This window comes from Muntiacus reevesi, chromosome 8 (assembly GCF_963930625.1).
Source record: "Muntiacus reevesi chromosome 8, mMunRee1.1, whole genome shotgun sequence".
Taxonomy (NCBI): Eukaryota; Metazoa; Chordata; class Mammalia; order Artiodactyla; family Cervidae; genus Muntiacus; species Muntiacus reevesi.
Window position 1 is genome coordinate 45,245,373 of NC_089256.1, and position 252,773 is coordinate 45,498,145.

General features: G+C 40.1%; 3 protein-coding genes and 1 long non-coding RNA gene across 11 annotated transcripts; 3 read left to right on the plus strand and 1 right to left on the minus strand.

Moving 5' to 3' along the window:
• Positions 1–24,003: 24,003 nt before the first annotated feature.
• On the plus strand, positions 24,004–89,523 carry CD86 (CD86 molecule). 6 transcript variants are annotated; one of them, XM_065942472.1, is made up of 7 exons: positions 24,004–24,140; positions 58,402–58,451; positions 71,977–72,333; positions 74,117–74,422; positions 77,408–77,557; positions 84,590–84,635; positions 86,842–89,523. In XM_065942472.1, exons 1-7 carry the CDS (start codon positions 24,127–24,129, stop codon positions 86,936–86,938), a joined length of 1,020 nt encoding a protein of 339 aa, XP_065798544.1. In that variant the 5' UTR covers positions 24,004–24,126; the 3' UTR covers positions 86,939–89,523. The 6 variants fall into 6 exon arrangements, with proteins under 6 accessions (XP_065798544.1, XP_065798547.1, XP_065798545.1 ...); XM_065942475.1 differs by having other exon boundaries at positions 86,847–89,523; XM_065942473.1 differs by having other exon boundaries at positions 71,998–72,333.
• LOC136173138 (uncharacterized) lies at positions 86,397–130,677 on the minus strand. Its single transcript, XR_010664188.1, has 3 exons — positions 130,553–130,677; positions 130,257–130,465; positions 86,397–86,564 (listed from the first exon to the last, which is right to left on the minus strand). It is a non-coding gene; the product is annotated as an uncharacterized lncRNA (long non-coding RNA).
• On the plus strand, positions 130,379–210,260 carry CASR (calcium sensing receptor). Of its 3 annotated transcripts, none has more exons than XM_065942470.1 (7): positions 130,379–130,528; positions 179,906–180,329; positions 182,952–183,258; positions 187,172–188,056; positions 200,309–200,539; positions 205,407–205,530; positions 207,236–210,260. In XM_065942470.1, exons 2-7 carry the CDS (start codon positions 180,142–180,144, stop codon positions 208,756–208,758), a joined length of 3,258 nt encoding a protein of 1,085 aa, XP_065798542.1. In that variant the 5' UTR covers positions 130,379–130,528; positions 179,906–180,141; the 3' UTR covers positions 208,759–210,260. The 3 variants fall into 3 exon arrangements, with proteins under 3 accessions (XP_065798542.1, XP_065798543.1, XP_065798541.1); XM_065942471.1 differs by lacking the exon at positions 130,379–130,528 and adding an exon at positions 130,711–130,849; XM_065942469.1 differs by lacking the exon at positions 130,379–130,528 and adding an exon at positions 130,946–131,164.
• A 26,625-nt stretch (positions 210,261–236,885) lies between these two features.
• On the plus strand, positions 236,886–246,720 carry CSTA (cystatin A). The gene is made up of 3 exons (XM_065943424.1): positions 236,886–236,951; positions 245,140–245,241; positions 246,592–246,720. The coding sequence occupies exons 1-3, from the start codon at positions 236,886–236,888 to the stop codon at positions 246,718–246,720; spliced, it is 297 nt and encodes a 98-aa protein (XP_065799496.1).
• The last annotated feature ends 6,053 nt before the right edge of the window (positions 246,721–252,773 follow it).

Here is a 252,773-nt window from a genome sequence, read left to right on the forward strand (position 1 = left end):
AGCCCCTTGCAGACCTCAGCCACGGATTCTAAGTCTCTTTGAATCAGGTCATTTAGGATGTAATCCCAGCCTCTCCTTCCCTAGTAGGAAACCACGTGTAGGGATAAAGCAAAACAGAGAGAAAGGCAGCTTGCCTTCAGGAAGCAGCCAACCAATGACATTAATTTGGAAAGTAACATAAACATTGGCCAATACAAATAGATTTTATACACCTCTCTTTTACTGGGGATTTCTCACTGTGCTCCTCATTATGTAAAGAACACAATTCCCCTTTCTGCTAGCCACCACCTTTTACCTGAAGAAAATAGTTATAAAGATCTGTTAAACGTGGTTTCTGGGCTTCCCTGGTGGCTCAGACTGTAAAGAATCTGGCGGCAATACACAAGACCCAGGTTCGATTCTATCACTGGATTAGGAAGATCCCCTGGAGAAAGGAATGGCAACCCCTTCCAGGATTCCTGCCTGGAAAATTCCACGGACAGAGGAACTTGGAGGGCTACAGTCCATAGGATTGCAAAGAGTCAGACACGACTGAGTGACTAACACTACCACTAAAGATGGCTTCTGCCCTCAGGGAACTGCCCTTCTGCTCACCAACCTTAGAAGTCAATATTATTTCTCCTAAAGTATATCTCATGTTTTACTTTGCTGGGAAGGTTCCTCTTCTCCTGGCACTACTGGAGCCCCTCCTCTCTCCTCCACCCAGAGGAGCATCCTTGTCCTGAATCTGATTGGAGGTTTCAACTCAAACTCTCCTCTCCAACTCTCCTCCTTCCCCTCTACTCCTGGGTCTGGCCTCTGGTTCCCCAAAAGGGCCTTTCCACTTTAAATGTTTTTCTTATAGCCTTTTCTCTTCTATAAAGTAGGAAGTAAAATCAGGAAGTGCATGGCTAAAGGCAGATAGTACAGGATGTTTAGAAGTTCACAGTGGGATCCCAGAATAGCAGGAGCAGCAGGATACAATGTGAGTGAGGGATTCTCCCCACCACCTCCCAGGTACCCTGTACATGCTCTCAGGAACACCGTGTGTGTTTTACTGTTTGTGACCCTGAAGGATTTGTGTCTCCTGGCTTAGAGAATTGTTCTAGGGAAATTTTCAATTCTACTCTAAAAACGTATGAGCCCTCTTCTTCTTAAACCTACCTCCCTTAGCCCTTGATTTGGTATTAAGATCATTTTGATACTCATTGAAGTCAGCATTTCTCCATATTTATTCCATGGAACAGTAGTTCCATGGAATGTTAATAAATAGTATATTGGGGAAAAGGGCTCTTTGATCAAATATATTCAAGAAATGCTGGATTAAGTTAAATGAAACATTTTTTCAAGACCCGTCAAACCCTTAGGGCTGCTACTACACATTTGAATATCCAAGGAAATATGTCACACAGTATTTCCCAGCATTGTTCAACCATAAAACCTTTTTTCTCATACATATCTTAGGACAGATGTCCCATGGAATGTGTTTTGGGAAAGCCTGGTGGTCTAATCCAAACATAACTGGGGGATACAAAGGAATGTATGTATATCCATAGGAATAACAACAAAAAAACACCTTTAACAAAAGTTATGCCAAGTGCAGTAGAATTAGAAAATTTCCTTGTTCTCTCTTGGAAATCACTTGGTCAACTGAACATCTACCTCCATTGCTTCCCTTGGAGTGAACACTTAGGTTAACTTTATATGGTCCTTGGTCTACTATGGGGTATCTTTTTTTCTTCACCACTTATTAAGTATTATGTACCAAGTAATGTCCTAAGTGCTTTACATGGATTATCTCATTAAACTCTCACAATAACTGTATGAAATAGAAACTTATTATTAATCCCACTTTACAGATGTGGAAGCTGAGATACAAAGAAGTAACTTGCCCAAGGTGACAAAGCTGGTAAGTGGTGGAGTTTTGAGTCTTAGTGAGGCAGTCTGATTCCAGACCTTGTGAGCTTAGCTATTATACCACCATACACTCTCACTTACTTATGTCTCAGTGTGTGTAGTGACTCTATGTGGAAAGAACAGTTTCTTTCCACTTAAACTATTTAGCTCCAAACAAAGAAAAATTCTGTTCCACTGCCATGAGCTCTTCTGAGCCAGTGATTTTGCCACCATGTGCAAATAAAGATTAGATGAGAGTTCACGTTTCAATTCAATAAAGATTAGATGAGAGTTTACGTTTGTCTCAGAACAACAAATAGTTCTTTCATGGCTAGAAATAGAAGTAAAAAATCACTTGACCTGCTGATAGTGACTGAGACAAAAGTGTCCTCATCTGCAAAATAATAATAGCTACTATTTATTAAATACTTACATTGTGCTAGGCAGTATTCTAAGCACTTTTCATTTTAACTTTAATAATTCTTTCAACTATACTATGTGGCAAAGACTATCATTGTCCCTACTTTATAGCTGAGAAACTTGAGGCACAAAGATACAGTTATTTACCTAGGATCACCCAGCTTGTAAGTAACAGAGTTAGGCAACCGATCTTCAGAGCACACACCCTTAGTTACTACTCTAGCCATACTGTGCTTCTTTGTGTCATCTTGTCTAGGCTCTAAAACAAAGTACCGACAGCAGGATCCTCTATGCCCACCTCCCAGAATATTGGAAATAAAAGCAAAAATAAACAAATGGGACCTAATGAAACTTAAAAGCTTTTGCACAACAAAGGAAACTATAAACAAGGTGAAAAGACAGCCTTCAGAATGGGAGAAAATAATAACAAATGGAGAAACAGACAAAGGATTAATCTCAAAAATATACAAGCAACTCCTGCAGCTCAATTCCAGAAAAATAAATGACTCAATCAAAAAATGGGCCAAAGATCTAAACAGACATTTCTCCAAAGAAGACATACAGATGGCTAAAAAACACATGAAAAGATGCTCAACATCACTCATTATCAGAGAAATGCAAACCACAACCACAATGAGGTACCATTACATGCCAGTCAAAATGGCTGCTATCTAAAAGTCTACAAGCAATAAATGCTGGAGAGGGTGTGGAGAAAAGGGAACCCTCTTACACTGTTGGTGGGAATGCAAACTAGTACAACCACTATGGAGAACAGTGTGGAGATTCCTTAAAACACTGGAAATAGAACTGCCATATGACCTAGCAATCCCACTGCTGGGCATACACACTGAGGAAACTAGATCTGAAAGAGACATGCGTACCCCAATGTTCATCGCAGCACTGTTTATAATAGCCAGGACATGGAAGCAACCTAGATGCCCATCAGCAGATGAATGGATAAGGAAGCTGTGGTACATATACACAATGCAGTATTACTCAGCCATTAAAAAGAATACATTTGAATCAGTTCTAATGAGATGGATAAAACTGGAGCCTATTATACAGAGCAAAGTAAGCCAGAAAGATAAACACCAATACAGTATACTAATGCATATATATGGAACTTAAAAAGATGGTAATGATAACCCTATATGCAAGACAGAAGAAGAGACACAGATGTATAGAACAGACTTTTGGACTCTGTGGGAGAAGGCAAGGGTGGGATGATCTGAGAGAACAGCTTCGAAATATGTATATTATCAAGTGTGAAACAGATCGCCAGTCCAGGTTGGATGCATGAGACAAGTGCTCGGGGCTGGTGCACTGGGATGACCCAGAGGGATGGGATGGGGAGGGAGGTGGGAGGGGGGATCAGGATGGGGAACACATGTAAATCCATGGCTGATTCATGTCAATGTATGGCAAAAACCAGTACAATATTGTAAAGTAATTAGCCTCCAACTAATAAAAATAATTGGGAAAAAAAGAACAAAGTACTGAGCTTATGATCCCATCATGTATAAATGTACTTTTGAGTTGAAACTGTATCCATGACTATTCTGAATACTGAGTCCATACGTGCATATGCCTCTGTGTTTGAGAATATTGTTGTATTTATACATCTTTGTGCATATTTATTAAGAAAGGAGAAAAGAAAAGAGCACATAAATAAATATTATGCTTCAGACAGTTAAAGCTAAAGGATGGCAAGAAAAGAAATTTGCTAACTAAAGTTGTACCATTTGGAGTGTGTGACCATTTTATATGCTGAGCATATAGCATAGCACCTAGCATATAGGTAGTGCTAATAAATATTTGTTGAGCTGTTAATCCATAGATTCTGTAGGATGTGACATGTAATCTGGGTTTGAAAACAAGTAAAAGTTTGCCAGAGTAATGCAAGCAGAGGGATCAGTATGTCAAGAGTCATGGGACCAGGAAATGGCATAGCTTAATTATAAGCACTTGAGTTCTGCTAGACTATAAAACAAGGTGGGGGAGTGGTAGGAAAGTATGTTAGAGAGCTAGCCAGGGTAAATAAAAGGCCTTGCATGACCAGCTGGAGAACTAAGACTTTATGTAATAGACACTGGGAAGACAGTGAAGGATTTCAAGCTGGGTGAGGTATGATCAGACTTCTAAAGTTTATCTTTAGAAAGAAACTTGGCAGCAGTAAAAAGAATGATAGGTGAAAATTGAGATGAAAGGCAGGGAGACCAGTTATGAAACTGTTACTATAGTCAAAGAGGGCTTAAACCAGTCATTAGTGTGGGAACGGAGAGGAGAGAATACTTTGGTAGATATTTAGAATATAGAATTGACAAAATTGCTAATAAATAAGATGTGGAAATTGAGAGAAGAATATGTTTCTGAGTGTTGAGCCTAAGTGGATGATGATGCCTTTAAAGAACATAGATATATAGATAAGTTTTGAGTCACTTCAAACACATTGCACCTAAGAGAATAGTCAACCATCCAAATGAAACTCCTGTGGATGGTTGGACATCTTTATTAAGTGGAATTGATTAGATGAAGTTAGTAGAAGCTGCATACCTGTATAGGGAGGTCTGGGCTAGTAGAGACTGAGAAATCTTCTGGATTAGTGGGATTTAACAAGAGAGTTTATCTTGGAGTAGGGCTAAAAGCAGGAGGTGGTACAATCTAGTGAAAGGAGTTTGAGAACAAATAACATTTATTATTACCACTCCTATTCAACATTTTACAGGATATTAAAACTAGTATGGGGCATCCTTGGTGGCTCAGTGGTAAAGAATCTGCCAGCAATGCAGGAGACGCGAGTTAGATCCCTGAGTCGGGAAGACCCCCTGGAGGAGAGCACAGCAACCCACTCCAGTATTCTTGCCTAGAGAATCCCATGGACAGAGGAACCTGCTGGGCTGTAGTCCATAAGGTCACAAAGAGTCAGACACGACTGAAGTGACTGAGTATGCACACGTGCATAACTAGTATAATAAGAAAATGAAAAGTAAAAGCCTGAAAATGAAGAATAACAATGTTGTTATTCAGTTTTATGATTATCTACACAGAACATTGAAGAGAATTTGTAAATTGTTTATAAGGACTAACAAGAAAGGTTGCTGGAAACAAGGTCAATATATTCATGTCACTTGTGCTTGTACAACCAGCAACATCCATTTGGAAAATATGACTCTAAAATATATATTTGCAGGGCTTCCTTGGTGACTCAGTGATAAAGAATCTGCCTGCCAATGTAGGAGACACGGGTTCGATGCCAGTTCGGGAAGATCTCACATGCCTTGGAGCAACTAAATCCACAGGCTGCAACTACTGAGCCCACATGCCACAACTACTGAAGCCTGCATGCCCTAGAGCCCGTGCTCTGCAACAAAATAAGCCACTGCAATGAGAAGACCTTGCAAATCCCATGCACATTAGAGGAAATCTGACTTAGTATTCTTAGTATTCTGACTTTGTCCTTCATCAGAAGGACTGATGTTGAAGCTGAAACTCCAATACTTTGGTCACCTGATGCAAAGAACTGACTCACTTGAAAAGACCCTGATGCTGGGAAAGTTTGAAGGTGGGAAGAGAAGGGGACAACAGAGGATGAGATGGTTGGATGGCATCACCGACTCAGTGGACATGAATTTGAGTAAACTCCGAGAGTTGGTGATGGACAGGGAGGCCTGGTGCGCTGCAGTGCATGGGGTCACAAAGAGTCGGACACGACCGAGTGACTGAACTGAACTGATGTAGTATTACACATGTTAAAAGATATTCAACTTAACAAGTAATCAAAAATTGGAAATTTAAAATAACAAATGCTATTTCACATATGACAAATTGTTTAAAATGTAAAAGTCTAAACCTACCAAGTATTGGTAAAGATGTGAGAAGTGTAAATTGGTTTAACCATTTCAGAGAACAATTTGACAAAACCTCGTAAAGTTAAAGATGCACATATCCTAGGATCTTGTGATTCCCCTCTAGGTTTCCACTCCATAGATATTCTAACTTTTGTGCACACATGTGCAAGGGTGTTCATTGCAAAGCAATTTGTGCAAAACTTGGGAACAACTTTCTACTGGAGGGAAATAATACTATGGGGCTTACAAATGGAATGAGATAATATGCCATTGTTACAATTAATTAACTAGGTCTATACCACAGATGAACATTAAAAATATAATGCTATATAAATAAGAAGTTGCAAGATACTTCTCTGTCAAATATTAAGACACAAAACAATATCGTGCAGTGTTATGGAAGATTCATTTATATGTAGAACAAAGTATAAAACGTTCAGGGGAATGGGATTCACCAGTGTTAGGGTGTTGTTACTCCTGAGAGGGAGGGAGGAGAGAAATGGAAGGGATTTTAGCTGAATCTGTGATGTTTTATTTTTTTTTAATATCTGAAACAAATATGCCAGAAGTGTAAAATCAGTTACATTTAGGTGGTATAAGTGGTACCAGTTATATTATTTTTTATAACTGGTATTGTAAGAGTTACTTTTTTGTAACTCTTCTGTATCTTTGGAATATTTTGTATTTAAAATACTTTTCAAGACAAAAAAAGAGAGTGGGCACTGGATGTAGAATCAGACCAAGTGTTTGTGTCATGACATTTCCACTGGCATTCAGTGTTACTCTATGTAAGTCATTTTGGGCATAGAGGTTTTTATCTATCAAATGGGAAACTGCATAAGATAACCTTCTTGGTCCTTCCCACCTCTGGCATTCTACAGTTCAGAGGTGAGAAGAAGCCAGATTAGGAGACCTCAGGGTTCCTTGACTGGACAGAGAAACACAGAGCCAACACATCTTTAAGACTGACCTCCTTCAGAGAAGGGTCCTGCCAAGTTCTGCTGATTCTGAGCAGAGGGATAGACTCCATGTTCTGCCAAAGAATGAAACTCATTCTTTAATCACACTTGTCATTGAAAGGCCTAAGAATGTGGTTCTCTCAGTATTTTCTTCTAAGGAGGGGAGAAGGGTTTTGCATTCCTGAGGCTGGAGCCATAGACAAGAGGTCCATGTTCTCAGGTCATAGCAACCAAGGCAGAAAGCCCACAGTTTTGCTACCGTGAGAGGGATTTTTTTTTTCTCTCTCTCTCTAATGTTTCTTTCTCTTTTGTCAACGCCTGGTTGGCTGTGTAAACTCAAAGCTCCTCTGAGAAAATGAGCTCAATCCATGCACATCTCTGTAAAGCTCGATAAGAATCAGAATATCCAGTTCTTTGCAGCATACTCCAGACTCTGATTCAATAGTCCTTGGGGGAGGCCCAGGAAAAAGTTTTTTTTTTTTTTTTCTAAGTTCCCAGGTGGTTCTAATGTGCAGCCAGAGTTGAGAAGCTAACTGAAGGGTGAGCTGGATCAGAGACTGCCCCGAATATTTGCTACCAATCAGGGTATTCCCCAGGGCAGTCCCTAAATGAAACACTTTCCAATACATCTCCCATCTCAGCTTCTCTTTAGTATTGCTTTGCCACCGCCTCAAGTGACAGAATACGAGTCTCTACTTCAAAAAAACCAAGGTCCTGATATGTGTAACTTTCCCCCTTTTTTGGTTTCTCCATCAGGGCAGCACAGTGCCTTCAAATGGCAGTGAATCTCAGGTCATTACCACAAAGCAATGGCTCTAAACAATGAAAACAGTAGTAACATATGCTCTCTAAGCCTGTTTCTTTATTTGTAGCAAAAGCGAGTTAAACTAGATCAGTAGTTTTTAAACTGTGTTCTGAGAAACTATTCTGTGAAATATCTAAGGGGCTGCCCCTGCCTGATAGTAGGGTTTGCAAAATCAGTGGATCAAATGATCCAGAAGTTCTCTTCCAGAATCAACATTCAACTATTCTAAATTCTACAGGAATAGATTTATGATACCATCAAAGGCTGCTGCTGCTGCTAAGTCACTTCAGTCATGTGCGACTCTGTGCGACCCCATAGACAGCAGCCCACAAGCCCCTCCCCCCGCCCCCGTCCCTGAGATTCTGCAGGCAAGAACACTGGAGTGGGTTTCATTTCCTTCTCCAATGCATGAAAGTGAAGTCGCTCAGTTGTGTCCGACTCTTAGCAACACCATGGACTGCAGCCCACCAGGCTCCTCCGTCCATGGGATTTTCCAGGGAAGAGTACTGGACTGGGGTTTCATTGCCTTCTCCCGTCAAAGGCTACTGCAACCCATATAGTTTGAGGCCAACTGAATATCATATTTACCAACCCTGGTCTAAGGCAGATATTACAAACTGGCTACTTGCAAGCCAAATTTAGCACAAAGACTTGTTTTGGTTTTGCCTGAAGAGTATTTTTATTTTTCCTTTCTTGGTAACTTTTCGAATTTTTCCAAATTACAGCATAAAACAATTCTGAAATCTGCACAAATAAAACGTGTATCACTCAATGAAATATCTCAGGATGGGGAACACATGTAAATCCATGGCTGATTCATGTCAGTGTATGGCAAAAATCACTACAATATTGTAAAGTAATTAGCCTCCAACTAATAAAAATAAATGAAAAAAAAATTTTTAATGATATATCACACTATAAACACACCTTTGCAACCACTACTCTAGACAAGTTATAAATCAGTTAACACCATTTCAGAAGGTCTTCCTCATTACCCCTCTTAGTCATTCCCTCCTTCCCCTTCTCCAGAGGTAATCACCATCTTGACTTCTTCCACTGTATTCTGGTTTTGCCTCTTTTAACATTTATATAAAGGAAAAAAATTACAGTTTTTTTTAGTTTTTCTCTTTAGCTTAATATTAGTGAGCAAAAAGTTAGCAAGCAAAAGAATTAGTGAGATTCATCTATGGTTTTGCATGTACCTATAATTTGTTAATCTGTAATTTATTAATTTTCATTTCTGAATAGTTTCCCATTGTTAGAATACACCATAATTTATTTATCCATTATATTGTTGATAGATATTTTATTTGTTTCTACAATTTGGCTATTATGAGTAACAATGGTATAAAATACTCATAAATGCTTGGGGGGCCATATATCAACCCATTTTTGCTTCTATAATTCAGGGTCAAGTGATTAGGTTATAGGGTACCTGTGGTGATTTTGTTTATTTAAATAGATGATAATTTCTTTATAATATTGTGATGGTTTCTGCCTTATATCAACATAAATCGGCATTAGGTATACATATGTCCCCTCTCTCTTGAGCCCCTTTCCACCTCCCTCCCCATCTGACCCCTCCCAGTTGTCACAGAGCACTGGCTGTGGTTCCCCGAGTCATACATCAAACTACCACTGGCTATTTTTGCATATGGTAATGTGTATGTTTCAGTGCTGCTCTCTCATATCATCCCGCCCTCTCCTACCCACAGTGTGTCTAAAATGTCTGTTTCCTTTGCTGGCATGTAAGTAGGATCATCAGTATTATCTTTCTAGATGCCACATATATGCATTAATATATGATATTTGTCTTTCTCTTTCTGACTTACTTCACTCTGTATAATAGGCTCTTAGGTTCATCCACCTCATTTGAAATGACTCAAATGCACTCCTTTTTGTAGCAGAGTAATATTACATTGTGTATATGTTCCACAACTTCCTTTTTCATTCATCTGCCAATGGACATCAAGGTTGCTTCTATGTCCTAGCTATCATAAATAGTGCTACAGTGAACACTGGTGGTACATATATCTATTTTAGTTCTGGTTTCCTCAGAGTATATGCCCCATAGTGGGATTGCTGAGTCATATGGTAGCTTTATTCCTAGTTTTTAAAGGAAACTCCATACTATTCTCCATAGTGGCTGTATCAATTTGCATTCCCACCAACAGTGTAACAGGTTCCCTTTTGTGTGTGATGATTTTAATATATGCCCATGAAGTCTTTGACCCTCCCGTCTTCAAAAAGGGGGAGCCTAAATCCATGACCCTCAAGTATAGGCTTGACTCAGTGACTCACTTCTAATGAATAAAATAACATAAGTGACACTGTGTTACCTCTGAGACTAGGTCCTAAAAGGCTTTACAATTTCTTTCTTGTCTCCTCTGGGGGAAACCAGTTGCAATATTATGAAGATACTCAGGTAGTCCTATGGAGAGGCCCACATACTGAGGAAGCAAGGCTTCCTGCCAATGGATGTGTGAGTGAGCTATCCTGGGAGGAAATTTTCTAGCAGCAGTCAAGTCTTCAGAAGAGCTGATATCTTAACTAAACTCTAAGAGACTCTGAACCCAAAATTCTATAGCTAAACTACTGTCAAATTCCTAATCCACAGAAAGAATAAGAGAATATATATTATTTAAAGTTACTAAAACAGTATTGCTATTATGCAACAATAGATTACCAGTAGAATAAGCATGTGTTCAATCTTCATAGAAAACACCAAAGATTTTTTCCAAATTTACCCACATACCCATATATCAGTGTATGAAAGTTTTCATTGTTCCGCATCTGTGGCAATATTTGGAACCGACAGTCTTTTCAGTAGAACTCTATAGGTGGATGTGTGATGGTATTGCCTTGTGGTTTAATTTGCATTCCCTAATGACTAATGAAGCTGAACACTCTCTCATATGTATTGGCCTTTTGGATATCTTATTTTTGGCGTTAGTGGAATCTTTTGCTTATTTTTCTATCACTTTCTTGATATTTAGGAGTTTCTTCTGTGTCCAGGGTATAGCCCTTTCTGTGGTTAAAAATGTCTTTTCCCAATTTTTGACTTGCCATTGTGCTCTCTTAATGATATTGTTTGAACAAATTTGATATTATGAACAAATTTTTTAATATTTTTATTTACTTATTATATATAAATTTGTAAATCTTTTCCTTTAATGCACTTAAGATTCTACTATTTTATTTAAGAAATACTTGCTTACTCTAGGTTCATGAAGATATTCTCCTCTGCTGCCTCCTAGAAGGACTATATTTTGGTTTTTACTTTTAAGTCTATCATACATAGAATTAAGGTGTGAATTAGCCAGGGGGTGGAAGGGTGAGTTAAATTTCATCTTTTCTCATGTGAATATCCAATTGACAAAGCCCAATCACTGAAAATTAATTCCTTTCTCCACTGTTCAGCAGTGTCAACTTTTTTAAAAAAATCAAGTATTGATACATGTGTGTATCTGATTCTGGATTCTCTATTCTCTCCCACTGGTCTATTTATTTGTCTGTATTTGTGCCTGTATTATAGTCTTTTCATCAGAACTTTATAAAAAGCCCTGATATCTGCTACAGCAAATCTTTCTACTGCATTTTTTCTCCAAGACTGACTAAACTATTCTTAGCTCTTTGTATTTCCACATATATTGTAGAATCAGTGTGATAATTTCCAGAAAAAAAACCTACTAGGGTATTAATTGGGGTTGCCTTTCATCAATAGCTCAATTTGGGAAATCTATCACTTTATATTTTGAGCCCTCTAATATCTCCATTTATTTTTATATTTTCAATTTCTCTTAATAATTCCTTTAGGGTTTTTTTTCTGGGTAGAAATGCCATACATCTTCATGAGGTTTATTTCTATCGATATTATTTGATGGCAAAGTGTATCATTAAAATTTTTTTTCTATTATTTGTGGTTGGTATATAGAAGTTAAGTCGATTTTGTATACTAACCTTGTATTCGGCAAACTTGTGTATCTGGTCATTTTTGTTGAGCCCAGAAATTGTACATAAAAAATTATAGAGATGAATTCTAATTTCAACTCAGAAGATGTAGAAATTTATAAGGAGACTTCTTCCCACCATAACAATAAGAAAATGATGGATAAACTGCAAACCAATGAAGACTCTTGAATTCTTAGAACTGCCATGGCAGGGCAAAAAGGGAACCTAAATTTTAGGGAGAGACAAGCGCCTACACGGAAAAACAGGATCTGATCACCTGGGGTGTGCATGCATGCTCAGTCGCTAAGTTGCGTCCAACTCTTTGTGACCCCATGGACTATAGCACTCCAGACTCCTCTGTCCTTGGGATTTCCTAGGCAAGAATACTGGAGTGGGTTGCCATTTCCTCCTCCAGGAATCTTCCAGACCCAGGGATTGAACCTGCATGTCCTGTGTCTCCTGCATTGGCAGGCAGATTTATCACCACTGAACCATCCAGGAAGCCAATTACCTGGGGTAGAGGTCTCCAGATGCCTCATGTCAACAAGAATCAGCTGGAAAATTGTAATAAGTTGCTAAAGACTGAGTGCAGGTTGGTGTGATACAGTGAGGCCCCTGGGGGTTCTCATCTTCTTGCAGGGTCTTTCTGTAAGAACATCACCAGGAACTCACAAGAAAAACTGGAGAAAATCTTGAGTAAATTTTCCTCACAGGAATGAATGAATGATGGGGATTAGAAATTGTTGCCAAAACTCTGCCCAAACCCATTTATCTCCCTTAAGGAACAAAAGGCTTAATCTGCAGGGATAATGGAAACAAAACTGTGCCTGTGAGGCATGGGTGGGAGCCCATTGCCACTGGGGGGAAGAAAACAGAAAAACCGTGTTTACCCCTCAGAAAAATTTAAGAGTAGGTTCTAGCCCAGTGCTAGATTTGACAGAGGGATGGGAACACTAGAGAACACTAGTTCACAATGTCTGACTAAAACTGAAACAATGAGAATATCAGAGAACTCTGCCTTCCTCACACCCCTCCTCTGTAACCACTGTGAAAAGCACCAAGTAAAATAAGAATATAGCGAGGAAAATTGGATTAAAGATTTACTGAGCATGGCCCCACCCATCAGAACAAGACACAGTTCCCCTCAGTCAGTCTCTCCTGTCAGGAAGCTTCCATAAGCCTTTTATCCTTCTCCATCAGAGGGGGACAGACTGAAAACCACAATCACAGAAAACTAACCAATCTGATCACATGGACCAGAGCCTTGTCTAACTCAATGAAACTATGAGCCATGTCATGTAGGGCCACCCAAGACGGATGGGTCATGGTGGAGAAGGGAATGGCAAACCACTTCAGTACTCTTGCTGAATATTGACAAAATGTGGTCCACTGGAGATGGGACAAAATGTGGTCCACTAGCAGCAGCGGAGAAGGGAATGGCAAACCACTTCAGTATTCTTGCCTTGAGAACCCCATGAATAGTATGAAAAGGCAAAAAGATAGGACACTGAAAGATGAACTCCCCAGGTCGGTAGGTGCCCAATATTGCTACCGGAGATCAGTGGAGAAATGACTCCAGAAAGAATGAAGGAATGCAGCCAAAGCAAAAACAACACCCAGTTGTGAATGTGTTGGTGATGGAAGCAAAGTCTGATGCTGTAAACAGCAATACTGCATAGGAACCTGGAATGTTAGGTCCATAAATAAAGGTAAATTAGAAGTGGTCAAACAGGAGATGGCAAGAGTAAACATGGACATTTAAATAATCAGCAAACTAAAATGGACTGGAATGGGTGAATTTAACTCAGGTGACCATTATATCTACTACTGTGGGCAAGAATCCCCTAGAAGAATTGGAGTAGCCATCATAATCAACAAAAGAGTCCGAAATGCATTACTTGGATGCAATCTCAAAAACAACAGAATGATCTCTGTTCATTTCCAAGGCAAACCATTCAATATCACAGTATTCAAAGCCTATGCCCCCAAAAGTAATGCTGAAGAAGCTGAAGTTGAACAGTTCTATGAAGACCTAAAAGACCTTTTAGAACTAACACCCAAAAAGGAGGTCCTTTTCATTATAGGGGACTGGAATGCAAAAGTAGGAAATCAAGAAACACTTGGATTAACAGGCAAATTTGGCCTTGGAGTACAGAATGAAGCAGGGCAAAGTCTGATAGAATTTTTCCAAGAGAATGCACTGGTCATAGCAAGCACTCTCTTCCAACAACACAAGAGAAGACTTTACACATGGACATCACCAGATGGTCAACACCGAAATCAGATTGATTATATTCTTTGCAGCCAAGGATGAAGAAGCTCTATACAGTCAACAAAAACAAGACCAGGAGCTGACTGTGGCTCAGATCATGAACTCCTTATTGCCAAATTCAGACTTAAATTGAAAAAAGTAGGGAAAATCACTAGACCATTCAGGTATGACCTAAATCAAATCTCTTATGACTATACAGTAGAAGTGAGAAATAGATTTAAGGGACTATATCTGATAGACAGAGTGCCTGAACAACTATGGACAGAGGTTTGTGACATTGTACAGGAGACGGGGAGCAAGACCATCCCCAAGAAAAAGAAACGTATAAGAGCAAATTGGTTGTCTGAGGAGGACTTACAAATAGCTGAGAAAAGAAGAGAAGTAAAAAACAAAGGATAAAAGGAAAGATATACCCATTTGAAAGCAGACTTCCAAAAAATAGCAAGGAGAGATAAGAAACCCTTCCTCAGTGATCAATGCAAAGAAATAGAGGAAAACAATAGAATGGGGAAAACTAGAGATCACTTCAAGAAAATTAGAGATACCAAGGGAACATTTCATGCAAAGGTGGGCTCAATAAAGGACAGAAATGGTATGGACCTAACAGAAGCAGAACATATTAAGAAGGGTGACAGGAATATACAGAAGAACTGTACAAAAAAGATCTTCACAACCCAGATAATCATGATGATGTGATCATTCACCTAGAGCCAGACATCCTAGAATGTGAAGTCAAATGAGCCTTAGGAAGCAATACTACAAAGCTAGTGGAGGTGATGGAATTCCTGTTGAGCTGTTTCAAATCCTCAAAGATGATGCTATAAAAGTGCTGCACTCAATATGTCAGCAAATTTGGAAAACTCAGCAGTGGCCACAGGACTGGAAAAGGTCAGTTTTCATTCCAATCCCTAAGAAAGGCAATGCCAAAGAATGCTCAAACTACCACACAATTACACTCATCTCACACTTTAGTAAATTAGTAAAGTAATGCTCAAAATTCTCCAAGCCATCAGCAATATGTGAACCATGAATTTTCAGATGTGCAGGCTGTTTTTAAAAAGGCAGAGGAACCAGAGATCAAATTGCCAGCATCTGCTGGATCATCAAAAAGCAAAAGAGCTCCAGAAAAACATCTGTTTCTGCTTTATTGACTATGCCATAGCCTTTGACTGTGTGGATCACAATAAACTGTGGAAAATTCTGAAAGAGATGGGAATACCAGACCATCTGACCTGCCTCTTGAGAAACCTGTATGCAGATCAGGAAACAACTGTTAGAACTGGACATGGAACAAGAGACTGGTTCCAAATAGGAAAAGGAGTGCTTCAAGGCTGTATATTGTCACCATGTTTATTTAACTTATAGGCAGAGTACATCATGAGAAATGCTGGGCTAGATGAAGCACAACCTGGAATCAAGATTGCTGGGAGCAAATAAATACTCGGATATGCAGATGACACCACCCTTATGGCAGAAAGTGAAGAAGAACTAAAGAGCCTCTTGATAAAAGTGAAAGAGGAGAGTGGAAAAGTTGGCTTAAAGCTCAACATTCAGAAAACAAGGATCATGGCATCCACTTCATGGCAAATAGATGGGGAATTAGTGGAAACAGTGACAGACTTTATTTTTTGGGCTCCAAAATCACCGCAGATGGTGACTGCAGCCATGAAATAAAAAGAATACTTACTCCTTGGAAGAAAAGTTATTACCAACCTAGACAGCATATTAAAAAGCAGAAACATCACTTTACCAACAAAGGTCCATCTAATCAAGGCTGTGGTGTTTCCAGTAGTCATGTATGGATGTGAGAGTTGGACTATAAAGGAAGTTGAGTGCCAAAGAATTGATGCTTTTGAACTGTGGTATTGGAGAAGACTCTTGAGAGTCCCTTGGACAGCAAGGAGATCCAACCAGTCCATCCTAAAGGAAGTCAGTCCTGAATATTCATTGGAAGGACTGATGTTGAAGCTGAAACTTCAAAGTTTGGCCACCTGATGCGAAGAACTGACTCATTTGTAAAGACCCTGATGCTGGGAAAGATTGAAGGCAGGCAAAGATGGGGACAACAGAGGATAAGCTGGTTGGATGACATCACCAACTCAATGGGCATGAATTTGAGTAAACTCTGGGAGTTGGTGATAGACAGCGAGGCCTGGCGTGCTGCAGTCCATGGGATAACAAAGAGTCAGACATAACTGAGCAACTGAACTGAACTGATAGCTGGGAGAACTGAAAAAGACAGATTCTTCCTGGGGAGAAGTTCAAAGGGAAAACTCTAAACAGAGTGAGTTAAAACCATGTGTAGAGCAGACATGTGAAGAAACACCCTGGTGTTTGTTGTGTGGGCGCACACAAGGTATCATTAGAGAAATCTGAAGCCTATAGTACACTGAGGTGAGCCATATCAACAACAAGTTTCAAACCTAACTCAACTCCAGACAAAATTAACACAAATTCCCACATGACTAAGGACCTAGCAGAAGGAAGGCATGTTTATCTCTAAGCACAAAACATATTTACCTCAGCATCTATTATTTTACATAACATAGCTGATTTTAAACAAGAAATTATAAGGCTGTCCTAGTTGACTCAGGCTGTTATAACAAAATTCCATAGACTGGGTGGCTTAAGCAAAAATTTATTTCTCATGGTTTTGGAGTCTGGAAAGTCCAAGATCAGGGTGCCAGCGTGATTGGTATTTGTATTTGCTAGGCTATCACAACAAAATGTCACAGAGTGGGTGACTTAAGCAACAGAAATTAATTTCTCACAATTCTGAAGGCTCCAAGTTCAAGATCAAGGTGTGGTAGGGTTGGTTTCTTCTGAGGCATCTCCTTGTGGCTGGTAGATGGCTGACCTCTTGCTATCTGGTCACGTGGTCATCACTTTGTCCATGGTTGTCACCCATGATGTCTCTTTTTGTATCCAAACGTTCCTTTCCTATAAGGATATCAGTCAGATTGGATTAGGAAGGCTCTTAACAGCCTCATTTAAAGACCATATCTTCAAATATAGTCACATTCCATGTACTTGGGGTTAGGATTTCAACATATAACTCTGGAGGGGAACAGTTCAGTCCATACCAATATTCAAAATGCTGACAACCAAGTGCAGAGAGAAAATCTTTAAAATAGGGGGAAAAAATGTTCCTACAGAAAAGCAGATATAAGAATTACAGCAGACTTAGGACTCCTCTGGCAGTCCAGTGATTAAGACTCCATGCACCCACTGCAGGGAGCTTGAGTTTTTCCCCAGTAAGGAAACTAAGATCCCACATACCACATGACACAACCAGAAAAAAAAAAAAAGAATTACAGTAGATTTTTTCTCCCCCTGAAACCTAAAACCAAGTAAGAACACAATGGAGTGACATGTTTAAAGTGCTGAAAGACCGTTTGCAGCAATATAGATGGACCCAATCTTGTCATATTGAGTGAAATAAGTCAGATGGAGAAAGACAAATATCACTTGATATCACTTAAAAGTGGAATCTAAAAAAAGGCTACAAATAAACTTATCTACAAAACAGAAATAGAGTTACAGATGTAGAAAATAAACTTACAGTTACACGGGATAGGGTGGGGGGAAGGATAAATTGGAAGGCTGGGATTTACACATACACACTACTATGTATAAAATAGATAATTAATAAGGACTTACTGAATAGCATGGGGGAACTCTACTCCATACTCTATAATGGCCTTACATAGGAAAAGAATATTGGAAAGAGTGGATAAATGTATAACAGATTCACTTTGCTGTACACCTGAAAGTAACATAATATTTTAAGTAAATTATCACTCCAATAAAAATCTTTTTAAAAATAAAAAATAAAGTGCTGGGAAAAAAAAAAACCTGTAAATTCCAATTCTTTTTTTTTTTCTTGGGTGGGGGCACTCATTTTGTGGGATCATAGTTCCCTGACCAGGGATTGAACCCAGGCCCTTGGCAGTGAGAGCACAGAGTCTTAACCACTGGATCACCAAGGAATTCCTTCCATTTCTTCACTCAGCAAAAAATAGTCTTCAGAAATGATGGAGAAATATCCTTTCAGATAAATGTTGATAAAATCCATCCCCAAGAAATGTGAAAAAGCAGTCATTTAGGTGAAGGAATATGTATTGGTCAGAAATTGACAGGCGTACCTCAGAGATACTGCTGATTTGATTCCAAATCACCTCGACAAAGTGAGTCACACAATTTTTTTGGTTTCTGAGTGCATATAAAAGTTATGTTTACACTATAGTGTAGCTTATTAATTGTTCATTAGCATAATGTCTAAAAAATGAATATACCTTAATTAAAAAATGTTTTTTGCTGAAAAATGATAGCCATTATCTGACAACTCTGGGTTGCTGCAAACCTTCATTTTGTAAAATATGAAGTATCTGCAAAGTGTAATAAAGCAAAGTGCAATAAAATGAGATATGAATGTATACACAAAAATTTAATGAAATAATGAATAAATAAAAGAAAATAAAATCTTTTTCTTAGATTTAAATGTGCTAAAAAATAACTGTATAAAGCAAAATAATAACAATGTACTGTGTTTGAAGCATGGGTAGAAGTAAAATAGATGACAAAAATAACACAATTTTAAAGTTTACTGATAAGTTCTTAAAGATTTAAAGGGGAACTTCTTTTCTTTCTTAACATGAACATTAATTGCTGCCAACTACCTTCTTAGAGCCGCATTTTCTGCATACCATGAGTTTTGGTAGTTTGTGTTTTCATTTTTGTCTGTCTCAAGATTCTTTTTGATTCCTTTTTTAAATTCCTTCTTTGACCCTTTGGTTGCTTCTGATTTTAGTAATTTGGATCTTCTATGTTCTTAATCCAACTAGTTGAAGGTTTGTCAAATTTTTTTTTTAATCTTTTAAAAAGTACATTTGATTTCATTGATTTCTCTGTTTTTTCCATTCTCTTTTTCATTTATTTCTGTCCTAATTGCTATTATGTCCTTCCTTCTGCTATCTTTGGGTTTAGTGTGTTTGTCTTTTTCTAGTTCCTTAAGTTGTCAAGTTTCTAGTTCCTTATGTTGTCAACTTGAGATCCTTGTTTCTTGACATCAGTGTTCAGAGTTATTAAATATTCACCATAGTCCTAGTTTTCACTGTATTCCATAAGTTTTGATGTGTTTTGTTTTCATTCATCTCTAAGGTTTTCTATTATCCCTTGGGATTTCCCCTTTGATCTACTGATTGTTTAAAAACATGTTGCTTAATTTCTACAAATTTGTGAACTTTTAGTTTTGATTCTGTTACTGATTTCTAACATTATTCCATTTTGGTCTGAGAACATGTTTTGTATTATATCTATCTCTTAAAGTTCACTGAAAGTGAATTTGAGGCCTAACTTATAGTCTATCCTAGAAAATATCTTGTGTTAATGAGAAGATCAATGCTGTTGTTGTTGGGTAAGTGTTATATGTATGTTCATCAGATCTAGTAGGCTTATATTATTGTCCTTTATTTCCTAGCTTATCTTTTGTTTGGTTGTTCTACCCATTATGGAGAGTGGCTAATGAAGTCCTCAAGTATCAGTAATTATTGATTTTTACTTATTACTTTTACTTATTTACTTATTACTTTTGTCATTTTGCTATTTGTCTTCTATCTGCCTTATAGATTTTTTTGTCCTTCTTTTCCTACCCTATTGTCTTCTTTTGTGTTTAGTTGTGTTTTCTTTTTTGGAATGAAATGCTCAAATTTATTTCTTATGTTATTTTATATATATTATATAACTATATATATATAACCACCAAACTTTGTGGTTACCTTGGGGACTATATTTAAACATCCTAAAACTGTAGCATTCTAATTTGAATTATACTTGCTTAACTTTAATAAACAAAACTTTGCTCCTTTATAGCTCTGTCAGTTGTTGACATCACAAAATTACATCTTTATTTATTGTGTGCCCCAAAATACAAACTAATAAGTCTTTTAAATGCATTAATATCTTGTTTTAACATCTTTTTATGATTAGTAGTTGCATGGTATATGTTTTTCGATTTTTTAATTTTCAACACTTCTGTGAGGTATTTTTTTATGTATATCTTATACAGCTAATTTTTTAATATTCCACTTTTTAAATAAGAGTGCATTCTGCTTTATTTATTTTGAAAAAAATGCATTAACCTTTTGAACTATATAGAAAACAAAACATTGAGTTACAAATCAAAGTTCCAATGATACTAGCTTTTAGAATTGCCAGTTTATTAAACTTTACTGAGATCTTTATTTCTTTGTACAACTTTGAGTTACTTCTAGTTTGTTTTTATTTTACCCTGCAGGACTCCCTTGAGCATTTCTTGTAGAGATAATAAGAAGTAAACAACCCTTTCAGCTTTTGTTTACCTGGGAAAGACTTAATTTCTTCCTTACATTTGAAGGACAGTTTTTCCATATATGGTGTTGTTGGTTGATATGTTTTTCTTTTTTCTTTTAGTGCTTTGAATATATTGGCCCATGGCCTTCTGGCCTCTAAAGTTTCTAATAAGCATTAATATTATAGTGATAATGTTACAAAGGATCCTAAAGGGGCTTCCCTTATGGCTCAGAAGGTAAAGAATCTGCCAGAAATGCAGGAGACCCAGGTTCGATCCCTGAGTCAGGAAGATCTCCTAGAGAAGGGAATGGCTACCCTCTCAAGTATTCTGGCCTGGAGAATCCCATGGACAGAGGAATCTGGTGGGCTACAGTCCAAGGGGTCACAAGGTGTCAGGCATGACTGAGTGACTAACACTTTATACGTGACAAGTCTTTCTCACCTGATACTTTGAAGATTCTCTGGTGCTTTACTGGTGACTCAGTGGTAAAGAATCCACCTACCAATGCAGGAGACATGAATTCGATCCCTGATCTGGGATCCCACATGCCTGGGAGCAACTAAGCCCATGTGCCACAAATATTGAGCCTGTGCTCTTGAGCCTGAAAACACCTGAATGTCTAGAGCCCGTGCTCAGCAACAAGAGAAGTCACTGCTATGAGAAGCCTGCACATCACACCTAGAGAGCTGTCCTGCTCTCCACAACCAGAGAAAAACCCTCATAGCAACATTGACCCAGCATGGACAAAAATAAATAAATAAGCTCTCTCTTTATATTTTGCTTTCCAGAAATTTCATCATATGTCTCAGTATAGGTCTCTTTGAGTTCATCTTACTTGGAGTTTGCTGAACTGCTTGAATATCTATATTTAAGTCTTTCATCAAATTTGTGAAGTGTTCTTCCCCTTTCTCCCTCTCTTCTCCTTCTAGACTCCCACAATGAATATGTTGATTAATGTCACAGTGTTCCATGAGTAACCTAGCCTCTAATAATTTTTCTTCATCTTTCTTTTTCTGTTTCTCAATCTTGATAATTTTTTTTGTCTCATCTTTAACTTCATTGATTCTTTCTTCTGCCTACTCAAATTTTGGTTTGACTCCTAGTGAATTTTAAAATACCAGTTATTGTACTTTTCAGCTCTATAATTATTTCGGTTTCTCTTTGGGTTTTGTAACTCTTTTATCAACACTTCCATTGTGTTCATACATCATTTTATTGACTTTCTCTACATCCTGTTTTAGTTCTTTGAACATCTTTAAGAATTGTTTTAAAGTCTTTGTCTAGTAGATATGCCATGAAATCTTTAAGAGCACTTTCTGTTGATTTATTTTTTTTCTTTTAATACTTTATATTTCTTTATATACATTGAATATGATTTTTTTTTTTACTGAAAACTGGACATTTGAATCTAATAATGTACTAACCCTGGAGATCAGATTATCTACCTTTCCCATTGTTTACTTTTTGTCTCTGTGCTGAGGATCAGACTGAGGTATAAACCTAAGGTTCTCACAGGTCTTTTGTGAATCTTTGCCTTTCACAATTTCCCCATACATGCAGTTGCTTTTGAATTTCCTAGTCTTTAATGTCTGGCTCCAAAAAGGGGGAAAAGAGAAAAATGAAGGAAGAGAAAAGGGCACCAGTCTTTTAAATCCTCTGTAGGCCATTTCAGCTGGAGGGGGAGGTGCAACAAAATGGCTTCTCATCTCTTTTCTGTGCTTGTGTATCAGAAGCAGCAATCAGGGATCAGAACATAAACCTCAGATACTTGGAGTATAGGGCCTTGTTTTTGTCCATTCTGACTCATGCAAGCTATGTGCAAGCCGCTCCAGGAACTGTGCACGGTTGCCTGCAATGGAGCTGGGAGTGGCAGATGAGTATCTGCTTCTGTGCCAACAGCTGAAATTTTTGGAAATTAACCACAGTTTACAGTCCAAACCTTCCCTTGAAAACTGAGAGCCTTCAATAGACTGCAAAGTTCCAGAATAGTTAAAAGTCTTCCTTTGCAATTGTTGTCTCAGTAATGAAAGAGATTCCTGGTGCTTCTTACTCTGCCATCTTCCCAAAATCGTATCACCTGTTACTTTCAAACTTCTATAAAAATACAGGTAATCTATCTCTAATGATTTTTTTCTTAGCATTCTGATCTTCTAAACTAATTTACAACAATTATTTTTAGTGCTATCTCTATGTTTTACTGACTTTCAAGCTCACCTAAGCTTTCTTTCTTTAACCATAGCTTTTCTATTCTTAGACTTTCAATTTTAATTCATTTTTAGCTATTCTGGAATACATACCTAAATAATTTATTTAGGAAGGTTATCTTAGTGGTAGTGTTTTTATTGCTGCAGTTTTTCTGTCTGGTAATATGTTCCTATCGATTTCACATTTAACCACTATCTTATCTGGGTAGAGAACACTACCTCAAAATTTATGTCTATTATTCTGTGGTTTTCTGACATTTAGTGTTGATTAACAGACCAAGCTGGTTTAGCTTTCTCTGCATTCATCCCACTTGAATTTCTTTCCTTTTCTTAGTTTTTCTTGTTTTTGGAATTTAAAATGCTCATGGTGATTTCTTGAAATGAAAGTCATGTTCTTAAAAATATTTTTGACAGTCTGAACCCTTTGAGTTCCTTAATTGTGTCTTGTGCATGCTAAGTTGCTTCAAGTTGTATCCAACTCTTTTTGACCCTATGGACTGTAGCCTGGCAGGCTCCACTGTCCACGGGATTCTCCTGGCAAGAATACTAGAGTGAGTTGCTATGCCCTCCTCCAGAGAATCTTCCTGACCTAGGGATTGAACCCACTTCTCTTATGTTTCCTGCATTGGCAGGCAGGCTCTTTATCACCAGTACCAATTGGGAAGCCTGAATCAGCTATATAAATACATATATCCCCTCCCTCCTTCCCCTCCCCCCAACCCACCAATCTAGTCATCACAGAGCACATCTTTTAATTTTAGGATGCTGCTTTTTTTTCAGGTCTCTATTTCAGGATCCTTTCTTTGACCAATTTAATCTTTGGCTCTAATAGGAGTGACATAATAAAAGCAGCAGCTTTTGCTTGCCCTCCTTGGTTGTGCAGATCTTATGTGAGAACATCCTCTTGTCCCTGAAGTTCAGTGAAATCTTCTATCATCTTGGTGGTAGAAATCACAACGGGAGGCTACCCACTTCCAATACACATCCATACTAAGTCACACTTTTTATTGTCTTACCATAATCTGTAGGACATTCTTTTATACCATCTTAATAAATGCAGAGGTCTTTCCCCCCTCCTCTGGATAATTATGTTAATTTTTAGGCTTTTTGAGGGAGTTTCAAGAGGAGAGATTTTTAATTAGTCTCATTTTAATGCCATGTTTGGAACTCAAGCCACTGAATTATTATTTTTTAAATACATTTAGACCTAGGTGAAAACACTCAAATGCAAGAAAAGGGTTAAATTTCTTCCACAAGTATTGGCAAAATCTGTAGAAAAAAAGAGGAACAGCCTTTAATACAGAAAGTTACAGATTATGCAGTCATTGAGGAGGAAGGCTTTCACGGGTGTAGGAGGGGTTGCTCCTCCTGCCACTGTAAAGCGGACTAGCACAGACAGACAGACGGACAGACAAGGGCAGTCCATTCCCAGAAGTAACCCCAACAGCAGAAATAGCGAAAATGCGTTTCAAATGGTGAGTGATCATTCTTATTATTTGAAAGGCAGTTGGTGATCTCAGTGTCAGACTGAGGTTGAGGATGGTGCTGTTTTCTGTCCTTCCTGCCCAAGAATGCTAATTGTGTGTTAAGGGCATATTTCTGTGGCAGGAAAACTTGGGAGAAAGCTCCATCTATGCTATGGAAGGTTAGCTAAAGTCTTGAAGGCATTCTTGCCTTCTTGCTCTACCACTCTAAGTTGATCACATACCTCCAAGGCAGGGGAGATTTTAAAAAATTCCTACCAAAGACATTTGACTACTAATTAAAGATGTGAATTACTGGATATATCAAAATGTTTATTGGTTGTCAGGGTTTTTTTTTACATGATTTAATTTTTTAGATTTGCTTTTTAAATATTTAAATGTTACAGTTATTGATTTCACGAATCAGGAAACTTGTAAATGTCTGTACAGGTATAACAAATGTCAGGGAGTAAATTCAGTGGACACCAAGTTCAGTTTGGCCTGGGGTGGGGAATGAGATAGAGACAGTAGAAGAAAGGCCAAGGAAAAGGGAGAGGAGTAAGAGGTTAAGAAGAAAATGCAGAGCCCAGAGAGTGAGTCACAAATAGGCCATGGGAGATTCTGAACAGGACGAGGTAGCAGAAGGAGGTAGAATAGTTCAGTTTGCTACCGGGTATTAAATATGCATGATATAGTCTAAGTTTACTGTGATTTCATTATACTTTAGTCTTTGCAATGACTCTCAGACAGATGATATCATCGTTGTGTTTTATAGATGAGAAAACTGTGGCTTAAAGAAGCTAAATAAGTAACTAAAGATCACGATGGTCAGAAGGAGTAAAGCTGAGATCTTTCTTTCCGTTTTGCCTGCACCACAAGGTTCCTCCAAGCCCTGGCAGGCCCCCATGGCAGGGACTTACTGGAAGAAGTCACACACACCCTTCCTTTGGATGGTGGCAGCTGGGGTCACTGGTTATTATTGTGCTTTGAAAATCTACATAACCCTCATCTACCCAGTGCTTACTGGTTTGGTAGATAGTTTTTCTGCTTTTATTTCAGAAGATTAGAATTTCATTCCCAAGTAAAGACCTCTTTTCCTGCCAGTGAAATTATTGCCCATATAAGAAATAAACGATTTCAGAATTTACAGTTTTTGTGGAACCATAGAAGTGATACCTTTAATTATGCTACAGATGTGTATAGAACCAAAGGCCACTATGTACATTGTTGTTGGTAAGATTCTCTTTGTTTCACAGTGCTTGAAAATTGATCATGAGCAGGAAATTTTAAAATATAAATGGCCAATACTGTTTAGTCCCATCTGAAATAAAAGAAATGGAAATTAAAAGTGAAATGACATTTTTCTTTTAGCAAAGTGGCAAATATTTTGCAAAGCAAGCAAGAATTCTATGCGTTTCTAAGGAGGGAGGAACATTTATACCCTTCTTACTTGTTGATGATAATACAATCTTTCTAGATGATAATCTAGTAATACATACCAAAAGCTCTGAAAATATATGTGCCTATTAACCAAGTAGTTCAACTTTTAGGAATTTATTGTAAGGATTCAAGCATATTTTTCTTGCCATTGTTTCTCATAGGGAAAGTCTTAAAAATAACTTAAATGTCTAAACATAAGTAGTTGGTCAATTATGGAACATCCACAATGAAATACAATGCAATCATTAAAAACTTCTAATGTAGAACAATTCTTCACGTGTTTCGCTTACAGAAAAATAAAAACAAAAAACCCAGAATGTACACTGCTATTACTTTTATACATGATACCTATATATGTTAGTCAGAAATACAGATGATTTATATTTTCTACTTTGTGCTTTTGAATTTGGATCACATCTGCAGGCAGAAAAATAAAGCTAGATATTTAGGAAAACATAACCAATAGCTGGCTTCTTTCAGAAAAGCAGCCAGCTGTCCAGTGGTACATGATCACTCATAATTTGTGGAGTTTCATTGTTAGGGCTTGGGTCATTTTTTATTAGCTTTTTTGTTTCTTGACTGTCTCTTGACACCTCAAAAAACATACTCTCTCTACCCATAAATCACTAGATCCTGATAAGCCTATTTTCATAAAATATTCTATGTGGAAGATATCAGAATGCTCATTTCCTTATTTTGCAAATGGATAGTATGGCTCTAGAGAGAGCTGCATGGTAAAAGGAAGAACAGTGCAAGGGTTAAGTGGCCACACTTAGGAACTAAAGTGCTGGGGTTTCTGTGCCTGACTCTTTCACTTTCTAGGTGTGTGACTTTGGACAAGTTGCTTAACAATTAAAATTCTTTAGTGTTTTACTGTGTAATGGGGAATAATCATGATAAGTGTGAGATTTTAATGAGATAATCCATGTAAGTTTCTAAGTACCTTAGAACCTTGCTGTGAAAAGTACTCAGCGATTATTAATATTGTTTATTACTATTATAGTTAGGATTAAGAAATAGAAGGGAGATCATCTGTCCAAGATGATACAGCTACTTGATGTCAATGCTAGGACTAGAACTCAGGAAGATTTTTGTCCAGCATAAGTATTCAATCTGCTCTGAGCCTCTCAGGGCAACCCTAGGCTGGGCTCCCAGGGGAGCTGACATGAAACAGACAGAGTCCAAGGACAAGTCCAGCCACTTCCAGAGAATGATTCTGATCACAGCAGGAAGTCAAACACTGGAAAGGAGGATAAAGATAAAGCAGCTGAGACCTGAGTTAGATGCAGAGATGAAGCCAGAAGCAAAGAGCTATTGCAGGAGAGAAAAGATGGCTCAGAAACCCTCCTGAGGCTTTTATAGGCCACAGGCTGTGGGCTTCACGAGGAGTCTACATAACTTAAATGAACCCTCCCCCGAAAGGTTGGGGTGATCAAACAGATAGATTGGGTGTGTGGAATTGCAGACATACTGCAAGAAGATGCCCAACAGATAGTTCTCATAGAAGATGAGGTGGACCCTGGGAGGGGCCAGAACAAAGACACCCCCCTGCCCCCACCCCTGCAAGCCCAGGCATCCATTGTGATTATCCCAAAGTCACAGGCTACATCTGAAGAACCATAAACAAGCAAAAATACCATTAAAAAATTTTTTTAATTCCACGGGCAGCAGAATGCACAACTGATTTGAGGTAACAAGGAAATCATTTAGGAAAATATTAGACTAATAGGACTATAGGAAACTAATTGAAGGAGAGGTGTTGAGAACATGAGACCAGGGCAGTTATGGTGGGCTCAGAGAGGAGAGGACGCATTTGGGAGATATTTACAAACTAGAATTGGCAGAATTTGCATGGAGCTTGAAAGGAGAGATCTAAGTATATAGTGGCATCCTTCCCAAAATGTGGATGGGATTGGGCCAGGGGGGAAAAGGACAGAAGTTGAATTCATTTTTTAACATGCTGAATTTGAGATCTCTTGGAGCAGCTAGATGGTGATGTCCAAGCAAACAAGCGGATATACAGGTGTAAAGTTCAAGAAAGAGGTATGGGCTGCAGAAAACATTAGTCTTCAGCATCAGTTATAGGTATAGTTGAGATTCTCTTTGTGGGTGAGATAACTAGGGAGAGGGGATGGTGGAGTAAGAAGAAGCCAAGGATAGAACCTGGAAACTTCAAGATCGAGGAGGGTATATGAGGATAGAGAGTCCACAATAGACATCAAGGAGTGATTTGAGAGAGTGGAACAAGGTAGGAAAAAAGGTGTCATTGGAACCCAAAGAGGAGAGAGATACAAGGAAGAGGACAGTCATACACCTGAAACTAACACAATATTGTAAATCAATTATACCTCAGTCAAAGAAAAAAAAAAAAAAGAGGAGGACATGGCCACAGAAAGACAAAGTATATTTACTGAATTTCTACACTGAGCACCTGAGATACAGAAAAAGTGATTCTAGGGACTGAGGGTTAAGGGCTGATTGTGTCCCCTCAAAATTTGTACACTCTTAAATTGCTTTCCAGAAAAATTATAGCCGTTCACAATCCCACAGTCATTAGTATATGTAAGTACCATTCTTCTTAATGGGACCTCAGGATGTAACTATATTTAGAGATAGAGTCTCTGCAGAGATAATCAAGCTAAAATGAGGTCGTTAGGGTGGGCCCTAATCCAAGATGACTGATATGCTTAACAATAAGAGGAAATTTAGACACAGAAACAGGCATAGAGGAAAGACAATGTAAAGAAACCTGGAGAAGACAGCCATCTACTAAGAAGAGAGCCCTTGTAACAGATCCTTCCCTTATAACTCTCAGAAGGAATCAGCACTGCTGATAACTTCATTTTGGACTTCCAGCTTCCAGAACTGAGACAATAAATTTCCATTTAAGTCACTCAGTACTTCGTTACCACATCCCTAACAATCTAATCCATTTGGTGGGTGTAAATAATCCTTTTGTGAGAGTGCAGATAGCCAGAGAAAGAAAACATGAATAAGTATTTCAGAGAGGGAGGGAGGAACCAAAAAAAGGATTAGGTCACTTAAGCTAAGAGGAGAAAAATATTCCACAATGTAGAGGGTAGTCACAATGTTAATTCTGCAGAAAGGTGAAGTAGGAGAGTGACTGAAAATATCAGTCCAGAGGTCTGTGGTGACCTTTGCGGAGCACTCAGCTAAGCAGAGGGGTAGGTCTTAGCTGAGAAGAGAGGCAGCAGATAGATCACTCCTACCAAACAGTGAGTGACGAAAGGGGACCTCTTCATGACCCAGACTCATCTGTGCTGCCCGGAAGGAGCCACATGGAGACACCCTGGAGTCAGCCAGACAGGCCTGGTGTCTCCTCTGCTTTTCCCAGCTGTCATTTTACATGTTGGATGTTTGGTACTAACATAGATTACATTCTCTTTTGTTAAACCCTAAGAAATGTGTTATTTAAAGCTTCCCAGAGATGAAATCCATGATGAATCTGATGTTGTAAAGGGGATGTTGTAAGCCTGTGGTGAATCTGATGATGTAAAGGAAAAGACAAGCCTGAGTGGAATTTGGGGGATCACTCATAATGTATGTCAATAAGCAAGAAAAAAGCATAGTAGAATTGGAATAGGGAAGTGCTGAAGCATTTTCTTAGAAAGCTTTAAAGTCAGAATGAGCCTAAAATTTGCTTTCTGTAGCCTCAGGATATTTTTTGCCAAGCAGCCCAAATATCACACTTCTTTATTATTGAGGATCAAATTCATTAGGTTTGACTTTACTAAAGATCTAATAAAAATTTGTTAAATGAGCATTTAGTGAAATAAATAAATTAGTCAGTACCAGACAGGAAATAATCATGGGGTAAAACCTGAAATAATAAGGACCCAAAAAGAAAACCTAGATCATTACCTCCATCTTATGACTATTTTCAACCAACTAAACAATAGATCTTGATCAAGAAATTTATAGTTTTAAGGCAGCATGGACAGTATAGAATAAAAAGCTGATGTATAATTTTTATAGTTTAACTGGGAATAGAAAACAAAACCGTGAAGTGACAAGAGCAATCCAATGTAGTTAATAATTAAGTGATTTAAAAATATATAAATAACAAAAAATGTTTTCAATAGAAATTGAAGAAATGCCAATTCAAACATCAATGAGGTATTTTCATTTATCAGATTAAACAGTAAACAAGTAATCCAATTAGAAAATGGGCAAAAGATATAAAGACATTTCCCCAAAGAAGAAATACCGATGACAAATAAGCACATGAAAAGACATTCAACATCATTATCCATTATGGCAATGAAAATTAAAACCTCACTGAGATATTACCACATACCTATTGGAGTGGATAAAATAAAAACTAATGGTAACACCAAATACCTGCAGGAGGTAGAGAAACTAGATCACTAGATATTGCTATTGGGAATGTAAAATAGTACAGCCCCTCTGGAAAGCAGTTTGGCAATTTCTTACAAAACTAAGCTTACATTTATCATATAACACAACAATTGCATTGTTGGGCATTTATCCTGGAGAAATGAAAACCTATGTGCACACAAAAATCAGTACATGAATATTCATACCAATTTTATTCCCAATAGTCAAACACTAGGGGGAAAATGTCCTTCCATGGATGAATGATTAAACAAACTGAAGCACACATGTACCATGAAATACTACTCTGCAATAAAAGGAATGAACTACTGATACACACACAAACTTGAACAACTCTCCAGAGAATAATGCTAAGTGAAAATGCTGATCCCAAAATGTTACTATGTGATTCCATTTGTGTGACATTCCTGAAATAACAGAATCACAGACAGGAGAACAGTTGGTGCTTGCCATGGCTCTGGGTGGTGGGGAAAGGAAGGGACATGTGTGGCTGCAGAGAGGTAACACCAGGGAGTTTTGTGGTGATGGACCAGTTCAGTATCCTGATAATGGCAATTGTTGCATGAATCTATGTGTGTGAGAAAATGGCAGAGAAATACTACATACACACACACACACACAAGGATTATACGTGGAACCTAAAACTGGTGAAAACTGAATAGGCTCTGTGGATTAAACCGATGTAAGTCTCCTGATTTTGCCATTGTACTAGCATTATGTAAAACAATACCACTGGGGGAAGCTGGGGGAAAGATACAAGGGCCCCCCTGTACCCTTTCTTCCAACTGCCTTTGAATCTTTGTTTCAAAATAAAAAGTTTAAAATGTAATTTTAAAACACACAAAATATTCATCTTCACTAAGTATTAAGGAAAATGACAGTGAAACACCAATGAGATGTGTTCATTTATCAAATTGACCATTTATGTTTTATTAGGGGGTCAGGGTAAAAATGCTCAGTGTATATATGAAGAATGGTACTGTCATATACCACTGATTGTGGGATTGTGAATGGCTATAACTTTTCTGGAATTTAAGACTCTATATCAAAAGCCTTAAAAAAGCATATACAGGCAAACTTGACCACTGCCTATTTCTCTGTTCTTAGTAATTTTTTCCAGTTCATTCAGTACCTTTATGCCAGGCACAGTGCCACACATTAGAAGTATACCAAATATGAGTATACATGATTTCTGCCCTCAAAGAGTTCAGCTTAGTGGTATAAATATCAAATATGATGACATTTTTATAAGAGTGACATATGGTAGGGAACCCCAGGAGCACAAAAGTGGCTGTTTTCCCTTTGTCTGTAGGTCTGTGTCTTGGATAAATGCTTGAGTTTTGAGTCAGTCGGGCTGGTGTCAAATAATAAGTTAATAAGTAATTTTGTACTTATTAGTGGTGTCACCTTGGGGAAGCCATCCAGCTTCCTGAACTTTAGCACCTTCATCTGTAAAATAAGGTAAAATTGGTACTTACCAATGCTATGAGGGTTATAAGCATTTATAAAGGATGTAAGTCTTGTGAAAATGAAATACTTGAGGCTTCACATTCTTTAAAATTTATTATTTCTGATATTTGAAATGAAGTCTTTAATTTCTTTGGCTCTACCTTTTCTGATTGAATTCTAGCAAGTGAATTCTTACTTATAAATCAGAAGTTGCTATAATAGACCTCCTAATTACAGATGAGAGAAGGCCCGGCTCAGTGCAAGTGAATAAAGTGAAAGCCAAACCAAAAAAAAACCACTTAAAATGTATAAATGTAAGTTAGGCTTAATAAGTGTTCATAGTTGTAAGAAAATAAAGTTAAAAAAAGAAAAACAAGCTGAAACCCAGTTAGCAGAATTTTCATACATTCAGGCAGAATTATCCCTTTACACACTACTGAAGTATCGATCTGAGGGGCTCATTCAGTGGTGGGGGGCTTTAGGAAAAACATTTGCTTAGATTAAAGGAACTTTGGGCAGGTTACTTACTTCTCTAAGTCTCAGTTAATTCATCAGTTAGAAGGCTTAACAGTTTCCGTTTTTCAGAGGAAAAGGATTAAGTGAGCTAATGCAGGAATATGAAATGTGTGGCTCAGAAGAGTGGCAGTGATAGCTGGGATGGGTAGGGACAGGGCTAGGAGCGTACGTAAGGTGTCGCCCCTGGATCCTTACGACAACCATGTGAACTGAGTATTATTTTCCCCATTGAAAACAAAATGAGGAAATTGAGGTTTAGAGAGGTTTAGTAAGTCACTCAACATCACAAAATTAGTAAGGGGCAGAGAAGAGAGACTTACTCAAAAAGTGCCAAACCACACCAAAAAAGTACGCTGACACCTGACATTCTAACGATGGCCACATAGCATTATCAGCTAGAAATTACAAAAGATTCAATTCTAATCTCATCAACATCTTGAGGTCCCCAGCTGTGTGTCCCTGGGTGAGAGGGGCCTAACTTTTCTGAAACGGTTTCCTCTTCAGTAAACTTTGTGGGTTTGCTGTGCGGATTAAATGAAGTGACAGATTGGAAGTACTGAGCAGAGCACCTAGCTCATAAGCAGTCAGCTGACAGATGCTGGCTCTAAGGACATTTATGGGACCTGCTCCTCTGCTAAGCAGTGGGAATGCAAAGGGGATGAAAGATGTCCGCTGCACTTGCGGAAAGCAGGACAGGAGAGCCACAGGAGCAGTGAGACCAAAGCACAATGAGGGAATCGTTATCATGGAAGAATACATAATGTGATTTTGGAGCAAGGACGATAGAGATATTGTGAAAACAGGAGGGAAGGATGGCCAAAAAAACAAAAAAGTCTTCAACTGTGAACCATGGAATGATTAAATCTTAAAGGAAAAGAAGTATTTTCCAAACAGAGAAGGCAGGAAAGGCATTCTAGACAGAAGGAACAGTTTGTGCAAACGTAAAGAAGGCAAAAGAGTCATGAAAGGGTTTGCGAGGGTCCAAAACTAGAGAACAGTTCATGTGACTAGAGGGTGAGTTATATGAGCTGGTCAATAAAAGCAGAAGAGAACACTTGGATCCAGGCTGTGAAGGGCCTCATCGGTCTTGCTAAGTAAGAAGTGTGATAACTATCCATGAGGAACAGGGAGTAAGTCTTTAAAGCAAGGACATTTCATAATCAGATTGTTCTTGATGAAAGATAATGGTAGGGTAAAGCAGAGGACCCCAACCTCTGGGATCTAATAATGGCTGATGATCTGAGGCGGAACTGATGTAATAATAATAGAAATAAAGCACACAATAAATGTAATGTGCTTGAATCATCCTGAAACCATCCCCCAACTCTGGTCGTGGAAAAATTGTCTTCCACAAAATCAGTCCCTGGAGCCAAAAAGGTTGGGGACCACTGGGGTAAAGCATAGTGAGAAGGAATCAGCTTGGAGGCTGTTGCAATACTCCTGATGAGTGGTGACCAAGATCCTAACATGGGCCGCCAATGAATTGGAAGTGGGTGGCGAGGAAGGGGAAGTGAGGGGGTCACTTAAACTTACGTGTGAAATCCAAGTTATGAAAATGGCTTGGTCCTGTCTTACCACAGTCATCCCAAAGGACCAAAACAAAAACACAGAAAACCTCTTTTAAAAATAATCTCTTTTGTTTGTATGCAAATAGGCCATGCACAGTGAAAATGCAACTCAAGTGTGATGACAAATACAATATTTTGTCTTCACTCCATGAGACATGAAGATGGAACTGGTTTACATGTGCTGTCCTTCTTAAAAATTCCAACTCCTCACGTTAAAACTGTAGCTAACCAGTGCAAGTCTTATTTGAAATTGTTTTTAGTCTTAAACCAGATGTGTGGGAATCTATTTAGGGCACTTTTCAAAAAAAGCTTTACTCACATTGCTGAAGAGTAGGAAGAGCAGCATCATGTTTTACTGGAAAATTTCTTTTAGGTAGCAACACATCTGTGTGGTGGTGGACCTTTAGAATTTTCCAGATAAAGGTGTGTGAAGGGAACTGCAAAAATTACACTTCTATGGTTCTGCACCACCAACTTGAAAATTGCAAATCCAAGTTGACAAATGCATATTTTAAAGGTTCGCAGAAGTCTTCTGTGCTTTGCTTTTGGTTACAGAGATGACACAGGGAAGTGAGCCTTTGGGTAATGCAGTGCCCCCTCCTTCAACCCTGTTGTGAAATGGAAGCTTTAAAAAATCCAGTGGTTTTTTTTTTTTTTTTTTTTAAACAAGCTTAGTCATATTAGCTGTGCTCTGTATGCCCCAGTCTACTTTATTTTACTTTGTAGTGCACATTTTATTTATACTCATATATAAATATTTTGCATAAAAAGGTGCTTTTACAGATCTTTGTGCTTCCCTAAAGTTGAAATCTACTGCCATTTGTTAAAATGTGTTAGTTTTGTTATGTTTATATTCTCTCCTGTGCACACATAGGAAAAAATATATGGAAGTAACTCTTCTAGCAACTTTTACATTTTAGAATATTACCTCATTTTATTTCTTCTAACTGAGGTTATAAAGGAAATGACAAATGTCAAATGCTTTGTCATTTCACAAACTGTTGAGAAAGAAACAACAGTTTCTCAGAATGTGTAAGCACCTATTCTTAAGCAAGGGGCCACTTTAAATTCAGAGATCACAATCTTCCGAATTGAGGTTCAATATTCCCAGGTAATGCTAAGATTGGAACGATATCAGTTTGGAATCAGATATTCGTTTCATTAGATTCTGAAAAGTGCCATCACCAATATTGGCAGTTTATTGCATCAATCTTTTAACTTGTCACTGTATAGATTTTATTCTTTTTGGAAAGATTTTATGTAGTTTTGTTATTTGTTAACTAATAGGCCATCTTTTGTGTGAACTATCAGAGGAAGCCCTGAGATTATAAGATTGTATTGTAATAAACCTGAATAGCTAGAGTATAGAATTACTAAATTAGTTAAGGATCACTGAGTCTACCCCTCCTTCAAGTGAGCTCTCTAAGTTGGGGCCACCCATGATTAATAGTCATGCAGACACTGTAACTACTTAAAATATGAAATATCTCTCAGATAGCCTATCCTTGAGATGGAGGGCCTGGGGAAATTTTTCCTAATTGTGGCCTACCTGATCTAGTTAGAATCTATCTCATGATGGTATCTGATCATTAGGGCATCATATGTAACTGAAGTTGTTTATGTTGAAAATCAGCTGCTGGCAAGTACCCTCACAATATTGGGGCTTCCCAGGTGGCGCTAGTGGTAAAGAAATTGCCTGCCAATGCAGGAGACATAAGAGACGTGGGTTCAGTATCTCAGTAGGGAAGATCCCTGGAGAAGGGCAGTACAACTCACTCCAATATTCCTGCCTGGAGAATCCCATGGACAGAGGAGCCTGGAGGGATACAATCCATAGTGTCACAAGGAGTTGGACAAGACTGAAGCGACTTAGCACGCACATGCCTTGACATTATTAGACTGTGCAGGTCTCCTACAGGATATGGGAGGGCAGGGACCCTTGGCTTTTGCTCACCTTGGATCCCAGGGCTAGCCCAAGGCCTGCACTCAATCAAGGCTGGTTAAGCATTTGTTGATAAATGAAGGCTAATTAAAAAGTAGGAATTCTAAATCCATCTGTGGGTTTTTAAGAATTATTGGAAAATGGGAAATGTTAACTGAGATACAAAGATGGGTGGGAACACAGGTGAAACATAAAATATGCATATTTGGCTGCCACTAGAGTCTATAGTCACTGCCAGTCCCCATGGATGCTCTGGCAGCAGCCCTGATGCTCTGCCCAGTCCTTCCAGGAGGTGTGTGTACACACGGCAGGCAGGCAGGTGGGGAGGGGTGCTCTGGGTGTTATCTTGCTGCTTCTAATCCTGGTCTCTGTCCACCAAGTGAGTTATGAATTCCTCAGTTCCCTTAAACTGCAGTTATTCTGTGACTTCACCTTATTTCTGACCTGCAGTCCAGTTCCCAGCTAGTCGCTAGGACCTGTCCCCCAGTGAAGGGCCTTGTTCCACAGAGACAAATATCTCCACTCCTCACACTGCAGACATCACACTTCTCAGAAACTCTGATTTCTGGGTGTGTTGAGGCCTACCCCCACCCCATTCTGCCCTGTCTCCACCAGACCACAGATTGCTCTCAGATCCTGAGTATGGAATGGCTGGTTCCTCACATGCTGGGGTTGTTGTACCCAACTCCATCTTCCTCCCCTTCCTCACTCACCCCAGACCAACAAAGGAACAGCTCATCCAAAGCTCACCCCCATCTCTGGTACAACAGAACTTCTTTCTCTAAAATGGATGTATCCTGACACCCTTTTGACAGTTTTTTTTTCCTTAACCTGCTTTTCAGTACGTGCTAATGTAATCTTCAATACAAAGAAACGTATTTTGCTGCTGAAGTTCTGGTATGTTTTGTTAAGCAACCACGTGATTTTGAGAGAAAGCGCCCACAAGAATCTTTTGCATTCACTTGATAGAATCTTGCAAATAACCACTGGTGCCTTTCTGACTTCTTAGAGAATATCTAGGCAAAAGCGTATCATGCGTCCTAGTTTTGGTGTTCAGAAGTTGATCGAACACAAGTTAAGAAACAATACACATGGCCTCTTTCTTAGCATGCATGAATGATAGGTGTGAATTTGCATCATGAGAAAGTGAATAAAGGAGGGGCACCTAGAGAGACCAAACAAGCCAGCCTAAAATGGAAGGGGAGCTGTGTTAGAGGCTATAAGTGTGAGGGTCTCACTTACCTTGTCAACCCACTTGCAGGATATAAATACAGAGGCTGCAGAAATCTGGTTCAGAGAAAAATATTCAATAATGCTTAACTATATAAAATTTATTTCAAGTATAAGTCAAGATTGTATCCCCCAAAGAAAAAAGAAACATTTTATTTCTAAGAATGTTCCTCCAGAAACATGGAACTGAAAGCTATTTTTATTGATCTGGCCCTTAGAAAACAATGGGGGCTTTTCCTTTAATTTACCTAAGGAACTGACATAAAAATCTACAGCTTCACACCAGAAAGATGAAAAAAAATGTCAAAATAGAAGGCAGAAATACAAAACTGGAGATTTTCCACTGCAGCATTTTATGTGTGGCATCTGATTATAAGTGTGCAACATGGAGAAGTGAACCTTTGGACTGTGAAATTGATGCTAATTTCTTACCCACTAGTCTAGAAGCCCTCTAAAATGTCACAACATTCATTTGGTTGCTTTACCAGGAATCAGTGTATGTGGTTAACATGTCTGTGTGTTTAATTAATAGATTTTATTTTTAAAATAGTTTTAGATTTACAGAAAAATTAAACAGATAATACAGAGAATTCCCATAAGACCCCTGTTTTGTAGACCGTTTCCCCTATTATTATCATCTTGTATTAGTGTGGTATATCTGTTACAATTAATTAACCAGCATTGATATATTATTATTAGCTAAAGTCCATACCTTAAGTCTCTCCCTTTGTGTTCTATGAATGTTGACAAATTTCTAATACAGGTTTCCCTGGTGGCTCAGATGGTAAAGAATATTCCTGCAATGCAGGAGAGTTGGGTTCAATGCCAAGGTCAGGAAGATCCCTGGGAAAGAGAATGGCTACCCATTCCAGTATTCTTACCTGGGAAATCCCATGGACAGAGGAGCCTGGCAGACAGCATCATGTCCACAAAGAGTTGAACATAACTGAACAACTAATACTTTCTATCATCATTCTTTCCTGTACTTTGTCTCCCTCTTTGTGTTCTATGAGTTTTGACAAATTTATAATAACCCATATTTACCAGTATAATATCACACAGAGCAGTTTCTCTGCTCTCAAAATCCCCCATGCTCCACCTGTGGCACCCCTCCTCGCGGACACGGGCAACCACTGATCTTCATACTGCCTGTCATGCTTTTGCGTTTTCTACATCATCTAGTCAGAATCATACAGTGTAGAGTCTCTTCTAACTATCTTCTTTCATCAAAAAATAGGCATTTAAAGTTCTTTCATGTCTTTTTCTGGCTTGATAGCTTATATTTTAATCACTGAATAATATCTCATTGTATGGATGTATCACAGTTTGCTTATCCATACACTTATTAAAGGGTATTTTAGTTGCTTCTGGTTTGGGGCAATAATGAGTAAAGCTGCTGTAAATATTTGTGTGTTGGTTTTTGTGTGGACCTAAGTTTTCAGTTCATCAGGTAAATATCTAGGAGCATGACTGCTGGTTCATATTGTAGGCTTATGTTAAGTTTTATAAGAAATTGTTCCAAAGCACCTTTCATTCCTAACAGCCATGAATGAGAATTCCTGTTGCCCCACATTCTCATCAGCACTGGGCACTGTCAGTTTGGTGAATTTTAACCATTCTAACAGGTATGTAGTTAGTAGCTCATTGTTGTTTTAATCAGCAATTCCTTAATGACATATGAAACCGAGCATCCTTTCATGTGCTTATTTTCCATCAGTATATCCTTGATGACTTTTGTATGATCTGATCTTTTGCCATTTTTAAATTGAGTTGATTTCTTATATTTGAGTTTTAAGAGTTCTTGGTACACTTTAGATACCAGTCCTTTATCAGATCTGTGTTTTACAAATGTTTTCTCCCAGTCTGTGACTTGTCTTTTCTTTCTCTTGTGGTCAGGGTTAAGAAGGGAGGGCTCTAAAAAGACAATTTTACAACAGGAGTAAGAGGTAAATTTCATAGCAGATGTTTCATGCTCTCTCTCTCAGGCGGTGTTAGGGAACCTGTCTGTGAACCCAGCAGAATCTCTTTAAAACTAGAGTCAGATGTTGGGATGGCTAACTCTCCTGTATCATTAGAGGTTGTGCAGCAAGGCTGGCAATAAGAATAGGGCCCAGCCCTGGGCTGCAGCAGTTCTAAATAAAGGACAATTCAGAAACTGTGTTTACAGTTCAATCCTGGGCCCCCATGCATGGATTACATTACACATAGGGTGTGAAGTTCTGTCCATGAGTCCAAGTGTGTAAGACATCATCACTTTTCTTATTTCTTAATCCCACCTGTGAGCCCCCATTCTGACAGTTAGTCAAGTTAGTCAGTCAGTTCAGTCACTCATTTGTGTCCAACTCTTTGTGACACTATGGACTGTAGCACACCAGACTTCCCTGTCCATCACCAACTCCCGGAGCTTACTCAAACTCATTTCCATCAAGTCGGTGGCCAAAGTATTGGAGTTTCAGCTTTAGCATCAGTCCTTCCAATAAATATTCAGGACTAATTTCCTTCCAGACTGATCATACAGGGGTGCCCTCCCCTGCTTGTGGCCCAGTCAGAATTCAGAAGCTTACCTGGTGCCTAAAAAGTGGTGGAAGTCCTGGTCTATACTGGTTGCTATCAGCCCCCCTACTCTCCAGCCCACAGTGGGGCTGTGAAATCTGGCAGCTCTCTGCCCCCACGCCACAGTGGGGAATGAGGTCATTCACTGAGGGTGGGTCTCCTGCATGAACCATCTCCCCTGAGGTTGTTGTGCCCTTGGGAGCAGTGTATGGGTTGCTTAGATCCCACTATGCACAGGGCTCACACACCTCTGCCCTTCTATCTCTTCCTTCTGCATCTCAAAAGCCACTCTCTGTCTTGTCTCTCACCTTCTGGGGCACCTACATTGCCTTTTCCAGGGGCTTTCACAAAAGTCCAAAATCGCCTTTGACTTTAGGTCTCTTCTGCTTTCTCCTCTGTAAAAAATCTTTGTATCAAGGAAGCCCAGAAAACAAACACTAATTAACATTTCGATGAATTAAGCCTCTACAATTATGTGTGGAAACTATTTGGCTAGTATCAGAACCACCACCACCTGGAATGCTTCTAGAGTGCTTCCTGACCCCTGGCCACAGAAAGCCAAGTATATAAAACAACAAATACAGCTGGAACTGGAAAATTCAGCTAAGTGTTTAGATGTTTCCAAATGCCACAGGTTTCTAGCTTTGCCTCCCAGAGTAGACCCTGACTACATGGTCCCAGAGGAACATCTCTTGACCAAAGCTGGCCAAGAACATGGGGGAAGGGGTCCATTTCCTCCACTCAGCTACTATCTATAAGCCACTCCCCTCCTGCTGCTTTCCCGGTAGCCATGGCCTCCTCAGACCTAAGGACATCTGGGAGGGAGGCAGTAGAGGAAGCAGCCCCACACAGAAGGCAGATTTCTGAGGTTTCTGAGCAACTTCCTCCTCATTAACACAAGGAACTGATCTTCATTTTGCTTGACCTCTTCTCAGCATTTGAAACTGCTGGCCACCATCACTGTTGAACCCTCTGTATCCTTGGCTCTGATGAGCCTTGGTGAGGTTGCTTTATAAGATTTTTGAGTGGCACGGGCTTGGAAAGAATGGCTAATTTACAATGGATGAAATATGTGAGATTCAAAGTAATGTTGATTGGCTGAACACTGGCCTGAAATACTGATACACAAGCAAGATGGGGCCAGAGGGTGGTGATCTGACTTGATGTGTGAAAAAAAAGTCATGGTCGGCCAACCTCACAGTGGAAATGTATATAGGCTAATTTGATCTCAGACCCATTTACAAAAGTGATCCTGTCACTGCCTGTTTCATTCTGTGAGCAGAAAGATAGCTGACAATCTCAGGGAGATGGGTGCCAGTGTGAGAGCCACTGAGTTGATTAGGGTGCACATGTATGCGTATGCTAAGTTGCTTCAGCTCTGTCTGACTTTTTATGATCCTATGGACTGTAGCCCACCAGGCTCCTCTGTCCACGGGATTCTTTGGGCAAGAATACTGGAGTGGATTGCCGTGCCCTCTTCTTGGGGATCTTCCCGACCCAGGGATCCAACCCGCATCTCTCATATCTCCTGCATTGGCAGGCAGGTTCTTTACCACTAGCCCCACCTAGGAAGCCCCAGTTGATTATGGTTCTGGAGAAAAAATCATACAAGAAACAGCTGATTATATTTAGTTTCAAGAAGAAACTATTAAGGAAATTTATAATATTTGCTTTGGATTTGCAGGCTTTTATATCTAGATATAGATACATATATTCTGGTAGTTTTAGAAAACATAACAGGAACAAGTAGATTGTATTTCTGGGAGTGAGGAGTGAAAGGTGGATGACAGGATTATTATTAAGAAGGCTTTTCTCTTAGAATTGTCTCATCAGAGAGTGAGTTTTCCAACATTAGTGAAAAAGCAAAGACTGCACCTCCATCTATCAGAGATGATATCAAGGGGATTCCTTGCTTGAGTAAGAGACTGGAATGACTTCTGAGGTCCCTTAAACAACTCTGCATCTCTAAGTCATGGAGTAGGAGAATTCCATGACACTGTATTGTCCTTTATTTCTGCTGCCTGCCTCATCTCCCTGCACTTCTATGTTACAGCTTTGGAGGAGGCTGCTCTAAGCAAGAACTAAAGTAAGCAGATGAAAGAAGGGACATGGAAAACAGAAAATGAAAAAAAAAAAATAAAGGAAACTACTACATACATGCCACAATCTGTGCTAGGTACTGTGTGTACAATTATGTCATCCTATCTGACCCTCATGATGAGATTAGAAGATATTTAGCATTACTTCTGTGAGGAAACTAAGACTCACAGAAGTTAAGTCACTTCCCTAAGAACACACAGCTATTAACTATAGGAGATGGCATTTGAACACACGTATCTTTGATTCTGTAGTGTGACTTGTTATTTTTACTCATCCTTTATTTATGGCAAATGATACTGCTTTTTAAAATTTTTAATATTGACATAAGGATTCCTTTTTAAACAAATTTACTTAAAGTAAGTTAAGAGAAAAATATTGTACAAAAGATAGTACAGATTTTGCACAGATATGAAGTGAGACTAGTAGCCAGAATGACTGAAGTTTGGGAAGTATTATTCCAAATGTTTTGATAGTAGGACTTTCCAATTTAGTCAGTCTTATATTTTGATTGCTGAGTACAAGGAAGAGAAGAAAATTTGAAAACTACATGGAATATGAATTAATTTGCTGTGCTCTGATAGGTGGGGTAATTTCATGTGTTACAATAAGGAAACCAAATAGACCCTTTCAAATTAAAAACCATACAATTGTAAAATCCAGAGGAAAACCCCAGGTGAGGCCTATTCGAATAAAGGATGAAGTTTCCAAAGTACGCACATAAAGTGGCTGAGGGGAAGAAACGTGAGTGAGGGCCCAGGACCCACACAGGTTTTGAGAGGCCACAGTGGAAGGTGAAGGGGTTTACAAACCTGTTTGGGGGAAGAATGATCATCTTTCCAGTGACGGAAGGAAGATCTTTGTGGAAAGGTCAAAGTGAGGATTGGAAAGTCCAAAAAGAAGATGGGAAAGCAGTGATGAAGACTAAATAGCAGCAGAGCATGCTATGCGCCAGGTTATTTACATGCAAGACCTCGTTTGGTTTTCACAACCACATAGCAAGGAAGCTATTACTAGTCACAATTCATAGATGAGAAGACTGAGCTGGGAGATATTCTGTAATTTGCGCAGGGTCCAGTGGATCAAGCCAAGATTTGACCTTGGACTGACCACCAGTTCAAAAACTGGTGCTACTTCCCCTGGACCTCCTCCACCCAGACAATATCAAGCAGTTTTCATTTTGTCGCTTTCAGTGTCTCCAGCCTCACAGGGCACCACCTAGTCTCTAAGAGAAGGGGGAGGCCTGCTCAGAGGCAGGCTGTCTCTCATCTGGACTCTAATGTTGCAGACAAAGAGGCACATAATTGCCCCCAAATTGAGCAGAAGGTATTGTAAGGCCTGATAAGGTCAGAAAAAAGAAGCCATGTGCTGGGCAGGATTATATATGTGAAGCCTGTTTCTGCCTAAGCACAGGGTTTGGAAAGATCCACATGGAATTCACATACCTTTCATACTTCTTCTTGTGACTCTTCCCCAGACTCAATAGTACCATCCACTAGGACTTCCCTGGTGGTCCAGTGGTTAAGACTCTGTGCTCCCAATGCAGGGGGCATGGGTTTGATCCCTGATTGGGGAACTAGGATCCCACCTGCCACCTGGTGTGGCCAAAACAAAGAGTACCATCCACCTCCAGGAATAGTGGGCCAAGATAATAGAGACATTCTAGGCGAGGACAACTAGGATTAGATTAGGATAATCTGAAATAGGGGCTATGTGGGTTTACTGACTGCTAGCAGGATTCGTGGAGTGGTACTCAATGAGTGATTTGGGGCAAGGTGACAGGTGAAGAGCCAGGTCTCTCTGCTGTCTCTGATTGAGTGCTGTCTCCTGCAGCCCTGCTCAGCCAGACACAGTGTCTGGCATGTGGCTGCCCAGTAAAACATTTGCTGAACTGAGCTGATTCTTTTTACCTACGGACCTCTGTGATCTGTCAGGGAAGGTGTCTTTGCCATGTTTGTGGCTGGGCTGTCTTCGGGGGGTTTCCTCAGGGCTTTACAGTCACTAGCTCTCAGGAGTGTGTTTGTAGTCATTCTCATCAGTGGAAATGCCCACCTGCCAGCAGAAGTTATCTGGAACCAGAGAGAACACTGCCCCTGTCTGTGGTGTTATTTCTCTCTAGTCAGTTCCCCTTTCTGCATTTGAGATCTAGCCTCAGCCCTGACATTATTTCTCTCTCTCTACGAGGAGTGTTAGGAGGTATGGGGAGCTCACAAAGGCTCCTCTTCATTTATTCTTGATCCCTTGCTTCTGTGTTCCTTGGGAATGCCACTGGGCTTATGCCTCTGGTCTCTTGGAGCTGCAGTGGATGGGCACTTGTGACAGGTATGTTCTCATGAGGCTCGTATGCCTGGGGGAGTGTGGTGTGGGGTCAGGCTGCATCTGGGGCAGATGTTCAAAGTTGGGGCTGACAGCCAGCAAGGGAGTGGGTAAGAAGGGGTGAGCGGCATGTGATTAAACCCTTTGACTATCAGGCTCGGTTCCTGGACTGTGTGCATTGGAGGTGGGACTTGACAAAAATGTGTCTCTTCAAGTCAGATCCTTTTGTCTGCTTTGATGAGCTGAGAGACATAAGAGGCAGGAAATAGGAGGCACCACTTACCAAACAACTGGAAGCCACTCCTGGCCTTGCAGTGCTGGGGGCTCCAAGCAGCTATGCTCCAGGAGAAGCTAGCCAAGCGTGCTGGCCCTGCCCGAACCCCTTGTGCCAGTGGAAAGCCCAGATGATGGGGCCCAAACTTACACACTCTGAAACAGCCTCTGCCTTCTTGTTTGGTCTTTCCCTTTGCCCATTTTAGCCCATTTGCCAGAAACCATTGCCTATTTCTTCTTTAAATCCAAGTGCCCCATCCCAATATCAGCCCCTCCTGGCACCAGAGACCAATAACTTATTTGGAAAGAAATAGTCCTGGGTCAAAAAGAGCCCAGGCAGTGGTTTATCGTGTTCTGTATACCATGAACTTATTTGCATTTGCAAATAGCCTTAAAATAGTGCCTCCACTAATAGTTATTGAAGGTTCTGGAGAGACAGGTGAAAATAATTTTTGACCAAGGGAACTTCCCACTCCTCAAATTGTAAGAACTGAGGAGTCGACCTGTTTCTCCCAAACTCAGTCTTGGGACTCAGGCTCTGGATTAAAATGTCTATTTAATTACGTGCACAAGTTCAGAGTGTGATATTCTGTTTACTGTTACAGATATTACTATTTACATGAGCTATTCTGTGTATAATGAAAGCATTTATAAATCTCTGCTCATTCATGTACCCTAAATATATTTTTTGAATGCTTACTATATCCCAGGTCCTGGGTTTCTAACAAGGAGAATAGAAGACATGGCCCCTGTTCTCTTGAAGCTTCTAGCCTAACAGGAAAACACTAATTAAACAGTCACAGTAAAAATGACTGTGTAGCAACAATGCACTGAAGAGAAGAAATGGTTTTGTGATTGTGCTCACTGTTCAAGAACTATGTCTTTGAGCTTGATATTTTGTTTACTACAGTATTCCCAGATAACACATGTCCCCTCATAATGGAGGTGAGGATTAGATTTAACGGAATTGAGGCTAGAGTGGGGAGGGGAGAGAACATGAAAGGTGAAAAGACCCAGATAACACATGTCCCCTCATAATGGAGGTGAGGATTAGATTTAACAGAATTGAGGCTAGAGTGGGGAGGGGAGAGAACATGAAAGGTGAAAAGACAGGCTAAGCTAGACTTCTTAGGAGAAATTCAAGGTTCAAATACCATGTTTCAAAAATCAGATGGAGGTAGGAGTTGAGTTTAGGAGTTTATGGGCCAGAAGATGGAAGCTGTAAGGACATAGAACTAGAACAAATATGTCTGAAACAAATGAGGAGGCAGTAGGGAAGTTTCTGGAGTCATTCAGAGTCCAGGCAAATATGGATAATTCACCTTTCATGGTCAGGCAAGAAGGAAGGATAGGGCCCTAGGCTGAGCACCTAACCCTTTATTAGACCCTTGTCCTCATCTCTAATCAATGCAGAGACTTTCTGAGCTACCCATCATAGTTTACTTAGGCTGGGTTTGGGAGAAAGATGCCATTTTGAATATACGTCGACAAAGAAAACTGTACCGGGCACTTTCCATCTCCCAGTCAAGATGGGAGAGGTCCTGTTCCCTGTTCTTCTCCTTCCTTTCACGAATATGATTTCTTTCCAAGTTCCATTCCCTAGAGAAATTAAACTTAACTCTTAATAGCTAAAAACAAAAGACATTTCTCCTTTCCAGCTAGCATTTGCATTTTAATAGGGGCTTTCAAAAATGCCTTTACCCAAGGAATGAGTAATTTGGGAATTCCAAGCACCAGGGTAGGGCTAGCGCGTGGAATGGGGAGATGGGGATGTCCCTCAGATCGTGCCCTTGAAACACTGGTTTTCTCTTTTTGACCATGATTCTGGTTCTGAGAGAGCAGGAAGGGGCTTCCTTAGGGGGCCAGAATTGGCATGACTGCCTTTTGGTAAGTTCTGTGGGTCTTATTCATGGCAGGCAGAGCCCTTGACTGGATGTGCACAGAGAGAGGAACTTAAAAATTTTGCATGGTGCTTACCCATAAGAACTTTTTGGCAAAAGGGGGAAAATGGTTTCCAAAACCATTGATAAATCAAAAAAGCAGTATTTCTTGACTCAGAAAGGTCCGATTCTAGATATGACTAGAAAAACTGGGTATCTGTCTTATACACAGACTTGCTGTTGGGGGATGGGAAAGGTTAATCACTATTGCCATCTTACGCTCCTTCTTCTGGGCATCTGAGGGAAATGGACTCTTACTTTTAATGCTTTAGTTATGTACAATATTGGGAAATGAAGAAAAGCATCCCCCTGCTCCTTATGAACCTACTTAGACATTTCTTCTTTGTACCTATGCCTCTTTGATCCTACTCCCCTTGTACCTGTATGGAAACACTGTGCTCCCAAATGGGTGAGGAAGATGACAATTAATGAATGAAAGCAGTGTTGGGTAAGAAAATTCTCCACTAATGAGGACCCAAAGGGATTTACTCCAAGAAGAGACTTGAAACCAAGTCAGACATATGATCCAGCCTCAGCAAGGAGATGTGGCTGGTTGGGAAGCTCAAGGAAAGCAGAGCTGAGGATGGGTGATGTGTATCAGTACCAGTCATCTCCCCTGTCCACCGGACACCAGGAATTGTTCACATTTTCATCAAGGCATCACTCAGGCCCATCTCTTTCCTGTCATGCCTGCTTCCCCTAAGTGGGTTCAGCCTCTTCATCTCAAGGCTATAAGCTTTTAATATTGGCTTTCTTGATCACCCTCATACCAGTCCTCACTGCCTCCTTCAGGCCACTGACAGGCTTATTTTCTTTAAACTTTCATTGTATAACTTTTTTGCTCCCACACTATTAATCCCAAACTCCCAATTTTCTATCAAAACAAATATAAATTCCTTATCTGGCTTTCTAGGCCAATTTCAGCTATCCTGTTCTTACACATGTGTGTGTACCTCAAGAACATGGCTGAAATATGCATCCAGTGAAACTCAATCCAGCATTTGAAAGTAGTTCACCAGGAGGCAGTAGTTCCCTGAGCCACGTTAACTGAATGCCTGGGACAGTACTACTGCAGGGATCTATCTGAAGGGCTGTCCAGGAAAGAGCTGTCGGAAGCCTACAGAGCCTCTCAAGGACAGAGGCAGATGGCCACCACGTCAAGTTCTGGACAATCAATAATTGCTCATATGAAAGGAAGACAGAAATTCTCTGAGAAAGATTCTCTTGTGCAATGGCCTAGGCTGACAGCTCTCTGGAGTGAAAGGATCAGACTGAGCCGGCTGGGAGCACAGGGTAGAAGCCTCATCTGCTTCATCTGAACTTGACTTTTTCCAGCAAGCAATAATATTCCTAGTTCACTCTGGTCCTGTCACCAGGGTACAGTTCTGAGACCAAAACTGACCTACTTTTAAGTCCCAGGTTAGATATAACCATCTTTACCCCACCCTTCTGGACCATAGGATTACTTGCTGTTCTCTATCTCTTTTGAAACCTTGGACCACTTGTCAACTCAGAAGGTCCTCCACAGACCTGGGATCCTTTAAACATACCACTCTGTGTGTGTGTGTGTGTGTGTGTGTGTGTGTGTGTGTGAAGTCGCTTCAGTCATGTCTGACTCTCTGCAATCCTATGGACTGTGGTCTGCCAGGCTCCTCTGTCCATGAGATTCTCGAGGCAAGAATACTGGAGTGGGTTACCGTGCCAGGGGGATCTTCCCAATGCAGGGATCGAACCTGAGTCTCTTATGTCTCCTGCATTGGCAAGTGGATTCTTTATCACAAGTGCCACCTGGGAAGACCACCACACTATGTGTGCTGTGCTAAATCATTTCAGTTGTGTCTGACTCTTTGCGACTGTATACTATGCTAAAAGTTGGAGGAATGAAATTGGATGGGGGTAGAGAAAAGTGGTGTGTCCAGTTTTCTCCCTGGAAATGTGGGTGTGTCCAGGTTTTCTCCCTTATTTTTCCTCCTTTCTGGGAATGTAATGAGAAGCTTCAAGGAAAACTTCAAAGTTATGCAGTTCAACCACCCACTCAATTAAAGAATCCCTTTTAAAATGTCTCCTCTGCATTATTACTCTACTTTTGCCTGAGCAGTTCTGGTGATGAGGAGCTCATTATCTCATAAGAAAGTCCAGTCCTTGGTGGTACCACTCTATTCAAAGTTCTTGATCACCTGAAGCTGAGATCTGGCTCCCTGTATCTTTCAGTATTGGAACTACTGTCCCTTTAACAACAGTGCAAGTGTCTTCCTGTGGGAGGGCCCTTAAATATTTGCAGACAGCTTTGGGCACTTGCAGGTTTCTCTGCTTAAAGTTAGTTACCCCCAGGCCTTTCGATTGTTCCTCATTTGACAGACTTTCATTATTCCCTGGTGAATCCCTTGATAAACTCTAATTTGCCATGGTCATTCAAGTATAACAGACCTCAGTGAATGTGACACCACAAATGATGTGGTCTGATTAGCACAGAGCACAGTGACCACATTCTAAGAGCGAATTAACTTTTGGTTAGCCTTGCCACGCTAACATTTGTATGATTTTTATATTTACTGTGGATAAGCTCTTCTCTATTTTCTACTATTCTACTTCACTTAAGTGTGGATCTTTATGTGTACCCTGAGATTTAGCATGCTAGTATCATACTCTCTTTTCAGCTGACCAACTGACCAATAGCTATCTAGCTTATTCTTGTGCACATTTTTATGTACATCTGCACATTTGAAAGCAGAAGTATGACTTCTGTGCTTTCATTCATAGTTTTACTAAACATGTAAAAATGAGAAAGTAAAAAACAGAGAGCCCCACAGTACCCACCTAGTATCAGCCTATTAAACAAGAATGATTTCTGGTACTCAGTTGTTGAGTGAATGAATCAATCAATACATTGTTCTCATCCCCCATATTTAATCCATCATCATATCCTGCTTGTTATAATCCTAAATTCTGCTTGGACCTATCCATTTCTGTCTACTTTTCCCACCACAACCTACAACAAAAAGCCATCTTCTTTCACTTAAATGACTACAGTAGCCAACTGATTGATCTGGTGGCCTCTGCCCTGGCTTCTCTACTAGCCATCTGCTACACAGTAGCCAGTCATCTTCAAAACGCAAACCTGATTATGTCACTCCTCTGCTGTTCATGTTGCTCTCAGAATAAAGGACAAAATCTTTAACTGACCCACAATATAAGCACGGTCTGGCCCTTGCTGACCTCTCCAATCTTGTCCTCCACCCCTATACCCACATCAACCTTCTCTCATGTGCGTGCCCTCAGGGCTTTTGCACATGCTGGTCCCATTGCCTAGTACTTTCCAAGTCACTCTACCAACCTTCACCTACTTAACACCTGTTCAATCTGTTCTGATTACCTGTTGATGCACCAGAAACTGCCCCCAAACTTAGCAGCTTAGAACAATGAGTATTTTACTCTTTCTCATAACACGTGAGTCAGAAGTTTTGACAGCCTTCTGAGCGATTTTTCTGGTCCTCATGGCATCAACTTGGTCACTTAGCTGATGAATGGGCTAGTCTAGATGTATACTATCTAATTTAGTAGCCACTAGCCACATGTACCTACTGATTACTTGAAATGTAGCTCATCTTAAATGAGGTGTGTTGTAAGGATAAAATACCCACGTGATTCTGAAGATTTAGTACAGGAAAAATAATGTAAAATATTCATTAATAATTTTTATATTGATCACATATTGAAATAATATTTTAGATATTAGATTAGATAAAGTATATTACTGAAATTAATTTCATCTGTTTTTAAATGTTTTAATGTGGCTACCAGACATTTTTAAATTACATATTTGGCTTGCATTATATTTCTATTGGACAGTGCTGATCTAGAACAAGTACCAATATTTTTTTTCTTTTCTATAAAAGGCCAGATAGAAAATATTTTCAGCTTTGCAGGCCATATGATCTCTGTCACAGCTTCTCAACTCTATCACTGCAGTACAAAAAACAGTCAAGGACAATAATCAAAGTAGTGGTTATAGCTGCATTTCAACAAAACATTATTTGTAAAAATAGGTGGTGGTCTGATTTGGTCTTCAGGCTGCAGTTTGCTGACCTTTGATTTAAAGGATTCAGGATTTATTCACATATTTGGTGGGTTGGCAGAAATGGCTGGAAGGCTGGTTTCAGCTGGGACTGTTGACCCAAATACCTACACACGGCATTTCCATGATGGTGGTCTCAGTAGTGGGACATCTTGTATAGTGGCTCTGAGCCCCACATTCCAAGAAAGACAAACACTGCAAGGCTTCTTTTGACCTAGCCCCCAAAGTCCTAAACATCCTTTCTAGTGTACTCTATTGGTCAAACAAATGTCTAAGGCCAGCCCAGACTCAAGGAGAGGAAATTAGAGGTCACACAGGGGTAGGAGGGAGGAGTAGCAAAGAATATGTGTCCATCTTTAATCTATCACGTCATTCTTCAAATCTCAGTTTAGACTAGACCTATTCTGGGCCCTCCAAGCACCATGAAGCTCTCCTCTGTAGCACTTGTCATCATTGTAATTTTACATTTATTTGTATGATCATCATCCTGCTCATCTACTAACCTATAAGCAACTATAGGAAGAGGAGTCCTTTCTGGTTTTGCTCATCATTCTATTCCCAGCACCTCGAACAAGGCCTGGCTCCATAAATATTTGTTAAATGAACAAACAACCTTGGGGCACAGCCAAGTATCTGTATGAATATGTATCCCCACATTTTTCCACTGCTCTCAAGCATGTCACGAGACACCCTGTCAGAAGTTAAAATTCAGATACAGTCAATTCCCAGCAACCTTCTTATTTTGCAGTTCAGAAACTTTGTGAAAAAGGAAATAAACCTACCCTATTCCTCCAAGGACCTACAAGGTAATCAGAGCTGTTCTAAGGGTAGAGCTTCAGGTTCTGGTGCCCTGAGAATTGATTGACAGAGCGTGTCACCCTGAGGCCAGTCAAGGCCCTGGGCAGCTTGTCCTACCTTCACTGTCTTCTCCCTAAGCTGGCAGTGCCCACCCAGCATGCTTGCTTGACCAGTCACAGTACAAGCTGGCAGAAAACAAAGTACTGGGGTCTGAACATTGGAATGAGGCCAACCTAGTCCTCCCTCCATGGAAATTATGGCATCTTTTGCTTTGTTCGGAACAAGGACTCTCATATGTGCTGGGAGGAGATGAATGAGTCCACCTTCCACACTGGCCTGGAGCTTGAATGGTAGCTATTTGTGGACACTCTGTTTTTCTTTTTAGCTCTGGGTTAGGAATCAAGGCCTGAACATCTTTACACTCCTTCACAACCTCTAGAACAAGCCTGACACTGAGTAAATTCACTACATGTTTGCATGAGACTGTCTCAATGAACAACCTTCATTAGACACCAGAAAACCTATCAGCATTTTTCCTGGTGCCCTGATCACCACTAATATTCTAGACAAAGTAGTGAAATAGGGAACTTTTTTTGCTGCTCCCCAACTTCTGCCTTGGAATCTTTCTCTCACTTCCTAAGCCATCATATGTGTACTCCCCTGTCCCACCCCGTGACTGGCCAACACCACTTCACCATATCTGCGTACGGCCTTTCGCCTGAACTAGATCCCACATCCTCCTGCAGACTTGAGACAAAAAAGAGCTCTTCTTAATCCCCTTTGTTCTGTCCCAATGCACGTAGTTCCCAGAACTCTTCTAGGTGAGGCTTTGCTGAAACACAGTAACATGTGTCTGGAGGTCAGCCCAGGCCAACAAACTCATTACATGTCCGGGGCTGGGGTAGAGAGAAGCATTCTCTACCTGGCACATAATAGGTGCTCAAGCAATATTTGTGGACTAGATGGCAGCTCAGGACAGAAATGTCCCTGATACACAGGGACACTGTGGTTCATCCTACATCTAGCCCCGTCTGTCCCCCCGAGTGTCTCACTCTGATTCTAGGAGCTGCCATCACACCTGGATCCAGGGATGTGTGCTGTTCCCTTGTTACCCTGAGAGTGGGTAGAATTGAAATCTTTTTTCCTTGCTCCTAAAGCACACTTGGGGCTTCCCTGGTGGCTCAGTGGTAAAGAATCTGGCTGCCAATACAAGAGATTCAGGTTTGATCTCCAGTTCGGGAAGATGGAGAAGGGAATGACAACCCACTCCAATATTCTTGCCTGGAGAATCCCATAGATAGAGGAGCCTGGCAGGCTACTGTCCATGGGGTCACAAAAGAGTTGGACACGACTGAGTGACTAAGCAATAACAATAGCACATCTGAAACCAACTGGAACTTTTAAAGGAACTATACAAGAGTTAAAAAGAACACAATGAATGATGGATGGAAACTAAATTTCTGGTGGTGAGCAAACTGTAGTGTATACGGAAATGGAAATATAATGTCGTATGAAGTGGAAATATAATGTTGTATACATGAAAAAAATGTTGTAAACCAATGTTATCTCAATAAAATTGAAAAAGAATGCAGGGAAGAAACTCCATTTCTTTACCTCCAACATGGGGAAATAAAATCCCACCTTGCTGTGAGGAATAATATACTTGGTCGTTGAGTTGACTCTCACTCACATTCTGTGATGGCCAGGTATGTAAAGTGAGAGAAGATAGTGTCTGATGGGTGCTTTTCTTTAGTTTTGGAGGTGAACCTCCAGCTAAATAGAACATTGAAACTCATTCTAGGTTTTTGGCCAGTTCAGTCACCTACAGACTTTATTCTGTTCACAACTGACAGAAATATCCTCACAGAGAATCTCCCCTGTAAATTCTTAGGTTCTTTCCTCTCCCAATCCCCTTTCTTCTCTCTCCCTCCAAAACCCAGAGTTTCTACTTCTCAGGCCCTCTGGAGAAAGTCATGACTCGTAGTTGTGGTTAAGAGTTCATTGCACAGGGAGCAGTGACATTTCTGTTCTGCCTCACAGCCAGTGACATTGAAGAAAACTGGCCCCTTACACACACTCCATGGCTCGAGTGGAGAGAAATTTTTCACATGTATAAAAGAGTATATTTTTATACATTCATACTGTCTAAAAGAGTATCATGACACTCTCGAGTTTTAGCCCTATATTTTAATAGGGCCACTGGTAAACCTTAAGTGTTGGTCAGGATGGTATGCAGTCTCTAAGTTAATGTTAGGGAAGTTTACTAGGAATATCACTTCTGGGGCAGGATTTCAAGGACAAACATGATTTCTCTTCCCAAAAATCCATAAAAGGCTTTTATAGAAGTATGTTAGGCTTAGATTTATTCTCTATCATCTGTTAGGTTTATTCTGTGTAGTTTGAGAGAATGATACCAGTATCAATGAGAGGAAGTTAAGGAGAGGCAGCTTCTCACCCAGGAGAAGACAGAGATTCCAAATAGAGAAGCAAAAAATAATTTTGATGTCCTTCTCAGACCCAGTGCTCCTTCCAACTGAATAAATTACAGGGATCATCTGTCCAAGATTTCCCAGGACCATACAGATTTCATGTAATTATTTGAATTAAAGGTGATTCATTAAATTTATACCAAAGTATAATTTTGATGGTGCGTCCTATTTGATACATCACCCAGGGAGGAAAAAAAAACTTTGATTACATCAAACATACTGATACTTGGTTTGCAAACAGTGTGAGATTTTTATACTAGGTAGGAGTTCAGACTCACAGGGTTCACAGTCCACAGAATCTAAGACAAATTGGATATTGGTAGTGATTTAGGATGATGAAGTGCACAAGAATTAGAGAACTCCTTTACCTTATGATCCACCAATCCCACTCCTGGGCATATATCCAAAGAAAACTCTAATTCAGAAAGATACATGTACCCAGTGTTCATAGCAGCACTACTTACAGTAGCCAAGACATGGAAGCAATGTTCAACAGATGAGTGGATAAAGAACATGTAGTATATATATACAGTGGAATATTACTCAGCCATAAAAAGGAATGAAATCATTCCATTTGTAGCAGCATGGATAGACCTAGGGATTATCATACTAAATGAAGTAACTCAGACATGGAAAAGACAAATATCATATGCTATTACTTACATATGGAATCTTTATGATACAAATGAACTTATTTATAAAATGGAAACAGACAGATATAGAAAACGTATTTATGGTTACCAAAGGAAGAAGAGGGGAAGGGATTAAATTAGGAGTCTAGGATTAACAGATACAAAACTACTATATGTAAAATCAACAGCAAGCTCCTACTGTAAATCACAGGGAACTATATTCAGTATCTTGTATTAAACTATAATGGAAAATAATCTGAAAAAGAATATATACATATATACAGCTAAATCATTTTGATGTACACCAGAAATTAACACAACATTTTATATCAACTATACTTCCATTTTTAAAAAAGAGAGCTCTTTTTCCAGATTCTATCACTTACTGGTGTCAACTTTGGCCCAAAAGATAGTGCCCAAGTTCTGAAACTTATTAAAATACTGGGAGGAAAAGCAGAACAATTGGGAGAGAGTGTGAGGTACACAGATTGGACACCTACTATGTGCTTTGGCAACTGAATATATTTGTAACTCACTGTCACAAAACACAAATTTTCTCATTGTTCACTAATTAGCACTAAGTTTTTAAATATAAAATAGCTCTACAAATCAATTAAAAAAAAACCAGTGACTAATTAGCATTAATTTTTTAAATATAAAAGAGCTCTACAAATCAATAAGGAAAAAAAAAGGCCAGTGACCCAAATTAATAATACTCAAAAGAAATGTACAGATATGGAATAGAAAATATTATCTCTTGTACATTTGAAATGATGCTCATACCCAAAATAAAAGAAATTCATTTAAAAATTATAGTGAGAAACACCTCACACTCTTTAGGATGGGTACTAAAGAAAAGAACTACAGAAAAGAACAAGTGTTGGCAAGAATGTGGAGAATTGGAATTCTTGTACACAGTTAATGAGAATGTAAATGATATATCCAGGGAGAAACAATATGGCAGTTCCCTCAAAAATTAAAAAGAGAATTACCATATGATCCAGTAATTCCACTTTCGAGTATATACTCAAAAGAAATGATAGCAATGTCTGGAAGAGATATTTGTACACTCGTGATCATAGCATAATTCACGGCAGCCAAAAAGAGGAAGCAACTCAGATGTCCATCAACAGCTGAATGGATAAACAAAATGTGGCATTTCCATACAATAGGATATTATTCAGGCTTAAAAAGGAAGGAAATTCTGACATGTGCTACAAAATGCTTGAATCTTGAATACATTATGCTAAGTTAAATAAACCAGACACAAAATACAAACATTGTATGAGTCTACTTATATGAGGTGCCTAAAGTAGTCAAATTCATGGCGATAGAAGGTAGAATGATGCTTTTCAGGGACAGAGGGAGTGGAGAAGCGTGTGGAGTTAGTATTTAATGGGTACAGAATTTCAGTTTTGCAAGATGAAAGGAGTTCTGGAGATGGGTGGTAGTGATGGTTGCACAACAAATGTAAATGTGTTTAATATTACCGCACACTTTAGAAATGAGTAAGATGGTAAATTTTATGTTATGTATATTTCATGACAACAAAAAAGGAATTTTTTAAAAATTACAATGAGATGTCATTTTAACCTTCCCTACTGGTAAAGATCAATATTAAAAAGCAGAGACATTACTTTGCTGACAAAGGTCCTTCTAGTTAAAGCTATGGTTTTTCCAGTAGTCATGTATGGATGTGAGAGTTGGACTATTAAAAAAAGCTAAGCACAGAAGAATTGATGCTTTTGAACTGTGGTGTTGGAGACAACTCTTGAGAGTTCCTTGGACTGCAAGGAGATCCAACCAGTCAATCCTAAAGGAAATCAGTCCTGAATATTCATTGGAAGGACTGATGCTGAAACTGAAACTCCAATACTTTGACCACCTGATTCAAAGAGCCAATTCATTAGAAAAGATGCTGGGAAAGATTGAGGGCAGGAGGAGAAGGGGACAACAGAGGATGAGACGGTTGGATGGCATCACCGACTCAATAGACAGGAGTTTGAGCAAGTTCTAGGAGTTGGTGATGGACAGGGAAGCCTGGTGTGCTGCAGTCCATGGGGTCGCAAAGAGTCAGACACAACTGAGCAACTGAACTGAACTAGGTAAAGATTACAAATTAGAAATCTTTTTTGGCAAAATCTATATGGAAATAAGAACACCCATGCTGTGATTTTGTTGGTGGAAACATAAGCATCTAGTTTTAGGGGAGAACAATTTTTCAATATGTGTGAAGATTAAAACTGAAGTTGCTTTTTAACTTTTTGGTCAAGCCATTCTGCTCCTAGGAAGATAGCTTATTCTCACATATATGATTTGGCATATGATCAAGGCTCTTCATTGCAGCAGAAGATTGGAAAAAACCCAAATGTCTATTGATAGCGGCTGGTAGAGTAAATTATTGCCATCCAATAGAAAACACCAGAATAATATGCAACTGTTAGAATGAGGATACCCAGTATGTGTGGACACAAAAAAAATCTCTAGTTAGTGTGCAAAACTGCATTATAGTGTGCTAACATTTGTGCTTTATAATAAATTTTTTTAAAAAATGGGTCTAAGCTTTCATTTCTCTTTGTCTCAAATAAGTGCAAGTAGAGGCAAGAAACTGCTAACAGGTAAAAGTGGTCAACACTTATTGCTATGGGGAGAAATCAAACTGCTAGAGGGCAGGGTTGGCAGGGAGTTACTTTCTACTGTTTATTGCCCTTGTATTTCAAATTTAGTACTATGAGCAGGTATGATCTATTAAAAAATTTTTATTTAAAAAGAGAGAAATTACAGTCCAGAAGGAAAGAAACATAACAAATACTTTCAGCCTAAAGTCATGCACTGGGTGCTATAGGAAAGGAAAGGAAGGGTGTCTAGCATAACCCACAGGCATCAAGGATGGCTTCTAGACAAATCACCTGCAGGGAAGAAATGTATGCTATTGGATCAGGAATAGTTGTATACTTTCACCTGAGCATTGGTTTATTTTTATCTCATGGATAGATCTGGAAATTGATTCACCAATTAGAGTTTCCTTATCACTTTAGCTGTTAAAAAGTTAACAAGCCAAACTTGTGACCCATACCATACAAAGTGGGCAGATTTCTATGGCAAGCATTTAGCTTTGACATTGTACTTGACTCCATTTTGTATTCCTGTATCTGGTTTGCTTTCCCCCTGTTTGTAATGTTGGTCATCTTCCCTATTCTATGCTTCCCTGTAAGCCACTCTACAGCCTTTTTGGTCTAAGTTGGGGTAAATCGGTGAATGAAGAAAGGTGGAGGGCAGGAAAAGAAAAGAGAGAGCATGGAGGTTATAGAGCAATGCCTATCATTTTCCTTGGCTCCATCACATAGATTAAGTGAACACTAGTACAGGATTATCAAAGTGGGCTCCTTAGACCAGGAACATCATTAATCATCTGTGAGTTTGTGAGTCATGGATTTCACTCAATCTACTAAATCAGAATTGCTGTGGAAAAAGGCCCAGGAATCTGCTTTAACATGCCCTCCAGATAATTTTTATGTGCATTAATGTTTGAAAACTGCAGGGAAGCTAAAGAAAAATTGATTTCTAAACATGAAAGTGAAAGTCGCTCAGTCGTATATGACTCTTTGAGACCCCATGGACTTATACAGTCCATGAAATTCTCCCGGCCAAAATACTGGAATGGGTAACCTTTCCCTCTCCAGGGGATCTTCCTAACCCAGGAATCAAACCCAGGTCTCCCACATTGCAGGCGACTCTTTACCAGCTGAGCCACCAGGGAAGCCCAAGAATACTGGAGTGGGTAGCCTATCCCTTCTCCAGAGGAGCTTCCCGACCCGGGAATTAAACCAAGGTCTCCAGAACTGCAGGCAGATTCTTTACCAACTGAGCTACCAGGGAAGCCATAAATACTTTCTATTTGCCCCACCATATCCTTTTATTGGTCAAGATAATAATGCTGCCATTGCCGTTTTAGTTGCTCAGTTGTGTCTGACTCGTTGCAACCCCGTGGACTGTTGCTTACCAGGCTCCTCTTTCACCATAGTATTTCCCAGGCAAGAATACTGGAATGGGTTGCCATTTCTTTCTCAGCTACTACGGTAAACAACTCCCTAAATTTCATTAACTTAACACACCAAAATTTTATTTTTTGCTCGCATCATAGTCCAATATAGATCACTGTGGGGTGTTAAGAGCTGTCTTATTAATTTGTTCAGCCAATCAGCTTCTTTCATAGTGAGGCTTTACCATCTTCTGGCTGCTTGGACTCCTCCTCTGGATCCTCTGCATCAAAGAAGGCAGGGGATGGAGGCAAGAGAAAGGCTTTAGCGATGTGGTACCTGGAAGTAATGCCCATCTTTTCTGCTCACAATTCCACTGGTCAAAACCCAGTCACACGGCCTACTTAGTATGGGGTTGGGGACTGGGAAATAGGGTATGTCTGTAGGGCTAGGAGAAAAAGAAAATGGCTTTGATAAACACACTGTATCATCTTTGCCACACCCATGGGCCGAAGTGAATTTCAAACTCCACTTTGTCACATTTTGGTTTTCGGTTTCATTTTCTAATCGAGTTTTATCTTCTCTGTTTTAACTCTAGCACCATGGGACTGCGAAACACTCTCATTGTGATGGCCCTCCTGCTCTCTGGTAAGCACACTTTTGGCTTTATAAAGTCTTATAATCCTCCTACTGTCTCCCCATGAACCTGAACTGCAAGCTGGGGCTTGAGACTTGATGGGTTTTATTCACTTTCTATTCAGCGTTCACAAGACCACAAGCCAAAAAGACTTTCATGGAGAAGGAAGCATCACAGTTGAGAACATGTATCTCAGCTGATGGCAGGTCCAACCTGAGATGGAGCCCACGCCTTCTGCCATCTTACACCTGCTTAAATGCCCCTCAGCTAATCATATCAGCTGCCTTACCATCAAGCTAAGGGGCTAAGCTTCAGGGCTTCTCACCTGCACAGTTCTTTCCAAACCACTCCAAGACCTCAGGAGGAGCCTTAACAGTGCAGTCACGGGTCTTAGGTCTTAGTAAAGTTTTCATTAGTAAGATATTTTAACCACAATAAGTTAAGACCATTGTCTCTTTCCACTGTGACTTTTTCACTGTCTGTCTGTCACATTCTCCCCCTATTGAGCAGCGTTGCAGTTGCCATGGGCATTTTGTTTTGTGTTCTGTATTCTTTTCCTTAAAGAGCTCCTCTCTACTCAAAATAAATTTTAGAAGTGTCAGGCCTCAGAAAACTCAAACCTTCCCTGTTTGCTGCTTTCTCTCAATTTACTTTCATCATTAAACTGGGACTGGCCAAGGTTTCTGCCACCCATCTTGAGACTGGGTGCCGTTAGTTTCTCCTGACCCACGCTCTTCCTGCTGCTTGTCTTCCCCACCCTCCGTACTGAGAGGGAAGCATCCTGGTCCTGGTGTGGGGCAGACGGGGAGGGGTAGAAGATCTGCTGTTTGGCTGCAGCAGAGCACAGGCTGCCCCTAACTAACTAGACTGGCCATGAGCTCACCTCCTCCCAGTGGCCACACATAAGGCCCTTGGCCACTGACCTCATCCCTGCTGTGGTTGACAGAGTCAGGCTACGAGGGAAAGAGTCTCCCTCAGATCGATGCTGGCTGGGACAGGCTTTTGGGGATGTGCTTTCTGCTTTGCACCCTGGAGCTTTCTGTGTCTGTGCTATAGACATGTTACCTGATCTACAGATGGGCTAACAGATCACTGACTTTGGTCATAATATCAGCTTTCACCTCCCAGGACCAATATGATTTGCTATTTTAACTCTTGAGAAAGTAAAAGTTATGTGTGAGCAGGGGCAGAGAGAAAGGGGTTGAAGCAAAGCTTTGGAGAACATTATCCAGCAAGAACCTCTTCCCATCCCACTTCTAATTTTTTTATTTGACAAGCATACAGATGTAGCACTTACAAAAACTTTGTGCCAGGTACTGTTCTAAGCATTTTATAGATATTAACTCATTTAAACACCCTCATAACTCTGCTTTAGGTCTTGTTATGATTCCCTATTTTACAAATGTACAAACTAAAACCCAGAGAGGTTAAGTAATTTGCTTAATACAACATTGCTGACAAGTGGCAGAGCTTGAGTTCATACCCAGCAGGATAGATGCAGCATCTGTTCACTTCACCACGACACAATGCTACTTCCCCTACCTCTTGCTAGGGAACTCTCCATACAGTAGGATTTGTCCCTTGGGCACCCAAACAGGTTTGATAGATCATGTGGCTTGTGCCTCAGTCAAGTTCACAATTTTCCCATCAAATACACCCTTCAAGTTCCCTGCAGTCAATTCCTTAGCTGTCCCTACAGCTTGGGCCCTGGTCTTTCTCATACAGTGACCAGCCCAGGTCTTATAACTTGGGAGAGAAGAAAAAAAAAAATGGCCTGAAAACAAATTTCAGAAAAGTCTGAATTGAGATATCCTTCACCCCTTCTCCCCCTAAACTTTCTGACTCTGCCCATGGAAAGTGAAAATAAAACTGAGAAACCTCACCAAAATTGAGTCCAGGTGTCACTTTTGCCCTTGCTTTGCGTTTGAAACTGCTTGGACACTTCCTGACTTCTAAAAAGAGTTGTCAATACTGAAATTTTAAAAATAACTCCTCCAAATAGAAGTCATTTAAGCTTTATGGTGATGAGAGAACAGTGGTTATATTTTTGGCCATACAAATGTGAGGTGGGATAGAAGATAGAGACAGTGACACTTGATTAGAAGATAATATTGCCAGTACTTCACACAGGATTAAAAATAGCAACAACAACAAAATAGATTTCATTCTTATGTAAAGAATGAAAAGGAATCCATCTGAATCTCATCTTTCTTCTCAGGGCACATCTCTGCTTACTGGGTTGGCAAGCAGTGATCTACTCATAGGCAGGCATCCAAAGGGAGAAAGGGGATGCAATTGGCCCAGCAAAAACACAGGGCTGAATAATTCATTTGACAGCAGATATAAAACAATGCAGTGAAATAATTCTGTTTCTCTCTTTTTCCCTAATATGTTTTGTGTCTTCCCCTAGTCATGGAAATCAGACAATGTATTTGCTGACTCTGCCCATGAGGCAAAAATTGGATGAGAGTTTGAAACCTAAAAGGGCAAGAAGGCAGCCTTCTTGCATAATTAGATTATAATTTGTGTTTAGATTATAATTTGTGTTTATTAGATAATAACTTGTGTTTATAAAGCTAAAGGAATGTTGAGCTGCCACTAGCAAAGGTACCTGTAACTTTCCAGCTCTGTTTGCTGCTATCCCAGCACCTCCAGTAATACTTAAATCTGGATTCAGAGTGGTATTTGGGAAATCAATTAGTTCACACATCAGGAGGAAGTTTCTTCTTAGTTTGACTTCTGAAGGATGCTCTCTTATTGTCTGGAGGTTCTCTGGGTCCTAGGGCTTCTCATTTCTCTTGAACAATAATTCTGGTTGAACAATTAATATTCCAGGAGTAGTTGGGGGTTCTTCCTTCACTTTTAAGATTTACATAAAATTGGCTCAAACCTTCATTTTCTATCTGGTATAAAGGTTTATTGCTTCCCCCGGATTTTTCCAGGTTCCTATATGGTTGGTTGCATGTTTATATGGCTACTTTGACTCCCACTTCCTGTTGCTGTTGATAGTGGTCACTATAATCACAGAGGTGGATAGATAGTTCAGACCTAATTCCCAAATTCCCAAAGAAGTGTCATGGAGCCTCAAGGTTCTCCTTTTGGAGTCACTCCTTTAAAATTAAGGTACTGTTTCCGGGGTCTTTGAAATACTTGTATGCTTCCCAGTAGGGAGTATCTTACTTCTGAAGTAGTGGATCATCTTAATGTTTAGTAGGTTCCAGAGAGAATGGGCTGTCTGACAAGCTAATTTATTAGAAGACGGTCACTGAATAGGGTAAGCATGTGGTTGATTGGGAGCAGGGGTGATATTTGTAGGGAACAGAGAGCCTCCAATGGCAAACAAACTACTTCAGGAAGAGGCAAGAGTTTGAGAGACTGTAGTTTGTTTTTCCTTTGTGAGAGATCTTATTACCATCTCCAAATTATGCAACTCGGGATTTCAGTCCCCTCGCTACTGTTGAGATTTACAGAAACAAAAATACTTGTAACCCTTCCTTTATAGCCATTGGCAGCCACAGGGCCAAATTCCAGGGCCTCAAAATTACAAAAACCTCTTTCAACATCCTCTAACAGTATTTACCCATCCTTGGTTTCATTTTCACTTTCTTTCATTCCTTCTCCCTGTAGATGTCTCTATTAAAAAGTATTCAGCTCCCTGTACTATTTAAAAATCACTTCTCTGGTCCTTACAATAATGTAACAGGCGAGAGAATAAAAATAGTTACATATAGTTGTGGCCACAATATACATGCAAATCCCTGAATATGTTTTATTCAGTATTGTTTCATACACACTGTCTCAAGTTTCTAAGTTCTTTTCATTTTTATAATTTTTGAAACTATTAGTCCAGTGAGTAGAAATGCTGTAATTTGCTTTATTTGTATGTGTGTGTTTTATTCATTCAGAAATAATTGCCCCCATTGTCTTCTTTGATTTATGGTTGCTGAGAAGTTTTCATTCTAATTGTCATTTTTAAAAAAATTTTTTTAAATTAATTAATTAATTTATTTTACTTTAAAACATTGTATTGGTTTTGCCATACAATGACTTGAATCCGCCATGGGTGTACATGTATTCCCCATTCTGAACCCCCCTCCCACCTCCCTCCCCATCCCATCCCTCTGGGTCATCCCAGTGCACCAGCCCCAAGCATCCTGTATCATGCACCGAAACTGGACTGGCGATTCGTTTCACATATGATAATTTACATGTTTCAATGCCATTCTCCCATATCATCCTGCCCTCACCCTCTCCCACAGAGTCCAAAAGACTGTTCAATACATCTGTGTCTCTCTTGCTGTCTTGCATACAGGGTTATCATTACCATCTTTCTAAATTCCATATATATGCGTTTGAATACTGTATTGGTGTTTTTCTTTCTGGCTTACTTTGCTCTGTATAATAGGCTCCAGCTTCATCCCCCTTGTTAGATTGATTCAAATGTATTCTTTTTAATGACTGAGTAATATTCCATGGTGTATATGTACCACAGCTTCCTTATCCATTCATCTGCTGATGGGCATCTAGGTTGCTTCCATGTCCTGGCTATTATAAACAGTGCTGCGATGAACATCGGGGTACACATGTCTCTTTCAAGTCTGGTTTCCTCAGTGTGTATGCCCAGCAGTGGGATTGCTGGGTCATATGGTAGTTCTATTTCCAGTTTTTTAAGGAATCTCCACACTGTTCTCCATAGTGGTTGTACTATTTTGCATTCCCACCAACAGTGTAAGAGGGTTCCCTTTTCTCCACACCCTCTCCAGCATTTATTGCTTGTAGACTTTTGGATAGCAGCCATTCTGACTGGCTTGTAATGGTACCTCATTGTGGTTGTGGTTTGCATTTCTCTGATAGTGAGTGATGTTGAGCATATTTTCATGTGTTTGTTAGCCATCTGTATGTCTTCTTTGGAGAAATGTCTGTTTAGTTCTTTGGCCCACTTTTTGATTGGGTCTTTTATTTTTCTGGAATTGAGCTGCAGGAGTTGCTTGTATATTTTTGAGATTAATTCTTTGTCTGTTGCTTCATTTGCTATTATTTTTTCCCATTCTGAAGGTTGTCTTTTCACTTTGCTTATAGTTTCCTTTGTTGTGTGCAGAAGTTTTTAATTTTAATTAGGTCCCATTTGTTTATTTTTGCTTTTATTTCCAATATTCTGGGAGCTGGGTCATAGAGGATTCTGCTGTGGTTAATGTTGGAGAGTGTTTTGCATCAGAGAGTGTTTTGCCTATGTTTTCCTCTAGGAGTTTTATAGTTTCTGGTCTTACATTTAGATCTTTAATCCATTTTGAGTTTATTTTTGTGTATGGTGTTAGAAAGTGTTCTAGTTTCATTCTTTTACAAGTGGTTGACCAGTTTTCCCAGCACCAGTTATTAAAGAGATTGTCTTTTCTCCATTGAATATTCTTGCCTACTTTCTTAAAGATAAGGTGTCCATAGATGCATGGATTTATCTCTGAGCTTTCTATTTTGTTCCATTGATCTATATTTCTGTCTTTGTGTCAGTACCACACTGTCTTGATACCTGTAGCTTTGTAGTAGAGACTGAAGTCAGGCAAGTTGATTCCTCCAGTTCCATTCTTTTTCTCAAGGTAGCTTCAGCTATTTGAGGTTTTCTGTATTTCCATACAAATTGTGAAATTATTTGTTCTAGTTCTCTCAAAAATTACCTCAAAAAACAAGAAAAAAGTCAAATAAATAACCTAACTCTACACCTAAAGCAACTTGAAAAGGAAGAAATTATGAACCCCAGGTTTAGTAGAAAGAAAGAAATCTTAAAAATTAGGGCAGAAATAAATGCAAAAAAAAGCAAAATAGACCATAGCAAAAATCAACAAAACCAAAAGCTGGTTCTCTGAGAAGGTAAATAGAATTGACAAACCATTAGCCAGACTCATCAAGAAACAAAGGGAGAAAAATCAAATCAACAAAATTAGAAATGAAAATGGAGAGACCACAACAGACAATGCAGAAATACAAAGGATCATAAGAGACTATTATCAGCAACTATATGCAAATAAAATGAACAACTTGGAAGAAATGGACAAATTCTTAGAAAAGTACAACTTTCCAAAATTGAACCAGGAAGAAATTGAAAATTTCAACAGACCCATCACAAGCATGGAAATTGAAACTGTAATCAGAAATCTTCCAACAAACAAAAACCCAGGACTAGACAGCTTCACAGGTGAATTCTACCAAAAATTTAGAGAAGAACTAATACCTATCCTACTCAAACTCTTCCAGAAAATTGCAGAGGAAGGTAAACTTCCAAACTCATTCTATGAGGCCACCATCACCTTAATACCAAAACCTGACAAAGATGCCACAAAGAAAGAAAACTACAGGCCAATATCACTGATGAACATAGATGCAAAAATCCTTAACAAAATTCTAGCAAACATAATCCAACAACATATTAAAAAGATCATACATCATGACCAAGTGGGCTTTATCCCAGTGATGCAAGGATTCTTCAATATCTGCAAATCAATCAATATAATACACTACATTAACAAATTGAAAAATAAAAACCATATGATTATCTCAATAGATACAGAGAAAGCCTTTGACAAAATTCAACATCCATTTATGATAAAAAAAAAAAAAACTCTCTAGAAAGCAGGAATAGAAGGAACATATCTCAACATAATAAAAGCTATATATGGCAAACCCTCAGCAAACATTATCCTCAATGGTGAAAAATTGAAAGCATTTCCCCTAAAGTCAGGAATAAGATAAGGGTGCCCACTCTCACCACTACTATTCAATATAGTTTTGAAAGTTTTTGCCACAGCAATCAGAGCAGAAAAAGAAATAAAAGGAATCCAAATTGGAAAAGAAGTAAAACTCTCACCGTTTGCAGATGACATGATCCTCTACATAGAAAACACTAAAGACTCCACCAGAAAATTACTAGAGCTAATCAATGAATATAGTAAAGTTGCAGGATATAAAATTAACACACAGAAATCCCTTGCATCCTTATACACTAACAACGAGAAAACAGAAAGAGAAATTAAGGAAACAATTCCATTCACCATTGCAAAGAAAAGAATAAAATACTTAGGAATAAATCTACCTAAAGAAACAAAAGACCTATATATAGAAAACTATAAAACACTGATGAAAGAAATCAAAGATAACACAAACAGATGGAGAAATATACTGAGTTCATGGGTCAGAAGGATCAATATAGTGAAAATGAGTATACTGCCCAAAGCAATCTACAGATTCAATGTAATCCCTATCAAGCTACCAACGGTATTTTTCAGAGAACTAGAACAAATAATGTCATTGTTTTATAGGTGTTCTCTCTTCAGTTTTTTTTAAAGAATGAAAGATTCACTTCTTCATAAATTTGAAAAAGTATTTGATGTTTTTTGTTTAACAGCTTCACCACAATGTATCTAGGTGCAGATTTATTGTCATTTATCTTCACTTACTGTCATGGTATTGAGAATGCATTTCTGATCTAAGGACTTGTGTCTTTCTCAGTTTTGAATAATCACAATCTTTAAATATTGTTTCTCTACCATTCCTCCCATTCTCTTCTTTTAGGAACTACTAGTACTTCTCAGACTAACTCCTCTGGACTCTTAACCTGTTTTTCCACATTTTCATTTCTTTCTCTCTCTGTGCAGTAGAGCAGTCAAGGATTAAGTGGGTCAGCACAAACATGGGGGTCTTCAAACTGTTGAGGGAGCTCAGATCAAAAGTCTCCAGCAGTTTTATGGACCCTGGGGAGAGGTGGAAAGGAAGGATGAGGGGGAAGGGCTCAGAATGGAAACACTGAGTCTGCTGGAGAAAAGTAAGCCTGCAAGGTGAAAATGTCTCCAAACATAAGGCAGCCGCATCAGAAGCATCTTAAGAAGACCTCTGCCCAAGGCCCCAAATAAAGAAACTGTAAAACAAAGGTGCCTGGGCTACAATACAAATATGTGAAAGAGCGTGACTGGCTGGTGAAGGGGGCAAATCCTTGACTGCAACTCCCTTCCAAGACTGCAATGTCTTCTTGGCTGTGCAAAAAGACTGAAGTGGTGAGGCCTTGAGATAGACTGTACCTGGCCTTTTGGAGGAATGACAAGGAAGCCAGTATAGCTGGGGCAGAGTAAGTGAAGGGAAGACGTCTGAAAGTTACCAGGTATCAGCTTACATAAGAATTCATAGGTCACAGGAAGGATTGGGGTATAGTTGGAAAACTATACCGTCTGATGGGAAGGGATTTGGATATAATTTTCAGAATGATGAGAAGCCATCAGAGACTTTTGAACAGGAGTGTTATACTATCTGAGATGCATTTTTAAGGGTCAATTGGGCTTAAGGAATTAGATTTGGGAACAAGGGTAGAAGTAGGGAGATAAGTAAGGAGGCAATTGCAATTGTCCAATCAAAAGGTAGTGGAGGTTTGACCTAGGGTACTATCTGCAGATACAGTGAGAAATATTCCAATTCATAACATATCCCAATGAGGTGGGAGAATTTATGGAGTGGTGGTAGGAGAAAGAATAAAATGAAAAGGTAAGAGGTGGTGGCCACAAGGTGAGATGCTTGCTATTGAGAGTTTTTAGGAAGTGAGGTGATAACAATAAGATCTGAATTCTGGTCCAGGGAGGAGATGGCTGAGGTAGAAAGGACAAGATACTGGAGGAAAAGAGGACAAGAAAGAGAGAGGTTGGGCATTGTACGCAAGGGGCTGAAATTGCCTAGACAAAGGCAGTGATGGGGAAGCTAGGTGCTCAGATCTTCAGTGAATAAGGGCGTGCCTAAGACAAGATGGATAACAACAGCTATAAGGGGCAGTGGGTGGTACAATCTGAGGGCTTGGACTTGCCAGGAGCTGAGTTTTTTGACATGTAGTGATATGTTTTACATTTTATCTTATATGATACTTCATATATTTTAATAGACTATATTTCATGTAATATATAGTATAGCTATATATTTGATAAAATATACAGATATTATATACCTATAATATATGTACATAACTGTGTATGTATTTATATCTATAGTGGGATCCACAGTGAGCATGAGATCAAAGCAAAGCAAGTCTTAACAGAAATATCATCTCAGCCATGAAAACTCCTGGAGAACCATCCCTGCTCTAGTCACTACTTAAGGGGTGATGAGAAGAAATTGACCAGGATGTCAGAATTTGGGAAAGAATGGAGTTTCAAGAAGGAGAGACAGCCAACAGTGCAGTGTTCAACAGTGTGGTCAGATAAGATAAGGTCTAAAAAGTGTTCTGCATTTAACAATGGGGGGAAGCCACTGACAACACTTGCCAGGGAAGTTTCATCAGCGAGTTGGAGACAGAGGCAAGGGTGGAGACAGCAAACACTGCTTAGTCTTTAAGAAAGTTCACTCGAGAAAGAGAAACTACAAGCAGTAGCAGAGGGTACTGCTGAAGTAACTGCTGGGAGGAAGGGAGAGGGTTTACCAAGTAGAGTGAGCAGCCCAGAGGCCAAATTAAGTGAACTAGAGACAAGTGATTTGTAATGTCACCAGTCTAATCAGTTGAATAATTTTCTCCAGGAGCGTTCAAACATTGTCATGAGAACAGATATATAGATCAAAAGTAGATTGTTCTTGGAATGAAATCTGCATAAAAGGGCAAGTTTATGGAAGTTTCTTACAAAGGAATAATTGAAAAAATATACTATTGCTGCACTATCCAACATGATAGCCACTAGCCACATGTGGCTATTTAAATTTAAATTAGCTAAAATTAAGTAAGATGAAAATTAAGTATCTTAGTCATACCATGCACCTATTAGGAGACTGCTTTTGGAAAGCTCTGCATTATAAGGTATAGACTGGATAGAGCTGAAGTCGTGAGGAAGTTCAGAAACAGATGAAGGTAGTCAAGAGCAAATCTTGGAAGATGATATCTTGCAGACAAAGATTGGTACATTGAGGTTTAAGATTCTAGGGACAGAGATGTTCTTAGCAATAAGATTTAGGATTATGTCATGGGAAAGGAGTTGCTGAAATAGTCTGTGGATGAAGATCCTTCAAGTGGCAAAGCTCAAAGAACATTGAGGCATGGTTGCTGGTAAACTTATCCCTGCCAAAGCCACCTCTGATATTTGATAGGAACAATTGATTAAAAAGGAAGACCTTGCATCTAATGCCAAGAATCTTCAGTGAGTAAGGAAGTAGTGACAAATGATTAGTAGCTAACAGTAGTGAAAGAGAAGAACACCTCAAAGAGGGAAGAGTGTTACTAAAGGTCCCTGTAAAGTGTCATAAAACAAGCAGTGGCTGGGGGCAAAAGCACAACCTTATGGGAAACATTTGATGAAGAGGTTGAAGACATAAAAGAGTTTATTACATTGGAATGACACTGGTAGAGCTTTGGAGGAAGTTTAGTAAAAGAAGGGAAATTCATGAGTACAGATAAGCATAGTAATATGAGAAGTAGATGACCTAGAATACATAAGATATGCATTTGGGTAGTAGCTGGGGAAAACTGAAGTCCTGGGTGGGGTCAGAGACCTCACAAGTTTAGATGACTATAGTTTCTGTGTGAAAGCCAACAGTATCTTGGTGATAAAGTCCTCAGCTGATAAAGTGGACTTTATCAGCAATGTCCTCCTGATAAAAACATTGGAGGTGTCTAAACGGATTCTTGAGTGACCATCTCCTAACATATTTATGTGCTAAGTGCTAAGCCACTTGAGTCGTGTCTGACTCTTTGTGACTCTATGGACTATAGCCAGCCAGGATCCTCTGTCTAAGGGATTTTTCAGGCAAGGAAACTGGAGTGGGTTGCCATTTCCTCTTCCAGAGGATCTTCCTGATTCAGGGATCCTTTATGTCTCCAGCACTGGCAGGTGGGTTCTTTACCACTAGCACCACCTGGGAGGCCTGTTATAACTAGACCCAGACCATTTCTATGACTCAAGTGCCAGGGAAGAGAGAGAATCTCAATGTTTAATCTTCAGGGGAGCCCAGTGAATACAGTAGCTGGGTGGCCTTAAGTTTAGGGTCATAACAGGGGAAGCCTGAAGCCACTTAGAGAGGGCAAACTTTGAGCTAAATCTTCCCTATATCGTCAGAGAAGTGATTAGCATGCATATCTCTGAGTTAAGTCATGGAAGCCAGTGGTTGGTGGGGAACTATGGAGTCTAAGTTGTGAAATACTTTCAGTTCCATTCAAAAGGAACTTCAGAGTGATTTCCAGTCCAGGGTGAAGAGAGAAGGTTTGGGGAGGGATGGGTGGAAACAGATATTTCCTATTTCATCATCACTCTTTTTCCACTGGAGACAGAGATAGAAATACTCTACTGCAGCTTTTCAAACTGGAGGTCTATTAAAAATGCAGATTCTGACTCAGAAGGTCTGGAGTAGGGCTAGAGATACTGCATTTCTGACAGCCCCTGAGTGACGCTGATGCCTTTAGAACACAGATCACACTTTCAGTTGTTAGATGAGAGGGGAGCAGTTGGATGAGTGGAAGAAAAATTCCTTCTTATCTTTGAGAGAGGGAGCCTGGGTCATGGATCCGTCTGTCAGTGGAGAAAGCAGGCAGACAGGAGAAGAGGTACTGTGAGGCTGTGTAGAGATGCAACCCTAAATCAGGAAGACAGAAGAAGCCAAAGGCAAAGTAATTTCCAGGCTAGAGGCACAATTGACTGCTGAGTAATAATATACCGTGTCAGTTAACTGACAGAATTTTCAACTATGTATTTGGTTTCTCTACTAGGTCATCTGCTCTATATCATATGGCAAATTTGTGATAAAACCAGCATGAGTTTCTCCAGAGATAGTTGCTAGAAGCTTTTACAGCAGGTGGCACCCTTAGATTATCATTCAGAGTTTAGCAAAGGAAGAGCATTATCCCAGGAGTGCCTGGTAAGGTGGTTACTGAACACAGAAAGTCTTCTTTAAGTCCCCCTTTCACTGTTCCAAGTATCCAGGTAGATTTTCCCACCTCTCTCCACTATGGAAATACATGCTATACAGAGACTGTACTTTATACTTTCAAGGGCTTCACAGTGTTCTAGCAAGTATAATGCAACAAGCAGTGATTCAAACTTGTGCTGACTCTCAGTGATGCCTGGAGTCCCTTCCCATAGAGTTCAAGACCATCCCAATCCCCTCCTTGCTTATCCATTCTCACTGGGCTACTCTGTACACACTTCAGTTTTGCCAAGTGCATATCACTAATATTTCTCTTTTAGAAAGAAAAACCCATTTCTCTTAAGAAGAGAAACCCATTGATCATATCAATTTAAGTTCTCCTACCACCACCCAAGAACACCTCAAGCAACATCTCTCATCTCCCTCACCAACCTACCTCTCCTTTCCTCCTTAATATCACATCCCTTTACTGAAGTCTAGAATGATGAAACTTAATTAGAACCCATCCTAATTCCCTTCCCAAAGTGGCACCTAACTTCATGTTAACTAAGAAACAGCATTTCACCACCTAACCCTGTACTTCTCACTCACCACAACTTAATTTCTTGGCAAGTTTCAAGTAATTCTGTGATCCAGAATGAATCCTACAAAACCCTATAATCCATCGCATTTAAGGAGTTATGTGGCCCAAATATAAACCCCAATATGCCCTCAGGAATGAAAGCCTTTCTCTGAACTCTCCCAGAACATTCTCTAGGGTTTGAAAAAGTTTCCAAAAGTAAATGCATGCATGCTGAGGAGGGCAAGTTTGTGGTACCTGGGGATTCCCCAATACTCCAAAAGTACATCCTCACCTTCCCACTTGTGATTCATTTCCAGCATTTCATTCATGTACTAAAATGGTCTTTGACCACCACAAATCCCAAAACAACCATCATATTTGCCCAGTTCTCTTTCTGATCTCTGAAAGAGCTTAGATAGGTTACAGAATAGAGGCCTTGGTTGACCATTTGTGTCATTTCCAAACTGTTTTATATCCTTGAAAGAGCTGGCTGTGGGAGAAGCAGTCGTGAGGGAAGCTCTATAAAGGGAACTATTTGAATTTTAAAGATGTTATTCACTGTGGTTCCCAGCTACAAGACATAATGAAAGGAAGGATACCACATTTGTTACCATGGTCAGAAATCTTTTCTCCATAGCAGGTCAAGGAATTAGGGAATAGGGAAGGGAGGGGGAAACTTTCAGTCATGGTAAAGCAGTACTGGAGCCTATAACAGCTACAGTGGAAAGAATTAATATTCAGATTATAGGAAGGTAACCAGTGGGTGAAAGAGTTATATAACTCTGCTGGCTTTTCCTGTTCTGGCATTTAAATTCACAGAACCACAGTACTGGAAGAAATGCTAGAATGTTTAGTCCACCCATTCATTAAACAGATAAGAAAACCAAGCCGCACAGGAGTTGCAGTTTGCACAAAGCCAACCAGTTAGCAGTAGAATGAGAACAAAAACTCCTTCCTTTTTCCACATACCAGTGTGTATGCACTGTTTCAGAGTTTAATATCTTCTTCTTCAAGATCATTACTAAGAAGATAGCAACTAGGTATTGTATAAAGAGAAATGGAATTTCTGAGGTTTTTATTTTTCCCTCTTGTTTCTCCTTCCCCAGTTTCCACCATTCCTTTTTCAGGTGCTGCTTCCTTGAAAAGTCATGCCTTCTTCAATGAGACTGGAGAATTGCCATGCCACTTTCCAAACACTCAAAATCTCAGCCTGGATGAACTGGTGATATTTTGGCAGGATCAGAATAAGCTGGTTCTCTATGAGCTGTTCAAAGGCCAAGAGAAGCCAAATAATGTTCATCCCAAGTACATAGGCCGCACAAGCTTTGACCAGGACAGTTGGACCTTGCGACTCCACAATGTTCAAATCAAAGACACAGGCTTGTATCAATGTTACATCCATCATAAAAGGTCCCAAGGACTGATTTCCATCCACCAGATGAGTTCTGACCTGATAGTGTTGGGTATGTAGTCAATGGCGTGTTCAGATCCCAGGCCTTCTCAGATAAGACTGCAATAGGTGGGGAAGGGGGTACCTCGAGAGAGAGGCAGAGGAGAACCAAGTCTGGGAAGCCCGCCTGAGGGGAACGCAGGGCTTGGGAGTAGGGAACTAAAAATCCTTTGTACTGTTTATGGCTTACTTCTGAAGGATCTGTAAGAATCTGCTCTGGGGACCAGCTAGAGCTAACTAAGCCAAGGTAATGCAGCTAAGTGAAAACCATGGGTAATTTAGACATTATTAAGTTTATATGAACTGTATAAGTCTCTAATCTCTTTTACATTCATTTTTTCTTTTAGTCCAAGATTTCTCACCCACTAAATCTTTGCCTGGAGCTCTTTGCAAGGTGACAGCTGGATAATTGGGGATTTCCCTTCAGTCTCCTGCAAGTTGCTTACAACTTGCTTGTTGCCCAATCATGAACCCAGAAGACAGGAGGGAAATAACCCAAGGCACACAATTCAAAAGCTGACAAACCAGCTCCTCTATTTTTCCAGGCCTTGAAAAAACCTAAATGACACTACAGATTTTTTAAAATTAAAATACAATAAAATTAATCATTTTTATCTCGGTGTATAGTTCTATTAATCTGAACTTAGGTACAGATGTATGTAACCAGCAATACAAAGAAAGTAAAAGTGTTAGTCGTTCAGTTGTGTTCGACTCTTTGTGACCCCTTGGCCTGTAGCTCACCAGACTCTTCTGTCCATGGGATTCTCTGGACAAGTATACTGGAGTGGGTTGCCATTTCCTTCTCCGGGGGATCTTCCTGACCCAGGGACCTAATCTGGGTCTCCTGCATTGCAGGCAGATTCTTTATCATCTGAGCCACCAGAGGTCAGTAACCAGCAATATAAATAGGATACAAATCATTTTCAGCACCCTAAAAAAAATTTCCCTGTGCTATGCCCTTCTAATAATACCCTCTCTATACCCATAACCCCTGTTTTGCCTCCTACAGACTTATCTTTTGTGACTATCAAATAAATGAAGTCATACAGTATGTAATCTTTTAAGACCAGCTTCTTTTATTTAACATAATGCCTTGGAGAGTCATCCAAGTTGTCACATGTATCAAAAGTCTGTTCCTTGTTACTATGAATAGTAACATTTTTGTTTATCCATTCAACCCATGGAAGACACTGGGCTGTTTTCAGTTTGGGGTTTTTATGAATAGAACTGCTATAAACATTCGTGTAAATCTCTATCTGGATAGATACCCAGGTGCAGAATTACTAGATTCAGAATAACTATTGTTAATGAGGTTTAAAGTGGGTAACACCTAGGCAATATACCTTCTATTGCCACATCAAATACAAGCAGAATGCTTAAGTAGTGGGTTGATAGAGCAAAACTTGTAAAGATAGCACACAAATCACTGAAATTATAGAAACAATATACTCAACTATTAGTTAGTATGTAGAACCTGCACAATACCTAGTGATTAGAGAAGGAGAGTGAGGATTTGGCTGGCAGAAGGGGCTAGCCCTCCTGTGACTCAGAGAGCACCACCTTGATTGGGGTAAGCAGGAAGCATGGTGGCCCCAAACTCCATTCCTGAAAATAAATGTGGAATCATTATGTGGCTCTCACCATGGGTCAAGGCCCACAATTTACACACCCTAAGGCTGCCAAGTGTACTCCCAATGAGTTCCCAAGGTACCTAGTTATCTGCTATTCCATTCCAGATACATCAAATTTAAACTGATTTCTTTCTTTCTTTTTTTGTACCTCTATTCTGCTTTCAGCTAACTTCAGTCAACCAGAAATAAATCTAATTGCTAACCAAACAGAAAAGTCTAACATCATCGATTTGACCTGCTCATCTATGCAAGGTTACCCAGAACCTCAGGGGATGTATGTGAATGTAACAACTAAAAATTCAACTATCACCTATGATGCTGTCATGAAGAAATCTCAAAATAATATCACAGAACTATATAATGTTTCTATCAGCGTGTCTTTTCCCATCCCTCCTGAAACAAATGTGAGCATCATCTGTGTCCTGCAACTTGAGCCAAGGAAGATAATTTTATCCCTACCTTGCAATATAGGTAAGCCTGCTTCCCCAGACTCTTCTTTTTATCAGGTATAATACACAGATGGGTAAGACAGATCATCCAATGTCCCCTGCTTGCCAGGAAGCCTCCAACTGGGCCATTTTAGGATAATGTAAGGAAGGACCTAGACAGACAGCTCCTGTTTCATCTGACTGTTACAAGGTACAGGAGGCTATGAACCTATGGAGCATTTAAGGATGCATATTCTTATCTCTGATGCTGACCTAGTGTTTTGGGCTGTCTTTTGATAGAAGATTTTGAAGTCAGAAAATGCAGCATTTCTCCAGGCTAGAATTCTCTCATTCATTAAAACACACACACATGCATACATACATGTTATGAATACAGGACCATTCTAGACATTGTTGGTGGCAGAGGAGAAAACCAAAAGGTATAAGACATACTCTCTGCTCTCAGGAACCTTCTTATAGAACCAGAACCCCATGATGTACACACACGGTAAACTGGATTTAAAAAGACTGAATTGGAATCTAAATTATATCCTATGGAAATATACAACTAAATTTAAAAACAAGGGTGACTGACAATAAGATTTACAGGCATTCAGAGATAGGCAAGTTCCTAAAGGAAATGGGATCTTATATTACCGTAACAGAAATAACTGGGCTGAATAAGTGTGGTAAAGAGATGACAGGTACTTGTGGTGGCTTCTGAAAATTCTGAAACAGCATCCAGACTTGGGTGGTTAGAGGGCCACAACCAATTAGTAGTACCTGCCGTGGGCACAGGCAGTGGTGGCCATCCATACACATGTGTCAAGGAAACACTCAGAAGCAGAAATGCTTGTGGTATGCTGACGGTGTAGTGAGGGACCAGTCCCACCGGAGGAAAGGGGTGAAATTAAGCAGTGCCCACTAACAGGAGCCTGTGATCTTAAATTCCTGGCTTTGCCCTGGAATATGTCCCTATTTGAGGCTCCACTTCTGAGGAGCGGTAACTGAAAAATTCTTCTGAAATAAAGGCGGTCTGCACCCACACTGCCTTCAACACTGCTTATTCCAATCCCAACCCTTCCCCCAACCCATCAGCCTTCTGCTTGCCTTGGCCCCTCACCTCCAGCTCTGGCCCCTTGGTTTGCCCCCTCCTAAGTATCCCTCCAGTTCCTTGCTCCATCCTCTGGCTTTGATGGCTCTCTCTCCTGGTGTCTCATTGTTTAAATATAACTTGGCCTCCAGATGCCAAGTTATATATATGTATATATATATATATATATTTGTATATATATATATATTGTTGTTGTTTTTTAATTTTGGGTTGCACTTGGTCTTTGTTGATGCATGCAGGGGCTACTCTTCCTTGCAGTGCAGGGGCTCTAGGCACATGGGCTTCAGTTGTGGCATGTGGCCCCTAGAGTGGGGACTCAGTAGTTATGGCACATGGGCTTAATTGCTCCGAGGCATGTGGAATCTTCCTGGACCAGGAATCAAACCCATGTTTCTTGTACTGGAAGGCAGATTCTTAACCACTGTACCCCCAGGGAAGTCCCCTTGCATGCATTCCTATGGACAGCCCCTGGGGCCCACCCCCACCAGTCAGCTTAGCTGTACCAGTAGGCCAGTCCTGTCTCCTGATGCTGATTTCCTTCTGATTACCTCTGACTCTTAACAGTTAAGTAAATGGCATGGTCACTCTACCTGTCTTGGTTGCTTCTACTATAGCCTCTCTTGGGCTGATAGGAGCCTCTCCCACACTGTCCTGAGATTTAGAAACTTCTTGAAGCTGCCACCATCACCACAGATGAAACACCCTGCAGATCTCTGCCATGACTCCCACAGGTACAGGGCCCTTCTACCACTACAGCCTCATCATGGCTCACCTTTCTGCTGCTTCTCAACTGCTACCAAAACATTCCTCACTGCCACCATATTCAGAAGTGTTTCAGCTCCAGCTACCTCAGGAAGATGGGGCTTGCCTCTCTGGGTCTCTATTCTCTGGCTAGATCAGAGATAGGTTAGGTCCCACATCAAGGAACATTTTTGGGATATCCAAAGGTGGCAACCTCCATGACAACAAGTATTACCCTCCTTTACTGGGATGCCAGACAGGCTCAAGTGAGGTTAAACTGGGACAGACTCAAAAAGTATTGAATGTGACCTGCAGTGCCAACAACTCCTTTTCTTAAGGTCCCAGGAACTCAGTGTGGGTCCACAAGCTGCCCCTAAGCTAATGGGAGGTCAACTGGTCCTAGTCTCCTGTTATTTGAGATTAACTACCAGACCTGTTCTCATAAATGTCTATAAAATGGGCCACTCAGCTCTATTTCTCCCTCCCAAAGCCTATTTTACTAAATTCTTGGAAATTTAGGCATCCATCAACAAGGAAGTAAGTCCTGATTTCTCAGGAGCTGATTCTGACCCTGATTCCTCAGGGCATTAAGAAATATCAAAGGTTTACTGTAGGTGGGACATATTGAAAGCTGTGTTGAGAAAGTCCACTGTGACATCAGGCGGACAAACAAATAAATGTAGAGACTGGAGGCCTGTGAGGCGGCTGTTGTGTTTGTCTGGGTGAGAAGTGTCTGGAGCCTGATACTCAGATGACATTGGACAGAGGACTTATTCTAAGTGAAAATTCAGGACCATGGAGGGGGTTGAGGAAGCAGGATGCTGCCCAGCTGACTGTACCTTCAGAGCCTCAGTGCACATACATTGCCCAGATTCCACAACCAAGGGCCAAGTTGACCCTCTTCTAGATCAGGGTCATTGTCATCCCAGCCTCTGGGAAGGGAAGGCAAGACAGCTAGTCCAGGCAATGGATCAGAGTTTCTGGCTTGGTTCTCAGTCAGCTGCTGAGGCCCTGAGACTGGGATTCTCTATGGCCAAAATCATGTGAGTTTCAGGCTCCTCTGGCAGTAGAGCCCTGAGGAGATGCTGGCATGTAAAGAAAGAGAAGAGCAGTAATTATAAAACTTTTATAATCAACCTTCCTGGCTGATTGCAAACTTGGGTTCATTTCTAGATGCAAAGTCACCTGTGCCAAGCCCCCCTGTCCCAGACCACATCCTCTGGATTGCGGCTGTACTTGTAACAGTGGTCATTGTGTGTGGGATGGTGTTTCTAACACTAAAGAAAAGGAAGAAGCAGCAGCCTGGCCCCTCTAATGAATGTGGTGAGTCAGTGCTTGTCCTCTCTGCAGATTGCCACTTTGCAGCTGTTTCCTGATCAGCTGCCTTCTGGAGCTCCCTGGCTGAGCCCAGGTCGGCAAAGAGTCAGCAAGTTTTTGGAGAAAAAGGTTCTCCCAGGGTCTGGAGCCCATATAGATGGGAGTAAGAGCCAATAAGGTGGCTCTGGGTTTCCAGGAAAGGCAACGTTTCTAACCTAAGGTTTACAAATGTACTCCTCATTTCCAGACAAACTAATTGTTTCTTGGTTTACCTACTTCATGAGGTCACTGTGAGAATTCAACAAAGTAAAAGGGTGAAAACTCTCCTAAACATTCATGATTATGGACCTGATGGTGTTCAAGCAAGGATGTTTGGTGGGAGAAGGGGAGGATTAGGTGGCCATAAGATTTTCCTTCTCATCTATTAAAAGTCTTGGTTTCCTAAGAAGTAAGTTAGATGAATTATGCCCCACTGACTTTAAACTGTCATATTAATTCTTAATGATTACCAAGCATAACATATCCACTACCACATACACTGAACATAAAAATTGCCTAAAGTTCCACTAGTAAGAAAAAAATGATTATGCAGACAACGTTTTAGTGTATATCTTCCAGATTTTTCTACATGTTAATCTGTTATTTTTCCACAAATGGGATAGTACTATGAGGACTGCTTTTCACAGTTTAGATAATGTAATATACTGTTTTCAAACTGTTTTATACTAAATGTTGGAAGATAATTTTTAGTGCCACTAAGTATTATTCTGTAGCATCATTTAAAATGGTTCCAACATACTCCATTATGTGGATACACCTTAATTGATTTAACTAAGTCCTTTCTGTTGGACATTTGGGTTGCTCCTATAGCTTTCCTATTGCAAACAGCACTGCATTGAGTAGCCTCCTCATTGACTTCTGTTGTAAAAATGTCCTATGTTTAATGTGAGCAAAGCGGTCCCTGTCTTTATAAGAATCCCATGCCTGTTTGTGATTAAGGCTGGTTTGGATGATGTTGTAAGATAAAGTTGGACTTTATCTCACTAATTGCCTCCAGTAAAAGTTTGGTTGGTGCTAATAATTAAGGTAAAACCTCCTCACTCATTTATGGTAAAAAGCACAAGATAAGTAATGCTTCTGGTCAGCATCTTAAGATTTCAGGTACAGATTTTAAGAAAATAAATAGATGACATTAGCAGTCATTCATTTCATCCTGTTGTATTCCAAAAACAGTAAATTTGGAAGTGATAATCCAATTTCAATACATTGACACAAAGCATATGGCAGAACCATTCAAACTGCCAAAGTACAGGGTGTACTGAGAGATTTCTGTGATATAAAAGTGTAAAATTCCCAGCACAGGGTCAGATTACAGATGTATCATGTTGGTCCAGGCTTTGACTTTTCAAAGCGAGAGTTTTTAACTTCTATTGCTGTCTCAATCTCATTGCCATTTAGATTTAGGTAAATGTGCAGATGCACCCTCTGCTTGGAAATAAGATGTTTCCTAAATTTGCTTTTCCAATGGAATGATTAGCTTATGCAGGCTTCCCAGACAGCTCAATGGTAAAAATCCACCTGCCAGTGCAGAAGACGCAGGAGATTCGAGTTCGATCCCTGGATCAGGAAGGTTCCCTGCCAGAGGAAATGTCCGAGAACAATTCCACAGAGGAGCCTGGCCAGCTATAGTCCATAAGATCACAAAGAGTTGGTCATGATTTAGTGACTGAGAACCCACATGCAATTAGCTTACAAATGAAACAAAGCAAAGGGATGGAGGAAAGGCAAGTAAAAATGTTTCTTCCCCTAATAAGCAGTCAGAAAAAATTCAGGAGACTAGATAAAGAAGTTAAAGGGGATGTGTCTATACACATGAGAGTGTTGGAAGGATGTTCAAGAAGCTATCTGTTGCGTTTTAGATGGTCACATTGAGATATGAGTGTTAAAAGGCAGAAAACCACAAGGGAGAGCATAGTACATACACAAGCCTCTCAAGAATATGACAGAGAATATTGGTAGGAAACATCATTTGGTCAGATAGTCACCTGTGCCAGCAAATTTGGTCAAAGAGAATAGCCTTGATATCACTGGAGAAGGGAGAGGTACTAAGGAATCAGGCCACATGGATATGAGATGTCTGTAAGAGCGGGTTCTATAACTTTAGCAATGTCTGCACTTGCTTGTGGATACCCTTGGCATTTGCTACATGATAGGCAGAATAATGCCACCAACAAGATATCCATCTCATATACCCCAGAATCTATAATAAGTTATCCTACATCGAAAAAGAGATTTTTCATATATGATTAGTATAAAATGATGGGATTATCCTGGATTATCCAGGTAGACCCAATCTAATCATGTGAATCAGAGAAGCTTTCCCATCTGGATTAGAAAGATAAAATGGAAGGAGAGAGCCAAAGCTTGAGACAAGCTCAACCCACCATTGCTGCTCTTGAAGACAGAGGAAGGGGCCCTGAGCCAAGAAATGTGGATGGCCTCTAAAAACTGGAAACAGTCCTCAGCTGGCCGTGAAAGCAAGCAAGGAAATGGGAATCTCAGTCCACAAGGGACAAAATTCTGCCAATAACTATGGAAACAGTCATGACCTATCCACAGAGAAACAAGCTTACTGATGAGTAGAAATTTCTCCAACAATGCAGCTTCCTCCTAATCCAATATTCCTTTTCTCAGGGTACACAACTCTCCAACTAACTAACTTAGTGTCAAAAGTCCTTTCCAGTATTTGGTAATTCCAGTTTTTCTCTTCCTTGGCCATACATATTTACCCTTTTTAGGTTGTTAAATGAATAAAAGGGAAAGGCCATGGTTGTTTTAGCTGGTTTCTTATCCCTATTCTCTATTTTGGTTTTGTCAAATAGGGCAGTGAAGGCATGAGAAATTGCAACCTTCAGTTACTGTCTTTTCCCAATCAGAAGTTACCCTGTCAGCTTACCTATTGGGGAGAAAGACTAAAATAGCTCCTCCTAAAGTTTTACTTCCTCATTTGTGTCTTCTGTGACTAAAATTTGTATTATAATAGTGCTTAGCAACCTCCAGTTTTTACAACTTGCCCCCCTCCACCAAATCTGGGACAGTCTCAGCTCTTTCAATAATGATTTCTTAAAGGACAAATGTAGTTTCCAAAATAAATCATTTTTAACCATTTAAACAGAAACTTTCACAGGGCTTAAAAAATGAAACCAGGAGACCTCATCATATCTATCCTTCAAAATGCTAAATTTGAAATCAACTCTAAAAGTTTAGAATTCATCTTCTTATTGCTGCTTACATTTTAAAACAAGCCTTTTAAAAAATGGTGGTGATTTTGTCATGAGTATGAAAGGATAATATAATTATTTTTGTTAGTGTACAGATATCCTGAAGTACTATATTCACCTATAAGCACTGTTATTTTTAAGAGAAACTTTGACAAAAATAGAACCTAACTAGATTTATAAAGTATCTGGAAGATCAGTCAAATAAGAAATAACTGAGAATGCTCAGCCAGGACAAAAAGTCTTAAGGAGTACACAAGTGCTGCCTTTAAATATTGGAAAACTGCCATAGGGTGCAAGATCATACTTAACTGAGGCTCTAAAGGACATCTTAATAACAAAGGTTATAAGAAGGTAGAAGGAAATAAGAGGTTTTTCTAACAATTAAAGCTCTTTTAAAATTATATAGAAGACATAGACTTCTCTTTCCTCCCATGAAGGATTAACTGCTATAGAAATTGCCCTCCTGCAGTAAACAACTAGAATCAGACAAAATATATGTGACAACTGTTTCCAGACTTTGGACAACAGGCTACAGAAAACTGTAGTCCCTAAGAGAAGGGAAAAAATGAGGTGAGCCCTGTGACTGTCCACAACTTACTGGATGGAGTCAGTTTCTAGGCTGCTCTGAAGGCAGGGGGAGCCCTAATACCAAACAAAACTAGAAAAAGACATTACAAGATAAGAAAACCACATACGGCCCTTGTGAACATAGATGCCAAAATGCTCAACAAAATTAGCAAATGAAATTTAGCAATGTATTAAAATATTAGACAACACGATTAAGTGGGATTTATTCTAATAATATAAAGTAAGTTCAACATCCAAATAGTAAGCAATAAAATTCAACATATTGAAAAACTAAAAAGAGAAATCACGGGCATACCTACCAAATGTGTCAATAGATACAGAAAAAGCATTTGGGAAAATTAATACACATTCATAATTTTTAAAAAGAAAGATAAACTCCCATAAAAGTAGGAATACTCTTGAATTGAATTTAAAGGACATCTACCAAATCTTTTGTTAGCATTATATTTAATGATAAAAGACTGCTTCCACCTAAGATTAGGAACAAGGCAAGTGTGTCACTCTCCCTGCTTTTGTTCAACGTTGTGCTGAAGTCCTAGGCAGTGCTACAACTCTAGAAAAAGAAATAAAAGGCACACATATTGCAAAGAAAGAGGTAAAACTGCCTTGTTTTGGCAGGTAAGATGAGTATGTTTATAGAAAAGCCTAAGGAATCCATTAAAAGCTATTAGAACTGATTGAGTGTAGCTAAGTCACAGAATACAAGGTCAATACACAAAATCAATCGTTTTCTACATACTAACAGCAAACAATTGTACACTGAAATTTTTAATACCAGTTAAGGTAGTATCAAATAATATTAAAGGCTTTGGAATAAATTAAAAGAAAACCAAGTACAAGATACCTATATATATATAGTGAAAACTAAAAAACATTATTGCTGACAGAAATCAAAGTAGATCTAAATAAATGGAGAATTATGAAATGCTCATGGTTTAGAAGACTAGCTATTAAGATAAAATCTTCTCAAATTGATATTTGATTTCAATGCAATATCAAAATCCTGGCAGACTCGTTAGTAGAAATTAAAAAGCTTATTCTAAAAGTCATATGGAAATGCAAAGGATCTACAATTGCCAAAATAATTATGAAACGTGAGAACAAAGATGGAAGACTTATACTACCTAATTTCAAGATTTATTTTACACCTACAGGAGTCAAGATGGTGTGACATTGATGAAAGGACAGGCAAATCAACCAATGGAACAAAAAAGAAGGTCAAAAAATAAACTCACATGATTTTGTCAACTGATTTTGACAAAAGTGCCAAGTTAATTCCATGCTGAAAGGATAGTTTTTTCAACAATTGTATTGGGTCAGTTAGGCATCCAAATGGTAAACTGTGGACCTGGACACCCAAAAAATATCTCTAAGTGGATTATAAACCTAAAATAAGAGATACAATTAAAAGACTTTTGAAAGAAAACATAGAAGAATTTTGTGAGCTTAGATTAGGCAAATCTTAGGACACAGTAAGCACAAATTGTATTGTAAAAAGATAAGATTAGTAAACTGAACTTCATCAAAATTAAAAATGTTGCCCTTTGACTTTACTAAGAAAATGAAAAGTCAAGTCACAGACTATGACAAAATGCTTGCAAAATATACATATAATAAAGAACTTATAGGCAGAATATATAATTATGTGATGCTATTCAATAAGAAGATAATTCATATAACAAAAGTCACAAAGCAAAAGATTTGGAAAAAATACTTAACATAAAAAGATACACAAGTGGCCAATAAGCAACAGTCACACAGTCATGTCATTAGTCATTGGGGAAACCCAAATTCAAACCATAATGAGCTACCACCATATGCCCACTAACATGGTTAAAATTTGAAAGACTGGTAAATATCAAATGTTGGAGAGGATATGAAGCAAATGAAATTCTCATGTTCCTCTATACAACCCAGCAATCCTAGGTAGTTGTCTATGAGAAAAAAGACATATGTCTACACAGAGACACATACACACACGTGTTAATAGCAACTTTCTTCATAATACTGAAAACCTGACATGCTGAATTTTTACAGTTGGTGAATGGATAAACAAATGGTGGCATATACATACAAGGAAATATCTCTGAGTTATAAAAAGGAATGGGCTACTGGTAGCATGAAATAGCATGAATAAATTTCAAAAATATTATGCTATGTGAAAGATACTTGGCACGAAAAGACTACACATTATATGATCGTACTTACATGAAATCCTAGAATAAAGAAAAAACTGTTGTGGCATTAAGCAGATCAGTGGTTAGAGGGGATGGGTGGGAGAAAGAAATTGATTGAAAAGGACCAGAGGGCACTCTTTGTGCTTATATAAATGTTCTATATCTTGGTTATAGTGGTAGTTACGTGACTGCATACATTTGTTAGACTCAGCAAAATCTGTATGGAAAATGATTGGATTTTACTCTGTATTTTATCTCAATAAAGCTGATTATTTTCAGACACATACACATAAACAGAACCGCTAAAGACAGGAAGTGTTCAAAACCATCAGGATTGTTGAAAGGACTGCTGTGGTCTCTAAATTCCTCCATGGACCCTGGGTTAACAACCCCTGCTGTAAGGCTCTCAGTAGGATAATAACACCATCACAACTGTCAACCCAGAGAAATTTTCTCCCTAAGTTACATCAGTAGTAAGTCCATGCCAGTAGTAACTCAGGCTTTGGGAGGTCTAGCTCACTAGAGATTTCCCACTTGATCCTGTCCATACAATATTGTGTATTATTTAGTAGCACCAGTTGGATAACCCAGTAGGGTGTCAACATATTCAGTATTTCCTTTTCCGCCTCCTTCCAAACCTTACTTTCAGAAAAGGACTGGAAACTTTTTTCTCCATCATTAAATGTTTGCTAAACTATATGTGGTACACCTCTTAGTAGTATTTTTATTTTAGTAAAGAATATAGAGCTGTAAGTAAAACCTATCCCCAATGTTAGAACTTAAGGCACAATGAGCAAAAGAAGGTATTTACTTTGGGGATGAAAGAAGCTCCTTCTCAGTCCCCATGAAATTTCATCAAGGAACCATCTATTCCACATACATGGCAACAACAATTTCTCTCTGGGTCCTAGGACTTAGGAGCCTCTTCAAACTTTTCCTCTTTTAGTGTCTATGGGAAATATGTTTTCTGAAGTTGTTTTTGTCTCTTTAAGAAATCATCAAAGTGGAGGGGAAAGAGAGTGAACAGACTGAGAAAAGGTGAGTTCTGACCCTACAACATTATTGAAAGAGGTACAATCCCCAGAGTCTATAATTTAACTAGGCTTGCTATGAGGCATGCTGGGACCTCAGCATATATGGAGAGGAAAAGGAAAGTGAGACTAGTTTGGACTTGGAGAAAAACATCCTGGCTATAAATGGATGGCAGTGTGCCCTGTGCACAGTGCCCAGGGGTCATGGCAAGCTCAGTCATCCTCAAGGGAAAAAAAATACCAAAAGGGTCTGATGTGATGAGCATAGAATGCATCTTATTCACCATGGTAACCCCAGTACCTAGCACAATGCCTGGACCAGTGGGTGTCCTACATTTGTGGAATGAATAAATACATAAGTGAGAAGTGATAATAGGTACACTTTAGCCTCAATGTCTTTGCATCTGCTGTGCCCTCTGCTTGGAATGTTCTTTGCCACTTCTATACCTCATTCTTCAGATCTCGACTTAAGTTGCACTTTCTTAAAAACCCTTCCCAGACTAGATTATGTCATCCTGTTATAGTATCTTACGGATTCCTGTGCTTTTTCTTTATAGCACCAGGTTACACTTATATATTGATATAAGACTAAACTCTATAAACTTAATCAAATTAAACTCTACAGAGGGCAGGGAATATATCAGTGTAGGTCATCACTGTGCTGTCAGAACCTAGCAAAGTGTCTGGCACATAGTATAGTAGGTACTCAATAATTTTTTTAAACTGTGAAATTGAAACCGCAAATACGCTTGAATCTATAGAAAGTAGCTTTTTAATAATACTAACAGTTTTCAGTAGTTGCAATTTTCATGGTGAATATTCATTGAAAGATGATGGGATTTATTTATAGAATTTACAATCTAATGGTTTGACGAGTATATAAAATGTTGAAAGGAGTTTTGTGGAAAAATAAACATTGTTCATCGGAGTTTTAGTCTCTCTTAACGTTGGCTTTCAGCTGAGGAACAATTTTTTGTTTGATTTGTATTTATTTTTCATTTATTTAGCTTTCTTTGTAGATACTTTACCTAATCAAATCCAAATAAGAACAGCACTTAAGTAACCCTAAATATGGCATGGGGAGAAATGTGTATATCCTTTCCTTTACATTATCTTTTGTTCACATATGAGGGCTATGGAATGCAGAATTTGGAAGTGATCTTTTTCTCTTTTAAGGGGTTCAAGTTTTCAGTTTTTTAAATGTAATTTATTTAAACAAAAGAAAAAGTTAGTTTGTTTTAGTTTAAATAAACCATTTCTCCCATCTCCCTACCCCAACCCCACCTCTAGCAGCCATCAGTCTGTTCTCTGTATCTGAGAGCTTGATTTTTTAATTATTTATTTATTTTTTACTTTTAAATTCCAACATATAAGTGAAATAATACAGTATTTGTCTTTCTCTGTCTGATTTATTTCACTTAGCATGATACCCTCAAGGTCCACCCATGTTTGTCACAAATAACAAGATTTCATTCCTTTTTTGTGGCTGAATAATAGTCTACTGTCTGTCTGTGTGTGTGTGTGTGTGTGTGTGTGTATAAGTGACAATTTCTTTACCCATCATCAGTGAACACTTAGGTTGTTTCCATATCTTGGTTATTAAAATAGATATTTCTTGAAAGAATGGATGGATGCATGGAAGAATACACAAAGATTCCTGCCAATCCACCTTTTCACACAATGAGGCAGTCAGATTGTACCTCCACACACCATGAGAAACAGGGCTCTCAAGAATACTGAGGAACTAGTCACACAGTCATGAGGTTAAAGCAACCCTAAGTCAAAAAAAGACACAGTCATGACCCCAGAGTACATTGCTTCCAGTGTGCCCGGCACTCACCTGGATATATTAGATACTGTGAGTCTCAGAATCCTAGATGGAGCCCAGGTGCTAATCTCCCTTGTAAAAACCAGCTCAGAAAAGGTCTGGAAGAGCCTACAGAGGAAAGGCACCAGGGAATCAGCATCTGGCAGTGGCAGGCCCAGACAAAAATCAGACAGAGTAAATAGGAAGCATGGATGGCACATCTCTTCAATAGTTTATTTCTCCTCATTGCTATTGCAATGCCATTGCTCATTCCTATGTTATATTCCATTGCTGAAGGCTAGAAAAAGAAAGTAGCTCTGTGAAAAAGAATACTGTGGCTCTAGAAAGTGGCTCTAAAAAAATAATACTGTGAAATCTCACCGAATTCTTTTCTCTATTTTTCCAGAGTAGAACTCCAAGAACCTGACAGATCTGATGAAGTCCAGTGTGATGTTAACATTTCAAAGACAGCCTCAGGCAACAAAAGTGCTACAGATTTTTAATTAAAGAGTAAATGCCATATAACTATCTGTTTTTATATGCTTTCCTTTTCAAGTTTTGACTGACCTTTTCTTGTCTCTCTAAACCTTCTCAGAAGGCAAGAAAATATTACTATTAATATTAGCAGGGGGCTTCAGAATACCCTCCAAGTAAAATAGCCTCCTACCATGCCAGCTCTGCTCTCATTGACAGGAGCAGATTTTAACTGTTTCTTTTCATTTCAAAACACACTTAAGAGTCAAGCCCATCTAACTGATTCCTGGCTCAGGAATCATGTGTGAGATTAACAACTCATGTTTCAGATTTGGTCTCTCAATTTTATAAATAATGTTTTAGGTAGAACTCCCAATTCCTGAAATTGTGGCTTTTATCTACTCTGAATCTCAGATAGCACCTCATTCCATCTTGTATACCTGTGACTGAACAACTACCTTTTCAGTCTGGGTGGGAGTTATGTATTTTATGGCCTTATAATGTTTTGAAGTATAGAGAAATATGTACTATAATAATGTAATTACTGAGAAAAGTCCACACTCTGCTAAGGAGTTCTGGTCCCTCTGTGAGGGTCAGTAAGGAAAATGATGGTCCAACGTGCTGACAACAATGAGCAGACCAACTCAAAATCTGGGAAATTAGAGAGAGAGAAGGAACCAGTTCTGTAGCCACTACCATCGGGGCTGATGCTAATATTAAGGAGGATCCACCTGCCCAAGAAGCTACTGCTGAACCTTAGCAAAGACTGTTGGATAAAGCTGAAGAATGCTGTGCATAATAAACTCTGCCTCTCTTTTTGGGGGAAAAAAAATGAGACAGTGGCCTGGGGCAACTGTGAGAGAGCCAATAGAGAGATCACAATACTCAAAATAGGAAAAAAAAATGAAAGCTCTTGACCAATAGAAATGCAAATGAATGTTCAGTATGTGCAGTTCTTCAACAAGCCCCGGGAAGAACAACAGATGGACAGTCTATCCAAATGGACCTAAGGCCGACAGCAGTTTCCTTGGAGGTTGGGAGGGGTTTTGATAATAGCCAGGTTGTTGTAATGTTTCACCAGAGCTGGGGAGGAAGAGCTATCATCTTAATAATGGGGTGATGGAAGGAGGCCTAGGTCTCTTTCAATAAATGACTGATAGTGAAGGAGTTGAAACAGAATTAAGAGGACCAAGATGCACATTGCCCAGAGGCTGACTAAGCCCATACCAGCTGTCCCAGAGCAGGGCTCTGGGGACTGTCTATGTGTCATCTGTCAACAACTGGAAAACTGGGCACAGGAGAGGAATATAGTAGCCCAGTAGAAAAGAGTTAGGAGACCCTGGCTCTAAGACAGCATCATTAATGGATGGAGAAGCCTCAGTCCAAACCTAAAGAGAACTTTGGAAGGCCCACGCTACAGAAAGTAGTTCTTATTCTATATTTTGTTGTTGTTGTTCAGCTGCTCAGTCATGGCGTGTTTATTTTACATAAAGGACCCTGAAGGGTTGTAGATGGCTACGCTAGCCATGCTTGAAACTGTAATAGTTACAGTTGTGTTCTCTGCCCTGCCCTTGCCTTCGTTAGGCTCTAAGCATCTTCAATAGACTCTAACATGTTGTGTGTGTGTGTGTTTTAACTTTTTAGTTTATATTGGAAGATAGCTGATTATGTTGTGGTGTTTTTGCGTGTACAGTAAAGTAATTCAGTTACACATACACATGTATCTAGTCTCAATAAATTTCTATTAGAATGATGTGTGCTAAGTCGCTTCAGTCGTGCCTGACTCTTTGCAACCCTATGGACTATAACCCTCCAGGCTCCGTTGTTCACGGGATTCTCCAGGCAAGAATACTGGAATGGGTAGCCATGCTCTCCTTCAAAGGATCTTCCTAACTCAGGGATCAAACCCCTGTCTCAGACATCTCCTGCATTGGCAGGTGGGTTTTTTACCCCCAGCACCACCTGGGAAGCCCATTAAAATGATGTAAAAGTCTGAATTTTCTACTTCAGCAATACTTACAGTCTGACATCACTCCCTCTATCCTCCTATGTCCTTCCTCTTTTTAGTGCTAAGATAGCCCAAGTCTCCAGTCACCTAGCTAAAAGCCCCGACTCACTCCGAACACTTTCCTCTTCCCTTTCCTTTAACCATTGGATAAGTAAGGGTGTCTTACATGATTCTATGTTTATCTAGGTACTGAGATATAAGGGGTGTTGTTTCTCAGGGTAATCAGGAAATCTGAAGTTAAGGAAGGGATATTTATCTTTCAGTTTGTAATGTTTTATACCATGTAATGTGTGACTGTATGTACATTAAACAAAAGCTTAGTGTAAAAATGTATTCCTTGAAAATACTTTGATTATAAAATAAATGCATATAACTGTATTGTATATTTGAAAGTTGCTGAGAGTACATCTTAAAAGTTCTCATCACAAGAAGAAAATTTTGTAACTATCTGTGGTGATGAATGTTAAATTGTTGAGGTGGTCTCTTAATAAATACTATGTCAAATTGTTATGTTGTACACATAAAGTGAATACAGTGTTATATGACAATTATATTCCAATTAAAAATAAATACATGGCATATGAGAAGAGCTAGGGAAATTGTGTAAAAAAGAAAATTATCCAGGCTGTATGAGGGCATGGATGTGTCTAATTTCTTCACCAGTGAATAAGATAGTACCTAAGATAGGCACCTAAGATAGTACCTCAAAATTATTTGTATAAGGACTGAACAGAACATTAGAATACCCTTTGGTGAAAACATCTCCTCTTGTGTATTAAATTCTCTAGGCCTTCCATGTTCCAAGTCTGGGAGAAAGAATCCCAAGTAAGGTGAAAAGTGATCATGAGGTGTAATAACAGTACTAGCTGTTATTACTGGTGTTTATTCTGTACCAGGCACTCTTATAAACCTTTAAACTCACTATCCCATTTAATCCTCACAACAACCCTATGATGAAGGTACTGGGCTCTTTTACCCATTTTGCTGATGAGGAAACATAGGCAAGGAGAGGTGAAAATGATTTACCCAAGGTCATTAACTTAGTGAGTGACAGAGCTGGGGAAAATTTTGTGAATCATGGCCCCTTCCACCCTTTTATTTCCCAGCCTTGTGTTTTCTGACCAGGGGACAGCCAGTATTTTGGTTGATTGCCAGTTGAGTGTCCACGCTCCATCTTACACTACACTACCTCAGCCTTCCAAAGGTGGTGCCTCCAGAAGACCCATCACTGAATTTTCCAGGAGCCATTCCATCATCTCGTAAGTCCAGAATATGTGGGTGATAAGGCACATGACATGACAAATGCATGATTAGAGAAAACATGAGCTACTGTTGGTGACTCTAATTCCTCTCCCACCATCCCTGTCACTTATTACTCTTTTGCAATCCACCCTCCTCTGCCATTCTGAAGCCAGTTTCGTCTACTCAGTGTCCTCATGTTTGTGAACCCAGACTAGAAAGCAAGGAGTCATCTCTCACCACTGCCCTCTGGCCTTTCTCTTGGCACCCACTGCCCACTCCCACCCACCTGCCACATCTGGTCATCACCAGGCCAGGCAAAGATTCCTCCAGCTTTAGCATCCACCCCCTCTTTTCTCATTCAGGCTCTTATTTCCTCATCCTGAGAACATGACAATCACCAATAAAATAATCCCACTCTATTGTCTCTTACCCTGCTTTTTGTCCAAACATCAAAAGGAACAAGGCAATAAGTAGGAAGGTCTCCCTCACATTCCTTTTCCTTAGCCACGTGAAGACAGCTCTGATCTCCAGCTTCTTATGCATCTTTCCTTTGATACACTATGTTTATATATAAGTGTGTGTGTCAGTGTTTAGTATGAATATACATATACATACACATATGTAATATGTATATACATATACATACATACTTATACATACAAATAAATACTAAATGAATGACCTTGAGTAAATCATTTTGACATCTCTGTGCCTATGTTTCCTCATTAGCAAAATGGGCGTAATAGTAGGAGGGCTTCACTGGAAAACCATCTTTAGGTCTTTCCTGTTGGGCTGGTGGTTTTCCAATATCTTACCTGAAAGATGGAGGTCTCTCTGCCAGAATTTTGGGAGAAAAGTGAGAGAAGAGGGGGATATGTGCACATGTGACTGTGTATGTGCTAGTGGTGGGATATCTGCAATCTTTATTCACTCTGTGTAAATTTACTTTGTCTATATGTTTTCAGTATGGTAATACCATTCTCAAATGTGTGAGATGTCTTTTTTTCAAACACCTTCTGCTTTTCCATCTCCAGTTAACAAGTCTCCAGATTTCTGCCAGGGTGGGAGAGGAAAGTTGACCAGTAGTGCAGAGTGGGAAAAGAGAGCTCAGCTTCTCGTGTAACTTTTACCCAGTCTTCCTTGTTTGGTCCCTCACCCTCATCCTCAATTGGTTCCCAGTCTTGCTGTTTCCTGAGGCTTTTGATAACCCTAGGGTATAAACTGGGTTGTTTCTTGGTTTCCACACACAGGAAAGATTTGGCTATCCTTCCTTGCTAAGTTAGTTACCAGGCATCCATCTATTTTTCAGATTCCAAGCTGTTGTCTCCTTTCATATTCTTGTACTTGAAATTAAAAAACAGGGACTTCCCTGGTGGTCCAAAAGTTAAGAATCCACCTGCCAATGCAAGGGACATGGGTTCAATCCCTGGTCTGGGAAGATCCCACATGCCACAGGGCAACTAAACCTGTGCGCCACAACTATTGAACCTGTGCTCTAGAGCCCAGGAGCCCCAACTACTGAGCCTGCATTCTAGAGCCTGTGCTCTGCAACAAGGGAAGCCACCACATTGAGAAACCCGCTCACCACAACTACAGTAGCCCCTGCTCGCTACAACTAGAGAAAGCCCATGCACAGCAACAAAGATGCAGTGCAGTCAAAATAAATAAATATAAATTTTTAGAAAGAAATTTAAAATAATTTTTTTTTAGTTTTAGTGGAATTTCAGGAGGTAATGGAATTAGATGTGTATATTTAATTTACCCTCTTACTTGGAACTCCACTATTCAAAATTTTCAAGGACTTTACCATTGACTGCCTTCAGCCTAAAATCCAAAGTCATCAATAATGTGACTCTAAACTAGCTCAATTCTTTACCAACTTTATTTTTCCCCTCTTCTCATATTCGAATATCCATGATGCTGCCATGTTTAGCTACTAATAGTTTCCAAAATATAGCTTATATTATATTGGTTGTTTTCACCTGTGCTATTCTGTGTCTCTGGAATATTTCTCCACATCTCCCTCTGCTTATTAGACTTTTGTTCATCATTAGAGCTCGGCTCAAATACCACTACTTCTGTTGGGCCACATACCTTACCACTACCCAGGCTGCACACAATTAACACAATATCTTGTGATCCAAGAATACCCTTTCCAACAATAATTCTTTCCTGTCCCAACACTTCCTTTCCCCACCAAGCACAACTCTGGCCACTAGCCAGTATATAGAGCAGCTATAGATTTCCCAAGGGGAACTTAAAGCCACTAAATAAGCAAGTGTTCTTTTGTATAGCCCTACTCCTAAACTTCTTGGTCTGGGCAGATTCATGCTCTATCTGCCAAATTCTCCCCAAACATCTTAGCTTTCAGCCACCTAATCACCTCCTGTCCTTGCCATACAAGTTAGATCTGACGATCAGCTCCACCTCCCAAGTTAGAACTTTAGTTTCTCACTCTAAGAATGACGTGGATTCACTCCCTTAAAAAAGCTGCCTCTGGCCACCCAGGATAATCATCCTCCCACCATCTCAGCCTTCAGAACCCGTTATTTCAGAGCATTCACACTGAACCAGCTCCTCCCAGCCACCAGGAAGCAGGATTACAGAGTACATAGTGGACTCTACATAGGAGGTAGTAGTATCTACTCTGAATCTACCCCTCAATTTTAGTAGAGATCCTTATTAACTAAAGTAAAACCTCTCATTTCATGAAACCATATAATTTAAGAGCTTAAAAGAAATCAAATAGTCCTTGGCTCTCATGAGAGATAAGAGGCTGTGTACCACAGGATTTGGGAAGCAGGGTCTGGAGAGATGGGAAAGTGAAGATTCATTCAGAGATGGGAGGGGTGATGGCAAGTTTAAATTAGGCTATAAAGCAAAAATATCCGTTTAGAGCAACATTTCTAAAGTTTGCTACACTTTAAGTTTGCCAGCATGTAATGAAATGTTTCTAATTATGTAGGCAGTTATCTATCTCTTCCTTATAACTTTCTGAAGAAAATATTTTTCTGCTAACAGTGCATTAACAAATATGAAGGATAAAAGGCATGATAATGAAGGAAACAAAAGAGATCAGAATCAGTAGTTTTCACATCTAATGAAGAAGCGTATAAGATTTTGTACTTTTCACATTATTTCTTATTAATCTACACTTTAGATTATAGTGATAAATAAATTTTCCTTAGTGGACAAAGACAATACATCTCAGTATGTATAGTGTCCTGAAGTAGAGTCTCAATGAGAATCACAGAGTTGGGGAAACCATAGGTTCTATGTGTTGGATCAAGGCTGTCTACTAACCATGCTTTCAGAGAAAACTAGTACCCAGTCTCCTCATCCGGCATCAATTATGTTCTTTCTCCATTCATACACATTAATACACAAGATCAATGAAGTATTTTTTATGAATAAGTGTAACTGGACAAAGATTAGAGGGCTCAGTACTTTATGAGTGTTTTTAGCATGGAAAGATGCCTTTTAAAAATATACATGAACTAATTTCAGAAAGTAGCTCTCTGCCCTGGCAGTGGTGCCAGCTTGATACTACATGTGGCAAAGTGGCTTCTCTTCCCATGATCTGATTGTGAATCATTGTTTCTGAGATTAAATCCTGTGAACCCATGGATTCCCTAAATATATTAGGAGTCACTAAATAGTCCTAACAGCCTATTAGAAATGGAAGAAACATAGAAAGCATCAAGTAGAGCCCTTCCATTTTGTATGGCAAGTGAGGGCAGAGGAGAGGGATTCCTCTTTAAGCTTAAAAAGAGCTATGACCAGATGTCAGGTTCCCCAGCTTCAGTCAAGGGTACTTTCCACCTTACTGTGCCTTTCTGCACTTCCTATTAACTAGACCATCTGGGAAATGGGCACTGACAGCGTATAATGCACTAAGAGCATAGACTTTGGATCAAGTAGACCTGACACTGCTATTAGTTGGGATGTGACCTTAGGCAAATTACTTCATCCTTCTGATTCTAGATTTTCTTATGTGTAATATAGGGTTAATAACACCTTTCTACCTACCTCACAGAATCAAGGGCAATCCAAAAGATACAAGGATTATACAGTTAAAGAAGGGAAAGGAGAGGAAGGGGAAGGAAGGAAAGGAAAGGGGAGGAGCCTCAGCAAACAAGCAACTGGGTGTCTTGTTCTGGCAAGATGGAGCCGGTGGTGGTAAGGGAGCATTAGTAGTGGGAGAAATGGGAACAGGAAGCCATCATGAAGTAATAGGGGTGGGTGTGGGTTCTTTCATATAACACGCAGCCCAGAAGTCCCTTCGCACCCTCATAAAAGCCAGAAATGCTCCTACAACACCTCCCACATCAGCCTCACTTGAAGAAGTCCCTCTCTCAGCATCTCAATACAGGACTGAGATGATTCATGCAATCATGTTATGCACGAGGGACTCTCAATCCTTACCGTCTGAGACCACAGACGTCTTTCTAACACACCCTTTACACCTTTACATTTCCTTTAGTCAAGATTATTTCCAGGCATGCAACTATATCTACTTCTCTGTCATGGTGGCAGAGGTCTGTCCTTACTAAATATACCATAAGATTCTAAGCAGTTGGGCTGAGAGGGAAAGAGGGATTTCTCAAGAGTCAGGGGCTCCCTGTTAAGATTTTGGATGACTTAGTCTTAAAGGGTAGTTATGCAGAGGATGGTTTGTTCAGGGAGAGGTGTGCAGAAAAAAAAAAAAAAAAGGAAACTGACACACACAATTAGCTAAGGAGATGAACTAGGAGAAGCCTCCTAACATTTCCAGACTAGATTACAGTGCTCATGCTCATCAGACTAAAGGCAGGATCAAGTATACTCGATTACAGAAACAGATGCAAATTCAGGAAAATTAAAACTTAAGTGAGCTGCTTTAGGAGAGATGGAAAACAGGAGTTCTCTGCACTAAATCATAACGGGAGTAAAGAAATCCTAACATTGGATATTAGGAAAGCTACATGATTCAGGCATAGCCAGTAGATTGAAAAGAGTTTAATCAATCACAGTCTTTGATTTAGTTACCAAGGTGAAAAAAATCTTTTTTCTGTATTACCGACCCAGCATGGGGTTAGGGCAGAGGTTAACCTCACACGTGAGAGACCAGAGACACAGAGCAGGAAGCCAGGGCTCTGTGCTCCCAGAACACAGTTTACCAAAAAATTAAATCTCTTTCTAAAATTCATATTTGCAAACCAGAGCATATACCTGAAGCTTATTATTAGAACAGATCAGGGTATGGTTGCTGTGCTGACTGGTAACAGAAACTAGTTACATGCTGTTTCCACCAGTTCACCTGCCACTTTTTAACTGCACACATCACGTATTTACCCTCAGGCTTCACAGCCTCTGCAAGAACAGTTGAGCTGTGTCCACTTGATGGGAAAACATCAAGCCCATTCCATTAAAAAAAATAAAAGACCAAATCAAACAATTAAATCAGTCCTTTCATATTTTTTTCCCTCTAAATTTAAATTTATTTGTTGAACTGTCTTGGAGTCACAGTCTCAGAGTATTACTTGAGACTCTCATTATCAATTTAAAAAGAAAGGAAAAAGAAGGAATGCTTTTTTAACATTAAAAATAAATCCTGTTCCTGTGTCCAAACCATCCATGCATATTAACATGTGTGAATGTCCTAGAGGTTTAAAGTTTCAGCTGGAAAAAAAAAAAAATACTGTAGCAAGACTTAAAGAAACAAGATGACAGATCCATGAGAATTTTAAGAATTTTTATTCTCCCTGAGTAATTGCTTATATTAAGAACTTCATAGAAATGGTTTGTTTGCAGCAGGAAGTATAGGTAAGATATGAAGAAAATCTTCTATCAGGGTGGTTAGCTTGGGAAACAATCGTCAAATCTCAGCCCTATGTAAGGGATCAATGTTGCCTCATTGCCATTGTCAGCGTCGTCATCCTCATAGCTATTTATTTTTGTAATTTTCTCTTAATTGGCAAAGCTGAACTATTAATACAGTATTGTGTTAACTACTGCTGTGCAGCAAAGCCACTCAGTTATATGTGCTGCTGCTGCTGCTAAGTCATGTCAGTCGTGTCCGACCCTGCGCAACCCCACAGACGCAGCCCACCAGGCTCCTCTGTCCCTGGGATTCTCCAGGCAAGAGTACTGGAGTGGGTTGCCATTTCCTTCTCCACAGTTATACATATATACATTCTTTTTCATATTCTTTTCCATTATGGCTTATCACAGGATATTTAATATAGTTTCCTGTGCTATGCAGTAAGAATTTGTTGTTCTTCATAGCTTTTTATTGAGCATACTATATGCCAGGCACTGTGTTAAAAAAAAGCTTACATTGGGAAGAAAAAGAAATGCTGCATCATCTTGTAGAAGTTAAAGAACTCATTTTAAGATGAGAAAGGAGAAGCAAAAAGAATGTGTAGTGATATGTGATAGTATGAGAATTTAGAGAAAAAAAAAATTATGAGAGCTGCAGAACAGTGAGCAAATGTGTTACTGTAGTGGGGTGACTTGGAGAGGTGCCGTCCAAACCTTAATTGTCCTATGCTAAGACTTGCATATAAGTAATCAAGAGGAAAGTCTTGGAGGAGAAAGAACTGATGATACTAGGGAATATCTCATGCTTAAGAAAGAGAGAACCCAGACACAGATGCTTGATTTAAGAATCATGGAACTATTGCCAAGAGAGGTACATAGATTTTGGGGAAACCAGAGTATCTGTCCCTGAGCTTATTGTCTGATTCATGTTTAACCTGATAATGGAGCTAGTCCTAAGGAGCAGATCTAGGAGGTAAAGCCTGGTGATAACATGCAGGCCCTGTTCCCGCCACACCTGAGACATATCTATTCCTGGGCTCTCCAGTTATGTTTCTCTGTCTCTCTCCCTCTCCTCTTCTCCTACCCCTTCTTTATTCCTCAGGTTGATTTTATTCCTTAGGTCAGACTTTATGTTCTATAAAATAAAAAATATTCCTAATTGAAACATCATAAAACAGAAAAACGTTGGTTCACCTGAGTCCAGCACAACCAATATTTTTAGGCCACTATCTTTGTCTCCCTAGCTTCATTTTTGGCCCAGATTTCTCTGTATGTTGGTTTCTTCTCCTGTTATGGGCAGATTCCTTCAGTGCAGCTGGGAAGTACGGCCACAAGGAACTCTAACTTATGCTGTCCAGAGCATCTTTTCTGTTAGCTCCAGCAGAAATATTCTTGAGAGGAAGTTGATTGGGCTTGTTTGGGTCCCACATTCATCCCTAAAATAGTAACCATGGCCAGGGATTTTTGACCTTATGAAACAGGTCCAAGTATTATTCTCCTCTCCTCCCTCCCCAAAATGCTAGAGGAATGGGGTCAACCCAAACTTAAATACATGGAATTGGGGAAAGGCAGTGTACTGGATGTTGTTGGCGCTTTGCCCAGTCCCCCTTTATCTGTGCTGATCCCCTAGATGCTGTGAATGTTGACTGACAACAAGCCACAGATGCCCTCTCTGAGACTTGCCCTTGGCCAAGTAGGAACCTCCTCCCCTAATTCTCTTTTTTTAAAGTCGGGCTTTGTTCATTGTGAGTTTGGGGAGTTAATTTTGATTTGTTTAAAATGTTACATTGGGGGGAGTTGGAGGGAAGTTCAAGGGGCAGAGGATATATGTAAGTATGAAGCTGGTTCAGTTTGTTGTACAGCAGAAACTAACACAATATTGTAAAGCAATCATATGCCAATAAAAAAGATAAAATATTGCATTAAAATATAATTCATCTTGATTACTGAGATCTTGGTACCCCTCTAACCTTACTTTGCTCACCTCATCCTAGTCCTGCCCTGGCTAAGAAGCCACACTCCAGCCCTCTGCCATCCCCTCTGGGAGCAGACCTGCTGTTGCTGCTGCTGCTAAGTCGAGACAGTTGTGTCCGACTCTGTGCGACCCCACAGACGGCAGCCTGCCAGGCTCCTCTGTCCCTGAGGTTCTCTAGGCAAGAACACTGGAGTGAGCTGCCATTTCCTTCTCCAATACATTTAAGTGAAAAGTGAAAGTGAAATCGCTCAGTCCTGTCCGACTCTTCACAAACCCATGGACTACAGCCCACCAGGCTCTTCTGCTCATGGGATTTTCCAGACAAGAGTACTGGAGTGGGTTGCCATTGCCTTCTCTGGAAGCAGACCTAGGCAATGATTAACTCATGTAGGGGTACAAAAGGTCAGCCCCCTTGCCTCAAGACAGAGCTAACTCTGCAGTAGAACTTTGCTCTAGAGCTCCCCATGGAGTCAGATTCTATAGCTAGTCTCCCGCTAGGACCACATTCCTGCTGATTTTCATTCCTGCCCTGTTCCTGCCTTCCTCACACTCTCTTTTACTGAGAGCATTCATGGAAAGTTACTTGGATAAGATTCCCTGTCTTCAGGGAATTCTACTGAAGCTGGTTAATAACAGGAAGGGTCCTAGGATGTAGTGTGCTTGCAATCTAAGTCACTAAGTCATGTCCGACCCTCTGCGAACCCATGAACTATAGCCTGCCAGACTCTTCTGTCCACTGGATTCTCCAGGCAAAAATACTGGAGTAGGTGGCCATGCCCTCCTCCAGGGGATCTTCCACAACCCAGGGATAAAACCCGTGTCACTTATGTCTCCTACACTGGCAGGAATCTTTACCACTAGTACCCTCTGGTAAGCCACTAAGGGTAAGATTTTTGTAGTTGGATTACTCACCAACTGGATAACAATAAGGACTAGATTTTGAGACTGTCTGGATGCTGGTGTTAGTAGATCACTAAGACTTACCTGTAGTGAGATATAAAAGGATACAGGTGCAAGGGGATGTAGTAACTGGCACAATGTCCTAGCATTAAAGTCACCTGACAATCTCTTAAAAATTTCTAATGAAGATCACATCTAAGACTGACAACGTTGCAATTTCTTGGGGTAGGACACAGACACCAGTATTTTTAGAAGCTCCCAGATAATTCTAATATGCTGACAAATTCAGGTACTACTGTGTCAGGCTATTGAGGGGTATGGGAGCAACAATAACTATAAGGAAAGGGCAGTGAAATCAGATGGTTGTTGGTAATCACTATTGATTCTTTGCAGAGAGAAAATCATAGGCTCAGCTGTATTAATCAACAACTTCAAGCAGTGAAAAGGGCCAGAGTATTTCCTTGGCAGCATTTAAAAAGACCCTCATATCCTGCAGCTGGAGGGGAGGCACAGCTGAAAATCAGCCTGAGGATTTAATGAGAGCTTTGATTTGCCTGAAACCTCAGGACCTAAGAAGTGACCAACTCTCCCTTGTTGGAAGAGAGAAGTTCCGCCGCTGAAAGGATATAAAGAAACCTCAAATGAGGCAATAGAGTCGCCAGATAATGTGCAGGATGTGCAGTTACATTTGAATTTCAGATAAACAATGAGTAATTTTTTTTAGTATCCTAATCTTCTGTATCCTGTTTTTTGGTTGGTGTGTGTGTGTGTGTGTGTGTGTGTGTGTGTGTGTGTGTGTGTGTGTGTCTGTGTCTGTGTGCGCGCGTGAAATCTGGCAACCATACCTTCAAGGCAATCCTTATCCTCTCCAGGAACTGTTCCTACCTCCATCTGGCCACCAGACACATAGTTCAGACCAAGACTCTGCAAAATCTGACTGAGGGAATACCAGGCTTGCTTGATAATAGAAAATATTCCAAAAGAGCTGTCAAACCTGGCTAGCATGTATTGGCAGGAACTGGGAGTGGATCCTGGGGATGCTGGATCAAGGAAGGCAGAATAAAAATCTAAATCAGGGATTTAACATCTGGCTATTACAGGGTCCTGAGTGACAGTTTTAATACACCAGTGGGATGGCACTTGAAAATTAGAAAAAAACATGACATATACTTAGCAAATGAAGCAGAGATGCAAACTGTAGAGGAAAGTCTCAAAGGGCTTTGGGAAGTTGGAATGCTAGAATGAGTCAACTTAGAAACCTGACAACCTATCACTGTCTGTGTTTCTCAGCAGGGCTTGGAAGACAACTTCATTCACCAAGGTGATAAGAAACATACTGGTGAGAGAGGGACACACATCAAAATTCGAATCATATCTATTTTCCACCAGCCAGGACTGACAGTAGAATACACTGTTAAAGAAGTGGGCTTCACAGTTATCAATGGGGACGACATAGTTCTGGAATACCAGAGACCAGGAGCAGCACTTAAATATCAGAAGTAAAATGAAGAGAAAGTCACTCAGTCCTGTCCAATTCTTTGAGACCCCATGGACTATATAGTCCATGGAATTCTTCAGGCCAGAATACTAGAGTGGGTAGCCATTCCTTTCTGCAGGAGATCTTCCCAACCCAGGAATCGAACCCAGGTTTCCTGCATTGCAGGTGGATTCTTTACCAGCTGATCCACCAGGGAAGCCCAAGAATACTGGAGTGGGTAACCTAAATGTTCTCCAGCGGACCTTCCTGAGCCAGGAATCGAACCAGGGTCTCCTGCATTGCAGGCTGATTCTTTACCAGCTGAGCTACCAAGAAATCCCCCCTAAATGTCAGAGGTAGCAGTCATAGTTAATGTAACGGACAGCAAGGTTGGAACAGCAGCCAGGGGTTGTCTCAGAGATCCCTAGAGATGGCTCATAGAACACAGTATTCCCGGGGGGCAAGGAGATAGGCTGCCATCAGGGCCCTGTGCAACTGCCCTGGTTGCATGCCCCATGAGGTCAACCCTGTTTAAAAACTCATACAGTGGAACAACATGCAGCACCAAAAGGAAGATGCTATAGGCATACACACACACCATAAATCTCAGAAATACAATTTTGTGTGAAAGAAATTAGTCACATATTTAAAAAAATCATGCAATCTAATTCTATTTGTATAAAATTTAGAGTCCTGGGCAAATTAAAGCATATTGGTTAGGGTGCAAGCATAGACTGTAACACCACAAGTCAAAAAAGAAAAGGTTTATCACAAAGGTAGGATAAAAATTACCTTTGGGGGGAATGGTGGGCTTTCGATCCCAGTTTTCATCCCATTCGTTTTTGATCCCTTTTGACCCCACACAATTATTGATCTGCTTTTTTTATTATAGATTAGTTTAGATTGATTTTCAAGACTTTTACATAAATAAAATTGTACACTGTGTATTCCTTGGTAATTGAATTCTTCCACTCAGCATGATTTTGAGAATCCACTTATTCTAGTTTAAAATATTTTAAATGTTTTATTTATTTTTATTGACATATAATTGATTTATAATATTGTGTTCATTTTAGGTATATAGCAAAGTGATTCAGTTATATATTTTTTTCAGATTGCTTTCCATTATAGGTTATTACACGATATTGAATATAGTCCCATGTTCTATACAGCAAACACTTGTTGCTTACCTGTTTTTGTTTCCCATGTCTGTAAGTCTGTTTATATTTTAAATATAGATTCACTTGTATTAAACTTTAGGTTCCACATATGTGGTATCATATATTTGTTTTCTCTGACTTACTTCACTTAGTATGATATTATCTAGGTCCATCCATGTTGCAGCAAATGGCAATATTTCATTCTTTTCTATGGCTAATATTCTGTTATATATATATTCTGTATATATTGGAATATATATATATGTATCATATTTTCTTAAACCAGTTTTCTGTTGATGGGCGCTTGGGCTACTTCCATGCCTTGGCTATTGTAAATAGTGCTGTAAATAGTGCCGCTATGAACTTTGGGGGGTGTGTCTTTCTGAATTAGGGTTTTCATCTTTTCTGGGCATATGCCCAGGAGTGGGCTTCTTGGATCATATGGTAGCCCTAGTGTTAGTTTTTTAAGGAACCTTCACAGTTTTCCTTAGTGGTGGCACCAATTCACATACCCACCAACAGTGTAAGAGGGTTCCCTTTTCTCTACACCCTCTCCAGCACTTATTGTTTATAGGCTTTTTTATTGTAGCTATTCTGTCAGTTGTGAGACAATACCTCACATTCAAAAAAAACGAAAATGGTGATTTTCATCTGCACTTCTCTAATAATTAGCAATGTTGAGCATCTTTTCATGTGCCTATTGGCGATCTGTATGTCTTCTTGGATAGATGCATATTTAGATCTGCCCATTTTTTTGATTGGGTGAAGTTTTTTTTATATTGAATTACATGAGCTGTTTGTGTACTTTGGATATTAACCCTTTGTCAGTCACATTGTTGCAACTATTTTCCCCCATTCTGTATATTATCTTTTCATTTTTATTTTCTGGTCTACTTAAGGCTATAAATTTCCCTTTAAAATCTGTCTTAATTGTATCCCCTAAATATGCTATGAAGCATTTTCATTATTATTCAGTTCAAAATATTTTCTAAATTCCATTGTTATTTCTTATATGACACATGGGTTATTTATAGATGTGTTTCTTATCTAAACATTTAGGGATTTTTTAGTTTTTTGTTTCTTTTTGCTTTTACCAATTTTGGCTTCATTATATTGTGGTCAGAGAACATGATCTGCATAATTTCCAGCCTTTGGTTTTATTGTGACTCTTTTATGGCTTAGTATGTGGTCAAACTTTTTCTTGTGTTCTGTTTGGGCTTGAAAAGGAAGTACTTTCTTCAGTTGTAGGATACAGAGTACTATACAAGTTCATTATGTAAAAATCTTTTAATCATGGTGGTTAAATCATTTAAATCCTTCTTGAATTTGGGGGGAAATTATTGTTCTATCAATTACTAAGAGAAACTTAAAATCTCCCACTATAATTGTGCATTTTTCTATTTCTCCTTGTAATTCTGTCAGTTTTTTCTTTGTATATTTAGAGGCTGTATAGTTAGGAATATTATAAATTTTAAATTGTAGTATCTTTCTATGAACTAAACCCTTTATTATTATTATGGACTGAAACTCATTACATGCAATACTTCTTTTTGCCTTTAAATCTTTGTGTGATGTTAACTAACATACCAGCTTTTCTGGATTGGTATCTGCATACTGTATCTTTTTCTGTCCTTTAACCTCTCAGTGTCTTTATATTTTAGATGTGCCTAAACATTTATTTTTGTTTATAAATTCAGTTTATCAATTATTATTGTCTTTATTGTAATTATTGATACATTTCAGTTTATATCACTTTATCATTTTATTTTGGGATTTTTATTTTTCCTACCTTTTCTGCCAGGGAAGTCTCATCCTTTATTTCTTTTTATATTAGAGACCTTCCCTGTCAGATCATTTTCTGACTATCTGAAGTACACGCTTCAGAATTTTTTTCTAAAAACCGTTTTTTTGAGATATAATTGACATACAAACTGCATGCATGTATGCGTGCTAAGTCACTTCAGTCGTGTCCAACTCTGTGCGACCCTATGGACTGTAACCTGCCAGGCTCCTCTGTCCATGGGATTCTCCAGTCAAGAATACTGGAGTGGGTTGCCACGCCCTCCTTCAGGGGATCTTCCCGACTCAGGGATCAAACCCACGTCTCTTACATCTACTTTCATTGGCGGGCGGGTTCTTTACCACTAGCACCACCAGGGAAACCTAACTGACATACATGGTACTATACATGTTTAATGTATACAACTTAATGAGTTTAGAGATAAGCACACTCCAGTCAAGGGATTTCCCTGGTGGTACAGTGGTTAAGAGTCCACACTTCCCTGCAGAAGGCATGGGTTTGCTCCCTGGTGGGAAAACTAAGATCCTGTATGCCTTGCAGTGCAGTCAAAAAATAAAATAATTAATTAACTTAAAAATAAGTTTAAAAAAGTACACTCCAGTCAAACCATCACTACAAACTAGAATTTCTTTAATGATGTCTGCTGTTGAAAAACTCTCTGTTATTGTTTGTTTACCCTTATTCTTGACAGATATAAAATTCTATTTTGGCAATTATTTTCTTTTTCACCAAAGATGATACTTCACAGTCTTCTAGCTTTCCTTGTTGAGAAGTCAACTAACAAACTGGACTTTCTTGAAAGCAGATTGTATTAATATATTCCCCCCTCTGGCTTCTTTTAAGATCTCAGTCTTTGTTTTTCTGATGTTTCATTTTGATGTGCTTAGGTATAGATTTCTTTTTATTTATATTGCTTAGCTTCTTAAGTTGGTATATTGCTGTCTCTTTTTTATTTCCAGTGAGCTATCCATTATCTTTTGATATGTTATTTCTCCAAATTTCTCCTTCTTCTCCTACTACAACTCTGATTAATTGATTTATACCTTCCCACACTATCCTCCTTGTCTCTTTTCATCTACATTCCCCCAGGTTTTTTTGCCTCTAGACATCATTTTCTGCCCTATCTTGTAATTCACTAACTGTATCTTTACCTGTATCTAATCTTCTGTTAAACATTTCAACATTACATCTACTACGAGGTATAATCCCAGGTCCTTCTCGGGATGGGATGGCTGCCAGGCATTCATTCATGTATTCAGTTAATATTTCCTGAGTACTTTCCTTGTGCCTGGCACCGTGGTAGGCCTTGGATATACAGTGATAAATAAAGCACATAAGACCCCCGCTGTTACGGAGCTCACAGTCTAGTGGAAAAAAACAGACATGAAACAAGTAAGTAAATAAGCACACTCATCTCATATTGTAGCAAATATGATGCAAGAGAAAAACAAGGTGCTGTGAGAGAGAATGAGTGTTGGCGCTTCCACTGCACCTGGCTTACCTCCACAACAGCTGTCACCGTGACTGTCTGACCCCTCGAGCTGTCACCTTGCCTGACACCATTCCTCCTGAACAGAGATAGACTCTGGCTTGACTCCGCTTCCCTCTCCCTTGGCTGCCCTGCTGACTTAGCATGGCCTGGGTCACTCTTTCTCCAAGAAACAAGATTCTGAGAAAACTGAGCCAACAAAGAGGTGACAGAAAAATGAAAACTCCTAGCGTAAGGGGTTTGGAGCAGGTAGGGGTGGAAAAACCACTCTGGAGTTGTCAGATGAACCCGATCCAGATAAAATGCTCTGTGCTTAGATGAACACACAGATAGTGAGGTAAATAAAAGTACATTTTTAGTACTGTGTGAAGCAGTGGCATGGGAATGCTTCCTAGACTTTGAGAAAGGCCTTCACAAAATAAGAGAGATCTTGTCACGAAACCAAACCTAAATACATGTGGACTGTGAAAAAATAAAAATAAAAAACACAGAACATGCAGTCAATGAATCCGTATTTTCTCTGCCAACCTCATCTGGAAAACAAGCCATTATATCCTCAGGGTTTTAGGATCTTGTTGTTCAGAGGCTAAGTCAAGTCTTTGTGACCCCATGGACCACAGCACACCAGATCTCCCTGTCCTCCATGATCTCCTGGAGTCCGCCCAAGTTCAGGATCTTAGAAGTCCTAAAATGACAGGAAAGTGCCTTCCAGTGTTTTCCCTGAACTCAGGGCCTGGCATTTCTGATCAAATCTCTCCACCAGCCACATTGTCTTGGGCAGATTGTTAACCTTACACTCCTCAGCTTTCTCATGCATAAAATGTGAATAATGGACTTCCTATGGTATTGCACCCCACCCCAGTTTTATTACGAATTGTCGGGTTTTTAAATATTTAATACAAGGTATGCATTATCAGTTCAGTCACTCAGTCGTGTCCAACTCTTTGCAACCCCATTGACTGCAGCACACCAGACTTCCCTGTCCTTCACCAGCTCCCAGGGCTTGCTCAAATTCACGTCCATCGCATCGGTGATGCCATCCAACCATCTCATCCTCTGTCGTCCTCTTCTCCTGCCTTCCCTCTTTCCCAGCATCAGGGTCTTTTCTAATGAGTCAGTTCTTTGCATCAGGTGACCAAAGTATTGGAGTTTCAGCTTCAGCAACAGTCTTTCCAATGAATATTCAGGACTGATTTCCTTTAGGATTGATTGGTTGGATATTCTTGCAGTCCAAGGGACTCTCAAGAGTCTTCTTCAACACCACAGCTCAAAAGCATTAGTTCTTCAGTGTTCAGCATTCTTTATGGTCCAACTCTCACATCCATACATGACTACTAGAAAAACCATAGTAAGTATTATACTTTTAGAATATTTAATTTCCTCAGCACCCAGCTCAGTGCTCAGCACACATTAGGTACCCAATATATGTTTTATTGTTTGATTAGCTGTGCTTTTATTATCAAGGCCTCTCTCAAATGGTAAGGCTGCATCTCTGAGATAAATGATTATGTGGTCCTTGTGACTCCACAGAGGCTTTCAGAGGCCTGGTGATAAGTCTACAAAGAGTGACCCAGGAGCATTAGAAGACAGTCAGGTCCAGCTAAGGCCTCCAGCAATGGAAAAGAAAAGATTTGCTGGACTTACTTATTTTCCACCTTCCTAAACAGACCTAGTCACCGAAGCAAAAAGCAATATGGATATTCTTTGTTTAAATGAATAAATTAAAAGCACTGGGTAATGTTTATGCACACTCTTAGTCAATCATGGAATTCTCAGGCCAGAAATCTGGAGTGGGTAGCCGTTCCCTTCTCCAGGGATCTTCCCAACCCAGGGATCAAACTCAGGTCTACCACATTGCAGGCAGATTCTTTACCAACTGAGCCGCCAGTGAAGCCTGAGTCAATCTTAGCTAAAAGGAAAGCTCAAGCTGGCCAGAGGCTTTGCAACCAACTGCTCAACACCTGAAGTTATATAGTGCTAGCTGGACACTGACCCAGTCTCAGGGCCCACATCTGGAGCTTTCTTTCCTAACCAGAGCTCTATTTCATGCCCTGGTGGTCTTCCATCAACTCACATGTTTTCACTTTCCCAGCGGGACAGCAGGAATTATCTTCTCTATCCTGCCACCTGCTTCATCATGATCCCATGCCAAATTCAAACTGCAGAGGATGGAGTGGGGACCTGCCTGCAAGGCCACCGCCTCTGACTGCTTCCCTGAGTGTTTAACAGAAGCTTCAGCTCTGCAGGGAGCTCTGCTCAGTGGGGGGCCAGGAGGCTTCCTCTGAACTTCACTTGGTCCCAAACCAGTCTCTAACATGGAGTAAGAAAGGATTCTCAATGAAGAGAGAAACAGACTGCACAACTCCCTACAGGAAAGGGTAAGAGTCATCCTAGATATTCTTTTTGTTTTAATGAGACATGATTATTGACTTATTTCATATTTATTTTTTATTGTACTAGGTCTTCATTGCTGAGTGGGTTTTTCTCTAGTTGTGGTGAGTGGGGGCTACTCTCTAGCTGTGCTGTGAAGTGTTCTCCTTGCAGTGGCTGCTTTTGTTGCAGAGCACCAGCTTTAGGACACACGAGCTTCAAGTAGTTGCAGCTCCAGGGCTCTAGAGCACAGCCTCAATTGTGGCACACAAGCTGTTACCCTGTGGTATGTGGGATCTTCTCAGACCAGGGATTGAACCCATGTCTCCTGCATTGGCTGATTCTTTACCACTGAGCCACCATACTAGATATTCTGATTGAAATTTTGATGGACCCAATCAGCAGATCATCTGAAATTCAAAAAGATATTCTTCTACCACAAAAAGAAATAAGGCCAGAATTTTTCTTCTCAAAGTAGCCTGAACTACTACTTAGAATGGAAGCTCGATATTTATTATGATGGTTTTCTTAGTAATCAGCTGACAATAATTTTTAAAATCGAGAATTGAGATAGAATTAAACACTCAGATATGAGCTTGGTACATCACAATTAAGGTCAATACTAAAAAAATAAAATGATTAATTTTGGGTTCACAGCTGTGGGGTAATACAGGAAGAAAAAGTTTATTTCCTGAAAGCTGAAGACTAGGCTCTCTCTCTCTAATCCTGGACCGTATTATCCTGATAAATAAGGAAGTTGTGCTTATTAGCATGAGTTTAATAAGATTGTAGACCCTTTAAATATCCTGCAGACACCGGCTGCTTACCTCTCCAGCAGCAAATTGTGGTGAGCCACTCAAGGTCGTTTCCTGCCCTGTCCTTGACTACTGGCAGCCTGTGGACACGACTGACCAGGGCACGGAGTCACATGAGTCATCTCCCAGTGCATGGATATGAGGACAGCACCATTTCACAGGAAAGCACAATTCTGTTTTATTTTGCCTAATGTGGTTCTAAGACAGCCCAAGCTGTCCCTTATTCTGAGGCTACAGAATTTGATTTCCTCTCTTGCCTGTGGAAATAGATTCAGCATATAAACCTATTTAATGACAACTATTAACACTAACGAACTAAGAGGCCAACCCTGGGCCACCAGAGATGGCAGCGAGGATCCTTGTCGCTGAACCTAGCCCCAGTCTCAGAATACAGAGTTCTTGGCAGACCACCAACCGCAGGAGGCATGTGTGATTAAAACCACCACATATTTCCTCAGTTCAAAGATGCATATTTTTTTCAATAAGAGAAGAAAACATGTTACTATTTTAATAGTTGGCACCGAACTTTCCTTATGGCTCAACTGGTAAAGAGTCCACCTGCAATGCAGAAGACCTGGGTTTGATCCCTGGATTGGGAAGATCCCCTGAAGAAGGGAAAGGGTACCCACTCCAGTATTCGGGCCTAGAGAATTCCATGGACTGTATAGTCCATGGGGTCACAAAGAGTCGGACACGACTGAGAGAATTTCACTTTCACTTTCCAGAATTCCACTGAAGAGCACGACCCATTTCTTGCAATGGTATTAAATATTCGTGTTGATGATCTTTCCAGTGCTGTTTTCAAATTGCCCTTTGTTATCCCTAACTCCTCAGTCAGAGTCTATTATAGACAACCACCTTGTATTCGGAAGCCTTGGGGAATACAGAAAGAATGGTGGTGCCTGGGTAGAATGAAGCAGGAGGAGTTAGGACCACAGCAACAGATGCTGAAAGACAGGGTGTGTGAGTGCTCAGTTGCGTTGAACTCTGCAACACCCTAGACTGTAGTTCGCCAGGCTCCTCTGTCCTTGGAATTTTCCAGGCAAGAATGCTGGAGCAGGTTGCCATTTCCTCTCAGGGTATCTTCCCAACCTAGAGATCCAACCCGCGTGTCCTAGGTCTCCTGTATTTGCAGGTGGAGTCGTCATCACTGAGCCACCTGAAAGACACTTAAAAGCCAGGAAGGAGTAGAGAGGCTGGCTGCAGTGTGGACTAACTCAGAGAGAGGCAGACACAAGGGAAACTGCAGCTGAGGAGGCAGGGAAGGGAAAACAGGTATATCAGGCTAGAAGGCCTGAGGCTGTTATATGGAAAGGGGCTTTCCAAGCGACAGGCAGATATTTATTTAGCACTATTTGGATGCGAATTCATGAAAATTTTGTACCTTGAATTTTCTGTAAATACAATCTCAGAAGCACTTTCTATGTTAATCACAAATTATCTTCATGAATATAATTTTCAGTGGTGAAAATATTCTATTGAGCAAATTTTCCATGAATTACTTAACATTTTCCTGTTTTAGACTTTTAAATAAATTCAAATTTTTAGCTATTAAGGATGATGATGCTATGAGTATCTTTAAGTAAAAAACTTTTTCATAGTTACAATAATTTCCTCATGACAAATTGCCTGTGATAGAATTTACTAGTTCAGATGATATGAAATTTTTTAACTTTTGCTAATATTGGTAAAGTCGTTTCTATTTCTATAAATACTGAGGGGAATCCTAATTTCTCTACACAATAGAAGCTGTCTATTAACTTCCACTTATTCTCTGGAGAGAGATGTTTTTAAGATTGGTATTCTCAGCAGCACAACTCTTATGTCAAAAGATATGCCTATTTGAACTTTTGGTAGATAATGCCAAATTACCTTCCAAATAGGCTATACTACTCAAACTCCCATTAACTGTTAAGAAAAATACTCATTCCTCCACATTTCTGCAGACATGGGTATTCCAAAATTTATAGCTATTTTGGTTAATCAGATTGTCAAAGATATCTTATTATTTTTTTAACTTACATTTCCACAACTGCTAGAAAGGCTGTCTTTTCATACTACTAGCCATTTCCATTTTTCACCTGTGAATTGCTTGTTTACATACCTTGCCCATTACTCTATTAGATTGTTCATATTTTACCTATTGGTTGTAGAAATCCTCTAAATATTACAAAAATATATTGTCTATTAAATGTATTATAATTATTTCCTTCCCTTTTTTAGTGCTTTTTATTATACAGAAAATTTTAATTTGTATGTAGTCAGTTCCCTATGTATTTCCCTCTTGACATCTGTGTTTTTTTAATCTACCTTAGAAAGGCCTTACCCATCCAAGATTACAAAAATCTTCTCAGAATTTTTATTCTAATATTTTTTCTATTTAGCTAATTTATATGAAATTCAGTTTTGTATACTTGTAAAGTGTGATTTCATTTTATTTTTCAAAGAAACATTAGCAGTTGTCCATTTATCACAAAATAAATTCATAGATTTCTTTGATTTACTTTTTTTTTTTTGTTTTTTGGGGAGGATAAGGGGAGCAGTTGGCTGTGCAGCTTAGAAGACTTTATTTCCCTGACCAGGGACTGAACCTGGGCCCTAGTAGGGAAAGTGCCAAGTCCTAACCACTGGACCACCAGGAAATTTCTTTGAATCTAGTTTTATACTCTCAGATGATTACATTATTGTTTCCACTTTGGGCTATTATGGTAATACTTCTATGAATATTTGTGTACAAGTTTTTGGTGGAGGTATGTTTTCAATTCTCTTGGGTATAGTTATAGGCATATATACTTATATGTATATATATTTGGAGTTACTGGGTGATATGATAAATCTATTTATAACACTTTGAGGAAATGTCAAATTGTTTTCCAAAATGATTACACCATTTTACATTCCCACCAGCCATTTATGAGAATCCTAATTTCTTCAACTCTTCATCAATATTTATCATTCATTTTTTAATATAGCCATCTTAGGGAGAATGGAGTTGTATTTCATTGTGGTTTTGATTTTCATTTCCCAAATGACTGATGAGATTAAGCATCTTTTCATGTCTTCATTTACTCCTATTTTTTTTTTAAGAACTCTATGGTTTTAGCTCTTATATTTAGGTCTATGATCTATTTTAAGTTAATCTTTGTATATGTTCTTTGAAGTAAGAATCTACCTTCATTCTTTTGCATGTGGTCATCTGTTTTCTCAGCATCATTTGTTAACAAGACTATTCTTTCTATCAAGGAATGGTTTGGCACCCTTTTTGAAAATTAGTTGACCATAAATTCATAGGTTTATTCCTGGACTCTCCATCTTATTTCATTGATCTAAATGTCTATCTTATATCAATACCAGATAATCTTGATTATTGTAGCTTTATAGATGCTTTGAAATCAAGAAATGTGAGTGCTTTGTTCTTCTTTTGCAAGATTGTTTTGACAACTCTCAGTGCCTTGCAATTCCATATGAATTTTAGAATCAAGATATCAATTTCTAGCCATGTGAGATTCTAATAGGAATTACACTGAATCTGCAGACCAACATAGGGATTGTTATCTTAATAATATAGCTCCTCTGATTCATGAACATGATATGTCTATTTATTTAGGTTTTCTTAAATTTCTCACCATCCTCATGACAGATAGCAAAGAGGAACTAAAGAGCCGCTTGATGAAGGTGAAGGAAGAGAGTGAAAAAGCTGGCTTTAAACTCACAACATTCAAAAAGCGAAGATCATGGCATCCAGTCCATCCAGTCCATGGCATCACTTCATAGCAAAAAGGTGGGGAAACAATGGAAACAGTGACAATTTTCTTAGGGTTCAAAAATCACTGCAGATGGTGACTGCAGCTGTGAAATTGAAAGATGCTTGCTCGTTGGAAGAGAAGTTACAACAAACCTAAACAGCATATTAAAAAGCAGAGACATTACTTTGCTGACAAAGGTTCATGTAGTCAAAGGTATGGTTTTTCCTGTAGTCATTCATGTATGGATGTGAGAGTTGGTCCATAAAGAAAGTTGAGCACCGAAGAATTGACGCTTTTGAGCTGTGGTGTTTAAGAAGACTCTTGAGAGTCCCTTGAACTGCAAGGAGATCAAACCAATCAATCCTAAATGAAATCTTTCCTGAATATTCATTGGAAGGATTGATGCTGAGGCTGAAGTTCCAATACTTTGGCCACCTGATGCAACAGCCAACTTGTTGAAAAAGACCCTGATGCTGGGAAAGATTAAAGGCAGGAAGAGAAGGGGATGACAGAGGACAAGATGGTTGGATGGCATCACCAATTCAACGGACATGAGTTTGAGCAAGCTCTGGGAGATTGTGAATGACAAATAAACCTGGCAAGCTGCAGTCCATGGGGTTACAGAGTTGGACATGACTTAGCAACTGAATACATGTTGTCACAAATGCAGAATTTCCTTCTTTTTAAAGGTTGAATAATGTTTCTTTGTATATATATCATTTAAATTAGATAGAAGAAAAGCATTCCAAATAAAAATATGTTTATAGCCTCTCATATTTATCTGCTGATATGTAATTATCTTTACTGGTATTCTTTTATTTCTTTATATGGATTTGAGTTGTTGTCTAGTGCCCTTTCATTTGAACCTAACATACAACACTTAATATTTCTTGTTTATCACTTTTTATCTGGGAATGTCTTTTTTCTCCTGTGGTCTTGAAGTACAATTTTATTGACTATAGAATTCTTGTTTGACTTTTTTTTTCTTCAGTGCTTGAACACACCATCCCTCTGCCTTATATCATGTGGGGCCTGAAGGCCTCTATAGTATCTGAAAATTCTATCAGCAGGTGACCTTAATGAGGACCTCTTGTATTTGATGAGTTGCCCTTCTCTAGTTATTTTCTCTTTGTCTTTGCCTTTGGACAGTATGATTGTTGTCAAGGCAGTCAGCATGGGGGGAAAAGAATTTTGAGATACATTATATCTTAGAAGAGAAAGAATTTTTTGAGAACAAAGGGCTTAGATAGTGAGGGCTGCTGCAAAGACTGTGGGCCAGCTTCCTGATAGACCAGGAGGAGCCAACAGGATGCTATTAGAACAGCAGGTTGCTCAAGGGAAAGCCAACAATTTGGCTTAGGGCCAATTTTTATAGTCTCAAGACAAAGAAAATTCCTAAGGGGAAGGGTGGAGTTAAGTCATTGGTCAGTGGTCTTTTGGTGCCCACTTTGCCTAATACGGAGATGGGAGTTGGCTGGTTAGTGACAGGATGGCTCATAACAAACAGGATGGCTCACAAAAAGCAGGATGGCTCATGGCAATGGTTGTCATAGAACTTGGCTAATTCTGGAGTTATTGTCCTATGACCTCAGTACAGGGCTCCACAACTGTCATGGTTAGATAATGGTTTATCTGAGTTTTTCTACTTTGATTCATTGAGCTTGTTGAGTGTGCAGTTTAATGTGTTTTGAAACCAAATTTGAGATTCTTTCCACCATTACTTCTTCAAACATCCTTTATAGCCTTTCTGTCTCTGCTCTCTTTCTGACACTCCCCTTATGTGTATATTGATATTCCTGATATTATTCTACAGGTCTATGAGGCTCTGTTTATTTCTTCTTTAGTCTTTTTCTCTCTGAAAATAAATAATTTCAATTAATCTGTCTATGAGTTTGCTGATTCTTTCTTATGCCAGTTTAAATATGCTGTTGAGTCTATCCACTAACAATTTTATTTCAATTATTTCACTTTTAAGTGACAGAATTTCTATTTGTTTCTTTTCACAATTTATTTCTTTATTGATATTCTCTATTTGAGAAGACACAACTCAAACTTTATTCAGACATGGGTTCCTTTAGTTCTCTTAACATGTATTAAATAGCTAATTTTTAAAAAATCTTTGCCTAAGAAATCCAATGTCTTGGCTTCCTCAGGGACAATTTCCATTGACTGTTTTTGTTTTTGTTTGTTTCTTTGTATGGACCTTACTTTCCTGTTTCTTTGCATATCTTATATATTTTTTGTTGTTATTGAGAACTGGATATTTAAAAAGACATAGTGTGTAAATTATGGAAATCAAATCCTGTTCCTTGCAAAGTTTGTTGTTGCTGATAAGTATTGTTTGTTTGCTAACATTCCTGGACTGTAAAATCTGTATTCTTTGTGATGTGCAGCCACTGAACTCTCTGTTCAGTTAGATAAGTGTCCAGTTTATGACTGGACAGGGATTTTCTTAAATGGCTCTCAGCCTTTGCTGAAGGACTTTGAGTGTTGGAGCATGCCTTCAGTGCTCCCACAGGCAGTTTACAATTCTGTTTTAGACTTTCCTTCCTGTTTGTACAGAGTCTCAAGCCCAGAAATGAGAAGTTGAACCCTTCACAGATCTTTCCTGAGCATATGCATAGCTCTGCACATAGATGCAACCCTCTAGATTCCAAACAATATGTCACAACTTTTCTAAGTTTCCTATGACTGCGGGCGGACCGCGCAGAAGCGCGGCCAAGAGGAGCTACCCCTCGCCCAAGGTCACAGGCAGCAACCTAGAGCGCCAGGCAGCTGCGGCACAGGAGCGGCCAAGAGGAGCTACCCCACATCCGAGGTCAGGGGCAGCGGCCGAGAGGAGCTACCCTATGCCCGAGGTCAGGGGCAGCGGCTGAGGGGAGCAACCACACATCCAAGGAGTGGCGGCTGCTAGGGCGCAGGAGGGCCTAGAGGAGCTACTCCATGTTCAAGGTCAGAAGGGGTGGCCGTGAGAAGATACCCCTCGTCTAAGGTAAGGAGCAGCGGCTGCACTGTGCTGGAGCAGCCTTGAAGAGATACCCCACATCCAAGGTAAGAGAAACCCAAGTAAGACGGTAGGTGTTGCGAGAGGGCATCAGAGGGTAGTCACACTGAAACCATAATCACAGAAAACTAGCCAATCTGATCACACAGACCACAGCCTTGTCTAAATCAATGAAACTAAGCCATGCTGTGTGAGGTCACCCAAGACAGATGAGTCATGGTGGAGAGGTGTGACAGAATGTTGTCCACTGGAGAAGGGAATGGCAAACCACTTCAGTATTTTTGCCTTCAGAACCCCATGAACAGTATGAAAAGGCAAAATGATAGGATACTGAAAGAAGAACTCCCCAGGTCGGTAGGTGCCCAATATGCTATTGGAGATTAGTGGAGAAATAACTCCAGAAAGAATGAAGGGATGGAGCCAAAGCAAAAACAATACCCAGTTGTGGATGTGACTGGTGATAGAAGTAAGGTCCGATGCTGTAAAGAGCAATACTGCATAGGAACCTGGAATGTTAGGTCCATGAATCAAGGCAAATTGGAAGTGGTCAAGCAATTGGAAGTGGTCAAACAGGAGATGGCAAGAGTGAATGTCAACATTCTAGGAATCAGAGAACTAAAATGGACTGGAATGGGTGAATTTAACTCAGATGACCATTATATCTACTACTGTGGGCAGGAATCCCTTAGAAGAAATGGAGTAGCCATCATGGTCAACAAAAGAGTCCAAAATGCAGTACTTAGCTGCAATCTCAAAAACGACAGAATGATCTCTGTTTGTTTCCAAGGCAAACCATTCAATATCATGGTGATTCAAGCCTATGCCCCAACCAGTAACGCTGAAGAAGCTGAAGTTGAACGGTTCTATGAAGACCTACAAGACCTTTTAGAACTAACACCCCAAAAAGATGTCCTTTTCACTGTTGGGGACTGGAATGCAAAAGTAGGAGGTCAAGAAACACCTGGAGTAACAGGCAAATTTGGCCTTGGAGTACAGAATGAAGCAGGGCAAAGGTTAATAGAGTTTTGCCAAGAGAACTCACTGGTCATAGCAAACACCCTCTTCCAACAACACAAGAGAAGACTCTACACATGGACATCACCAGATGGTCAACACCGAAATCAGATTGATTATATTCTTGGCAGCCAAAGATGGAGAAGCTCTATATGGTCAGCAAAAACAAGACCAGGAGCTGATTGTGGCTCAGATCATGAACTTCTTATTGCCAGATTCAGACTTAAATTGAAGAAAGTAGGGAAAACCACTAGACCATTCATGTATGACCTAAATCAAATCCCTTATGATTATACAGTGGAAGTGAGCAATAGATTTAAGGGGCTAGATCTGATAGACAGAGTGCCTGATGAACTATGGATGGAGGTTCGTGACTTGTATAGGAAACAGGGATCAAGACCATCCCCATAGAAAAGAAATGCAAAAAGGTGAAATGGTTGTCTGAGGAGGCCTTACAAATAGCTGTGAAAAGAAGAGAAGCGACAAGCAAAGGAGAAGAGGAAAGATATACCCGTTTGAATGCAGAGTTCCAAAGAATAGCCAGGAGAGATAAGAAAGCCTTCTTCAGCGATCAATGCAAAGAAATAGAGGAAAACAAAAGAATGGGAAAGACTAGAGATCTCTTCAAGAAAATTAGAGATACCAAGGGAACTTTTCATGCAAAGATGAGTTCGATAAAGGAAAGAAATAGTATGGACCTAACAGAAGCAGAAGATATTAAGAAGAGGTGGCAAGAATATACAGAAGAACTGTACAAAAAAAGATCTTCACGACCCAGATAATCATGATGGTGCGATCACTCACCTAGAGCCAGACATCCTGGAATGTGAAGTGAAGTGGGCCTTAAAAAGCATCACTATGAACAAAGTTAGTGGAGATGATGGAATTACAGTTGAGCTATTTCAAATCCTGACAGATGACACTGTGAAAGTGTTGTACTCAATATGCCAGCAAATTTGTAAAACTCAGCAGGGGCCACAGGACTGGAAAAGGTCAGTTTTCATTCCAATCCCAAAGAAAGACAATGCCAAAGAATGCTGAAACTACCGCACAATTGCACTCATCTCACACGCTAGTAAAGTAATGCTCAAAATTCTCCACACCAGGCTTCAGTAATATGTGAACCGTGAACTTCCATATGTTCAAGCAGGTTTTAGAAAAGGCAGAGGAACCAGCAATCAAATTGCCAACATCCTCTGGATCATCAAAAAAGCAAGAAAGTTCCCAAAAAACCCATCTATTTCTGCTTTATTGACTATGACAAAGCCTTTGACTGTGTGGATCACAATAAACTGTGGAAAATTCTGAAAGAGATGGGAATACAAGACCATCTGACCTGCCTCTTGAGAAACTTGTATGTAGATCAGGAAGCAACAGTTAGAACTGGACATGGAACAACAGACTGGTTCCAAATAAGAAAAGGAGTACGTCAAGGCTGTATATTGTCACCCTGCTTATTTAACTTATATGCAGAGTGCATCTTGAGAAACACTGGGCTGAAAGAAGCACAAGCTGGAATCAAGATTGCTGGGAGAAATATCAATTACCTCAGATATGCAGATGACACCACCCTTATGGCTGAAAGTGAAGAGGAAATAAAAAGCCTCTTGAAGAAAGTGAAAGAGGAGAGTGAAAAAGTTGGCTTAAAACTTAACGTTCAGAAAACTAAGGTCATGGCATCTGGTCCCATCACCTCATGGGAAATAGATGGGGAGACAGTGGAAACAGTGTCAGACTTTATTTTTGGGGCTCCAAAATCACTGGAGATGGTGATTGCAGCCATGAAATTAAAATACACTTACTCCTTGGAAGGAAAGTTATGACCAACCTAGATAGCATATTAAAAAGCAGAGACATTACTTTGCCAACAAAGGTTCGTCTAGTCAAGGCTATGGCTTTTCCAGTGGTCATGTATGGATGTGAGAGTTGGACTGTGAAGAAAGCTGAGTGCCGAAAAATTGGTTCTTTGGAACTGTGGTGTTGGAGAAGACTCTTGAGAGTCCCTTGGACTGCAAGGAGATCCAACCAGTCCATCCTAAAGGCGATCAGTCCTGGGTGTTCACTGGAAGGACTGATGCTGAAGCTGAAACTCCAATACTTTGGCCACTTCATGCAAAGAGTTGGCTCATTGGAAAAGACCCTGATGCTGAGAGGGATTGAGGGCAGGAGGAGAAGGGGACAACAGAGGATGAGATGGCTGGTTGGCATCACCGACTCAATGGGCATGAGTTTGAGTAAACTCCAGGAGTTGGTGATGGACAGGGAGGCCTGACATGCTGCAATTCATGGGGTCTCAAAGAGTCGGACACGAGTGAGTGACTGAACTGAACTGATGACATCTTATTCCTCATCTTTTAAAAAGTTTTTCGACTGCTTCTTAGCCTTGGCTGGTAATACTACATCAGGCAACTGTAATATTAATTACTGCTGATTGTTTTCAACAAACGTCCAGAAGCCAAAGCAGTTTGCTAGTGATGAGTTCAGAGTGAGGTTAAAAAAATAAAATAAGAAACCCCTGAGAATGGAGCTTTTAAACAAGTTATTAAGCATGTAAAATGGTGATTATTCTCTAGAAATAGGACTTTGGGGAGTTCCAAACTCTTTTTGTTCACTCAGTAGCTTCTAGATTGCTGATTTTCACAGCTACTGTAATTGCATGATTCTTCGCTTGCAAGGCTGCATAAGACACAGGTGAGGAGAGGGAGACAGGATCAAGACAAGGTAAAATGCCACAAGATTTGCCATTTCAATTAAGGTTCAGAAAGTTTTCTTAAATAAACACTTCTCTGATTGTTATTCGACAGGAGTGAATTTCCAGAATTCTGAAAAACCTGGCCTTCTCTATTTTTGCCAGTGTTCCAAATGCTTTTATGGAGGAGATTTTCAAAAGCTCTTACTCTGTCATTCTAGAAGTCAAGAGCTTGATTGTGATCATTTATGTTTTCCTACTAATTTTTCCATTTTATCTATATTGTCAAATATATTGATATAATAATTTTCCTTTAAACCACTGTAGTTATGTGTTCTTTTTTGTTTCTAATGAGTTTGTGATTTTTTTTTTGGTCTGTTTTTGATTGACCACGTTTATCTATTTTATTGGTTTTCTCCAGAAAAAAATAGTATCTGATTTAATTGAAGCACTGGATTTCTTTTTGTATGTTTGTATTTTGTTCATTTCCATTTTTAACATCTATTAATTCCTATCTTCTACATTTTTAGAGAATTTACTGTCCTTTTATGGACTTAAATGTTTAACTACTTTATGTTTAGCTTTTATTTTCTTCCCAAGAAGAAAATTTAAGATTATACACTTTTGTCTGAATAATACTTTGGCTAAATTCAACAGGTTTTTATGTGGTCTACTTATTGCTAAATAATGTCAATTTTTGCTTCTTCTTTAACCTAAGTTTTATTTAGAATAATTTTTGTTAATGTCCAACTGTAGACACTACTATATGAGACACTGTGCTGTGCTATGCTTAGTCCCTTAGTCATGTCTGACTCTTTGCAACCCCATGGACTGTAGCCCACCAGGCTCCTCTGTCCATAGGGATTCTCCAGGCAAGAATATTGAAGTGGGTTGCCATGCCCTCCTCCAGATATGAGACACTACTATATGTAAAATAGAAAACCAACAAAGACCTAATATATAGCACAGAGAACTATACCCAATTTTTTAATAATCTATAAGGGAAAAGAATCTGAAAAAATATACATATATTTTATATGTATAACTGAATCGCTTTGCTGTAACCCTGAAACTAACACAACCCTGGAAATCAACTATACTTCAAATAAGAAGATTTAAAAATATCCAACCATAGAGAATTTAAATGTCTGTGTATTTCATTATTTTATTATACTTAAGAAATGTGGCTTTTATGAGGTCTACTTTGGAGAATGTTGAGATTTTCTTTGTGATTTAATACATAGTTAACTTAAAAAATATATTCTAGAAATGACTAAAAGAAATTAATATTCTCTATTGACTACAAAGTTTTATGCATACAGAGAATTGAGAAGAGTCCCTTGTGCTATATACAGTAGGTCCGTATTATTAGCTATCTATTTTATATATAGGTCAAACTAGACTGAATCATTCATTTCTCTGAGTGAGGAAGGCTGCTACAGAAAAACAGGCAAAGAAAGTCCAATATCAGTCAAAAACTTTTGAGTTGCACGTGCTTGGGTTTCAAAGGTCTAAATCATTATGAATTAGCAACCCAATGTCATAAAATAAATTTGCAATAATTCCTGATGTTGCAATAGCTAGCTTTTACTACCTCAGAGTAGATTAGTATTCCTCAGGCTAGGAGCAGGAGACTGGAAAGGAATTAAGAAAGTTGGAGACTGATGTGTCTCCTTGAGAAACTGACTAGCTTCCTTACCCCTCCCCACTCTGAGCTAACTTCCTTTGGTTAGAGGACAACTCCAGACAGAGTTGAAGAATCTAAGATCAGAAAGGATCTGCATGTTGCTTCCTGGGTGAACCTTGAAGAAGTGGCAAAAACTCAAAGTACTCTAGCATGAAATATGGAATGGAAGCTGTAGAGTAGAGATGGTTGCATTCACTGACTAGGCAAATATTTCATAGGAGCTTCCAAAATTTTTCCAAGAGGGACATGGAAGTAACCAAGAGAGAGTCAGATCTGAAAAGGCCTTGAAATGAGGATAAAAATACTGCCTCTCTGACCTGCATGTACTAATGATCAGAGAACAATCAGGAATAATCATCTAAGCAGATGCTAGAATAGACAGAAAATGATGCCCCGCTTCCCCAGCATTAAGTATGTCCCCTGAAACACAAATTTAACTCCAAGAATTTGTAAGGTAGTATAAATGGAATATGGAAAATCTGAGCTAACTGACATTAGCCTGAACTGAATAAGATTACATTTCTGCTATCTAGAAGCATGAACACTTGAAACAAAAATTAAGTTCACTTACAAAAAAACTTTGTTTTGATTTTAATTTTGATACCTAAGGTTTTAAAAAAACACCCACAAGATCTATTTCAAAATTAACTTGATAGATGCATAAAGAATTGAAAATTGCCCTGTCTTCTTGATAGATTATACTTTCTACAAAATGTAAAGTTTTTTCCATTTGATACTTTTAGTTTTTAATTCAGCCTTTTCTATTACTAATATTCTTTTTGTAAGCATTTATCAGATGTATTTTTTTTTATATTTAGTGCTTTTCTTCTTTTTTTTTTAACTTTTTACTTTGTATTATGGTATAGCCGATTAACAATGTTGCAATAGTTCAGGTGAACGGGGGAAGGGACTCAGCCATATATATACATGTATTCATTCTCCCCCAAACTTCCCTCCCATCCAGGGTGACACATAACATTGAGCAGAGTTCCATGTGCTATACAGTAGGTCCTTGTTGTTATCCACTTTAAATATAGCGGTATGCATATGACCATCACAAACCCCGTAACTGGCCCTTCCCCACCACCACCTTGGCAACCATAAGTTCATTTTCTAAGTCTATGAGTCTCTTTATCAGATATATTTTCAATTTGATAATTTTAAATCTTCTTGTGTTATTTTAATTTTGGTGTGTCTTTTGAAACAACATATATAGCTGGATTCTTTTAAAACTATACTTGCAGTTTTCTGCCTTTTAATAATTTATTATGATTAGTGATGTGTTGAATCCATTCAAGTCATGTTCTTTTATGTTCTCCATTTACTATGATTCTTCTTGGGTCTTGTTTTTCTATTTCCTGCTTTTGTTTCTTGATCAAAAAGAAATTTTGTTCACTTTTTTCTCCTCTAATGGTTTTTAAAAAGTTATCTGCTAGCTCTCCTTTGATGCCACCATAAAGTTGGATGAAGAAAACTTGCAAATTGCTTCTTTGGCTCAATTCCATTTCTCTCCAGTACCTGGGAGCTCCTCCAATTCCTCCCCCTTTTCCTCCAAGCAGGAAAAGGAGGAAACTTGAGAAAAAAGACAAAAGGTGGAATCAGAGGGAGGAAAGAGAAGCAGAGGTCAGGAAAGAGTGTATATTCTCTTCAGCACATCTACCACTGACCCAACTGATCCTTATATTATTACAGGTGACATCAACACTAGTACCTGGAGTTAGGAAGGTGAAGGAATGTTCTTACGGGTATGGAAGCTAGAGAAGAGTGATGGTCAACAGCTGGGTCCAGAGAGAGCTGTCTGAAATTGCAAACTACACTTCTTTGAAGAGTAGAGTCTGTCTGTCCTAGGATTTTTGCCAGTTCCGCTAAACAAAAGACTTCATTGTGTGGGGTTTTTTTTTCTAATTCTCTGATACTTGCATGAGTGTGGTCTATTTTTCCCAATGAGATTAAAACTCTTTATGAGAAAGGAATTTAATAGCTAGTTCAAAATTAATTTATAACAAGGCTGTCAGTGCTGAGTCATGAGAAACTGTGGCAAAAAGTTGGGTTAGGACAACAGAAACTGGTAAATTTGAAAAGTTTATTAAAATTCTAATATTCCTAAAGGATTGTGGCTCAAGGAAGACTCTCTGTTGGGACTGGAGCAAAGAGAGGAAAACTAAATTTCCTCCAAGAGAATGCTTGAGTAGTTGTTTACTGGTGTAGAAAAGCCAAAACTATTCTAGATCTGTTTGCTTCTATCTTCTCAATTAATCAAAATGGACTTCCAATAGAAAAGGGAAGAATTAACATTGGAAAGAAAGGTCTGAGGTAGATAGAAAGATAATAAAGATACCAAACCCCTATGAACAGGTTGACTCCTCAAATTCCAGAAAATCTCATTCTCATGAAGTAGAAAAATTAAAGGTATAATCCAAAAGTCCCTGTATGCAACACTGAGAAACCATAAAGAATAGATAAAGAAGGCAAATAATCTCCTTATTTTCAAATAATGGGCAACAAATGGATTCTGGACACAAAAGACAAACAAGGTAGGGTGCTGAATTCAAGCAAAAATTTTTTTTTAATTAAACTTTTTCTTTTTAGTATTTAGAATGACAAGTCATGGAATTCACCAATACAAATTGAACTAAATGAATGTTATTTCTGTTTTTACAGAATAACTAGGATTATAACAAGAAGGATGGTGTTAGATTCCCTGAGTTTGGCAAGTTTCTCCTGATAGTAATGTCACTTGTATGGTTAAATAAGAGCTAGGTAATAATAGGGTCAGAAATTCTGCAGCTGATTGAGCAAGTATATACTAGATATCTACAGAGGGTTGGTAAAAGAGATTGGTATTCACCCAAAGCTGTAAATAAGTAAAGAACTGCAGGGCCTGGTCTTTAACACTATCTAGGTTTGTAGATTTTAAGTTACTAAAATAACATAAAGGAGGACCTGCTTACCAAATTTTCTAGATACATAAGAGTTTAGTAATATGATTGATGATAGGATCAAGACTCAAAATGATCACAATGAACTGGAATGCTAGGCTAAAGTTTAATGGGAGCAGATGCAGGTTTTGTGGGGCCTGAAGCCTATAGAATTTGGAGGGGCCTCTTTAATTTAAAAAATTATGAATGCAGAAAAATAAGGGAATAAAATAAGAAGTGAATATTTATTAGCATGATAAAGAAATCACCCCAGCCTTGGAGCTAAATATTTTTATCCAACTCCCAACATCTCCCTACATTCACAGGGGTCATACAAATAGAAGACCCTAAAGCTTAAACTTTTTTAGCTTCAGTGTATAAGGACTTCTGGCAATAGTTCTTCATATATTTTAAAATAATTGAGCTTTATTTAAAAAATACAGGCTGGGGGATACTGTTTGACCACAATCTTACTATGCATCAATATTGTGACAGCAAATTAAAATGATCTGGCTCAGGCAAGTAATAGTCTAAATTTACCATATATATAGATCAGACCAATTCAGGGAGCCCAGACTAAAAACAAATATTGGCAAACCAGAGCATGCACAAATGGGAGAGAGAATATAATGAGAGAGTCTTTAAAAGCCGTGTCATGAGAAACTGCTGAAAGAACTGAAGCGCTTGGCTTTGGGAAGGGAATGGTGCTGGGTATAGATGATGACCCATCATAAACAAGAGGAAGGAAACTTATTCTCTATTGTTCTGGAGGAAGGAAGTATGAGTTGCAAGAAGATTTCACCTCAGTATAAGTTGATCCAAATCAATAAACACATATGAAGTCTATTATGTGTTAGGAACTATTAAGGTACTGGGCATAAAGAAGTGATCAAAACGGACGAAGTTATCTATCCTCACACAATTTATACTTTTAGAGAGATAAACAATGACACAAATACACAGTATATCAGGTGATGAGGTGATGTATCCTAAGAAGTTAAATATAACAAAGTATCAGTAACAAACAATTAAGAATACAGTTTTAAAAGGATGCCAAATATGATTGCAACAAAAAGTATCAAATACCTAGTAATAATCTAGCAAAATATGTACATGACTTATACACAAAATACTGTAATTATTTATGAGAGAAATTAAAGAAAACTTAAAGTGGAAGAAAGAGTGTTTGTGGATTAGAAATCTAAATGCTTTAACAATGTCAGTTTTCTCCAAAATTGTTCTAGAGATTTAATGGAATCCCAGTGAAAAATTAGTCTGTGTGTGTTGGTGTGTGTGTGTGACAAGCTGATTCTAAAAATGCATATGGAAATACAAAGGTCCAAAAGTAGCCAAGATGATCTTAAAGAAGAATAAAGTTAGAGAACTTACTGAACCAGATTTCACTTATTTGACTTACTATAAAGCCATGATAAATAAGACAGTGTGATGTTTTGGCAAAAGAATAGATAAATAGACCAGTCGGACACAATCTAGAGTGAAAAGGTAAACCACAGAATTGAAAAAGATATTTTTAATATCAATAACTGACAAAAAGCCTAGAATATCAGAAAAAAACAAATATTCATAAGGAAAAAGACATAACCCAATTTTTAAAAGGGGGAAGGGAAGGGAGATATAGACACCTCACTAAAGAGAATATCTAAATAGTCAATAAACATATGAAATGTACAACTTCTGTGGTCATCAGGCCAATGCAAATTAAAAATACAAAGAGACATCACTTTATATACACAAGAGTAATTTTTTTCAAAAAGATTATACCAAGTGTTGGTAAGGAGATAAGTAAGAATTCTCATTTATTGCTGGTGGAAATATAAATTGGTGTGACCACTATGGAAAATTCTTTGGTAATATTTTCTAGTACTAAACATATGCAAATCTTTTAACCAAGTAATTATATTCCTATGTATTGCCCAACAGAAGAGATATAAACAAGAATTTCATATGTATATTTACAGCTGATTCATGTTATTTTATAGCAGAAACCAACACGTTATAAAGCAATTGTTACTGTTCAGTTGCTAAGTCATGTCTGACTCTTTGTGACCCCATGGACTGCAGCACACTAGGCTTCCCTATACTTTACTATCTCCTAGAGTTTGCTCAAACTCGTGTCCATTGAGTTGGTGATACTATCCGACCATCTCATCCTCTGTTGCCCCCTTCTCCGCCTGCCCTCAATCTTTCCCAACATCAGGGTCTTTTCCAATGAGTTGGCTCTTTGATTCAACTGGCCAAAGTATCGGAGCTTCAGCTTCAGCATCAATTCATCCTTCCAATGAATATTCAGGGTTGATTTCCTTTAGGGTTGATGGGTTTGATCTTGTTGCAGTTCAAAGGACTCTCAAGAGTCTTCTCCAACACCACAATTCAAAAGCATCAATTCTTTGGTTCTCAAACTTCTTTATGATCCAACTCTCCCATCCATATGTGACTACTGGAAAAACCATAGCTTGGACTATACAGACCTTTGTCAGCAAAATCATGTCTCTGCTTTTTAACACACTATCTAGGTTTGTCATAGCTTTGGAAAGCAATTATCCTCCAATTAAAAATAAAAAGTAATGCGCCCAATACTATCCAAGGTAACTTCAGAGGAAAATACACTTGTACATAAAAAATAGGATTCCTTTGGGTTATTTATATCAATTCAGTTACATAAACATTTCCAAATGTAGCAATGGCGATGCTTTGGAGATGTCGAATGAAAGAGAAATTATCACTGGCTGGAAATCTTTTTATTGTAAATCTCTTCTTGTACATTAAACATTTCTATTGATATTTTAAAAAATAATTTCATGGCACCATTATTAATAATAGCTCAAAACTGATAGCAATCCAAATGCCCATCAATAGTAAAATGAATCAATAAATTGTGACATGTTCATGGTCACACAATGGAATAGTACACGGCAATAAAAAAGCACAGTATGGTTGAAGCTCACAAATTGTTGACTAGACATAAATGAGTATTTACAGGATGATTCCATTACTATAAATAAATAATATATGGTGTTAAAGGTCAGGCTAGTGGTTACTCTCTGAGGGGTTTAAAGAATGGAAAAGGATATGAGCACTGGTCAAATTGTACATATTTCTAAACATATGTTACACTTTAATGAAATTAGTTAATTAAAACAAAAATGAATAAAAGAGATAGGATCCACTCAAGTTTTTAGTGCACCCTGAGAGGTATTAGAATACTAAGAGAACTTGGGCTACCAGTGAGACTGTGAGAAAACCCAACAGTAATGAAACAGGAGACTGGGAACTGAGGAGGAAAGACAGCCAACAAGAAATTCACAGTAGCGGAATTCCTTAAGTGTTTTTAAAGAACAGAGTATTTAATATTCATTTTAAGTTTTTTGTGTGCTATGATTTGCTCTAACCTCTCTATGACCCCAAATTTGCTGCTTTCAAACCATGAGTAAAGTTTATAACATCTCTTAAAACTAGTGAAAATGAAAGTGAAGTCGCTCAGTTGTGTCCGACTCTTTGCGACCCCGTGGACTATAGCTCACCAGGCTCCTCCGTCCATGGGATTCTCCAGGCAAGAATACTGGAGTGGGTTGCCATTTCCTTCTCCAGGGGATCTTCCCGACCCAGGGGTCGAACCCAGGTCTCCCACATTGCAGGCAGACACTTTAACCTCTGAGCCTAAAAACAGTAAAACAGGATAAAAAAAAATAGTGATGAAGAGGGATGAAAGAGAGGTTCTGCTATTAAAGGATAAGAATCCCAAAGGAAGGCATCTCTGCAAAGGTAACAGAGAGAAAAAGAAGTGAGAGAGAAAAGTGTTTCAGGCTGAGAAAATGCTGAGACTTCAAGGTTGGATGTGCTGGGCACATTCAGAAACTAGTAAAGGAACCAGTGTGTGTGGAGCTAAGATAGATTATAGGGGATGATGTCAAAGAAATAGCCAGGGGCCAGATAATGCTGGTCTCCATGGGGCATGGATTTTACTAGGCTTTACTCTGAGTGAGACAGGAAGCCATTACACACAAAGTTTTGAACAGAGAAATGACATATCCAAATTGCTTTAAATCTATCAGTCAAGTTACCATGTGAAGAACAGCGATCTCTGCAAAGGGTAGGTACTGAACCAGTTAGAAGGTTTTCTAAGGATAAGATAATGCTGGCTTAGAGGAACTGGTAGTGATGGAGGTGGAGGAAATAAGATGACTCTGGATGTGTTTGGAAATCAGAGTCAACAGACTTGCAGATGGACTGGACATGGAATGTGAGAGAAAGAAAGGCATCACTAATGCCTCAGGAAAGAACTTCCTAGCCAAAGAACTGACAACTGGTTGAGCTTTCCTTTGATGCAGTTATCTGAGTGGAAGCCATTATTCCTTCATGGGGCCTTCTGAAAGCTCTTCTTTCTCCAGCTTACCTGCCAAAGAAGCTCCTAAGAGGAACTCTCACCTTTGAGGTGATAGACCCAGGTGACCTCTAAGATAGGTCATGTGCAAAATATTCTAGAACTCTAAGGCAATCAATGGTCTGTACACTATAAATTTTAGGCTAAATGACGGCAAAGTAATTTTCCTACACCAAAGTAATTTTTTAACTGTTATTGACCTTTTTCACTTCCCATGTATTAAAAAATTTTTTTTTTATTTTGTATTGGGGTATAGGCGATTAACAAAGAATGTGATGGTTTCAGGTGAACAGTGAAGGGACTCAGCTATACTATATATACTTGTATCCATTCTCCCCCAAACACTTGCTAATCTGTTCTAACAAAGAGAAAGCCTGCCTCAGGATGAACACTTTTGCCAGGCATCAGTTCCGAAGCAGAAATTAACATCACTCTTTCTTCCTTCTGATATTATTCCTTATGCTGCTACTTTCTAATTGGTGTATGTTTTTCACTTACAGAGTGATGTAGTTTCCAATTAAGGTGAAATTACTTGGCTAGGAAAATTGGGTAATTATAAGGGAAGATATTAAGGAGCTAAATGGACCAGTAATATTTAGATATGGTAAAAAGGGCAGAACGTGGAGGTGGTACATAAGTGCCTGACATTTGGGAAATAATGCCTTATACTTCATTATAATCAGTGGATGCAAGGTGTGGTGAGGCAGATTTCAGTTCAAAACAAATGAGAACTTTCTGACAATCAGAGCTGTCTAGGAAGATTCAAAAGGGCTGCCTTAAGGGTGTTAACCACATCCCCCTCACTCTGAGGGTTGAAGCAGAGGTTAGATGCCTGTTTGCTACGAATAATACTATGGAAAGTCAAACATCAAATAGGCTAGAAGTTGCCAACCAGAAAATATGAGATTTTTGAAATCAGAGCTTCCCAGGGATCTGGCCACTGAAGAGACTGAATTTTGGAGTAAGTTACACTAACTCCCTTGAAGGAGTGCTCCCAAAGAGCACCACAGAATGATACCTCTTTCTTAACATCTATCAGTTCAGTTGCTCAGTCGTGTCCTACTCTGTGACCCCATGGACTGCAGCACACCAGGCTTCCCTGTCCATCACCAACTCCCACAGCTTGCCCAAACTCATGTCCATCGAGTCAGTGATGCCATCCAACCATCTCATCCTCTGTCATCCCCTTCTCCGCCTGCCTTCAATCTTCCCCAGCATCAGGGTTTTTTCCAATGAGTCAGTTCTTTGCATCAGGTGACCAAAGTATTGGAGTTTCAGTTTTAGCATCAGTCCTTCCAATGAATATTCAGGACTGATTTCCTTTAAGATTGACTGGTTGGATCTCCTTGCAGTCCAAGAGACTCTCAAGAGTCTTCTCCGACACCATAGTTCAAAAGCATCAATTCTTCAGTGTTCAACCTTCTTTATAGTCCAGCTCTCACATCCATACATGACTACTGAAAAAACCATGGCTTTGACGAGACGGACTTTTGTCAGCAAAGTCTTAACATCCATAGGTTCAACAGAATTGAAGACAGCATAACTTTTTCACCATGTGATCCACTGTTATTTAACATCATTGTCTATGTACCACTCAAAAGCATAGCCTATACCTCTAATGGGAGGTGTACACTAGGGGACCCACTGGCAAAGCAACCTGACAGTGTTCACCCTGATCAGATTCAGGTCATGGTTCTGCCACTTCCTAGCTGTCCAATCCTAAACACCTTAACCAGTTTCTTCATCTTTAAAATGGAAGTAACACTAGCTCTTCAGAGTGATTTTCTTAAGGATATTTGAACGTTTTGCTCCGGCTGTAACTTGATGACTGAAGAGTATAAATTCAGGCTAAGACTGCAGTGTCACTCAGTGTGGGGCTGAATTAATTCATCCTTTGGGCACTGACCAAGCTGTGCTGGTAGTCAACTAAAATCTCTAAGATATTTTGATGCGGACTGCTACTGAGCCAAATCCCCCATTGTGAACTTGTGCTGCTGGAGATGAGGCAGGACTTGACATTTATTCCTATTAACTAGATTCTGCCTTTCACTTTAACCTGGTGCTTCCACATCTGTTCAACTCCTTCTCTTACCCTACATTTGAACAGAAGAAGGTCAAACCAGCAGAACTGAGCTAGAATAACGATGTATTCATGACTCTAGATGTGAGTGTCTGTCCCTTTGGAACAGGAAAAAGAAAACTTTTTGCTGAGTATCAGGTAATTTTCTCCAATACTTCATTTAATGCTCCAAAAATCCTTTAAGGTAAGTGTTAACCCCAGTCTACTGAGAAAAGAATCTGCATTTTTCTTTACTTGACATTTTTAAGCATGGTAATTATGCAATTTTTTACTCTTTTGGCTTAATGTTATTTTGTAAACACTTTATCACATTGCTTCATATTTTCCTTTTTTTTTTGTTTTGGTTTTATAAATAAATGCTCCCTCCTTGTTCTAAAAACATTTTGAGGCACTCCTGCCTTGATGTTTATTATTTTAATGACTATATGATAGCTCATTAAGTTACCCAAAAATATGAAAATATTTTATTTTGCCAATTTCCTATTGTTGACAGGTTGGCTTTGTTTCTTTGCTTTTGTGGTTTTTTTAAATTATGACATTCTGTAAAAAAAAAAAAAGAAAGAAAAAAGATCCTACTATGAACATCTACACATAAATATCTTTTGTTCTGGAAACTTCCCCAAGAATGGAATTAATGCATCAAAGAGGATAACAACTCTTGTGGCTCTTTATAGAGAGTAGCAAATTGCTCACGTAAAACAGTATGTGTTATCTGAGGATAAAAGGAAATAACTGGCTTTCTACAAAAGAAATTAATTTTCCACTTACTCATAAAGTATTCGCGCCCCTGATAGGTGGCAGGTGCCATGCCAGGGGATGGGGACAGGAATGAGCAGGGGCGGCCGGTGGCGGTCTCCAAGGAGCTCACGGTCAGGCGGTCAGGTCGGGCAGAGGAAATTACACCCAACAGGTGTCTGCCTCTGCCTGGGGAGGACCGAAGTGCCCTTTCGCGCAGGAGAGTGGAAGGAGGGAGCTGCCTGCAAACACGAAGGAGTTTCTGCAGCTTAGAACTGAGTCTTGCAGAATGAGTAAGAATTTTGGTACGCGATTTGTATTTATTTTACCTTGACTCTCCGGCCTTTCATCGGAAAAAAAAAGTTCCCCACTCTTAGTACAGAGAAGGTTGGTAGAGTCGTAAGCCCCCAACCTCTTAAACCTCTTTGCATCTCCAAGGAGAAGGAGGGATGAGGGGGTTCTTTCCGACCTGGGGAGCTGGATCTGGGGTCCGGGAACCCCAAGGCAGCACCGGAAAGAACAGCAGAGGAGGCGAGCGCGTGGCCCGCCGCCGGGAGAACCAGACCCGACGCGCGGTCCTTGGCGCCGGGGTCCAGGGGACTCAGCTCAGCACGACTGGGAAGCCGGTGAGGGAACCGGGGCTTCCGGGTGGAGGGTTAGCGAGCAGCCCGCCAGCGAAGTGGAGCGGAGCTGGGCTCTGCAGTTGGGGACCCCGAGGGGGCGGGCGCCAGGGGGGCGGAGCTCCGAGGCAGGGGCCGCGGCAGCGGTCCAGAGGGTCTGCGGGGGCTGCTTCGGCCGGACCCGAGGACTGGCGCCTCTTTGAGCCAGTGACCTTGACATCGCGAGTGGGCCCCGCGCGCCGTCTTTAGCGCGCCTCGTGGAGACCCACGGCCGACGGGCCGGCGCTGCCCGGGGTGAGGGAGCCTGGGCCAGGACGCCAGGTAGGACCCCCGGCCGCGAGGAGGGTGGGCAGAAAGGGCCCGGGTGGGGAGAAGGAATCTGGGGGTCGCGGGCAGGGGGCTAAGCAACGGGCGGGCGCAAGCTGGACCAGCTCAGCCCTGGGAACGCTGAGTGCAGGGCACTGGGGACGTCAGGGTCCAGCTTAGAGGACCAAAGGCTCACCGCTCCTCAGAAGCGGCAGTGGGTCACTCTCTTAGATACACGGGAGTGCGTACCAAGACGCGGCTTGTGGGGTACCACCTTCTGCCTCCGCCTTGTTTCTGCCTGTGACGATGGTCATAAAGTATTCCCTGTCCGCGGGTTAACAGGGAACGGTCAGTTTTCTGGAGCATATGCATATGGAAGGCTACTGTGTCAGAATCCATCCTCGTGGGCTATGAGTCCCCTCTCAGGATACTTGGCCCAAGCTTCCAGCCTCCTTGGGGACCTAGCCTCACTGACACCAAACTAAGGTGTCAGTCCCCAGGCCTTTTCACCATACACCATATTTCTTAGGAAGAAAAAAGAAGTACCAGTTTGATGATCTTTTTCTATTTATTTTTTAAAATTGTAGTTTCAATACATTGTTTATAAAAAAAATAAATCTTCCAGAGATATTCCTATACTAGCATTTGTGTCTACTTATACCCCCTTGTTTTTTAACCCATATCTTTTTCTACCCTACTTCTTCTGTGCCCTCCTTTTGATTCTTTATCCCACCTCCTGCCTAATGAAACTATCCAAAGAAAATGACGTCACCGCCACCGCCTGCATCCCTTAATCTCTAGGGCTCCTTGCTGGCCCCACCCCTGATCTCTTTAAACGTCTTTCACCAGAGTAGCCCTTGGGGTAGTGAGTCCACTTCCAAGAGGACATTTCTTTTACTTGCCTTAACTTTCCCAGAGATTCGAAGACAGGAGCTTTGGGGAGAGGTCCCTGAATTTTATACTACCGGTTCTTTTCCTTAAACTGGACTTTCCAAACGCAATTTAAGTAGTCTGGTACTGATGAAAATTTATGAAGGAAATTTCCTGAAATGCTCTAGACTTTCAAAAGTTAACACTTCACTATTTCCTGTTCCTGAAAACAGAGCTTTGCCAATCACAGCACTCATTACTTCTGTTGCCTCCACCCAGGACCAGCAAAGAAACAGGCATAGGATTTTTCATCAGTAGGAACCTAATAGGGTGGATTTTTATATATGTGAAGGGGCTCAAGACATAACTTTGTGGTAGTCAAGAGGAAAGGGGAAGGGATAGAAGAAGGAATTAGAGGGGGTTAGGGGATTAGAAGGGGGGAGCAGATCAAGACCCTGAAGAGAATTCTGGAGGCAGGACCCTATCATTTAGGAAGGACCCCCAGATGATGTGGCTGGGAGACCACATAGTCAGCTTACTTCTTGCTGACAACCAGCACAAGCAACTACTTTCCAAGAACTATGCAAGAACAAAACATTAAGAAGTGGGGAAAAAAATCAAGCCACTTTTGTCTTTGTGATAAAATAGAAGCAGTTTAAATTATTTTTACTGAATTAATGGGTTGGGTTTTTTTAGGAGTTGTGTAGACTGTTTAAAATAACCTAATAGCTACTCATGTCACAATGTTTTCTTTTGCTGTGTTCATTTTTTCATGTTGCATGACCTTGACCCCACACAGTTCAGGAAGTTCAGGTTGGATAGAAACTGCCACTTTTAAGAAACTTTTTGAAAGGGGGATTAGGAGAGAAGATTAGAAAATAAGGACTGAGCCTTGTGGTAAGGTGGGGGAATAATGAAGAGGAATGGTTTGAGTATCACCTTGAGACTGGTAAGGAATCAGGTATAGTTCTTAGAACAAGGCAGTAAATAAATAAGAGGTGAAGGAATCCATTTGTCACTCATTTATGCATTCAAAATGTTTGCAAAGTGCTTGGCTATGTACCAGTCACTGAGGGAAAAATGATAAATGAAACTAGGCAAGGTCTTTGATCTCCTAGGGTTTATAGATGCTTCAGGGAGGCAACCAGTAGTAAGATAACTGAGTATTGAATATATGTAATTATAAACTAAGATAAGCTTTGTCAAGGAAAGAAATAAAGGTCTTTGAGGGTGTATATAGACTACCCTAGAGATCAGGGAAGGCTTTCTAAAGGAAGTTTCCCTTGAGCTGAGATTCAGGAGTAAGTGGAAATGTTGGGGGTATAGGTGACTTTGAGGTAGGATCGGAATCAGTTAGAAATTCAGTTTGGTTGCCAGTAATCAAGAAGGCATTTTGTTGTTTTGGTGTTGTGATGCAAAAAGCCGACTCATGGAAAAGTCCCTGATGCTGGGAAAGATTGAGAGCAGAAGGAGAAAAGGACGTCAGTGGATGAGATAGCTGGATGGTATCACCAATGCAATGGACATGAACTTGGACAAACTTGGTGAGATGGTGAGGGACAGGGAGGCCTGGAGTGCTGCAGCCATGAGGTCACAAAGAGTCAGACACAACTGGTCGACTGAACAACAATAGCAACAATCACGAAGGCAGATGTAGTGTTTGCAATACTGCATATGTACAGATGTAGAATTGACATTTTTGGAATTTGGGAGAGATGCTTTGTTATCACAGCATCCTTTGTACTGCCCTGAGTTGGTCATGGTTTTCCATAACATTTTGCTGATGTTCTTGCTTTTAAATTTAATGTTTAAATTAATTTTAGTCCATCAGTTTATTTTATTGTGCACAATAAAATGTATGCACTGTGCTTCAAATGTGAATCATCACACTGCTGAGGTAGATATGTGCATAACTCCCATATCAAATTTGGCTTGTGTGGTGATAGCTCATTATTGTCACTGAATACTTTCCCAGGTGAAAACAGGTGTGGCAGGTCAGCTACAGTTTCTTCTCTCCACTCCTATCTACTGCTTTGATTTTAGTTGCCCTAAAGCTGCATGTATCTCTTCAAGTTTCATATACAGTTCTTAGGTAAAGAAAAAAAAAATTACTAATTGCATTGATACAATAAAGTAAAATTAATATAAATCTCACAATGTAATGGCATGGTGAGCTTTGACCAGGCATCATATTCCATGTGCAAACAAATATTTTTATTCATTCAACAACATTTACAGTGAACCTTCAATGTGCCTAGCACTCTGTGAGATACTGTGGGTAAGATGGGTTAGTAAGATGATGAGACTTCATAGAAGTCCAAGAGGAGAGAGTCATACTCATCTATGTAAGGGTGGGAAAGTATTGTGGTTGCTATAATGGAAGCATAAGTAGAAACAGTGATGCACAAGGGAAAGGAGTGGTCATTTCTACCAGAAAAGGAGAGGGGGTCCAAAAAAGGTTCATGGAGGAGTTAATACTTGAGCTGAATCTTGAAAGTTGAGACATTCCAAAAGATAGACAAAGGGAAGAGGGCATTCTAGAAGAGAAATTCATGTGCCAAAACAAACAGGCATGAAACAGAGTGTCAAGGTCCAGGACGTGCAACTGACTTGAAGAGCTGAGGCATGAGGAACAAAGAGGGGCTCATTAAGAGATGAGGCTGGAGTGGTAGACATGCCAGGTCACAGAAGCTGCATGCCATCAGCTGATAGCATTGTGGTTGAAGTATGTGCTCTGAGGTCAGACAGCCTCAGGTATGCATCGTGGTTCTACCACTTTCCAGCTGTGGGGTCTTAATCAAGTCATTTAGTAATAAATAAATAATAATTACTTATTTAGTAATAAGTAATGGTAATGAAGGTTGTCTCTCCCTCATAAGGTTGCTGCAGGAACTGAGGTTAAGTCATGGAGTACCTGGCACAGATTATGCACCCACTTGTTGCTGGCTGTTATTTTTTATCCTAGGGCTAAGGGAGCCACTGAAGGGTTTTACACAGAGAAGTGACTTAGGGAGCAGTATTATTTAGAGCACAGTTATTCTGGCTCCATGTGGATGCTGGGTGAAAGGGGGTTAAGTTTGGAGCAGAGCAGTCATTTAAAGCTGGAGAAGGAAATGGCAACCCACTCCTGTATTCGCGCCTGGAGAATTCCCATGGACAGAGGAGCCTGGCAGGCTACAGTCCATGGGGTTGCAAGAGTCAGACACAGCTTAGCAACTAAACCAATCATTTAAAGAGATTATAGCCATTCAGATGATAGTGATGATGGCCTGAACCATGAAGAAAAGGAGACAAGTGCTTGAGACAACTGCAAGGTAGATGCCACAGCACTCAATTACTTACTAGTTGTGAGCAGTGGGATTCTGGTCTGTCATTCTTTGGTACTGTCATCCAGGTGATCCTAGGATAAACAAAAGGAAGCCAGGTATCAAGCAGGACTGCGGATCAGATATTTAGTTTATACGCTGAGGACTTAATGATTGGTACCCCAGAAAAGCTGTCTTTTTGATTTTTATTTTTATTTTTTTTTAAATTTTTTTATTTTTCAGTGGGTTTTGTTATACATTGATGTGAATCAGCCATAGAGTTACACGAATTCCCCATCCCGGTCTCCCATGCTGTCTTTTTGATTTAAGAGATCTTTTGACACCTTCCATGTCGTAACTTTGATAGGATCAGGAAGGTCTAGTTCATCCATAATGAATTTCACTTATTCATTCACCCTGTCTCTTTCCTTTTCTCTCTCTTTCTCTCATTTCTGGGAGGCTTTTAGTTCCAGGTGTATGAACATTAGACTTCATTCATTTACCATTGTCATAAAGTGGCACATAGAAAGGTTGCTTATGTCTGATACTTTTGGTGCAACTCTTGCCTGACACTAGCATGACTGAATTTTTCCTTCTCTTTTCTCAAGTGTCCTCCCACAATCCAATAACTTCTGACTGAGGCATGTTTATTAAAGCCAGTGAGAATTAGAGGATTTAAGTGATCCCTACTTTATAATACAGGCTTCCCTATTGGCTCAGACTGTAAAGAATCCACCTGCATTACAGGAGACCCAGATTTGATCCAAATTGGGAAGATCCCCTGGAGAAGGGAATGGCAACCCACTCTAGTATTCTTGCCTGGAGAGTTCCATGGACAGAGGAGCCTGGTGGGCTATAGCCCATGGTGTCGCAAAGAGTCTGAATGACTAACACACACACACAAACACATACACACACACATACTTTATAATACAATATAGCTTTGGTAGCCACATCACCCATTCATAATACTGAACATAATCCAGATGTGTATGATAGTGTTTACTGAAAAGTTGCTAGGAGCTTTATGCCTGTTCCCTCCAAATGTGGATCCTGGGGAATGCTGATTGAATTCTTTTCTTTTGGATTCAGCTGCTTGAACAACTGTCTGATTACTTGAAGAGAGAGAGATGAACAGACTTTAAATTAGGCAGGGCCAAGGAATAAAGTGCTTCCCTGGTAGCTCAGCTGGTAAAGAATCTGCCTGCAATGCAGGAGACTCCAGTTTGATTCCTGGGTTGGGAAGATCCCCTAGAGAAGGGAACAGCTACCCACTCCAGTATTCTGGCCTGGAGAATTCCATGGACTATTCCATGGGGCCACAAAGAGTCGGACAGAGCTGAATGACTTTCACTTTCAAGGAGTAAGCTGGCAAAATGTGAAAGAAGGGGGAAAGAGGTCTGCCTCTGCCATGGATGGTCTAGAGTTTGGTTAAAAGTGAACTTCCTGTCTCTGTGACCTTGGGCAATATATCTAAGCTCTTAAAAGCCTCAGCTTTTACTGGTGGATATCCCAGGTGGCACAATGGTAAAGAATCTGCCTGCCAATGCAGGAGACAAGAGATGCAGGTTTGATCCCTGAGTTGAGGAGATCGCCTGGAATAGGAAATGACAACCCATTCCAGTATTCTTGCCTGGAAAATTCCATGGACAAAAGAGCCAGGTGGACTAGAGTCCACAGGGTCACAAAAGAGTTGGATACAACTTAGCGACTAAATATTAGTAGCAACAACAAATCCCTTTGATATCTGTAAAACTGAGGTAATATTTCCTTATGGACTGGATGCAGAAAGTGTTTAATACAGTGCTTGGCATTTGGTAGCTGGTTACCTGGCCTGTATCCTTTTCATCTCTGGGGCTTACATGGAAAAAGTAAGACGAATGAGGATTTCTTAGTTTATGTAACCTGAATTAATTGAGTTTTATGTACTTCTTATCTATGACTGATTCACACACACACCACCCCCTCTCCCTGGGAACTGGTTAGAAACCTGTTTTCCTCCACCTTCAGGGAATGCTTATCAGTGATGGGGGCAAAGGTAATATGAACCTGCTGAGAGGAAGCTAATTTTAGATATTCTTCTTTCAACAAATCTTTCAATACACAAGAGCAAAATTACTATCAAATAGCAAAATGGAGTTATTTGACTTCTCTCATCCATGTTGTTGTTGCTGGAGTTCCTGACATGCATGTTTCTTATTTAAATTGTTTTTCATGTGGAAAAAAAAGAAGCAAGCTCAAAGAGACTCTAATTGTTCCCCCTAATAATGGTGAACTGCATGTACTTAGGGGGTGGGGGGGAGTTTTGTTTTTCTTCTCATAATAGAGATTGATGGTTGAAAGAATGATCATTTCTTCAGTCTTGCTAAATATTCTATAATTTGACATAGTTTAGTTCAACAAGCTTCAGTTGAGTTCCAGTTGCATGTCAGACACTGAGTTGGCACTGTTCACTCAGAGACGCCAGACGTGTTACCCAGATCTCCAGTCTGGTAGCCTTTGTGGAAGAGGGTGTCCAGGGAGAGGTGGGAGTGCCAGCTGACCTGAGAGAGCTGGTGAGAGGGGAACACACATGCCGAGGCTCTCCACCACAGCTTCAGACCACAAGTCTGTCAGATCATGAGCACCTCTTCAGGTTCAGGATCCCAGTCTGCTCATCCCTACACCCACAGTCACTGCCCCCAGGGACCCTTCTGTCCTAAGTGTTTCTCATGTGAGAGACCAGGAGAAGGAGGTAGTGAGGAAGCCAGGTGTTCTTCTCTTTCTGCTTAAAAATGAAAATATTTCAACTAAAGTTTGGCTCTGTGCAATTGTCAGTCAATTTTAGCCTTGTCTTTGGAAAGGCAGTGCAGTACATTGGTTAAAAGTCGGCTCTATTGTTAGATTGCCTGGATTACTCCCACTTCTACACCTTACTGATTGTGTGACTTTAGACAAGTTGTTCAATCTCTTTATGTCCAAGTTTCCTTATTTATAAACTGGGGTTATTAATGTTATCTACCTCATTGATTATTAAAGGACTTAACTGAGCTAAAACACATTGTTCAAGGTCATCAAGCACAGACAGCATGTCTTATTTAACACTGAAACCCCAGAATCCAGCATATTACCTGGTACACTGGAGGAGATTACCGAGTGAACAAGTCTAATATATAGGCTGGTATAGTAGTCAGTGACTGACAAAGCACTCTTCCATCATTAACTCATTTGATCCTCAGAATATCTCACAAGATGAATAAGGGAGATGGGCAGGTCAGGTGTCATCATCTCTATTTACAAATGAGAAAACTAATGCACTGAAAGGTAGAATGACTTGCCAGAGGAAGCACAACTATAAATGACAGAGCTGATTAATTCTCCTGACTCTATTTCTAGCCCTCTCCTCTTCCCATTTTTTGGTTGTCTCTCAGTCCTATGCATGTTTAGTGGAACTCAAAGGATGTCCAACTGAAAAAAAAAAAAAAAATGAACACACATGGCTTGTTTAGCTTTCTGGGAAAAAATGAACTTCTTACTACCGTTATTGTTTTTCAGTTGCTAAGTCATGTCCAACCCTTTGTGACCCCCATGAACTGCAGCACTCCAGGTTCCTCTGTCTTCCACCATCTCCCAGAGTTTGCTCAAATTCATGTCCATTGAGATAGTGATGTTATCTAATCATCTAACCCTCTGCCGCCCCTTCTTACTGTAAATATACCTCAAAAGAGTAACCTCAAGTTAAAACCTGGAAAGTTTCTATTTTGGGAGGTGGGGAGGAAAGCAGAGGATATTTTACAAAAATTAGGAAGTTCTTTGAAAGTGAAAAAGTAACAGAATCATAAAGGAAAATTTTGTTAGATTTTATTACATAAACATTTAAAAGTTATATGTAGAAAGTCACAATTAAAAAGAAAATAAACTAAAAACTGTTGCAGCAAGTATGCCAGATGGTTAAAAGTTTCAATATTGAAAGAACTCATAAAATTTAAAACCATGGATTCAAAAAAGTGGGCAAAGGATATTAAGAGTTTTCAAATGAGGAAAAGCACATAGGTGGTGAACATATACAAATATTTTAACTTTACTTAATAAAAGAAGTAAGAATTTTTTTTTAAGTGATATACCAGTTTGTTGGTCAAGAATACCAAGACTGAGGGCTCCTCTGGTGGTCCAGTGATTAAGACTCCGTGCTTCCAGTGCAGGAGGTGCGGGTTCCATCCCTTGTCCGGGAACTAAGATCCCACATGCTGCATGGTGCAGCCAAAAAAAAAAAAAAAAAAAAAAAAATACTAAGACTGTAAAGAAAATGCTGGTGCAGTGAGGAAGTGGCTATTCTTATAACATGTTGTCTGTAAAATAACTGCCTTAAAATTGTTGATCACGGTTGACCAAGGATTTCAGTTTCTGAATTTCTATCCTAAAGAAATGACCAGGAATATGGTTAAAAATTTATACCCACATGTGTTCCTCACAGTGTTTATTAATGGAAGTGAAACACTAGAAACAACTTGTGTGTCCAATAATAATGTAGAGGTTAAATAAATTATGGTGGGGGTGAAGCAGCACAGACTAGCAGCTAGAAGCGTGGATTTAGAGTCTCACGACCTAGATTCAAATCCTGACTCTGCCAGTTATTAACCCTTTAGGCTTAGATACCTCTCCATGTCTCACTTTGCTCATCTATACACTGGGAATGACAAAAGTACCTACCACAAAAGAGTTGTTTTGTGACTTGAATGAATCATTATATGTTTACAATTCTCAAATCTTCAAAGCTCTAAAAACAAAGCTTTTTTAGAATTTAATTATCATGATTAAATAACATAAACTACCATAACTTTATTCCACTTACTGTGGCTATTTTCTACTACTATAATTAAGATTGAATATTAATTCTTTTCTATACTGTTACTTTCCTTATAGAATCTCTAAGATTCTTTTTATAAATTAATAACCCTCATGCACAAGTGAAAAGATTAGTTTTGAGGGCAAAACTAACTGAAGTCAGGTGTATCTACTTTGAGCTAACCTCTTCTTTCCAAAGTTTCTTTGGAAATAATATATTATATTGTGAAAGCTGGACTGTAAAGAAGGCAAAGCGACAAAGAATTGATGCCTTCGAACTGTGGTGCTGGAGAAGACTCCTGAAAGTCCCTTTGACAGAAAGGAGATTGAACCAGTCAGTCTTAAGGGAAATCAACCCTGAATGCCCATTTGAAGGGCTGATGCTGAAGCTGAAGCTCCAGTATTTTGGTCATCTGATTCGAACAGCCGACTCATTGGAAAAGTCCCTGATGCTGGGAAGGATTGAGGACAGAAGTAGAAGAGGGCATCAGTGGATCAGATGCCTGGACGGCATCACTGATGCAATGGACATGAACTTGGACAAACTTTGGGAGATGGTGAAGGATAGGGAGACCTGGCATGTTGCAGTCCATGGGGTTGCAAAGACTTGGACACGGCTGGACGACTGAAAAGCAAAAACAATATTATTAACATGCAGATTATTGAGCTCCACCCCTAGAAGTTCTGAGTTAGTAAGTCTGGGGAGAAGACAAATGTCCACCTTTTACATCTCCCAAAGTGATGTTGGTGATGCTGATCCATGGACCACACATTAAGTAGTCCTGCTGTAATCCATGCCTTAATTTTTAACACCCTTATGTTGCATCCTTTTAATGTGAACATTTTCATTTCTGGATATCTTCAGCTTGCTTTTTAGATTTTCATTCTCCTGTCCTTTTATTTCTATGCTGTTTTTTTATGTCCAGGAGTAGTAATATAATAAACTTACCTATCACTTTCTAAACACTTATCAGGCGCCAGTAATGGTATTAGTGCTCTATTCTTATTATTTTTTCATCCTGCAACAACCGTGAAAGGAGGACATTGTTATCTTGACTTTAGAGGTGAGAAAACTGAGGTGCTAGGACTCCCAGTGAGTGAGAGGAACAATTTACTTTCCATTTTACTGTCCTACCTCTTTCATACAGTGGTACACGTCACTAAGTCTCCCGTGACATGCTCTCTCAGTCCTGCCCCAGCTGCCTAGTTCCCCAGTGTAGAACGCCCCTCTTCTCACCACCCACCCAGATCCCATCCAGGCGTTCTGTGCTAGGAAGCTTTCCTGGCTTTGTCCTGCCACAGCCCACACCCCTCTACATCTTTATTCTTATCTGGCCATTTAGCCTATATGTTTGCATTTTCATACCAAGGGATTTTGTCTTCCTAACTGGATTTGGAACTCCTTAAAGGAAGGGCCCATCTGTTATACCTCTGGGTCCCCCTTGGAACAGCTGGGATGGGGACTGATTGCCTGCCTTACCCCCCTTCCTGCTCTCCTCCTTTCCTATCCTCCCAGTCTCCTCCTGTCCCTGCTTAATTTGGTAAAATCAAGCCACATCAGTGAGAAGGTAGGAAATAGGTGAGGTTGAACCCTTCTTAATGCCCTTCCCTGCAGTGCATTTGTGGGTGGTTTGCTCATGTCCACAGTGTCGTGAGAAGGAACTTTTCCTTGGGGCCCTGTGCTGGGCAGCCAAGAACCTTCAGTGCCTTTAACCCTTGGATCTTCTTGAGGGTTTCTAGACATCTTCCTCTTCTTTCATATTTCTTCAAATCTCATGTCCTTTGTTTTACTTCCCAGTTCACTGTGCATCCTTGTCTTCATTAAAGTCTTCAGATACTTTAATGTACTCCTAACTGTACATCTTTGGGGCCACTTCCCCCTTAACAAGACCTCCTGGGGCCAGTACAGTGGGACACATTCATCTGGTCTGTATACTTTGGTTCTTTTTTGCCCTCCACTCCCTACCACCTTCTTTTCCTCCTCTTTCCTTCCTTTCCTTTCTCCCTCCCTCTTTTTCCTGAGGTCATTTTTCCCGATGTTGTGTAGGTGGCATTATAAAGTGACTCTGATGGCTTACACGTCTCAGGGCTTGTAATGGTCTTCTTGTAATTTCCCCAAAATTTGTAAAGGGTCTGCCGAGCAGCTGGACCTCGTAGCGAAGGCTGATATTTCTGTGATGCTTTCATTTCCTCCCTGTCCACTAGTATGAAAGTGCTGGTTGTGTCTGCCTCATGGAGCTGCACTGCTAAACTGCCACCTGCATTAGTCTATGATTTTACGTTCAGTTAGGTTTCTCATTCAGAAGGTTTTTTGTGACCCTGGTTATGAGCCAGCTCTGGGGTGATCCTGACACCCTCCCTCAGTGTCTCCTGGGGCCTCCATTCCCTCACCGTGGGGCCTCATTCCTTATTCTTGGAAGATTTCCGAGTGAAACTCTAGGAAAAATGTCATTGTGAGGACTGCCCTTTACTGTTTCCTCAGGGTTTACAATGTTATCAGTCGTGGTACTAAGCATTTTTATATTGAATATATTGTTTTGTTTAAGCCTGTCAAAAACTTTAGTTAGGTTTTATCACAATACAGTGGGGAAACTGAGGTTTAGGAGGTTAAGTGACTTGCCTGAGGTCTCATGGCCAGCAAGTGGAACAGGCTAGATTCAAAAGCTCATAGTCAAAATTTAGTTTCTGAGAACTTTCTTCCATCCTTCAGAAAATATGACTTTGCCAAAAGCTCTCATATACATGGTTGTGACAGTGTCAATGGGTATACCCTTTCCGGAGGGCAATTTGGCAGTGCGTATTAAAAGTTTTTAAAATGTTCTTACACTTTAACTATTTCCATGACTGGAGTTGTGCTAAGGAAATGATCGTTAGTATGTGTAAAGATTTAACCCTAAGGAAGTTCTGCTGTGCTCTGCTCAGTTGTGTCCGACTCTGTGACACCATGGACTGTAGCCTGCCAGGGTCCTCTGTCCATGGAATTTTTCAGGCAAGAATACTGGAGGGGGTTGCCATTTCCCACTTTCAGGGGATCTCCCTGACTCAAGGATCAAACTGGCTTCTCCTGAGTCTCTTGCATTGGCCACAGAGCCACCTGGAATATCAAGAAAGTTCAGAGCAACAATTTTCATAATATGAAAAATTTGAAACAGGCTCCATGTCCAACAGAAAGGAACTGGCTAAATTAAGTATGATACATAGAGACAGTGAAATACCTAAATTATTTGCAAAAAAGAACATTTGGTGGCATAGAAATGTGTTCATTATGTAATAACTAACATACTATAGGATTTTAGATATGTAGTATATATAAAAACTATGAAGAGTTTGTGAGATTAAAGGGATAGAATTAAGACTGATTTTTATTTTCTTGTATCTTTTTTTCATATGTAATAATTACTTTTTAAATTGACATTGAGGTTTTTAAATTTTGTATTTACTTGTTTATTTTTTAATTAGGAAAATGGCTGCTTGTTGTTTGAACGTGTGGACTTTGTTCATATTTACCAGTGCTCCCACTTTATATTTACAGTTTCCCCCACAAACAAGCATTTCTCCAGACACCGAATTCTAGTTTCTCGGTTTTGTTGTTGTTGTTGTTTTAGGGGTTTTCTCACGGGCGGGAGGGGGGTTGGTTAGTGCAGGTTTGCATTCACTTTTTCTCATTGGCCTATTGTGCTTTGGTGTTCTGACCAAGTCACTTCCAAACAGCCTGTGCTGTTGACTCGCACTGATTTCCTGCACTCATACACTGCCTCCCCTTCCATCAGGCCTCAAGGCGTCGTTGCAAACAGCCCTCATTCTTGCTTCAGCTTTTCTTTCTTCTCTCACCACTCTCACCATCTGTCTGCTGCTTCCTTCACCAGCCCCTTTGCATTTCCCTTTTCTGTTTCAACAGGGCCCACCTATCTCTCTCAACTATTTATATTCTCCATTTAGCTGGCAGTCCTTGGTATGATCTTCTCAGCTCCTGTTTTGGGCCTTCCTGAAGCGTTGTTTCAGGTAATTTAAAAGCAATCCCCCCAAAAGGAATTCAGTTCTTTTATGGAAAAAACAAACAAACAAGTTTCACCACACACTCTTCTGAGAGGGGTGTGAAGTTTTCTGACATGTGCCTTTTTCTTTAGGACCTAAGTTGTGGATGGAACAGTTTAACTTCAGAAAAACAAAATACTAATTAGCATTTCCTCTATAAAATATATACATATTTTCCCTGACTACCCAAAAAAATAGTTTGTGACACATCATTTCCACCTCTGAGAATAATTCTAAGGAGATATCTGCCATGTGTTAAAAAGAAGTATTTAAAACTAGGTCGATTGAAATGTTGTTTGTAATAGTAAAAAATAAGAAATATCTTAAATGCCCAGGAGTATATAACTAGCTATGTACATTTTGATTCATATATTCCATAAACTACTGTAAAGACATTGAATATGATTATTCTGTATTTATGGCAATAAATAAATGAGGTTGCAGACTGGAATATATGAGGATCTCATTTCTGTAAAATTATACATCTATGTCTGTATAGAGTCACCAAAGGGAAGTTTCTTGATGATGGACTTTTTGGGTAATTTTAATTTCCTGCTTCTTTTAATTTCTTCTTCATACCTCTTTATATTGCTTGCCTATTTTACAGTTAGCAAATTTTGTTTTTAAACAAAAATAGTTTGAAGTTTTTTTCTTAGTAAATTATATAACTAACTTCAGTTTTTTATTTAGTTTACTAACGTTTACTATGAAAGCATCAAACATCCTTTGTTTGGCTTCTTATTATGAAATCTGTCATACTTTACATGATAGTTTAAAGAATAATAATAGAATAGATTCCTGATTACTTAAAATCCAACTTAAGAAAATTAGTTTTTTGGGACCCATATGTGCCTCTAATCAAGTCCTACTCATTTTTCCACTCCCAAATTTGTATTTCACATTCCCTTACCTTATAGTTTTATGGGATACACATGTTCAGTTCATTATGCTACAACTTGGTGTTACTGTAATGAACGTTGGTTCATATGCAATCAGTAAATAAATATTTAATAAACAAATACCAATAAATATTTAAGTTGCAATAAATAAGGAAACTGTGTCATTATACACAGATGTCACATTGTTTATACAATATTTTTACCCATACATAAACGTTCTGTATCACCAAGGATCAGCAACTGACCACAGAGTATATCAACACAGCTGGATGCAGCATGCTCTGAATCTCTGCTCACCAGGCTCATCCATGCCAAGTTCTCCTCTTGGCTAACTTTGGCATCATATCCTGTATGGAAAGTGCTTGTTACACATTCCCTGATCTTCAGGCATTTGTCCTGAGGCAACTTTCTCAACCTCTTTTAAACCTTCTCATAAAAAGCTGCCTTTCTCTTTTCTCATATTTGCAGAGCACGCACGCATGCTAAGTCGCTTCAGTCATGTCCTGACTCTTTTTGACCCCATGGACTGTAGCCCACCAGGCTCCCCTGTCTATGGGATTCTCCAGGCAAGAATACTGGAGTGGGTTGCCATTTCCTCCTCCAGGGGATGCTCCCAGGAATTGAACCTGAATCTCTTATATCTCCTGCATTGGCAGGAGGGTTCTTTACCACTAGTGCCACCTGGGAAGCCCAGCATTTGCAGTAGTATTTTTTTATTAAGAATATATATTCTTAATACATATTAAGAATATAAATTCTTAATAAAATATAATTATTTTAATATAAATAAAAGAATATAAAAACATAGGATTTCTATTGGTTTTATTAATATTCTATTTACAACATGATGTAGGATTTTTTTTTTTCTTTTTTTTCCCATAGGAAAACAGTCCATAATCTCTGGTTTACTGTTAATGCTTGGTTTTTTAGGATGAGAGATTTGTGTTTTAAAAAATACATATTTTACCTTTTATGAGAAACACCTGTGTATCCCTAAACAATCCCTAAATTGTTTAATTTGCATTGTTTTGAACTTTGAACAAATGGAGTCATGGTCTTTGCATTCTTCTTCAATGTACATTTTAAAAAATATTTTATTTGTGAGAGTAATCCATGTTAATGGCAATAGCTATGGTTCATTCATTTTCACTGCTGTATGGAATTTTATTGTTCATGTGTACTAAAATTTATATATCCTCCTGTCAACCAGCAACTAATATTTGTAGTTTCCTGCTGTTGTTTAAAAAAAAAAAAAAGTTGTTATAAACATTTTTGTACATGACTCCTTGACATATTGTCCAAAAATCTCTAGTGTATTTTACCTAGGGGTAGAAGTGCTCGGCTTAAGGTATGCACATTTTCATGTTTACTAGACAATGTGAAATGGATTTGCAAAGTGATTTTACCAATTCAGACTTCCACCATTAGTGTATGAGACTTCTCATTTATTCACATCATTGCCAACGGTTGAGTTGCTGCCAAATTGTTGTGATTTTAATTTTATTATAAATGTGTATATGTTTCTTTCCTTGTTGACTGACTTTTTCCTCTATGAAATGTCTGTTGACATCTTTTGCCCGTTGTTTTCCTATTGAGAGGTTTCTATTTTTCTTACAAAGGAATGTTGTATATTCTGGATACCACTTTTTTTCAGTTACATTGCTGCAACTATCCTCTTCCTATTTGCAGTTTACCTTTTGACTTTATAGGACCTTTATATGAGTGGTAGTTCTTAGTTTAATATAGTTGAATTTCTCATTTTTCTTTTGTTGTTTGTGCTTTTTTTACTTAAGAAATCTTTCTATATTTAAGGTTATAAAGACATTCTGTATTTTCTCCTAAATTTAAAAATTTTTGTCTATCACATTTAAATCTTCAAGCCGTTTGCAATCGATTTTTGTGTATAATCTGAGTACATATCCAATTGATTTTTTCCAACATGGTTAACCAGTTGTCCCAATGCTCTTATTGCATAGTCTGCCCTTTCCCCTACTAGTACAAATGCTGCCAGTTATTCATGAATCATCCATGTATACATGAATCTGCTTTTGGGCTCTCTGTTCTGTAATATTTGTCTTCTCTGCCATTATCAATTGTCTCAATTATTCCAGCATAATGTTGTTTTGGCAGCTGGTAGGGTGAGTCTTCCTTCTATACTCTTCTTCAGGAGTATTGACTATTCTCAGCCCATTGTTCATCCATATAATTTTCAGAAGTTTGTCAAGTTGTGCACATGCAACACACATACCTACTATCAAGTACATACATGCACACATATACCTGTTGAGATTTTTATTAGAATTGCAGTGAATTTATAGATCTATTTGGGAAAAATTGACATCATAACAATGTTGATATCATAACATATCCATGAACACAAAAGAGATCTCCCTTTATTTAAATTTTCTTTAAAGTTTTTCAGTAATGTTTGAAATTTTCCATAAAGTACGTGCACATCTATAATTCATTCTATTTTTGAGAAACTTACTTTTTTCTATTATAAATAATATCTGCTTATAAAGTATATATTTCTGTTACTACAAAAATACAATTGACTTTTTTGTATTATAGTATGTCTAGTAACTTTGCTAATTTCTCTTAGTAATTCCAATTATTTGAACATAGATTCTTAGATTATCGTGTTGTCTATAATTAATGATAATTTTATTTTTTTTCTAAACCTTACACTTATATCTTTTCATTAAGTTACTAAACTGTCTGAAACTTCTGGGGAAATGTTAAATGTTAATGTCTTGTTCCTGATTTTAAAGGGAAGGCTTTTAGCATTTTATCATTACATGCTGTGTTCAGCACCTCTAGCACCGAGTTTCTGTGTATTTTGGAGTCCACTTTTCTCGCACTTGTTTGGAAAGAACTCAACTCAAAGTTAACCTCAGACAAACAGTCAGGCTTTCCTGCCTTAGTCTGGATTACTTAGGCTAACATAGTGGAGAAAGAAGATCCTCTGTGTGGTCCACCCTTCAGTCACTAGAGTTTGACATTGGGGTTGAGTGGCAAAGCCCAACTAATATTCTCTGCACATGCATTTTCCTCTGAAACCTTGAGGGAAAGATTTGAGTAGTTGTGAGTCCCCAACCAAAGCCATGTCATAACACAATGAGTGGGTACCAGTATCACACATTGTTGGTCCCACTCCAGAGTTTATAACTCAAAAGGTCTGAGTTGGAACCTGAGAATTCACATTTCTAAGAAGTTCTCAGGTGATGCTGATGCTGCTGGTTTTGGAATCATGCTTTGAAAAACACTGTCCTAATACTCTCTTTAAAACATCCTAACAGTGGGCAGAACAGAAACAAGGAAGACTCCAAAGAGTGACAGCAGCTAACCATGAGTAGCATCCCTGGAGGATGACAGTCAGCTACCTCCAAACATGGGAGGATGGAAAAAGAAGGAAGTGCAGGAGGTTTGAGACAATGAACAGTGTAAGGAATTCACATAAAAGGATGAAGGGAGCCATGAGTAAACAAACACATCAGGTGGGGCAGATCATTCAGTTTGCATCCCACGAAGAACATTGAGGGGAAGGATGACAGACCCACGTAGCGTTGGGAAGAAGTGGCAGCATGGCCATTTAAACGATCTGTCCCACACAGTGATGGGCCTCTGCCAGGTAAGCTGGTAAGTGCTGTATAAACCAGGAACCCAAGCCCCAAGAAGTCACAGGCTTAATGCAAGTTTCCTATTAAGCAGATAAACTGGATTTAGTCTTAAAGTAGAAAGGAAAGGGGGAAGTATTACAAGCAAACAAGGCTCAAAGTCACCTTCCTCACTTCAGGAGCTGCAATTCCTGCCAGAGGCTTTGACTTGGGCTCAGGCCTGCAAGGTGGCAGGGGTGGGACAGGGAGAGTCACTGGAGGAGGAGGGGGTTGGGGCTTTTCTGTGCTGGAAGGAAGGCAACACCAGAAGTGCCAAAGAGAGCCAAAGAGTTGCTCTACACGTAGGACTGGCATCATATGATGCTTTCAAAGTTGGGTTTTTACTCATCAACAGTGGGAATAAGCAACGGATAAAAATAAGAAGGGTGTGAGTTCTTTTCTCCCCTTCCATACCTGCTGCCAACCACCTTCCAGTCAAGGGCTAGCTGGCTCTCTGGGGTGTCACGTCTTAAACCTGCCTCTAGCTTTGATAGTGTACAACATGTCAGAGCTGGAAAGATCTGCAGAGGTGATCTTCACCAGTCCAGCAGGGCCCAGACAGCAGGAGTGACTTGCCAAAGGTCAACCAGAGTAATTGAATTCATTCATTTACTTTATTTCACAAGTTTGTCATTAGGACTGCTTGATTCAATTTATTGACATACTTAAAACATAAAAATCAGTATCCCCATATTTACTGTATAAAATCTGAAAAACTTGTCTTAGATTTATATAGTATCTTGCTTCTGGGTAAACTCAAGTAGCTTCATTGGTATAAGTACATAGAAACCATGGAGAAATGTATTCCTAGGAAGGGTTTGGGTGTTGTTGTTGTTGTTGTTGTTGTTGTTTTGTCTTCAGCTTATTTTAATGATGAAGCTTCATTTTAATAATAAAGCTTGGTTTCTCAGACTGATACATTTGATCCTACCAGCTCACTGGAGCCCAGATTCTTCTTGCTGTGACACAGAGTAAATGACATTATGCCCAATGTTTCAAGAGAAACGGAAATAGTACCATGTGTCAAAGGGAACATCTCACAGCTTGTATATTTTTAAGGCATTAAGGGAAAAAATGCAAGCATTAAAAAAGCAATCCAAAAAGCTCTTTTAAACTAAATGTTTGTCAGCTATTCAAAAGTGAAAGTGAGGTCGCTCAGTCGTGTCTGACTCTCTGCGACCCCATGGACTATAGCATACCAGGCTCCTCCGTCCATGGGATTTTCCAGGCAAGAGTGCTGGAGTGGGTTACCATTTCCTTCTCCAGGGGATCTTCCCAACCCAGGAATCGAACCCGGGCCTCCCACACTGTAGGCAGATGCTTTACCATCTGAGCCACTAGAGAGAAATCCATTCAAAAGCTATACCTTAAAAAAAATTTAAATCACACTCCTTCAATGTTATTTGCATTGTCAAAGTAAATGTTGTGATTTCTAAACTAAGAATATTAAATCTATTTTGCAAAGGACCACTTCTGTCACCCCCACTAACAACAATATAACTCATTGCTTTAGCCTGCAATAGGTTAAACCCTTTGAAGCCACTGATGCTTCTCAGAGGCCCAGAGCCCACTGGCCACCAATTGACAAGCGCACAGAAAGGCTGTGCTGCCCCTTGGACACCATCACTGTTGGGGATCATGAGGGGCCCAAAGTGGGAGCTCCTGGGAAGGTTTTCTTTATTTGTTTTTTGTTTGATGGCACTAGGGCTTCCATTGCTATGCAAGGGCTTTCTCTAGTCGCAGTGAGTGGGGGCTACTCTTCATTGCAGTGGGCAGGCTTCTCATTGCAGTGGCTTCTCTTGTTGTGGAGCACAGGCTCTAGGATGTGTGGCCTTCAGTAATTGCAGCTCATGGGCTCAGTAGTTATGGCACATGGGCTTAGTTGCTCAGAGGCATGTGGAATCTTCCCAGACCAGAGATCCAACCCATGTCCTATGTATTGTCAGGCGGATTCTTAACCACTGGACCAAGAAGAAAGTCCCTAGGAAGAGTTTTGATCTGAACTGGCTGCAAACAATTTTTAAGCAAGTTGCCTAACACTGTCTGTGATTCACTGAATCTTGTGAAACTAGAGGTAAAAGAACTTTCAGTTTCAAGAGAGAAAAATGCTCAGTGTAAATTTGAGATGGTTCTTAGAGTTGCAAGTTCTTCTAGTTGGACCTGCATCTAATGTCCACACTCACCCTTGTGCCAGTGACCTCTCTGTTTCCCTCTCACCTGATTATCCAGCCTCCTTCTGACTTTTTCACCTTCACTTTGGAAGGTATTATTTCCATTGTTGAATAGTCCTTCTTGTTGTAATGAGAGATTTTTCTTGTGTTGAAAACCTAGTGCACTGCTCTACAATTCTGATGGTTAGAATATTCTTCCTTACATCACACCAATATCTGTCTCCCTGGAATTTTTGCTTATCTGTCCAGCCCTATTCCCCATACTCATCTAGAAAAAAAAAATCTAAGACTTCTCTTGGCACCCTGAAGATCCCAATCATGGTCCAAGTGAGAATTGTTTTCTCCAGGCAAACTCTCAGCATTCCCACAGTTGTTTCCTCTCCATGGCTTCATTTCCAAGCTTTCATTGTCCTGCTTGCCTTCTCTGAATGTAAGCCAGCTTGTCTGGGTCCCCTTCTCTAAGAGTGAAGTACATATACTTGGACACCATACCACGTATGAAGTCTAGGCCAAGATGCTGCTGATAAGGTTCTTGGTTCCCCTGGTCCTTGCTAACAATCCATTGCTTTAACAATCACCTGACCCTGAGGTTCATATATTGTCTTTATGAGGCATTATAGACCCTTCTTTTTTTTTTTTTTTTTTTTCTATTTATGTGCTGCTACTAAGCCAGTGTCAAAAACACCTATCTGGGACTTTCCTGGTAGTCCAGTGGATGTAACTTCACCTTCCAGTGAAGGGGGTGAGGGTTCAATCCCTAGTTGGGGATCAAGATCCCACATGCCTTGAGGTCAAAGAACCAAAACATAAAATAGAAGCAATATTGTAACAAATTCAATAAAGACTTTTTTAAAAATACTTGAAAAAAAGCACCTGTTTGAGCTACTGAAATCACTTATTCTCTGTCTGCCATTTTGACAACCTCAGCAAAAAATGGTCAAGGACACTCTAGGATGACTTGCTCAGGGTGGCACCTGACTGTTTCACTATGGTTTCTAAGAGGCACAAGCCTCCACTTGAAGATGCCTTTCTCATTTCTCCCATGTGGTTGCTGCTCTCAACCAGATTCTTCCTGTTGTCCAGGACCTGTATCAGGGCATTGTCTGCCCACATTTAGCTCCTCAACATGTGATCCTGTGTCATTCCCTCTTCTGGAAAACTCCAAGGTGACTTTTAGAAGGGCCTGCATTTTTGTTGTTTTATATACTGTTTCCTTATCTTTTTGTCCCTCTGATCTCTGAACTACAGTCTATCATTTTTTCTTTTAGCTTTGTTGAATCTACTCTACTCTACTATGACTGTGTTAATTTTTTCTACCTGCAGTATCCATTTGAAGATTCTTTAATGGAGAGTATACATTTTACCCATTAAAATCTTTATTTTGTGCTGTCTTCTAAAAAAGTGGGGGGAAGCTTTCTTCTGATCCTCTCTAAAATATGTCACAGTAGTTTTATGGTGTCTTAAATGGGAGAGGAAGTGGTGAACAAGCAGTTTCACAGTTAGAAGAGAACCCAGTTCTCCTGTTTCTCATTTGTGTGTCATGGACAAGAGGATAGAGACACAAGCTTATTGTTCCCTCTTCGTTAAAAATGTTTATAAACCTCTGGGAGATAGTGGGCTGGGTGGGAGGTGGGAATGCTGGGCTGGAAACATCAGGATCATCTATCTAATGCCACATCTGAGTCCCAACTCTAGACCAGCAGGGAACAGTGACCAACTATTCAAGTAAGCTCAGTTGTCATTCACTTTGAACTTGGACTATGTAGGAACACATTACAGGTTAGACTCTAATGGCTAAAATTTAGCCAAATAAAATCTCTCTTGGCTGCACAGGAGTCCTTGGAATGAAAATGACCAAAAAAGAACGTATCCCCTAACTGGACACGTGGCAATGGGTCAGTGAGGCCAAAACCTTGTTTGAAAGCGCCCATAGCACAGTATTTTTTCATGGACTGGACTGAGGGTCACACAAAAGCCCATGATAAATGACTTGCTTTTCTTCAGAGTCATTTATTAACCTCAGGAGTGTGGAATGCATCACCAAGAGACTAATCTGTAGCACTGAAAGGACATGAACCAGAGTTTTCTGGACCTGTAAGGGAGAGGGTAGAAGAAAGGAGGAAGTAGTGTTATCCTTGCCTTTGCTACTTTCTCAAACATGGGAGCTGCACCATCTAACAAATGGAGAAAGAGCCTTGCCTGCACAGATGTGTGAGCTGGGCCTTGTTATGACTACAGCCCTCTGCCTCCTGGTGGGAACCAAGGGTACAACTGGACGGTTGGACCACGGATGAAGCATAAAATAACTTACTGATTTTCTACCAACATGCTGTTGGGTGCACAGCCATATGAGTGTGGTCTCCTTTTAAGAAAAGGTTTTCGAAAGGCTTTCCACTTATTCCATGATGCTTCTGTTGCTCCAAAGATTGTTGGGAATTGGGTTAAGGAAAACATACACATATGACAACCAGCTATATCTACAACTCAGAATTAGCTGCTGTTAGTATTTTGGCATATTTGCTTCTGTCATTTTTCTTCATTTATGAAATTCCTTTCTATTTTTCTCATAAAATGAAACATGGTTTATTGTAGTGATTTCAAGTAATATAGAAAAAGAAACAAAAATTAAAAGATTGCTTTTAAATACCTTTTAAATACCTAAAAGTTTATCACTAATTATTTGGTAAACATGATTCCAGGCATTTCTCTGTATTTGCCATTCTTTGAATATGAGTTTTGGCCAAATTTCCACCTTTGAAAGAGGATTTGATTTTCAGAAATAGGTTCAAGTTGCCAGGAACCAGCTAAGTCTGGTGAAGGTAATGATTAAGCTAAGTAACAAGACTTTATTGCCAAGTCAGGTGTAATTGGTTTTCTTGGACAGTTCAGAAATTGGCTCCAAGAGGGACACCCATATCAGAATTGTTCTGAGCATCAACAAGAGCTGTCCTCTGAGGGCTGTCTCTGAAGACCATGCGCACAGAGTGGCAGAAGCCTAGGGAACCATAAACTCTGGAACCGAGCCAGACTTGTGCCCTGACTTGAGGGCTGTGACCTAAATCAAGGTCCATACCCTTGTGGAGCCTCTGTTTGCTCATCTTTAATGAGATGTTCATAATGTCCACTTTTCATGAGCTGTTATGAGAATCAAATTAAGTCATGGATGTGACAGCTGTTTTACAAATTGGCAAGCCCTGTACAAATATAAGGCACTATTACTTAAGTATGTTTGTCAAATTAATCTTGTTTTTTGATAGGCACACTTCCTACAAACACTGTCACTCCATGATCACATCATCAAAGCATAAGTGGGTAGGTTCATTCTCTTTCCTTCTGCTCGCCTCAGGTTGCAGGTTTATTATCCCTTCAAGGCTGCTTTGCCCTTGGCCTTATGCTCATTTTACTTGACTTTCCAATACCCGAGCATGGACAAGGAGAATCAGAGAAGGCCAGTGGGACACTGTTTGACTCATTACCCCTGGCATTTCTAGCTCTCAACAGCCAGTGAGGGCAGGCGGCGCGGGTAAAGGTGTGAGTGGTCTCAATCTGGAGTGTCTATCTTGGAATTCTAAAAGGATCTGGTCAATTTACTAAAAGAACCTGAAAGTTCTTTTGACATTTGAAACTCATCAACTCACTCATCAAACTCATCAAACTCACCTTTCTCAGAACAAGGGAATCTGAATTCCATGATGCATTTAAAAAGGGAAGATTTAAAACTACCAGTTATCTCACCTATAAAAATGGGAGTAATAAATGTACCATCCTAATAAGTGGTTGAGTTGGGCTAAATTTTAGGTATTGGTACAGTCTGGCACATCAGGAGTGCTCAGTAAATGCTAGTTATTACTTTTGGTATTGTTATTAACAAAAGATTGGACTCTATTGACTCTCTAAGAAAGGTGTCAGTGTATATGTCATCAGTGACTTTGATACATGAAACAGTACCTCAGCAGTAATGATCTACTATTATTCAAATTTAATTTATAGATATAATTTCACCTTTTGGAATGTCTGCTTTTTTATTTGTATTCTACTTTTAATTCTTTCTTATTTTATTTATTTATTTTTGGCTGTGCTGGGTCTTCATTGCTGCTCAAAAGTTTTCTCTAATTGTGAAGATCAGGGGCTACTCTCTAGTTGCCGTGTGTGGGCTTCTCATTGCAGCGACTTCCCTTGTTACAGAGCACAGGCCCCAGAGTGCATGAGCTTCAGTAGTTTCAGCATGTGGACTCAGTAATTTCAGTTTGCTGGTTCTAGAGCACAGATTCAGTAGTTTTGGTGCCCAGGCTTAGTGGCCGGCCCTGAGGCATGTGGAATCTTCTCAGACCAGGTATAGAGCTCATGTCCCCTGCATTGGCTGGCAGATTCGTAACCATTTCGTCATCAGGGAAATCCTTATTGGTGTTCATTCGTCATATATTTATTGAGTGTTTACTATATGTAAGGCATTGTGTGTCCACTGGAGATACAACAGAGAACCAAACAGCCCTCATCCCCATGGAGCTTACTGTCTAGTGAAGAAGACAAGCAGTAAACAATTACAGAAATGAATATTCTGTTAGAACTTAAATGCAATGATGGGAAAGTATAATTCTATGAGATCAAGTAGCTGAGGGGACCTAATCTTGTGTGGGTGGATGGGGAGCAGATAGGGAGGATTCAGGGGAATTTTCCTTAAGTAAATGATAGATGTGCTGAGATCCAAATAACGAGCAGGACAAACATAGCAAAGGAGAAGGAGAAGCAGGTTCCCAGGGGAAGGAATGACAGAAGCAAAGGCCCAGAGTCTGGAAGAACAGGACATAGTCATGGCTGGAGGAGTGAGAGTGATGGGCTGTGGAACAGAAAATGAGGTTGGGAGCTGGCAGGGACTGAAACAAGCAGGACCTTGTAGATCATGACAACAACTGTGGTCTTGACCCTCACAGCAAAGTAAGCCATTGAAATGACTTAAACAAGAACATGAAATGACCAAATTCCTGTATTCAAAGTTCACTCCCACTGCACAGAGAAGCATGGATTGGAGGAAGCTTCGAATTCAATAATCTTTCATTCAACAAATATGAAGAATGAATCCAATTGGTATGGCAGGGACTCTAATTCTGCAGTTTTTATTAAGCCACCCAAAGTCAAGTCTTTTGCTAAAGATATAGAATCTTCACTGATCTATTACAGCTAGAAAGATGTAATAATTGTTTTTGTTGTTCGGTGGCTAGGTCATGTCCCGCTGTTTGTGGCCCCATGGACTGCAGCATGCCAGCTCCCCGTCCTTCACTGTCTCCTGGATTTTGCTCAAATTTGTGTTCATTGAGTCAGTGATGCTATCTAATCATCCCATCCTCTGTCGCCCTCTTCTCCTCCTGCCCTCAATCTTTCCCAGCATCAGGGTCTTTTCCAATGAATCGGCTCTTTGCATCAGGTGGCCAGAGCAACAATAAAAACAGCAAAAATCTCCAGTATACCGGTGAAGTCTTCTGGGAACAATTCACTCTAGGTTTAAATTCTTTCTCCATCATTTGTTACAGTGTGACTTGGCCAAGTTGCTTCACCTCTCTGAATCTCACAAAATTTATCCTATGAGTAAGGAAAACATTTGTGGAGATTGTTAGAGGATTTAATGAACAGCTTTGGCAAATACCTTTTATTCACTTCTCTCTTGTTTGTCTATTTAGCTCCCATCTTCTCCCAAATATTTTGAAATCCAGTAAGCTAGCACATTCTCTACTTAAAACATCTGCATCCACATCTATTAAACCCCTTCTTCCTGATCTAAGGGGCTTCCTGGGTTGCTCAAGTGGTAAAGAATCTGCCTGCCAATGCAGGCTCAACTCGAGTTCCGTCTCTGGGTCAGGAAGATAACCTGGAGGAGAAAATGGCAGCCCACTCCAGTATTCTTGCCAGAATAATCCCATAGACAGAGGAGCCTAGTGGGCTACAAGTATGTGAGGTCCCAACCCGGGCACATCAACTGAGAATGCTATTAGAAAAGGAAAACTGCCTGGCCTCTTTCTTCCAAGTTTAAGGTGGGGTTGTTCTCCTGGGATAGCCTCAAAACACAACAGCGTTATTTCAGAGTAGATTCTACAAAGTGACTCAAATGGTGACTCAAAGAGGCCCTTGGGAGTGTCCATTCCCAGCTAGGGGTAAACACTATTCACTTTATTTTGACCTTTGGTTTTCTCATTTGCTAAGTAGTTCTCAAGGTCCCCACCAGCTCTGAGAGGCGAGGTGCAGAGAATGTGTGCATAAAGTTGGCAGCTTGCCAACACCACTTGCCCATGAGAGATTCAGGAAGCCAGGAGGATGGCACCTAAATGACCCCATGGTCATGTCAGTATGGCTACGTGAAAGGAACATGCCCTTCCTGAAATGTATGTACTTAAGAGGGACACCAACGATCTGAGAGGGAGTGGATTAGAATGGTGCAGTGGAAGAATACTGAATCAGGAATGTGAAATCCGGTTCCAGCTAAGGCTTTGTCAATTGCCAGTTATATAATATTGGGCAAGTAAATTGCTTAATCCCCATGAATCTCAAGTAATTTTGTTTTTCCTGTTGTTTGTTTTCAGCATTGTGGAACTGTCACTAATAATCTCTTCCCTATTTAGCGCACACATTTAATTCTCCACATTTCCTTCCTTTGTCTATTCATATTTTCAGAACAAACTAATTTCACTGTATATTCTGTTCTGTAAATTTGTTTTTTAAATTTATTTAACAACATATCATGAGTATTGTTCCATGTCTTCAGGTAGTTTTCTTGTGTGTTTTTTAGGACTGCACAGTCTTCTGTTGTGATCCTGCACTTCTTTGCATGCCAGTCCTCACTTGTTGGTCATGGAGTTCCATTATTTAGAAATAGTGTTGCCAGATGCAAAGAAAAGGAAGGAATCTGAGCTCCTCAAATTGAGATCACACCTCTTGCTCTCTCCATAAATAGATCCATTTTTGTATCTGTCTCTGGCTGGAATCAAGACCCTGAAAACCGAAGGGACTGAAGGATTGGTGACTTAGGAAGAAGGCTGATTAGAACAGAGCCAGAGCTGTGTCTGTTTATTGAGGACCGACACTTTTACGTGTACTAGAACAATTCTGTAATGTAAAGGTTGTCGCCTAAGAACAGAACCACACTGTGCCACCCCTGCTGTGCCCCCTGTCCACACTTTCCATCCCCTAACACCACTCCTTTCAAATGCATCCCTCAGATACCTGCTGATTTATCCTCTCTGCAATTCTCAGTCACATATTAGCATTTTGTTATGAATGACCTAATCCTCAGATTCTTAGGATGATCACCATTTATTCACACAGCCTTGCCTGTGTGCAATCAGGTCCTTAGAAGATAGACAGACACTTGGAGGTTAAAATTTAATGATCCCACAATACTATAAAGATACTCTATACTAAGTGCATATTTTATTATAAATGGTCTTAAATTTTAAATACATTTTAAGTCTGCTAAACACTTTTTGCCAGCCTCTGTACTTTTCCTTGGGACTTCCCTGGTGGCTCAGACGATAAACTGCCTGCAATGAAGGAGACCCAGGTTTAGTCCCTGGGTCGGGAAGATCCCCTGGAGAAGACAATAGCAACCCACTCCAGTATCCTTGCCTGGAGAATCCCATGGACAGAGGAGCCTGGTAGGCTATAGTCCATAGGGTTGCAAAGAGTTGGACATGACTGAGTGCCTCACACACACACACACACACACACACACACACGCACTATTCCCTCTCACCCTCAAAATCAGGACATACACTAGAAGCAAAATTTTTTACTTTCTTCTGGAGTGTGTGGGTTTATTTGCATTTCTATTAAGATGATGCTCTTCTCTGCCACTAAGTCACAATAACTGAAATGAGGGAGTGAGCTGGAAGACCTCTAATATCCTTTCTAAATGTAAAATTCTATATCATTTGGACATAAGATGTAAATGTTCCAGTGGGATGGATCTTTCTGTCAACAAAAATAAATGAACCAATAGTCAATCTGAGAAAGAAATAGAACATTTTATTCAAGCCAAACCGAGGATTATAACCAGGAAGACAGTCTCTCAGAGAGCGCAGAGAACAGTTCTGAAGAAGTAAGGGGGCATTTTGTGATTTGAAGTAAGTATGTGATTTTGGTGAAAGAGGCACATGCACTCAGGCACGCATCCTGGTGGACGGCTGCTGCTCGTCGTGAGGAACAGATCTTAGCGAACTGTAGTAGTGCTTTCCTAAGTGTGGGAAGATGCCAGAATCCAGGTTCATAGACACTTCTGCAAATATGTATCTGAGGGCCAGTTCTGTCAGTTTCCCCAGAGCATAGAGTGCTTCACCCTGAACTTCACCCTGAATTCCTTTCAGGGTGTATTGTAGGTCAGCAGCCCTGCAGAGGCAAATGACTGGATTCATGTAGTACTAGGTTGTGGGCAACATCTTTATTTTGCCATCCCTTCCCCTTCATGGGCTTCCCTGGTGGCTCAGATGATAAAGAATCTGCCTGCAATGCAGGAGACCTGGGTTTGATCCCTGGGTTGGGAAGATTCCCTGAGGAAGGGAATGGCTACCTACTCCAGTATCCTTGCCTGGAGAATTCCATGGACAGAGGAACCTGGTGGGCTACAGTCCACGGCATTGCAAACAGTCAGACACGACTGAAGTGACTAACACTCGCGCTTCCTTTCTTTCCCTTCACTCTTAATCTCGACCAAGGTTTGGGTGGCATTTTGTGACCAGTTCGTCCCATGGTGTTAGGAATGTTCATTCCCAGGTCAGGTGAGGATTTTATGGATAGACCACTCCATGTGCTGTTACTGAACTTGGCTACTTTTTAACAGTAGTCAAAAGCCTCTGAATCACCTGTATTACTAGTCTTTTATGGTCTAAGAAAAATGGTTCTCTCTTATTGCTTCTTTCTGTATCTAGAGCTACACTATTACAATCATTGATCTTATAGGACTATATATTTGGTCAATTGTTTCAAGTCACCTAATCATTGTTAATCTTATTGAAGGCTCAGTCACACATTTGGTAATGCAAGAAATAATAACCTTACAAAATGGGCAGAATACAAGTAATATAGCTAGTAACATTAATAGAGTCATAAGTAAGTATTTAAGCTAAGAACTTCCATTACGTGGTGCCCAGTATCTTCCCAAGTCAGCTGACCAGTCTCCACTAGTTGCTATCTTTAAGGGAAATAATATATTGGCATTTGTACATAAAGTTCATCAAAGATGTCTGCACATGCAGGGCAAGTGGTAAAACATTGTGACCTGTAAGGTCATCCTTACAGGATTGAGAAAGAAATGTTACTGTTTGGGGACCTACAGGGCTGATACCAGAAGAAAACTTAATTTTTATTGCTAAGAGGGTATTTCTCCCATTGGGGAGGTCTGGTTAAGGCATGATGCACAACAGAGAGCAGGGAGAAGGCAAAAACGGGCAAAGAAAATTTTTTTGTTTAAATTTTTCTTGTCTTGACTTAGAATATGAATTATTTCATTTCTGTTGTTATACTTTCTCTTGTAAAAAGTGCACACTAAAAAAGTTTTGTACTTACTTACAAATGAGAGATTTAAGCCAAACGTATTCTAAGATGCCTTCTGGCCCAGGTATGACTGGATTCTAATTACATATTCGTTCTGCTTGTAGTATGTCACTGGTCTTACGTTATCAATAACCCCTGGAGGAGCGAGGACCCTTGGCCGGGATCCTCTAAGCCCAGCATAGGCGCGAAGGGGCGGCCCTTTGGAGGAGTGGCCAGCCTGGACCAGGAAGGCTCAAAGACAGCGTCATCTCTCCGCGGGGCCAGGCCGGAGGGCCTCTCCTCCAGCCCCACCGCATCTCAAGTCAAAACAGCCTCTCTTCCCTGCTGACGCCACGGCCGTGATGGGGCTGAAAATCGATCTTCAATCTTTCTGCTCCAGCACAGCCGGCCCCGCCGCGGATGCGGGCGCGGACGCGCAGACTGAAAGGCCGAGGGCGGCCCAGGGGTGGCGGGCGGGCTGCTGACGGCGGAGAAACGAGCAAGCCCGCGTCCGGTGGGGCGTTCTCTCACCGCACGGCGCTGGCCACAGGACGGTGGTTGAGTCCCCAGGTGGTGGGCCGTGGGTGGGAAGGAGAAGAGGGACGCTGTCACAAACGAGGGGAGGGAACAGGAAGAGTGGCCATTCTAAGCCCAGCCTCTACTGAGGCTCCGCCTGCGTAGATGGATCCTCAGTACCACGGCTCAACTCAGCCAGCATACAAATGAAGAGACCAATGCCCAGGGTGCGGGCAGCAGCTGGTCTCCGGGGGCAGGGGCGAAGCCAAGACTAGAACCAGGGTCTCCAGACCCCGTCTAGACCACTGTCTCCTCCACCAGATTCCTTTAGCCCAAGGGCTTTCTCTTGGTTTCTTCATAGCAGGGTTCCAAGTTGTTGCATTCACCCGTCAAATTGGTGGCTTTGCACGTTTGGAATCTCCCCATGAAATCTATAGCAGACTTTCCTTGCTGTTCTGCTTGCCGTCAGTTCAGATTTTCTGCAGCTTCCTGAGTGTAACCATCTGCCCTGCGTCACCTTAGAGATGTCAACAAATGTTTTGACCATGGTCTCATGTTAAGAGTGTGTCACACAGCTAATCTCACCCACCCTGTGGACAAGATGCTAACTGCATCTGGGACAGTTCCATTTCTCTAATCAAGCTGTTGGGTGGCTTGCCTGGCTTTCTGAAGCAGCCCTGTCTCGTCATCATACACTTGCTGTTTGAAGGTAGCCATGCTGCAAGTGAACTAAACCAGGTGACTTCTAGGACCAGAGGGAAATGACAAAGTGATGTGCGTGTGGGCTGTCACTTCAGTCGTGTCCTCTGCGATCCCATGGACTGCAGCCTGCCAGCCTCTTCTATCCATGGGGATTCTCCAGGCAAGAATACTGGAGTGGGTTGCCATGCCCTCCTCCAGGGCATCTTCCCTACCCAGGGATTGAACCCATGTCTCCTGCAGCTTCTGAATTGCAGGTGGATTCTTTACCACTGAGCCATCAGGGAAGCCCTGACAAACTGACATCTCTGCTCAACTCAAGTGGGGAGTCACTGTCTTCATCATATAAGAACCAAGGTTCCTTGAACATTTACCATGTGATAGGTTCTCTGCCAGATTCTCACAAGTATTACTTTAATAATACCATTACAGTAACCCTGCTATTGTTATTCCATTATTGTTATACAGATGAGGAAACAAAGTCACAGAAATTAAACAACTTGCTCCAAGTCACCAACAGTAGTTGTTGAAGCAGAGAGAAACCCCTGAGAAATATAGAATTATGTGCATGTTTCTGGGATGAGCAGCCATAGTTTTCATCAGCTGAATCTCAGTTAGATTCATATACCCTCTCTCCCCTGCAAAAAATAATATGTATAAGAGCTCTCTGAACTATCTTAACTTTCTACCCTTTTCCATGCCAGTGTACTCCAAATTCTCTTCTGACATTTTAGACAATGATGCAGTTACAGCTGCAGACTCCAGGACCTTTCTCTGGCTCAGGCATGTGAAGGGCTCTTGGCTGCACAAGGAGTCCTTTCAAGCACACCCGCATGTCCAGATAGCAATCACAGGAAAGACGACATTGGAATAAGATCATCAAATTCACCCTCCATCTCCTTGCAACACCTCAGCATTTTTACTTTAGCCTGTTGTATTCTTTACTTGCAATAAGACTGTACTGTTTATATAGAAGCCCCAGGAAGAGATTTCAGAATCCTTTTTTTTTTTTCTTTTTTTACTACAAAAAGAATTCTAGTAGCAGAGCCTCCAGCACGCTTGGGGTAAAGTGTCCATTCATTAGTGAGCATCTTCTGTGTCTTGAGCAGGGAACCTGATAGACCAGACCCCTGATTGCATGGAGACTCAGAAGGACTCTGGCAGGGAAGTGTTAGAATGATGCACGGAGCACAGGAGAGTGAGACCAGGGGAATCAGGAGGGGCCTTTTTGAGAGGTGGTGTTTGAGCCAATCACTAAGGACAAGATGGAATGGATTAAACAAGAGGTACAGATCAGAGGGGAGGAAGAGCATTCCAAGCAGAGGAAACAGCTAGTGGGTACGGCCTAAGATGATAAAGAACCTGTTGGGGGAACTTAAGGGCTGGGCAGGCTGGAGCACAGAAAGAGGGAGGGCAGGGTAGGCTCTCTCTGCACCTACAGATGAGGCTGCCTGTGTATTCAGCACTTCCAGAGTCAAGAATCATGGATCCCAGTGCCAAATATGACACTAATTGGCTGTGTGACATTAGTAAGGCAGGTAACATCTCTGAGCTTTCATTTCCTGAGCTTAAACATGAGAATTTTGAACCAGTTGGTTTCTAAAGTTCTCTCTGTTTCCACTTTCCAATGACTTTGTGACGCTGAAAAAAGTGAAGTGATCTGTAAAAAAGAGAAAAAAAAAAAAGGCTGCTGCTAGCCAGGAGCAGGGTGGCACTGTCAGTGAGACCCTGGTGTTCTTCTGTTGCACATAAACCACTTCATAGAACAAGACCGTCCAACATGGCCATTCTGTGACTGTGATGGATAAGGACAAAAATAGGCCACTCTGTGATCACATCTGAAAATGGACCAAAAAAAAAAAATAAAAAGACATTAACATTGTTTCCACTCCACAGTCACATCTGGACATGAAAAAAAAAAAAAAATGAACACTGTCCAAACCTCAGAAATGACCAAACATCTCCCTATCCTGGCTCAGAAGACTGCTGCCTCTTTAGAGTGAGCTTCAGCTTCACTCGAGTCTTTCCTCCTTCTAGACAAAATTTACTAAGATACACAATCATAGAAGGACCCCTGCTCCTGACAGCAAGCACGCTCTGCTTCCTTAAACCCTTCCCCAAATCACCACGCACAAGCCCCAACCCTGTTAAGTCCTTGCTAACAGTCTACATCTCTGCAGTAAGTAAAGAACCCCTTTGTCCAATTGCAGGGGTGTTCCTCGATCAGGGTGGGACTAGGGCCACCATAGCAAGCAGCGCCTTTTACATTTTGCACCCTCGCTGCCTCTCCTTCCTCACCCTAGTTCCAGCTCCATCCTGGTGTTCCTTAGCCAAAGGATGTTACATCAGCCTTTTCTACTTCTGATGTTCTCCTCTAATCTCAGCCCAGGCACCCAGTTCTGGGCCTCGGGATATTAGGAAGTGGAACCTTGAAGTAGGGGAGGGGAAGAGAGTGAGGAAGGAAAATGCAAGAGAACAACGTCACCAGGGAATTTGCTCCCATCCAACAATGAGGGAGGGTCTTCCCTGGTGGTTCAGTGGTAAAGAATCCACCTACCAATGCAGGAAACTTGTGTTCGATCCCTGGGTCAGGAAAGGAAAGATCCCCTAGGGAAGGAGAAGGCAGCCCACTCTAGTATTCTTGCCTGGAGAATTCCATGGACAGAGGAGCCTGGTAAGCTACAATCCATGGGGTCACAAAAGAGTTGGACATGACTTAGCAACTAAACAGCAACAACAATGATGAAGGAGCAGAATTAAGATGGTCTCCAGAGTGGACATTTCTTCCCTCACTGGAAGCCCTGGGCTTTCTCTTTCAGGCCTGCAGCACCCCCACCATCCCCCACCAGATCGAGCATGGGCCATATGGGAGGTAGTGGTACTTCTGTTTCCCAACCAAACCACAGCAGTCATACCCTACCTCAGAGTCATCTTCACAGGAAGATAGCTGACTCCCAGAGAACTGACTCATTTGGCAGTGTTGATGGGGGCAGAAATTGCTGCTGGTGGTGATTCAGCTTCTCAGCTTGGACTTCCCATCCTTTGCTAAAGTGTTTTCACTGTGGGGAGAGTCCCACTGGACAACCCACTCTACTCTGTTCATGCAAACAGATGGTAAACAAATACCACCCCTGACACCTCCTGAGTCAGATGGCAACCAGGGGGAAGAAGTGACCTGTTTCTCGGCCACAGGACAGACTGTTGGACTCATTCCTCTGAGAAGGCTAGTAGAGTCAGCTCCTTTTAACCTGCAGAAATCATTGCTCACACCAGGCGCATAACTATTTCCAAAGCTGTCAGCATAGTCATGGCAAAAGTAGAGTTTTCTCCATGTTCCGTGTGATCCAGGGGTCAACAGACTCTCTGTAAAGGACCAAACAGTTAACATTTCAGGCTTTGTGGACCAAACAATCTCTGGATGGACCAAACCATCACTACTCAGATCTGCCCTTTTAGTCCCAAAGCAACCACAGATAATATGCAAGTGTATATGCATGCCTATATTTCAAGAAAACTACAAAAACAGGTGGGCCAGATTTGGTCCCCTGGCTTAGTGTGCTGACCCTTGGTCTATTGTAATCGACACATGAGCACAGCAGGATAAAAGCAGGAATAATAACCTTATCTGTAACTTGTAAAAAAGCTTTATTTTTTCATCAGAAAGATAAGACTTTTTAAAAAGTTAAAAACTTCCAAAAGACAAAGACAAGAAAGAGAGAGAAGAAAGCAAAAATAAGAGAATAGAATTAAAATTCTATTTCAAAAAAGGAACGAGGACCTTTTTTGAGATGGGGGGGAGCTCTTTGTAAAGCCTCTGGTGGCTGCTTCTTACCCTGAGCTTCAGGGCTTCAGGAGCCCCTCACTGGCTCAGGGGCCGTCAGAGAACACTGAGAGTATACTGGATGGCCAGGGATTCAGTGTTCAGGACTGTTCCAGTTCCTGGGGAAGAGAGGCCTTTCTGAGCCCCTGGAAGGACTCAGAGAGATCAGAAGAGACCAATGATGCTAAACAGGGAGTATTTATGAAGGTGACTTCTAATGGCCCTGTGTGAACAGGTTCCTGCACCTTCCTGGGCTTCTGGGGTTAATGTACTGGCTGTGAGGAGTATGTACCTCAAATTTTGCAAATTTTAAAATGGTTAATACTGAAAGATTTAGGTTTAAAAATAGAGCTCCCAAGATTCTGCAGGGAAAGGGAAAGGAGAATGGAAACCCCTCCATTTCTTGGGAGAAAGGGCAAGAAGTGGCCAGTCTGTGGTAAGTGGCCATTTTCTCTAGTTCACAGAACATGTGTCCTGCTTATGCACGCATTTCAGAAAGTTACTCTAGCAAGAGAGCAATGATTTCTGAATTATGTTTCCTGGAATACTAGTGTCATAAAATGTTAGCAATTATTGCATGAGAAAAATTTCAAGGAAACTGAAGAATGAATTAACAGGAAACTGTTGGTGTTCCTGTGCATTTTTGTTTTGCTAGGTTATGCTGGTGGAGGCAGACAGGAGTGGAGGGAAGCAATTATATTATTGTGGGGAAAAAAGTTTCATTCTGAAAATCATATTTTAGGAAACAGATTTTTCAGGGCCAAGAATAGACTATTCACCTGAGCTAATGCAGTGTTTCTCAAATTTAAGTGTACAATAGATTCACCAAGAGGGCCTGTTAAAACACAGGTTGCTGGGTCCCACCCACAGAATTTCTAATTCAGTAGATTGGGGTGGGACCAGGAACTTGCATTTCTAACAAGTTCCCAGGTGATGCTGCTGCTGCTGCTGCTGCTGATCCAACGACCTCACGTTGTCCTACACCCAGCCTGATAGATATGAAGCTCTTTATACAGTCACAGTTCTGCCTGAGGTGTACCACATTACAGAGAATCAACTAAATGGGTTTCTACCATGTGTGAGGATGTGTCGCATATTCCAGCTTCAAAGTCAGGCTTATAGGAACACAGACATGATTTATTTGGGGAAGGTTTATCACTTTGAGACAGGCTTTCTCCAGAAGAGCAGCAGGTGTCATTAACAATAGAGCACCTTCTCATAGGGGCAATGGAAGGTGGTGTGTTGCAGGATTTGTTTTTTTAATTAATGGCTCATGATTCTTCTGTGCAGAGTTAGAGAGGCCAGTTAATAAGTCCTTAAAATTTTCCTGGCATTTCCTGACAGGGAGACATGGTCCTTAAAAACCGGGAACAAAATCCAAAATGAACTTCACAGGGTGTAATAGTTCTTCAGTAATATAATATTCAGTTCAAATGGTTGCACTGTGACATATTTGGGGATTTAAACATACAAATTTAACATACAAATGTAAGTTTGGATAGGTCTGTTCAATCAAATGTATATTAGAAAAATGAGGAAGACCTAAATGACAGAATGTGGATGTGAGTCAGCTAGAGTGTGGAGTTATGGGCAAAAGGTGGCAAACGCATCCTGAGATCTGTCATGGAAGGACTGGGATGTGGTACACCCCAACCTGAGGTCAGCCTCAACCATGGTCCCAAGTTTTGTTAGCATACTCTAAAAAATGACATAAAAGAGTTAGAGAAAGTCCATGGGATATGAGTGTATTATCTCTTTAGAAAATATTTGAGATAACTCTAAGCAGAAAAATTTTAAAGAAATTTGGGTTGCTAAGCCAGGAAAAAAATGAAGCCACTCTATTCTACCTTTAAATGATTGAGAGTTTTCTACCTCTGGTCTTTCACTGCAGTGGTAAAATAAGCAAGAAGAAAACAGCCCTAATTTTTTAAATGTATGTAATTTTCATTAACTTTGAGGAAAACATCTTCTTGAAAGCAGGATGATAAAACACTGGGGGTATGTCATTTTGGCCTTGCAAATGTGCAAGAAGCTAATAGCAGTTATCCATTTCAAGTTTCTTTAGAATTTCTTAAGCTGTTGCATGATTCCTGCACAGTCCTGGAGCAAACTTGAAGGAAAGAATGGCCATTTACTGCAACAGTCCAAATGCCCATCAGTGGGAAAGTACATAAGTATGATATATTCACACAGTGGACTATTATACAGCAGTCAAATGATGAACTATAGTAAAACACAGTCATATAGGCTAATCTTATTGATATAATATTAAGCCAAAAAAGTCTCAGAAGATTACAGCATGATACACTTATATAAAGTTCAAAACTAAAAACAATTTTAATACTTTTTAGGAATACAGATGGACACAATATCACTATATAAAAGGAAAGCAAGAGATGACCACAATATAAAAGATTGGCAATACCAAGGGTGGACAAGGATATGGATCAGTGGAAATTTTCATATGCTGCTGATGGGAAGATAAACTGGTTACAACCATTTAAAAAACATTTTGCATTATCTACTGGAGCTAAACATACACAAACTCCCTGACCCCACATTTCCACTTCTAGGTATATACTCAACATATTTCACCAAAAGGCGTATTCAATAATATTCACAGCAGCACTGTTCATTAAAACTCCAAACAGTTCATCAACAGGGAGGTGGATAATGTATTATACAATCATATAAAATTATATGTAACAGTGAGAAAAACAAACTGTGGTTATATATAACAATGCAGATGAATCTTGCAAAAACAATGTTGGATAAAAGGCAGGCACAAAAAAGTATATATTGTGTAATTCCATTTATACAAAGTTCAAACATATGGAACACTGGTTTGCAATGTTAAGAGGTCAGGCTGTTGGTTGTGAAGTGTGAAAGTGTTAAGTCACTTAGTCATGTCCAACTCTTTGCAACCCCATGAACTTGTAGCCCACTAGGCTCTTTTGTCTGTGGAATTCTCCAGGCAAGAATACCGGAGTGGGTAGCCATGCCCTTCTCTGGGATCAGGCTGCTGATTACCTTGGGTGAAGGGTAATGACTGGGAGGAGTCATGAGTGAGACTTCAGGAATTCTGGTTCTTTTCTGGATCTGGATGCTGCCTACAAGAATATGTTTACATTGTGCCAGTTCTCTTATGATTTGTACATGTCTGATGTCTTAGATATAAATTAAAAGTTTATTTTGAGAGAGAGAGAAGTGAGATGAGGTAAAAATGAGAGTTAAAAATAAGAAAAAAAAGTATGGAGGATATGAAGAAGTAAAAGTATCCATAGGCATATTTTCAAAATATATTTCAGAGTATATATACTAAGCACGTGCATGCTTAGTCACTCCATCATGTCTGACTCTGTGTGACCCTATGGACTGTAGCACGCCAGGCTCCTCTGTCCATGGAAATTCTCCAGGCAAGAATACTTGAGTGGATTGCCATGCCCTCCTCCAGGGGATCTTCCCAACTCAGGAGTTGAAACAGGGTCTCCTGCACTGCAGGCAGATTCTTTACCAGCTAAGCTACCCAGGAAGTCCATATATACTAAAACTAGATAGTAAAATCTTAGTAAAATCTCTTTTTTGCAATGTTTTTCATTTTTGGTAAATGTTTATGTTTTGTATTGCCATCCTTTTAAGTAAAATTTTATAATAATGCCTTCCTCTGATTTAAAAGTAATACTTTTTTTTCAAAATAAAAAAAAAACAAGGAAAAATACAAATCTCATCACTGAGATCTAATCACTCATCATTTTGATGTGCATCTTCCCAGTCTTTATTATGATTTAAAAAGTCTTTAAGCAGGTATTCTGGGGGGTGAGGGTGGGGAGGAAAGCAAAGAAATGATGAATGCATGGTTTAGGGTGATGGTTTCTTTGGTGGGAGGGAGGCAAACAGTATACAAGAGGGGAACATAGATTTCTACCGATGTTCTTTGTTTTGGATGTTAGATTTTATTCATTATTAAAAATAGCTCAGAAGTAAAGAAATAAAAGTGGGTCAATAAAGAAATTGGTCAAAAGGTATAATCTTCCAGTTATAAATAAGTCATGGGAATGTAATGTACAACATGGAGACTATAGTTAATAATATTGTATATTTGAAAGTTGCTAATGAAGTAGATCTTAAAAGTTTCATTACAAGGAAAAAAAAGCTTGTGACTATGAATGGTGATGATGTTAACGAAACTTATTGTGTGATCATTCCACAATATACACAAATTTCAAATGAATCATTATGTTACACATTTGGAACTAATATAATGTTATGTGTTAATTATATCTCAATAAAAAAAGAAATAATAGGGTCTTCCCTGGTAGTCCAGTGGTTAAGACACTGTGCTTCCACTGCAGAGGGTGCAGATTTAATCCCTGCTATGAGAATTAAGATTCCACATGTGTGACCAAAAAAAAAAAAAAAAATTGGCTGAAAGAAAGAAAGAAAAAAGTATCTCTAGAAGATGCTAGAGAATCAATGAATAGTAAAGCTAATTTAAATGGTAAAAGAACTCAGCAAGGTATCTGATATATAATTGACATATGAAACACAATAGCTTTCACAGACACAATGACCAGCTTAAGGACATAACTGTAAAGGAAGACCCATTTATAACAACAAAGGTGATTAAATACTTAGGAATAAACTTGACAAAAATGTGCAAAACCTAAAAGATGAAACACTCGAAAATTAGACTTGAACAAAAGGTAAGGCATTTCTGTTCTTAGATAGGACAATTCTTCATCATAAAGGTGAAACACAATCCCAGTAAAAATATCTACAAGCTGTTATCTGTGGAGCTGACAAGTTGATACTAAAGTTCTTAAGGAAAAACAAACATGCAGTAATAGCTGGGACACACTAAGAAATACAAGCTACAAAGTTGGACCAGTCCACCAGGTGTCAAACTGTACTAGGTATGAAAATATACTATACGTTCCCATAATGAAAATAACGTACTACTGCCAAAAGAATAGACCTATAGACCAGTAGAATAGAATAGAAAGATCTGAAGTATATCTGAATAAATATGGAGATAATAAATGTGGTATCTTAAATCGTGGAACTGAAGATGGGCTTTCTAATAACTATTGCTGGCACAAGGAGGCAGCCACGGAAAATAGATAAAATTAAATCCAAACCTTAGGGTTTAGCTGATGGCTCAGAAGTTTAGAATCTGCCTGCCAATGCAGGAGGCACTGGTTCAATCCCTGGTCCAGGAAGATCCTACAGGCCGCGGAGCAACTAATCGTGTGTGCCACAACTACTGAGCCTGTGCATTCTATAGCCAGTGCTCCACAACAGGAGAGGCCAGTGAAATGAGAGGCCAGTGCTACTCTCCCTGCATTGCAGCTGGAGAGTAGCCCCAATTTAACACAACTAGAGAAAAGCCTGTGCAGCAATGATAACCCAGTGCAGCCAAAAATAAACAAATAAATAAAAGATGGACAAGGATACAGCAGGAAAAAAAAAAGATCCATACCTTACACCATATACTAAAATAAACTCCACACTCTTTAGGAAACTAAACGTAAAAAAGAAATTGATTGAAAATAATTTAATAAACTAGAAAAAATATGGTGAATTTCTGTATAAACTCATCGTAAGGAAAAGCTTTCTAACACTGACTCAAAATCCAAAGGCAGTAAAAGACATAATTCATAAATTTGGGTACATGGAAGTGTTTTTTTAAATTGCATGGTAAGATAAAATCAAAAAAGAGCTGCCAAATTGGAAAACATTTGCAGCATATATCACAGATACAGGGCTAATCAGTAATATATAAAGAACTCTTAAAATTTGAGGAGAAAGGACCAAAACTCTGATGAAAAGATGGGAAAGATATAAGAACAGGAAAAAAAATCAAAATAATAAAGAAATAAAAACGGACCAGGCAAGGGCCAGTGATGAGGCTGTGTCACCAACCATGGATTAATCCAATTTTGTGCACCTGAGGTCCAATTAAAACTGAGAATTCCCACAATAGATTTCAGGCTGTAACTGAAAGTAAGTTTAATCTTTCAAAGATCTAAAATAATAGTAAGACATACTAGGGTACACTGACAAACCAGAAAAAAAGAAAGAAAGAAAGAAAATTACTTCCTTTTCATTACTAAACCTTACAATGAGTTTTTTCAATGAGTTCTGAGTTTCAGTTCCTACACGTGATAAAACTGGCCACCACAATCCAAACATCAGTAGGTCAGAAGGCTTCAGTATAAACTAGATAAACTTCCCAGGTCCCTTCTACCTCTAAAATTTCTGTAGTTTATTTTAAACTAATGTCCTAGTGTCCCAGTCTGTTTAAATCTACTCACTCAGTGAGGAAATAATAACTTTCCAGGCCCCTTCTTCCTAATTACACAGGGAGTTTCACCTGAGGACACATTGCCTGCAACAAAACACCAGATTCATGTGTTTGTTTGTGTGTTTGTATTCCCATCACCGTTTATAAAAATGAAAGATTTAACATGGTGAGGAAATTGGAGTGAAACAAGAGCAGTAAGAAATAAGAGAAAGTAATACCATAAATGATATTAGAACACAAAAATGCACGCTTCTAGTTTCTATGTTAGCTAGAGTGGGGCCACAGATTTGGCTTGCAGCTTCCTAACAGTTGGAGCAGAGAGGGACACAGGGGATAAAAGATTCATAATGTCTATAAAGTAATTTGGGCAGTTTTGCCAAAGACCAGGATTCCGTTTACTTAGAGATGTGGTATGCTGCAGTAGCTTCCAGTGGTTCACAAGAGCCTGTGGTTAAACATCAAGGATTTATGCAAGTTGTTTGTTAAGCCATTGGTAGCTTGAATTCAGCCATGGTGGGAATGTTCAGTAAACACTACAAATCAGGGCATTTGGGGGTTTGTTTTTGTTTTTCACTTGGCCTTCAAAGAACTGGTTTGCCAGCACACACCTGCATGTTCCCATGGTCCTTGTAGGGGGACACAGTTTTGAGGCCAGAAGAGCTGCAAGTAGGAGAGAGAAGGGCTTGGTGTGCAAGTTCATTGAGTTCAGCAGAAATACTCCCTTAGAAGGAGAAAGAGAACATATATGCTCAAAACTGGAAAATGACTCTAGTTTGCATCAGTGCTCACCTCTCCCACCTCAATCCTTCCTTCTCTCCGGTATTACCTTTTGGAATTTCGTAGCTGGGGTTACAAAAAATGCTCGGTCCAGGGAGAGGCAGACATACCTTCCCATTAAAAAATGCATCCAGAGAGACTGGGAAAGGCTCAGGTGAAGGGTTTTATGCTTTCATCTATGTCAGCACTTCCCCAGCCTGTACTTCACAGCATTGTAACAAATGTCCTGAAGGGAGAAAAGTGTCCCAGGCTGAAATAAATTTGGGAATGAGTGGGTTAAAATGAAGCAACTTTCTTTACTGCAAGACTTATCAGAGCTTTTGGGAGGTGAATGTGCTCTTATGGCATGAAATACACAACCTTATTTTACCCACAAAATACCTTGTGGTGGCAGGTCATCTTGGGGAACCAAGCTGAAAAATGCCACCCTGGGTTGTCAGGGTTCCCTGAGATTTTGAAAGGCAATACTAAGACATTACTCAACAGAAATAGTTCTTTCACATAGGACTTGAAGCTCTGACATTTTTCTGTATAAAAACATGACTTGCATGTCTTTTCACCTGATCGCTTCTCGGCCTTTTGGCTAAGGTCAAGTGTACTTTTCACCTGAACCACTTCATTAAGTCTGAGGGTGTCCACACATCTATCAGCAGAGCTTTCTTTTTTTTTTTTTTTTTTTTTCTTAGTTGGAGGCTAATTACTTCACAACATTTCAGTGGGTTTTGTCATACATTGACATGAATCAGCCATAGAGTTACACGTATTCCCCATCCCGATTCCCCCTGCCACCTCCCTCTCCACCCGACTCCTCTGGGTCCTCCCAGTGCACCAGGCCCGAGCACTTGTCTCATGCATCCCACCTGGGCTGGTGATCTGCTTCACCATAGATAATATACATGCTGTTCTTTCGAAACATCCCACCCTCACCTTCTCCCACAGAGTCCAAACATCTGTTCTGTACTCCTGTGTCTCTTTTTCTGTTTCAGCAGAGCTTTCTTAAAGGAAACATTTCTGGACAAGGAATTTCGTAACTTGTGTCTCACACCCCCAGGAACTCATTCAGTTCTGCCATGGAACAGCACAGGCAAAATCAAAGCCCAAAGCCAGTGTCCACTTATTTTCAACTCACGAGATTCTCAATCAGAGAAATGAGCATTTCTTGTCATTTTTTACTTGGAATTTTCACCCCCCTCAACTCTCATTCTATTTTTTTTTCTTCTGTCTCTTTTTTCAATAGTGTGTATCATGCCCTGAGCCCTCCTCACACGTAGTCATTCAGTCATTCACAGAACCCCTCCAGGTCCCAGGCCCTGCATCAAGGAGCTCGTAGTACAACATTAATGAATGTCCATTTCCTCTCCTATTCATCTTCTTTATTTGCTTTGTCTGAGCTCTCTCCCCCACTTTGCTCGGCACCCCTGCTTCTCCTCCCCACTCAAGTCCATCCTTCCCTTCTTGTCCCTTCCCTGGTAGCTTTTTCCAATGACTAACAGGAACCCAACTCAGCTGGTTTTTATCACGCTCCTGTCCTTGCATTTTCCAACTCAATTAAGCCATTACCAGAGCTAAATGAGGCATGGACTCTTCAAAAGTCACACCTGTCGTCAGGGAGATGGAGGGTAAGAACCTGTGCAGCTGGTGGGCGGTGGTAAGCAGAGCTGGAGAGAGGCAGCCGAGTGTGACCTGGCAGTCTGTGCTCCCGCAGTGCTGAAAGAGGGCCCTCATGGTAAAACACGATGTCCCCTGCTTTCATATAGAAAGAGTGAAGTCTGACACAGAACTGAGGTCAGTCACATTGGTGATCACAGATAAAAGGTCCCTAATTCTTTGGCAAATGTGTATCAGGTGCTTATAATAACCCACATTGTGGACGTGTCCTCAGCAAGAGGTAAAAAACCTGTAACCAGAGCCAGCTCGACGGGGATTTGTGATTATCAGTTGAATTTTCTCAGGTTTTCCCCTCCTGCTCACCCTCATTAAAACATACACGTTTCATCTTTCTGCAGTGGTGGCTTCACACCTTACTGTTTGTATTCTTCAAAATCAGAATGATGAAAGAGGGCAAAGATTACAGTACAACAAACCAGAGACAAATCAGTGTACTTGCCCTAGGAAGAAAAATGATAAGTGATCTTTATTGGAAATCAATTTGGGTTTCATAATCACCTTTTTTTCCAGGCAACCTAGAATTCTTATTTATACAGGCTGGGAGTTGAGAAATTGTCGTTTCTGAGCTTGTTGTGCTTCTCATTTACTAAGTGATTTTATGTTCAGAAGGCCTGTGCCTTGGTTTTCTCTCATTGAAATGTGGGCAAAACCATTCTCCTCTAGAGTTACAGAATTTCTCAAAATGTTAAAGCCATGGGGCAAGAGCCAAGATTTCTTTTATGAAAATTGAAGTGTTTCTGTGTTGAACCCCTATCCTTGCCGCGCTGTCCTGTGCTAATTAGTCCTTGACTCTGGAATTTGGATGAGCCATCCAACTTTTTGGGCAAATGCAAGTTCAACAGGTATTTTTTGAGCACCCATTCAGTACCAGGTTCCTGGTTCCATGCTGGGGATGCAACTGTGGTCTTGAAGCCCCTTCCCTTGGGAACTTTCAGTCTTGTGGGTTGACCCCTTCCCTGTTCCATCCTAGAATTGCCCAGCCAGTCCCTAGTTTTAACTGGTTATGCTTCATTTATTCATTCAGCAAATATCTGTGGAGCATCTACTAAGTTCCAGGCACTGTGCTTGGTGGCTGTTTACAATGAGAAAAACAGACAGCCCCCCCCCCCACCTTGGAGCTTCCAGCCCCCACTGTGAATTAACTTTGTCTCCTGGCAGTCACCAGAAAGAATGTCACTCCTCCCTTTGTACTTTCTCAATGCTTAATTCATTCTTCTTCTTAGCATTTGTATCACTGTAATTATAATACACTATCCTGTCTCCTTTTAAACCTTTAGTGCCTTGAAGACAACAATCTCAATTTTCTTTCCTCAATACCTTGCACTCCCTAGTGTCTAGCAAATAGAGGAGCTCAATCAATGTTTTTTGAGTGAATAAATAATTGCATGAATTTAGAAGCTCATGAACTTGTGGAACCATAGACCAGTCTGCTCTGACCTCCCATCCCAAGTCTCTTGGATGAGGAGCTCAATGATCAATCAATCACCTGTCAGTACTGAAACACTCATGACTTCAAGGACCTTCTAAATTAAAACCAGCTAGCCTGAGTCATTTCTTCTTCTTCTGTCTGCCATTGAGATAAAGAAGAAATACTAGCTTCAGCTTGTGTTTGAGATACTTTTTGCAGGAGGTAAACATGATTATATATGATTTAAGTGAAATGAACTTAGAGTTAGGAGAACAAATGATTTTATTTGTGACTCTTGGATAAGATACTGTTAATATCATGCATGTGCTGCTTAGTCACTCAGTCGTGTCCAACTCTTTGCAACTCTGTGGGCTGCATCCCACCAGATTCCTCTTCCATGGGATTTTCCGGGCCAAAATACTGGAGTGGGTTGCCATTTCCTCCTCCCGGAGATCTTCCCAACCCAGGGATCAAACTGGGCTCTCCTGCATCTCCTGCATTGGCAGGCAGATTCTTTTACTACTGAGCCACCAAGGGAAATCAACTGTTAACATAGCTGCCTATATTTATTTATATACATTCATATGTATGTGTATATATATATATATGTATGTGTGTGTGTGTGTGTGTGTGTGTGTGTGTGTGTGTGTGTGTGTGTGTAATAGTGGCTTAACCAGCTAGAAGCTTTCTTTCTCTGTCATGTAAAATTTCAGGAACAGCCTGAGATTCTGCTCCATGAAATCCTTAGGTCATGGCACCATCATTCCCTGGCATATGGTTCATGGTTCAAGATAGGCTCCAGCTGTCACATCCACCTCCATGCAGTAGAACATAGGAAGGGGGAGATGAAATAACAAATAACAAACACCAACTCTTTCTTAAGCATAGTTTCCTAGAAGCTGCCATAGGGTACTTCAGCTTACATCCTATTGGCTAAAGCGTAGTCATATGGCCACTCATAATTATAATGTTAGTTATATGACCACACATAATTATGGAGAAAGTAGTCTTTATTCTGAACAACCTTATCCAGGTAAAAACTATTTTACTGTGCCACAAAAGGAGTATAATATGAGGGATACAATTCAAAGTCCCTACCATAGATCCTACAACTGAAATGTTAGCGATTATCCAGAACTTTTGTATTCTCATTATTACAAGCTAAAGTCACAATGATGAACCCAATAGTTAATCCACTGTGCTAGAATCACACTTGATACTTCTGTGATTTTCAATATGTAGGGGTTAGGGGGAATGAAGTGGAAAGAAAAGAAAACTTTTGCAACAAAGAAGTTGGGGGTGGTGGGGCAATGGTAGTCTGGCTAAAGCAGTGGCAACAAGAATTGGGAAGGAAAAACGGAATGGGAAGAGATGGTAGAGTCAATGGAACAATATATTTGGATGTGGGAGGTAAGGGGGAAGAAGGATATAAAATGATTCTCAGCTTTGAAAGCAATTAGACCCTGGTAATTAGACTAAAAAGGGTAGTTTGGAAATCACATTAGACTCATGGAATTAACTGCTGCAAATCGACCCAAAATCTCTACTTTATCTATTACTTGCCATAAATTTTCTGTTGAATGTACTAATGAAGTTAATAAACTTCTCCAGGTAGTTAATCTTTCACAGGAAAAATCTAACAGGTCTCAGAGACTTCCCGTAGCAAGTTATAATGTCCCCTTTCCTCATTAAGTACACCACATAGGATTTCTTAAAATTCTGATTTCTTGAGTCATTCTTAATTCAAGCACCAGAATTTCACACATGAGTAATCCATTTCCCCATCTAGAAAGTGGAGTTGGTATTGCCCTCTTTACCATTGTGAAGTTTAAAATACATTGGATGTTTAAAGGACCTGACATGATGCTACTTTCTGTCTTCTTCCAAAGTCCCGTATATGCATTCATTCAACAAACATTTATTCAGCAATTCCTATTTCAGACATTGTGCTAAGTGCTGATGAGCAAAGTTGAGTATAATCACTGGAAACAAAGTTATTATTATGTGTGTGTTTGTGTGTGTGTGTGTAGTTTACCTCTGAATGTTGAGGTAGATTCTGCCCACTGGTTGGGGAGCTCCTGAGGGTAGAGAACATCCTTGTGTGTGGCACCTTTATATTTCCAGTCCTTAGCACATGTACTTATTAAATGTATGAATGAATATATGAACCAAGGACAAGAAATGAAGCCAAAAGTCTGAGAGCAGGACTGGAGACATAGAACTAGGATGGTCATGGATGTTCAGACGTTATTGGAGACAGTTCTGTGAATGTTGAGTATCTGCTGGGGTGCTCCTTCCAATGGGGGCTCAGCACCCTCTGCTAGTGTGACTCTGGAGAAGAAGGTGGGCTCCTAAGGGGTCGGGGCTGCATATAACTATGGTTAAGAGCTTGGAGTCTGAAATCAGACATTTATGCATCTAATTGTAACAAAGTGTGATCAGTCTTCCAAGACTGGAATTCCAAGATACAAGATATAAAAAACTGTAACAGGTGGACCCACCTAATCTGAGAGTTCTTGAAGAGTCCTCTAAGTTGCTTGCTGCACAACTGAGGGGTTAGTGTGGCTAGAAATCCAACCTGTGCTCCACTCCCAAGTTGGACAGAAATCTTGGTAGAAGGCTGTGTCTGGCCCACAGGAGTTCAGTTATGGATGTCTGAAATCTGAAAGACCAGGAGATGTTTTCCAGGCAAAGTTTAGGCCAGAGGGATCATGGTAGGGGAATGGCATATGTGCGGTCTAAGGATTTTTTAAAAGGCCTGTACTTGAGGATGTAATGGAAGTTCAGTGAGGCTGCAGTGTGGAGTTCAAAGGGAAGACTAGCAAGAGTGAGACTGGAAAGGTATTCATTACAGCTGGCGTTTCCTGTGAGTTTGCTAGTTACACTGTGCTAATGGCTCTCCATGCATTATTTTATTGAGTTCAGAGGTTAAGTAACTTTTCCAAAGTCAAATGGTTGGAACTATAATTCAAAGCCAGGTTTAACTCCAGAGCCTGTGCTCCAAACCACTTGTTCTATGGCATCCAAAGACTTGCAAAGGTGGACTGCAAAGGGACAAAACCGGAGACAGAAAGACCAGTTAGGAAATAACTGCACAAATCCAGATAAGAAATGCTGGTGGACTTAAGATGGCCTTGGGAATAGGAAACAGCAGGTACATTCCAATGACATTTAGGAAATAGAGTCTATAGTACTTGGTAACTATTTGAATGTGAAGGACAATCATGAGAAGAGGGAGGAGGTAGTGAGGAGTCCTTATTTTGTGTCTTTGTGGATAGCATGTCATTTGTTGAGCCAGATAACAGTGAAGGAGGAACAAGGTTGAGAGGAAGGTGAGTTTAGAGTCTGTCAAGTTGGAAGCACCTGTGGGACATTGGGGTGGAGATGCCCAGTTGACAGTTCCAGTGCTTGGACGTGAGCCTGGCCTGAGCATCAGGAGAGGCTGTGTAATCAACATGTAATTGGTGATTGGAAGTTGACCCACAGAAAGGGTGAGACAGAGTGTAAAGTGAGAAACAGAGAGCTCTTACTAGGAAAATGGTGCTAAGGCAGAAGGACCATTCCCTAGATCCAGCTGTAGAGTCTGGTAGAACATAATCAGACCCTTGATTTATCTGCATCGCTTACAAGAACTGCTCTTCAAAGGCTTATGGAGTGTCATTTTACAATCTGAAACCATAGGTCTGGGATGAAGAGACCCAAAAATGGGAGGCTACCATAATAAATAAAAATAAGTGGCTTTCTCTGACAGTTTTGTTTGACTTACAGTCAGATTTAAACTTAAATATGACCCACTCTATATTTTCCATAAAAACATATATGCTGAATAAAAGAGCATTAATAGTGTTATAATACAAGGAACAGATACTAGGTATACTAACAGTATACTATATAACTATATATAGTGTATATATATATACTATATATACACCATATCTATATATAACTATATATAGTATACTATATAACTATATAGTATACTAACAGTATACTAACAGATACTAGGCCAGTTCTAAGCATTATTCATAGAGAAGAATGAATAGATTAAAATTCAGTGGCAACATCAGTGGAGCTTTAGTTTATCAGTGGCCTCTTTAAACACAGTTCTGCTCTGAATATGGGCAAGTGAAGTTTTCTGTATCTTACATGAATTGCTATAAGCATGAGCCTCTAAGCTATGCGCTCCCCACCGGCCTCTCTAAATGGAAATACTGAGCCACTTCTGTTGCAGTCATCCAAACATGAGTTTGAGGCTTAGTTGAATTCATTTTGCCTCTCTTTTTTTTAGAAAGTACTACACACGGTCTCTGCATGATGTGACTTCTGAAGACTCAAGAGCCACCCACCTAACTAGTCTGCAATGGAGAAGGCAGAAGTGGAAATTCAAACACCACGGTTCCATTCTATTAAATCTGTAGACATGTGCCCCCCCTGCAGGGAGTGAGTTGCACCAAGGGGGAAAGTCCTCAGGAGCCCCCAGACCACCAGCGCTCGTGTCCCTCTCCCTGGAGAGAAAGCAGAACTATGGCACTTTATAGCTGCTGTTGGATCCTCTTGGCTTTTTCTACCTGGTGCACTTCCGCCTATGGGCCTGACCAGCGAGCCCAAAAGAAAGGGGACATTATCCTCGGGGGTCTCTTTCCTATTCATTTTGGGGTTGCAGCAAAAGATCAGGATCTAAAGTCAAGGCCGGAGTCTGTGGAGTGTATCAGGTAAAGTCAGAAGTTGCTTCTCCTCTGGGTGGTTAGAGAAAAGCTGTACCAAACCCAAGATAATTTTTTCAAAGTTGGTTCTCTTTTCAAAAATGGTGATTAGTCATCATGCTGATGCTTATTATCCCCTCCCCTCATTTTTTTAAAAGAAATTTTTCTAAAAATCAAATGTCAAAGAGGTGGGAGGGGGGATCGGGATGGGGAATACGTGTAACTCTATGGCTGATTCATATCAATGTATGACAAAACCCACTGAAATGTTGTGAAGTAATTAGCCTCCAACTAATAAAAAAAAAATTAAAAAAATAAAATAAAAACATCAAATGGATAAATCTGAAAAAAAAAAAAAAGATATGAAATAGAAAAACCCATTGGCTGTTGGAGCCTGTGCTCGGTCACTGGGTAACTGAATCGTCATTGTTCACCTGGAGGCAGTGTTGCTTAATGGAAGATTAAGTACCTAGGAAGAAATTTATTGTAGCTATTGAGCTATTTTTGCAAACCTGAGTAGTAAAACCTCCCATTGACCTTAAGTGTCCAAATGGTCATAGTTGACTGTTGGCTGCCTCACTCTGATTTGTTTAAGGATTTTAAAGTTGAAAGAAGCTTCAGTGACTGGCATGACCCAGGCATCTTCAAATGCAGCCCATAGCATTTGAAACCACTCCTATTAGAAAGTCTTACAGAAAGCTGAAATCCCCTTGGTAACACAGAATCCATCTAACTCCCTCATGGACTCTCTCTTCAGCCATTAGAAGACAGTTAACATGCCCTCTTGAATCATTTCTTTTCCAGACCTAATAGTCTCGGTTTTCTTAATAATTATTTCATGGCATGATTTTCAGACCCTCACCACTCTGGATGCCCTCTGTCTAATGTTGCCTAATTTATCATGACTCCTCTTATGGCATCTAACACTGGGTACAATTCCTTCAAATAGTAACTGACTTCTGCAGAGGACAGTAGGCTGTAAATCACCACCCTTAATCTGAACATCAGAGACCATTACTCACCTCAAACCTTGACCCATCTTCTGAGAGAAAAGAGCACTTTCTCTTGAAACTTACAACTTCCAGATGGGATCCAGCACTTTTCCTTAGTCTTTCTGATAGCTAGAAAATGAAAATGAAAACTAGAATTGTTCCAGCAAAACTGGTTTTCTGCTCATGTTCTAATGAGGGCTCACAAATTAGAAAACATTCTCACATTTTTTTATGAGTGCAGAAAAGCTAAGTGTAGAGTTTTGATGATGCTGCTTATAACCTTCACATAATCCATGAGGACATATATCCTCTTTGTTGTACCCTACAGGACAGAGTTGTGCAGGTACCACATACTCAGATCACATAAGAGCTGAGATCACATAAGAGCTTGCCCTGAATTAATATGTATATATTAATTGTATTTTAAAAAGATTGGAGAAGGAAATGGCAACCCACTCCGGTATTCTTGCATGGAAAATTCCATGGACAGAGGAGCCTGGCAGGCTATATATAATCCATGGGGTCGCAAAGAATCACACACAACTGAGCAACAGAGCGCACGCGCACACACACACACAGATAGGAGTATAGACGTTTTGTGCAATGAAAAATTCTATAATATGTCTTCATAACTTTTCAGGTTTAAAAATAAACAAATGAAGGAAATGTGAAGAAATATTACTAAGAGAAAATGTCATATTAAAAGTTAGACCAGGAACTTTGGGAAGCTAACTGATACAGTCAAGTATAACAGCTTATATTTCTCTCCCCCTGCCACTGAGTTCAAGTCATGAAACCCACGATACAAAGAGAGAACCTTCGGAGTTGTTAGGTTTTCTTCTCTGGGCACTGATATAGATCTAGAGCACTTACCAAGTTCTCACTATGAGCTGTGTCCTGGGAGGGCGAAAGGTATGTCACGAACCCTATTTCTCTTTGTTCATTTGCTTGATTTTTATTTAAAATAACATTCTTTGAAAAGCAATTCATGCCCATTTTTTTTAAATTCATGCCTATTTTTAAAAATACAAAGTATAAAAGAGACCAGAAAAAGCACACAATGTTAAAACTCATCATTCTACCACCCAGGAGTAACCACTGTTTGTGAGCAGCTTCCTATGCATAATATTTGTTTGTTTATAAAGATGAGATCACTCATTTCGCTTTCCCCTTCAACCTCCAGAAATGTCATAGTTTAAATTTATGACTGCAAATCTGAAACTAGTTTTAGGTTCCTATGTGTTAAAATCCTAATCTATTTTTATTTTCCCTGATCCTTTTTTTTTTAATCTCTGTATTACTTTTATTAAAATACCTCATATCAGCTACTTCAAATTCTTTACTGGATGATGCAGAAAAAAATGATTCATTCTGTTACTAACCACAATCCTTGTTATTATTGGTCCCTAACTCTGTGTGAGGCACCACACTGAGAATTTTGTGTAGTTATCTCATATTCACAGCCTCCCTCTGAGGTAGGTGTTATCCCTGTTTTACAGAGAGGACTTTGAGTCTCAGAAAAGGCAATGTCATGAAATTAGAGTAACAAACCAGGTTCAAACCCAACTTTGCCCGGTCTGTACTCTAAAAAAGTTGACCAGAAAGCCTCTTGCTTTCTTCCATTTCTTCTTTCTTCCAGGTATAATTTCCGTGGATTTCGCTGGTTACAAGCTATGATATTTGCCATAGAGGAAATAAACAGCAGTCCAGCCCTTCTTCCCAACATGACCCTGGGATACAGGATATTCGACACCTGTAACACCGTCTCTAAAGCCTTGGAGGCCACCCTGAGTTTTGTGGCCCAGAATAAAATCGACTCTTTGAACCTTGATGAGTTCTGCAACTGCTCAGAGCACATCCCCTCTACCATCGCAGTGGTGGGAGCTACTGGCTCGGGCATCTCCACGGCAGTGGCCAACCTGCTGGGGCTCTTCTATATCCCCCAGGTACCCATGCTGCCTTAGATGGGGCAATGAGGGCAGGGATCGGGAGCAGCAGGCTCGGAGGATGCCACACGCAGTGTCCATACAGTTTGCTGTTATATTTTCCCTTCTCTGGCTTTACTTTGGCACCAAAGATCTTTTAATTATCTGTATCATGACCACTGGGGACTTCTGAGACCCCAGAGTCATCAACGTCTACTAGACCTTCACAATTCTTCCAAAATTCTTTCAAACATAAAACTTTTTTTTTTTAATTCCAGTGTTTATGGCCATTCTTCTGCCCTTCCTAAAAGGAGTAAGACCAAATGCTGTAAATCCCACCTTTCAAACCCAAAATATCTGCCCTAAATCCTATTCCCTATAAAGTCTCTGTCTCTCTCTCCTCTGGTTGAAAGTTTGGCTCAGAGGAAAGTAGAGCATATTTTCTCACCGGAACTGAATCATTATCTTGCACATTCTAGAACTGGAAAATAATCCTGTTTCATTCAACCAGTACTTGTACAGTATATATGAATAAGCAGAGTCTACTGTGCAAGAGCTCAGCCTAGATAGGGAAATAGGTGTCTGCATTTTCAGATACTAACAATTCACTGAAATAAGTGCTCTAATATATATTTGTTCAAAGTTACATGTTTTTTTTTTCACCAAAAAAAAAAAAGACAGCAAACTCTAAATGCCATTTTGTGACCTGATTTTTTTCCCATTAAGTCTATAGAGCAAACCTTTTTTCGTGTTAATATTTATAGGTCTGTGACATCATTTTATAAGAGTGAAAAATTGGAAACAACCTAAATGTCCGTGGATGGGAGAATCAGCTCAACTGTGTTGCATCTCTGATATCAATTTTTAAATGTAATTATAAATCACACTTTAAATTATTTTCTTCAACATCTAGTATTTAAAATTTGCAAGAGTACCTTTGCTAATTCACATTTCCAGGCTGGAAGGTCTCCATTTCCTTGATGATAGCCATTATCCCTTTTTAAATACGTGGCAACTGAGAAAGTCTTGTCATCATTTCCCAAATCCTTACTTCAGGGAATTAAAGGTGTTTCCCATGGGGAAGCCCTGGCTCTGTAATCTTTGTGCCAAAATGATCTAACAAAGCCCACAACAGTAAATGTGTTGGGCAAGATGCAAATATGCATCTTTATATTTGGCATATTGTGCAGTAGTACTTTAAAACACAGTTAAAGCAAGTTGTCATGGCCAACAGATGTAAGGTGTAACTGCCATCAGGTAAATAAAGAACATGAATGGGAGGGTTTTAATTCATTGTGGTTTAGATGAAAGATCAAGTTAAGTTGAACTTGAATTGTAAAAGTGTTGAGGAAACCATAATGATTATCAGTCAAACCAAAGTAAGTATATCTGTGGCAGCAGTTCTCTGTCATGGCTGCATGTTGGAATCACTTCAAGAGGTTTAAACATACTAATGACTAGGACTCACCCACCAGAGATCCTTGTTTAATTAACATGAGATGCAGCCTGGGCATCAGAAGTTCTGAAAGCTCCCTAGAGGAGTTTAACGCACAGCAGAGCTGGGAACCCCTGCCCTGCAAGGTGAGGACAGAGGCCCCAGTTGTATTTCTTATGCCACTCGCGCCACCAAGTGGCTGGAACAAGTGGGCTGGCTGGAAAAAGTTGTGGTTAGAAGTTTTCTGAATCATTCATGAAACTCTCCCCTCTTACAATAAAAAAGTTTTGTGTGTTTTTAAGGGGCTTTTTTTGGGGGAGGAGTGGGTAATGAAGTGGTATTTATCCCCACTTTTATAGTTTACCTTTCTAAAAGTAGACAAATATTATAAATGCATTCTTTAAGAGAAATATATCCATGAAGGATATGTTTGTTTGTAATTTTTATATCTTTGAAACCCTTTTGGCCCATTTTTCAAAAGAAGATCAAGAAGCAAACAATAATGAATGAATTTACAAAAGGCCTGAATAGACTTTTCTGTCACTTGAGTCTACAAATGGAGCTCTCTAAAAACAATAATATCTCAACAATTAATCTAACTACCTGCCTGATGAGATCTCATAGTAGAACAAGGAGCTTATTTCAATGAAAGAAAAAAAGTGTCATTTTCACATTATAATTCCCAAAATCAAAGCTCTTATCATTCCCTCATTACTGAGAAGAAGTTCCATTTAGTGTAAAAATGCTTTGTCCTTCAGATGAAATGGTTCAGTAACTTGAAACTTCCTAACTGGTGAGCCAAAACACCCAAGGGTGCTGCAGATGAGCTAAGACACTGATCCTCTCTGAGTCTGGGATGGTGGGTGGGGTCTAGGGTGGTCAGAACTAGTCAGTCTCCTCCGTTCAACCCACCCTCTATGTTTGCCATAAGGTGAAAAGAAATTGGAAGCTCTGCACTAATGAATGCTTTACATGGTATTTGGATACCCCTTTAGGCAAAGATCTTTTACCACCAAAGATCTTGGCTTTCAATTATTGGTGACCCACTCCCATGCTCAAATATAGAACTGGCTATGTCCTAGAAAGTGGAAATACATCAAGACAGCTTCTCCAGGGTGTTTTTCAGCCTCTCCAAGTTTTGGAGACCCACATCAAAAGCCTATCAAGGGAACTCCCTGGTGGCCCAGTGGCTAAGAGTCCAAGCTCCCAATGCAGGGGGCTCAGGTTTGATCCCTGATCAGGGAACTAGATCCCACATGCCAGAACTAAAGATTGAAGATCCTGTGTGCCAGTACAGCCAAATAAATAAATAAAATAAATATTTTTTTTTAAAGTTCATCAAGCAGCCTCGACCACCACCTGAAACTACAGAAGAAAGGGCTCTCAGTGATGGTTGAGCTCACTGAGAAGCCAGAACAGGAAAGGATGTTTTTCTGACTGTATTCGATGATGTGCCTCATTGGTATTTTGATGAAGGTGAATTGAGCCTAATAAACCTAAATGGCTAATTGAGCCTAAATAATAAGCAGTTCTTAGAAATGACTGCAATTGTGGGTACTTTTGTCTAAAGTACTGCGGGGGCAGAGTAGGTGGGAAGATAGGGGAAGAAAGAGAGGGAATAGCTGGAGACTAGAAGAGAGAAACTAGGCAGAATAAGAAAGGGGAACTCCTGGGGCTCCTCTAAAAAGCCTTAGGTTCATAATCCAAAGGGAACCTGACTCCTTCCAGAAGTGAGTCATGGACAAAGTGCTCATTATAGCAAAGGGGAAGCTAAAATATTCAAATGAGAGTGTGGACCCCACAGGCAGAAGATATGTACATGGAGCTATTGTAACCAATGAGGAAGCACAGAGAAAGTTAGGAGAAATTATGGAACAGTGCATAAAGGATAAGTAGATCCTATGGTTGTTGAGTTGACTTTATAGCCACATCCATTTTTTTTGTTTGTTTGTTTATTTTTGTCTATGGTGGGTTTTTGTTCTTGCACACAGGATTTCTCTAGTTGCAGTGTGTGGTTTTCTCATTATGGTGGCTTCTCTTGTTGCAGAACATCTGCTCTTGGGTGCACAGGCTTCAGTAGTTGCATCTTCAAGAACTCTAGAACCCGAGTTCAGTAGTTGTGGCTCAGGGGCTTAGTTGCCCCAGGCAGGGCACGTGGAATCTTCCCTAGCCAAGGATCGAACCTGTGTCCCCTTCATTGGCAGGTGGATTCCCAACCACTAGACTACCTGGGAAGTCCCAGACCCATTTTGAAGGGAGCAATGTGAAGGATCACCTACTAGGAATTAGAATGCTCTTTGATTGACTGGCAGTTGCTTGAGTGCTCACACTGGAGAGGAACAGATTCTGGTTGTCCTCACTCTTTTATCCTGTCTGGAGTGGCCAGCATGGCCAGCGTGTCTGATGTATTAGATCAATGAATGCTCAAAGACCTTCCTCCACACAGCCTTGAGGTCCACCTGGCACTTCCCTCACTCATTCAATCTGTATTCTCTCCAGGTCAGTTATGCCTCCTCCAGCAGACTCCTCAGCAACAAGAATCAATTCAAGTCCTTCCTCCGCACCATACCCAATGATGAACACCAGGCCACCGCCATGGCTGACATCATCGAGTACTTCCGCTGGAATTGGGTGGGCACAATTGCAGCTGACGATGACTATGGCCGGCCAGGGATCGAGAAATTCCGAGAGGAAGCTGAGGAGAGGGACATCTGCATCGACTTCAGCGAGCTCATCTCCCAATACTCTGATGAGGAAGAGATCCAGCAGGTGGTGGAGGTGATCCAGAATTCCACCGCCAAAGTCATCGTCGTCTTCTCTAGCGGCCCAGACCTGGAACCCCTCATCAAAGAGATCGTCCGGCGCAATATCACAGGCAGGATCTGGCTGGCCAGTGAGGCCTGGGCCAGCTCTTCCCTGATTGCTATGCCCGAGTATTTCCATGTGGTCGGAGGCACCATTGGGTTTGGTTTGAAGGCTGGGCAGATCCCAGGCTTCCGGGAATTTCTGCAGAAAGTCCACCCCAGGAAGTCTGTCCACAATGGTTTTGCCAAGGAATTTTGGGAAGAAACATTTAACTGCCACCTGCAAGAGGGTGCTAAAGGACCGTTACCCATGGACACCTTCCTGAGAGGGCACGAAGAAGGAGGTGCCAGGATAAGCAATAGTTCCACTGCCTTCCGACCTCTGTGTACAGGGGAGGAGAACATCAGCAGTGTTGAGACCCCTTACATGGATTATACACACTTACGGATATCCTACAATGTCTACTTAGCCGTCTACTCTATTGCTCATGCCCTACAAGATATATACACCTGCATACCTGGCAGAGGGCTCTTCACCAACGGTTCCTGTGCAGATATCAAAAAGGTTGAAGCTTGGCAGGTACCTCCTTCTCTTAGATAGCAGTTCACTGTGTAATAAGCAGAGTTGGACTGATTCAAGCAAGACAGATTAAAGTGGTTACCTCAAAAAGTCAATACCTAAATGAGGTCACTAGATGTAGCATTGGAGTTAAATTGCCTTTTCAAATGTCTGAGCAACTGACTTCTGCAAAACTGATATAATTTAAATTGATTCTGTGTTTCAAGCCTTGAGTTCAACTATTCATTAGGCTAGTGGTTCAAAATACCTGGAGTATGGTCTCTAAATATCTTTAAATATCCCAGGACAGATTTAGTACTGGGAGGAATGTTTTTATAGTGCTTAAATTAGTGATTTTGTTCCCTTGTAGGCAACAAATATTTTTTTAGTACCTATTATATCCCATATGCTAAGAGGCATAAAACCATAAAATTAGTGTCACTATGTTTAGCCACCTCTTTGCCTTTATATTACTCACAACATAATGTGTTGGACCCCCAAGAAAGTCAACTAAGCTTAGGACACAAGTAAATCAAGGGCACAGAGAACAACAACAACAACAACGAAAAACTCTTCTTAAAAAGATGCTGGATATTTCAAAAAGAAGCCCTAAAGTAGTTATCATAAAAAATAATCCAAACTTCACTGGAACCCCAACTCTTTAGACTTGTTTTGTATTTTTGAATTATACACAGGAGAGATATAAACTTCTTTTATTTCATAGAGCTTCTGAAGATCAAAGTCTGACCTGACATATCCCATGAAGCCATTCATGTCTTGCATATGTACTTTGATTTTTCAGTCAGACTGTGTTTTACGCTCTCTTTGTATTTTCCTCTGATAGACTGAACTATCAGAGTTCATGATGAGAGGGTAGTGAGGGGAGAGTGTGGAACCCCTGAATATGGGTCAAATGACTCAGTTTCCAGCTTCAGCTATGGTTCCCCCTTTTACTGTCTGCATCATCTCAGGAAAGACACCACTCTAAGTCGGTTTCTTCATCTGTAAAATGATCATAATACCCAGTCCACTTTCCATCAAAGTTTTTTGGAAAAGGAAATGAGATGATCTATGTGAAAGCAATTAGTAAATTTTCAAACTCTGAACAGGTGGTGATTGTTTTAAGTAGGATTCCAACATGCCTCAAATTAATCAATAAACTGCATAAAAATTGATAATGAAAATAGCTTTGCATACAGAACCCAACCACCTCAAACCCTTGGGAAAAGTTGCCAAGAAACAAAGGGTGTACAGCCTATCTATGTCAGTCACTTTAGCAATTCTTATAGAATGAGGAGTGACTGTCTAGGGTGGTAGAATGAGCCAGGAGGACCTACAGGTTCTCAGCCCTTCCCTTCTTGTGTATGAAAAGTCTCACTCAGACATCACTGTTGGCTAAAGTTTCTAATCTTTATGAGGGACTGAAAGTTTCCTTCCTCACATTGCACCCACATACTGCCTGACAAAGAAAAAGGAGCTCTAATGAAGGTCAAAGACCAAAAAGACTTCAGAAACCATGATATTAAGGAGTGAACTTTCAAGAAAGAAGAATAGACGGTCTTTTAGTAAATACTAGTGTCTTTCTCTCTTCCCTTTCATGTCTCCCTCTCCTTCTTCCTTTCCTTCCTGAGAAGCCTATGGGGGAAAAAAAAAACCCTAAAGAAAAATCCCAGGGTGAGATTGAAGGGGAAAGAGGCCTCCAGCGGGTAGTTCAATAGGTCTGCTCTTAAATGACCCTTTTCCCAGACAAGGAAGTAAAATCTGGATGTTCAAGGCTGAAACGGACATATGAGGAAAAAAAAAAAACAAGAATTAAGCTATAGTCAAGAGTGGGACTTTCAGTTTCATGCAGTGGAAAATTCAAACCAATTGGCTTAAACAAAAGCATAAGCATTAATATCTCACAATACTGAAGATCTCAGAAAGACTCCAAGTAAAACTAGACTCTTTCTTCATCTCTTTGTTCCATATCCTTTGGGGTTAGCAGTTTTCCTCCTCTGTAGCAGCTTCAGGCTCATAAAATCCTTACTTCTGCTGCTGCTGCTGCTGCTGCTAAGTCGCTTCAGTCATGTCCGACTCCGTACTTCCCAGGATTTCTTGGAAAAGTCCCAGAAACCACATTGATTAGACAGCTTGAGATCACAAGTCCATCCATGAAGTTAGGAGTGGAGTTCTCCCAAACTACTTAGACTGAGCATAAGAGGAGAGCTGGATCCCTAAAGGGCAATCAGAATGCTATTAGCAAAAGGAGGAGGAAAGAAAAGCTAAGTGGCCAAAATAAAGAGTAGCCACTACATAGACACCTCAGCTGACCATAGGACAGGTAAGTATGTGTCCTCCTGGCTCACACAAGGTCTGGTACAATTCGTCCAGGAGAGAAGACAGGAAAATAGGGTCAGAGCTCTGGGGAGGAGCAACATGTGAACATTGGCCAAAGTGTCCTGTGTGCTTGCTGTAAAGTCTCCTTTAAGCCTCAGGAACCCATGTGGTTGGGTGGGTGGGTGGGTGTTCTGCAATTTAAGATCTTTGCCATGTCTCAGTCTATCAGCAGATGGACCAACAATTATTCACTCTCATTATTAACACCTACATGGAAACATATCACCTGTACAATCTATACAGTCTAATCCTGGAATTCCACCCCCACCTTCTCTCAATTCTCTTCTAAGCCAATCTGCCTCGTACCTCCCCACAAAGCACTTACTAATTTTTGGCATAGTACTTGTACCTGAAGAGCTGTCAATTTTTGTCTCCTCTGTCATTATCCACCATGAACTTTTAACTTTTTTTCAAAATTCTCTTTCTCCTGGAAGTCTTTTCTAATTATACCCCTCACCACCACACACACACACACACACTTTCTGACCATTCTTTCTTTTTCACTTTTCTTTCTTCTTCACTTTCGCCATTTATATAGACCCAATATAATTTTCTACAGCTCTTCAGTTGATCAAAATAGATTCTTGTCAACAAAACTTCTGATTAAATAAGGTCAATCACAATTTTCTTCTTTTGTTCTTTTCTTTTCTTCTTTTCTTCTTCTTTTCTCCCCATAAAATTTATCAGTCAAGTCACATGCCTTTAAAGTAACACTAATAGGTAACTTAAGAGCACACAGCATACAATTCCCTCCACAGACACCCCCAAGGCCTCCTCTCACCACTCCTCAGCTTTCTCTTCCCTCTGACTCCTCTGCTCTCCTCTGAGCTTCATAAAAGCAGGAACTGCATCTGTACTGTTCAGCACTGTGTCCAGAACCTCTGACACCTGAATATGTGTAGAAAAAAATGAATGAATGAATAGCAATCTAGTTGATTTGACCTGACAACACAACATAGAGAGAGTCCTTTGCCGACAGTTATTCAACCCAACAACCCAGCCCTGAATCAATGACTCTGGTCAGGATATTCTAGACTCTGATTGGATGAGCTTGGGTCATATGCCCAGGACAGTCTAAACTCTGATTGAATGAGCATATTAAATTTGATTTAATTATCAAATTTGAGTGGAACATCATGTAAATAAATAGGTAAGGAACCACCTGCTTCCTTCTTTCAGGATGATTGTGCACAAGGCATGCTTCCTGCTTTCTCCCACCTTATACCAGTCACTTACTAGTCAAAAAATAGGCATGCATGGGAATTCCCTGGCAGTCCAGTGGTTAGGAGTGGATACTTTCGCTGTGAGGGCCTGGATTCAATTCCTGGTTGGGGAAATAAGATCCCATAAGCCAAGTAACACAGCCCCCAAAAAGGTATGCATGATGAAAGAATGGTGGTGATAACAGAAGTCAAATGGAATTAATCTTTCTAGGAATTGCTGGTACCATTGGGGTCTGGTGGGGAGGGGATGAATTGAGGTGAGAGCCAGAGACAGTAGAGGGGAAATAAGAAAACATGACTGAGGTTAGAGAAAGGAATTGGTCCTGGAATTCCTTACACTCAGCACAGGAAGTGGCCATGAAGCAATAGACTCTTCTTACCTATGTGAGCTGTCCCTCGTTTTTGTGAACGGAGTGCTTCATGCAGTCCATCCCATTTTCCCTCTGTGCTAAGAAGTTGTGTCATATGTACATGCTGGAAATTCTAGTTTCTAGTCTTTGGCTTAATTCAATTGACCCTTAGAGTACATACCAAGAGGTGATTCCCATTAATGCTTATAATGAGCAATAATTTGACTTTAAAATCCTTTAGAGGAAATACCCCAAAAGGCCACAAGATGGACATATTACCACATAATAGATAATACATGATAATACACACAATAGATGATACATAATAATACATAATAAGTGATGCATGGTCCGTCTTCTCAAATGCCTTTCTTGGTGTTCAGTTTTCTTTTTGACTCTGTCAGTCTCTGTATATTATCTTCTATGTTTAAGTCTTTCTTTCAGTTTTTTTTTCTTTTTCTTCCAACCCAAGGATTGAACCTGTATCTCCTGTGTCTCATGCATTGCAGACAGATTCTTTACTTGCTAAACCATCAGGGAAGCCCTCTTTATCATATTTCTCCCCAGATAAAATAATTTAGAAGCATATTACACAGAATTATAATCTCAAGTAAAATTTGTATTTTGTTTTTTAATGGAACTATTAGTTCCTTCTTTTAAAATTCTCCAAAAAAAAGTGTGTCTGTGTGGGGATTCCCCAACAGTTCAGTGGTTAGGACTCTACACTTTCACTGCTGAGGGCTAGGGTTCAATCCTTGGTCAGAGAACTAAAGTCCCAAAGCTGCGTGGCTTGGCCAAAAAGAAAATAAAAATTAAAAAATAAAATAAAATTCTAAAAGAAGAGTGTTTTCTCTGGGGGAAATATCTAAATTATTTTTTAACTTATGTTGCCTTTTTGTGAGTCAGTGATTATCACTTTAAAGATTCCCTATCATTGCTTTTAAGGGTGAAATGGTTTCCATCTCTGCCTCTGCTGATATGAAAGGTATTGATATGATCCAGAAAATCAGGTGCTTGAGTACATAACTTGCAAGTCAATATACCAGAAGAAATATTAAAGATGCCTAAAGAGATGACTTGAAGACATGACTTAGTAAACTGATAATTGATTATTAATGGACAAGGTGCAAATTTTGACTACAAAAATGCAACACTTATGTTATTTTACTTATATACCTGCTGTGAGGATGAAACACTACAGTACTGCGCAGGTCAGGATATCTGAAGTGAGGAGAAAGTAAACGATATCATCTGAATGGACCTTTAAGGATGGATAAGATGTATTGAGGGCTTCCCTGGTGGCTCAGACGGTAAAGAATATGCCTCTTATATGATATTCTATCTCTAATGATACAAAAAAATAAATCAGCAGTGACCCAGGGCTGCAAATGGGGTGAGGATTGACTTGAACATCAGGAAAGCCTTTTGGGGTGACAGTAGTGGTAGTCACACAGGCATACATATTCGCCAAGACACTTAAAATGGGTGCATTTTATCCTATGTAAGCTATATGTCAATAAAGCTGATTAAATAGGGGAAAAAAACAGAAAGTCTCCAAGGGAGGGCAGGTCATGCATAGAGATTTGAATGCCATTCAGTTTGGAACACTTCCAGTTACTGCCTCTTGTGTTGCCACAAGCATCATACATGTCTCTACCATCCCATTTTAAAATATGTCCATCTTCTCAACCTAAATTTCACATTAGTCAAATTGTTTTAGCTAGAGATAGACAACCTAATAGCTAGGCGATTTAATCTGACTCCTATACCTCTATAGGTGAGGAGGGCATGGCAACCCACTCCAGTAATCTTGCCTGGAGAATTCCATGGACAGAGGAGCCTAGTGAGCTATAGTCCGTGGTGTCGCAGAGAGTCAGACACAACTGAAGAACTTAGCACAGCACCCAGCACACCTATATAGGCAGTATATATTGTAATGTTGGAGAGTTCGGACTCTAGCACCAGACGCTGCTGCTGCTAAGTCACTTCAGTCGTGTCCGACTCTGTGTGACCCCATAGATGGCAGCCCACCAGGCTCCTCTGTCCCTGGGATTCTCCAGGTAAGAATACTGGAGTGGGTTGCCATTTCTTTCTCCAATGCAGGCATGCATGCTAAGTTGTTTCAGTTGTGTCTGACTCTGTGCAAGCACCAGACTAACTGGATTTAAATCCCATTTGCTATCTAGCAGCTTTATGGCCTTGAGTAATCACTTAATATGCCTGTGCTTCACTTTCCTCACCTTAGAAATAGAAGCCTCTATCTGAAACTTATGAGTTTGTTATGAGATGACATTAGTCAATATGCATGCAGTGCTTAAGATACTGCCTATGCATAATGAACTATTTTTTAATATATTTGGCCTTTTTATTAAAAAAGAAAGGATCATGCATTATGTAATTACTTTGAATTACTTTATTGCAGCTAAGTGAATTATTCTGGCACTCACTATATTAAGAGACTTCCATCTTGCATTTTAGATATTGATTGCTCCCTTCATCATTCTTATATGGAACAGCTGTGGTTTGGGACTTACCCTTCTCTTCAGGCAACTCCCAGCTATCACTCCAACATTGTTACACTATGGTGATTCCAACTTTCTTTTTTCCTCAAGAAAGTGGTAGGGGTTTTATAGTCAGTTTATTCCATTTTTTAATGGTTACTGAGAATTAAATTTGCCTATAACCAAGAACATAACATGCAAAATATAATATTTTACTGCACCTTTCTAAAAAGAGCACAAAAGAGGAGTGTGTAGTCCATGGGGTCACAAAGAATTGGACACTACTGGGCGACTTTACTTTCACTTTCAGAAGGTTTATCTTTTTAAATCAGAAACAAGAACTTAGGTTACATTTATACCTCAAAAGGAGAAATTGTGTTGGCCCTTAATCCCACAGTTTAATGTTAAATATTTTGCTTTTTAATATATAGGCTTAAGTTCCAATCATAAAAGCCTTATATAAACCTAATTTTTATGGTCCTCCTGCCCATTTACTCTTTAATATCACATTGGCCTTATTTTTCTCATCTATCCTCAGATCAGTGAAAACCTCATTTGGAGCACCACTTGACAAACCTAGCAGTATTGAATTAATATCTATTCTATTATGCTGGGGTTGGGAAGATTTCTTGGAGTAGGAAATGGCGACCCACTCTAGTATTCTTGCCTAGAAAATTCCATGGACAAAGGACCCTGGCAGGCTATAGTTCATGGGGTTGCAAAGAGTCAGACACAGCTTAGCAACCAAACAACAACAACAACAAAATAAATTTCTAGCCACAAAGGTCCCAGGGTGCTTTCTTTTCTGGATAAAATGTTTGCACTACTAATTCTTACTTCTGCCTGTCTTCATCTTGTGTCCTGTCTGTGGCTAGAGTTACCAGGTCTCCTTAGTAAACTCGCAGCACCAAGTATCCTGAAGGTCACCTTGGTATGAAGGTCTCTACCTGCTGCTGAATGTCCGCTCCACCAGCGAAGTCATATTTGTATAATTTAAATCTCTTTCCTTGCTTTCTTTTTTGAAGCAGCTTTTATTGAGATATAATTCATACACCATACAGTTCACCTATTAAAATGTACAAGTCAGCAGTTTTTAGTATATTCACTGAGTTGTGCAGTCATAACTGCAATCAATTTTAGAACATTTCACCATATCAAAAAGAAATCTCATTTTTCCATTCCCTTTGTATAACTGAATCACTTTGCTGTATACCTTAAACTATCACAATGCTGTTAAGCAACTATACTCTGATATAAAATAAAAAGTTAAAAAAAACAAACCTCATATCTTTTAGCTATCACTCCCTCTCACCTCATTCCCCCCATTCTTAAATTTCCACAAATTTACTTTCTGTATATTTGGACATTTCTGGACATTCATATAAATGGAGTCACAAGATATGTGGTCTTTTGCAACTGGCTTCTTTCACTTAGCATGTTTTCAAGATTCATCCATGTTGTAGCATCTATCAGTACTTTATTTATTTTTATGGCTGAATAGTATCCTCTTGTATTTTATTTATCCATTCATCTAATTGTTCGACATTAGGCTGTTTCCACTTTTTAGTTGTTATGAATGTTGCTGCTATGAACATTCATGTATGGTTATTGTGTGGACTTATGTTTTCATTTTTCTTGGGTATATACATAAGAGTGGAATTGCTGGGTTGTATGGAAACTCTATGTTTAACTTTTTGAGAACGTGCCAGACTATTTTCAAAAGTAGCTGCTTCGTTTTACATCCCCACCAGTAGTGTATGGAAGATTCTAATTTCTCTTCATTCGTATCAACACTTGTTATTACCTGATCCTATGCCTCTTGATATGAAATCTAGTCTCTTTGCCTTGACTGCTCTTTGCCTGTCAACTTTATTTCCCCTTGTTCTCTAACACTTATACAAATTTTGATAAGTTGGTCTCTTCACTGCCCCCATAATACTTTGTTTGTCCTTGTTGTGCCCACTGTCTTTAACACCTTCCTTTCCTTTGTCTTTACCACTCCAAATTTCTACCATGCCTCAAGCCTGCATTAAGCCCTTTCTAATGTCCATCTCCCCTGAATTCCTCTGTGCTCAGAGTTGATTCCCATAAGTTAGGCATTAACTATATTTTATCTTGAACTGTTGGCTCTACCATCCAACATGTCTTATATCTTATCACTCTAATCCATATGTAAACTCCTTGAGAACTTTACTACTACATCCTGTACTATGACAGCCCAATTCAAATCACACAGTAGATATTCTATAAATGTTTGTTTGTTGATTGATTCTAAGAGTATAAAAATATAACCTTGAATTTACAATGGGTTTTTAATTGACATGTAACTTCATTTTTAATATTTATTTTATTTATTGTTTATTTATTTGGTTGCACCAGGTCTTAGTCGCAGCATGTAGGATCTTTTAGCCGTGGCATGCAAACTCTGGTTGCAGCGTATGTGATCTAGTTCCCTCACCAGGGGTCGAACCCAGGCCCTCTGCATTGGGAGCACAGAGTCTTAGCCATTGGACCACCAGGAAAGCCCCAACAATGAGTTTTTTAATCAAAATGTTTTTAATGATTTTGATTGGTTCCCTTTTCTTTTAAGGTAGGATATACTAGAAGTCACTAGCCTATGCCAACAGCAATACAGAATAATTATAGACAGTGATGATCTTTGAGTCACTTTTCTGTCCAGTCTGATTAATGTGGAAGATGACCATTTAATTGTGAAATGATCTTATTCCAGTTCCCCTTTCAGTTCACTCACTGTTGCAGGAGTTTCTTGGAGAGAAGCTGTAGACTGAGAAAAGTAGAGGAGGAGCTTATTGTCTAGAGAATAAGAACCAAGGAATTGAAATTTGCATAGGCAAAAGAAAATGTATGCTAAATAATCTATCTTACTGTTGCATATGCCTTTTAAAGTATTCTTCAAACAAGAATGATGCTTTTAAAAAACATATTTAATGAGGAAATGTTTCTGACAAATACTTGCCATTGATGCTCTCAACAATTCATATTGGAGTCAAGAGGGTGTAGTAGAAAAGCACAAGTTTAAATCACAGCTGGAGAACTTTCTAGCTTATGACTTTGATGAGTTTCTTGACCTCTCCCTGCCTCAATTTCCTCATCTATAAAATGAAGATATTAATAGTCCCTATCCATAGATGTGTTATGAGGGTCAGATGAGATGATGTGTACAAAGCATTAGTACGATGCCTGGCAGAAAGGAAGTGTAAATGAGAAGTAGTCCCCTCTCTCTTCACTCTTCTTACCTTTTATGCAGATCAGGGCAAAGATAGAGTTAGCATGACATGTGGAAAGGATATGACACGGATAAAATATTTGCACTGACAGGTAGTGGTAGATACATGGGACCAAAGTATGGAGGCTTTGGAAGGTACCTAGAGAAGTTTGAAGCATGTTTCATCTAAACCATGGACGATCCCCACTAGGAAGTAGAGGAGGCATGGTTATAGAATGGAGAAGGGTGGGCTGGTCATGTCAGAAAAGTTCCAGAGTACGTGGGAAGAATGAGGTTCTGAGTGCTACAAGAGGGGTCAGTCTTATAGAGCAGAAGGAATGCATGTTCCTCGAAGAGAAGGAGATGTGTCAGGACATCTGGGCAGAAACAAAAGGATGTACCCCACTGTGTACAGGTCATCTCGAGAGCAGAGGGGCCAAAGGAGGAGAGTTGGCGATATCTAATATAGGAAAGGAGCAGGTCTGTGGCACCACCTCTCTGAGGACTGCTGTAAGGGCTCAGTAAAAATGAAGGGAAAATGTAAGACTGGTGATCATTGAGGAAGGTTTGGGAGAACATCCTTAGTAGGATTCATTCTCCATCTTTTTTTTCTTTCTTTTTTTTTTTGAGGATAACTCGGCGGCTCTGACTGCAGAACAAAGGAACCAGGCAGTAGGGAGTGAGGGATCCCCATCCCCCATAAGCCTGGGGCAAAAATCAGAGCAGCCAACTTCCACCAGGGCAGCAATGAGAGCACTAAAGGGGTCACCACACGCACAGCATGTGACTGAAGCGCCCAGGTGCTATGTCTGTACACACATGCGGCCGGCCACATTCTCTGTCCCCACACTCACCCCAGGGCTGTTTATGAGCAAGCTCAGGTGGCTCCTTTTCTTTATTTAATTTTCCTTACAGTAAATGTTGGCTTTAAAATACAGTCAAATACAGATATACATTGTTTTAAAAAGCTGTGTCATCTCAGGAGTGGAGTAGAACATGAAAGCTGCCCTTCCCTCATCACACACATGGATAACAGGGCCCAAACTTTTCTTGGTGTCAGATTAGATGCTGGTTTTTCAGGTACCTTGAAAGTTATGCTAAACAGAAGGGGTACTTCTAAATGTATTCCTAGGGCCACCACAGCATAGAACAGAAAGAAATCGAAACTAGAACTTGGAGATTCCTGCAGTCTCTAGGGCCCAGTCCTCTCGTCCTGCCAGTGAGGAAACACACTCAGAGCCAGAGAGTGAGAAAGCCCTGTGAGTCACGAGGCACAGTGTAAGTGAGCACCCCTACTCTCACCGTCTGGACTGTGTATGTTTCGCTCTCTCTCGGTGCCTCAGTGACCTCCTGGCAGCGGGCAGTTCCCACATGAGAGATAAGCTGCTGAGTGCCCACTGCTTCCTCTCGACCCAAGTCAGGGGTGCACAGAAAGCAAAGGCAGGAGCCTAACGCTGCTGCCGTGGAGCAGAGCCCCTACACGTGCAGGCTTGCAGCACTTCCTAGTTGTGTGCCTGGGACCAGATACTTCCTGTTTCCTCAGTTTCTCCATCAATAAAATGGGAGTGCATGCACGCTCAGTCGTGTCTGACTCATTGCAACCCTATGGACTGTAGCCCCACCCCCCACCCCCCACCCACCCCAGGCCCTTCTGTCCCTGGGATTTCCCAGGCAAGAATACTGGCATGGGTTGCCATTTCCTCCTCCAGGGGATATTCCCCACCCAGGGATTGAACCGGAGTCTCCTGCTTTGCAGGCAGATTCTTTACTGCTGAGCCACTGGGGAAGTCCAAAAATGAGAGTTAATAGTACTATTTGTTGTGGAGATTAGACAACAAATATAAAGCATTCAGCATTGTGCTTCAAAGGTAATAAAATGACTAGTAAGGTTTGGTGATTATTATCATTACTTTTTTGTACAAGGGCTTTGTGACTCATAACACCCTGCAAAAAGTAAAGGACTGGCCATGACTATAACAGTGATGGCCAAGGCTCTGCTCATAGCCTTCTTTCTTTCCTCCTTCCACCCTTCTCTCTGTGAACTTTGGCAGCAGGGCACTTCCACAGAAGCCATAGCTTAGAGAAAGATGGTGCAGAGCGTAAGAGTGCTACTCTTTCAAAATCCCATCTCAGAAGACACCAGGGATGGCTCTGGCTTACAACCCTTTCCCTCCTGGGTACCACCAGATGATGGTGCACTTGTAAAAGCCTTGATTTGGCCAGTTCCATGGTAAGATGTATTCCTCTTCTTTTCCTGACTTCAAGAAAATGTTTCCTACCCCTGTTGTTGGGCTGACCAAAAAACTGGGGTTTCATTGGGGTTTTTCCGTCACATCTTATGAAAAACCCAAATGAACTTTTTGGACCATCTGACACAATTCGCATACAAAATAAAGCTCATGGCTTACCAAGGCTGCCACTAACACATCTAAGTACCTTAATATAAATTACAAAAAGGTCCCTCTCCCTCAAGTCATGTCCCTTCTACATTGTTTGAACAAGATAGTTTACTGTCCTTGTGCAGTGCTCAACCTACATAACCACATGTGGCAGCCCTGTGACTTGTATTCAGAATATTCATCTCTGTTCTTTAGGTCCTGAAACACCTGCGGCACCTAAATTTTACCAGCAATATGGGGGAGCAAGTAACTTTTGATGAATGTGGAGACCTGGCAGGGAACTATTCCATCATCAATTGGCACCTCTCCCCAGAGGACGGCTCCATAGTATTTAAGGAAGTTGGATATTACAATGTCTATGCCAAGAAAGGAGAGAGACTCTTCATCAATGATGAAAAAATCCTGTGGAGTGGATTCTCAAGGGAGGTATGTGCTGTCCATCAGGATACTAGATGCCTCCACCACAGGAAGAAACTGCACTGGGCTTTGGGAGGGCCTTGGGCTTTGCCACTGGACTTCCAGAATCACGAGTCCACTTCCATCAGTTCACTAACTGCGTTATCAGGATTCCCTGTGAAATCCATGAGTGTTAGTGTCCAGAAGAGATTGCTCAAAACTGGAGCCCCATGCTTATTGTATTGAAACAATCTTATTCTTTACCAATCTGACTCCATGGCTAATAATAGTTTCTTTGGCTAAAACTTTCCCCCAACCAGAGCAAAATATTTAAGCAAACACAAGCATCACTCAAGACAGAGCATGGGTAATTCACACAGAGGTAGCTCCCTGTTATCCAAAATAACTTAGGACTCACCTATAAATCAAAAGGACAATTTATTCTCCTCCTATGGGAGACCTGTAGCAAATAGGAGGATGCTTGTGACTGTGATCACGGCCTCCTTCAATGAGTATCACTTCATCTACAAGCCTGATTAATAACCAGAGGTACATTACTCCCAGTGAATATGCACTTAAGGAAAAGATACATGACAGGTTGAAATAATAATCATTCTACAATGGTTGTGTCCTAGAATATAATACGTTCTAAGGACCCAGATCCTCTGTAAGAACAAACCCTGGACCAGGCATCCTCTCTAACTTCCAAAAAGCCTGGATGAGAACTGCTACATTTTTCTTTGCATTTGCCTTTCTATTATTGGAGTAGGAAATGGCAGCCCACTCCAGTATTCTTGCCTGGAAAATCCCATGGAAAGAGGAGGCTGGTGAGCTACAGTCTATGCAGTCGCAAAGATTCAGACACAACTGAGGGACTAATACTTTCTATTATCACCTTTGAGTATCTTGGACCACTTTTTATGACATGACCAAAAATTCAACTTCATCTTTTTACCAAATAATTCTTAGGTTAATGGGTTTCTGCTGAGATACTACAATTTCATTGTTTCTCAATTTAAAGGATAAGTTACCCACAAGAAGTTCTCCTATAGATAGCAAATCTCATCCACAGTGTGCAAGTCTTTTTAGTTTTTACCTCAGAGAATGAATTCTCAATTATAAACATGTCATGACCCTTTTTCAGACAGAGCTTTGGGGATTCCAAAGGGTATGTTCCTCTGTTCACTAACTATACTCTTGTCTAAATTATCACAACTATCAATTGACTACAGTCTAAACTGATCAGCTATATTATTTATTATCTGTTCCCTGCTGTTGTTGACTCATCCAGGTTATATTTTACCTATGTTGATGCACACAGGTGTCTCTAATTGGTATAGATTGAACCATTGTTATTTTGTTATTTTGAGGTTTTTGCCACTCACAGCCTAACAGAAGCCAAGAAGGAAAGCTACTAAACTCATTTTAAAAGGCTAACATAATCTTAACATCAAAAACAGGCAATAACAGTACAAGAAAAGACAATTATAGGTCAATTTATAAACATAGATGTGGTCACGTCCTAAGTAAAATATCAACAAAGTTTAACCAGCAATGTATAAAATACATACCGTGATCCAGTAGAGTTTGCAGTGAATTTACAGGCACATAATAATAGCAAATATTTCAGTGTTCATAGATGTAGCTTATCCTTTCCTTCCTTCAAACCAGGGTCCTGAGAGTCTCAATGATCATCAGATCTGGTATCGCTACTTCTATTTCTCTTTCATTAGAAAATATTGCTGATCATCTGTTCAAGTGTTTTTAAATTCCTTGTCAAGCCAGTTATTTCTTTTTTACTGGAAACAATGATAATTATTTTACTGCTTTCCATGTGTTTAACTTTGTAAGATGTCTCCAGTTCAAGCAAGTAGTGGGAAGGGGGACAGTCTTCTTAAAGAGATGTTTTTAAAATAGTATGAGCCCTACCCTGTATCAAGGGTTATTCAAGGCTTTGTAACTGGGGCTACAAAAATGAAGACGTGCTCCCTAATTCAAGAAATGTATGCTTTGTTCAAAATATACTTCATTCTTGTATTTACTATCTCTGATACACATAGACTGTCAGGTAGTAAATACCTAATAAGTACTCAGTTACCTGGCATGATCAAAGATTGAGATGGAAGCAGGACTTCTGAATGGTGAAACAATGGTAGATTGGGCAAAATTGTCAAAAACAATCATTTAAGAAGCTAGAAATCAACCAATAGCATACATCAAAAGGTGATGCTTTTTTGGTGCTTTTTTTTTTTTAAGAAAAACTAATCAAACTCAGCTAACAGTGGCAGTCTATGGCATTTTAGCCCAGGGCTGCTCTCCAGTTATTTCTAATGTAGACAAGCATGTTATCTGCATTATTATTATTAAAAATAACAAGTTTTTTTTTAGTGCTTTCTAATATGTTTGCCCATATTTTTCTTGTTCCACTAACTAGGAACTCTGGTGTAATATATAATAATAGTGGTGATACTGAGCACCTTTATTTTAAATAAGCACCCTTATTTATTTTAAATTAAATAATATTGTGTCATATGTTTATGCTAAGAATTTGGGGATTTTTTTTCAAGGTAAAGATATTTCTTCCTACTCTCATTAAGTTTTTTTCTAATTTTTTAAAAATTTATTTTGTAATTGAAGGATCATTGCTTTACAGAATTTTGTTTTCAGTCCAACATCATTAAGTTTTTTATCACTGCTGCTGCTGCTAAATCACTTCAGTCATGTCCCACACTGTGTGACCCCATATACGGCAGCCCACCAGGCTCCCCCATCCCTGGGATTCTCCAGGCAAGAATACTGGAGTGGGTTGCCATTTCCTTCTCCAATGCATGAAAGTGAAAAGTGAAAGTGAAGTCGCTCAGTCATGTCGGACTCTTCGCGACCCCATTTTTATCACTAGTTTGTGTTAAACTTCATCAAATATTTTTTCATCCATTGATGACCATGTTTTTCTGTGTTAATTTATTATTACAGTGAGTGACACAGAATTTCTAGTATTAAACTTGCTTGCATTCCTGGCAGAAACTCAGCATGATCATGGTGTATTTTATTTTTCATGCCCTTTGAGTTTGTCTGTTATTTTAGTACTTTTCATCTGTTTTCAAGTAGTAGAAAGTAGTTGTACTCTTTCCAGATCCTTTCAGAGTCCTTACCCTTTGCATGTATCTCCAGGATTTCTATACATTTTTATTTCCAATAATCAGAACTTGATATTCTTTTTCAGAGACTGCCTGCAGGCTAATGGAACCCATTTTGCCTATAGGCTCAGAGAGGCAAAGGAGAACCTCAGAAGAGCCTAGGAATTTACATTTCCCTTCCCCTCTGAGTGCTGTAGAAATGTGAAAGCCCTAGCCCTTTTCTTCAGGTCAGGACAGCATTGGGGCCTAACCTGCAGTCCAGAGCTCCCCCGGGGGATGGGGTATAAGTCAGAGGGACTTTGCTCAGGATCATAGCCTTGCTTTTTCTCCTGCCTCCTATGTCCCACTTCCTCCATTATCTTCCTGATTCCTTTGGGAGAACTTTCCTTATAAATCACTTGGACACAAATCCTAAACTCAGCTCTACTTCTGAAGACAACTTAATAAGTGAGATGAGGCTTCATACTGTCCTTGTCTTATTTTAGAATTAATGTTATTATACTGGGCTTACAAGAATTAGTTGGAAGGTGCTTCTTTAAGAATATATATATTTTCCTGATCTCTGCTAGAGTTTGTATAAGATTGCTCTGTTCCTTGAAAGTTTAGTATTATTTGCTTTTGATGAATAAGGATGATGGTCATCTCAGGTATTACTATGTGGTGGGGAGGAAGTAAGTGGAACGAGGAGCATATAGTTAGATGTAGGTTATTATCCTGGTCCTAGTTTCTGTTTTGGGTGGTAGTCATTAAAAGTGAGGGGCTTCCTAGGTGGCTCAGTGGTAAAAGAACCCACCTGCCAATGCAGGAGATACCGGTTCAATCCCTGGGTCGGGAAGATCCCCTGGAGGAGGAGATGGCAATCCACTACAGTATTCTTGCCTGGAGAACCCCATGGACAGAGGGGACTGGCAAGCTGTAGTCCACAGGATCACAAAGAATCAGACATGACTGAGTGACTGAGCATGCACACACACATTACAAATGACTAGCCAAAAGTGGCTCAAACATGAACAAGCAATAATAGTTTAAGGATTATGATTAATCAAACTCTGTGCACCTGAAGTCCATTAAAGAAATAAATTAAATAAAAACTATGTTATCTGAAGTTAATGTAGCTATTGCAGCTTTCTTTTGGTTAGTAATCACCTGGTATAGTTTTCTGATCCATTTACTTTCGCCTCTTCCATGCCTGTCAGGCCTACCTCACTGAGTTGTTGCATCTCAGAAATCACCCTGTAAAACGTAAAAGAAAATTGAAGGAATTACATTTTACTACAAAGTTCAAAGTCTCATTTTCAAATGTCCCCTTGTCTCAGCATTTCCCCTTGTGGCTCTCCCTCTGGGTGTAGGTCCATGTCCCTGTGTCCTGTAGTTTGTCTCAAACTTTTAGTTCTATGAAAAGTAAACAGATGTCTTTTTCTGGGACTTGTAGAGGATGGAAGGGAAGGCTATTTAGGGAGGATTTTGTTACTGCGTAGACTCCCAGCAATTAATCTTCCTCGAATTCCACTGAAGGGGGGGGTGTGTGTGTGTGTGTGTGTGTGTGTGTGTGTGTGTGTGTGTGTGTGTGTGTGTGTGTGTGTGTGTGTGTGTGTGTGTGTGTGTGTGTGTGTGTGTGTGTGTGTGTGTGTGTGTGTGTGTGTGTGTGTGTGTGTGTGTGTGTGTGTGTGTGTGTGTGTGTGTGTGTGTGTGTGTGTGTGTGTGTGTGTGTGTGTGTGTGTGTGTGGCAGCCCCTCACTGTTGTGATCTCTCCCCTCCAGGTGCCTTTCTCCAACTGCAGCCGAGACTGCCTGCCAGGGACCAGGAAGGGCATCATCGAGGGGGAGCCCACGTGCTGCTTTGAGTGCGTGGAGTGTCCGGATGGAGAGTACAGCGACGAGACAGGTATTGCAGCAGCCCCGGCACGCGGCAGAGCCCCCTTCACTCTGGGCCCCAGGGCTCAGCAAGGTCCCTGGAAGGGCGGGGCTGAGACGGTGCTGAGCATGCTTTCTCATTTAACACGGTGCGTCTCAGCGTCACACTGGGCTGCACGCTGAGGGGGATAGAATCGGAACATTAGGTATCTCTGCAATACCGTAAAAGTTTACAAACACATCTGTTGCACATCTTTCTCTTAGGTCGATACTGCACTCCAGTATTGTTTTTCTTTTCTTAGAGCTCAGTGATCCTGAATAGACAAAGTTGTGAATGTTCCAGGCTCCAGAGTTAATAGGTCACAATAGATTGTCTACAGAGTGCCTGGCACTGGACTTACTATCTTATTTATATTTCTCCTATGCCTCAGTTTCTTAATCTATAAAGTGAGAATAATAATAAACCTATCTTACAGAGTTTGGGGGATTAAATTAGATAAAACTGGTAAAACAAATGATAAGTTATAGAGAAATATTTGATTGGCATATTGGAAGCACTCTATAAATACTAAATATAATTTTTTTCTCATTATTATTAACTCATTTCATCCTCACTACCATGATGGAGTTATTATTGCTTCCATTTCACCGATGAGGAAACTGACACTTAGAATGGTTAAGGAGCCTGACCAAAGTCACACAGATAATAAGTGGCAGGGCCAGGATTCGCATCCAGATCTCTGCCTGCAAAGCCCATGCTCCTTTCACTCCCCAAAACTGCACACTGACCAAGACACAGCAGAGGCATAGTAAACATTTGTTGGTCAAATGAGTCTGCAGCCACCCTCACTAGAAAGCCATTGATGTGGCGTGAGGAAGGCATAGGTCAGAATCGAGGAATACTTAGCCGTGATCTAAGAGGCTGCTCTGGCGTGTCTACAAAGCCCATCCTTATGTCCAAAATAAGTCAGACTGAGTGTGAATCACTGTGAAAATTGGTGGACAGTGCCAGACCACCAGTGTGCAGGGCAGCCACCTGTCCGGCAAGACTGATCATTCTGCGCTTGCTGAATGATGGTTTGTACATCATCAAGTAGTGTTAAAGGAAGCAAATAGCCCTCCTAGAGTTTGGGATTGACCTGTACACACTGTTATATATAAAATGGATGACCAACAATGACCTACTGTATAACACAGGGAAGTCAGTTCAATATTATGTCACAACCTAAATGGGAAAAGAATCTGAAAAAGAATAGATACATGTTTGTGTATAAACCGAATCACTTTGCTATACACCTGAAACTATCACAATGTTGTTAATCAACTATACTGCAACATAAAATTTAAAAATTTTTCAAAAAGTAGCCCCCATATATACAAACTGGAGGAGGGCATGGCAACCCACTCCAGTTTTCTTGTCTGGAGAATCCCATGGATAGATGAGCCTGGTGGGCTACAGTCCATAGGGTCGAAGAGTTGGACACAACTGAAGGGACTGACCACAGCACACATGACTAAGTACAGCACAAAAGAAAAAATAATAGAACCACCAAAGAAGCATGAAATTAAGTATATTATTAAGCATAAGTCAGGGTTCAGTAGATTATCTGATAACGTAAAAATCACAATTATTTCATCAGTACAGCAAATTTAAAGTTCCCTCATCACCACATTCACACTCACACATTTCAGCCTCTGCCACTCAGTACTAACCCCTTCATTGTGACATTTTACAGATGCAAGTGCCTGTGATAAGTGCCCTGATGACTTCTGGTCCAATGAGAACCACACTTCCTGCATCGCCAAGGAGATTGAGTTCCTGTCCTGGACCGAGCCCTTTGGGATCGCACTCACGCTGTTTGCTGTGCTGGGCATTTTCCTCACAGCCTTTGTGCTGGGTGTCTTCATCAAATTCCGCAACACACCCATCGTCAAGGCCACAAACCGGGAACTCTCCTACCTCCTCCTCTTCTCCCTGCTCTGCTGCTTCTCCAGCTCCCTGTTCTTCATCGGAGAGCCCCAGGACTGGACCTGTCGCCTGCGCCAGCCGGCCTTTGGCATCAGCTTCGTGCTCTGCATCTCGTGCATCCTGGTGAAAACCAATCGGGTCCTCCTGGTGTTTGAGGCCAAGATTCCCACCAGCTTCCACCGCAAGTGGTGGGGGCTCAACCTGCAGTTCCTGCTGGTCTTCCTCTGCACCTTCATGCAGATTGTCATCTGTGCCATTTGGCTCAATACGGCGCCCCCCTCGAGCTATCGCAACCACGAGCTGGAGGACGAGATCATCTTCATCACCTGCCACGAGGGCTCGCTCATGGCGCTGGGCTTCCTGATCGGCTACACCTGTTTGCTGGCCGCCATCTGTTTCTTCTTCGCCTTCAAGTCCCGGAAGTTGCCGGAGAACTTCAACGAAGCCAAGTTCATCACCTTCAGCATGCTCATCTTCTTCATCGTCTGGATCTCCTTCATCCCCGCCTACGCCAGTACTTACGGCAAGTTCGTCTCTGCGGTGGAGGTGATCGCCATCCTGGCGGCCAGCTTTGGCTTGCTGGCCTGCATCTTCTTCAACAAGGTCTACATCATCCTCTTCAAGCCGTCCCGGAACACCATCGAGGAGGTGCGCTGCAGCACCGCGGCACACGCCTTCAAGGTGGCCGCCCGAGCCACACTGCGCCGTAGCAACGTCTCCCGCCAGCGGTCCAGCAGCCTGGGGGGCTCCACGGGATCCACCCCCTCCTCCTCCATCAGCAGCAAGAGCAACAGCGAGGACCCCTTCCCGCAGCAGCAGCCGGAGAGGCAGAAGCAGCCGCAGCCGCTGGCCCTGAGCCCACACAACGCGCAGCAGCCACAGCCGCGGCCACCCTCCACCCCGCAGCCGCAGCCACAGTCGCAGCAGCCGCCGAGATGCAAGCAGAAGGTCATCTTCGGCAGCGGCACCGTCACCTTCTCGCTGAGCTTTGACGAGCCTCAGAAGAGCGCCGTGGCTCACAGGAATTCCACGCACCAGACCTCCCTGGAGGCCCAGAAAAACAACGACGCCCTGACCAAACACCAGGCGCTGCTCCCGCTGCAGTGCGGGGAGACGGACTCGGAACTGACCGCCCAGGAGACAGGCCTGCAGGGCCCTGTGGGTGGGGACCACCAGCTAGAGATGGAGGACCCCGAAGAGATGTCCCCGGCACTTGTTGTGTCTAATTCCCGGAGCTTTGTCATCAGCGGCGGAGGAAGCACTGTTACAGAAAACATGCTGCGTTCTTAAAAGGGAAGGAGAAAGTCAGTTCAAGGGGAATCCAGGCAGTTTTCCCAGGATGACCTTCTCCACAGGGATGAGGAACTGCCCCCCCCCCCCCCCCCCCGCCCCGGCTTCCTCCAGAAAGGAGGGATAAAACCCACCAAATGCTAGCTGCACTGCTATAAATGACAGTGAATGAAATAATGTCCCCATTAAAATGAAAAAGAGGGGAGTGGTGTGCTTCTGTGGTTAGGTTATCAGAGTGCTGAGACCCCTGTAGTCAGGTTCGCCTTTCCTATCCCTGCTTCCATTCTCCTCTTCTGTTCTATCCCACCCAACAGTCCAGAGATAAAACCATGGCTTTAAGATACCCACCTATTCCCCCTAGGGTTTTCTTTCTTGTTTTTGTTGCTGTTGTTTTTATTTTCGTTTTTAATGTTGAAACGTCTGCCCTGAACTTTGCAGACACTCTGGTCCAGAGACAAACCTGTGCAGAGTGACAGGACCTCATATTGGCCACCACTAGAGTTGAGTGTGAAAGACAGAATGTCACCAGTTCTGCCCAATACCTTGACAAGTGGGAAGAACTTGAAATGTCCAAGGCTGTAAGGTGAATGTGTCCCCTCCTATTTATGAAAACTGTTAAATATGTGGTCTCCTACTTGCTGCTGCTGTCATGTGACGTGGAGAAGGTTAGCATCCATCCTCTAACAGTATGTCTGATTTTGTCCAGAGTGTGATGGTGATGCCATGTGTAGATTCCAAGATCTCAGGAATCACCTCAGACTGCTGGGAAGGGACTGCACGAATCCAGTGAACTGTATCTGTAATTAATATTGTCATATGTAGCTTTATCCTTAAGAAAATGCTTCTGTTTTAATAGTCCATGGACAATATAAACTGGAAAAAAATGTCCCAGTCTGGTTGATATAAGGCAGTATTATTGAGTTCCATTTTCTTTGCCCACCCCACCACCCACACCACAATGAGCTAAGCCCTAAATGAGCCCTTTCAGGGCCCAGTGATCCAGAAACTCCCTCTTTCTCCACCCCAAACGCTTCCTGAAGTCAGATGCATGCCTTCCCCTGTGAAGAATAAGCTCCCAGTCTCTGACCTCCTACCAGTTTCTGGGGTAAGAACACATGGTTCCAAGAGAGCTCTCGTGGGTTATTACTCTTGGCACTCCCCAATGCCGTACTTAGATTCCCTCCAGCAGTGGGAGTCTGCCCATGGGTAGTTACAAGATTGAATGTTGAAGGGCATACTGCTGAACAGTCAGGTTCTGGAGCTAGAGAGAGCTGGGGTCAAGTGCTGGGTTTGTCATTCACAAGTTGGGTGACCACAGGCAGGGAACCTTGACCTCACTCAGCCCCAGCTTCTTTGTGTCTAAAATGGAGGTATAATCATTCTTTTCCCTCAGAGCTCTTATGTGGGTTAAATGAGATAAATGTATGTAAAGTATTTTAGCATGGTGCCTAGCCCATAGTAAGCACGCAATAAATGTTAGTTAATATTATTACTGATATTGTAATTTTTTTCACTTGTTTAAAATAGAAAACATATTTATTTAACCATTCACACTTTAACAACAAACCCACTGATCACACTAACTTTCTCCATAATAAGCCCAAGAACTCTAGGGCCCAGCCCAAGGGGTCCTGAACACCATAGCTCATGGTGAAGCCGAACATCAGTCCCCTAAGGGCCCCATGCTCCCCCCACCTCTGTGGTGTCAGAACCAAGATGTCTAGCACCAAGGGAAGACCATTCCAGTCTGGCAGCCGACTCTCAGATCTCTCTAAGTGCTGCTTTTAAGCCAGTCAAACCTGTGTGACGCCACAAAGTTTACAGTTCTTGATGACTTTCTGACCATTTTCTTCCAAAAGGGCCACCTTTCCTTGATTTTTAACATGAAAATGAATTGTGGAAGGGACTTCCCTGGTAGGCCGATGGTAAAGACTCCATGCTGCCAATGCAGGGGACGCAGGTTCGATCCCACATGCCACATGCCACACAACGAGGCCAAAAGATTAAAAAAATTAAAGTTGAAAGTTTGAAAAAAAAGACTTGTGGAAATTACAATTGTCAATCCAGATGAAAAGACACTAGAGGGCGTCATGTAGGAGACACAGAGAAGGTCTCACACAGGAAGATCTGAGGCATCTGCTCCCCCAAACCAGACCCAGCCTGCCATTCTTCTGTCACAACCTAGTTTCCTCTCAAATTCCTATTCAGCCTGACAGAAACTTCATTTCAGTCAAACTGGGGTTTTCTCTTGAATTTCAGAGTTTTCTGGATCAATTTAGGTTTTCAGGGGTCTGTTCAGAGGTTTCTCCCTTCCCCCTTCTATAGTGTGAGGAGGTAGGTTTCCCCAAACATCCACAGTTCCTGTTGACATCTCTAAGAACACTGTTTTTTTCTTTTATCTTTTTTAGATGTGGACCGTTTTTAAAGTCTTTATTGAATTTGCTACAACAGTGCTTCGTTTTATGTTCTGAGTTTTTGACCTCGAGGCATGTGGGATCTTAGCTCTCTCACCAGGGGTTGCACCTGTACCCATTGCATTGGAAGGTTGAGTCTTAACCACTGGACTGCCAGGGAAGTCCCTCTGAGAACATTCATATCTAGCCCCCAGTAATTGTTATGTCTCCATTCTGACATCCTCTGAGACATCTGTGTCCCCAGGGCACAGAATCCACAGTGATTTTCGTGGCTGCATCACTTTGTCCCAACCACGAGGCCCCTCCCAGGCCTGCCAGATCTCTCATGAGAAAGCACTGGGGCCTGGGAATTACCAGGCAGGTCTCAGGCTCTTCTCTCCTTGCCCTCCACTGCCAAAGAAATTCCTAATTCCTTCACAGGGTTGTTTGACAAAAAAAACTTAACTACCTCCCATGCACTCAACACCCACAGGGATCCAGACACTGGAACCTTCATTGCAGCTGGAGGAACCAAAGTTCTCTGCCACTGTGCTTGGCCCCATTCATATCACCTTTCCAAGATTCCCATCAGTCACATGCAGAACTCTGCCAAAGGAAGTTTGGGAAAGTGGCCTTTGCCCTCCAACCTCTGGAGTACAGGACGACGTGTTGGAGGAAGGTGGGTGATGAATGAGCCAGTCTGCAGTATCCACTGCCCACAAACAAAGCATTTTTTAAGATCAAACACAAAATGAAAAACACACCCTGCTGAGAAAAAATAAGCAAAATTTGATTCCCTTTCATCTTAACAGCTGTGGTAAATCAGAAAGATACTGTGAAGACAGAACTGTATACGGCATTTTGCCATGAAAGAGAGGCTGCTAACAGATAAAAGAGAGAGCGAGCAGGGGCAAGTACTCAGGGGGTGGGACCGCAGAGGAGTGGGAGGACGGGAATTTGACTATAAACTCATTAGCACTGTTGGACTTTTTAAATGATATGCAAAAGTTTGTGTGTCTGGGTTCCTTTAATGGCCTGGATACATAATACACAATTGTTTAATAGTGATTACATCTGGGTGTTAGAATTATGAATGACTTATTTCCTTCTTAATATTTTTCTGGATTTTTTTCTAGGAACATGACTTACAGTAAAAGAAAAAAATCTGTTTCTTGGATTATCAAGTGTGATCATATTACAGTCATATTTTTTGTTTGCACTTTTTTTTACTTTTTATTTATAAATCATTTCAAGCTTATATAAATTTTGCAAAAATAAGCAGCTCAAAAGACATCTGTACCCCTTCTACCTAGATTCACTTATTATTAACATTTTACCTCATTTGCTTTGTTGTCAGCATTGTGGTCATTTAACAAAGCATGATGCACTCTGAAGTATTTATGGGTGAGATCATAGGATGCCTGTAATTTGCTTAAAAAACCACAATGGGGGAGAAAACAAGTATGTAGGGAGAAAGATAAGAAAGAACAACAGAAAGTCAATGGCTGTTGGAGCTTCAGTTTTCTACTCCTATTCTTTTATGGGTTTCTAAATTTCCATAATAAAGAATTAATGTTAAGAAACAGCCAAAGTATAAAAAAGAATCCACCAGTCAAAAAAAAAAAAAAATCACACCAAAGATTTCAATAACTTGAGTGGCCCTATTCTTCACAATTTTTTGACTGGTGGATTCTTTTTAATCCTTTGGCTGTTTTTTTAATCACAAGAGAAGCTAGTGCATCAAGCACACAAACAAAAAGAACCTGAAAGTCTGCCAAGCAACTAAAATTTTAGTTGAAAAACAAACCAAGAAAAATTTAATGTAAGGCCTTTACAATGAGCTTCAAAAAGCAAATCTTTGGAGCATATCAGAAAGACCTTCTTGGAGCCTGATGAAACACAAGTCTTCCTGAATCTTGATGTGATCTATTATGATCTTATCCTTAGTTGAACCAACTGTGGGCTGCTGAAGTTTTCTGAATTATCCTTAGGCAATTGGTTTAACAGATCCCTCTTAACTTTTGTGCCAGTAAATTTTCTTTTATGAATATACTCCCAGGGAAATAAGTCAACAGGCAGCAAAATTAGTTAGTACCTATGTGTTCTGGATACATGACCTCCATACCCTTGGTCGTGTGCAGGGAGGCCTGCAACCAGGGGAGCACAGACACACTGCAGATGCAGACAGGAAAGCGTCCAGACACCCCTCACCTGGGGGATGGCAGAGGAAATTACACTATAATTCCATTGCAGGAGAGCCCACCCACATACATCAGATATGACAGTATGTGCATGAGGTCAAAGCGGTAATCAAACTTAGAAATAACAGTAAGAAAGAGGGCAGGACGTAGAATCATATGTCCACACAGAATAACATGGATTAAGTTTCATTGGAGAGAAGGGAATACAGAGAAGGAAAATAGTTTACTGTTTGCTTCTTTCTTTTGTAAAGTTACACAACTTCATTGAAATGAGAGAGGCAGGGAGAGAAAACAGGAACAAACACACTCTTACCTGAAGTACTTTAGCTATGATTTAAGGACTAGTAAAGCCAAGGTACAATGGAGTGTGTGCTTACATGCGTGCTATGTCGCTTCAGTCTTGTCCGACTCTTCACGACCCTATGGACTGTAGCCTCCCAGACTTCTCCATCCATGGGCTTCTCCAAGCAAGAATACTGGAGTGGGTTGCCATTTCCTCCTCCTGGGAATCTTTCCAACCCAGGGACTGAACACCCGGCTCTTATGTCTTCTGCATTGGCAGGCGGATTCTTTAGCCCCAAAACTGGGAAGCCCCAAAACTTCCAATGCAGAACAAACAGATACATAAGGTTGCAGTGGGACTCATGTGAGTAACTAAGGAATCTTTGTCTAACCAGTTCTTGTCACAGGCAGAATAGTGGCCCCCAATTTTATCTGGGACCTAACGCTCGAAACCTGTGAATGTGTTATGTTACATGGGCAAGGGAGAATTCAGTTGCATATGCAATTAATATTGTTAATCAGCCTCATCTTGAAATAGGGAGTTCAGTTCAGTTCAGTTGCTCAGTTGTGTCCGACTCTTTGCAATTCCATGAACCGCAGCATGCCAGTCCTCCCTATCTATCACCAACTCCTGGAATCCACCCAAACCCATGTCCATTGAGTCAGTGATGCCATCCAACCACCTCATCCTCTGTCATCCCCTTCTCCTCCTGCCTCAATCTTTCCCAGCATCAGGGTCTTTTCAAATGAGTCAGCTCTTCCCATCAGGTGGCCAAAGTACTGGAGTTTCAGCTTCAGCATCAGTCCTTCCAATGAACACCCAGGACTGATCTCCTTTAGGATGGACTGGTTGGATCTCCTTGCAGTCCAAGGGACTCTCAAGAGTCTTCTCCAACACCACAGTTCAAAAGCATCAATTCTTTGGCGCTCAGCTTTCTTTATAGTCTGACTCTCACATCCATACATGACCACTGGAAAAACTATAGTCTTGACTAAATGGACCTTTGTTGGCAAAGTAATGTCTCTGCTTTTTAATATGTTATCTAGGTTGGTCATAACTTTCCTTCCAAGGAGTAAGTGTCTTTTAATTTCATGGCTGGAATCACCATCTGCAGTGATTTTGGAGCCCAGAAAAAGAAAGTCAGCCACTGTTTCCCCATCTATTTGCCATGAAGTGATGGGACCAGATGCCATGATCTTAGTTTTCTGAATGTTGACCCTTAAGATATAGGGAGAGTTCTGGATTATTCAGGTGGGCCCAATGTAATCACAAGAGTGCTTATAAATGGAAGAGAGAAGCAAGAAAGTTAGGGTCAGAGGCAGAAATTTGAAAATGCTGTGCTGTGCTTAAGTTGCTTCGGTTGTATCCAACTCTTTGTGACCCCATGGACTGTAGCTTGCCAGGCTCCTCTGTCCATGAGATAATCCAGGCAAGAATACTGGAGTGGGTTGCCATGCCCTCCTCCAGGGGATCTTCCTGACCCAGGGATGGAACCACATCTCCTATGTCTCCTGAATTGGCAGGTGGGTTCTTTACCACCAACACCACCTGGGAAGCTCTTGAAAATGCTACTATATATAAAATAAATAAGCTATAAGGATACATTGTTCAGTACAGGGAAAAAAGACATTATTTTATAATAATTTTAAATGGGGTATAGTCTTTAAAGGTATTGAATCACTGTGTTGTACACCTATAACTAATATAATATTGTGAATCAACTATATGCTTCAATTTTTTTAAACTATATATAATTTTTTTAAAGAGAGATTCAAAGATGTTTTGCTGCTGGTTTTGAAGATGGAGGAAGAGACCACAAGTCAATGAATGTAGGTGGCTGCTAGTAAGCCAGTAGCAGGAACAGGTTTTCCCCTAGGGTCTCCAAAAAAGGGATACAGCCCTGCCAACACCTTTCTGGACTCCTGACATCCAGAATTAGAAAACAACAAAATTTGTGATGTTTGAAGCCTCTGCACTTGGAGTAACTTACTACAGTAGCAATAGGAAACTGTTACACTTACCTTTACTTCCATGTCAGTGGGCTTTCTGGCTCCAACATTCTACAGCTGCAAACCTTCAGGAACCATGAAAGAATCAGCCAGATCAAAAAGATTTTGTGGCTTCAAACCACTGCAACTTCTGAAAACTTTCACATGGTAATAGGAATTTGTTATCATAAAACTGACAATCTGCTTTTAGAATTAAATAATACTACAAGGAAAAGTAAGACAAATTTTCTTGTCCTTTTGAAAAGTCAGTGCTGTTTGTAAAGGGCTTTCTAGATCATAAATTTCTAAAAAGAAACCAAAAGTAAGTGTGTGAAATTTTAATTTGAATGAAATTTGGGAAACGAGAATATGGACTGGTTATTAGATGAAAGTAAGGAAGTATTGTTAATTTTCTTAGGGGTGATAATACAGTTAGGTAAGAAAATGTCCTTATTTTTAGGGGATGCTGGCTGAACTGTTTAAGTGTAAATAAGTACAGTGTTTGCAACTGATTTTAAATGTTTCTTAAAAATACAGATATACACTGAAATGTTCAGCAAAATAATAATAATTGCTTGATCTGAGTGGTGATGTGAGGTGTTTATTGCACTATTTTTCTGAGTGTGTAGAAATTTTCCAATAAAAGTAAGGAATTTTTTTTTTTTTAATGAATGTATTTATTTTTGGCTGGGCTGGGTTTTCATTGCTGCACACAGGCTTTCTCTAGCTGCAGGGAGCGGGGGCTACACTCATCGTTGCCGTTCATGGGCTTCTTGTGGAGGCTTCTTCTGTTGCAGAGCACAGGCTCTGGGCATGTCAGCTTAGTAATTGCAACCCACAGGCTTAGTTGCACCTCAGTATGTGGCATCTTCCTAGACCAGATATCAAACCCATGTCCCCTGCATTGGCAGGAGGATTCTTAACCACTGGGTCACCAGGAAAGCCCAATAATTTATTTTTTTTAACTTTATAAATGTCTGTTAAGCTATTGCACAGAAACTTTACATTTTAGCTGAAAATACTCTCTGTGCATAGAACTTTCTTTCTAAAATTAATTGTAGCAATTCAGATTTGTGGTTAGAATGTGGCAAGATAAGTATCATCATATGCAAAATAGTTTAAATTAGTTTCCAGTTAGAAAGCTGATGGGAAAAAAAACTGATGTCATCCTATGAATCAGTGGAAAGTTACTGCTGTCTAATTGAAGAAAGTAATCTGGTGGAATGGGGATTTTGGTCTCAGCAGGTCAGAGGTTTTCATTTCTTGATTTTGTCAACAGAAGGAATAAAAGTGAAACTCTGAAAATAAGAAATGGAAATTATGGACAAGAAAGAGGGCACGAAAATTGTTCCTGGAGTCCCCACATCCAGAACCAGAACCATTCTAGAACCAGTAGCAGAAGGAAATTGCAAGAAATGTGTGTTACCCAGTTTTCTACGGATAGATAGGATAACAAAATAACATCAGAAGGAATGTAAAAATAGCATTCTAGCCTGTCCATAGATAAGAATAGATTTAGCTAACAGTAGAATGAAAAACACTTTTGTATACCTTGCCTTTTAGACTTTAAAATATATGTGTGTGTAAACAGTCAATATGATTTCTAATAAAGAAATACTTAGTTCAGTTCAGTTCAGTCACTCTCGTGTCCGACTCTTTGCAACTCCATGGACTGCAGCACACCAGGCCTCCCCTGTCCATCACCAACTCCTGGAGTTTACCCATAATCATGTCCGTTGAGTGGGTGATGCCATCCAACCATCTCATCCTCTGTCATCCCCTTCTCCTCCTGCCCTCAATCTTTCTCAGCATCAGGGTCTTTTCAAATGAGTCAGCTCTTCCCATCAGGTGGCCAAAGTATTGGAGTTTCAGCTTCAGCATCAGTCCTTCCAATGAACTCCCAGGACTGATCTCTTTTAGGGTTGACTGGTTGGATCTCCTTGCAGTCCAAGGGACTCTCAAGAGTCTTCTCCAACACCACAGTTCAGAAGCATAAATTCTTCGGCACTCAGTTTTCTTTCCAGTCCAACTCTCACATCCATACATGACTACTGGAAAAACCATAGCCTTGACTAGATGGACCTTTGGTGGTAAACAAATGTCTCTGCTTTTTAATATGCTATCTAGGTTGGTCATAACTTTCCCTCCAAGCAATAAGTGTCTTTTAATTTCATGGCTGCAATCACCATCTGCAGTGATTTTGCAGCCCAAAAAAATAAAGTCTGACACTGTTTCCACTGTTTCCCCATCTATTTGCCATGAAGTGATGGAACTGGATGCCATGATCTTAGTTTTCTGAATGTTTAGCTTTAAGCCAGTTTTTTCACTCTCTTCTTGAACTTTCATCAAGAGGCTCTTTTGTTCTTCTTCACTTTCTGCCATTAAGTGTGGTATCATCTGCATATCTGAGGTTATTGATTTTTCTCCCAGCAATCTTGATTCCAGCTTGTGCTTCATCCAGCTCAGCAATTCTCATGATGTACCCTACATATAAGTTAAATCAGCAGAGTGACAATATACAGCCTTGACGTACTCCTTTTCCTATTTGGAACCAGTTTGTTGTTCCATGTCCAGTTCTAACTGTTGTTTCCTGACCTGCATACAGCTTTCTCAAGAGGCAGGTCAGGTGGTCTGGTATTCCCATCTCTTTCAGAATTGTCCACAGTTTATTGTGATCCACACAGTCAAAGGCTTTGGCATAGTCAATAAAGCAAAAATAGATGTTTTTTGGAACTCTCTTGCTTTTTCGATGATCCAATGGATGTTGGCAATTTGATCTCTGGTTCCTCTGCCTTTTCTAAAACCAGTTTGAACATCTGGAAGTTCATGGTTCACACATTGCTGAAGCCTGGCTTGGAGAATTTTGAGTATTACTTTGCTAGTGTGCAAGATGAGTGCAATTGTGCAGTAGTTTGAGCATTCCTTGGCATTGCAAGACCATCCCCAAGAAAAAGAAATGCAAAAAAGCAAAATAGCTGTCTGAGGAGGCCTTACAAATAGCTGTGAAAAGAAGAGAAGCGAAAAGCAAAGGAGAAAAGGAAAGATATACCCATTTGAATGCAGAGTTCCAAAGAATAGCAAGGAGAGATAAGAAAACCTTCCTCAGTGATCAGTGCAAAGAAATAGAGGAAAACAATAGAATGGGAAAGACTAGAGATCTCTTCAAGAAAATTAGAGATACCAAGGGAACTTTTCATGCAAAGATGGGCTCAAAAAGGACAGAAATGGTATGGACCTAACAGAAGCATAAGATATTAAGAAGAGGTGGCAAGAATACACAGAAGAAGTGTACAAAAAATATCTTCGCAACCCAGGTAATCACGATGGTGTGACCACTCACCTAGAGCCAGACATGCTGGAATGTGAAGTCAAGTGGGCCTTAGGAAGCATCACTACAAACAAAGCTAGTGGAGGTGATGGAATTCCAGCTGAGCTATTTCAAATCCTAAAGGATGATGCTGTGAAAGTGCTGCACTCAATATGCCAGCATATGGAAAACTCAACAGGGGCCACGGGACTGGAAAAGGTCAATTTTCATTCCAATCCCAAAAGAAATATTTAATAAAGTTTTTATTTAAATACTTAATTAATGTTAATTTTTATTTGAAAAATACATAGTTAAAATCTATTAATACATTGTGAATTTAAGTAGAAAATTGATTTGAGCATGTGAATTGTAGAGCCAAGGCATCTGCTACCACCTAGTGGACAATAACTGAATTACCGGCAAAGTCCTAGGTGTGCAGATTAAGCGAGAGCTTATTTAAAAAAAAACAAAAATTCTGATTCTCTGAAAAACTAATAAAACTCAAACAAAATGATAGATGACAGAAGATAAATAACCATGGAAACATAGAACATATTTTTTAAAATCTTAAGCAACTTATTTGTACATCATTATGCAAATACATTTGAAAAGTCTGATAAAATGGATAATTTCCTACTAAAATACAGTCTATCAAAATACAGTCTATATCCATAGAAATTCCATGATGGTCCAGTGGTTAGGATTCTGTGCTTTCATTACCAAGGTCCCTGGTTCAATTCCTGGTAAGGGTCAAGGAACTAAGATTGTGCAACCTGTGTGGTATGGCAAAAAAAAAAAAAAAATTGACTCTAGTTGAGGTAAAAAGTTTAAACAGACTGATGTCCATATTAAAAAGTAGAGAACTTTATCAAATAACTATTCACAAAAATGCATCAGACTCAGTTTCAAATGGAAATCCCATTACATCTTCCAGTACAGATAGTCCCAATACATTATTCTAGAGACAAGAAAAAGTTCAAATTCTTTTCATGAATTAAGCATAAAGTTGATTCCTAAGCCCAACAAAAGCAGCACTGTAAAAATTACAGAGCAATATCCCTTATGTACACTGATGTAAAAATCTTAAAATATTATTGAACAGAATGCAGTATGACATTAAGAAAATAATACACATGCCCAATGAATTTAGCTCAGGAATACAAGGGTGCTTTGTTATTAGAAAATACATTACAAAAATTCACCATATTAATAGATCTAAGTAGAAAATTTCTATGATTATCACCATAAAAGCTGAAAACATATTTGACAAAAATCAACACCCATTCCTGACATAAAGAAAGCACTCAAAATTTAGGAATTAATGGGTATTTCCTTAATGTAATAAAATATATAACCTCAGTACTAAAGCAAGAACTTACAGATTACATAACATTATAGTAACAAAATCTTAAGAGAATCAATGGCAAAAGTAACCATGCAAAAAAAGAATTCTAAAATTAGCAGAATATAAAGCTAACATATAAAAATCAATAGTCATTAGGTACACTAACAATATCCAGCTCAAAAATATAATAGAGGAAAAAGTCCTATTTCCAATAGCTACAACAACAAAAAATAAACTCTAAGGAATAAACTTAACAAAAATGTGCAAGATTAACATGAGAAAAACTTAAAAACACTACTGAAATACCCAAAAATAGACATGAACAAATGGAAAGATAGTTCATGCCCTTAAATATAACAACTCTCAATAAAAAGATGTCTGCTCTTCTTAGGTTAATTTATAAATTCCTAAACTTCATGTGGAAAAATAAACGTGCAAGAATACCTTTTTTAAAAAACTTGAAAGAGAAGAACTATAAGGTCAAAGTAGCTTATACTGTACCAGATATTAAAATATGAAACGTCTATAATTAAAGTTTGGTACTGGCACATGAGTAGACAGAACTATGCAATAGAATACAGACTCCAGAATTAAGCCTATGTATATATGGAAATTTAGAATGTGATAAAGGGGGCATCTCAAAATGACTGGGGCAAATATATGATCTGAGGACAACTAGGTAACCATTTTTAAAAAGATCAAATTGGATCATACCTCACATTATACAGAAGAAGAATCTCCAAATGGATCAGAAGTTCTAAGTATAAAAAATAAAATCATAAAAATGCTGAAAGAAATATATGGTGAATTCCTTTATGACCTAAATGTGGGAAAGGCTTTCTATATATGATTTGAAATCTAGATCCAGTAAAAAACTAATAAAGTTGACTATGTAAAAATTGAAAACTGTCACATCACAAAAAAGAATACCAGAAGTAAAATCAAATGACAAATCACTAACTGAGGGGAAAATATTTGCAACATTCATCACAGATAATGGGCAATATCTCTAATACATAAATTATTTTTAGAAATCATGGAAAACAAAGACCAAAAACCCAGTATAAAAATAAGCAAAATATGAACACACAATCACCCAAATGTGAGAGAAAGAAAAAGCTGTAAAGATGAGCAGGCTCTTATCCTGATGATTTATAAGCAGAGTTAGAAGTCACCAACTTCTCTTTTAATAAAACAGTAAATGCCAGCAAACTGCAAAGGCTTTTACTATACAAACACCTTTGAGTGATACTTAATTGAAAATAACATAATGAGTTAGAAAACTGTGATATAGTCTAACAACAGGGTCATGATTAATGACAATTGAAGTCTTGAATATAGCACCCACTTGTATTTTTAATTTTGCATTTCTTTACATCTGACTTTAAAAGTGACTAAGGAAGCACTAAGGACTATGCTTATCTAAGAAACAAAGCAAGATGGGGGGGAACCTCTATTTTTAACAGTTGACAAGACAACATTATGATCTCTATAACCAATGTTCAATGTTAGGTGGTTGAAATTTAATATTGGCTCCAACCATTAAAACCTGTTATACTATAATTCTCTGATAGCTCAGCTGGGTAAGCATAACCAAGGTGCCACTAGCCACTTGGTGGCAATAGATCCTAATCGTCTTAAAGTCCTTAAAGTGTGGATTTGGAAACTAATTGATAAAGACATTTCATGCAGGTCACAAGATGCTTCAGTTAGAAAGGTTAGAAAAATCCTGAATATCCTTTAAAAGGGCATTAGAAGGAAAGAAAACATATCCTATCTTTGTTAAAAACAGTTATGGATACATTCTAAAACATCCTACTAGGAAAAATCTTTGGAGCTAGAAGAGGTTTAAAGGGAGACAAAAACTGTCAACATAGTAATAATAACTAAAAAAACATAGACTGAAAAGTATCGTGCATAATATTAAGAGCCTACTTACTATTCAGCCATCTGAGCAAGCCACTTCCGCTGTCTTGACCTCATTTTCTGTGCCTGAACGCTGAGCTAGATCGGGGGTCAGCAAATTTCCTGTAAAGTGTCAGATAATACATGTTTTAGGCTTTGTGGGTCACTCGTTGTCACAACCACTCAACTCTGTCATTGTAGCACAAAAACAACAATAGACATTACACACAAAAAATAAGCATGGCTGTGTCCTCATAAAACTTTATTTATGGACACTAAAATTTGGATTTTACATAGTTTTCACATGTCATGAAATATTATTCTTCCTTTGATTTTTTGTTTTCAGCTGTAGTTTGCTGACCCTGGGCTGGAGGGTCCCTGAGCTCCCTTCCTGCCCTGTGTCTCTGTTGATTCAGCTGCTCTTGAGTCCCTACTTACCTAACGCTGGGGTTATATCTCTTTTACACCTTCTTGTACCTTCTTTTGCAAGCTAAGGCAGTTTCTCAAGCTTTATTTACTCACATCCCGTTAGATAAGAATTAGAAAGATGTCATAGCATATTTGGGCTTACCTGGAAGCTTAGCTGTAAAGAATCTGCCTGCAATGCAGGAGACCCCTGGGTCAGGAAGATCCCCTGGAGAAGGGATTGAGTACCCCAACTGGAGTACCCACTCCATTGGCTACCCACTCCAGTATTCTTGGGCTTCCCTGCTGACTCAGAGGGCAAAGAATCTGCTTGCAGTGTAGGAGACCTGGGTTCAATCCCCGGGTTGGGAATATCCCCTGGAAGAGAACATGTCAACCCAATCCAGCATTCTTGCCTGGAGAATCCCCATGGACCAAGGAGCCTTGTGGGCTACAGTCCATGGTGTCACAAAACGTTGGACATGACTGAGCAACTAAGCATAGCATGTACCATATGTAGCTCACAATATTTTAAATGTCGCTATCTTTGGTCCTCCAAACATATACAAATCTGGGTTTTCAACTTTGCATGTCCTTCCTCTCAACTTACCACATGGAGATACCCAGGTTTGTCCTCATGCATTTGAAAATCACTGCCTCACAGTCTCTTCGACTTGAAAACTCCCAGTGAGAAAGCCCCCTAAAAGCTTCACTTCTCTTTTCTGCTGGAAAAGAACATCAGTTTTCCGCGAACTCCAATGTAAGGGAGGTTGGCTAACTTAAGCTTACTTTGTGGACCAGAGAGTTGCAGGTAAGACATGGACTTGACTACGTCTTAGTCCTTTCTTCCGCGTGGTCAGAATCCACAACACAAGTGAAAGCAAGGGTTTCTGCATTTATCCTTCTCTCCAATTCCCCTAAGACCATAAGACAAGATCTAATCAGCTTGATGACCATATAACTGGTTATAATTGCTATCAATACAAGAATAAAATTTAGGGAATCTACAGTTATGGTCCATCTGTATAATATGTTTTTAAATTGTTGAGAAAGAGAGAAAAAAGTTAGCTGCTTTTTAAACCCCTACTTGATAATGAGCAGCCTTAAAACTTCTGCTGGAAGGATTGGACATTATAAAATGGCCCATCTCCATAAATAAGTCTTTCTCTGTCAAGGAGGCTCATCAGAAAAATGCCCTGGGGATGTGAATACTGAGGGCCATGTGAGCCAGCAGCATTGGGTGACATCATCTCTTGTGTGAACCTGCTTAACGGTGTGAAGTCCATGAGACCATTAGCACTCTGGGGGCACATGAGACCTTGAGGTTTAACCCGCTTACCCCAGGTCACATTTGTACCAAGGAGGAGCTAGCACTCTAATTCAGACCTGCCTAGAAAAGCAGTTATCCATTCAATTTCTTTTGTCTCTATCATATCCATCTGTCCATCTAGCTATCTATGTATCTATCGCATCTCAACATCTCCTCCCTGGAAAGCATTAGATCCTTATGCCTGAATAATTAAAGTCCCCTAAGGAGTTATTTGGCCAATTAAACTAGGTTAAAAGACTCCAAAGAGAAATTTTCCACTGGGAATTTACCAGATAATCTTACCCATAATATTCTCTATCCAATCCTTATCACAAACCTGGTTATGAGAAATGTTATTTTTGCAAGATAGCCAGAAAGAGTGGAGCTCAGGCTCTTAAAATCCCAAGTTTGACTCAAATCAAGTCAGAACAGTAGAGACCCTGATAAGTCACTATTTGACTTCACTGAATTATAAAACACATTTATGCACACTGAAAATTAATAAAAACTAAAGCATATTTTAAAGTTCTAAAGCTTCTGGTTATTATAAATTAATTAATTAAGTACCCAAATCACTGATTCATTCCCTTGAAATAGTGAAGGAATGTCAGATACTTTTAAAATAACTCCATGATATTATCAGATATTATGTGGTTTATGTCCTACAATTCTGCCCCATAAAAATATATGCCAGTATTTGAAGCAATGTGGCTAAGAATGACACTGTTTCTCATTAGTTAGGAGTTTGGAAATTTTTATTAATTTTTACAGAAAGTAGAAAAACAAATGAGTGGATATAATTTTCAAACCATAAGCCCAAATATTAAAGGAACTATAACTTGAGTTTCTGTATTTCTGTTTCTACTTTGAGCTCTCATTGATAGAGCAACAGCCTTAGCTCTCTGAGGGCTCCCGTTTCTTACTTTGGGTTGTGCCATTGTCCTAGAGTCTTATATGACACCAAAAGTGGGGGAAGAAGGGTCACAGTCTGGCTCCCAGTCTCAAGCAGAGCTGTCCACCATTCCAGTCACCCCGCCCCTCTGCTCCCACCCCGCCCTTCGGCACAGGGATCTCTGCAAGGCTGCCTAGCATCCCACATGCCTGAAAGCAGCTTGAAGTTACTTCCTCTTTCTGGTTTCGCTACCACCTTCCTTTACTCCAGACCCCCGAGATCTCTGTTCATGAATCACTTCCCTTCCACTTAGCCAGGACAACATTTTCAAGTCTCACTTAGGTTTCAGACAAATGCCTTGTCTACCTCTCCCTGTTCTGGAGTGTAACCTCTTAGAAACAGAAGCCAGAAAGTCTAGCAGACTTCTGCTTTCTGCCATGTAACATCCCTTCCTTAAGACAATGAGCCTCCAACTAATAAAAAAAAAAAAGACAATGAGAACAGGGTGGCCATTAGTTTGAATGGGCAAGGGAAATGTATAAGAGCAAAAATACAGACAAATATCTGAAATACTATCTGACCATTCTTTATTTTTCGGTATTTACATAGGATCTTACATGCCTTGCTTGCATAATTTTTGTATCTCTCATTATCCCATGTACTGAAATAAGTTCGCAAGTTTACTTTCTACTTCCAATCCCATTTTTCCCAGTTGAGAATTCTCTCTACTTTGGCCCTGTATTTCCCTAATACCAAGGATCCTGGGGCTTGAAAATATAAACTAAACCCAACCCAAGAAATTAGGGCGTCCGGTCATCTTCACTAAGGAAACTGAAATACTAGCATCCTCTAATCGATAAACATACATAGGCAGGAGTTTATATTGAACAATGTTTATGCATCATTAGTTATATAGGTAAAAAATAGAAACAATCTAAATGCTCAATAATGGAGAATTGTTTAAATAGAGTAATCACATAATAAAATTCTATGAAGCTATTAAACCTCAAGTTGTAGAAGAATATGTGATAATATAGGGAAATAGTCACAAAAATAATAAAGGCAGTATGAACTGTACATATGAACTGTACAATATGAACTGTACAATCACAATTTTATAAAGTATGTACTTAAATAGAGTCCATTTAAGGCTCTGTTAAAGGAAAAAGACTGGAAAGTTCAAAGGGATCTGTGTTCTGGGACTGTGAATGGTACTATTAACAATAATTATTTTCTTTTCACATTTTAAAATATTTCTATACTTTACATACATTGCTTTCCTAATCAGATAAATAATGTTACTCAAAAAACTGAAAACATTTACTGAGCTTATGTGCACCAAGCATATGCTATACCTCAATAAAAAGATTTTTAAAAATAACAGAGATCTTTAACAAGAATAAGAAGGAAAAGAAACATCTCCTGAGATCATCTCAGCCCTAACTGGGCTTCCTTTCTCACCAAAGAAATCTTGTACTAATTGAATTTTTTGGCTGTCCCATGGAAAACATGCTCCTGGTTATTTTTTTTTACCATATATTACTGTGCTTAAGAAAAATATTTTGCAAACCATAGCTGGCAAATTTGGCAAAGTGAAAGTCGCTCAGTTGTGTCCGACTCTTTGAGACTCCATGAACTTAGTCCGTTGAATTCTCTGGGCCAGAATACTGGAGTGGGTAGCCTTTCCCTTCTCCAGGGGATCTTCCCAACCCAGGGCAAACCATATGTACACTAATTACTGATCCAAGAGGAAATCATCCTGTCTCTCCACAATTGACTGCAGAACCAGGAAGTAATCAGAATATGTCATACTGGTTATGGATGTCCTGGTTCACAGGTAAAGTGAGTCACCGAGAGCTTGTTGGGTAAATATCCGGTCTGACTACTTGTTCTGGACTTCCTAGCTCCTGACTCTACCCTTAGAACTCTGGTTGGGCTGTCGGACAGCCCCACCCTCTTGCTCAGGCTTGCAGAGCAGAGGATGAGCCGTGATGTTCCCAAGGAGGAGTGGTGCTGGGCTGAGACATGTCTAGTGAAGAATGACAGATATGGAGGATAAAAACCTGTTTTGCCAAATCTGGGCCTGACTTCACCTATAAGCACTTTTTTTCCCCTAGCTGAATCATTTATTAGCTCCATTTGGAGCTATCAGGTGGTTTCTGTCAACCAGTGATGCCATCCTCTGATGTCTTCTGCTTGGTTTCAGGGTTGCTGTGTAACCAGGGTGGTAGAGGGGGATGATTTCTATGACTTGTGTAAGAACTGGCTAATGTTCTTTTAACTGATCTCTGACAATGAATCTTCAGAAAGTGAAAGAAAGTAAGTGAAGTCGCTCAGTCGTGTCCGACTCTTTGCGACCCCATGGACTGTGGACTACCAGGATCCTCAGTTCATGGGATTTTCCAGGCAAGAATATTGGAGTGGGTTGCCATTTCCTTAGAGAAAGCCTCAAAATTATATTCTGAGCCCCTGGGCTTCCCAGGTAGCACAGTGGTAAAGAGTCTGCCTGCCAATGTAGGAGACGCAAGAGACGTGGGTTCAGTCCCTGGGTCAGGAAGAGCCCCTGGAGAAGGAAATGGCAACCCACTCTAGTATTCTTGCCTGGGAAATCACATGGACAGAGGAGCCTGGTGGGCTACAGTTCATGGGGTCACAAAGAGTCTGATACGACTGAGCATACACACACACATCACCTCTAGGTCTAAGAGACTTTTAATTAAGTTAGTTTAACTTGTAGGACTTTAACCATCCTCAATTCATTCACTCAACTATTCATTGAATGCCTGGAATGTGTAAGATGCTATGCTAGGCACTGGGGATGATCTGGTGAACAAGAGACAGGTCCCTGCTTATGAAGCTTATGGTTTAGCTAGAAGCACAGACTGAAAAACAAAAGCAGAGTCAACAGTCTGTCAAAAGCAAAACCAGCAATTCCAATACACTGTGCTAAGAGCTCCGATGGAGAAGTTACATCATAAAGTGCCATAGGAGCACCTAGCAGAGATATACAGTCGGCAGTAGGCTGGGGAGGGGAGGGGAAGTTGGTGGGGGGAGGAGTTGGAGGAGGTTTCATCCCAAGGGCTTAGGTCTTGTGTTAGTTTTCCAGTGCTGCCACACAAAGGACTGCAGATAAGATGGCTTAACAGCAGAAATGCGTTTTCTCTCCTTGGCTTGTAGATGTCCACCTTATTTTTCTTCACATGGTCTTCCCTCTGTATGTTTGAGTCCTAATTTCCTCTTCTTATAAGGACACCTTGACAGCTTGTTTGGAAGTTCTAGCAGGGGAGCACAGCTACTCCTATACCCTTGACAGAAGACCGGTCCTCCTCTGTCAGGGATGGTGGGCTTCCCTGGTGGCCCAGATGGTGAAGAACCTGCCTGCAATGCAGAAGACCTGGGTTCGATCCCTGGGTTGGGGAGATCCACTGGAGGAGGGCATGGCAACCCACTCCAGTATTCCTCCCTGGAGAATCCTCATGGAAAGAGGAGCCTGTACAGTTTGTGGGGTCACAAAAAGTCGGATATGACTGAGTGACTAGCCACATACATAAGGACATCAGTCATATTGGATTAAGGACCACCCTAATGACCTCACTCTAACTTAATCACCTCTTTAAGGACCCTGTCCCCAAATGCAGTTGCATTCTGAAGTACTAGGGATTAGGACCTCACATGAATTTAGGAGGACACACTTTGGCCCAAAAAAGGCCTGAAGGATAAAGAGGTATCAGCCAGCCAAATGGCTGGAAAAGGCTTTCAGCACAAGCAAAGAGGCAACAAAGAAGGCACTCGAGGAGAATTTAACAGGAGCCAGATCAGAAAGGGCTTGTGACAACTGTGTTCTAAGGACAATGGAATGCTATCGAAGGGTTTTAATTAAGGAAACAGTATGATTTTGTATTTTGTCTCTAGCAACTAACCCTCCCTTAGAGATGCCAACATTTAGTGTAATCACCTCACTTTTGATTCAATTTTTTTTTCTTCTTACCCTTATTTTTCTTCCCTTCTCTATTCCCTAGCTTCTCAATTACAAATGGTACACATTTATCTCATTGATATGTTGTAAGCACTTGGCATGGCTGATTGGAATCCTTTATATTGCAGGATGGAATAGAGAATCAATTCAAGATGGAAAATTGAAGGCTGTGGTTAGGGTTGTATGAATTATATTTAAACCCAGATATGTAAGGAATGACAACCAGGGCCAAACAAGGGTTCTATTTGCAATTTCTAAACATGCCTCAGTTGTTCCACAGGTTTTTCAGTTCTGACCTGCTTTCTGGCTCATCCTCAGTTGCAGCTCGAGACAGAGATTGCCAAGGCTCTGGCTACCCTTGGTTGCCAGGGGTGCCCTGCTTTTCTTGCCATTAAGTTGTCAATCTCTCTGGAGTCTAACCGTTTTCTGTATGGAAACACAGAAAATATCTTCAGCTTATCCAGAAAGTATAAGCCTAGCTTATCCATATGATGAGAAGGAAAAAAAGGAAAACAAGAAAAGAAGAACGTGACCCTTACCATTCTTATACATGTGAAACCGTGTGTTATCGTTGCTGCTGCTGCTAAGTCGCTTCAGTTGTGTCCAACTCTGTGCAACCCCATAGACGGCAGCCCACCAGGCTCCCCCATCCCTGGGATCCTCCAGGCAAGAACACTGGAGTGAGTTGCCATTTCCTTCTCCAATGCATGAAAGTGAAAAGTGGAAGTGAAGTTGCTCAGTCATGTCCGACTCCTCTGGACCCCGTGGACTGCAGCCCACCAGGCCCCTCCATCTGTGGGATTTTCCAGGCAAGAGTACTGCAGTGGGGTGCCATTGCCTTCTCTGGTGTTATCATTAGGGAGATAGAAATAAGCAGACAGACACCAGAAGGTGTTACAGCCTGCTGGCAAAGTGATTGACTGAATTTTCTCTTTCTTTAGGGTTTTTAAAATCATTTAAATGGGTAGTTAAGGGCTCCCCTAGTAGCTCAGACAGTAAAGCATCTGTCTGCAATGCAGGAGACCCGGGTTTGATCCCTGGATCAGGAAGATCCCCTGGAGAAGGAAATGGTAACCCACTACAGTATTCTTGCCTGGAGAATTTCATGGACAGAGGAGCCTGGCATACTACAGTCCATGGGGTCGCAGAGTCGGACACAACTGAGCAACTAACACACACAAACTGGTGGTTAAGTCTAGTCCCAGTCCTAGGCTTAACAAGCACTGTGAACTCAAACTGAGCTGCAGTTTCAACTAAAAAATGGAAAACTTGACCAAGACATGTTCAGTCAATGATGTTCAAGGACTCCAGAGGTCTATGTTGGATGATTGACCCCTTCTCCCAAAAGGAAAGTAGTGAGACCTATGAATTTTCTCATATGTTTGCTGGGCAGAAGCTGTGCTTGATAACCTAGGAAATACAGTGGGTAGCAGCCAAGAAAACAGTGTCTGCCATAGAAGAGATTACAATCAGATTGTGGAGAAGATAAACAAAATATGTGTTAATACCTGAAATAACAGGAATATCTAGTGCAAACCCAAACCTAAGGGGAACCAGAAAGCTCTGGATGGTGTGGTTTTTGAAAACAGTGTGTGCATGCTAAGTTGCTTCAGCTACATCCAAATCTTTGTGACCTATAGACTGTAGCCCACCAAGCTCCTCCATCCATGAGATTCTCCAGGCAAGAATACTGGAGTGGGTTAGCCATGCCCTCCTCCAGGAGATCTTCCTGACCCAAGGATCGAACCCGCATCTCTTAAGTCTCCTGCATTGACAGGTGGGTTCTTTGCCACTAACGCCACCTGGGAAGCCCTTTAAAAGCAGTACTGAACGTAAATTTATGAAAAAGAAGATTAACACCCAGGTGAAGGGGCATTGTATGAGCAGGAACATGGAAACAAAAGTGAGGATGAGGAAGAGAAGTGAGAGACACTAGGACTCACCTGGAGGGGAGTTCTGAAGAAGGAGGCTGGCTCAAGAAGGATCTTGAGTGTTTGAGTGTATTTCTTAAAAATTTAGACTGGATTTGATAGATAACTTCCCTGGTAGATGGGCTTTCCTGGTGGTTCGGATGGTAAAGAATCTGTCTGCAATGTAAGAGCCCCAGGTTCAATACCTGAGTCAGGAAGATCTCCTGGAGAAGGAAATGACTACCCACTCCAGTATATTCTTGCCTGGAGAATTCCATGGACAGGGGAGCTGGCAGGCTACAGTCCATGGGGTCACAAAGAGTCAGATGCAACTGGGCAACTAATACTGATAGATGACAGGAAATTCCCAAGTTATGGAGCAACATTTTTTTTAAGTGAATGAGAAAGAGTTTGATTTTCAGGAGGAACTAGAAGGATAAGACACAGCCAGGAAGCATCAGCAATAATCCAGTAAGAGGGTGGTGACAATTTTGACAGAGCCATTCCTGTGAAATCAGGTATAGTGAAGGGTGAATTTGAGAGAGCTTGTAAAGTCATAAACTGCCAGTGTACTTGAGTAATTCCTAGCAATATTACCCCTGGATTTCTGTGCAATGAGCCTTTAAGTTAGAGGTTTCCAAGACGTCAGTAATATTAGGGCAAAACCTCATTCATTCTCTTTAATGCGCTTTCAGTCATTAGAAAGTGCTCTATAAGTATACAGTATTTCACCTTCTTTCCTAGGGTGGCTGGATCAGTGCAGGAGAAAAGGAACACTAGGAAGGTTAAAGTGGAAATGACACAGCAGGCAAAGGGATTCTACAGATTGTAGAGAAATATTGATTGTCTGACTTTTGATTAACACTGTGGTGGGGCTATGACCAACTTCTGTCCTCTACTGATTAAACAGCTCCACCTGCCCAGTCACAGAATCCTCAGCTAGGACTGGGGCCATGGCCTTTGAGCTAGGACAAAAGCTTTATTCTAATTTTTTAACAGTTGTATTTATTTGTTTTATTTTTGTCTGCACTGGGTCTTCATTGCTGCTTTCGGGCTTTCTTTACTTGCGGTGAGCAGGGACTACTCTAGTCGCTGTGCACGGGCTGCTCGTTTTGGCGGCTTCTGCTGCTACACAGCACAGGCTCTAGGGCTCACGGGTTCAGTAGTTTTGGCTCACAGGCTTTAGGAGCGCAGGCTCAGCAGTTGTGGGCGCACAGGCTTAGTTGCCCTGTGGCATGTGGAGTCTTCTTGGACCAGAGATCAAATCAATGTCCACTGCACTGGCAGGCCGATTCTTAACCACTGAACCACCAGGGAAGTCCAAGAACAAACACTTTTAAAGACTAGCTCAAAACATGCCCTCAGCTGAATGTGCTACTATATGAAACCCAGAATCAACTTGCAACTAACTCAATATGAACAACACATGATAACAACATCTGCCTTAGTTCTTGCCTTGGGCTGTTTTTATTTGTTTTATCATTGCTATGTGGTTTCCATGTAGCAATGGACTGGCCATCCAGATTTCCTCCTTTTCACCGTCCCCACCACACCTGTAAACCTGGCATACCAACACTGTTATTTGCTAGGTCTCTAAACTTAATGCTCACAAGACTTGTCTGGGGAGCTTTCTTAAAATGCAGATTCTAAGGCTCACTCTAGAGAGTGTAAGTTAATAAATGTGGGAAGGGGCTCAGAATCTGCATTGGACAAGAATCCCAGGGGATTCTGGTGTAGGGGTCCCCAGATTACATGTTAGAGTCACCACTAAGCTGAATCCGCAACACAAGTAACCCATGCGGAGTCAAACTCACAAATGAACATTTATTAAGAAATCTTTGAGAGCACAGCATTAAGTTTATGTATGTGCCCATTTTTTCCAAGGTGTAAACTGATGGGAAGCCATGCTGGAATACGCCTATGATCCAAATGTGTCAGGCAGGACAGAATTTCCTCCCTCGGGAGAGGTGCAATAACACTGATTGCATAATATTACCCCACCCTGGCTTTTATCATTAGTCATAACAATTGACTGAACCGACTCCAATGCTGCCAGGTCAATTGATGACTATCCAGGGTGTGTAAATCCCTAGAGTTCCCTTCCCTGTCCCCTCCAAGGGCAATAACACAGTGCAATTCAGAAATCAGGCTGCTTGAGCAAGGATCAGACAAGCTTTTCCACATTGTTCTTAGAGTCCCCAAAAGCCTTTGTGGTTGGCGAGGTCAGTTCCTTTGTCCTGCAGAGAAGGAGGAGAAGAAGACAGATACTGCAATCCCTTTTGAAGTGAGAAAAGTTGCAGGTTGCTAAAAGATTTATTCTTGAATTCCAATTCATATGATTCAGCAATTCCACTTCTGGGCTTTTCTGAAGAAAACAAAATCACTCTGTTGAAAAGATACCTACATCCCCATGTTTATTACAGTGTTATGTATACATATATAAGTCCACTTCAGGGTATAAGTCAAAGGAAATGAAATCACTGTCTCGACAAGACATCCACACTCCCATATTTATTGCAGCTTTATTCACAGCAACCATGATATTGTCACAGTCTAAGTGTTCACCAACAGATGAATAAAGATAATAGATAATGTATTATTTATAAAATATTATAGATATGTATATCTATATGAGATATAATATAGACAGATGATCTAGATATATATATATATAATGGAACATTATTCAACCTTTAAAAAGAAGGAAATTCTGCTGATTGTGATAACATGGATGAATGTAAAAACCATTTTACTATGTGAAATAAAGTCAAACAGAGAAAGACAAATACCACATGATATCACTTATATGTGGAATCTAAGGGGAAATGATTGAACTCATAGAAACAGAGAATGGAATGTAGTTGCCAGAAGCTGGGAATGCGGCAAACAAGGACAGGCTGGTGAAAGGGTATAGACTGTCAGTTATGAGATGACTAGGTATGAGGATCCATGAGAAATATTGTGACTATTGTTGAGAATTCCGTACCGTATAATTGAAATTTTTTAAGAAAGTAGATTGAAGTTTTTCACTACCCTCATCCAAAAAAGGTAAATATTTGAGTTGATGAAAATGTTAATTAACTCCATGCTGCAATCCTTACACAAGGTACACATATACAAAATCATCACAGTGTATTCTTTAAATATCTTACAATTTTATTTGCTGGCTATACCTTAAGAAGGAGCTGAAAAATATATTTTAATTAATTTATTTATTTTCTGGCTTTGCTGGGTCTTCATTGCTGTACAAAGGCTTTCTCTAGTTGTGGTGAGTAGGGGCTACTTTCTAGTTGCAGTGCACAGGCTTCTCATTGCAGTGGCTTCTCTTGTTTGCAGATTCTTTCCTAAGAGAAAACGTTAAGGACTTCCCTGGTGGTCCAGTGGTTAAGGACCTGCCTGCCAATGCAGGGGACATGAGTTCAATCCCTGGTCCGGGAAGATCATATATGCCACGGGGATGCATAAGCCCATGTGTACAAATACTGAGACTGTGCTCTAAAGCCTATGAGCTGCAACTACTGAAGCCTCGAGCCCCCTAGAGCCTGTGCTCTGCAACAAGGGAAACCACTTGGGGCTCCAGGATGGCTGGTGCCTCAACCTTGTCTGGGGTTTTCTGGGTTGTAGGCTTTGCCACTGCAGGGGGACAGGAGGTGGGGGGAGCCAGGGTCACAGGCACTCTGGGGGTTGAAGTTCAGGGGTGCCACATCTGCAGGCAGGGATCTGGACTTGCAGGTACCTCCATGGCTGGAGGAACAGGATTAGAGGCCCCACTGCTGGTGCTGCCCAGCTCCCCATGGCTGTGAGCACTGCTGGAGTCAAGAGGCCACAGACCTGTGTGCTCACTCCCCTGTTCCTTCTGGCTTTTCTGGGGCAATGGGCCCAACCATTTGCAGCCAGGAGTCCAAGATGGCAGACACTGCTTCCACTGTTGCCTCAGTTCTACCTCCTCTATGTACTTCAGTCCACCCACTTTTAGATGTACAGATGTATGGGACTCTTTGGGATCCTGTTGTGCTGGAATAAAGAAGCCTTGTTCAGTTACAGATGTTTTACTGGTTGGAAATTGAAGCAAAGAGACAAAGCAAGTGTCTCATGCAACCGTAAGGCTGGATAATCTCTACAGTTTCTTAAATCTATTCACCAGTTGAGGAACATTTGAGTCATTTCAGTTTTGAAATATTATGAATAATGTAGCTGTGAACATTTGTACACAAGTCTTGTGTGGACATATGTTTTCACCCCTTTTAGGTCAGCACCTAGGAGTGGACATGATGGGATGTATAGTAAGTGATGTATCCACACATTCACCCCCACCGTGGGTGGAAGCAGAGTTAGCTGAGGGAGTCCAGAGTCCCAGGCCTGAACCAAAAGCCATAGATAAACCCAAATTCTCAATATCTTCATGAATTAAGAGTCCTAAGCCTAGAGTAAAATAAAACCTTATCTGAGGACTATACACCCCATGTGGTCGAGTAGAGGCAACCACCCAAAACCTAGCCCCCACCAAGGGAAATCTCCCATGAAAGGTAACTCCTGTGGAAGACAAGAAATACGAAACTTATGAGAATGTCAAGTTTTGTAAAAATAGCCTGAATAATTGATACTTCCCCAATCCAATAATACTATCTTAAAGATACTTGAAAATAAATGTATCTTAACCTGAAGATGGTGTCCTGGGCAATGAGAGGAGCTATGGAGCTGCTAACAAACATTGAACATCAGCTGGTCTATTGCATTTGTCAGAAAAATTCCCTAGACCGCTTGAGTGAGCTGAGAGGACACTGTACAATTTGGCCATGTGGGAAAGTGCACTGTACCTTTTGACAAAGAGATTGGCTTTCACAGAAGTATGGATTGGATTCAATTTTCTTCAGAAGAAGAGCACAATATACTACTACAGGAAAATCATGCTACTGATGGAGTAAAGCTTCATGTTCAAGCTCAAAAACCCAAGGATTTATAAGGAGATCAAGCATCTGATGAAGAGAAAGATTTTTGAGACCATCACTGCCTATTAACCAAGGTAAATAAAACTTAAATAAATATGTATTTAATTAACTGTGTTTAATTAATTCAATAGTTAACACAGAGATATTAATTGTTGTGTTTTTCTGCACTTCCTTATGTGACTCTTCCCCTGTCAATAAGAAGCATTCATTTTACCTTAAAAACAACGAGGATGCATAGTAGGACAAGAGCAACCTGTGCTTTGGGGAAGCTTTCGCTTCTAAAAGCAATTATTGAGAATAAAGAGGGAATCTGAGAGGAACAGAGCATAAGTTCTAGAAAGAGAACAGAGGAAACGCTGCTTTCCCGTGGCTGACTACTAGGGAGACCAGGAGAGAATCACCTGTGTCAACATGGAATGACTGAAAGAACATATTGAATAGAAAAAAGGGATAATACAGGGTATTTGTTCAGTATAAAATTTAAGCAGATTTTTAAAAACACACTAAATAAAAGTATTTTACAAATGGGCTAGAAGGATACCTAACTCACAATGTAGTTTACCTATGTGGAGGGCAAGACTGGAGATAAGGGAGTAGCAAACTGTGATCATTTATTTCTTGAAAACAGCTACCTAAAAAAAACAGATGGGAAGCAATATGACCGAACGTTAAAAGTTTTAATTCTGGATGTTAGGAATAAAAGGTGTTTGTTGTTTTATCCTTTATGTTTTTCTGTATTTTAAACAGTTCTAGAATGTAAATAAAAGTAAAATACAAATATCCAGCCAAGGTTCTCAAGATAGATCTTTTACTTTCTTTTTATAAAGTTAAGTCCATTTTAAACAATCAGCCTTGACATTATTAAAAGGTATTCCTTGAAAAAATAAAGTTTTGTTAGAGGTTTTAAAGATTGGGACACTCTGGTTGTGGTTTCAGATTTCATACTTCAGATGCAACAGGATGAAACCATTGTCAAAGAGAACACAAAGTTTGACTCTTGTTTCAACACAACACCTTGTACACACCCATTCATTCCTCCCTGACCCTCATTCTTCCCAAGTCCTGTTAGTGTTTTCCACTGAGGAAGCAAGATATCTTCCTTCAAGGCATACTCATTTTCCCTGTGCTTTTTTCTCTCTGAGGAAAACAAAACATTCTATAGGCGGAGCTTGTGAACAACAGCCTCTTTAAAAACCAGAGCCTCCACCCTTACCTGACCACTTCAGCGCCAGCATCCTGCCCAGAAAAGACACAATTAGCCAGAATGATCCCTGGAGGTTTAACTGAAGCCAAACCTGCCACTCGAGAAATCCAGGAGATTGCTAACACGGTGAGTGAATGCAGCCCAAGGAAAGGTTTGATCCCAAATCTTGGTTCCTAGGTTGGCCCTGGGTTAAATATGTTGGTGAACAGGAAAACCGGAACGTGGGGGAATGAGTGGTTTTGTTTGGACTTCCTTCCAACTGAAAATTTTTTCAGATAAAATCTCTGATAATCCTGAGAGCAAGTCACATCCCTTCACTGAGCCTCAGGTTTCCCATTTGTAAAAGAAAAATTTTTATGGGATCATCTCTAAAGCTCTTACAATGTATGATTTTATGATTACTAATTCAGCTTCTGATGAAATTTATCTTTTCTCACTGAGTGTAGCCAACATGTAATTAAAGTCTGAGGCTGTTAACTATTGATGAACTAGACTTTAAAGGCACTATAGGAAAAAAATTTTAATGAGTTAAATGTAGAATAAATCATAAAAATGATCCACTTACAAACTTCCTACAAACTTGTCTCAATGGACAATGTTTTAGTATTTGGGAGATTACACTAATAACTAATAGAGAAGTGACATAGTCTATGGTGATTTCAAAATTGATTATGGTGATAACAGAACTCAATGTGTTTAGCAGGTTAACATATTTTTCTAAGTGTTGTCTGATTTGCTATCACCTATCAAATAAAAATTGATTGTATTACATTTTTATGAGAATAAAAAATATTAAATTACTATTTTAGATTTATAAATTGTTGCCATATTTCCTTACGTCATTCCTTCCTGCCCTTTCATTCTATGACACTGGCAAAGACTAGCTTCATGTGTAAGTGGAAGAGATGGGATTCTCTATGTTAGAGCACAGAGAAGGTCTCTTTTGCCTGGAATTCTATCACTCATTCTGTGGGGCTAAGTATTTTCCCTTCAAGTGTTCTTTTAAAACAGTAAATACCTTCTCACTTATCCTTTCTTGAGGAAGATAATATTAAGTCACTAATGCCTTCACTGGAATCCCTATATTGTCAGTGTTCTTAAACTTGAATGGGCACACGGATCACCTGGAAGTCTTGTTAAAAGATCAGATTCTGACTCAGTAGGTCTAGGATAGGCCTGGGGTTCTGCATTTCTAATCAGCTCTGCTGATGCCCAGACTGTGGTCCATGACCTCACTTGCCTGCAGGATATTCTCAGAATACAGGGTATTCTGAGAAGTTGACAGGAGATAGGCTTTCTAAAATCAGAGGGCAGCAAAAGACTCTCAATTTCATCTGTGAAGTGAAAATAACACCTCTTGCCTTGCAACTCCAAGCTGTAAGGACTAAGAGTTCATGCATAAAAAAGACTTGGAGGGAATTCCCTGGTGGTACAGTGGTTAAGACTCCATGTTTCTAATCCAGGGGTCATGGGTTCGATCCCTTGTCAGAGAACTAAGATCCTGCATGCTGCGAAGCACAGCCAAAAAAGAAAAAAGAAATGACTAGGAGGTGAATGTGCATAAGTGAGGCATCACAATTGTTTACTTTTGATTTTTGCTTGAGATTATTCCTGACCTGGGAAAATTCCTGAGACTCTCCAGGAACCAGAGCTGTAAGGGGGCTGGGAATAACAGATATTTGAAATATAGAAGATAGAAGGTGCAGAAAATTGTAATGATTTTTATAAAGCCTCTCTTGGTTTGCAAGTATAATTTTTTTAAGTAACAACTTATAAGAAGGCCTTGCATTATTAATAACATCTATCAGTAAGTCACACCTTAAATGTATAAATTAAGTTGAAAGTGTGTTTCTTCCGGCTCACCTTGGGCTTCAACTCTGTCAGAGAGCTAGAATAAGAGTTAATTATTGAGTAGCTACATCAGCCCAGAAAGATGCTTTGCAGTTTTGATAGCCTTGTCCTTCATTCAGCCTTTCATTTGAATTTTATAATCCTTGGGGGAAGGAGGGAAGATATCACGTCAGTTTTTCAGATGATGAAACTGAGATTCAAAGAGGTTAATAACCATCTAATCAAGAAGTTAGCCTATCTCCAGATTTATGACAGCAACATGATGAAGCTTGTGGAGTGAGGGGAATATACTGGGAGGAAACAATGTTGCAAACTTGCCTTCTCTGTGCAAGCAGCCAGCCTCCCTTTAAATCAATATGAAAAATGAATATCAATGAATCATTTCTTGAATACCTCTTAGGTGTCCAGCATTGTGTTAAATGTTATAGAAGATCCATAAGGACTATAAGATATAGCCCCTGCCCTCAGGAAGTTTACAACCCATTTAGGGAAGTCAAGACATCTAGAGCATAATATAAAACATTTTCCAGTTAAGTGCCTTTTCATAATCACAGGTTTGGAACCAGGAAAAACTTTAGAGATTACTGGTCAAATGTTCTTACTTTCAGGTGAATAATTCCTGTGTGGCAGCTCTGTTCCTCCAGTACTAATCTCCCAATTATCACTTGTATTCCCTTAGTCACAGGAGACAGCCTCAGGTGACAATTCCCAGTTTAAAGGCTGGAATATTGAGGAATAGTCAGCATAGAAAACATTTTAGAGTTTAGGAAGCACTTTCACTTCAATTATATCATTCATTCCCCCACAAAAAAACCCCAAGAGGCAGATATTACTCCAACCAGTTTTTTGGTGAGGAAATTAAATCAACACCTTCTCCAAATTATAGAATTATTTATGTTCCTGGGCAGGGCCAGGGAAATGGATATGTGTAGGTAATTACATTCTTAATGTGATTTGATAGGATCCCAGGGAAGACCTCCACTTACCTGTCATTTACCTTGAAGTCTTATTCCTTTGCTGTTTTACTGTGTCTCTAGTTTAAAAATTCACCTATTAAAATGCAGATATACTTGGAGGAGATGAAGTTTATCAGCCTTCCCTGTTTTTATCAGAGAGTTTCTCAGTGGAATTCGAGCTGAAGGAAGGACCCATTAGGGAGGCAGAGAGAGGAGGGGGAGGTCATCACACATAAAGGGGAGAGCATCAAAGGAAAAATGATGACCACAGGTTCAAAGAATTTAACATCAGAATGAAAGAGAGAGCTTGGATCAGAAAGAGAAGAAAACCAAACAAAGGGCTTGGGGTTGAGAAGTGTTGAACATTTTTGAAGGCAGAAGGAAGGACTTTCTCTATTCTGAAGATAAGAGAGACTGGATGGTAATAGGTGGTATCAGGTATTAAAGGCTGTTAATGGTACTTGGGTCCAGAGTGTGTGTTAGTTGCTTAATCGTGTCTGACTCTTTGCAACCCCATAGGCTGTAGCCCCACCAGGCTCCTCTGTCCATGGGATTCTCCAGGCAAGAACACTGGAGTGGGTTTCCATTTCCTTCTCCAAAAGGAACTATAGAAAGAAAGAAAGTGAAGTCGTTCAGTCGTGTCCGACTCTTTGTGACCCCACAGACTATAGCCTACCAGGCTCCCCCATCCATGGAATTTTCCAGGCAAGAGTACTGAAGTGGGTTGCCATTTCCTTCTCCAGAGTACAGAGGAATAAAGCCCCTCCTTCAATATTCTCTCTACCTCTCTTCTATCTTCTTTCCTATCTGGGGAGACAAGCTATTATGAGGGAAAACAATCCAGGTTTCTTCATTCAGAAAACATTGATTTGAGAATTTCCTGATGGTCCAGTGGTTAGGACTCAGCATTCCCAATGCTGAGGGCCTGAGTTCAATCTCTGGTCAGGTAACTAAGATCCCACAAGTCACATTGTGTGGCCAAAATTAAAATGAAAAAAAAAGAGAAAACCAATTATGTAGACAGTACTGAGTGAATTGCAATAGGAAGAGAAGGGACATAAACGTGGTCCTACCCTCAGGGAAATTTGTAAAATAAATTGAAGAAAAGGGATACACACAAGGAAACAAAGACTCAAACAATTCTGAGTATGTTTATATACAGGAAAGAAATGTTATAGCAATAATTTTTATTTTTAGAAATAAGAGCTATTATTACACACACACAGATGCGTACACACAAAACATACACATGAGCACACACATCTCTAAGTCAAACCTGGCTGCTGAATACCATTCCTGGCATACACACAGATCATAACTTTTGTCTGCCAGGACATCACACAAAACCTACAACAAAAATAACACACAAACACCCCATCTGCACACCATTATGGACACACCCGGGAGCTTAGCATGCTGTGGCTCTTACTCACCCACAAATGCGTGTTCTCCTCTCTGACCACAGCCTTCTCATCAAGCAGCTCTTCCATCGCCCCCACATACAGAGAAGCTGCGGTTCAGCCACACCAGAGTCCTTCAGGCACTTAACCTCCCTCCCGCATCAGAGCATGCCTCAGCCCACTCGATCATTCACCCAGCTGGATCCTGTCATGGGTGGTTTCCTGCGCTCCCCCACCCTGATTTCCATGACCCCGTGAGCTCTGGCATTCTAGTCCTCAATCAGAGGTCACTCCCACTGCCACCACTTCCTCCTCAGATTCTACTCCAACTTCAGAGAACTTTGCTCAAGGAAGATGCAGAATCACAGAAAACTCACCCTTTACAAATCTATGAATTCATACCAGTGAATAATGGCTACAGGGCCCTGGGGTGGCCGGATAACCTTCCAGTCACATCCTGTGGGTTCTTTTCTAGAAATCCTACAGAGGTGGAACTGGACCTCTCGCCTCAGGTTCTCAGTCCTTCCAATCCCCATGGCCTGACCAGATGGCATTTCAGTTCTTTCTCTTAGACGATTGCAGACATCTGGTGTGAAAACCCTCTGATTTACTTTTCCTTGCTGACTGCATGCCTCTCTCTGGTCTAGGACTTTGTCCTCCTTTCTTAAGGCAGGTGCCATTATTTCTTGTATGCTGGTTGCCTTGCCCCATACTTCTCTGGCCCTCAAAACATAGGCGACAAATGTCCACAAGTCACCTCTCACCAACCCCACTGTACTTTCATGCTGCTACCCAAACTCTCCTTTGTTACTCTCTAAAACGTCACAAAAATGGCCTATCCATGCTGCCACCATAATCCTTCTGTTCATTTTTCCTAAATTATGCATAGCCCAAGTGTGTTTCTGCAGGATGATTACAGCCATTTGGGGAAGGTAGGAGAAACACCTGTATCTTTGGTGCAGCAAGGCTGAACTCCTCATATCCCAGAAAATTAACTACTCACCAAGATTCATCCTCTGCAGCAACAAGAAAAGCTTGAACAGCTCTGGGGTGGCTGCACTTTATCAGCTGCTCCTTCCTGAGAGCATCCTTCCCCTGATTTGGACCCCAACCTATACTGTTGCCTTCAGCACCTCAACCACCACCATGCATGCAGATTGAAGAAAGTAAGGGGCAACTATGCACAGCTTAATGTTTGTCTATTTACCACCACACTGGACCACCATTCCCCACTGGTCTTCACCCTCCTAGCACCCACCCTGGGGGGATCTTTCACCATCAATCTACCTTCTTAAGGTTTCATGATCAACTCCTTTCTACTCTTCCCCTTTCCTCCTCCTCACCTGAAATCTCCTCATCCAGGTTCATAGCATCCAACAATAGAGCAATACAAATCTGTTTAGCTGGAAAGAAGGAGCAGGGCTACAGGTTTTAAGTACAGTGAACCTGCAGTCAGGGTGCACAATCTGTCAGGTGTCCATGCACTTATGAAAATGAACAAGAACATTTGAAATCAACTCTCCGATGGAAAATTCTGGACTTGTGGGCTGCATAGATATGATGGAAAGACCCAAATTACAGATTTGGATGTGTTTCTGGGACAATAAGAAATAAAAATATCTGATACAGGGTTCAAAAAATGATAAACCAGATACTCACTATTCAAGGTATTTAAAGCTTTAAGTATGATTAATAATTTTTCATCCTTTAACTGTCATGTTTTCTCACAGCCTAGGTTCCTCACTTGCAAAGTAAAGCTTAAATAGATAATTCAGTTTAGTGTCAAGATTAACCCTTCCCATCTCAGCTCCTAACGTGACAGGTACCCAGTATTGGCTCCAAAGGGTAAGGATGGGGGAAGCAATAAGACACTGAACTCTTCCCTAACTCATTCTCTCTGCACACTTCGCCACTTTTCTCCTCTCTTTCTTGTACCCTGTCTCTTCCCATTTCTTTCTATTTTTTCTTCACTATTTGTCTTCCTCCTTTCTCTGCTTTGCAACCTCACTTTCCATCCCCAAAAAATAATCACATTTTTCCCATCTATTCTGGAGATTTCCCAACTATACAGTAGAATTGGCTGGTGGTCCATGAAGTGTCTGCCCTTCAAAAATTGTCTGAGAGCTCAAAGAATTTGCGAATGTCTAAGTCTTTTTTTGGCTGTGCCATGCAGCTTGCAGGCTCTCATTGCCCAACCAGGGATTGAACCAAGGCCCTGGCCATGAGAACACCAAGTCCTAACAACTGTACTGCCAGGAAACTCCCTAAATGTCTAGGTCTTCGAAAATGGTTGTGCTACCTAAACTGAGGCATCAATAGAAAAGGATTCAAAACATTTGCCCACTGAAGAGAAGGACCAGATGGCCTTGGGAGAAACCTAGGTGCACTGGAGGCCTGATTGAAGCCATATATGTACATAAAATGTTCATTTATGGGCAGGGAGGCAACTTCCCAATAAACATGGTGTATCAAACACACACACTTGTTTCCTTTCCTTCTAAGTGATAAGAAAAGGTTGGAGGGGAAAGTCACATCCATAAATATGAAGACAATGAGAGACAGGCAAACACCTCAGAGATATCAACAATATTTTGTGGATTTTTTTTTCAACAAAACTTTGAAAGATGGAAAACACAAACAATGTAAAATTATTTGAGTCATCTAGACAGAGCCTAAGCCACATAGGGGAGTGTCTGAGTCAGAAGCAAGCAGATTCATGGTGCAGAACTCCAAAATGGCTCAAGCACTGGCAACATCAGAAACTTAGGAAGACAAGAGTGAGCCATGCAGCTAAAATCAGGAGAACTGAAGATTGAGAAGCAGTTATACTGTGCCTAAGTCTTTCCCTCTCACTATTCTCCACCCTGAAAGACAAGCTATTTCCAGTCCTCCACACAGACAGAAGATTAGAACTCTACTCTTAGCAGAAACTGAGTCAGAGAAACCATAGTGGGCACTAGTGTATCATGCCCAGCTGAGAGCAGGATTTCAGTATAGGGATACCCCGTACTGAAAACTGATGGACTTAGTAAAAACTTACATATTCCATTTGAGATTCTCTAGCTGCCTTTTCACACTTGGTGCAGGAATGCTGGCATCTAAGCTTGTATCCCCCTCTGGTAGACAGAAGGATGGCCTTCAAAGATGGCCAAATTCTAGTCCCTGAAACCTTCCATGGCAAACGGACTTGCAGATGTGATTAAATTAAGGACCTTGAGATATGCTATACTATTTTTGCAAATTTGAGTCTGAAATTTTTTTTAAAGATCTTTTTTTAATGTGGACAATTTTTGTTGAAGTCATTATTGAGTTTGTTACAACATTGTTTCTGTCTTACGTTTTGGTTTTTTGATCACAACGTATGTGGATTCTCAGTTCCCTGACCGAGGATCAAACCTGTATCCCCTTCACTGGAAGGCGAAGTCTTTAACTACTGGACCACCAGGAAAGTCCCTGAAATTATTTCAAAATAAAAAAATTTTGTAATTAAGTAGGAATTACTGGTCTCCCACTTTTATTAATCAAAGATGTATTTAACTATTTGCAAACACATATTTAACAAATTTGTAAATCACGTACATGGAGTTCAATATAGCTTTGGTAATTTGTTTCCTCTTGTTGACAAAAAATTGATCAGCTCATTTAAGAAAGAAATGGAAATTTTATTCGAGCTGAATTTGAGGATTATAACCCAGGAAAAGCATCTCATAAAGTCTATCTAATGTTCCACCCATTAGAAGTCAAGGCACAGGTATATAAGTTTTTGAGACCAAGGGCTGTACATCAAACGATGTTTAGTTGACAGTTTATATAAACCAGATCTAAGCAGCAATATGGTATGTCACGTGACACCTTACAAGATCAAGGAGGAATATTATCTTTGAAGGAGTTGTCTTGTTGATGCTAAGAGAACATTGCTCTTTATTGTTGAGCAGGTATTCCTGCTAATGGGGGTGGTTTGGTCGATGCATACTGCGGATACACAATGCACAGTGTGGGCCAGGAAAGGGGAGGCCAACGGGCAGAGAATTTTCTGTTGTTGTTTAAATTTCTCTTGTCTTGCCATAAAAACATGACTTCTATTTCATACTCTTTTCTTTACTTAAGGTTAAACCACAGCTTGAAGAAAAAACAAATGAGAAGTATGAAAAATTTACAGCTATAGAATATAAAACTCAAGTGGTTGCTGGAATAAATTACTACATTAAGGTTAGACTTCAACATTCACTTCAGCACTAAAAGATATTGTATCTTTCATTTTATGTGATGTTCCCTGTCACCCTTACTTTATCATTTATTCCTTCTCCTTGTCCTAAATCAGAACACCTACCTAGCATGATACTTCCCAAGTGGTAACTCTCAAACTTGGCACATAATGGTATATTTATATCATCTTTTTCTTGTGATATTAGAAGGCTTTCTTCTACTGATTCTTAATTTCCAGAAGATGTAAAGAAAAAGATTTGGAATTCAGAGTGTATTTAGCTCATAACCATGGCTTCTTCATGTGGGATCTTCGGGATGTGGGGCTAGACCAGATGCTACTTTGAAGCTCTTTCTGTCTCAAAGCTTTGTGATTCTATGTGCCTGAATCGAATGAATTTAAGGAATGATTTGAATCAGTAGCTGAAAAAATAATTTAAACTACTTTCACCCTTTAAATAAGCATTTTAATTAATGTAATTTAAATACATGGGGACTTCCTGATAGTCCAGTGACTAAGACTCCATGCTCCCAATGCAGGGGGCGTAGGTTCGAGCCCTGGTCAGGGAACTAGATCCCATCTGTCACAACTAAAAAACCTGCATGTCACAATGAAAATAGAAGATCCTGCCTACTGCAACTAAGACCCAGGGCAGCCAAATAAATAAATAAATATTTCAGAATTTTCATTGTCTAAACCAAAAACAAAAGTGGAAATTCTTATCATCGTTTTCTAGGTCCCAGTTTCATGTCCAAACTACCATTTCAGTCTTCATACAAATGATTTCCCAGGAAGATCCCTTTATTTTAGAAGGAAAACTAGATTCTCCATCCCTGGGCCCTGCTCAGTTTTACCTCTGGGCATTTATAAAGCAAGTTCTAGTATAGATATGGGAACAACACATCCCAAATTTTCTAGGGCAATTCTGATTTTCTTCTTCCTCAAACGATGTGACAAAATATCCCAATTTGGGAGTCAGAAAATAGAATCACAGAAAAGGCTGTCACCTGTTTTCTTGATCTGTGCATCCTAGAAAATAAAATGTAACTCTGGATTTCATTTATGTACGGGACCTATGCCTCTTGCCATATCTTTAGTCTGCCCTTTCTCTTATAAAATAAAGTGGTAGGTTTATGTAAGTGTTAGCCACTCAGTTTTGTCTGACTATTTGCGACCCCATGGACTGTAACCTGCCAGGCTCCTCCGTCCATGGAACCAAGGGTCTAAATATGGTGGTCCAGGAATGCTATCCCCAAAGAGGTTATTGCAGCGATGTCTTTATAGGTTTGTAGATTTTTCGTTTGATACGGATCCACACAAATAAATCAATCTCCGTTTTCTTTTTCAACTTCCAGATACAAACAGGTGATAATCGTTATATTCACATTAAAGTATTCAAAAGCCTTCCTCAACAAAATCAGTCTTTGAAACTTACTGGCTACCAAGTTGACAAAACCAAGGATGATGAACTGGCCGGCTTTTAGCAGCGTCTTCCTAAGGTGGTCGATTCTTTCCTCTGGCACCTGATTAATGACTCCTGCTAATAATCAATGTAGCTATCAAAAAAGAAGCATTCCTTTTCCAATAAATTAATCTCTTCAACTAGTTCTCGTCTATTTTATATAATAATAATTACCTTTTCTTTCTCAAAATCAATTTATATCTTGAGATATAAGAAATTCCATAAAAACTGACATCAACTAGAAATCTTAGAAAAATTACTGAGGTCTAATGCAACTGTTCATGGGGTTCTCAAGGTAAGAATACTGAAGTGGTTTGCTGTTGCCTTCTCCGGATGAGGAAAAAGATGGAAACAGTGACAGATTTTATTTTTTATTGGCCTCCAAAATCACTACAGATGGTGACTATAGTCATGAAATTAAAAGATGCTTTCTCCTTAAAGAAAACCTATGACAGACCTAAAAGTTGGACACAACTCAGCGACTGAACAACAACAACAAACATGTGTCTACATGCTTTAGTGTATACAAATGTTTTTATTTCTCTTGGGTATATACCTAAGAGTAAAATTACTGGTTCAAGACAACTCTGTGTTCAAAGAGTTACATTCAAAGAACTTATGAACTGCTTTCCAAAGCAGCTGCCTTATTTTACTCTCCCAAAAGCAGTGTGTGAGAGTTTAAACTTTTCCAACATCCTCATTAACATTTGTTTAGCTGACTTTTTGAGTCTATTCTTCCTACTGGGTGTGAAATGATTTCTTATCATGGTTTTTACCTGCATTTCCATGATGACAAGCATCTTTTCTTGAATTTATTATTCATTTGCATATCTTCCTTGGAGAAATGTCTATTCAGATCATTTGTCTATTTTTAAATTGGTCTATTTGTCTTTTTATTATTGAGTTTTAGGAGTTTTACATATTCTGCATATAAGGTACCTTACCAGATATATAATTTGCAAATATTTTCTCTCAATTTTCTTGTTGTCTTTGCACTCCTTTTTTTTTTTTTTAATATAAGTAATCTTTTAAATTTTTTATTTATTTATTATTTGACTGCACTGGGTCTTAGTTGAGGTAACCATCTCTGAGTTGCAGCATACAAACCCTTAGTTGCAGCATGTGGGATTTAGTTCCCTGACCAGAGATTGAACCTGGGCCCCTTTCTTGGGAGCATGGAGCCTTAGCCACTGGACCACCAGGGAAGTCCCATCTTTCCATTTCTTGATAGTGTTCTTTAAAGCACAAAAGATTTTAATTTTAATGAAATTCAAATTATCCATTTTTTCTTCTGTTGTTTTTGCATTTGGTGTCAAATCTAAGGATCCTTTGTCAAACTCAAGTTCATGATGATTTTCTCCTATTTTCCTCTGAGAGTTGTGTTGTTTTAGCTTTTAATTTGAGTCTTTGATCCTTTTGAGTTAATTTTATAAGTATTAGTAGTATTATGTAAGAATTCCATTTCATTCTTTTGCATATGGTTATCTAATTTTTGCAGCATGACGTGTTGAAAAGATTATTCTTTCCCACATTAGTCTTGGTGTCCTTGTTGAAAACTAGCTGATTACAGTCCCATAAGTTCATCTCTGGACCTTAATTCTGTTTCACTAATTTACATGTATATCTCATGCCAGTACCATACTTTCTTGATTATTGTTGCTTTGTAGTAAGTTTTGAAATCAACAAGTGGTGAGTTCTCCAACTTTGTTCTTTTTCAAGAATGTTTTTGTTCTCGTGGATCCTTTTAACTTCCATATGAATTTTAGAGTCAGCTTATAAATTTCTGCAAAAAAGTCAGCTAGGATTCTGATAGGAATTGTGTAGAATCTGTAGATCAATTTGGGGAGTAGTGCAATCTTAACAATGTTAAACCTACCAATACACAAATAAGGATGCTTCTCCAATTACTTACACCTTCTTTAATTTCTTTTCAGAATGTTTTATAGTTTTCAGAGTATATGTTTTACACTACTTTTTGTTAAATTTATTCTATGGATGCTATCGTAAATGGAATTGTTCTCTTAATTTCATTTTTGTTTTTAGTTGTACATGTATAAAAAATACAATTGATTTTTATGTATTGGTCTTGAATTCTTCAAACTTGCTGAACTTGTTTGTTGGTAGATTCCTTAGGATTTTCATATACTTCAAGATCACATCATCTGCAAAGAAACATTGTTTTACTTCTTCCTTTCCAAATTGGATACATTTTATTTTAATTAAGTACCTAATTGTACTTGCTAGAATCTCCAAAGTTGAGTAGAAGTGGTGAGAATGGATATTCCTGTCTTGTTCCACCTTTAGGGGAAAACATCCAGTCTATAACCATTAGGTATGATGTTATCTAAGGGGTTTTTGTAGACACACTTTATCAAGTTGAGGATATTCTCTAATATGTTGTGTTTTTTATGAGGAAAGGACATCAGATTTTACCAAATGCTTTTTTTCTTGCATCTAGAGATGACAATGTGTTTTTGTCTTTTTATTCTATTGATACAGTATGTTACATTAATTGATTTGAGAATGTTAAGTCAACTTAGCATTCTGAAATGAATTTCATGTGGTCATAGTGTACACTTCTTTCTTACACGCTACGTTTGGTTTGCCCAGTATTTTGTTTAGGACTTCTGTATCTGTATTCTTAAAAGATACTGGTCTGTAGTTTTCTTCTGATGTCTTTGGTTTTGGTATCTAGATGATGCTGGTCTCATAGAATGAGTTGGAAAGTGTTCCTCTCTTATTTTTTGGAAGAATTAGTGTGAAATTAATATCAATTCTTCTTTAAATGACTGGTAGAATTCAGCAGTTAAGTCATCTAGGCCTGGGCTTTTCTCTGTGCTAAGTTTTTGATTGCTAATAGAATCTCTCTACTTGTCATAGATCTATTTAGACTATTTCTTCCTGAGTTTTAGTAGTATGTCTTTCTAGAAATTTTTCTATTTCATGTATATATTCTACTTTATTGACATACAGTTGTTCATAGTAATCCTTCCTTGCTGTCATCTAATGGATTTTGGACTGAATTGTTTCGGAAAGAGAGGGGAAGAAGTGAGAGAGATGAGAAGGGAGAAAGGAGAAAAAGGAAGAGGGGGAAAGAGAAGAGGATATTTGTTATAAAGATGCCCTGAATAATGTCTCCCACTGTGTTCCGCACTCTGCTCACTATTCAGCTAGTGCCACTTGCCAATCCCCCACCCCCAAATAATAATATAGTATATATTAAGTGTTTATTATATGCCAGGTAGAGGTCTAAAGACTTTCCACATATAATTCATTTAATTCTTATAACAACCTCATAAGGTAACTATTATTATTTTCTCCCCTTTACAGAGACTGAGTATAGAGAGGTTAGGTTACTTGCCCACAGCCTCATGGCTAGTTAGTAAAGTAAGGATAAAACCCCAGGCTGTTTGCCTCCAGGACCAATACTCTTAATCCCTACACTTCACTAAGAAAAGCTTAGAATTCATTTGCTCAGCTCTGCTAACCCTGAAGGAGGTACGTGAGAACTTGAAATACAGCAATTTTTTTGGTAACCACTGACAACTCTATATGCTTCTTGATAAGGAAACTGTCCTATTCATCTGCCTTCAGCTCTTAGCACATAGAGATTTAGTTCAATAAATGAACTAAAAGATCTCCACTGACTGGCTAGTATTAATGCCATAGGGCTCTTAGGTAACAGGGTTACCACAGATGATTCCACTGGCCTAATAATAAGAATCATTTTCTGAACAGTGAAAACAAGGACACAAATATCTATAGCTATATACACAGAAGAGCTGATCAAAGATATTTGAAACTCCATAATCAGATTGATGAGATTTATTTTTACTTTATCCTGATCTTGATATAGAAAGCCTATACCACCGGTTTAAGAATTGGCCTAGGGGCTTCCTTGGTGATCCAGAGGTTAAGAATCCTCCTTGCAATGCAGGAGACACTAGACCGATCCCTCCTTTAGGAAGATCCCACATGCCTTGGAATAATTAGGCCCATGCACCACAACTACTGAGTCCTCGGGCCACAACTCCTGAAGCCTGTGTGCCTAGAGCCTGTGCTCTGCAACAAGATAGCCATTGCAACAGGAAGCCCAAGCATTGCAACTAGAGAGTAGCCCCTGCTCGCCACCAGTAGAGAAAAGCCTGCACGGCAATGAAGACCCAGTGCAGTCAAAAATAAAACTAACCAAATAAATAAATAAAAATCTTAAAAAATAAGAATTAGTCTAATGAAGGACACACAGAATCCATGCAAAGACAATTACTGCACTTCACTGTCAGAAATTAAAAACTGGAGTAAATGGATAAGTATATCATGTTGCTGATTAGGTAGACTTTATGTTAAAGAGAACATAATAATAAATAGGAATAATTAGGAAAGAAGATCAAGTAATAAGTGCAGTGATTCTCAATCTTGCCTACATATTAGAACCACTTAATTTATAAATGAAAAAAAAAAAATCTAGGTTGGAGTCCCACTGCAGACCAATTACATAAGAATCTCTGGAAAACAGTCGAAATGATTCTAATGTTAGCTAGGGTTGAATACGTCTATGATATAAAGGAAAAGAGAAAATGGTTTAACTGAAGTACCTGCCTTAATAGAATTGAAAATAGAAAGTATGACTCAGGGAACTCACTGGCAGTCCAGTGGTTAAGACTCTGTGCTTTCATTGCCAAGGACACAAGTTCCACCCCTGGTTGGGGAACTAAGATCCCATACATCTTGTGGTGTGGGGGGAAAAAAGTGTGACCCAAATCTGTCTAAGCCAGGTAAAATAAAAATAGTATGAAAATAATTTTTTATTCACTAAATGTTAAAAAATACATTTTGAGGAAAGAGGGGTGGGATGAATTGGGAAACTGGGATTCACATGTATACACTATTGATACTATATATAAAATAGATAGAGTTTATTCCCTTTTATTGGTGGATAGCCCAGAAGCAGGAGCCCCGCAGGCAGCCTGCTTGGGCTTAGCCATACGTTAGCCGCCTCGTGGGGACTGGCGGGGCTGAGGCAGTGAGCGGTTGTGTGCAGCCCAAGGCCCAGAGCCCACCACTGTCACAACGGGCTGCTCATTCCTAAGCCAGGGAAAGAGAGGTGCAGCCAGCTCAGCCACCAGCCCAGAGAGCAGACTTCTAGATTTCAGGGAGAAATATCAGCAACCTCTGATATGCAGGTGACACCACACTTATGGCAGAAAGCGAAGAGGGAATAAAGAGCCTCTTGATGAAGGTGAAAGGGGAGAGTGAAAAAGCTGGCTTAACACTGAACATTCAAAAAACTAAGATCATGGCATCCAGTCACATCACTTCATAGCAAATAAATGGGGAAACAATGACAGACTTTAGCTTCTTGGGCTCCAAAATCACTGTGGACAGTGACTGCAACCATGAAACTGAAAGATGCTTGCTCCTCGGAAAAAAGCTATGATGAACCTAAACAGCATGTTAAAAAGCAGAGACACCACTTCGAAGACAAAGGTCTGTATAGTCAAAGCTATGGTTTTTCCAGTAGTCACTACAGATGTGAGAATTGGACCATAAAGAAGGCTGAGCCCGGAAGAATTGATGCTTTTGAACTGTGGTGTTGGAGAAGACTCTTGAGAGTCCCTTGGACAGCAGGGAGATCAAACCAGTCAATCCTAAAGAAATTAGTATTGAATATTCATTGGAAGGACTGATGTTGAAGCTGAAGTTCCAATACTTAGGCTACCTGATGTGAAGAACTGACTCATTAGAAAAGCACCTGATGCTGGGAAAGACTGAAGGCAGGAAGAGAAGGGGAAGCCAAAGATGAGATGTTGGAAGGCATCACCGACTCAATGGGCATGAGTTTGAGCAAACTCTGGGAGATAGTGAGGACAGGAAAGCCTGGCATGCTGCAGTCCATGGGGTCACAAAGAGTTGGACATGACTTATAACATGTTATAACTTATAACAACAAATAAAATAGAGAACTAATGAGAACATACTACATAGCACAGGGAACTCTACTCAATGATCTGTGGTGACCTAAATTGGAAGGAAATCCAAAAACGAGGGGATATGTGTATATGTATAGCTGATTCA

What these genes read in the sequence shown, in the direction of transcription:
- CD86 (XM_065942472.1), top strand. An exon ending in ATCCCTACCTTGCAATATAG is followed by an intron (nt 74,423 to 77,407) that starts GTAAGCCTGCTT and finishes GTTCATTTCTAG; the next exon opens with ATGCAAAGTCACCTGTGCCA. An exon ending in AGTGAACAGACTGAGAAAAG is followed by an intron (nt 84,636 to 86,841) that starts GTGAGTTCTGAC and finishes CTATTTTTCCAG; the next exon opens with AGTAGAACTCCAAGAACCTG.
- CASR (XM_065942470.1), top strand. Translation starts at nt 180,142, where the DNA reads ATGGCACTTTATAGCTGCTGTTGGATCCTCTTGGCTTTTTCTACCTGG. An exon ending in GAGTCTGTGGAGTGTATCAG is followed by an intron (nt 180,330 to 182,951) that starts GTAAAGTCAGAA and finishes TCTTTCTTCCAG; the next exon opens with GTATAATTTCCGTGGATTTC. An exon ending in GGAGTGGATTCTCAAGGGAG is followed by an intron (nt 200,540 to 205,406) that starts GTATGTGCTGTC and finishes TCTCCCCTCCAG; the next exon opens with GTGCCTTTCTCCAACTGCAG.
- CSTA (XM_065943424.1), top strand. Translation starts at nt 236,886, where the DNA reads ATGATCCCTGGAGGTTTAACTGAAGCCAAACCTGCCACTCGAGAAATC. An exon ending in TCCAGGAGATTGCTAACACG is followed by an intron (nt 236,952 to 245,139) that starts GTGAGTGAATGC and finishes TCTTTACTTAAG; the next exon opens with GTTAAACCACAGCTTGAAGA. An exon ending in GAATAAATTACTACATTAAG is followed by an intron (nt 245,242 to 246,591) that starts GTTAGACTTCAA and finishes TTCAACTTCCAG; the next exon opens with ATACAAACAGGTGATAATCG.